Source organism: Hyperolius riggenbachi, chromosome 4 (assembly GCF_040937935.1).
Source record: "Hyperolius riggenbachi isolate aHypRig1 chromosome 4, aHypRig1.pri, whole genome shotgun sequence".
NCBI lineage: Eukaryota > Metazoa > Chordata > Amphibia > Anura > Hyperoliidae > Hyperolius > Hyperolius riggenbachi.
This window is the reverse complement of record NC_090649.1, coordinates 202,501,409-202,757,403: the sequence shown is the minus strand read 5'-3', so window position 1 is coordinate 202,757,403 and position 255,995 is coordinate 202,501,409. Positions and strand designations below refer to the sequence as shown.

The window sequence follows — 255,995 nt, the reverse complement described above, 5'->3', positions numbered from 1 at the left end:
GGAGGCAGCTGTGTATGTAAACACCCAAGCACACTGATCCTGCCCCCCTCCCCCTGATCGCCCACAGCACCCCTCAGACCCCCCCCCATGATCACCCCCTCAGACCACTGTTTGCACCCAATCACCCCCCTAATCACCCATCAATCACCCCCTGTCACTATCTGTCAATGCTATATTTTAGACCAGGTCCTAAACTGCCCCCTGGGGGCTCCTGATCACCCCCCCCCCACACACACACACACACCCTCAGATCCTTCACAGACCCCCCGTGTACTGTACACATCTATTCTCCCCTGTAATCACCCACTGATCACCTGTCAATCACCTGTCAATCACCCATCAGTCACCCCCTGTTACCACCTGTCACTTCCACCCATCAGATCAGACCCTAACCTGATCACCCGCCCACATCCTCAGATCGCCCGCAGACCGCCCTCAGATTACCTCCCAAGTGCATTGTTTACATCTGTTCTCCCCTCTAATCACCCACTGATCACCCATCAATCACCCATCAATCACCCCCGTCACCACCTGTCACTGCTACCCATCAGATCAGACCCTAATCTGCCCCTTGCGGGCACCAAATTACCTGCCCACACCCTCAGATCGCCCTCAGACCCCCCTGATCACCTCACCAGTGCATTGCTTGCATCTATTCTCTCCTCTAATCACACCCTGATCACCTATCAATCACCCCGTCACCCCCTGTCACCACCTGTCACTGCTATCCATCAGATCAGACCCTAATCTGCCCCTTGTGGGAACCTAATTACCCACCCACACCCTCAGATCGCCCTCAGACCCCCCTGATCACCTCCCCAGTGCATTATTTACATCTGTTCTCCCCTCTAATCACCCACTGTCCACCCATCAATCACCCCCTGTCACTGCTACCCATCAGATCACACCCTAATCTGCCCCTTGCGGGCACCCAATTACCCGCCCACACCCTCAGATCCCCCCCTGATCACCTTCTTAGTGCATTGCTTGCATCTATTCCCCTCTCTAATCACACCCTGAGACACCCACTTGGTCAAACCCTCAGATCCCCCTCAGACCCCCTTCCGATCCCCTCCCCAGTGCATTGATTGCATCTATTCTCCGCTCTAATCACCCCCTGAGACACCTATCAATCACCTCCTGTCACCACCTGTCATCCCCTAGCACTCCTATCCATCAGATCAGGCCCTAATCTGCCCCCTGCGGGCTTCTTATCACCCGGCCAAACCCTCAACCGCCCCATCACAGTGACAGAATTTTTTTTTCTGATCACTGCTGGCCTCTACGACTTAATTGTGGCTGAGACCAACCGTTATGCCACACTATACGTAACTGTCAATCTAAGAAGTTACCATGCCCAGCCTTTTCGGTGGAAACCACTCCAAGTTTTCGAACGTAACATTTTTTGGGGCCTTCTTCTTAACATGGGTCTAGTCAAAAAGAATGTATTGCTGTCTTATTGGTCTAATCACCCAATACGTCACAGGCCCATGTTCTCTGCTGCCATGTCCAGGTCACGATTTGAGAACATCCTGCGCTTCCTGCACTTCAGTGCCAATACAACCTGTTATCTAAGAGGCCACCCTGCTTATGACCAGTTCCAAAAAAATCGGCCCCTCATAGACCACCTGTCATCAAAATTTGCAGATGCTTATACCCACGAACAGTCATTTTGAGGCATTTGGTTTCCAGATTACTCCTCACGGTTTTGGGCCCCTAAAATGCCAGGGCAGTATAGGAACCCCACAAGTGACCCCATTTTAGAAAGAAGACACCAAAAGGTATTCCGTTTAGTGTATGATGAGTTCATAGAAGATTTTATTTTTTTGTCACAAGTTAGTGGAAAATGACACTTTGTGAAAAAAAAAAATTAAAATCAATTTCTGCTAACTTGTGACAAAAATTAAAATCTTCTATGAACTCACCATACTCCTAACGGAATACCTTGGGGTGTTGTCTTTCTAAAATGGGGTCACTTGTGGGGTTCCTAAACTGCCCTGGCATTTTAGGGGCCCTAAACCGTTAAAGAGACTTCGTAACGAAAATTTCATCTGGTTTTCTTCCATCCTACAAGTTCCAAAATCTATTCTAATGTGCTCTGGCTTACTGCAGCACGTTCTACTATCACAGTCTCTGTAATAAATCAACTTATCTCTCTCCTGTCAGACTTGTCGGCCTGTGTCTGGAAGGCTGCCAAGTTCTTCAGTGTTGTGGTTCTGTGATGCATCTCCCCCCTCCAGGCCCCTCTCTGCACACTGCCTGTGTGTTATTTAGATTAGTGCAGCTTCTCTCTGCTCTATTATCTTTTACAAGCTGGATAAATCCTCCTCTGAGCTGGCTGGGCTTTCACGTACTGAGGAATTACATACAGGCAGAGCTGTCTGCACTCTGCAGGAAGAAACAGCCTGACACTTCAGTGGAAGATAGCTGCAGGGGGAAAGAAACACACAAATGATCTCTTGAGATTAAAAAGGAAGGCTGTATACAGCCTGCTTGTGTATGGATGTATTTTCTATGTGTGGACATACTGTACATCAACCTACTTCCTGTTTTGGTGGCCATTTTGTTTGTTTATAAACAAACTTTTTAAAACTGTTTTTAACCACTTTTAATGCGGCGGGGAGCAGCGAAATTGTGACAGAGGGTAATAGGAGATGTCCCCTAACGCACTGGTATGTTTACTTTTGTGCGATTTTAACAATACAGATTCTCTTTAAGAGTAGTCTGGAAACCAAATGCCTCAAAATGACCTGTGAAATCCTAAAGGTACTCAAAGGACTTTGGGCCCCTTAGCGCACCTAGGCTGCAAAAAAGTGTCACACATGTGGTATCGCCGTACTCAGGAGAAGTAGTATAATGAGTTTTGGGGTGTGTTTTTACACATACCCACGTTGGGTGGGAGAAATATCTCTGTAAATGGACAATTTTGTGTAAAAAAAAAATAAAAAAATTGTCATTTACAGAGATGTTTTTCCCACCCAGCATGGGTAGGTGTAAAAATATACCCCAAACACATTATACTACTTCTCCTGAGTTCAGAGCAGCAATCACCACTGACAGACTGATGATGGACGGAGTATGATCTCCTGCAAACCACTCCCCCAAGACTTGACGCCGATCAGTGTTACACGGCCCTGGGAGAGCCACCTTGCGGCTGCCTTTTGGCGTTAGGCGGTCATAAGGTGGTTAAGGGATCCATAGACTTCCCTCTTCTTCCCTGGGTAGTTATAGGTATCCTTTAATACATTTAAAGCAAACCTGAATTGAATTTAAGAAAAAAAACACATACTCTACTATGGAGAGGGAAGACTTTGGGTCTTATAGAGACTTCCCATTCCTCTCCTGGTCCCCTCATTCCAGCGCTATCCCCCCGTTTGCAGTCTTCAGTTGATGGGTTGAAGACTGCTCTGTGCTGCCACAAGAGGATTCAGAAGTTTTCGGGAGACTGAGTGCTACCAAAGATGGGTGGCTCCGTACTGTGTCTGCACGAGCGCATTGTCTCGTGCACTCAACCATTGCACAATACAGAGCTGCCTGTCTTTGTGTGCAACGCAGCAGAAAGATTCACAGGGGTTACATCACTGGAACAAGGGGATGGTGAGAGGAATGGGAAGGCTCTAAAGGACCCAGAGTCTTCCCTCTCCATAAGTGAGTATCAGAGGTTTTTTTTTTATTATTTTACTTCAGGTTTGCTCTAAGATAGAGTAAATGGCTTTATTTATTTATTTTTTCTATGTTTAAAACCCTTGCCTTGTTATTTATGTTTTAAACACTTGGTTATTCAGCAGAGAGTTTCTTCATTTAGAAATTACAATACAGTACACAGTTAGACTCTTCATAAATTTATATGTCTCTTATACTCTTGTATTATTCTTCTAAAAGGTAGCAAACCAACCACTGCTTTTAAGCATGTCCTGGAAACCCTGGTTTATAACAGCACAACCAGAGCCGTTTTAACCACTCCATCAACAACAACAACTGAGAAAGTGACAAGTACAACAGGTATTGTAAGCCAATCAATAAAATAACATACCTAATAAACAGAACTCTGGTATACACACAAGCACAGTTTTACCACTACTGGTCCAGGGCATCTGTTATTATCACTGTATTGTGTTTGAACTGTTGCATATTCTCAGTGTCTGTCTGATAGTCAGCAGATAGAGCCCACTGGCACTGAGTCACACCTGTGCCAACTACTAGTGATATTTAATTGTGTGCCACATAACACACAAGCATAGTTTTACCACTACTGTTCCAGGACATCTGTTATTATCACTGTATTGTGTTTGACCTCACCTGTGTACATGCCAAATTTTATGTCCTATGGTGCTGAACCGTGGCTGCAACAACACAAAAAAAGGCATGTACATGATGCAGATTCCGCTTCATGATTGTTACCTTGTCGTGGTGAGGGGGCTTGTGTATCACAATGAAGCAATGACCTATATGAGTGTTTTGGGGGCACACCCAAGAGAAGAAGGTCACTGCTTCATTGTGGACAGACCAAATTTGATCGATCGGCTGCATACGTTTTGGCAAAACCTTTGGTCACCTCAGGTGATCATTTAATAAAGCCCACTAGGCCAACACTGGGCCCACATTGAAGAACCACTGTTTTCTGTGCCACTTTACTGTCATTGAGCTAACTCAGCCCAACAATAGGGGCTGGAACACCACCAAGGCCTACACTCTTGTCAACGTGCACACATTAGCAGCACTACACTAAGATTGCGGCTGAGAGGGCTAGCGTTTAAGTCCTGAGAGTCTCAACTATTAACAACGCTTTGCGGTACGTTAAACGCCGAGTTTGGTCTGTCAGAGTTTGGTCTGTCAGTGTGAAGCGGGCATAACCCTTACATTACCACTCTGGACATTTAAAAGCAGCCCTTATCTACAAATGTGGGAATGTACTGTGATTTCTGCCCTTTAGGGATTTAAACCTGACTCTGCGTCAACTCCGTAATTTTTGGTGGGACTTTTGGCATGGATCCCCCTCCAGCATGCCCCTTTGAAAGAAGTTTTCCATCATTTTGTGGCCAGAAAGAGTCCCTGTATGTTTCTAAATTCACCTGCCCATCGAAGTCTATGGAAGTTCACCCGGTTCCCACAAATCCGAACCTTTTCCGGAAGTTCGGATTCGACATTCGCGAACAGAAATGTGATGTTCGCGACATCTCTAATTATATGGGTTAAAAGAAATTGGGCCTGATGCACGAAAGTGCAGTAATATTGCCATACATGGACATCGTAGGGCAATATTACCCTAACTACAAGCACAGTGTACCGTGAGTTATGCTATTAGCATGATCTGCCATGCTTGACTAGTGTGACTGTTGCTTAGGTAATGCTCACTACTAACTGTAACACTCATTAGTAACACCTCTTACCATAGCAACAGCTGTGCTAGCCAAGTACTGAGGGTCACACTAATAGTGTAACTGACAGGGCAGTTTCTAGGCTAAATTGCACCCAGGGCAAAGGTGTAAAAATCCCCCCCCCGCAGACCCAAGTATAGGTGCCTGCAGTATAGGTTGGGCAGGTATAGGTGCCCCCAGTATAGCTAGCTAGGCATAGGTGCACCCAATATTGTCAGGCATAGGTTCTCCCAGTATAGCCAGACATCGGTGCTCCCAGTATAGCCAGGCATGTGCTCCCAAGATAGGCAGGCATAGGAGCTCCCAGTATAGACAGGCATAAGTGCTCCCAGTATAGCCAAACATAGGTGCTCCCAGTATAGCCAGGCATAGGTGCACCCAGTATAGCTAGGCATAGATGCTATCAGTATAGCCAGGCATAGGTGCTCCATTTATAGCCAGGCATAGGTGCCCCCAGTATAGTCAGGCATGTGCTCCCAGTATAGCCAGGTATAGGTGCTCCCAGTATAGCCAGGCATAGGTGCTCCCAGTATAGTCAGGCATAGGTACTCCCAGTATAGCCAGGCATGTGCTCCCAATATAGCCAGGTATGTGCTCCCAGTATAGTCAGGCATAGGAGCTCCCAGTATAGCCAGGCATAGGTGCTTCCAGTATAGACAGGCAGGTGCTCCCAGAGTAGTCAGGCATAGGTGCTCCCAGTATAGCCAGGCATGTGCTCTCAGTATAGTCAGGCATAGGGCCCCTAGTATAGCCAGGCATAGGTGCTCCCACTATAGCCAGGCATAGGTGCTCCCAGTATAGCAAGGCATAGGTGCTTCGAGTATAGTCAAGCATGTGCTCCCAGTATATCCAGGCATAGGAGCTCCCAGCATAGCCAGGCATGTGATCCCAGTATAGCCAGACATAGGAGCTCCCATTATAGCCAGGCATAGGAGCTCTCAGTATAGCCAGGCATAAGAGCTCCAAGTATAGGTTGCTAGGCAGCGGTGGGGGAGAGTGGGCGGGCATAGTGCTGCAACTCACCTTCCGCAATGCACGCTTCTTAAATCTCCTTCCTCCCAGGCATCTGTCGCAATGTTGGTAACAGCGCTCCCTGTTATGACATGTGGTTACGTCATCACAGGGGGTGCTGTTACCAACGCAACAGATGCCTGGGAGGAAGGAGATTTAAGAAGCGTGCATCAGATTCGTGATAGGTGAGTTGTAGCACTATGCTTTACTTGTTCTAAATTATACTTTATTGTTCTAAATTAACCAGGGATACTTACCTTGCGATAATCCCACACCAGTATCCTCAAATGGGGTCCCACGCCAGCGATTCTTGTCTATGAAAGAATCGGGACTGTGCATCAAGACTTCATGTGCAGTATGATCCTCCTCATAGAGAAGAGCAAAGCTGTGCGGGGAGACTGCGGCAATCGCTGTATAGAGGCTGGGTAATGTATACAGAGGCTGGATCGGGCGGTGGGGGGCACCTACAGGGAGTGCAGAATTATTAGGCAAATGAGTATTTTGACCACATCATCCTCTTTATGCATGTTGTCTTACTCCAAGCTGTATAGGCTCGAAAGCCTACTACCAATTAAGCATATTAGGTGATGTGCATCTCTGTAATGAGAAGGGGTGTGGTCTAATGACATCAACACCCTATATCAGGTGTGCATAATTATTAGGCAACTTCCTTTCCTTTGGCAAAATGGGTCAAAAAAAGGACTTGGCAGGCTCAGAAAAGTCAAAAATAGTGAGATATCTTGCAGAGGGATGCAGCACTCTTAAAATTGCAAAGCTTCTGAAGCGTGCTCATCGAACAATCAAGCGTTTCATTTAAAATAGTCATCAGGGTCGCAAGAAGCGTGTGGAAAAACCAAGGCGCAAAATAACTGCCCATGAACTGAGAAAAGTCAAACGTGCAGCTGCCAAGATGCCACTTGTCACCAGTTTGGCCATATTTCAGAGCTGCAACATCACTGGAGTGCCCAAAAGCACAAGGTGTGCAATACTCAGAGATATGGCCAAGGTAAGAAAGGCTGAAAGACGACCACCAGTGAACAAGAGACACAAGCTGTTACGTCAAGACTGGGCCAAGAAATATCTCAAGACTGATTTTCTAAGGTTTTATGCAGAGCCGGGACAAGGTCCTCCAGCACCCAAGGCTGAGACACCAAAGTGCGCCCCTCCATCCCTGCCACCCCAGCCATTACACACTGATTGCTATTAGACTAAGAGGCGCCACAGGGCCCACAACCTTCCCAACACCTTAATATCTAGTTATCTGTCTTGCAGTCACTGCTATGTATCCCCTTTTCTTATTTCTTTCTGCTTCAAACACAATTAGGAATGACAGCTGAATGAATTCTGCGCCCCCTCCTACACTGTGCCCTGAGGCTGGAGCCAGTCCAGCCTATGCCTCGGCCCGGCCCTGGTTTTATGGACTGATGAAGTGAGAGTGAGTCTTGATGGGCCAGATGGATGGGCCCGTGGCTGGATTGTTAAAGGGCAGGGAGCTCCAGTCCGACTCAGATGCCAGCAAGGTGGAGGTGGAGTACTGGTTTGGGCTGGTATCATCAAAGATGAGCTTGTGGGGCCTTTTCAGGTTGAGGATGGAGTCAAGCTCAACTCCCAGTCCTACTGCAAGTTTCTGGAAGACACCTTCTTCAAGCAGTGGTACAGAAAGAAGTCTGCATCCTTCAAGAAAAACATGATTTTCATGCAGGATAATGCTCCATCACACGCGTCCAAGTACTCCACAGCGTGACTGGCAAGAAAGGGTATAAAAGAAGAAAAACTAATGACATGGCCTCCTTGTTTACCTGATCTGAACCCCATTGAGAACCTGTGGTCCATCATAAAATGTGATATTTACAAAGAGGGAAAACAGTACACCTCTCTGAACAGTGTGTGAGAGGCTGTGGTTGCTGCTGCACGCAATGTTGATGGTAAACAGATCAAAACACTGACAGAATCCATGGATGGCAGGCTTTTGAGTGTCCTTGCAAAGAAAGGTGGCTATATTGGTCACTGATTTGTTTTTGTTTTGTTTTTGAATGTCAGAAATGTATATTTGTGAATGTTGAGATGTTATATTGGTTTCACTGGTAAAAATAAATAATTGAAATGGGTATATATTTGTTTTTTGTTAAGTTGCCTAATAATTATGCACAGTAATAGTCACCTGCACACACAGATATCCCCCTAAAATAGCTAAAACTAAAAACAAACTAAAAACTACTTTCAAAAATATTCAGCTTTGATATTAATGAGTTTTTTGGGTTCATTGAGAACATGGTTGTTGTTCAATAATAATATTATTCCTGAAAAATACAACTTGCCTAATAATTCTGCACTCCCTGTATACTAGCTAGCCTACTGCTAGCTAACATTTAGATCAGCCACCAAACCTAATAGATTAATCCTCGGGGTCTGGGGGACTCCTGAGGCAGCAAAACCTCTTGAACGGCATGCCCGACACAGTGTCAGGCATATCGTTATGGAGGTTTTAACAATCAAATTAAAATGTGTGTGTGTTTACTGCTTATTCAGAGAGACTTGTATAGCTTAGCACTCTGTGCTTTATAGAATTCTTGTGCACAAATGTGAAAAATCGAGAAGAAGAATTGCAGAGACCCTTATGGTGTATTATTTTTGTGTGCCTTTTGCGATTAGTGCCACTTGCAAAACTTGTTCCCTGCAGCATTTTGCTGCAATTCTGAAGCGATTGCGGCTAAAGTACTTAATAAAGCGCTGACCGCGATCGCTCTGAATCGCAGACAGGTCCAGTGATTTTACCGCGCTAATCGCGGTACAATCAAAACGCTAGTGGTAAGCACTAGCGTTTTGCACTTTTAGATGTGAACGAGGCCTAAATGAGCGACTGCGGTCTCCCACAATGCACTGCTACTGAATATGCTAATTATCTCTTATGCTCCTGAAGCCAGGCTTACATCCAAAAATAGCAAGCCTACAGCTCACAAAATTGACAAAGCAACATCAACCTAACATTCAGACAGCCTGTTTCGGACTGTTGGTCCTTCCGAACCGTTCGCCGACATCTCTATTCTAATAATGTCTAAGACCTGCATGATCACAAATATTTATTTATGCTGCCTCAGTATTTTTTTTTTATTATTATTATTGTTGTTCCATAACACTTCTATCTAGTCTTTACATATCTGTTTTTGTAGCTTTTTCATTAAATATATTTCTTTACAGACGTTGATGACTGTGCCTCTGGTCCATGTAAAAATCAAGGCACTTGTGTTGATCAGTACCACGCTTTCTCCTGCCTGTGTTCTGCTGGCTGGCAAGGCGGCACATGCAATGAAGGTTTGTTCTTCCACACTTTATGTCCTGTACACTTACGGTATTTTCTAGCAAAAATCTATGCCTGTTTTTTCACCAACTGATTGAGTAACAGAAAACAAAACAGCCCCTTTAATAGCCACTTTATTAAATGCACTTACCATAGAGCCCAGGCACACTCAGTTCTCACCCTACTCAACTACACTAACTGGGCTAACACTGCCTGTCGCACAGAAATGCATATAGCAGTGCCCTGTCAGAATGCATTGCTGCGCAGTGCACAAGTCTGCACATCTGTCAGTTCTGGCTATGGCCCTTATACAATTAACTTTTTTCTTAAAGGGAACCTGAACTGAGTAAAATTATTTAAAATAAACACGTGAGGTAACTTCAAATGAAAATTACAAAGTTACCTTGCCATCAATTCCTCTCATAAGCTCGCCATTTTCTACTGACAATGGTCCCTTCCAGTTCTGACAACATTTTGTCAGAACTGAAATATATCAGTTGCTGTCAGTTATATATCAGTTAGAGCTGAGAGGACAACTGATGTGCATGTTTCGCTATGGCTGAGGTGGGCGATATCACAATTTAATAGTGTGCTGACCAGAAAGCTGTTATGGGGTAATGGCCATTTTTAAAATGGAGGACGGAGAATTACCTTGATCACAGTGGACAAATGGGATGCAGGAGAGGAGAAAGAGATTGAGGCGTAGACTACACAGGATGTAAGTATGACCTGTGTATGGTTGTTTTGACTTTTAATTTTCGGTTCAGGTTTTCTTCAAGTTTTCTCCCAGGAGATATTTTTTCATTCATCTAAAAAATAACTTTTTGACAGGTAGGTAAAAAATTTATATATGTATTAATTATAAATGTATTTAGAGTATTTTCTTGCATAGTGAAAGCTTTAAGGGTATTTTATTGATAAGGTTTGAAAATATCTCAGTGGAGAAAAGTAAATAGGATATGGGCCTTTGTCTTATAACCTTGTATATCACACACTAAGATGCAATCATCTCAGTAAAGCTGGCCACTAATGGTCCAATTTCTAGCAAAAAATCATTCGAGCGATCAGAAATTCCGATCGGAAGTGAAATATTGTACTACATTGTTCACTACACCATCAACGAACCAATCTTTGCTTCCTATCTATCACAACCAACAAGAAAATCCAAATTTTGGTTCGCCGAAAATTCATTCGGACGACATTTTTTTCACTCGTTCATAATCGATTGTGTCCACCAATGGAGATTATTAACAACCAATCCGATCAGAATTTCTGATCGCTCAAACGATTTTTCGCTAGAAATTGGACTGTTAGTGGCCACCTTTATGTTGCAGTATGCTCAATGTCATAATGCTTATATAAGTATCTATTTGGTTTTTACAACGGCTTTAATTCACTCCTGTGCACATACTATTCTAACTAACTATGCCTTTTATGTACGTATATGGATAATTATGCTTCACAAATTGAGGGCATAAAGGAGAGAATTATTTTAGGAGGTCGATGTTGATCTTTACAAACAGGCCCAATTGACTGACATGATAACTAACCAGCACGTCTACAGCATCAATTAATTACCTTTGGCTAACATCATTGTAGTGAACCAAGAGATAGGGAAATACGGGCTCAAAAATAGAAAAGACAACCACAAACCAATGGTCAATATATCAGGATAGGTAAAACGGTACACACAGAAAGTCACTATGCTGACAGTTAGGGAGTTCCTGTCCTCACGCAGTTATAAGGAATTGCTTAGGATCTTGCAGGCCGCACGCCAACGTCAAAAATAACAATTGCTTTACACATAAAACACAGCCTCTTCTAGGTATATAGTGAGAATACATTGGTAATGAGGTTTCCAATAAAGAACAGAAAGGTCTAAAACCAGTTTGATATGAGACGGCAAGAAATACTTACCACCCAATAAATCATTTTTAATTGCACTTAAAGGAATACTTAAGTCAAAATAAAAAAATGATTTTTACTCACCTGGGGCATCCCTCAGCCCCCTGAAGCTGTATGGTGCCCTCGCAGCCTGGCTCCGATCCTCCTGTCCCCGCCGGCGGCTACTTCTGGGTTCGGCGACAGCTGCCGACAGGCTGGGAATGCGAGTGATTCTCCGCGTTCCCAGCCGCTATATCACCCTCTATGCTGCTATAGCGTATAACATATACGCTATAGCAGCATAGAGGGTGATATAGCGGCTGGGAACGTGGAGAATCACTCGGGTTCCCAGCCTGTTGGCGGCTGTCGCCAAACCCGGAAGTACCCGCCGGCGGGGACAGGAGGATCGGAGCCAGACTGCGAGGGCACCATACAGCTTCAGGGGGCTGAGGGATGCCCCAGGTGAGTAAAAATCAATTTTTTATTTTGACTTAAGTATTCCTTTAAATGAACATCTTTCACAGGCAGACTTTACGACTCCTTAGGTGGTTAAGTGCAAGTAGCTGGTCAAGGGTTAATCTTGTAGTGGAAAGTCCAGGTCTGGGTGGAGAAGTTTACTGTTGTCCAGACACTGACCTTGCCACCTTTGTTTGGTAATCACATCTTATCCTGAAATTCTGGCTAAAGAGAATAAAGCAGCAAATTATGAGACAAGCCAGTAAATTCTGCTTCTCACCTATCTCTGATCATCAGGACACAGGTCAGAATGCCTTTCTGAAATGTAAGCAGGCTGGCCACTATGGTGGGAGAAGAATGAAGTGTAAAGGTAGCCATACATCAGGTGACTTGGCAGCCAATTAACCATCCGATTTGATTATTATATTCAAATCGGGTGAAAATTGATGCCGCCAAGTGCATGCCCGACCATGGACAATGTGACCAATTTTGAGCCGAAATTGGACGCATTAATCGATCGTACATGCTGCAAGATGTACGGCCGACTTGCTTGATCGGGTGCACGGCAGTAACGGTGTGTAATATTGGGGTGATCAACGAACTGCTTATCATCTCTAGATGTCTGGCTACCTTAATATTGCACAGGTGGTAGAGCCCCGCAATGTGCAGCTCAGCCATTATGGCAAAAAGAAGCATATGAGGAAGGGCATTTATTCAACAAGCAATTATGGTGCCTTCCCACTTAACCCTGTGTTTTTTTGAGATTTTTTGCATCTGATTCCCCTTTTTTGTTTGCAGTTTTCATGCAAATTTTTGCTTTCTGATTCTCCATGTATATTAATGATGTTAATTAGGGATGATCGGAAAGAGCAAATTCCGTTCCGCCGGAATTGCGGAATTCCGCCAGCGCTAAATTCCATCGCCATTACATTTCCGCGGGATTTTGCGAATTTCCGTGGAATTCCGCATTCCGGTGGAAAAATGAAAGTGATCGAAAATGAAACCTCGTTTTTGCTAAATAGTAGCCCATGGGACCTAGTGGCTGTTCCCCTGGTCATTTTTTTTTTATGTATTTTTTTTTTTTTGCAGCAGGAGGTGTCGCTTACGCTGTGGGACCTAGCGGTGGTACCATGGCAGTCGTTTTGGCACCACAGGAGGTGTCGCATAAGCCATGGGACCTTGCGGTGGTCCCACGGCAGTCATTTTGGCAGAAGGTGTCGCTTAAGCCATGGGACCTTGCGTTGGTCCCATGGCGGTCTTTTTGGCACTGCAGGAGGTGTCGCTTAAGCCATGGGACCTTGCGGTGGTCCCATGGCGGTCGTTTTGGCACCACAGGAGATATCGCTTACGCTATGGGACCTGGCGGTGGTCCCATGGCAGTCGTTTTAGCGCCGCAGGAGGTGTCGCGTAAGCTTTGGGACCTGGCGGTGGTTCCATGGCAGTGGTTTTGGCGCCGCAGAAGGTGTCGCGTAAGCTTTGGGACCTGGCGGTGGTTCCATGGTGGTGGTTTTGGCGCCACAGGAGGTGTTGCGTAAGCTTTGGGACCTGGCGATGGTCCCATGGCAGTGGTTTTGGTGCAGCAGGAGGTGTCCCGTAAGCTTTGGGACCTGGCGGTGATCCCATGGCGGTGGTTTTGGCGCCACAGTAGGTGTCGCATAGGCTATGGGACCTATACAAAATGGTTGGGATAGGTGAGATAGCTAGGGAGCTGGTTGCTAACATAGGATTGATTGGTTTTTGTTAAGACTGTAATTGGTGCTGAAATAATTCCGATTTTCATGCAGAAATCCGTTTGGGTGGTTTTTGTAAGCCTCTGATTGGTGCAGAAATTCCGATTTTCATGAAGAAATCGTGTTGTTTTCACTTTAAGCTACTTCTAGGGGCTTCCTTGTGATTGGCTTACAAAAATCCGCATTCCACCAGAATTACGCATCGTTCCGCGGAATTTCCGCTACAGCGCTATGGCAATTCCGTTCCGATGCGACGGAACGGAACCACCAAATTCCGTCCGGAATCGCGGAAAAATTAATTCCGCGGGCGCGGTGAGCATCCCTGATGTTAATTTACATGAATTTACATATTTTTAATTAACTTTACAATAGAAGGACACAGAACATGCCTCTGTGTCCTATTACGATTTAAAAAACACACCTCGGGTTCTCATTTAAAGAGAAGATAAACATTATGATTATCTAAAATGTAAAAACATGGCTTCTACCAGCTATATACAGAGAATCCGCTATGACATTTTTCAGGGGCAGACGTCCTGATTCCCCCGGATGATTACATGCAGGTAGCTGGTTAAGGGTTAGTCTTAAAGTACAAAGTCCAGGTCTGCGAGGGAAAATTCCTATTGTCCAGACACTGACCTTGCCACCTTTGTTTGGTAATCACACTTTGTCTTGAAATTCCTGTTACAGAGTATGCAGGTGCAACTCGAAAAATTAGAATATCGTGGAAAAGTCAAATTATTTCAGTCTGGAACACAAGAGGTAGAATCACACATGCGGTTTCCACTATGTGCTATGGAAAACCCATATGCGATTCTGCCTAGTGTGCAGTGGCGTACCTAGGGCATTTGACACCCGGTGCTGGGTATTATAAGACACCCCCCCCCCCCCCCCCAAAAGTAAGGGGGCAAAAAATGGGTGGCGCTATAACATGCGGCACGCAAAGCGCGCCGCGGGAAAAAAATTGGGCGTGGCCATGACCGGATGAGGGCGGAGCTAACTGTAATTTGACGTGAACCCGGGTGAAAATACATGTAATGTCTGCAGATTTGCCCAGAGAATACGTTCAATCATGTCGGCAGATTTGCCCAGAAAATACGTTCAATCATGTCGGCAGATTTGCCCAGAAAATACGTTCAATCATGTCGGCAGATTTGCCCAGAGAATACGTTCAATCACGTCGGCAGATTTGCCCAGAGAATACGTTCAATCACGTCGGCAGATTTGCCCAGAGAATACGTTCAATCATGTCGGCAGATTTGCCCAGAGAATACGTTCAATCATGTCGGCAGATTTGCCCAGAGAATACGTTCAATCATGTCGGCAGATTTGCCCAGAGAATACGTTCAATCATGTCGGCAGATTTGCCCAGAGAATACGTTCAATCATGTCGGCAGATTTGCCCAGAGAATACGTTCAATCACGTCTGCAGATTTGCCCAGAGAATACGTTCAATCATGTCTGCAGATTTGCCCAGAGAATACGTTCAATCATGTCGGCAGATTTGCCCAGAAAATCCATGCAATCATGTCAGCAGATTTGCCCAGAAAATACATGCAATCATGTCGGCAGATTTGCCCAGAGAATACGTTCAATCATGTCGGCAGATTTGCCCAGAGAATACGTTCAATCATGTCGGCAGATTTGCCCAGAGAATACGTTCAATCATGTCGGCAGATTTGCCCAGAGAATACGTTCAATCATGTCGGCAGATTTGCCCAGAGAATACGTTCAATCATGTCGGCAGATTTGCCCAGAGAATACGTTCAATCATGTCGGCAGATTTGCCCAGAGAATACGTTCAATCATGTCGGCAGATTTGCCCAGAGAATACGTTCAATCATGTCTGCAGATTTGCCCAGAGAATACGTTCAATCATGTCGGCAGATTTGCCCAGAAAATCCATGCAATCATGTCAGCAGATTTGCCCAGAAAATACATGCAATCATGTCGGCAGATTTGCCCAGAGAATACGTTCAATCATGTCGGCAGATTTGCCCAGAGAATACGTTCAATCATGTCGGCAGATTTGCCCAGAGAATACGTTCAATCATGTCGGCAGATTTGCCCAGAGAATACGTTCAATCATGTCGGCAGATTTGCCCAGAGAATACGTTCAATCATGTCGGCAGATTTGCCCAGAGAATACGTTCAATCATGTCTGCAGATTTGCCCAGAGAATACGTTCAATCATGTCGGCAGATTTGCCCAGAAAATACATGCAATCGTGTGGCAGACCTGTCCAGAAAACACTTCAATCGTGTAGCAGACCTGGCCAGAACATAAATGCAACCCCTGGCTGCTAATATAAATTAAAAAAGAAAAAAAAAACATTTACTCACCTGCAGCAGAGCTCCTGTTCTGGCCTCCGTCCAGCGCGCAGCTCCCACGATCCTCTGCAGCCAGCAACTCCCAAAGTCTCCAGAGCAGGGCTTCGGACATTTTACTATAGCCCTGCTCTGCCGCTGCGGTGAACTGATACGGCGTCTATTAGATGCCGAAAGTCAGTTCACGCTGGGGGGTGCTTGGAGAATTTTAAGGGGTGCTTCAGCACCCAAAGCACCCCCCCCCCCCGTGCCGCCACTGCCCCTAGTATAGGTAGCTAGCAGTTGCCCCCAGTATAGGTAGCTAGTTGCTGCCCCCAATGTAGGTAGTGTTGCTGCCCCTAGTGTAGTTTGTATAGTGGCCCCCGTACAGCTGCCCTCCAGTATAGCTAGTATAGTGGCCCCCATAGTTGCCCCAGTATAGCTAGTATAGTGGCCCACAGTTTAGATAGTATAGTTTCCTCCATTGTAGCTGGTATGGTGCCCCCCCCCCCCAGTATAGGTAATATAGTGGCCCCCATAGATGCCCCCAGTGTAGCTAGTATAGTGCCCCCCCCGTTTAGCTGCCCCCAGTATAGTGGCCCCCAGCTAGTATAGTGGCCCCCAGTTTAGGTAGTATAGTGCTGCTCCTCCCCCCCCCCCCCCCCCCCTGTAGCTAGAAGGAGGGGTGACAGCAGGGATAGCGGCGGGGAGGGGGAAATATCCCCCCCTCCCTCACCTGGGTCCCCTCCTTCTGCCTCTCTTCTCCCCCCAAAAATGCGGGCAGCGGGCCGGTGGCAGTGGGCAGCGAGCAGGCGAGCGCGGAGTATACTCACGTTACTTCCGCATATCAGCCTGGAACGCTGCGTCGCCGTCACGTGCCTCTACTGCGCCTCCAATGATTGGAGGCGCAGAAGAGGCACGTGACGGTGACGCAGCGTTCCAGGCTGATACGCGGAAGTAACGTGAGTATACTCCGCGCTCGCCTGCTCGCTGCCCACTGCCACCGGCCCGCTGCCCGCATTTTTGGGGGGAGAAGAGAGGCAGAAGGAGGGGACCCAGGTGAGGGAGGGGGGGATATTTCCCCCTCCCCGCCGCTATCCCTGCTGTCACCCCTCCTCCTAGCGCTGCTCTTCCCCTCCTTAGTCAGGTGTAGGGGGGTCGTGGCGACACCCCCCTGGCTGACTGGTACCCGGTGCGCCCCGCCCCTCTGCGCCCTTAGGTAGGAACGCTACTGCTAGTGTGTTCCTACCCTAATTCAACTTAAAAGCAGAAACTAATATATGGAATAGGAACCCTTTGCAGGTATTTTGGATTAATTAAGTGATTAGAGTCTGACACTTTAAACCCAGAACATTAAACATTTTCCCAATAGTCTAATTGTCTGAGATTTTGATCTGGGGGTTTTCATAAGCTGTAAGCCATAATCATAAAAACTATTACAAATAAAGGCTTGAAATATCTTGCTTTGCATGTAATGAGTCTATTTCATATATTAGTAAGTACAAGCATACTGCATTATAGGCTCTTGATCTATTTTTTTCTACTCTGGGACAAATTTATCAACCCAGTGCAAGAGAAACTGGAGCAGAATGCATCAGCTGCACATACCAACCAATCAGGTTTAATGATGAGCAGAAATTACGATCATGAGTAATTACGCATCGTAATAAGCAATTGTAATCGTAATGCGAAATTTCGGGAAATAGTGTAATTAATTTCATAGTTGTAGTTTTTGAAAAAAATCGATTTTAAATATATTAAAAAAAGGTTTTTAACCACTTAAGGACCTCGTGGGCTCTCCAGCCCGCAGCACCGATCAGGATTGAGCCTGGGTGATCAAACTTCCCCCCTTTTTTCCCCACTAGGGGAATGTCCTGCTGGGGGGTCTGATCGCAGCTGGCTCTCTGCGCTTTGCGGGGGGCTCATCAAAGCCCCCCTCCGCAGCGATTTCTGCCCACTCTGCCCATACCTGCATCTCCCGCAGGCTATATGGGCTATCCGTCCTGCGCCGGATAGGATAGGCTTTAGCCTATCAGATGCCGGTGATCCCCGGGCAATCAGAGGCCGGGGATCGCCGATCTCCGTCGTGGCGCTGCTGCGTAGCAGCGCCGTATTGATGTAAACAGCGGGGATTTCTTCTCCGCGTGTTTACATTATGCGTGCGAGCCGCGATCAGCGGCTCGCACACTGTTCACGGAGACACCCTCCGTGAACTGGCATGGAAATTTCGAGCGCCCGTTTCCATGCAAAACCACAAATGACCAGGCGCCGCCTATGGGTGTTAGCTGGTCGTTAAGTGGTTAAACTGTCATTTTTCTGGGTTTAAAAAACATTTTTTCTTTGCATTTTTAAAAACAATTTCCTCTAAAACTACAAGGTCTTTTTGAAAAATTGTGAAAAATATTTTTTGGGTGTGTACCCACTATTCTCCTTAACCTATTTTGGTTCCTGGACGTAGTTTCTACGTCCAGGAACCATGCGCGGAACCGCGCGCCCCCGCGGCCGATCGTGCGCGTGCATGCGCACTCCCGGCCGCGGATTCGGTAGCCAAGGAATCAATGTATCGGGCTATGGAGCCCGATCATTGATTCCTCTCCCCCGCTGAAAAAGCGACAGCTTCTCTCGGAAGCTGAGCTTTTTCTGGCCGTCTCCTTCCCGATGCGTCACTCTAAGCGCGTGCTACGCTTAGAGTGACGTCATGTAAACAAACTCATGGTCGCCATCTTGTGGCCAAAAAGTAATACTACACCTGAAAAACAAAAACAAAAAGAATTAACACACATTTACATTATAAATCTATTGTTTACCTCCCACCCTCCCAAAAGTACCCAAATAAAATGTTTAGTATAAAAAAAAAAAACCATTACAATAAAAAAAAAAAACATGTAAATATTTACCTAAGGGTCTAAACTTTTTAAATATCAATGTAAAGGTGAAATATTTCTATATTTTTTTTTATTTTAAACTTGTAAATAATGATAGATGCAAAATGGAAAAAATGCACCTTTATTTCCAAATAAAATATTGTCGCCATACATTGTGATAGGGACATAATTTTAACGGTGTAATAACCGGGACATATGGGCAAATACAATACGTGAGTTTTAATTATGGAGGCATGTATTATTTTAAAACTATAATGGCTGAAAACTGAGAAATAATGAATGTTTCCATTTTTTTCTTATTCTTCCTGTTAAAATGCATTTACAGTAAAGTGGCTCTTAGCAAAATGTACCCCCCAAAGAAAGCCTAATTGGTGGCGGAAAAAACAAGATATAGATCAGTGCATTGTGACATTTCTCACGTGAAAATGACGGAACCTGAATGGGTTAATATATATGTAGCAATTTTGATAGCAATAGAATGTATGGGGCTTTGCTATTCACCGCCAAAGTTGGCACAAAATTACCCATAAATTATGCGTAAATTCATGGTAATTACGAGTCAATTGAATTACAAATTTGTAATTATGCATAGACATAGTTGCAAAAATTTAGCAGATTACGATCATCACTAATCAGGTTTCAGCTGTTAAATGAAATGAGGATTCTGATTGGTAGCTCTGGGAAACTGCTTCACTTCTGCTCCAGTTTTCATTAACATAGGTCTTAGTGAATTAGTCCTGAGGTCTCATTTTGGACATGATTCACAAAAAGGAGCACTCTCTGTGGCCACCAAACAGAGTGGGGCTCACTTGCCACCAAATGGGGGTCTTTCTGGCATCTCTCTATTTTGTAGCCAGTGAGCCCCCCTCCTCCCCCATTTAGGTAGCCAGAGAGTGGCTGGGGTGCATACAGAGTGCACAGTGGGTTACGTTAACTTAACTTGCGGGGATCCACGCACCCCATGTACTTCCTGGTCCCTGGCATCCCGTCTTATGTTATAAGCGCCCACATGATGTAATCAGGACGCCAGGGACCTGGAAGTACTGTAAATGCAGCTTGTGGATCCCGGTAATGTGAGTTTACATTACCCACTGCGCACACTGCATGTGCCACCATGATGCTGATTATTGACGAGCATCCGTGGTGACGTGCGGCAACAAGAAGTCATGTAAACCATTGGTGATATTTTAAACTGTTTGAGTTCGCACCACACATGCGCCGAAGTGTATTTTGTCAATACACTTCCATGCAATTTGTATTTTTGCCACAGGAAATGAGAGCTAGAGAGCCTCACTTAAGAGGTGAATCACTGCCAGGAATTAAATGAAGGCTTATTACCGAGCATTGCCGCAGGTAATTACAAAGCCTTTTTTTAGCATTGCAGTGCGATATGTTCATCCGATCACAGTGCAACTAAAATGCTGGTTACTAGTGTGAAACTAGCCCCAGGGTCACATTGTTTATCAAACATCTGAGTAATGTCTTTCACAAATCATATTCTCCAAGTCATTTCCTCTGTCTAAAGTGGAACCGTTTTATTTCAGGTTTTTCAGCACTGGGAGCTACTGTGAGATCCAAACCACACACAATGCAAACTCTTCTTTCCATTGCTTCCATATTTATGCCAGATTAGATGATCTCACATCTAGTTTCCATCCCAGGCACTTCAATCCAATCTCTATGTTGTGTTTATCTGTACAAGGACACTATACTCACGGTTGCTGTGGCTCTTTCTTTCTAGCAGGCGTGTTGTCTTTTTCTGTGAGTTTTTACTGTTACATTATTTACTGTTACTCTAAAGTCCTGTATACTGCTGCGTGTGTTAGTTAGGACACACATGGTAGATTTTCCCTGATAGGTTTTAATGAAGCTCAACATAGTCTGTGACAATACCACAGAGCAAACAGGAACCAACAGGTTTTACAATATTATATCCTTAGTAACAATGGTGAGACACCTTGTGGCAACATTGCAATATAACATATTGCTACACCCCCAAAAGTCCTGCGATGGAACAAAATGTGCTACTTAACTTGTGTTCACAGCTCCTTTTTACTAGAATTGAAAATAAGAAATAGTTACATTATTTTTACTGCACCACTGAAATGCACTCTTTGAATGCTTGCTTTTTAATTGTCACTCTGATGTAAAAAAAAATACAATGGTTTCCTTAATACTTCCATTGCTTTTAAAGCAGGAGGATTAGCCATACTATGCCAGGGAAAAAAAAAACACATACTTAAATAGATACATACTTGATCTACTTACACAATACATGCATTGTACGGTCCACGTTTTGATTTCAGTGAATTGTATATTGTAAATGAAGATAATTCTGTTCCTGGTGGGAAACATGTCTTTTGCCTAAAGTTTAGGCTAAATAAGTAAAGGGCAGAAATGATGTAATTTCTGCACTTTACTTTTTTCTTTTCTACTCCAATCGCTGAGTCACCTTAGCCTTGCTTGTAAACACAAGTGAGCAGGGGATAGTGTTTCAGCTAGGCAGCTAGGCAGGTAAATAAATGAAACAGGAGTAATATATTATAGCTAAAAAGAACCCCCAGCATGCAACTGTTTGGCACTGACTATAAAAGGGCCAGTGCTTCTTAAAGGGGAACTTCAGCCTAAACAAACATACTGTCATCAAGTTACAATAGTTATGTTAATTAGAATAGATAGGTAATATAATCTCTTACCCACCCTGTTTTAAAAGAACAGGCAAATGTTTGTGATTCATGGGGGCTGCCATCTTTGTCATGGGTTAACAACACAATTTTTACCTGTTTGGTAGGATATAAAACGTAACTTTTAATAAATAAAGATATAAAATACACCCAGAGCTGGCTGTCTTAATTACAAACTCATAACTTATGAACTAGGGGTCTATAATAAGCAACGCTGGAAAGATTACTTCCCCCCCTTACAGTTCATATCATCAATAATAAATTACACAAAACCCCCACCAAAATAACCCAACATGTTTCACTTCCTAGCGGAAGCTTTTTCAAGGGAACAAAGTGAAGTGCAAAAGTGCATTGGTGCTAAGGTGCAATATTATTAAAACAAAGAAAGTAACATGAGTCAAACAGCATGTCCACTCATGACAGCAGCCTAAATGAACTGGCTTATTTGGAGTCCTTTTATACTTCCTGGACAGTCACATGGGTGTGGGTGTGTTCCCAACTCCACCCATTTGTGAAAAAAGTCCTGGTGATTGGTCCCTGAGCTTGTCAGAAAATGGCCCAGCCAATCAAAGAGACTCTCCATTAGGACCCATTGATACCAGATATCCCCTTATTCTATGTCCACTACACTCCTTAGATCAATATTTAATTTCCCTGTGTGTTTAAAATACTCTATAATCCATAGACTAGTCGCTCCTGGTAGCGCTAATACACAGAGTAAGGAGTATCGTATTTCCACGCTCCCCATTGGCTAACACCTTTTCCAAGCTCAGCAGCAGAGTGCCCAATCAGATTCTAGTCACACCCATCTCCCAACAAATCACCAATCAGCTCTCCCCACGGAACACGTCCAATAAGTCCGTGCGGAAGCCTATGTACTGAGGCACAGGATGAGTCACTACTCATGCGAGTGGCTCATCTCGCAGAGTGACTCACCATTGGAGTCATTGCTGAACAGCTGCTCCATCTCTAGTTCGATTCCCACCCTCAGCAAAATATTTTATACCTCTGTATTAGTAAAAACGACACAGGTGTTTATTTTAGGAAGATCATATAACAGATGGAGGATCTTGGCATTCATACTCCCTCATACAATGGGGCCCATAAAATGCTCTTAATGATCAAAGGAGGGGGAAGTGGAAGAGGGGAGGGTCCATTATTATTCTTATTAACCCACATGTATACTAAGGTTAGTTGACACAGCTAGAGGATCACTATAAAAAAGAGTATGTGTGAACATATTCCTAAAATAAACACCTGTGTCGTTTTTACCTACCATCATATGAGCTATACAACAATAGAACAGACATTAATATATATTCCCAATTGAGGACTACACAGTAATTTCCTCCCATATAAATGAGTTAATAATACAGAGGTATAAAGTATTTTGCTGAGGGTGGGAATCGAACCAGAGATGGAGCAGCTGTTCAGCACTGACTCCAATGGTGAGTCACTCTGCGAGATGAGCCACTCACATGAGTAGTGACTCATCCTGTGCCTCAGTACATAGGCTTCCGCACGGACTTATTGGACGTGTTCCGTGGGGAGAGCTGATTGGTGATTTGTTGGGAGATGGGTGTGACTAGAATCTGATTGGGCACTCTGCTGCTGAGCTTGGAAAAGGTGTTAGCCAATGGGGAGCGTGGAAATACGATACTCCTTACTCTGTGTATTAGCGCTACCAGGAGCGACTAGTCTATGGATTATAGAGTATTTTAAACACACAGGGAAATGAAATATTGATCTAAGGAGTGTAGTGGACATAGAATAAGGGGATATCTGGTATCAATGGGTCCTAATGGAGAGTCTCTTTGATTGGCTGGGCCATTTTCTGACAAGCTCAGGGACCAATCACCAGGACTTTTTTCACAAATGGGTGGAGTTGGGAACACACCCACACCCATGTGACTGTCCAGGAAGTATAAAAGGACTCCAAATAAGCCAGTTCATTTAGGCTGCTGTCATGAGCGGACACGCTGTTTGACTCATGTTACTTTCTTTGTTTTAATAATATTGCACCTTAGCACCAATGCACTTTTGCACTTCACTTTGTTCCCTTGAAAAAGCTTCCGCTAGGAAGTGAAACATGTTGGGTTATTTTGGTGGGGGTTTTGTGTAATTTATTATTGATGATATGAACTGTAAGGGGGGGGAAGTAATCTTTCCAGCGTTGCTTATTATAGACCCCTAGTTCATAAGTTATGAGTTTGTAATTAAGACAGCCAGCTCTGGGTGTATTTTATATCTTTATTTATTAAAAGTTACGTTTTATATCCTACCAAAGAGGTAAAAATTGTGTTGTTAGTTTAAGTAATCAGGTGTTTGTGAATAATCTTTGTCATGGGGGCAGCCATCTTTTTGGTTGAAAGGAGGTGACAAGGAGCATGAGACACAGTTCCAACTATCCTGTGTCCTGATTATCCCTTCCAGCTGCACACGCTAGGCTTCAATGTCAAATTCAAAATGTAAAAAAAAAAAAAAAAAAAAAAAAAAATTGCACCAAAACAGCAGAATGAGAACAACAAAATCAGAAATCCCATCATGCTTTGCACAGCATCAGGGGAAAAAAGCCCGGGCAGTTTTCTTCTGTGCAGCTAAAAATGAGGCTTGTATAAGAGAAACAAAGTTCTGATGCTGTGAAACTGTTAATGAAACACAAAGCCTTTTCAGTGCTGCTGAGTCGATTTTTAGTCCGGAGGTTCACTTTAAGTATGTGATAACTCCAAATCATAACAGCAGAAAAAGTTTTGAAAATTTTAAATGCAGGATTAGCATCTTTATCACTTAATACACTGAGCCCAGTTGCTGTTGAAATTTGATTTTTATGGTGACAATTCCGCTTTAACAACAAACATTATGTGCTTAATTTCAGACATCGATGAATGTTCCCGGGGAATGGCAAAATGTGATTCCAATGCTACATGTACTAACACCAGAGGTTCTTATACATGCACCTGCAATGAGGGATATCAAGGCAATGGATCCACTTGTCAATGTGTGTAATCTAACAAAATACATATCCATTCATGTCTGTGTAGTTTGAAAAAACTCTTTGCTAGAATTATTTTTGGTTTCTGCAGTTATTTGTGGCAATTTTTGTAACACACGTAATGCAAACAATACATGCATTAGGCACACAACATGAATTACGCTATTTACGCAACACGTTATGCTGCTTGTGCGAAGTTCACATGTTCTGTGTGCTCACATCCTTTTTACCAGCCTTTTGTAAATCAGGGCCATGGAGGTATGTTTACTAATCAGTGGTAAAATTGCCATGGCCACAAGCAACGTATGTAACATGGGTCCCCCTAACTAAGCAACACACACTATGTCAGTGGTATTAGAACTGTAGGTTAGTAGATATGCCCCAAGGTGAAAAACATCTATGTTAAGTCTCAATCCTACAGGTCATCCATGCTAAAATGTGAAACATTAGATCTACTTTCCTGGGGCCTTTTCCAGCCATTAGCAGTCTATCTGGTCACTGGGTGTAGTTCCCATGCCCTCCAGTGCGCTGTTAGCCCATCCAAAAGATTGCTGACCACAGCTGTAGTTGCAGGCAATTGCATTTGCTTGAGGGTATCCGTGCGCCTCTCTCGATAACAATCCCATGGGTGAAAGCATTCTGGGCTTGCACAGTTTAAGTCTTTGTGAACTGCGCAACCGCAGAACACTCCTGGATCCAGAGAGGCACATGGATGCACATGTGCACTAGCCTACAACCAAAGATGTGGTTGAAGATCCTTTGGAAGGGCTATTAGGGCTCTGGAGGGCAGCAGAACTGCACCCAGGGACCAGATAGACTGCTAGGAGCTGGAAGAAGACCCAGGTAAGTAGATCTAATTGTTAACATTTCAGCTCAGATGTCCTTTAAAATTAGGCTGTGTTCTATTCCTTCCCTCAGTGCAAAGGTTAAGATTCTAGGCTTCCAAGTGACAGTTTTGCTGCAGTTGAACTGCAATTAGACTATAGTGTAACTCTCACCTATAATTAGAGCTTGCAAAACTCTGTGTGGCTGTGAAAAACACATCTGAGGGCGGGTAACAGATAATATATTAGTTCAAGATATCTCTGTATGGTAGCTGCATAACATTGAAAAATGACACTCATATATCTGAGAAGACAAATAAAAAGGGTAGATTTTCACCTTTAAACACAAAATAAGACTATAGAATTTCAGGAAAGGATTAGGACTGTAGATACAACTGTTTCAGTTTGTATTCACTATTGGTTTTTTTTGTTTGTTTGTTTGTTTTTCTTACAGAGGGAAATAGATCTTATTTTCATTGTGTATTGACTTGCATTGCCATTTGGAATGTATACTTTTTTGGCTAATTAAATGTATTTCATGCGTTTTCCCTTGGCAGTTGTAAACTCATGTCTCTCTACTCCCTGTTGGAATGGTGCAACATGTGTAAGTTCAGTGAATTCCTTTTCATGTTCGTGCCATGCCGGTTATAGTGGAAGAATTTGTGAAACTGGTAAGTCCGCTTAGGTGATTTAAGTTTAATTCCAGTGTCTCAAATGTTTCTGTCCCTATAGAGCCAGATATGGGTGTAGCCTCGGGTTAACACATAACAAATGAAGATATGCATGGGGTTAAAAAATACTGTAATTTGGCTGCATGAATTGCAAAAAAAAAAAAAAAAAAAAAAAAAAGGGCTACATAACTTGTTCACAACCTTTTTTTTTTTTTACTAGAATTGAAAATAAGAAATGGTTGCATTATTTCTACAGCACCACTGAAATGCATGCTTTGAATGCTTGCTTTTTAGCTGCTTCCGGACCAGCGCGTTTGAAATCTACTTCCTGCTTGTGGCTGCGCAGCTCTGACAGGATGTAGACTTCAAAGATTGCCGCTGCGCAGTCCCACCGCTCCTGCTGATCACGCCGCTCTCCCATCGCCACAACTCACTCACACTACCATCTATATGACAGCAGAGCTGTGTCAGCAGGTCAGGAGGCGATTTCATTGGCTCCTGACTCTGTCATCACTATAAGCCAATTCAATTGGCTTACATTGATGGACAGTGTCAGGAGCTAATGACCAGCTGACAGCGCTCTGCCATCATAGGGACAGCAGAGAGAGGGACCTGCAGCAGGGGTAGAGCGGCGTGAACAGCAGTAATGATGGGTCTGTGCGGCAATTCGTCGGTAAGGTAAGTGCCGTTTTGCAGTACCAGCAGTCTCTGGTCCTTAAGGGGGCCAGAGCCTGCTGGTACTGAAGTAGTTAATTGTTACTCTGGGGTAAAAATAAAATAGTTTCCTTAACACTTCCATTACTTTTAACAATAAACATTATGTGCTTCATTTCAGACATCGATGAATGTTCCCAGGGAATGGCAAAATGTGATTCCAATGCTACATGTACTAACACCAGAGGTTCTTATACATGCACCTGCAATGAGGGATATCAAGGCAATGGATCCACTTGTCAATGTGTGTAATCTAACAAAATACATATCCATTCATGTCTGCGTAGTTTGAAAAAAACTCTTTGCTAGAATTATTTTTACGTTTCTGCAGTTATTTGTGGCTGTTTGTGTATCACATCTAATGCAAACAATACATGCATTAGGCACTCAACATGAATTACGCTATTTGCGCAACACATGTTATGCTACTTGTGCAAAGTTCACATGTTCTATTCTGTATGCTCACATTTGTTTTACTGGCCATTTGTGAATCAGGGCCATGGGGGTATGTTTACTTATCAGTGGTAAAATTGCCAAGGCCAGGCAAGGTAATGTAACATGGGTTCCACTGACTGAGCAACACAAACTATGTCAGTGGTATTAGTAGTACTGTAGGTTAGTAAATATGCCTCATGGTGAAATAAACATGTGTGTTAATTCCCAACCTACAGGACATCCATGCTGAAATGTTAAAGATTAGATCTACTTTCTTGAGGGCTCTTTCAGCCCCTAGCAGTCTACCTGGTTACGTGGTGTAGTTCTCATGTCCTCCATTGCACCACTAGCCCCTCCAAAAGATTGCTGACCACAGCTTAAAGTGTAACTGAGGATTCCCTAAAAACAAAGAGTTTCACTTAACTGGGGCTTCTGCCAGCTCCTTGCAGTCGTCCTGTCCCACTTCAGACCTCCACGATCCTCCGTTCTCCTGCCGTGGTGCAGTTTCATTACAGCCGACTTGTAAGTCGACGGCAACTATGTATGCGCAGCCCTGGCCAAACATATCCTTTTTCGTGTTCTTGTCCTGCAGGAAGCTTTTGCGGACAGGAATGCAAAGAAGGTTAAGCGTGGCCAGGAGCAGTTGCCATCGACTTACAAGTCGGCGGTAATGACACTGCACCACGATGGGAGAACGGAGGATCGTGGTGGACCGGTGTGGAACAGGATGTCTGCAAGGAGCTGGCAGGAGCCCCAGGTAAGTGAAACTCTTTGTTTTTAAGGAATCTTCAGTTCCACTTTAAGTCGCAGGCTATTGCATAAGCATGGGCGCATCTGTGCGCCTTTCTTGATCACGATCGCATGGGTGAGAACATTCTGGACTTGCACAGTTTAAGTCTTTGTGAACTGCTCAAACGCAGAATGCTCCTGGCCATGGGAGCACAATCCAGAGAGGCGCATGGACGCACTTGGCAAGTCCACTAGCCTACAACCAGAGATGTGGTCGGAGATCTTTCGGAGGGGCTATCAGGACACTGGGGTACAGCCGAACTGCTGTGAAAAATACATCTGAGGGCAGGGAACAGATAATACATTAATGCAAGATATCTCTGTATGGTAGCTGAATAACATTAAAAATGACACTAAAATATCTAAGACAACACATTAAAATGGTAGATTTTAGCCTTTAAAACACAAAATAAGACTGTGGGATTTCAGGAAAGGTTTAGGACTATGAATACAATTGCTTATCAGTTTGTATTCACTTGGGAAGGGGAAGGGGGGGGGGGGGGGGGGTTACAGATGCATCCAGATCGTACTTTCATTGTGTATTGACTTGAATTGCCATATAGAAGTTATATTATTTTGGCTGATTAAATGTATTTCATGCATTTTCCCTTGGCAGTTGTAAACTCATGTCTCTCTAATCCCTGTTGGAATGGTGCAACATGTGTAAATTCAGTGAATTCCTTTTCATGTTCGTGCCGTGCCGGTTATAGTGGAAGAGTTTGTGAAATTGGTAAGTACTGGTTTAGTGGAACTTGTGTGTTGAAAAGGATTTTTGTTTTTTAAAAAGACTCTGATTTCAGTTAGGTGAGAATACACAGCGTTCATAAAACAAGTTGGCTGCCCTATTCCCACCTGATATCAGTTTGCCTATTAACTTCAAACTCAGATGTCTAAAATGTTTCTGTACCTATGGAGACACATCTGAGTGTAACTGGCGTAGTGGTTAGCGCTCTCGCCTTGCTACGCTGGGTCCCCGGATTGAATCTCAGCCAGGTCAATATCTGAAAGGAGTTTGTATTTTCTCCCCGTGTCTGTGCGGGTTTCCTCCGGGCACTCTGGTTTCCTCCCACATCCCAAAAACATACAGATAAGTTAATTGGCTTCCCCTAAAATTGGCCCTAGACTATGATACATGCACTACACGATACATCCCTAGACATATGGTAGGGACTAGACTGTGAGCCCCTCTGAGGGACAGTTAAGTGACAAGACAATATACTCTGTACAGCGCTGTGGAACATGTCGGTGCTATATAAGTATTAAATAATAATAATTCAACCACATTTCAAATGAAGACACGCATGGAGTTAAAAATACTGTCATTTGGCTGTGTGTGATTGTAGGTGAAAGGCACTAATGACTAGAAGCAGCCAGGGAGAATGGGGTGATCTGCCTGACAAGCCTGCAGTTCAGTCTCCCATATAAAAGGGGCCAACATAACTACATAGTGCTGACCCAAGTAAAAAAGTATCTCAGCAAAAGCTCCAAGCAGAGTCATGTTCTTAAATGCCACCAACATATTAGGTAATAATAAAAACTTTTTGTACTTTGTCTCCATAGATATTGACGACTGTGCAAGCAACCCTTGTAAAAATGGGGCAGTCTGTGTAGACAAAATAAACTCTTTCTCTTGTGTGTGTCAAAAAGGATGGAGTGGCAGTAACTGTACAACAGGTAAGAAAACTATGCAGATTTTTTTTATTGATCTACAGTTAGCTGCCCAGCTGTGCAAATAACAGCAAACATTGCATTGTGATTCTGAACAATAATAGTAAATATTTCTTCTAGATGTGGATGAATGTTCCCAAGGGCTAAGCAATTGTGATCAACACGCAGTATGCAACAATACACTGGGCTCCTATACATGTACATGTAACAAAGGCTATACAGGAGATGGATTTACCTGCAAGGGTAAGCATTCTATAACTTAATTCAAAAGTCAGTTAGATAAATGAATATTTAAGTGTGTTTTTCTTTTCCTGGAAGAGATTGATTATCTCATCCTATACAATAAAATGCAAGTGTCCCTGCATCATCAACTGAATAAGTTGTGTGTCCCTGGCTTTTATGTACTGAGCATGTGTGCAGCCAGGGCAGTTAGGACGCAGGGCCGGATCTGACAGTTTGCTGTGTGTGGTTCACAGAGGTTCTCATTGCATTGTGGGAAATAACAGTTTTTTCCAACTGCCAAGCAAGCAGCTCCCTGTGTGCATACACTTCAGACAGTGGTGGGGAACGAGCAAGCAGGACGCGTATGTGCGCGCATTGCGGGGGGTAGCGGCTGAGACCTAGCGCCTGTTTTTTAATGGGCGGGCCGCGGGCCTTTTACTAGTAACCAATAAAACTACATTATAATCATATTTTAAGTCTGTCTGACTGCCTCTCAATCATAGTAGAAAGATGTTTGTAGTATTTGACTGAAAGACTAATCTTGAATAACATTATTCTGGGAATGCTAGTGTTGTTGTTGGTTTTGTAGATCATTTTAACCACTTATGTGGTTTAGGATGGATTATCTACATCCTGCAGGACTTCAGTTCCTGCCCAGGGACGTAGATAATACTCAATTGAATCTCTGAGGGCCGCCGCTCGCTACGGCGCTTGCTCCCCCGCGTTCTTGACGCTGATCGTTAGAGGGGAGATAAATTAATGGAAATGCAGTTCTCATTCATAAATCTAAGTCCCTATGTCATTGTTCACTGTCATCAATGATGATCATTGTAACTACGCGAAGTAACACGTAGTAACATACCCATGCATTACTTCCTGTACTTATAGTCTGCTAATAGGAAATAATCTGTGAGGACATCTTGTGGCCAAATAGTAAAATCAGACCTACATATATTTATTTTAATAAAAAGACCCCCACATTTTCAAATTAACTCCTTCCCTCCCACACTATCCCATAATTACCCAAATAAAAATGTTGCAGCAAAAAAAATGACAATTTAAAAAAATGTATAAATAGTTACCTTAGGGACTGAACTTTTTTAATATGTATGTCAAGAGGGTATATTACCGTTCATTTTGAAAATTTGGGCTTGTAAATAGTGATGGACCAAAACTGAAAAAATACACCTTTATTGCCAAATAAAATATTGATGCCATGCATTGTACTGCTTAGAAGTAGTATCCACACACGAGCGACATCTAAGCGATTTAATTAAACAACAAGACGAATTAAAAAGACTGACATGTTTCCAACAACAATGTCCTTATTCATAGTCCAGTAACACTGATATCAGCTCACACTTAAATATGTTGAGACACACCCGTCACAGGTGTGTCTCTTACAGAGCTTAATTAAAACAAAAAAATTAGAAAAAATTAAAAAAAAAAGAAAAAATATAAAAGAGCATTATCAATGTATTAGATTCAGGTCCCACCCAGCAATCTAACCATCTGGTATGCGCTTTTCTAATTGCATAATCCAATATGCCTCTCTAAGGAGCAGCTTGTGGTACATATTGTCGCCTCTAGGGGGGTCGTACAACTCTCTCAATCCCCTGAAAAGTGAACCTGCGCATGTCACTGCTGTGCTTCGAAAGTGCTTGGGGACACTGGACATATTATTTGTGGTCCAAGAGGCCCCTCTTAGTGCAGTGACATGTAGTATGCTTTTAAGGAGATTGAGAGAGTTGTAAGCCCCCCTAGAGGTGGCGATGTGTACCACAAGCTGCCGTGTACCAAACGCGCATACCAGACTGTTTGAATGACAGCTGAAACCTGAATCTAATACATTGATAATGCTCTTTTATATTTTTTCTAAATGTTTCTGTTTCTAAATGTTTCTATGTTTTATTGCTAATTAAATGTCATGTAAATGTAATTTTGTATTACTGGGACTGCTGAGTTTTATCAACCACAGGACCTAGACAGTCAGGGAGGAGCAGTCAGTCTTTACCCTTTACACTAAGAAGACTCCGCCCACTCCTCCGTGATGCTTAGAGAAATTTGTCCCATGTTTGTTTTTACTTTTTAACACACAAATGTGCTGTACATTAACATATGCATTCCATAAAGAAGACAGAGTCTCAGATTGTTTCCAGCTCAGGAAGAGTTAAGAAACTTCAGTTGTTATCTATGTAAAAGAGCTTCTCTGAGCTCTCCAACCCAACTTGGGTTAGAGATAGTCCTATTTTCTGAAGCACTTATACATCAAAGAAATAGTGAGAGACATCTTCAGATAAGGTTTTACTGCAGGAGAGTTTAAAGGGTCATCAGCTCTGCTCCATTTTATAGTTTTAAATACAGTGTGTGGTGTGTAATTGCAAATATGGCAGAATGATGCAATGTTATAAATAATAAAAAAGCTATATAACAGAAAATATAAATATGAGATTTTCTTTGCTACTAATATTCTATTAATAATCCATACTGCACATACAATTCATTTCATCCTAAGTTTTTTTTTCTTTTCTTTTTTTTTTTGCTTTATTGTCACTTTAAACTGGCAGTAAAATGTACCTTAATGAAAAACTGCAAGCCTCGTGTAAAAAAAAGCAACATGCTTTTTACATGAACAGTAATGCTAGTTAAATGTGGACAAGCTCATTATTTTTCTACATACAGAAAAATGCAAAACGTGTATCAAGTGCAAATGAGCCCTAACTCTTTGTTGCCAGCATTTCAACACTAAAGCTCAGTATATTTTTATCATCAATTCCTGTCTAGTTCTATTGTGTAGTAAAGCATTTGCCCTTACAATATTCTCTTAAAAAAAAAAAAAAAAAAAACTTTAACAAAAGAGCAGTGAGAAATGGCTTGTTATTGCAGACAGGGCAGGTTATTGAGAAGTACACATGGCTGACCACAGACCACAGAAATGGAAGTATGTAGGTTGGGTCAGGTAACTTGCTTTATGCTGGGGAGGGAATGTCCATTCTCCTCATAATTAGGGGCTATTGGATGCCGTAACAGGTAAAATGCTGCATATATGGGTGCAACCATAGGCCACATTATGATTAGCGGCTATGGCAGTGCCGAGTGAGATGCAGGAGTGCACCTCTGTAGCCAAACTCTGCAGCTAAATTGGAGGCTCTTGGATTAATAGGGGAAGGCAAGTGGTAGGAGTAAGGGAGGGGTTGGTGTTAGAATTAGGGTACAGTGAGGGATGGTAAAGTATCGGTATAATTACCGTCATTCTAATATAGGGAATTGGGCATAGTAGAATATTGGTAAATTTACCCAAATTCTACTATCTGCATTTCCTTGTACCCATGTTACCAGGCGTCCCTTTTAGATGTATGTATTGGATGTAGCCTGTTAAAAGGCAGACAGACACTATAGACATACACTGCACAAAAAGTTGTGCATCACTAATTTATGTACATTTTTAATCTTATGCATTATGGTAGGCTGAATGAGGGCTTTAAAGGGAACCTGAGGTGAGAGGGATCGAAGCAGGTAACTTTGGTCGAAGCTGGGCGCCATCATAGCAGCAAAGCTATAATGTGTGCCCTGCGCAACAGTAATTCAGGAAGCTGGAGATCGCCAGACCCCGAATTACACCTCCCTCCGAGTTGCTACAGCTCGGAGGCGGAATAGTATTTAACGCTGCAGGGGAGTCTGCAGGGGAGTCTGGCGGCAGCAGGGAGAGGCACCATTCGGCTCACCCTGTGCCCACCTCACTGACGGCCATATAATATGTACGCAGAAGTATATGGAGGCTGATATGTTTGTTTCCTTTTAAATAATGCACATTGCCTGGCTGTCCTGCTGATCATCTGCCTCTAACACTTTAAGTCATAGACCCTGAACAAGCATGCAGATCAGATGTCTATGGCCAATCTGACAAGATTAGATGCATGCTTATTTCAGGTGTGTGATTTAGACCCAAAAAGATCAGCAGCACTGCCAGGCAACTGGTATTGTCTAAAAGGAAATAAATATGGAAGCGTCCATAGGTCTCACACCTCGGTCTCTTTTTAAAAGTGTTTTGAGAATGCTTCCAAGTTTACATACTGATTTTTAGTTTAAGGGGTTAGGGTACTGGTTAAATTCTGGGTTAGAATTAAATTGCAGCACTGCAAAAAGATAGTCAACGTTTCAGGTTATCACTCCTCCTTTTAAACGTGCATCTTTGTAAACCAAAGTTATGTAAATGCATAAATATAACCTGTGCACAAATCCCTAAGCTGAGTAGGGGCTCTGGAAATTGATATTGAAACTAACTACTGAACCACAGAGAAGACCAGTCAGTGACAGTGGGAAGAATGTTGTATCTTTCCCTATCGTCCCTGATGACAGACATGGCAGATAAATAAATAATGTGACTGTATATGATTGTTTCTGCTTTGTAGCACAAGCACTTTGTGGTGCAGTGAGTCACCCTATATAGTTACATAGTTATTTAGGTTGAAAAAAGACATACGTCCATTGAGTTCAACCAGAGAACACAGTACAACACCAGCCTGCTCCCTCACATATCCCTGTTGATCCAGAGGAAGGCGAAAAACCATTACAAGGCATGGTCTAATTAGCTCCAAAAGGGAAAAAATTCCTTCCCGACTCCAGATGGCAATCAGATAATATCCCTGGATCAACATCACTGGGCATAACCTATGTAGGTAGAAAAAAAAACAAAGTCTTCTAAAAGTAATACCTTTTAATGGCTAACTGATAAATGTAAATAATGCAAGCTTTCTGGGATCTAGTCCCCTTCTTCAGGCATATTTCCAGATGTTAGCTGTAGTAAAACACTGATGCAGGTAAATAGCAAATACGAAGGTGGCAGTTGTGCTGGTTGCTGTTTAGCAGTTAGATGTCAGGTGATCAGCAGGCTGGAGCCGTCGAGCTCATGCAAGCAAACATGAAATTTAGCAGGTTTCTGAAGATCATGGAGCCTTAACCTACATATATTGTTTGGCTAACACGGTACAGAAACATTTTTACTACTATGGACATTACCTAGTAATTGTAGCCATGGATGTCTATCAACGCAAGGAAAGCATCTAAGCCCCCTTTAAATGCAGGCATAGAATTTGTCATAACTACTTCCTGTGGCAATGCATTCCACATCGTAATCACTCTTACTGTAAAGAACCCTTTCCTAAATAAATGGCTAAAATGTTTTTCCTCCATTCGCAGATCATGTCCTCTAGTCCTTTGAGAAGGCCTAGGGTCAAAAATCTCATCCGCCAAGCTTTTATATTGCCCTCTGATGTATTTATACATGTTAATTAGATCCCCTCTAAGGCTTCTTTTCTCTAGACTAAATAAACCCAGTTTATCTAACCTTCTTGGTAAGTGAGATCTTCCGTCCCACGTATCAATTTTGTTGCTCGTCTCTGCACCTGCTCTAAAACTGCAATATCTTTCCTGTAATGTGGTGTCCAGAACTGAATTCCATATTCCAGCTGTGGCCTTACTAGAGAGTTAAACAGGGGCAATATTATGCTAGCATAGATGCAGTCACTTGGTTACACAAACAACGTTTTGCAGCTGAATTTTATTTCCTGTAATATCCATGTTCTGGCAGAGTACACATACTAAATATATTACTGTGATTCCTTCCATCTAGAGGTACGTTTGTTCAGCTTTGGACCTTCTGTGGGGGATAAAACTGCTACAAAGCGAGCCAGGGACTTTGTTTCTCCATTGATTAATGTCCCAGTTGGCTTCCCTTTTGATTCAGCATTTTATTACAACCTCTATGTAAGTATTTCTTAAGATCTTTGAAGACTGTAGGTGCCATTTTATTTGCAGCCTTCTGACATATTCCTTATTTTGGCTTCGTATTCCTTATTTTGGCTACTTATTAAAAAAAAATAATTGTGCTAACTATTGATGGTAGTTCTAACGTACTGCCTTCTAAAGCTAACCATGTACAGTTAGATTATAAAATAATCTTTTAAAAGATATATTTTTCAAATGATAGCGAAAATTTTGAAATGATCTGAGACTTTGATTACTGCAAAAGAAAAGAAGGTGATTATTGAACTCTCCTTCAATTTTACATTACTATTATTAGTATTTATATAGCACTTACATCTTCTGCAGCACTTTACACAGTATTTAGTCTTTTCATTAACTATGGCTGTGAGGGGCTCACAATCTAATCCCTACTATAGTCTTATGTCCATTGTAGTCTGCGGCCAATTTTGGGGGAAACCAATTAGCTTATCTGTATTTTATTTGGGGGGGGGATTGAAATTTTTCCTTATTTATAACTAGAAAATTAATCAGTATACATTAATAGATTGTGGGAACTGCGGTCGGGGTGGCTCTGCACCCTAAAGAAGAGACACAGGAGACACAAAGACGGGAGCCCAGTAGTGCAATATGTATAGTACAAAAATTGAAATGTAGTAATCGAAATGCTACTCACAAAGGAGGGTTGCAAGGGGCAACCGACCACAGGAAGCAGGTGGAGATAGCAAACCCGACTCCACCCGGGGTGGTCTTGACCGGGACCTGGATGTGGTCACTCCACAGGTGTCCACCCCTCGGACCAGAAAAGTACAGGGGTATACTAAGCACAAATGGAGGTAAGGCACCCTAGGTTTGATAAAAGCGTCTAAAAACAGCTTAAAAAGCGATAAACAATATGAGGTAGCTTACCTCAATGATGAAATCTTTGTAAGTGTACAAAAGATTTTTTATTTAGCACAGGCAACACGTTTCGGGGGTCTAAGCCCGCTTCCTCCGGCCAATAGCAGTGCCAAATGAATAAAATTTGTATTCGCCATACGAATTTCATTCATTTGGCACTGCTATTGGCCTGAGGAAGCGGGCTTAGACCCGCAAAACGCGTTGCCTGTGCTAAATAAAAAATCTTTTGTACACTTACAAAGATTTTGTCATTGAGGTAAGCTACCTCATATTGTTTATCGCTTTTAAGCTGTTTTCAGACACTTTTATCAAACCTAGGGCGCCTCTTTCCCCCAATTGGATATTAATAGATTAATTGTATGTAGATGATTTTCAGTAGATTTGCTCATTTTATAGCAACAATGCTACTGCGCGCAACTAACTTTTGTGTGTATGACTAAGCCTAATTGTGCCGTATGATGGGCAAACATGAGTAATTCTTTGCATGTTTTCCAGTTCACAGACAATGGTGTGATCGTGTTTCAACGCAACTCATATGACCCAACTTATATACTTAGTTATCCTTATACAGCTTTTGTAAGCAATGATCCTTCCACACCACCGATTATAGCTGCCTTCTGGGCTGATTCAGACTTCTCAGGTCTTGGAAATCTCTATTATCAGGTACGTTGAATAAAATAACATTGCTGCTTATTTTGTTTTATGCCTACTTTCATTCTATTTGTATTATTTCTATATCCTATTTTCCAAAGAGGACACCCTTAAAAAAAGAGACCAAATGAGTGCAGTACTAATTTACTAAAATGCAAAATGAGGACTGATTGTGCTCTTTTAGATGACTGGGGCCCATATGGAATTCACTTTTCTCCTGCGTTTTCTCCTGGAAAATATTTTAAACTTGTCAGTAAACCACCTTCTAAACCACCAGCAAGCAAGAAAATACTCAAAATAATTTTTATAGTACTTTTTCATCAACTTTTAGGTAATTGTTAAATTTAGGAGAAAAAGTCAATTGCATATGGGCCTGGATGCTTTAAGGCAAAGTAGGGTCCCTTTATTTCCCTTTACCACACTGATAATAATACAACAGCTAACGTCCTTGATTTTCCAAACTTAATTTAAAGGTTAGATATAAGGTTAGATGTGCCTGTGAACTGTATACATCAATGTGTCTGAACCTGCACCTGTACTGCCATATTCTTTGCATTCTGTCACAGTGAGTGGAGGGATATCTGTAACGATTGGGTGCTGCAACTCAGACGTCTGATTATTTGTGATCTGCAGAATCACCAATAATACAGACGCTATACCTGATTATGTGGTGAACTGCAGTATCACCAATAATACCAGTATAGCTAACAGTGAGTAAGGTGTGGTGCTTGGTGCAACAGTATAGACTTCTCCAGAGGAGCTGGAGGGTCTACCAACACAAGTAACAATAGGTCTTTACCAGAGGAGCTGGCAAAATACTAACAATGAGAGAATAAAGAAGTTTGGCTAAACCTTACCAGAGGAGCTGATAAGGTACTAACAGCACAAATGACTGAATAGTTGAACTAGACCTTGCCAGAGGGACTGGCAAGATACTATCAGTCACTGGAGCTATATAAGTAGGTCAGAACTTCACCAGAGGGGCTGGTAGGTTCTAATAGCAAAGAGCACCTCACCAGTGGCTAGGGCCCACTGGTGAGTAGAGTAGTCAGACAGGCTAGGTTCGATAACAGGCAGGCAGAGATAGTACCAAATCAGCAGGCAAGAGAGTAGTTAATATCAGGTAGAGGTTCAGCAACTAAGTCAGAAAGGCAGAGGTACAGAATCATATAGAAATAGCAAGGTCAGAGAATAGCCAGAATCATACACAGGTTACCTCACTAGGTCTGAGCGCTAACACGAGTGTATTCGCAACAGCAGACAAGTTGCCAATGATCCGTGAAGGCTTAAGAAGCCGAGGAGAGCCCAGCGCCACGCCCCCTAGCAATCAGCCAATCTGAGCGGCGCAAGTCACTCCTGACGTCAGCCGACCGGCAGGTCAGCTGATGCGCCTTCTTCCAGCATAAAGGTCCTGTCTCTGCGCGCGCCCGCGCGACACAGAGACCTTATGAGCAAGAGACAATGCCGTTCCTAGCGTGCTGGACCCTGCCGGGATGAATAAGGCCTGTGAACAGGGAACAAAGCCGGCTGCGGTTATAGCAAGCGTATCCGCAGCTGCCAAGTTTACGGATGTTACAATATCATAATGATATAATCAAATGTCAGAGAGGATTACCTCCCCAATTGTTCTTTTCTCTAAACGTCTGCTAGAACATTTCAAGATTTGTGCAGATATTGGATAAAAATAGAGGTGCAAAAAAAAAAGAAGAATTACACTAAAAACAAAAAGTTTAAAACGAGAGGTAGTGGTGAATTTACCTCCCAATAAAAGACATAAATGGTCCAGTTCAAGAAAAACAATACAAACTTTATTGGAGTGTACTCTGCTTTGCGACGCATTTCGCAGGTAAAACTCACTTCTTCAGGCAGTAAGGGAGTAACTGGGAGGCATAAAATAATTTGCTAAGAGCTCATAATAAAATACAATTGGTATACTGGTATATTTACAAAATATACTATCATATAATTACCAAATGTAAACAACATGAGTCATTAGTTCTATTACCTCTTTTCTCAAGCTTAAAGGGAACCTTAACTGAGAGGGATATGGATGTTTCCTTTTAAACAACACCAGTTGCCTGGCAGTACTGCTGATCTCTTTGGTTGCAGTAGTGGCTGAATCACACACCTGATACAAGCATGCAGCTAATCCAGTCTGACTTCAGTCAGAGCACCTGATCTGCATGCTTGTTGAGGGGCTGTGGCTACAAATATTAGACACAGGATCAGCAGAAGAGTCAGGCAACTGGTATTATTTTAAAAGTAAACATCCTTATCCTTCTCAGTTTAGGTTCCCTTTAATGCAGGGGTCTCAAACTCGCGGCCCGCGGCCCATTTGCGGCCCTCGATACAATATTTTGTGGCCCGCACTGGCAAAAGCTTCCTTATAGTTTGCTTCAGTGCTCCCAAGCAATCCGCCACATCCCCGCCGCTAAACAAGGGCTGCAGAGCCCCCAAATTGCCCGGAGGGCAATCCGCCGGCATTTCCTGGAAGGGGCAGAGCTTTCAGCTTCAGCTCTGCCCCTCCTGACGTCAGTCACGGCGCATCGTCACCTCTGCCCGCCCCTCTCACTCTTCCTTCACAGAAAGAGGCGGGGAGAGGAGGTGATGCGCCGCGATTGACGTCAGGAGAGGCAGAGCTGAAGCTGAAAGCTCTGCCCCTTCCAGGAAATTCCGGCGGATTGCCCACCGGGCGATTTGGGGGCTCTGCAGCCCTCGTTTTCGTTCAGGGACACAGCAGATTACTTGTAATGGGAGCACTGAAGCGAACTATTTTGCCTATTTTACCTTATAGTTCACAGGATCAGCCCAAGGCTGAGACACCAAAGTGCGCCCCTCCATCCCTTCCACCCTAGCCAAAGTACACTGATTGCTATTAGATTAAGAGTCTCCCCAGGGCCCCCAACCCACCGACACCTTCATCTCTAGTTATCTGGCTTGCAGTCACTGCCATGTGTCCCCTTTTCTTATTAATCTCTGCTTCAAACACAATAGGGGAATGATAGCTGAGTGTGCGCCCCCTCCTACACTGTGCCATGAGGCTGGAGCCTCTCTCGCCTCTGCCTCTGCCCGGCCCTGGTCACGATCATCACACTCTCACTTGTAATCCAGGAAAGCAGTGCTAAGTATACTTTTCAGAGACCGATACCTGATAATCAGGTTTAACAGTTGGGAAAATAGAACTACAGTACTGAGAGAAAATGCTATATTATTATTATTATTATCATTATTATTATTGTACTGTATAGAGCACTTACATCTTGTACAACATTTTACAGAGTATATAGTTTCATCACTAAACTGTCCTTCAAAAGAGCCCACAATCTAATCCCAAAAATAGTCATATGTTCCTATTATAGGGTAAGGTTGGCTTTTAGGGGAACCAACTAATTTATCTGTATGTTTTTGGGGTGTGGGAGCAAACTTGTGGGGCCAGGGACCTAGCACTGCAAGGTAAGAGTGCTATCCACTATGCAACTGTGCTGTTCATATTTATTTATATCTGATTTAGCTCATGATAGGGGGTGAGTACTATAAAATAGTTGAAAAGAACATGGCTTTACTAGTTGAAATTAGTTAATATTTGATATCTCAATTAGTACATATCTGAAATTATCTCATTGTTTTGGGGGGGTATTTTTTCCATCTCAGGTATACAATTTCCAATCTTCTGGTGGAAACATGACTTTCAAGAACTCACTTGAGAATGCAATTAATGGATATTTTGGCTCAGTTCAGTTTCAAGCTCTTTGGGCTCTCAAGATAACATGGTACAACGTCCCTCCCTTCACTGCATTATATAACTCGGAGGCTTACTGGAGAACGCAAGTCAGCAATGTAAGTATTTTTCTGCACCAGAATATTGGAGGAGGGATGGGTAGTAAAGAGTGAAACTGACAGCTTTCCCTTCACCAGAAATTTTATGAAAGAGTGAAATGCAATAAAATATGTTGTAGCCGATGGAAATGTCAAAAGTGGGGCATTTTAAGTGGGAACATTATTCAGTTATATTGGACCCATTTTTTAACCCAAAAAGCGCACCAGCACAAAGCGAGTAATAGTGCCCACGTACCTGTTTGTATTCAAGATAATGGCAGGGTGAGATGTTAATGCTTACTGTAAACTTTGTTTACAACAGATATACATATTAAAAATGATGCACCAAAGGTATTGCACAGAATTATAAAATAAAAAACAAATATAAATCAGAAATGATGAGAAAACATAACACAATATATTCACACAAAATCAGCAAAGCAAACATCAAAATAAAAAAGAAACACGGTATGTACAAATAATGAAACAGAAATCAAAAACGGAAAACAACTGACTGCATACTAGTTAGATGCAAAAGCACAGCAGAATACAACCACAATACAACTGGAACTCAGTCCTTGTTTCTGTATATGGAAGATTAACTCTGCTTCACTTCACTTTACCCAGAAGTCCTACCCCATCTGGACACCACAGTTGTTCAAGTAAATCTGAACTGACATTCACTACTAAATCTAATAGTGTGGACCTGGCCCTTTAGCTTTAACTGCCCTGCAGTTGAATTTAAGAGTTGTGAAGAGTAAGAAATGGAAATAACATTGGAGCAAACTGAGAACACAGGAAGGTAAAATAATCTAAAAGGGGTTCAGTACAATATTATTAGATTTAAAAATGAATTGTGAGTTCAGCTACCCTTTAAACTAAGAAAGAGTTAAGTAAGAAAATAACTTGCCTTATATAGTTGACTGGTTGCCGAGACTGGCCCTGGGTGGTGGTCACAAACTTTGTAAGTCATTTGATATGTCCTGAATAAACATGAAGTTGAAATTCCAACATACAAAGTTACATTTCATAAAAGGACATCTGTAGTCAAAACTGAAAACATTCTCACCTTGGCCAAAATGCGGTTTACACATTGATATTGACTTCATTTTTCACTTGCTTTCCTGGGTTTTGATGGCTGCAGGGAAATTTTCAAATCCACCAGACTGTAGGAAAACACTAGCACACTTCTGTCTGCTTTTCAGCTACACATCAATGTTACAGACTGATAAGTGTTGCTGAAAAGCATACAGAAACATGCTAGTGTGTTCAGGCACTAAGTAACAGTCTTTACACTACAAGCTCCATATTGGCACATGCAACACTGGATACAGTAGGCAGTCCGAGATCAGACAGAGTTTCCATCACTATAGATTTTTCACAGCAGAGGCGTAGCTAGAGATTATGGGCCCTAATAGCAGAATTTTGATGGGGCCATAAGACCTAGGCACTCTTGAGCAACGTCACCTGCCCCTACCCTATGGGATATGAGTTGACTGGCCAATGTGCACTCCTATGCAATGTACACTGAAAATAGTCTATGGGCAGTTGGGCAGCAAGGTAAAGCAGTGCTGGGCCGAAATTACGCATGAGCGTAATTACGCATCGTAATTCAATGTAAATTTACGCGTAAGCGTTACGCGTAACTTACGGTCTTAAGCGTAATTATTTATGCGTAAGACCGTAAGTGGTATCGTAATTACACTGTCTACCGTAATTGCTAGGCATGCGTAATTTTACGAACACTTACGCGTAATTTTACGCGTAATTACTAATGTCAAATCTCCCATTTTCTAAGAGTAGCCAATCAGTCAACATCCTAAGCAACCAATAGTATCTTCTCCCGCCCTTCAGTATAAGCGTACGTTTTGACGCATACGAATGATATGTACGCAATAACTGTCACATCGACGGCTATTGCGTACATATCGTCCGCATGCGTAAAAAAATACGCATTAATGGGCATTACGGCACTATGCGTAACATTGTAGTGTAAGCACCTTCATTACGGTATCCTTACGCGTAATTGCGTAAGTTTACGCGTAATTACAGTGATGTACCGTAGATAATTTCCTACGCCGTAACCGTAATTGCGTAATAGCGTAAAATTACGCGTAATGATCCGTAAGCGTAGATTTTTCCATTACGACCAGCACTGAGGTAAAGTCAAAGGTTAGAGAAACAAGGGAAAATGAATAGCTGACACATCAATTACTACTTGGGCCCCCTATACTACAGGGCCCCAAAGCAGTTGCTATGACTGCTATGGCTATGTAATGTAATATGGTATTCAGGGGTGTATCTACAAATCATGGGGTCCCCCAGCAAAACTTTGATGGGGCTCACAATGTTCACACCCTTTCTCTTTCTACCCCTGGTGACCCTCACAGGCTGGAGGCCCATCTTGCAAAGGTCAAGTGTGTGGACATCATAATCTTCCCACCCATAACAAGTGTATCCACAAAAACACCTGATCTGAAGGATAAATCCCCTTATTGGACGGAGCAAAGTAGTTGTTGGGTCCTCCTTACAGCTCTGAATCTCCCTGCAGTTGCAAAGGCTGCTCCGCAGTTCTTACACCCTCGATGGTATTGTGCTGCAGCTTTGATCCACTGGCTCTTCTAGATCAAAAACGTATTCTCATAACAAACTGTATTATAATTCACAGAGAACATGAAATCCAGGTTTTACGATTTTCTAAACGGCATTTTTGCATTTCAGACAAACACTTTCCAGGCCATCTTGGCTACTGATGGCATCTATTCATTTGTGCTCATCCTGTTTGATGATGGAGGTATGAAATGGCAATTTAACTCCCTCACCACCAGTTTTCATCTGCCAAAAATGGGCTATTTCAGGTAAAGACCTGCAACAGTGTAAACCGACTTTATGTTTTATAAAATGAGTATTGGTCACGTTTGTAGTACTAGTAATGTACTGTATATAAATGAAAACACAATGTTTCAGAACACTTTTCTCTTTCTAGTGGAATCCCTAATGCAAGGAACATCAACAACTTCCCTGCTTTCAACGATCCACAGACAGAACCATCTGTAGGCCTCAAGCAGAGATACAGTCCGGACCAGTACATTGGCTATAACACAGGTGAATAAATCCCACCAAAAAAGAATACTGCTCTGATAACTGCATACAGTGAGTTATTACACTGACTGCATCTTATTCTTCCAGGGAAAAAAGGGCAGTGGGCTTATCGACTAGACAGTAACAGTCAGAACACCATCAACTCAAAGCTACAGTGTTTGGACTGGTATTACAAAGAGGAACTTCCTTTCTGGGTCTTTAGCACTTCTCCATGCCCATGTACTTATGCTCAAGCAACTTGGGACTCTTCTTTCACTGATGGATATATGATATGGTACTACGGCTTTGATATCAAGAAAACATCAGGTGAGGATCAGTGCTGTCCAGAAAGACTAGAAAGCTATGCCAAAAATTGACCTAAAATGACCTGAGATAATCTGTTTTATGAGCACAGGATCTGCAGTCTGCTTCTGACTGGTCAGGAGCTGTAGAAAATACAATTGTTTAATGCAAATAATAGTTTCCAACAACTAGGTAAAATCAAGAACTCATAAAAAGGCAAAAAAACTGTCCAAAGCCTGCCATTTTTAGACATTTACCTCTAGTAAAGTTTGTGTTTTGTTGCACAAAAGACCACAATATTTGGTGAGATTTTCAGAGCGTTTTGAAGAAATGTATTTACAGTTTGTTGTTGCATTTAACTGTGTTCCGGTAAACACAGCCATTTTTACTTTTGTGAGAAGGGGCTCTAAGGCTGTCACTTTGATCTACATGGGCTGCCACTGTGCCGGCAACACCGCCATCTGGTGGCACCCAGTTTTCATATGTTGGACTATGTCTAACATTGGACCTATGGAAGAAAAGGCAAATGTCGAACATAGCGCGTCGTAGGATTAGAAATGGTTAATGTCACACATTATATCAAACTTCCTACCTTGTATGTTTGAATAAAATTGCCCAGTCACTGCAAATCACTCAAAACAGACTCTGTCGAGCCTAGACGTGTCAGAGCTTCCTGACAGTTGCACAGGTTGCACAGGTGATATCAGAAACTGCTCTCGGCAGCCATTACAGGTTTACTTTATTTCCTTCATGTGTGGTTGCAACTTCAACTTCTATAAATTGTATGCATTGCAGGTTGTATGTTTTTCACATTTTTGTTTTACAATGTATCTGTTGTTTGTTGCAGAAGAACAATACCTGACAGTACAAAGTATATTTCCCTCCAGAAGTGGAAGTGGGAGTAGATGTTACTACCACAGCTGGTCTGGAGCCCTCCTCTACGGTGAGAAAGAGAGATATCTCCCAACACCATGGACTTCATTTAACATCTTCAACTATTATTACAACCCGAATGCGTATATTAGCTATTTCTGGAATACAGTTCTTCCTCCTCAAAGGCAACAGTACAAAGGTATTGTGTGATATAATATCATTAACTGGTGACTGATAAAACTTCATACACCCTCATAAGAAATGTCTTGCTGTTTTTCAGAAGGAGAGATTGATCCTTTCAATGCCTGCTGCAAATATTCTGGATCTGCTTACTTGTGTGACCTTTATAGACAGAAAAGACCTCTGGATTATTGTAACAACTATGTCCCTCCACGTATAGGTATATATATGTGCTAACAACTGCTAATCTACAACTTCAGCTGAATGATTGTTCTAATGTGGATAGCTGTTTGTGCTTAGGTATGGAAAGCACTTATGATGGGGGATAATAGCAAACGTGATGACAATACAAGCTGATCAGTCCTGTCTGATGGCAGCTAATGATGTCTGTCAGTCTTGCATTTACTGTGAAGTAACTATACACTGTCATGGTTTACCTATATACATTACCTTAACAATGGATAATAATAGAATGTCCTTGTGAAGATGGCTACAAGGTTGTCATTATGGGTTTCCTGTCATCACTGAAGTATGTAAAGAATCTTTACCAGAGGTTACTAACAGGTACCATCACAATAACAAACCAGAGATCTGATCAAGTTTAATTGCAGTTAATTATTGCTTAACACAGCTTAACAGCTCAGGTGGGAGACGTACTGTACCTCAGACTCCTTGGAGCCGCGTGGCTACAAACTCCACCACTGATTACAGGGAGAAACACTATCAGCAATTTGCACTATTCGAAGCCGCGGACCGGCCACATTCATGCAACGAGTTGAGTTAGTGACAGAGCCTTACCGGGGACATGCGAGTTGCTATTTGCTGACCCTTTCATTTGCTTGTGGATCATTGCTAACCACATATCTGTGTACACAGTGAAGACCTTCGTTTCAGCAAGAATCTGCTTATACCCATATGTGAGGAACTTTCAGCAGTAGGGATTGGCTGGTGTGGATAGCACACTATATTAATTACTCAAAGAGTCTGGTTGAAAGCATTTTGATGCATCTGGTTCAAAAGTAATTAATTAAAATCAGAATGACCCATAAGCAGCTTTCCAACTGCACATGACATAAACTGAACATAAAAAATCTCCTGCTTATAAATGGGTAAATATATATATGCTTTTCTTTACATACCATTTTATTTTGGCAAGTGTGGCATCAATAACATAAGAAGGCAATTCCCGGGATTTTTATATGACTTTGGGGGGTCTTATTGATATCACAGATTTGCATAGTTTAAGTTTTTGCATTTGAATTTATCTTTTTTTTCCTGCAAGGATTTCTGTTTGGAGACCCCCACATTAACACCCTGGATGGTGTACAGTATACATTTAATGGTTTGGGTGAATTCATTTTGGCCAATGTAAAGGATGATAACGGTACTATTGTCTTCAAACTTCAAGGCCGCACTGCTCTGGCTGGGGATGGTACAAGCAATGCAACTAACTTTGTGGCACTGGCAGCAGCTACATCCCATGGAGACCAGGTAATAAAAAGTCAATGGAATTAGTGGCCAAGAAAAAGCAACTGCTGTGTCTAGTAGAACCTAATAAATTGATCTTTTTCTGTATTTCAGATTCAGTGGAGTTTATTAGATAGTAATGAAACTATTGTAAGCTACAATGGCACATTAATTAGACTCACAGGTAAGAAATAGAAATGGATAATCAGTTTAACCTCTTAGGGCACATCATTGGCAGTATTTACACATCTGTACCAAAATGCTTATGACGTAACTTAACTTTTTGTTTTCATAAGCTGTGAAAACCCCTGTCATGCTGTGAATGATTGCAGTTACTGTACACATCATCACAATGAGTATGTGGCTGGTCAGCCGGTACTATAAGGATTACAGTCTTTCTATTGGCAGAGCGGGAATGTAGGTATAAAGACAGGAGGTTCAGGCCATCAAAAAACACCTCAATAGTAGTTACTGCGTGCTCATGATTAGCTTAGCAAAAGATGCATAACACTGATCAATGGAGTAAGAACAAGTTCCATCAGGCAGTGCAGTAAATTCAAATGTATTCAATATCCAAGCATAGTATTAACCATAACATATGCCAAACAATTGGTGCAAGAGTGACAACAGTTGACATTTCTGGATAAGATAGGTGTCCCAGGGCAATAACAGGTAGCCTAACGGCTGTTTTGCATGGGAGTGTTTCTTCCAAGGCTGATCAACTGGATCAGCCTCGGAAGAAGCACCACCATGCGAAATGGCTGTTCGGCTACCTGTTATTGCCCTGCACCCACCGCCACCCACCTCTGATATGGTAGGACAACTAGGGCGTCACTAGGGGTAACCGATATGGCCCACTAATGTTTGTCCTCCCATGTCCTGGTCATGTTTCACAAGTTGAAGTTTAAACACTAGAGATCCAGCAGCATACACACTGGACCTCTAGTGTGTGAAATTAGCTTGTGTCACATGATCAAGAAGAGAAGAGGATACAGGGAAGAGGAGACCTGCAGCATACAGTTAAACCAGCACACCCGGGAGGACACGCATCAGTGGGACAGGCGGGAACTCTGCTGCCAGGGCAGAGCACAGATGGGGGAGACCTGGGTAGCGAGGAAGGCAGCAGCAGCAGCAGCTCCACAGATTTTCAGTTGATTTCATGCTGAAATCAACTGAAAATCTGTGTGCAGTATGTGGGAAGCCACATGGTCGATCTACATGCCATCTATAAGTGTATGGCCACCATACAATAGAAAAACTGAGAAGACAGTGGGGCTTCAATTAGTAAGTGTAAAATTTAATTTGGAATTGATGAGACTTGATGAATTCCATGTAACATTGTCTATTTCTCTGACATGAAAAAATGTGTAACATTTTAAAGACACCCAGATCGACCTCCATACCCCTGACATATCCACCACTACCATGGACAAGGTCTCCTCCTGCCTATCAGCCATCTCCTCCTGCATGTCCGCAAGGTTCCAAAAACTAAATCTAGACAAAATGGAATTTATGATTTTCCCACCCTGGCCATGCCTAAACCTCCCAGATGTGCATGTCACTGTTAACCACACTACCATACACCCTACCTCCCAAGCCTGCTGTCTGGGTGTCACCCTGGACTCCGCACTCTCCTTCACTCCCCACCTCACAAAGTCCTGCAACTTCCACCTCCGTAACATCTGCATGATCCACCCTTTCCTGACCTCTGCCCACACCAAACTCCTCATCCATGCCCTCATAATTTCCCGCCTTGACTACTGCAATGCCCTTCTGGCTGGTCTCCCTATGACCTGAATTGCCCCGCTGCAGTCCACACCTAGCCGCTCACTCCGCTCCTCCAATGAACTTCGCCTGACCGCCGCCCGCATCACCCAGTCCCTTGCACGCCTCCAGGACTTCTCAAGAGATGCTCCAACACTATGGAACTTCCTACCTCCACCCATTAGAGCAGCCCCTCCTTCAACATCTTCAAGAAGGCCCTCAAAACTCACCTTTTCACTCTGGCCTACCACCCCTCACAAGTGCTCTAAACCCGCAGCTGAACTCTGGTCCCTACCTTTCGTGTTCCTACCTCTCCCTCTAGATTGTAAGCCTCCGGGCAGGGTCCTCCTCCTTTTGTATTCTACCTGATCATGCACCTCCATTACTGTGCACCCATGCTATGCATTTGAGTGAACTCAACTTGCCTAATCTCCATGCTCCCATCCAGTGACTGACTAAGCATTACCTTGTACTCATACAGTGTTGCGTTTTTCTTGTTTTCCTGTATTGTCATACTGCTATGTATGTCACCCCTAAATATTGTCTGTAACCTAAACTACCGTAATGTCCATCGCTGCGTAATATGTTGGCGCATTATAAATACAATAAATAAAATAAATAAATAGATAAAATCCCCAATTCCCTCGCATATGACATGTTTTGAAAGACTGGCAAAAAAAGGTCATGTCATCTTTTGTAAAGCCTGTGTATCATGAGTTCAAATTAACTTTTAGAAGGTGTGTGCACAGGCACTATCAAACAGGCAATCTGTTTATGTAATGATACTTTTTAGCTATTTTTAAGGGATAGATGTTTTGTAAATGCTATAAATTATAGAATTTATTCCTATTAAATGCCTTATCTAATCTACGTAACCGCTTGAGGACCGCAGTGTTAAAACCTCTTAAAGACCAGGCCATTTTTCAACAAATAGGCCACTGCAGCTTTAAGGCCTAGCTGCAGGGCCCCACAACTCAGCACACAAGTGATCCCTCCCCTCCTTTTCTCCCCACCAACAGAGCTTTCTGTTGGTGGGGCCTGATCGTGATCACTCCCCCAATGTTTATTTTTATTTTTTTACAAATATTTTTCTTATTTATTTTTAAATAAATGCAGTACTTTTTTTTCTTATCCCCCTCCCCTCGTCACCCTATCAGCGCGATCGGCTGTGATAGGCTTCAGCCTATCACAGCGGATCACTTTTGTGCCTCTTGAGGGGTCAGCCAAGTGACATGGCTTAGATCACAGTGCCTTAGATCGCAGCGCTGTACCGAGTAAATAGACGGCGACGATCGCTGCTGGGAGACTGAAGGCGGCGCGCATCGGCACGCGCAATCCCCTGCAAACTCCGCCCCAAGGGCTTTACGCCGATCGGCATTAGGCGGTCCTGGGGCTGCCGCCGTGTCCACGCCAATTGGCATGGAGCGGTCGTAAAGTGGTTACAAAATTCTGCTGACACTGTATGCAAAAATATCCAGGCAGTCACACTGTAGAAGGAGGAACTTGCGTGGAGATTGGCAACACTTCCTACCAGAGCCAGATCATCCCAAAGTCAAACCTAAGCAGTTGCCTAGGGCCTGGAGAGATACCAGGGGCCTGGTAGATTCTAGCCCCCACCAAATCTAAATAAATTATCCAGGTAATCAGGTCATCAGCGGAGAGCCAAAACTGCTATCTTGCCTAGTTCCCCATTTCATCTTAATCCTTTTCTGCTTCCTACCATTGAGCCAAACAACAATGTGAGGCAGTGAAAGGTTTCAGCACTGTCATGTGGGTGTCTGGTGCATACACTAGTATCACCAGAGAATGTTTACTAGGGGATGCAGCCGGAATAGAGAAGAAGCACATAGAATGTGCATACGGTGTGCCATAACATGTTATGATACCTGCTGAAGCACTGGTGTTACATATATTACTATATGTACATATATATATTATATATCACTTTTACTATATTACTAATATTACTATATTACTATGTGCATATTTTACTGCATACAGTTTCACTTTTATGTGAATTCCTTTACTTTTATTTTTTAGAAAACTTAACTTATGCTGACCACCTGGCATTTGAGAAAACAGCCTCTGGTGAAGCAAAAGTCCTGTTCGATGAGGGCATTGCTGTGTCTTGTACTGCTAAGTTGGGCATTTTGAGTTTTGTGGTGACCTTCCTATCAACGTATCAAAACAGAACTTCAGGTCTCCTTGGTATGAAACATTATTGCCTAAGACAGACTATGCTCCAGTGTTATACACAGAGATTCATGCACACACCATATACACACATACACAAGTACACATATGCACTTGCATAGACACAAGAAAGTTCAGGTATGCCCATGCACACATGGGTACATATACACACATACATGCAGACATGCACACACACATATATGTATGCACGTACACACACATCTATACTAAGACACCCTCTTCAACACATAATGAATGCATGAACCAAATACGTTATTCATGCACAAGCTAATTCACTAAAACATAAATAGAGCAGGATCTGTTGATCTCTTAAAAAATAAATAAATAAAGACAAGACAAGACAAGACAAATAACATTTATATTGCGCTTTTCTCCTTGCGGACTCAAAGCGCCATAAATAAATAAAATAAAATAAAAGATGAATCAGACTGATCAATCCCAGCAGCTCAATCTTGCCTATTCTATACTTACACACATTGCAACCCTTCTGGCAAATACACTGTACATCTGACCACTTGGATGATGCTTTCAAGCGAACATGAAGTAAGAGGTAAATAGGGGCTACCATATTTACAGCATTTCCTTTTAATTTATATCAGTTGCCTGGCAGTCCTGCTGATCCTCTGCCTCTAATACGTTTAGCCATAGACCCTGAACAAGCATGCAGATCAGATTTTTCTAACAAGAAGATTAGCTAGCTGCATGGTTGATTCAGATGTGTGATTCAGACACTACTGCAGCCTAAGAGATCAGCAGGGCTTCTAGGCAACTGGTATTGTTAAAAAAAAGGAAATAAATATGGCAGCCTCCATGTACCTCTTGCGTCAGGTTCCCTTTAACTAATATGGCATGGTACTCACTGCTTTTATCAGCAAACGGCAATGTTAAGTATTTCAACACAAATCTAGATGATCCCCTGGTTTCAAGACCTTTTCCACAGTACAGACAGTAGCAGCACTTCACCATTAATTAGTAATTTGTTTGTTCAGTGTGTATTTTATTATTTTCTTTCCAGGGGTTTTCAATGGAAATCCCAATGATGACTTCCTGACTGCTGATGGATACACATTCCCATACAGTGAAAGTGCTCAGTTAAACGACTCACAGATTTTTACCTTTGGCATGACATGTAAGACAATTCCATTCTTTTGGGTACAGTGGTGAAAGATTATAACTTCTTCATTCTTTACTCTGGTCCATGTCCACATTGTACTTTCTGTTTTAGTGAAACCTAGACCTGTGCTGTAAGCTGAACTCCTACATTAAAGGACTACTATCATGAAAAAAATAGAAAATGTATACAAATAAAATGTACGATGCTCCCAGACTAAAATGCACTATAAATGAATTGTTTTACTATGTTGCTGTCATTCACAGTAGACAATAAAATGCTAACAAATTTTGGACTAGTCCATCTCCTCATGGGAGTCTCTCAGCATTACCTTTATTCATTAGAAAAAAAAAAAACTCCATGGAAAGGATCTATACAAAGATGCTGGCCAGCTTCCTTACTTGTTTGCACACTATGCGGGCAGTTGGACTGAGAAACTTCTGTTCATTAAGGGATTTTGAAAATAAAGAAATACCTGATAAATGTGAGAATCCCCCATGACGAGCTTGACAGATTTGGACTAGTCCGACATTTACCTTACCATTTCCGCAATAGTGGTCCTGAACTGAAATGTACATTGATTCCTAAATTAGAAAAAAATATATGAAATATATTAATGACGACCATTCTTACTTTTTTGGAATTGTCCCTGTTTCATAAGGACCAATCTAACAGTTTTATGTGGGAGTTGTGAGAATGGGAGATTATTGTGCTGCTGTTGCTTCCAGGTTAAGTGCTTCTTCAATCTTCATAACCACATTTGTTTTGTAGGGAAAACAACACCTGGAGATACTATTTTCCTCTACAACACATCCAATGGAGAATCCTGGTATACTTACAACAACAATAGCTTTCAGCCAATGTTCCTCGATAATCTGCTTTCATCAAGTGACCCTGCACTCCTAAAGGATGCAAATAGCAGCTGCAATGGGGATAAAAACTGTATCTTTGATATTCTGAGCACCGGGAGCTTCGCAGTGGGATCTGCTACCATGAATAGTAACACTGTGTATACTGAGAGAAGAGTCCTCATGGGTAAGAATATTGTATTAGAGTACCAACAATCAAGGCCCTTTTACACTTAAAGCGTCAAGTTGAGTTGCATCGCATCGTTTTGTGTCTCATTTAAGCTAATGGGACCCAATGCGACGCAACACGACACAACTCAATGCAACGCATTAAGTATAAAAGGGCTCTTAGTGTTATGAAGAGGGTAGATCAGAGAAAGAGGGTGGGTTACTATTAGCTAACATTAGTAGTCTAGAACCATGTGTAAAAGCAACAACAGTACTGAGAAAGCCAATGTGGGGACGTCACATCACCCTATAATTCCTTGGCTGTTAATAGCAAGTAGGTGATTTTTCCATTTATTTAAATAATTTTTATTGGTTTACATTTAAGTTTAGAGTTCAATAAGTCCACTTCATTCAATTATAGCTTCTTAGCACTAGGATATATTTGTATATGTATAGTCATGAGAAACGACAGGGAAATCTCTGGAGTGGAAAAAAAATCTTTAAAGAGAATCTGTACTCTAAAATTCTTACAATAAAAAGCATACCATTCTATTCATTATGTTCTCCTGGGCCCCTCTGTGCTGTTTCTGCCATTCCCTGCTGCAATCCTGGCTTGTAATTGCCAGTTTTAGGCAGTGTTTACAAACAAAAGACATGGCATGTGATAGGCTGAGAGGAGCTCAGTCTGTGACTCATACAGAGCCTGCAGGGGGCATGGAGAGGGTGTGTATAGCTTATATCCTATCACAAGCAGAGCTGCACATTCCAGTCTGAGTGCCTGAGCCCAACAAAGCCATCAGAGGAAAGAAGATTAGATTATATAACAGAGATAATACAGCCACTGTGCAACTAGGAAAGGCTGCAGTAAGACAGACCACATTAGAGCATGGAGATTAGACAAGTTGAGTTCACTCAAATGCATAGCATGGGTTCACAGTAATGGAGGTGCATGATCCGGTAGGACACAAAAGGAGGACGACCCTGCCCAAAGGCTTACAATCTAGAGCAGGGGTCTCAAACTCAATTTACCTGGGGGTCGCAGGAGGCAAAGTCAGGATGAGGCTGGGCCGCATAAGGAATTTCACAATCGCTGCGCATCGCCGCCTCTGCCCGCCCCTCTCACTCTTCCGTCACAGAGAGGGGCGGGGAGAGGCGGCGATCCGTGCGGCGATTGATGTCAGGAGGGGCAGAGCTGAAGCTGAAAGCTCTGCCCCTTCCAGGAAATGCCGGCGGATTGCCCCCTCCGGGCGATTTGGGGGCTCTGCAGCCCACGTTTAGCGGCGGGGATGCGGTGGATTACTTGGGAGCACTGAAGTGAACTATAAGGAAGCTTTTGCCGGCGAGGGCCACAAAATATTGTATCGAGGGCCGCAAATGGCCCGCGGGCCGCGAGTTTGAGACTCCTGATCTAGAGGGAGAAGTAGGGACATGAAAGGCAGGGGACCAGATATGCATGATATATGCATGATATTGATGATATCTTAATATGATGATATAAATAAACCCTTGCACTCACTCACATGTTGCCAAATTGTAGTGGGTAGAGCTCGGCCTTTAATCTAGTTTTTGTGGTTTGTCTGTAAAACGGAGTTTAGCTAGTGTGCTTTCTCTCATAATTTGGTCATTGATCATGTCAATGAGATGCCTGCAAAATGAGTAAAAAACTTTATTAAAGAGAACCCGAGGTGGATTTAAAGAATGTTATCTGCATACAGAGGCTGGATCTGCCTATACAGCCCAGCCTCTGTTGCTATCCCAAACCCCACTAAGGTCCCCCTGCACTCTGCAATCCCTCATAAATCACGGCCATGCTGTGAGGTTGTGTTTACATCTGTAGTGTCAGTCTCAGCTGCTCCCCTGCCTCCTGCATAGCTCCGGTCCCTGCCCCCGTCCCTTCCCTCCAATCAGCAGGGAGGGAAGGGATGCAGGCGGGGACTGGAGTTCTGCAGGAGGCGGGGAGAGCAGCAGACTGACACTATAGAGATAAACACAGCCAGCTCTGACAAGCTGTTTGTCAGCAGCACGGCTGTGATTTATGAGGGATTACAGAGTGCAGGGGGACCTTAGGGGGGTTTGGGATAGCAACAGAGGCTGGGCTGTATAGGCAGATCCAGCCTCTGTATGCAGATAATATTCTTCAAACCCACCTCGGGTTCTCTTTAACATTTCAGTAGCTTTACACTTAATAATTGTATTATTCTATTGTGCCATTTTTCTACAGTGCTGTACAGAGTATACTGTCTTGTCACTTAACTGTCCTTCAGAGGGGGCTCACAATCTAATCCCTACCATAGTTATACATCTATATACGTATCATAGTCTAGGGCCAATTTTAGGGGGAAGCCAATTAAGTTATCTGTATGTTTTTTGGCGGGATGTGAGAGAGGAAACTGGAGTGCCCAGAGGAAACCCATGCAGACACAAGGAGGCCCTACAAACTCCATGCAGATAGTGGCTGGGATTTGAACCAGGGACCTAGTGCTACAAGGTGTGAGTAGTATCCACTACGCCACTGTGCTGCCCATATACTAACATTTTGCATATCAGTTACTAAGTTATGCTGATGTATAGTTTCTTTTGCTTAGAGAGTTTTCCTCCAAATATCTCTGGCTCTGCAATTATTATGGGCTCTCTGAAGGAAAAAGTCCTGATGAGCTACACCGCAGAAGAATCTGTGTTCAGTCTGCTGGCAACATCCACTGACGTCATTATTTCAGGTATGAAAAGCTTCTATCCATCCATTTCAAAGGAACTGCATTTTTTTGCACTAGTATACCCTTTTCTGCATGTATTTATGCTGAAACTATGTAGATTGCCATGAGATAACAGCCATGATTACGCAATCGGTATGTGCCTGATTAATCATTTAGGCCTTGTTCACATTATAAATCGCAATCGCTGAGCACTTTTATGCGCACATTTTTCAAGTGATTCCTGGCATTTTCTGAGCGTTGAGCGATTATGTGTAAGCGCTTTTGTAAGCGCTTTGACCCGGAAAAGAATAATCACATTGTATTTATTCTTAAAAGCACACGAGAAATTGCTATACAAAGCACTTTTTTAAGCACTTAGCTATTTCCCTATACCTTCCATTGAGCCAAAGCGCTCTGAAAATGGTACAGGCAGCACTTTTGAGGATGGCACACAATCGAAACGCTCATATGTGAACATTCTCATAGGAAATAATTGCACAAGCGCTTTTAGGGCGATTTCTGAAATCGCCAGTGCTTAAAAAAGATGCAAACGCTCATAGTGTAAGCAAGCCCTTAGTAATGATTTTTTTTAAAGATTAAAGTGAAGAGCACAGGGGACTTATTTACATGTCTAATTTACTCAGATCTAATCGGACCTGATATGCCAGGCCAAGCATTTTGTTAGAAGAAGCATTTTTTTAGAATTACATGAGCTGCTTTAGATAAAACAAGGCATACACATCAAATGAGAATACCACAATGTGGGGAGATAACATTACAAGGTAGCCATTTATTTATTGCTTCTCACAAACAGGCCATCATCGTAATCACACTCCAGTATCTAGTAAATATACTTTTGTAGAGCATACCTGGTAAAGGAATGCTAGATGTACTGTATTTTAACCTACGCGTAACTAGAGGGGAGCAGATACTGCAATTTCAGGGGGGCCCAAAGCTGTTTTGGGGCCCGAACTACTACTCCGCCCCCCTTTTTCTAATAGGGGGCTATGCTTCAGATCAGATGTTTTTGTGGCTACACTTGTTATGGGTGTGAAGATCATAATGGCCACACTTGTTTTATGACCTTTGTAAGATGGGCCCCAAGGCTGTGAAGGGCACCAAGAAGGGACAAGGGAAGCAATGTGAACTTTGGGGGGGGGGGGGCATCAACATTTTTTCGGGGGGAGGGGGATGAATTGAGGTTACGCCACTGATTGTATGTATGGGATAGAGGTTGATCAATGGTGGGTCAGAGTGGTAAGGAGTTTCAAATATTCAGAGGCTTATCTAGGGAGAATTGCATCCATGGTAAACACTGGAAAGGGGGGCATCCTTCAAATACTTTTATATGTAGTCTTGGTTTAATTGGTTGTGTGCAAGTAGAAGAAAAGCATGGCCTGTAGGAATGTAGTATCGCAATACATCAGCGTATGCATATCCCTGCCTGGTTACATCTTTGGGGGAACAAGCCGCAAAACTGTTGTTTGGGGGATATCATATCCCCCAAACAACAGTTTTGCGGCTTGTTCCCCCAAAGATGTAACCAGGCAGCAGAATGTCCCCCAGATAAAATCTAGTATCTGTATGGAGAACACCAATGACGCTATGGAGCAGCACCTCCAGTAAGAGGCACCTAGGGCACATGCCATACCTGCACCCCTATACCTCTGCAAATATCTACCAACTCAAATAACATGATACTGCTGTACTCTGCAGCAGTCAGCTGTCAGCAATGACAGTGAATGAAAGCTCTGCTGATGTCAGCATGTAGGTGGAAATCACAGCAGATTCTTATGTCTGTCTGTCAATAACTATTAAAAAATATGAGTGCATGCGGGTCCCCAACTTGTCAAAAAAATGCCTTTTAAACCACCAGCAAGCAAGAAAATACTCCTTTGGGTACTTTTTCAATTGTAAAATGCTGAAAAGCTATTATTTTGATGAGAATATTAAAATGATCTCCTAGGAGATAACTTAGGAGAAAAGCTAATTGCATATGGGCCCTAGCTTACTTTTATTTTAATTTTAGATAAGGTGAGGAAGAGTTACAATCTCTGTCAGACTTCTAAATTGGTATTCTCCACAGGAGGCTAGCTCCACACTTCCTGCTGAGAAAACCCCAATCATATGAACAGAGAGTGAGGATAACTCCCAAACATTCATCACTTTGCTACTTTTGCTGTTTTGCTGTTACATGTTCCCATTTAGTGACACATTTTCTATCCTTTCTTCCTGGGGTAATTACAACCATCCAGGGCAACAGGAAGTTTTCAGAGAACTCATTGAGGCAAAACAGCAATAAAAAAATAAAAAAAAAAACACCCCAGAGTTCTAACCTTCACCTATGCTATCCAAAACTTTCTCTCTTTTAACAATAACAGTTGTAGTTCTTCACATTAGATCTCATCCAGGTAGGCTCAGACATGCTAAACTTATCTCATGAGTTATGTATTCTTTCTGGTGCTTAGCCTGTTCGTAAAATAACTTTTTGGCAACATGCACCTTAGAAGAGTTGTCACTCAAAATTAGCTTTTCCTGATTAGGAAACCTTTGATTTCACTTTTCACCTTATTCATAGTACTTTTTTGCTTACTTAGTATCCAAAAGGAAGTAGCCAGTAGCCAGGTAAGTAAACAATCTGGAGAGATAATTCATTAAAAAAGGTTACAGCATGAAAGCAGTAGGATAATTAAATATTGCCTGCCTGCCTAGCTTAGCCTTAACTTCTGGCTTTCCGTTAATTGAGGAAACTGTACTTTTTGCTTTTTGTCTTCAGAAAATGGCAGCCTGAGCTGGCTTCCCTCCTCTTCAGCAACTGTGTTCGCCACCATAATTGCCAACAACTCCAAAGCCATCACACAACTAGCCATCACTTTTATATTATGCAACTGCAGCAACAATGCAACCTGTGACTATCTGAACGCCGTCCAGAGGGGTGAATGGAACAGTTCCAAGTTTATGGTATGGACTGTCAAATAAGTAAACAATACTAGATAAAGCTATGAATGGTGTTTACAATGTGATAATATGTATATATTATCTTTTTTTCTTGTGGGGGAGGGGGGAAATTCTTTTGCAGATTATTTTACAAGGTGACAGATTTTTCTAGAATTATAGAATTAGAGGTGTAGTTAAAGGAAACCAGAGCTGCGATAAACTAAAAGATTTATACATACAGCAACCGGAGAGATACGTAGAGGGCGCACTTATTTTGCGCAGACTGTCCGCGAATGGCTGAAGTAATGGGTCCCAGTACCAAAAAGGTGAGAAGACTGAGAACGGCATCAGGGGAGCGATCTGTGCACATGGGGCTGGAGGAGGCACCAGGTATGTATCAAACTTTTAGTTTATCTCAGTTCTGGTACATTTTAAGGAGCTTTGGGGCCCAGTGTAGGGTGACCATATTTTGATTTCCAAAAAAGAGGACAATCACAACAACATGTGGGCGTGGTCATGGGTGGGGCCAAATATACAAGACCTTAGCAGTGTGCTGTCCAACTTCGCGGGCATGGAGGGCCGTTTTTTTTTCCAGATCACATGGTGGTGGAGGGCCGGCCGACCACAAAATGCAATCAGATTCGCAGAAGATTTCCCCACAAAATGCAATAAAATCACACAGGCAGGTGACAAATGACAATCATGGTGAGAACTCCAGAGAAGACTGTAAAAACCATGCTAGTTGAGCACAATGATTTAGTATTCTGGCTGAACTGGATGGCTGTATGTCTTCTGTTCAACCTAAAACTGTAACTGCTGAGAAAAGAAAAGTTAAACATGCTGTACTGAACGTTTTGCCATTCATTTGCCCATACTGAAAGCTGGATATCTCAGTGATTTAACTAAACACTTTGGGGTTAATTTAAGCTAACAAAGGTGTTTGTGATGAAGTGCAGTAAAACAGGAGGCCCTGCCAGTCTCTCACACAAGTCAGAAAGCAGCCCTCCTGGAGTCTAGGGGCTGTCAAAAACTTTTCAACTTTTTTAACGCCTTATTCACACATGCAGTTATTATAACAATGGGGAGAGACTAGGCAGATATTTGTCCAGGGACCCTCCAGGCAAGCTCTGCATCATGCTGTGTATGTTTACAAGCTTGCCTGCCCTCTAATTGCACTTTTATCAACTAGCCTAGTGTTTCACATTGCCTTACAACAACAAACCTGAATACACCATACCTGCCCTAAATCACTGAATGAAAGGCTGTCTGGGGGGAGATTGCCCCCCTTCCCCCCTGGCCAGTCTGTGCCTGACTCACACACTGAACAAAGCGGCTCTTCTGCAGCTCGGCTCCTTCTGTGTTCAGCTCTCTTCACCTGGACATTTAAAAAACCTAGGAGGATTGACCGGAAAGGTCGTAAAAAGTGGACCTGTCCAAGCAAAAGAGGACGCCTAGACAGCCTAGCCCAGTGTGAGTTTTTTTTTAACAGTTGAATTTTATTAGATTTTACAAGAGACTGCAGAGTAAAGTACAGAAACAAGCTAAGGTTTATACAGCCATTGTGCATGTTTTACATATCACAGCGATGTATACAGCATAACAATATTACAGTATAGGGCAGTATCGCATTACATTATCATAGTACTCCTTACTTACATACAAGAGTCTGGTTGTTGGGACCAAAGCTGTTTCGTGAGAGGATGTTAGGTAGAAAAGAGGGAGCGAAGCCCCCGATTAGAGGAAGAGAAGGAAGAAAGAAAAGAAAGTAAAGTATTGCCCACCCCCGGCCCGCGACCCCGCCACAACCTCATTCCAAGATTGGGATAAAGTGTTCGCTTGTTGGGTCTAAAATTCTATTCTCCCAAATTCCCCAGATTTTGCCAAATTTCTTTGGACTTTTTCTGTTTAGATACGTATACCTGTATAATGGTAATGCATTATTGATAGTTTTAGCCCACATACCAACTGTAGAAATAGTTTGTTTTTTCCAAAGTTTTAAAATTTCCTTTCTGGCATAAAAACAAAGCATTCTTAGAGTCTGTCTGTGGGATGGTAGATTGGATTTGCCCAAATTCCTGAGTAGGAGCATCCCCATATCCAGTGGAAAGGAGATCTGTAATAGTTTGTTAATTACAGTAAGGACATTCTTCCAGAATGGAGTGATCTTGGGATATGATCAAAAGATATGTGTGAAGCTACCTACATTTACTGAGCATCTCCAGCAGAGCTCTGAGTTAGAGTCGCTCACTCTATGTAGTCTTTCAGGAGTTAGATAGACTCTGTGTAAGAATTTAGTTTGTATGAGCTGGTCACTAGCTGCGATCACTGTGGTGGGGAATTCTGTTAGGATCGAGTCCCAATCCACTTCAGTCAGGGTGGGTATGTCAGTTGACCACTTTTGAAAGCATTTAAGTAATCGTGGATGATTGCAATTAAGTAGTTCAGTATAAATAGCAGAGAGAGTTTTAGGGAGATCCTTGGTCATAAGCAATTGTTCTAGTCTGTCAGTAATCAGGTCTGGAGGTCTTGATCCGAACTGAGATCTGTGGGCATGGCACAACTGCAGATACCGAAACAGGAGTTTATTGGGAAGATTGTATTGCATTTTCAAATCTTGAAACGTGTTTAAGGACTTATTATGCTGGATGTGGGAAATATTTTTAATACCATATCCCGCCCAGACCACTGGGTCGGGGATGGTAGTGAAATGTTTTAGATTTAGATTTCCCCATAATGGCGTGAAAGGAGAGATAGTATTGGGTTTAATAATGTGGGATCTAGCCGCAACCCATGCCCTCCAGGTTGTTGTCATAGCTGCTGTAGTTTGTGGGTTGGCTTTGGGACCTCTATACGGAAGATTGGTAAGTTGCTCATAGGAGCCCAACACCGCTGCCTCAGCATTCACAGCCGGATTCAACTCATCCTGAGAAAACCACCAGCGTACAGTAACGAGCACTGAAGCCCAGAAATACTTTTGGAAGTGTGGAAGTGCCAGACTACCTCTAGTTTTGGGAAGCTGTAAGAGGTCCAAAGCGAGTCGAGGCTGTTTGCCTGCCCAAATAAAGGATGTAATTATTTTATCTATACGCTTAAATAGTGATGTTGGAAGCCACACTGGGCATTGTCTGAAAACATAAGTAAACTTGGGTAGGAAAATCATTTTAAGCAAATTTATTCTGCCGATCAAGTTAAGTGGAAGTCTATTCCAAGTATTACATTTATTTTCGAGTTGTTGAATGATTGGGTCCACGTTGAGAATCCGGTATTGATTGGTATCATTAGTTATCTGAATACCCAGATACTTAAATTGGTCAACCACCGCTAAAGGAGAGCCTGCCAGGAACGGCATGAGAGATATATCATCCAGAGGAAACAGTATAGATTTATTCCAATTAATCTTAATTCCCGACATCTCACCAAATTCCTCAAAAAGGTATAGAGCTGCATCAAGTGAGGTGTGGGGATCATTGAGATACAAAAGGACGTCGTCCGCATAAAGAGATATCTTCTCATGTAACTTTCCCAACAATAGGCCCTTCACCTCCGATGATTGGCGGATACGGGCAGCCACTGGTTCCATTGCTATTGCAAATAGACTAGGTGACAGTGGGCACCCTTGTCTGGTACCTCTCTTTAGGCTGAAGAACTGCGATATGACATTGCCTGTGCGAATTTTGGCCCTAGGCGAGTCATAGAGCATCTGAACCCATTTGATAAAACCATTTCCAAACCCAAGTCTACGCATAGTTGCCCATAGATAGTTCCATTCCACTGAGTCGAATGCCTTTTCGGCATCCAACGAGGCTACCACTCGGTGTCCAGTGTTAGTGTGTGAGGCAGCGATGTTGGTCATCAGCCTACGCAAGTTGATATCCGTGCCTTTACCAGGCATAAAACCTGATTGGTCATGATGGATTATCTTGCATATGCATAGATTTAATCTAGTAGCTCCAGTGTGAGTTTTTAAGTGATATAGAGTGCCAAAACTTGCTAAGTTTGTTAATGATTACCACTATTCAAAGCACATACATAGATGATGATTATAAACACCAATAAAAGACTGATACAGCAGTTGAAGGAAAGCCTGTTCTAGGGGCAGTGGTGCATTTGCAAGCCTTGCATCCACTATTGTTATATCACCATAGCTCCCAACTGTCCTTCTTTGGAGAACCCAATACCCCTTTCCCTCTTTATTCCTTATTTGTTCCTCTTTCAGGACTGATGGACAGATGTAAATGTACCGTATCTACTCTAATTTAAGCCAATTTTTTGGGACAAAAAAAGTGTCCCAAAAGTGGGGGGGTTGGCTTATATGCAAGTCATGTGTGTAGTAAATTCCCCCCCAAATACAACACTCACCGAAAAGTAAAATAAAAAGCAGTCCACTGAAGGTCACGTAACCACCCCAGTCATGTGCTTACTCTGTGCTGCAGGTACAATCAGGTGGGCGTGTTCCCCTTTAGTGTGCCGCCAGACAAGATTGCTTTGAAGTGCCCTCTACGTCTCTCTCTCTCTCCCCTCTCTCTCCCTTCTCCATAGACTTATGCAAAGTGGTGCGTCTTCTTGCCTCCGGGCTGCCACTGGGACTCCTCCGTAATGGAAATCCGTAACAGTCTCATCTCTATTATCCCCGCCCCACGTCACACAAGGTGCCACTAGAGGGCGTCATAGCAATGAGACTGCTATGGACTTCAGTTATGGAGGAGTCTTGGTGGTTGCGGCCCGGAGGTAAGAAGCCGCACCACTTTGCATATGCCTGTGGAAAGACTAGGGGGGACAGAGAGACACAAATGGACACTTCAAAGCTGTCAGATATTATTGTCTGGTGGCACGCTGGGGGGTAACACGGCCACCTGATTGTGCAAAAGAAACCACACCACTTTGCATAAGTCTGCGGAGACACTCCGGGGGGAGAGAGAGAAGCAGCGGACACTTCAAAACTGCCAAACATTCTTGTTTGGTGGCACACCACCACCTGATTCTACCTGCAGTACCTGCAGCACTGAGCACATGAGTGGGGGAGGGGGGTCACGCAGCAGGCAGCAGATAGCTTTTTCTTTTACATTGCGATGGATGCTGCACTCAGAGGTACTGATGACTATCCTGAAGTCCATAAATCCACCCTCTTCCCTCATCTTTGGCCGAAGCCCGTAACAAATGCAGCACAGAGTAGCACTTTTTAGCATTTTTCTGAGTCTTGGACTATCATTTCCATCTGCACCATTCCAGCATTTCCTACCCTCGGCTTATATGCGGGCCAATCATTTGTTCATGGTTTTTTTAGGTAAAGGTTGGGGGGTCGGCTTATATGCGGATCGGCTTACATGCGAGTATATACGGTTTGTATTTTTCTACTTAAAAATGTGCTTTATTGACTTTATTCCCATCCTTTAAATGTATTTATTACTTGTTTTTAAATGTTAAAATGAAGAAAAATTACCCATGTTAAAAAGGACCAGTGTGGTTTGAATTATTAAACAACATATTTTTTCTGATGAACTCTTTATCGTACGCATATATGGGGGTGCAGTTGGGGGTATGGCAGGGGTGTCCCTCTTTCTTATCTAAGAAAGTTGGGAGGTATGTGTCACTGAAAAATAGCCATATTTTGCCACCTTTCTTGAATGCTTGAAAGCACTGTATGGGTATTTCATAAAACATTCTGGTCCTTATTCAATTCATTTTTTCGCCTAGGTTTTCCTCCCAGGTGATATTTTCACATCTTATCAGTAAAATGCCCTTTACGCCACCAGCAAGCAAGAAAATACAGAGAATAATCTTGATAGCACTTTTTTCACCTATGTTTGGTACTTTTTCAATTGCAGAGTACTGAAAGGTTATTTTAAACAGAAAAATTATCTCTTGGGAGAAAACTTAGGAAAAAAAAGTGAATTGGTCCCGTCTTTGAAACTTTTTCACGCACAATCTTTCCATTAAGCCATGGTATAACATTCATACATTGCTTGTAGACGGCATCCTGCAACTGCTCAGACGGATGGACAGGAGAGTTCTGCACTGAGGACTTTAATGCCTGTTTGGGGAACACTTGTTTTAACACCTCATCCTGTATAGATGAACCCCCTCCTTCTAGTGGCTTCAAGTGCTCCCCTTGTCCCCCTGGACTGTCTGGTGATCTGGCTGGTATAAAATGCTTTGGTAAGTAAAACTGAATAGGTGACTATGAATATTTATAATATTATTATGCCGTTGTATTTTATCTACATTATGTTTCTTTCAGATATTGATGAGTGCTATACAAATATTTCCAGCTGCGAGCAGATATGTATTAATACACTGGGTGGGTACACCTGCTCCTGTAACACAGGTTATGCACCCGATCCAGCCAATGCACATCTCTGTAAAGGTACGTGCTTCTTAGTGCTTTGCAAACTATTGTACATTTGCTCTGATGACATATAAATCCCCTGTGTATGCACTATCAGGAGACTGGCTCTTCAAGCAAATGGGTCCAGCAACAGCTATCTAACAAATGTGCATGGTATCCGCACTTGTGAGTGGTGTAAGATGGTGTAAGTGGTGAGCCACTTGCTCTCCTCTTCCTCCCAGCAGCCATTTGCTCTCCTCTTCTTCCCGGCAGCCACTTGCTCTCCTCTTCCTCCCAGCAGTCATTTGCTCTCCGTTTCCTCCCAGCAGCCACTTACTCTCCTCTTCCTCCCGGCAGCCACTTGCTCTCCTCTTCCTCCCGGCAGCCACTTACTCTCCTCTTCCTCCCGGTAGCCACTTGCTCTCCTCTTCCTCCCAGCAGCCATTTGCTCTCCGTTTCCTCCCGGCAGCCACTTACTCTCCTCTTCCTCCCGGCAGCCACGTACTCTCCTCTTCCTCCCGGCAGCCACTTACTCTCCTCTTCCTCCCGGCAGCCACTTGCTCTATGCTGCCATCCTCTGACTTCCGATCACACAACATGCATTGGAAGCCAGTTGATGCCAGCATAGAGCATGTGGCCAAGAAGGAGCAGGCTTACATAACCGCTGGGGAGCATGAAGGCTATTGTTATGCCAGTGGCTATAATGTGGGTATAATCCACTGTACGCTCTGCGCAATATATCGTGCATGTTATTTTTCATAGCATGAAGATTGCTATGGTAATGGGCTCATTATTGCACAAGTTATCCATATTACACTGTAGCAAGTGTTTGGATAACGTGGTCCGTAGCAACGCAGTGACGTGAACACGCAGCAATACACTGTGCAACAATGCACTTACTGGGAACTTACCCTAAATGTGTTTTATTTACTATTTTCCAGACATCGATGAGTGTTTAAACACATCAAGTTGCATAGAAAATGCAGTTTGTACAAACACACTAGGAAGCTATTCTTGTCACTGTGGTAATGGCTATTATGGAGATGCTCACATTTTTTGTACAGGTATGTAAGTGATTCACATTATCAAAATGCTGCAGTCATGTACGTATTCAAAATAGCAGTATAGGGTGTTAAAGTATCTTTACTTCCACATATCCCCTCCCCCCAAAAGAGAAAAAAATGAATAAAGTAACTTCAACTAGTCTCCTTTATGTTTAGGACACACCCAGCAAAGCCTCTTTCACACCGGAGACTGAAGGTGGCAAATTCACCGCCTGTCAGCTGCTCCCGTGCATCAGACCAGGCGCTTGCTAACTCTTGGCGCAAGCAGTGGAAAGTCAACTTTCCACTGCTTCATGATGCATCATGATGCATTTTCTTGCTGCCAGGTAACCCTGCCGCATGTCAAGCTGACACTGGCACGGTGACAGGCGCTGCCATTTGGCTGCATCAACTTGCTGACAGAAGGTGCTGGGTAGCCAACAGATCCAAGGTTCAGTCAAAGATAATTTATTTGCTTTTTTGTTTGTTTGTTTGTTTGTTTGTTTTTGCATACCATGGGATGGATATATGAGAATTTTAATAGAAATATTAAATTTGCATGTTTTTTATAATTTTTTGAATCATTATTATTAGGAGGTAACAATAGCACAGAACACAGAAAATAGTTCAAGACAAAAGAAGAAAAATACAAGATCAAATTTAAAAGTGTTCCAAATTATACATTTTCAGCATAATTGTCCTCCATGGGATTTTTTCACTTTTTATCAATACACAGTCATAACTGAAATATTGAGGCTCGAAACTAAAACAATCTAGTACACGGTAATAACACATTGGGAGATATATGAAAGATTCAAATCAGAATATGTCTGTAATATCCACAAATCGAGCCTAATAACAGCAGGACCCTATAAACATACACAAAACAGAAAGGACGGTCTAGTATCCCTCTTTGCTAGGAGGGGATAGTCTGCCCCTAAAATAAATACCAGTATCAAAAACTACAACGACAGCAACTTTTAATTTGCATGTTTATTATTATATGACACTTATTTGCCATTTATTTTGAGTGGGATTTACAAAAATGTGTTCAGAGCATGAACAGTAAGCTCTGGTTCACATAAGTGGCGATTGTGATGCGCTTGCCTATCACCAGCGATTGACAAAACAATAGTGAAGTGTCACCCTATAAGTGTGTTTCCAGAGTAGCATTGTGATGTGGCTAAAATTGAAAATGTGCTGCATGCATTATTTTTTAGAGCATTCCTTCAAAAATCCCTCTGAAAATTGAATTGCAAAATTGCAATCACTAAGTGCAAAGCAATTGAGCTTGCATGTTGCAGTGTGAACAGGTCTAGACTTCCTTAATGTTCTAACTGTTACTTTCCCACACCCCTAGTTTTGTTACTACTATATTTCCATAACAAAAACAAACATTTTGGAAGAGCTTCCAATCAAAAGACCACTTTATAGGTAAACTAATTGATTCTAGTTTCTAAAACATTTATTAAGCATTCAGTCTGAATAATATAGTGGATAAATAAATGTGTTGAAATCATGTAAAATGTATTTCAATTTTTTTTTCTGTTAGAATAAAAATGTGTTATTTTTTCCATGTATTTATTTGTTATTGCATTTATTACTTTTTTAGATATCAACGAGTGTGCTTTACCTTCTCTGAACAACTGTTCAAATACCTTCATATGTATTAATACAAATGGTTCCTATTACTGTGAGTGCCTCCCAGGATACACTGGACCAAACTGTTCAGGTAAATCGAAACCAGTTGGTATTTGTTCCTGTATTTTTTTACATTTAGATCATTTTATTAATTTCGGTATTGCACCTTTTCCACTTGCTTGTTCGTTTGTAATTTCTCGCTTGTGGACAACTTAGTGCATTCAGTTTAGTTCTCTTTATAACATTCATTCAAATATGAAATTGTGTGACAAAATATGGTGATATGAAAGTTATTTTTGCAGCTGCTTCTCTTAGTTAACTTCGAGTGGTGAAGTCCGGTGCTTCTATTCTTGCTATGTAATTAGTAACTAACATTAGGCACATGTGTGCAGCCATTTTTAGATATGAAATATATGAAAGAAAAATATGTTAGCTGTACACTATTTGATATTTTCTTGTTTTTACTCTAGATGTTATACAGATAACTACTGAACAGCCGACTACAAAGTCTAACATTTCACAAACAACATCAACTCCTGTACCGCCTAAATCTACTGAAGGAACAACGTTAAATGTAAACCCTGTAACATATTCTGCTCATTCACCTGAACAGCCTTCAACATTATCCCTGACTGCTTCAACATCTCTAAAGAGCACCTCACATAGTGTAACTGAGTTTGTTCATACCTCCATGAATTCAACTTATAACACTAATGCAACAGAAATGAATGCTGCAACCCCCACAGCAACAACCACTGCTACTTCTGCTACTTCTGCTAGTTCTGGTGCTATAAACTCATCAGTATCAACATCTACTATAGTTGTTGGAGAAAATACATTACGCCTGTTTACAGCAACACCCACAGCAAGACGTACTGTGTCTTCAACTTCTGAGAGTACCGGAACCATCCGTACAAGTTCAGCATCCCCACCAGCTACTAATTCTACAACATCTCATGCCACCACTACATACACAGCATCTACAGCACCCAGAATTACAGAAAGCATGCCTTTAAATATGACTTCCACCATAACCAATGCAACCAGTCCAGCTACTTCTTCTGTAAGAACCACAATACCGTATCTAACCTCCACCATATCCACTCCAAGAACAACAAACAACATAAGAGAAGCTGTAAATATCTCTGTAAATGCAACAAGTAATTATAATGCAACAGGCATTAGTGCTACAAGTTCCACAACAACAAAGGTAAATGCTGTAAGTGCAGACACAGCAAGTTCAGCATCCTCTGCCGGAACCACTACAGTTAATTCAACAACCACAGTCTCTGCATCAACTTTTAATTCAAGCTCTACCACAAAAGGAACTAGCACTGTAAATGCAACAACATCAAGGGAAACAACAACATCAAAAACGCCAACTTCCGCTGCCTCGGCCACAACAAGTTCCACAGGTGAGCTGCTATCTGCTTACTAACCAGTTTAGACAGGGTGCACTCTTGCTTGAATCACACGTGTTTTTCTTCACTAATTGAAACACGCAATGCCGGCTCAGCACATGTATTTTAAAGTGAATGGGAAGCTTGAGAATTGGGAGTTTATTTGGGAATGCTCCACATTACATTTTTTTTGTATTTTGCTCTGTGGCAAAAAAAACCAAAAAAAAAATTGGTCAGCTTTTTGCTTTTTTCACATATTTCCAATCTTCAATATTTTGCCAAAAAACAAAAAATGACAAATAAAAATCAAAAATAGCGTGCAAAAAACGTGAATGAAAATGCAGTCACAGAGCAATGGAAAAACAATAGTCACAGGAAGAATTGTGCACCCTTACCTTAATGTGCCTGAATTATGAGGTACGTAAATAAGGGTCTAACCTGGAGCAAGTTTCCTCGCTTCAGGTTCAGTTTCATTTTGTTTAAAAGCAACCGCAACATAGTCTCGCTTTTGAAAGTCTTGCAGGTTGTTATGGACCAGGAACATAAAGCTAGTGAATTTTGGGTTCCACCCCCTGAATAATTCTAACCCATATGCTTTTACCCTGATGGGGTACTTTACAATGTGGGGCAGAAATGCCTTTCCTCTTACAAAGCACCACAGTACTAAGATGGGAGCTTTTCTGCACTTCCATGTACTTCCATGTACCCCCTAAAAAGATGGGTGTAGTACAATGGTGAGCTTGTGGTGCACACACAATAATGGAGGCAACCATATAGACACCACCTGTAACGATTGGTGTAGCAACACAGACGTCTGATTATGTGTGATCTGCAGAATCACCAATAATACAGACGCTATACCTGATAATGTGGTGATCTGCAGAATCACCAATAATAGAGACGCTTTACCTGATTATGTGGTGATCTGCAGTATCACCAATAATACAAGTATAGCTGGCAGAGTACAAGGTATGTAGTGCTTGGTGCAACAGTAACAGAATAGTAAAGCTAGGCCTCACCAGAGGAGCTGGTGAGCACTAGCAGTACACAGTAACTGAATAGTTTGGCTAAACCTCACCAGAGGAGCTGGTGGGTACTATTAGAACACAGTAACTGATTCGTTTGGCTAAACCTCACCAGAGGAGCTGGTGGGTACTATTAGAGAGCACCTCACCAGTGACAAGGGCTCACTGGTGAGTAGAAAGGTCAGACAGGCTAGGATCAGTAACAGGCGGGCAGGTACAGTACAGAATCGGCAGGCAAGAGAGTAGTAAGATATCAGGCAGGGTTCAGCAACAGAGTCAGATGGGCAGAAGTACAGAAACGATAAGGAAGAGCAGAGTCAGAGGGTAGCCAGAGTCATACACAGAATATCAAAATACCATAATCCTAGTCTTGTGTGAAATCCCTGGTTTCCTCCCAGATCAAAGCACACCGGATACTATCTAAGGTCTGAGTGCTAACACGTGAGTATTCGCAACAGCAGACAAGTTGCAAGTTAGCAGCGAAGGCTTTTGAAGCAGAGGAGACTCCACGGCCGCGCCCACAACAATCAGCCAATCCGGAGCGCCGTGAGTCTCCTCTGACGTCAGCCAACCGGCTGGTCAGCTGATGCGCCTCCTCCCCGCATAAAGGTCCTGTCTCCGTGCGCGCCCGTGCAATACAGCAACCCTATGTGCCATAGACAAACCCGTCCTCGGCATACTAGACACCAGAGGCACGAGCGAAGTCCCTGAGCAGGAAGGCAAGGCGACTGTGGAGACACCCTGCGTGCCCGCAGCCGCCATTTCTGCAGATGTTACACCACCCCTTTGGTTGACACCAATCTGCACAACTAATCAACGTTAATGGGGAGGGGTATGTTATCCTTTTTTATTAATTGGAAAATACAGAAATAATCATAGAATACTTATCTAATCTTGCAGGGATGTGTTGTTGTTTTTTGTAAAGAAAATGACGTAAAATATTTCTGCATGTTTTAACATGTTTAGAAAACAGCTTCAACAGTTATTAGCAGGCTATCACTGCAGCCATTACCACAAAAGGCCTTGGAATCATATTATGAATTATTGGTGTGTAATCACTGGCTGTGCATAGGCTGTTTTATTTAGTAAATCCACTCTTTTTGCAGCTGCTTCTATTCTTGCTATGTAATTAGTAGCTAACATTAGGCTGACGTATGCAGCCATTTTTAGATATGAAAGATATGAAAGTAAAATATGTTAGCTGTACACTATTATGATCTTTTTTTTTCCTCTCTAGATGTTATACAGAAAACTACTGCACAGCCCACTGCAAAGTCTAACATTTCACAAACAACATCAACTCTTGTACCGCCTCTATCTACTGGTGGAACAACGTTAAATGTAAACCCTGTAACATATTCTGCTCATTCACCTGAACAGCCTTCAACATTATCCCTGACTGCTTCAACATCTTTAAAGAGCACCTCACATAGTGTAACTGAGTTTGTTCATACCTCCATGAATTCAACTTATAACACTAATGCAACAGAAATGAATGCTGCAACCACCACAGCAACAACCACTGCTACTTCTGCTACTTCTGCTAGTTCTGGTGCTATAAACTCATCAGTATCAACATCTACTATAGTTGTTGGAGAAAATACATTACGCCTGTTTACAGCAACACCCACAGCAAGACATACTGTGTCTTCAACTTCTGAGAGTACCGGAACCATCCGTGCAAGTTCAGCATCCCCACCAGCTACTAATTCTACAACATCTCATGCCACCACTATATACACAGCATCTACAGCACCAAGAATTACAGAAAGCATGCCTTCAAATATGACTTCCACCATAACCAATGCAACCACTCCAGCTACTTCCTCTGGAAGAACCACAACACCGTATCTAACCTCCACCATATCCACTACAAGAACAACAAACAACATAAGAGAAGCTGTAAATACCTCTGTAAATGCAACAAGTAATTATAATGCAACAGGCATTAGTGCTACAAGTTCCACAACAACAAAGGTAAATGCTGTAAGTGCAGACACAGCAAGTTCAGCATCCTCTACCGGAACCACTACAGTTAATTCAACAACCACAGTCTCTGCATCAACTTTTAAATCAAGCTCTACCACAAAAGGAACTAGCACTGTAAATGCAACAACATCAAGGGAAACAACAACATCAAAAACACCAACTTCCGCTGCCTCGGCCACAACAAGTTCCACAGGTGAGCTGCTATCTGCTTACTAACCAGTTTAGACAGGGTGCACTCTTGTTTGAATCACACATGTTTTTCTTCACTACTTGAAACACGCAATGCCGTCACAGCACATGTATGTTTTAACATGTTTAGAAAACAGCTTCAGCAGTTATTAGCTGGCTATCAGTGCAGCCTTGGAATCATATTATGAATTATTGGTGTGCCATTACTGGCTGTGCATTGGCTGTTTTATGTTTTAAATCCGTTCTCAGGATTTTTTTTCCCCGTTGCAGATTGCTATGATGATAGTAAATCACACCCACTGAATAAGTAAACTAATTACATTAGCTAATGAAGATTTCTCTACTCTGTAACAGGTGCGCCAATCTCTAACTGCAGCTCAACCTTCTGCCAAGTTGGATCTTGTTTTAATGGAGGAACATGCACAATTAATACACTAACTTGCACTGAACAATGTAAATGCCCCGCACCATACGAAGGCAGCAGATGCCTTTCTGTAGCAAATGTTTTCACACCTCAGCCATCCAAAGGTATGTATAAGAAATTAATATTAACATATTATAGAAAAATGTAGTGTGGAAGACCTCTGTGATAATATGATCTTATGTTTTAGTTGTTTGGGTAATAGTTCATGAAGAAGCTTTAAAGCGTACCTAAACAGACATGTGACATGATAAAAGAACATGGGGACATATAGTGCTAGCCCTACTAAGTCATTGTCTGAAGTCCCTTTCTATTTTCCTGCAATGCAAGTGTTAAAAATGTAGGGGTTTTATCTATGCGAATGAGGCAGAACAGCAAGTCAAATTCAGCCTGCCATCCTGAAAAGTAAACAGAAGACAAAACACTTCTACTGTGTATGGCGCTGTTTTGCAGCTTATGCTGGTGTATGTGCATGGTGCACATGGATACATTACGTTAGCTCCCTTGTGCGATTGGTAAGATGCGCTATCTGTCCCAGGAGAGGACGTCAGGATGTGTGCTCCTAATCCCTAGTTAGGTTTGATGCAATGCATGTTTGCATGTCTGCACTATGCTGTTTACCTGGGTACTTCTGCGCAGTATAGGTGACTAAGCATTCTTCTGTGAACTAAGACCCCGGCTTTTAACTTAGCTGTATGGATAACAGTTGTGCCTGGATGAGTGAATCTGTGAATGCATTTGTTTGAACATTTGCATGCGAGAGTGCGAAGGGTTAATAGATGTTTGCTTAAAGGGACTCCGAGCTCAAGTAAAAAAAGAAAGTTGTACTCACCCGGTGCTTTTTCCAGCCCAGTGCTGGTCGGGAGGTCCCACGACGGCGTCCTGGCTCCTCTCCTAGTCCCCACTCCGGAATGGCTAACCGACCGCAGCCCGGGCGACACTTTGCTGAGTGTCGGGCTGTTCCTTCCGCGTATGACGCGGCTGACGTCACACGCCGGCCGGCTCGCGTCATCACGGCGGCCGGCGTGGCAGTATGGCGCATGCGCGCTTTAATCGCGCATGCGCAGTACTTTCACGCCGGCCGCCGTGATGATGTGAGGCGCCCGGCGTGTGACATCAGCCTCGTTATACGCGGAAGGAACAGCCCGACACTCAGTAGAGTGTCGCCTGGGCTGCGGTCGGTCAGCCATTCCGGAGCGGGGACTATGAGAGGAGCCAGGACGCCGTCGTGGGACCTCCCGACCAGCACTGGGCTGGAAAAAGCCCCGGGTGAGTACAACTTTCTTTTTTTACTTGAGCTCGGAGTCCCTTTAAAACTAAACAGAAGACAAAACACTTCTACTGTGCATGGCGCTGTTTTGCAGCTGATTGAAGCAGACTTTACATCAGACTGTCATGTTGATACTTAGGTCTTACAAATGCAGCCCTTAAACTAATATGTGTATATATATATATATATATATATATATATATATATATACAAGACTCTGCTTCATGCTACTAATGTTCTATTTAACATAAGTACCACCCATACAATTAGTTATCTAATAAGATTACTTTCAATCTAGGTTTAATTTAAGGCCTCCTCCTCAATATATGGGTTGCTGTGCACATTTCAGCAACATGTATAATGTATGATATGCAAGAACATCAGAAGTGAATACACTGCACTGCCTGATGTTCCCACTTATGCATTGCAGTGCTTCATCACAACGCACTGCTGCTTACTAGGGATAGTCGGAAATGGCAATTTTTGCTTTCGCTGAAAATCCGCTTTCCGCCATTGCCGATTACTGCTGCCGATTCCACTTCCCGCTACCGATTTTCGCATTCCCATGCACATTTCCACAGAAATTTTTGCTGACTTTAACATCGATTGCTGCTTAACTTACTTAACCACTTGCCGACCAGTGGCTTTCTGGCTGATCTGTGCTGCGTAGGCTCTCCAGCCCGCAGCACAGATCAGGTTTTAGCCAGGGCGATCAGACTTACCCCATTTTTTCCCCACTAGGGGGATGTCCTGCTGGGGGGGTCTGATCGCCGCCGGCTCTCTGCGCTTTGCGGGGGGGGGCTCTTCAAAGCCCCCCTCCGCAGCGTTTTCGGCGCTCCCTGGCTTCCCGTCCCTCCCTCTCCCTCCATGGCCTGCGCAGGACGGTTATCCGTCCTGCGCATTGAAGGATAGGCTTCAGCCTATCATATGCCGGCGATCCCCGGCCAATCAGAGGCCGGGGATCGCCGATCTGGCTTACGGCGCTTCTGCGCAGCAGCGCCGTATGATGTAAACAGCGGGGATTTCTTCCCCGCGTGTTTACATTTTGCCGGAGAGCCGCGATCGGCGGCTCTCCGGCTGTTCACGGAGACAGCCTCCGTGAATGGACATGGAAAGGCCGCTCGAACGAGCGGCCGTTTCCATGGAAACTTGCAGACGACCAGTTTACGCCAATTGGCGTTAGCTGGTCGTCAAGAGGTTAACATACCCTGAAAATGTGGTGTTTCTAGCACCTATGGGGGCTTTGCTATTAGCCTCTAAAGTTGGTGGCCATTGATGTAATGTAAAATGTGGAAAATCTGCATTATCGATATGCAGTAATTTTATGACAATCAGAAGACTTACAATGCATAAACCAATCAGAGAATAGGAATTTAGGCGGAAATTTCTGAATTCTCTTATTGGCTTATTCATTCTGAGTCTTCTGATTGGCTTAAAATTACCGCATATCAGTAATGCAGATATTCCGCATTTTGCATTACAGTCAGTGGCCGCCGACAGTGGCCCCATAGCTACTAGAAACACCAAATTTTAAGGGTATGTTAAGCAGAAGAGTGGGAACAAGAGGAAACAAAATCCGCCTACCGCACTACTGCGGAAATGCAATTTCTGATTGGAAATGCGAAAATTGTATTTCCGCGGAATCCGAACGAGCATCCCTACTGCTTACATTTTTTGTTTGCAATATGGTACTGCCCCTTGGTCACTGAATGCGGTCAGCACTGCAATGGAAAGCAATGCAGGTTTCGTGGGTTGCTGGATAAAGACATGGTTGCCTACCTTGTATAGTGGGAATGAGGCCAAATAACTTTAATGTTATAATATGCGCAAAGCATGAGCTATCCTGCCACCCAATACTGAGTCTGGCTCTATGGTGCTGTAATGTGCCAGTATCTAATATCTAATACAAAGCAGAGTTACTAAAATTGCAGCAGCACTGTTCACTTGTCTAAAAACACAAACCACGGCTGCACGTATCACACAGACTGACTCCACAAACTATTGGGGTACACCTTCATATAACTAAGCAGCAAAGAGGCAGCAAGAACCAGTAAAATGCTATAGCAAAGCTAATCTGACACCATAAATCCACATGCTAGGTTAGTGGCATAAAACAAAAGTCAGTTAGCCAGCAAAGCTCTGTTTGTACAGTTTGTGCAGACCCACCATACTCCCGCCTGTTGTACACATTGATGGCACTATAGGCATGTAACAGAGCAGGGGGAGCGTGGCACTGTGAATGCTTTTCTGGATCGCCAGGAGCACTTCTGGGAGAAAGCTACAGTGACAGTATACAGCCTCGCATACAGCAGAGGAGACTGTGGATCGGCGGGGGGCAGGAAACACTAACTAGTTTTGTGTGGCACATCCGGGCTACATCAGGGCTGGGCTTAGAGGGGCAGGCCTTTCTTTTGAAGGGTACATCTGGCTCCACCCACTCATAGTGTCAGCAGATGCTTCTGCATGCAAGGAATATGCTAGTAAGTTCAAAACTGAGCAGTGGACACATGACAACAGCAGACAGGTAATCAGCAATGGCAGCAGCTGTAGTTATAGCTATCTCAGTCAAACAGGCCGCGATATTTCACCCTAGACACAGGGTAATACAAACTAATAGATAATTCTCCTATGTTTTAGTCCTCAACTGTATCTAATTATCAAACTAACCCTAACTTTATAGACATCCAACTGCTCATTACTAACTGCATGTGTAGACTACCCCCAACAACACAAACACAAATGGGGAGGACAAACAAACCGGCATCATAAATCAATTAGACTATCCCTGGAAGATTATGAACATTTTATAGGAAACATCTCAGCCCGAAATCAATATGGAAACCTTGCAGAGTCACCGACCCCAGTGGTAGTCACATCTTAGTGCGGCTACAGCCATGTTCAGCCATGATATGTCGTGGTTGTCTGCCCTCGGGTACTTACATCTACTGTTGTTACAACTACTTACAATTACTATTGTTACAACTACTGCCATTTGGCTGCATTTAAATTGCACCCGATTGGTGCTCTTGATCGGACTTGTCGAAAATGATCGATTCGACCCATATATCTGATGGGAATTTGCATGGTGTGTATGAGGCATTGCAGCTGACACATTGCAAAGAGTACAATAACAATTTCAATGGTAGACTCCTGATGTTTGATTAACTAAATCACTAGAGGAAGAGCTAATCATTACATTATCAGTGACTAAACTATTTGTGATTGTTTTGTGATTATTCTAGAGATCCCTAAAAGAATTGTTGGAATAAAGCTCTGGATAAAAGGAGAAAATGGTTCTGGGCTAAGTGATTCCTCCTCGGTGAAATATATAGGTCTTCAGCAGGCAGTAAACTTAACGGTAATTGTCACAGGTCATCTGTGCATTTAATACAGCAAATGCCTTAATCTAGCAATAATCCCTATAATATTGGTTGTACAATCGTATACATTGTTAACGTGCATACACACACATGAAGAATGTTGGCTGCATGGATTGGGACTTGATTCCTCAGGTGACATTTCGAGGCAAAAACAGATATTCTGTTGCTATAGAGCACTTGGCCTGCACTTGGCTCTCTGGATCTCTTGGTTACGCATCGGAAAGGCTATAGTCATGCTAGAGTCTCAGTACAGACAGCCCCGACTGGTTGCCTCAACTGAGATCCCTCTAGTGTATGTGTGTATGAGAATTAACCACCTCCATGTAGTATAAGAAAGAGCTCAACTAAACAATCTGTTCAAAGTATTGTCAGGGTAGTGGCCCACTGGAAAAAATGTATGGCACTCTTGCCTTAGCGATAACATTTCAAGACGCTATCTGCATGGAATTTGTGTGTTCTCACCAGGTTTCCTCCAAGCACTCTGGTTTCTTTCCAAATTTCAAAAACATACCAATAATTTAACTGTTTATTCAGATCTGGCCTTAGAATATGGTAGGAACATTAGGCTGTGACTATGGCAGGGATTAAATTAAGAGCTCCTCTGAGGAACAGTTAGTGACGTGACTAAATACTTGGCAAGGTGCTGCAGTAAATGTTAGCTCTATTTAAATACATATTAATAGCAACATGGTAGGCCAGAAGACTTTGCCTGATGATATACATGTTTGTGAGCTTCTCTAGTCAGTGGCTTAACCACTTGCCGACCGCCCACAGCCCATGGGCGGCGGCAAAGTGGACGCCTAAAGGACCGCAATACGCCTTCAGGCGGCGCGTCCTTTAGGCATGCCGGGGGAGCGATCGCGTCATTGATGACGCGCGCTTCCCCCGGCAACTGGCTCCGCCCACCCGCCGTAACATCCCGCCGGCCATACGGAAGCGCCGGCGGGATGTTAACCCCGCGATCGCCGCTACAAAGTGTATAATACACTTTGTAATGTATACAAAGTGTATTATACAGGCTGCCTCCTGCCCTGGTGGTCCCAGTGTCTGAGGGACCACCAGGGCAGGCTGCAGCCACCCTAGTCTGCACCCAAACACACTGATCTGCCCCCCCCGCCCACTGATCGCCCACAGCACCCCTCAGACCCCCCCCCCTGCCCACCCCCCAGACCCCTGTTTGCACCCAATCACCCCCCTAATAACCCATCAATCACTCCCTGTCACTATCTGTCAACGCTATTATTTTTTTTTACCCCCCCCCCTGCCCCCTGCCCCCTCCTGATCACCCCCCACCCCTCAGATTCTCCCCAGACCCCCCCAGACCCCCCCCCCCTGTGTACTGTATGCATCTATCTTCCCTGATAACCTGTCAATCACCCGTCAATCACCCATCAATCACCCATCAATCACCCCCTGTCACTGCCACCCAACAATCAGCCCCTAACCTGCCCCTTGCGGGCAATCTGATCACCCACCCACACCAATAGATCGCCCACAGATCCGACATCAGATCACCTCCCAAATCCATTGTTTACATCTATTCTCTCCTCTAAACACCCACTAATTACCCATCAATCACCCATCAATCACCCCCTATCACCACCTGTCACTTTTACCTATCAGATCAGACCCTAATCTGCCCCTTGCGGGCACCCAATCACCCGGCAACACGCTCAGATTGCCCTCTGACCCCCCCTTATCAATTTGCCAGTGCATTAATTACATCTGTTCTTCCCTGTAATAACCCACTGATCACCTGTCAATCACCTGCCAATCACCTATCACCCATCAATCACCCCCTGTCACCCCCTGTCACTGCCACCCATCAATCAGCCCCTAACCTGCCCCTTGCGGGCAATCTGATCACCCACCCACACCATTAGATCGCCCGCAAACCCGCCGTCAGATTACCTCCCAAATGTATTGTTTACATCTGTTATCTTCTCTAAACACCCACTAATTACCCATCAATCACCCATCAATCACCCCCTATCACCACCTGTCACTGTTACCTATCAGATCAGACCCTAAGCTGCCCCTTGCGGGCACCCAATCACCCGCCCACACGCTCAGATTGCCCTCAGACCCCCCCTCCCTTATCAATTCACCAGTGCATTAATTACATCTGTCCTTCCCTGTAATAACCCACTGATCACCTGTCAATCACCTGCCAATCACCTATCACCCATCAATCACCCCCTGTCACTGCCACCCAACAATCAGCCCCTAACCTGCCCCTTGCGGGCAAACTGATCACCCACCCACACCAATAGATCGCCCGCAGATCCGACATCAGATCACCACCCAAGCGCAGTGTTTCCATCTATTCTCTCCTCTAAACACCCACTAATTACCCATCAATCACCCATCAATCACCCCCTATCACCACCTGTCACTGTTACCCATCAGATCAGACCCTAATCTGCCCCTTGCGGGCACCCAATCACCCGCCTACACGCTCAGATTGCCCTCAGACCCCCCCTTATCAATTCGCCAGGGCATTATTTACATCTGTCCTTCCCTGTAATAACCCACTGATCACCTGTCAATCACCTGTCAATCACCCATCAATCACCCCCTGTCACTGCCACCCATCAATCACCCCTGTCACTGCCACCCATCAATCAGCCCCTAACCTGCCCCTTGCGGGCAAACTGATCACCCACCCACACCAATAGATCGCCCGCAGATCCGACATCAGATCACCACCCAAGCGCAGTGTTTCCATCTATTCTCTCCTCTAAACACCCACTAATTACCCATCAATCACCCCCTATCACCACCTGTCACTGTTACCCGTCAGATCAGACCCTAATCTGCCCCTTGCGGGCACCCAATCACCCGCCTACACGCTCAGATTGCCCTCAGACCCCCCCTTATCAATTCGCCAGGGCATTATTTACATCTGTCCTTCCCTGTAATAACCCACTGATCACCTGTCAATCACCTATCAATCACCCATCAATCACCCCCTGTCACTGCCACCCATCAATCACCCGCTGTCACTGCCACCAATCAATCAGCCCCTAACCTGCCCCTTGCGGGCAATCTGATCACCCACCCACACCAATAGATCGCCCGCAGATCCGACGTCCGATCACCTCCCAAGTGCAGTGTTCACATCTGTTCTCTACCCTAAACACCCACTAATTACCCATCAATCACCCCCTGTCACTGCTACCTATCAGATTAGACCCCTATCTGCCCCTAGGGCACTCAATCACCCGCCCACACCCTCAGAATGCCCTCAGACCCCAGCCCTGATCACCTCGCCAGTGCATTGCTTGCATCTATTCCCCCCTCTAATCACACCTTGAGACACCCATCAATCACCTCCTGTCACCCCCTAGCACACCTACCCATCAGATCAGGCCCTAATTTGCCCCGTGTGGGCTCCTGATCACTCGGCCAAACCCTCAGATCCCCCTCAGACCCCCTTCCGATCACCTCCCCAGTGCATTGATTGCATCTATTTTCCCCTCTAACCACCCCCTGAGACACCCATCAATCACCTCCTGTCACCCCCCTAGCACTCCTATCCATCAGATCAGGCCCAATACAACCTGTCATCTAAAAGGCCACCCTGCTTATGACCGGTTCCACAAAATTCGCCCCCTCATAGACCACCTGTCATCAAAATTTGCAGATGCTTATACCCCTGAACAGTCATTTTGAGACATTTGGTTTCCAGACTACTCACGGTTTTGGGCCCGTAAAATGCCAGGGCGGTATAGGAACCCCACAAGTGACCCCATTTTAGAAAAAAAGACACCCCAAGGTATTCTGTTAGGTGTATGACGAGTTCATAGAAGATTTTATTTTTTTGTCAAAAGTTAGCGGAAATTGATTTTTATTGGGTTTTTTTCACAAAGTGTCATTTTTCACTAACTTGTGACAAAAAATAAAATCTTCTATGAACTCGCCATACACCTAACGGAATACCTTGGGGTGTCTTCTTTCTAAAATGGGGTCACTTGTGGGGTTCCTATACTGCCCTGGCATTTTAGGGGCCCTAAACCGCGAGGAGTAGTCTAGAAAACAAATGCCTCAAAATGACCCGTGAATAGGACGTTGGGCCCCTTAGCGCACCTAGGCTGCAAAAAAGTGTCACACATGTGGTACCGCCGTACTCAGGAAAAGTAGTATAATGTGTTTTGGGGTGTATTTTTACACATACCCATGCTGGGTGGGAGAAATTTCTATGTAAATGGTCAATTGTGTGTAAAACAAATCAAACAATTGTCATTTACAGAGATATTTCTCCCACTTAGCATGGGTATGTGTAAAAATACACCCCAAAACACATTATACTACTTCTCCTGAGTACGGCGGTACCACATGTGTGGCACTTTTTTACACCCTAAGTACGCTAAGGGGCCCAAAGTCCAATGAGTACCTTTAGGATTTCACAGGTCATTTTGCGACATTTGGTTTCAAGACTACTCCTCACGGTTTAGGGCCCCTAAAATGCCAGGGCAGTATAGTAACCCCACAAATGACCCCATTCTAGAAAGAAGACACCCAAAGGTATTCCGTTAGGAGTATGGTGAGTTCATAGAAGATTTTATTTTTTGACAAAAGTTAGCGGAAAATTGATTTTTATTGTTTTTTTCACAAAGTGTCATTTTCCACTAACTTGTGACAAAAAATAAAATCTTCTATGAACTCACCATACTCCTAACGGAATACCTTGGGGTGTCTTCTTTCTAAAATGGGGTCATTTGTGGGGTTCCTATACTGAACTGGCATTTTAGGGGCCCTAAACCGTGAGGAGTAGTCTGGAAATCAAATTCCGCAAAATGACCTGTGAAATCCTAAAGGTACTCATTGGACTTTGGGCCCTTTAGCGCAGTTAGGGTGCAAAAAAGTGCCACACATGTGGTATTGCCATACTCGGGAGAAGTAGTACAATGTGTTTTGGGGTGTATTTTTACACATACCCATGCTGGGTGGGAGAAATACCTCTGTAAATGACAATCTTTTGATTTTTTTACACACAATTGTCCATTTACAGAGTTATTTCTCCCACCCAGCATGGGTATGTGTAAAAATACACCCCAAAACACATTGTACTACTTCTCCCGAGTACGGCGATACCACATGTGTGGCACTTTTTTGCACCCTAACTGCGCTAAAGGGCCCAAAGTCCAATGAGTACCTTTAGGATTTCACAGGTCATTTTGCGGAATTTGATTTCCAGACTACTCCTCACGGTTTAGGGCCCCTAAAATGCCAGGGCAGTATAGGAACCCCACAAATGACCCCATTTTAGAAAGAAGACACCTCAAGGTATTCCGTTAAGAGTATGGTGAGTTCATAGAAGATTTTATTTTTTGTCACAAGTTAGTGGAAAATGATACTTTGTGAAAAAAACAATAAAAATCAATTTTCCGCTAACTTTTGACAAAAAATAAAATCTTCTATGAACTCACCATACTCCTAACGGAATACCTTGGGGTGTCTTCTTTCTAAAATGGGGTCATTTGTGGGGTTCCTATACTGCCCTGGCATTTTAGGGGCCCTAAACCGTGATGAGTAGTCTAGAAATCAAATTCCCCAAAATGACTTGTGAAATCCTAAAGGTACTCATTGGACTTTGGGCCCTTTAGCGCAGTTAGGGTGCAAAAAAGTGCCACACATGTGGTATCGCCGTACTCGGGAGAAGTAGTACAATGTGTTTTGGGGTGTATTTTTACACATACCCATGCTGGGTGGGAGAAATAACTCTGTAAATGGACAATTGTGTGTAAAAAAAATGAAAAAATTGTCATTTACAGAGATATTTCTCCCACCCAGCATGGGTATGTGTAAAAATACACCCCAAAACACATTCTACTACTTCTCTTGAGTACGGCAATACCACATGTGTGGCTCTTTTTTGCAGCCTAACTGCGCTAAGGGGCCCAAAGTCCAATGAGCACCTTTAGGCTTTACAGGGGTGCTTACAAATTAGCACCCCCCAAAATGCGAGGACAGTAAACACACCCCACAAATGACCCCATTTTGGAAAGTAGACACTTCAAGGTATTCAGAGAGGGGCATGGTGAGTCCGTGGCAGATTTCATTTTTTTTTGGCGCAAGTTAGAAGAAATGGATTTTTTTTTTTTTTTTTTTTTTGTCACAAAGTGTCATTTTCCGCTTACTTGTGACAAAAAATAATATCTTCTATGAACTCACTATGCCTCTCAGTGAATACTTTGGGATGTCTTCTTTCCAAAATGGGGTCATTTGGGGGGTATTTATACTATCCTGGAATTCTAGCCCCTCATGAAACATGACAGGGGGTCAGAAAAGTCATAGATGCATGAAAATGGCAAAATTCACTTTTTGCACCATAGTTTGTAAACGCTATAACTTTTACCCAAACCAATAAATATACACTGAATGGTTTTTTTTTTTTATCAAAAACATGTTTGTCCACATTTTTCGCGCTGCATGTATACAGAAATTTTACTTTATTTGAAAATTGTCAGCACAGAAAGTTAAAAAAATCATTTTTTTGCCAAAATTCATGTCTTTTTTGATGAATATAATAAAAAGTAAAAATCGCAGGAGCAATCAAATAGCACCAAAAGAAAGCTTTATTAGTGACAAGAAAAGGAGCCAAAATTCATTTAGGTGGTAGGTTGTATGAGCGAGCAATAAACCCGTGAAAGCTGCAGTGGTCTGAATGGAAAAAAAGTGGCCGGTCCTTAAGGGGTAGAAAGACTGTGGTCCTCAAGTGGTTAAAGAGACACTGAAGCGAGAATAAATCTCGCTTCAGAGCTCATAGCTGCTACCGCGCTGCTAAACGGGGGTCCCTTACCTCACAAATCCCCTCCGAGCAGCTGGGGATCTCTTCCGGATTGAGGCAGGGCTAACCGCCGCAGCCCTGCCCCACGCGCGTCTGTCAGTGCGTATCTCCGCCTCTCCCCCGCCCCTCTCAGTCTTCCTTCATTGAGAGGGGCGGGGGAGAGGCGGCGATGCGCCGCTGATAGACGCGACTAGAGGCAGGGCTGCAGCCGTCAGCCCTGCCTCTAGGAGCAGCAAAATCTACGACCAATTTGGTCGTTGATTTTGCGGGGGGGGGGTTGGGGGTGAAGGGACCCCCGTTTAGCCGCGGGATAGCGGCGTTTTAGCAGGGGCACACATGCCCCTGCTAACTATGAGCTCTGAAGTGAGAATTATTCTCGCTTCAGTGTCTCTTTTTAACTATTTAAAATACAGTAGAAAATGCCAGCACTTCATAAATAAATAACAATAATCTGCTGGTCCGTCTGCTACATAAATCTTGTGAGACTGAACAAGATTATATGAGATTGTATAATATATGACCTGTGTTATACTTTGATATATACAGTATATATACAGTATATGTACACTTGCAAATATTTACATACCTTTGTAATGCATGGTCTCTTATACTGTATGGAGTAAGTTTATATTAAAATTGGCCAAAAGCATTAGCAGTGAGATGTATACAAAAAGAAAAAAATCCAACACAATGAACTAGCCTAGTGATTCACAAGTTGACACATTCTTACATACCAATAGAAATTTGCGGTCTAGAAGAACTGAGACTTCAGCACAGTAGTTCTGGGCAGCTAATAATTTGGCTGTGTGTATTTGAGCATGGTTTGATGAAGGTCTTCTTTTCTTGGGGGCCCTGTAACATTATCCACAATATAACAAATTAATTGTAGATGCCAATGCTAATTAGTAAATTATCTTGAATATTAATCTTGCTCCTCACCTGCATTGATTCTAATTCCCCATGCTGACATTAAAGCCATCTACACATACTGTGTACGGTGGCCTTGATCTTCCCCGTGTGTCACAGAGAGATCGGAGTGCTGGATCATCTTGGTCAAGTACAGACTGTGAGTATTATTACCCCTTCTCACCCCTGTCAATCTCTTATGTGCCACACGTAATTCCTCTGCCCCTCCCCCAAGCCACTAGGCTAGCAACATCTCTGTACAAAAACTGTTTTCCACACCAAAACTTCTGGTGTATGTGTATTTATGAGTAAAGGCAGCTATAAAAAATATCTTTGTCTCAGTGTATGTATGGAAGAATCCAAAATGTATACATAATAAATAATGTATCTGCTTCTTATTGAAGTGTTTTTGTTGTTCTTTCTTGCAGGCCACAGGGTATTTGCAAGCAGTCATGGCCTTTGATAAGAACACTAAAATTTTGCTCAAGTAAGTGAAGCAGAAAGTAAAATAATGACTACTAAAATAATGACTAATATTACTACTACTAATACTATGAATGAGCAGAAAATTCACCTCATGTACAAAATCTCCACTGACCCAGAAAGTGGAAGCCATGCCAACAAATAAAAATCGCTAGCTGCTGATATATTGATTAATCACTAATGATCAACTGAATTACAGCTAAAAATAGTGATATTGGTCCCTTGCAAATGCTTTAAAGATGTGGTAATCTGAAACAGTTGTTTGGGACCACTAACGGACGGAAATCTCCTAACCAATGCGATAAGATTAAATAAATAAATCCAATTATCAAGTTGATCCCATCAATCTCATCAGATTGGTTTGGAGATTTCCATCCATTAGTGGTCCCGAATGATCGTTTCTGATCGATCACATGAAAGATTGGAAACAAACGATTGTTCAGCTAATTGTTATTATTTATTTAGGGAACTAAAGTGTGTAAAGTGATTGAGTGAAATTCTTCTTGTGTCCCTGTGAGAATCTGCTCAGCTGCCTGTGTAAACAGGCAGCTTTTTGACCACTGTTCAGGTCTGCATTCTGCAGGTCTCTTTAAGAGAGACTTTTTGTCTGTATTGCAGTTTGCTGCTGAGGAATTTGCATACATTCGTTATGCAAATCCCCTACCTTCCTCCTGTGATGACTAGCAGTATAAAGGTTGGGATTACCCACAGTCCTTTGCCGGTCATTCCTTCAGGGTTTGTAGTACACACTCCTAGAGAGTGTCAGCCATGCTCTTGGTTTGAAGATCAGCTTAGAGTAATTCCTGGAAACTGTGCTAGGCAGATTCCTTAAGTGAAGTTAGGATTGTTTATCTGTTTGTTTGTCTGTTGCTGTTGACCTGTCCCAGCGGTGGTCGACAGGAAATGGTTCTGATCTCTGTTCTTGGAGTATAGCTGGTGCAGCGGTTGCTACCAGCTATCTCTTCTGTTCTGTCTCCTGGGATCGCGCTAGCCACTTTTCGCTAGCGCTGTGGATCCTTCTGTTCTGTCTCCTGGGATCGCGCTAGCCACTTTTCGCTAGCGCTGTGGATCCTTCTGTTCTGTCTCCTGGGATCGCGCTAGCCACTTTTCGCTGGCGCTGTGGATCCTTCTGTTCTGTCTCCTGGGATCGCGCTAGCCACTTTTCGCTGGCGCTGTGGATCCTTCTGTTCTGTCTCCTCTGTACATGGATCGCACTCACTTCTCGCTAGTGCTGTGGATCCTATCTCTCTCTTGTCCCTGTTTTCGTGTGTCTGTCTTGTCTGCTACGACCGCTTGCTGGAGGCTCGGTGAGGTAACCGTTAAGCAAGCGTTCGCGTCCTCTGTTTCATGTTTGTCTGTCTATGGTTAGTTAGGCGTGCTTGTCTCTATTGTGCTTATCACGTGGAGACCGCGCATAACCACGTGCACTGTTGCGAATGAGTGCGGTGTTCGCTGTTAGCTAGCGTTTGTTGTTTTCCGTATCTCCTCATTGCATTATTTGCTGTGCCTTTGCTACTCTCGTGCTCCGCCTTGCTGTAACCTTGTGTCACGTCTGGGGATCGCACCTCTTGCGATCGCGTTCCTGCTTCTTATCTGCTGTGGTGTGTGCACAGTCGCGGGTTGGCGACTAATTTTATGCACACACACACAATCTGTCTCTGTGCTCACTCTCAATCGCTTCTCTTGCGATTGCGTTTCTTCCCTTCGTACAATTCCTGTCTGGCGTGTGTGGTAGGGCAGAGGAGCTGTTCCTCTGCACTCCACAGCTCCACCTGCCGACAGGAATTTCCCTCTGCAGGTGCATAGCACCTAGCCTGGGTGTCCTCAATTATACGCTTGTGGAGGAAATCCGCCGCGTCAGCGCACGTCTGGTGCGCTGACCACGGAGACGATTCCGAAATCGTTACAGTCCCTCATGATCATTATGCCGAGGCAAACTATTTTTCTTTTCTTTTTAAAAAAAAGTGAAACTTTATATCAAGACTTGTATTGTCTGCAGTTCATCTGGGTGAACTTACCTCACATCCTGCTCTGACAGGAAGTAGGTTAATCTTTTAAACAGTAAGGACAAATAAATGCTTGTACTTCCAATTGGCCCAGGAGACAGGGAATTAAAGAACACCTGAAATGAGATATGGGGACTGCCATATTTATTTACAACAGCTTTACTATCTTAGTTGTTATGGTCAATCATTAACAATAACGTTATTTTGTGGCTTATATAAACCAGTGCCACTGTAGCAGTTATTATGCTGGTGCCAACATTTCCCATTTCTTTTACAGCAACGTGAATGGGGATGCACTGACTACTATCACTTCACAGTTTACATACAGCAACAATGCTACAATCATCACATTCCTCAATGAGAATTTGATGAGTACCATAATCAGTGTGTTCAATTCCAAAACCACAAGCCGGAGGAGGCGTGACACTTCCGCAGTCACGTTTGGCCTTATGAGTCCAGACAACATCACAGATGTGCAAAGTGGTAAGAGTCAATCATTAAAATTGTGTATTAAAATACGATACTACTTTTTGAATAATTGTCTCTGGATGCCTGACCATTAATTTATAGGTCTATGTGAAAATAAGCATGTAGAAATCAGTAATTAGACAAGTATAAGTACACGTGTGAGCATGGTATGTTCTTTTTGCACCATATTCCATGACTTGAAGTATATGGTCATGTTCACAGTGGTGTATTGTGGTGTAATGGCCGCTTTCTAATGTGGCTTTATGCACTGCATTGAACAGGAGCGATGGGGGGACAATGATCCATAGCTTTGCCCTGTATTGAGCGCTTGCAGTTTGATTGAAGTTTGAAAGAGTTCTGCTGAAACCTATCAAAATAAAGCTTGCCGTGATAGGAGTTAATCACTATCCAATCGAATCCTAATGGAATAATGATCGATTGGCTATGCATATCAGACCGTAATTGACTGACATGTGTATGACTAGTGGGGATGAGTAAGCAAAATTGACCAGTTTGGTATTGCCATGAATCAGCCCCAATCTTGCTTAGCGAGATTCTCACAAACCTAACAGTCAGGCTTACCATGTGGCAGGCTTAGGATCCAATAAGGAAGTACAAAGTACAGTCAGATTTTTTTCTGTGAAAACAATCACGAAGTAGTCGATCTTACATCTGCTACCTTATCAATGTTAGCATGATTCATTTATGATTGAGAAAATACAACCAGCATTGCTGATCAATTAGATTGATTTCTGCAATGTTTAAAATATCATTTCAATTTATGATTGATTAGACATTAGACTAATCAAATGTCTAAATAAGCAAAACATTTTATTATGTATTTAGCATCATTATTTTACAAAAAAAAATTGCAATCAATTAGACGTTTTGTCTGATTGAGTCTCTGATATAATGCTAATTTCACAAAATTATTTGCAACGGCAAGTTTGACAGAAATCTAGTGAACTTGCCAGCGATGATTTTGCTCGTCACCAAAGGCCATCAGCCAGCAAGGCCAATAACAACCAACATGTCTCCATGCCTAAACCCTATTGTGCATCTGTGGAGCATCCTGAAACCAAAGACGGATCAGTGTGAAGACCCTAACATCCACCAGCTTCATCATGGAGGAGAGGATCCCAGTGGCAACCTGTGAGCTCTAGTGAACTCCATGCCCAAGAGAGATAATGCTTTATGTGTTGGAAAATGAAGATGGGCCTTTGATGTGCAGTGTGACCAACACTGACGCATACAGTACAATGAAAGTATGCTTCACTGCCAATGTAAGCGCACACAATGCTGTGCATTACTCCAACAGGACCCACCGCACCCTTTTTGAAAGTACCATAGAAAAATCATTGCATCACGTTGGGATGGGGTGATATTGGGCTCGATTCACAAAACAGTGCTAACTGATAGCATGCTGTGTAAAGTGCTCCATGCGAAAATTCACGTTCGCGCATTAATACAACGCGTTAACGGTCGTGTGATAAATGAACGTTAACGTGCAAAAAATTAGCGTTACCGTGCAAAAGCAAATTTTTGCGCGTGATAACCATTTTTGCGCAAAACGCGTTTGCAAAGCCATGCTAACAGCCGTGCTAACAGTTAGCACCGTTTTGTGAATCAAGCCCATTGTCTGGTGCGATAGAACACAATGGATTGAGCATGAAAGTACCTTTATACCTAAGAACACTTTTTTTTTTTTTTTTTTTTTTTTTTACATAATCATTTTTACACAAATTGACTTTGCTCAAAAAAGGCACCATGGACTTAAAATACAGCAGGGAATGTGCTGTTGGCTCCTTAGTGCTGATAATGGGGATATTGTGGATCATAAAGCAAAACTAGTTGAATCCGTCATTCATATGTACATACTGTATATCTAGAAACTCTGCATTTAGTATATCCAATCATTATATTGCTTATTTTATTTTTCAGTTACTGCAAATGACTTGAAAATTTACTTCAGCTGTAACAGTACTGGATTATCAGGTTACAATCTGATCTATTCCTCTAGTGGATTTACCTGTGTGTCTCCCTGTGCCATGGGATTCTGCCAGAACAATGCCACATGTGAGCACAAAGAGAATGGGCCCATCTGCAGGTAACATAGCCAGTGGCCACTTGTATGATTTAGCAACTTGCTATTAAGCAGCATGCACCAAGTCTCACTGACTTAGGGCTGGTGCACACCGAGCGGCTTTTTCAGCGTTTCTGCAGCCGCTTGCGGCTGCGGATCCGCTTGGTCAATGTATCTCAATGGGGTGGTTCACACCAGAGCAGGAGGCGTTTTGCAGAAACGAAAAATGCCTGGGTGAGGCATTTTACGGATTGTGGATGCGTTTCTGCCTCAATGTTAAGTATAGGAAAAACGCAAACCGCTCTGAAAAACGGCACTTCAGAGCGGTTTGCCAGGCTTTTTTTGTTACAGTAGCTGTTCAGTAACTGCTTTACTGTAACAATACAGGTAATCTACTACACCAAAACCGCTAGACAAAACCGCAAAACGCTAGCTGAAACGCTACAGAAAAAGAAGAAAAAGCGTTTCAAAATCTGCTAGCATTTTGCGGATCTGCTAGCGGGTTTTGGTGTGCACCGGGCCAGAGGGCTGATTCAGATGGGCGTCTGATCCAGCAGCCCCGCATCTCATTTCAAATACTTTTCCTGCAAGTCTTCAGAAAAGCATTTGGCAACTTTAGGCAGCGCTTCCCAGTGATCTTTGCTTCTGACACTCTGAGGGGGACATGGAAACACGGCGGTGAACTATCCTGAAAGCAACCTGTTGCTTCCAGAATCATGTACTGGGCAGATGACAGGAAAAATCAGGATCAATATGCAGTGATGGTAAAGCGTTTGTGCAAATGATACGTTAGGATAATGTGGTCCGTTTTCTCACCGAGATGTAATGCAGTGCGGACTGCGGAGCAATCTGCTCAGTGTGAACATACCCAATGTCTCCTGGGAAGTAATAGCTGTAAGACTTTTTTTCCTGGATGAATTAAGTTAAGAACATTTATTAATGTTTATGTTTTGGATTTGTACACCTTTTGGGGGATGCACAGTATTTTCTTTAGGCTTTACAAAAGCACACCCTAAAAAGGATTTATACAAAGTTGCCAGCTGGCCTCCCTACTTGCCTGCGCACTATTTGGACTAAGCAACTGCCATTCAGTAAGTGCTTTTGAAAATAAAGAAAGCCCTGTGAATCCCCTATGAGGATATGGACTTTTCCAAAACCTGTCAGTTTTGTCAGATTTACACAATTGTAAGCGACATTTGCGAGGCAGCCACAAGAGTGCATTCAGTAGGCAGTAGCAGTGTTAGGAAATCTCACCCAAGAATTCCTTACTGAATAGATGCTGGCTTACTGAACAGGAAGGGACAGGATTTGAACTCAGGTCTCCTGTGTCAGAGGCAGAGCCCTTAACCAGTACATTATCCAGCCAATTTTCTCTGGAAAATGAAATACTTTTTTGTGATAGTGGTCCTTTAACAGCAATAAAACCTGTAAAATCTTCAAGCCTTCCCCACTCTATCTTAACTTTTTTCGCGGTATGATTCTTTCTGGATTTTAGTGTCTAAAAGTGGTGAAATTGGGGAATAATCACAAGCCAGAGAGATCCCCTAGTTTAGGCAGTCCCCTCCGGACAGAACTCACCTCAGATCCAGACCAGTGCAGCATTTCTATCTCCTGTCCTCCGGGGGCCGCTGTCACTTTGGTGAGATTGCCGTTTGTCATCATGTGACAGATGGCAACCTCACCAAAAAGATGAGGAGCCTCAGAGCACCTGGAAAAGATGGGCTGTGTCTGTCCAGATCCTAAGGGCCCATTCACACTTACAATCGCAGAACGCCGGCGATTACCGCCGGCGTTCTGCGGGAGTGATTTTCCCGCGATTAGCGCGGAAAAATCACTGGACACTGCGGCGGTTTTGGAGCGATCGCGATTAGCGTGCTATGCACGCTAATCACGATCGCAAATCGCGGAACGCTCGTCGCCGGCAAACCGCTGCATGCAACGCGGTTGCGGTTATCGCTAACCGCAACCGCGGCAGTGAGAACACGGCCACTGGCTACAATGTGTAGCGGTTCTTGCAGAACCGCTAGCGGTTTGCCGCGAGCGGGAATCGTGCGATTCCCGCTCAGGTGTGAATGGGCCCTAAGGAGTGGAGGTCTGAATGCCGCACAGCTAAGCTCTCTGCATATCCCGCCCAGCAGTCTCCTCAACCCAGGCTCGGGATTACTAAAAGCCGCAACTTTATTTCACCCCAATCCTGGGTATGGAATACCAAAAGGGGACACTATACTCTCCTGGAAGTGGGTCCTGTGCCTACAGTTTGTTTGTAGTAAAATTTAGTAATGCTCTTTCATTAAAATTTCCACATTTCCAATCGGAAATTGGAAAATGGACTTCCGCCGAAATATCGCCTTTCCCCAACTTGGTAATTTTATCCAAATCACGGAACTCAGTATTTTTCTGAAAAAAAAAACGGATTACCGCTGTAATTTTAGACCAATGACAAGACTCGGATGCTGCGTAATATTCCCAGGTCTTGTGATTGCCCTAAAATTTCTGTGGTATTCCGATTACCATGGTAACATTCTGCATTCTCTGATTGGTCCAATACTTTTGAATCAACTTGAAAGTATCTGGACAATCAGGGAATGCAAAAAATGACAAAAAATGACTCCTTGGAAATCGAAAAATGGAATTAGAAATTGGAAATGCGCAAAGTCTGTAATCTGCTTTGGCGGAAATCAGAATTTCAGCGGAATCGAAAATCGGCATTTCTGACCATGCCCAGTATAGTTCAGGAAGATGTAGTGGAGCAACCTCCTCTGCTTGTTCAAGGTCATGTGCCTCGATCTGTCTCTCAGCACTACAGTATAGTTCAGGAAATACAGGATCTTCTCAAAAAATTAGCATATTGTGATAAAGTTCATTATTTTCTGTAATGTACTGATAAACATTAGACTTTCATATATTTTAGATTCATTAGACTACAACTGAAGTAGTTCAAGCCTTTTATTGTTTTAATATTGATGATTTTGGCATACAGCTCATGAAAACTCAAAATTCCTATCTAAAAAAATTAGCATATTTCATCCGACCAATAAAAGAAAAGTGTTTTTAAAACAAAAAAAGTCAACCTTCAAATATTTATGTTCAGTTATGCACTCAATACTTGGTCGGGAATCCTTTTGCAGAAATGACTGCTTCAATGCAGCGTGGCATGGAGGCAATCAGCCTGTGGCACTGCTCAGGTGTTATGGAGGCCCAGGATGCTTCGATAGCGGCCTTAAGCTCATCCATAGTGTTGGGTCTTGCATCTCTCAACTTTCTCTTCACAATATCCCACAGATTCTCTATGGGGTTCAGGTCAGGAGAGTTGGCAGGCTAATTGAGCACAGTAATACCATGGTCAGTAAACCATTTACCAGTGGTTTTGGCACTGTGAGCAGGTGCCAGGTCATGCTGAAAATTGAAATCTTCCTCTCCATAAAGCTTTTCAGCAGATGGAAGCATGAACCCACTTTTGAACCAGAAACAGCGGCAGAGGCGCGTCTGACCTGGGCTACAGAGAAACAGCTCTGGACTGTTGCTCAGTGGTCCAAAGTACTTTTTTCGGATGAAAGCAACTTTTACATGTCATTTGGAAATCAAGGTGCCAGAGTCTGGAGGAAGACTGGGGAGAGGGAAATGCCAAAATGCCTGAAGTCCAGTGTCAAGTACCCACAGTCAGTGATGGTCTGGGGTGCCATGACAGCTGCTGGCTTTGGTCCACTGTGTTTTATCAAGAGCAGGGTCAATGCAGCTAGCTATCAGGAGATTTTGGAGCACTTCATGCTTCCATCTGCTGAAAAACTTTATGGAGATGAAGATTTCATTTTTCAGCACGACCTGGCACCTGCGCACAGTGCCAAAACCACTGGTAAATGGTTTACTGACCATGGTATTACTGTGCTCAATTGGCCTGCCAACTCAGCTGACCTGGACCCCATAGAGAATTTGTGGGATATTGTGAAGAGAAAGTTGAGAGACGCAAGACCCAACACTCTGGATGAGCTTAAGGCCGCTATCGAATCATCCTGGGCCTCCATAACACCTGAGCAGTGCCACAGGCTGATTGCCTCCATGCCACGCCGCATTGAAGCAGTCATTTCTGCAAAAGGATTCCCGACCAAGTATTGAGTGCATAACTGAACATAATTATTTGAAGGTTTTTTTTTTAAAAAACACTTTTCTTTTATTGGCCGGATGAAATATGCTAATTTTTTGAGATAGGAATTTTGAGTTTCAATGAGCTGTATGCCAAAATCATCAATATTAAAATAATTAAAGGCTTGAACTACTTCAGTTGTAGCGTAATGAATCTATAATATATGAAAGTCTAATGTTTATCAGTACATTACAGAAAATAATGAACTTTATCACAATATGCTAATTTTTTGAGAAGATCCTGTATTTTGTGATGCAGGCTAATGCTTCTTACATCCTGAATATTTCCTCCCAAGCTCCCATGATTCTTTTCTGAAATATTTATACAAGTCTAGCAACATGCCGCCTAAATACTACAGAGCTTTCCACCAAAAGAAAAAAAGTCACACATTTTGCCAGATTCATTTATCTGGTCATTATATCCAATGTAAAACGTTATTGACATAGATTGTAGTCTTTGGTGTTAAGTTTTGCATTTGATATATTAGGATATTGTACTGATATGCTGATGGATGTAGTATAGTTTTATATTAAATTAGCATATTTTAAAAAAAGGTCATTACACCCTTTAAAACATGTAAATAGATGTCTTACAGTATCTAAATTCTTTGTCCATGAACTTTATTTTTGGAAATTCATCTTTTCTAGGTGTACCACATTCTCCATTTACACCTCCTTTGGAGAGAATTGTCAGTACCTTGCAATGAACCTCGGTGCCTTCTTTGGAATACTTTTTGGTGCCATTGCGTTTGTCATCCTTGTAATTATTTTGATAATTTTGACTGTGTATTGCTGTCGGAAACGGAGGCGCTCTGAATCCAGGTATTGGATCCATAATTCAGTCTATGGATTTGATTTTTCTAAAGATACTTGATGTGATTTCGTGCTTTACCTTTCCTTTCTTATAGTTATGATTCTATATGATTAACTTATGGTTTATATATGATTTTCTGTTATATGTTAATATAATGCACACTATTAACAATCTCAGGTACTGTTATTTGAAATATAACTATGGTTAGTTAGCTATGCTAAAAAGATCTTATCTTGATGAAGTCTTTTAGTGCTTGTACAGAACTAAGGAAATACTAAGAATCCCCTATGAGGAGATAGAGTAGTCCAAAATCTGTCAGAGCTGTCAAAGCCTTGTCTAACCATGCCTGCAAAATCATATATATCCCTGCTTCAGCACACATCTGCTTAATTATGTAATTTTAAGGACAGACTAAAAATGGTTGTTGTGGAAAATGCTGCAGAGTCAGACATTGGCTATCATTCATAAATGCTTAAAACAGCTGACTTTACCGAACACTTAGCAAGTTCGGCATTCATAAAACCTCATAAAGCATAAAGCATTCATAAAGCCTCTTTCCGCATAAAAAGCTGACACTACCGAGCAGAGCGATAAATCACTGCCTTGTGCAGGGATTTTCATTAAAAAAAAAAGGTAATAAAATATTAATTCATAAGGATTACCGCAAGCGGTATGAGGACGGGAAATACCACTCCCTCTGATGTGGCGATAACAATGTAAAGTTAATGGAGACCCAGGCAGCTGCAGTAGAGCGGAACACGGAGAAATGTATCAACTCGGCAGCTTCCTGTGTCTCCGCAAGCCTACCGCCTGCCTACCGCCAGCCTTGTTCAGGGAATCTCCGCAGTGCTATCGCACCTGAACACTTTTTTATGAATGACCACCCAGAACTCTAAAATACCGGCAGCGTTGTTTTCCCACATTGATTCTCCTTACCGACAGCTCTTTTATGAATGATACCCATTGTAGTTTATTTGTTATGGAAAACAGAACATACACTGCCTGTAATGTCTAGTTTATTATGTCACATCGCTGCTGACTGTATGGTATTTACAACAGTAAAATGGCTAATACGGTACAGTACTCTACTGCTACTGTATGGTAGTTAGAAGTTGTGTGGTAGTGTAAGTTCTTACCTAAATGTTACTTGTATGACAGAGCTGCCTAATTTTGCTATTTGTAGAAATGCTGCCTAATTTCGCTATTGGAATTATTTGTTGTATTAGACTGCCTGAATCATGTTATTTGGAGGACACACTTCTTTAATTATGTTTTTGAAGGTACTTGCCTGCTTAATGATGTGATTTTGCGGGCAAAATGTCTAATCATAAACTAAGGTTTTCAGAAGCAGACTCCTACATACATTGGGGTTGATTTACTAAACCGTGATACCTCATATCACGGCTGTTTTCACGAGCATTTGCGCATTTGCACTATCGTGAAGTTTCGAGCGCAATCGCGAGTTTTAGCACACAAATGCGAATATGCGCACGAAAACGGCTGTGATATGAGTTATCATGATTTAGTGAATCAAGACCATTATATACACTGTTTAGCTTTGCATCTCACATGAGTATTTGTACTGTACAATTGTATTTAATTTGGAATTGGGATTCAAACATTTCTGAATGGGGCCTATTACCTAAGGCCATTTTTACATAGTTTGTTATATTTTATGAAAAGACATTCAAGACTAAAATTGAAGTATAACATTTTATCATGACGATAGTGCTGTTTTCACCATTAAATTGTTTTTGCAAATTTCCACAATTTTCCAAAATTCATTTTTACAACTCTTACTGTGTATACCATTTATTTCAAGGAAAGCTTTTTTACTTTTTTATGTTGAAACAGGGTGTTGTCATTGTTGCATTTACATTAGTTAAAACATTTTTTTTGTCTTTTACAGTGATCTTACCTTCTCCTGGGGAAGAAAATCGATCACAGGTAAATTCCAACTATAATATTTTCAATCTGTCAGGTGACAATTAGCATACATACTGTCACAGCTTATGCATCCCTTTAAAACCAATTAAAACCTGTAGCAGCAGCTGGTCAAACAGCAAAAAATGTGATTGATTGGTGGATTCCACTGTTTTTCCAACTACGGCTACAGTTTTTAATTGGTTTTAAAGGGGTACATCCCTAATAAAGATTATTTACTTTTTGACATTGCCAAGTGTATTTGACATCTTTTTTGATTAGTCATGGTCTACGACCCATGGGTCGTAGACTGCTCTCTTCCGCGTTGGGTGTGATTCGGGAACCTTTGGAAGCACTCAGGCTTCTGAAGACAGGCTGCTTTGTACTGTGCATGCGGGAGCGCCCTCTGTTGAGCTCTCGTGCATGCACAGTACAGAGCTACCCATCTTTGGAAGCCTGAGCATCCAAAGACTGCCAAAGTCTCCCACGACGGGAGATTTGAACCGTGAAGCCTGCAAGGGAATGAGGGGATCTTGAGGAGAACAGGAAGGCTCTATAGGACCCAGAGACTTCCGTCTCCTTAGGTGAGTATCTGTTTTTTATTTTAACTACAGATTCAATTAAAGGATGTTTTTTAAGGAAAATTTGAGTAATTTTTGAATCATTCCTTATTGAATATCATATCAAATATCAATGTATGTAAGGTGCTTGAGGAACTGAGTCAGTTTTGCTAAACCTGGAAAACTGGGTCATGTTACTTCTCTTGGCAGAGTTTGCATACTACAATGCTGTCCACTCCTCTACAGGTCAAACACCATTATTTATTTATTTATTGTATTTATAAAGCAACAACTTATTATGCAGCGCTAGACATTAGTTAAGGTTACAGACAATATTTAGGGGTGACATACAGCAATAAGACAAAACAGGAATACATGCAAACCAGATCACACGGCACAATAAGTACCAGGTAATGCTTAGTCAGTTACTGGGGGGAGCACCATTTTTTTGCTAGTTATGGAATAAGGAATCCATCCATTACGCCTTTTTGAAACTCTACTGGAAACGTCTGTTTCCTCTGAAGACAGGACCAAGTTCTTTTGCAGAGATCTGTAATGTGCTTCATTAAACCATTGATCAAGCTTAAGCCATTTTCAAATGTAGCACTGATTGTAACAGAAATGATAGCTTGGAATTTAAAAATGGAGATCTAATATGACTAGCAACTACCTTTCTCAGAATTCCAAGAAACTTTGCACAAAACTTGTGTGGCCTTTTCTCATGAAGAAGATCAGTGCAGCTGCATATGAACTGTCTCTGTTTCAATCCTACAAAATGTATCTGGCAATTCACAGGCCACAGCTGAAACTTACTACTGTGGATCATGTGTTTAGGTGAGCTCTCCTGCTTCCCACTCACTTATTGTCAAAGGAAAAAAGGAATTTGAAGTGGAACAGCTTTCGCACTCTAGAATAAAAAGAAACAAAATGCAGCATCTTTTCAATTGGACAGGCTCAGAAATAAAAATTCATAGGAACCCACAAGTAGAGTTTAGGCCCAGAGACACAGACTTGTGCTCGTGTTTGCGTTGGTGCCTAAAGATGTTTACTTGGGTGCATGTACATAGTCGGTTGCATGGTACACATCAGGCAGTGCACTTTATGCACGTACGGTGTGCATGTATGTACTACCCATGCTCTGCATTCATAATTTCTCCTTAGCTGCAAATGTCCCATAAAAGGATGTGATAGTGAGTCAAATGACACTGTACTATTAAGTTACCTGTGTTTGTCATGAGCCAGTTCTGCACCTGTTTACTTTTCCTGACGTGGATTAACTTGACTACTCCTAGCTAGCTGTCTGCTACTGACCTGTTCCAAACACTCTCTGCATTCTGCCTGACATGAAGTTCAGCCAGCTCCTGATTCTGCTTCCTGCAGCCTGCCACCAACCTTGGCTCGTTTCACCCTGATCCTGTATTTGTCTGCTGAAATTTCCTTCCCATCTGATTTGTTGCCAACCATGCCTGGCTGACGTTCCTGGCACTCCTGCTTTCTGAATCTGGAAATCTCCATCACTACCTTTAGAATACCCACATATTGCTGGGTGCAAGACATGCCACCTTCTACTAACTGACCAGCAGGCACAAACATTTCCCACAGTACCTTAGAGTTCCCTGTTGTAATCAGCAGTATAATATCTGCAAATTAGTTGGATCTTTTTGCTATTTCCATCAATCTGGTATTGTATACATTTCTGAGTTCTGTTTTGTTTACAAGAGCCAAAAAACCCCAAAAGTATCGCGCTCATAAGAACATGCTGTGTGTTGCCAACCATCAAACTATTTAATTTCAATTGTTATATCCCCTCCTTTTCCATAAAATGAGTAACGGTATTGCTATTAAATCTTTTTAAACTATGTATGGTGAACAGCAGGAGACAGCTGCATCCATGTGCTTCAGTTTGCATTCACATTTTTAGATTAGGTATTAACCCTCCTGGCAGTTTAAAAAAATCCGCCAGGGGGCAGCAAAGTAGTGTTTTTAAAAAAAAAAAAATTTCATGTAGCTACATGATAGCCGCTGCTCAGCGGCATCCCCCCATCCCCTGCGATCGCCGCCGGCGATCGGAGATCAGAAGATCCCGTTCAAAGAACGGGATCTCCTGGAGGGCTTCCCCCGTCATCGACGTCGTGATGTCAAAGGGGACTCCGATCCACCCCACGGCGCTGCCTGGCACTGATTGGCCAGGCAGCGCACGGGGTCTGGGGGGGGGGGGGCGGCTGCGGCGTGACGGATAGCGGCGGATCGGCGGGTAGCGGCGGCAATCGGATGCTACACGCAGCTAGCAAAGTGCTAGCTGCGTGTATAAAAAAAAATTATGCAAATCGGCCCAGCGGGGCCTGAGCGGTGCCTCTCGGCGGCATAGCCCGTGCTCAGCATGCAGGGAGGTTAATGCATAATTTGCATCTGATTTGTATTCAAGGTGTGTATTTAAGACCCTAGGGGGCTCTGCACACCTCTGTTGGTTTCATTTCATTTGCAGCCTCGGAGCGCTGACAATCTTTTGCTGTTTTTTGCTATGCATGGTGAACATCTAAGCTCTGCTGTTACACAATACTGATTTGATGAGGATGAGTTTGATAGTAAATTGGCCATTCTGTCCATTGGCATATGTATAGCTATTTGTAATTAATGTCTCTATAAATCTGGTATTAAGTTTATATTTATTTATAATTATCATTGAATTCATCTGTTTATTTTTACAGCTTTCAATAGACTGCAAGAAACTAATATTTCAGGGACACCTGTGCTAAAGACCTTTACTCCAAACTTGGAAAATATTTCAGTTGCTCCCCAGGTAAAGGTTTTTTTTTTGTTTGTTTGTTTCTGCAAGCTTCATGCAGACAAAAACTTGAACTACTTATGAAGCTTCTCAGGAAATGCATGGTCCTTGAATCTTCAGTTTCTGCACCAGGCTAATGTGGGGACCAGTGTCAAAAACCTCTGCAAACTCCACATACATGATGTTTATTACATTACAAAGAATGTGATTCTATTACATTACAAAGAATTTGATTTGCATTCACCACTTAAAAACTGAGCAAGTTGGTCATGGAAGACCTGCCTTTATATATATATACATATACATACAGTATATATATTAAGCATTCTTTAGATACCTTCAAGCAGTTTGCGTTCAACTGATGTTAAAGTGAACCTGAGGTGAGAGTGATATGGAGGCTGCCATATTTCTTTACTTTTAAATAATACCAGTTGCCTGGCAGTCCTGCTGATCTTTCTGATCAGTAGGGTCTAAATCACACCCCTGGAACAAGCATGCAGCTAATCTTGTCAGATTTGTCATTGACATCTAAACTGCATCCTTCTTCTGGGTCTATGGTTTAAAGCATTAGAGGCAGAGGATCAGCAGGACAGCCAGGCAATGTGCATTATTTAAAAGGAAATAAACATGTTAGCCAGTGCAGTTTCTAGGCTAAAATGCCCCCAGGGCGAGGGTGTAAAAATTGCGCCCCCCCCCCCCCCAAGCAAGGTATGGGTGCCTGCAGTATAGGTAAGCCAGGTCTAGTTGCACTTAGTATAGGTCCCCCCAGTATAGGTAGCCAAGAATAGGTACCCCAGTATAGGTAGCCAGGCATAGGTGAGCCAGTATAGTTGCCCCCTCTATAGGTTAGCCAGGTAGGTGCCTCCAGTATAGGTAGCCAGTATAGTTGCCCCCAGTATAGGTTAGATAGGCAGGAGCCCCCGGTATAAGTTAGATAGGTAGGTGCCCCCAGTACAGGTTAGCTAGGTGGGTGCCTCTAATATAGGTAGCCAGAATAGTTACCCCCAGCATAGGTTAAATAGGTAGGTGCCCCCCAGTATAGGTTAGATGGGTAGCTGCCCCCCAGTATAGGTTAGCTTAGGTAGCTCCCAGTATAGGTTAGATTAGATAGGTGCCCCCCAGGGTAGGTTAGATTAGGTAGGTGCCCCCCAGTGTAGGTTAGATTAGGTAGGTGCCCCCCAGTATAGGTTAGATAGGTAGCTGTCCCCCATAATGGAGGGGGGAGCCGGAGCCGCGGGGAGGGCAGCCCGACCTTTCCCTCCCTCTCCTGGGCCGCCCTCTGTGCTCCCCCCTCAGATGCAGAGCGAGCAGCCAGGGAGGAAGCGCTGTATACAACATACCTCTCTGCGTTCCAAGCGCTGCTCTCTTGCCGCCGGTCTCTTCCTCTCTGCCTATACGATGATACACACACTGCTTCCGGAAGCAGCGTGTGTATCATCGTATAGGCGGCAGAGAGGAAGAGACCGGCGGCGAGAGAGCAGCGCTTGGAACGCAGAGAGGTATGTTGTATACAGCGCTTCCTCCCTGGCTGCTCGCTCTGCATCTGAGGGGGGAGCACGGAGGTCGGCCCAGGAGAGGGAGGGAGAGGTCGGGCTGCCCTCCCCGTGGCTCCGGCTCCCCCCTCCATTATGGGGGACAGCTACCTATCTAACCTATACTGGGGGGCACCTACCTAATCTAACCTACACTGGGGGGCACTGGGGTCGGGCTGCCCTCCCCGCGGCTCCCTCCATTTCAGTGCCCACCTCCCAACAGCGCCCCGGGCGGCGGCACGGGCCGCACGGCCCTAGAAACGGGCGTGATGTTAGCCTTCATAACTGACTCTTACCTCGGGTTCCCTTTAAAGGCCAACTGTAATGTATGGGTGCTGCCATATTTATTTCCCTGAACAAGAATGCAACAGATCAGGTGTTTCTGACATTACTGTCAGAGATTAGTGCATGTTTGTTTCTGGGGTGATTCCAACACTGCTGCAGCCAAATCGATCAGCAGGGCTGCAGGGCACTGACATTGTTTAAAAGGAAATAAATAAGGCAGCCTCCATATGCTACTTACTACAGTTGTCCTTTAAGCTTAAGGCCGCTTTCACAGTGCTACGTTAAAGTCGCATGTTAGAAAATTTTATAACGCAGACTAACACACAGCAATACACAGTCTGTGCGACATACACAGTGCACACGTTGCGTTGTGTGTAATGTGTAACAATATTTAGGAAGTGCTGCATGCTGTGCGCTTAGCAATACATTTGTTGCGTTATGTGTGTTGCACATGCTCAGTAAGGTTTTTTTTTTTTTAAATGTAACGCATTCACCGTTTTTGTTCCATCAGTATGCGACGAAAACGGCGCACCGAGAGACACATAACGCAGTGCAAAATAACGTCCAATTTCATAACCTACATGCGCTGCGTTAGGGGCACGTTATTCGACTTTAACGTTGTATCAAACGCAACGTCCCAATGTGAAAGAGGCCTAAAGGTCTGAATTTTCCTGCCTCTGATTTTTTTCCTTTCATAAATAAGGAAGATATATTAACTGTATGCGGGTGTTTGCGCGACCTAGTGGAGACGGTGCCGTGCTATGGGGGGGGGGGGCGGCTGCATAGCTAGCATAGTTGCCCCAGTATAGGGAGTTTAGTTGCCCCAGTATGGTTAGTATAGTTACCCCAGTATAGTGCCCCAGTATAGCTAGTATAGTGCCCCAGTATAGCTAGTATAGTCCCAGTATGGATAGGTAGTGCCCCAGTATAGCCAGTAAAGTGCCCAGTATAGCTAGTATAGTACCCAGATAGCTAGTATAGTGCCCAGTATAGCTAGCATAGTGCCCAGTATAGGTAGGTAGTGCCCCAGTATAGTGCCCAGTATAGCTAGTATAGTTGCCCCCAGTATAGCTAGTTTAGTTGCCCCCAGTGTAGGTAGTTTCGTTGCCCCCAGTATAGCTAGTTTCGTTGCCCCCAGTATAGCTAGTTTCGTTGCCCCCAGTATAGCTAGTACAGTTCCCCCCAGTATAGATGCCCAGGAGGGGGGGAAGCAGCGCTAGAAGGAGGGGCAGTGGAGGCAGCGGTGGGGAGGGGGGAAATATCCCCCCCCCTCCCTCACCTGGGACCCCTCCTTCTGCCTCTCTCCCCCTCCGTTTAGCGGTGGCAAGTGCGGCTCGGCGGCGGGGAGGCATACGGAGAATTACTCACCGCTTCTGCGTTCCAAGCGCCGGCAACGTCATGTCGTCACACATCTCCGCCTTCAATACCGCCCACTGTGCTTCCGCTAATCAGGAAGAACAGTGGGCGGCATTGAAGGCGGAGATGTGTGACGACTTGACGTTGCCGGCGCTTGGAACGCGGAAGTGGTGAGTAATTCTCCGTATGCCTCCCCGCCGCCGAGCCGCACTTGCCACCGCTAAACGGAGGGGGAGAGAGGCAGAAGGAGGGGTCCCAGGTGAGGGGGGGGATATTTCCCCCCTCCCCACCGCTGCCTCCACTGCCCCTCCTTCTAGCGCTACTTCCCCCCTCCTGCACCCTAAAGTAGGTACAGGTCTGGCGAGAGGCCAGACCTGTACGGCACACCGGGCAACATGCCGCGGCACACTAGTGTGCCGCGGCACACTGGTTGGGAAACACTGCTCTAAACCATCAATGAGCCAATCTTTGCTTCCTATCCCAACCGACAAGAAAATTGAAATTTTGTTTTGTCGAAAATCCAATTGGATGACTATTTTTATAATCGTTTGTAATCGATTGTGCCCATCAATGGAGCTTATTTACAACCAATCCAATCAGAATTTTCTGATCACTCAAATGATTTTAATTGGACTCTTGGCCACTAACAGTCCAATTTCTAGCAAAAAATTGTTCGAACAATCCAAATTTTTGATCGGATTGGATATAAATAATCTCTGTTGATGGGCACAATCGATTACAAACAGTTGTCCAATTGGATTTTCGTCGAGCCAAAAAGTGGATTTTCTTGTCGGTTGTGATAGAGAGGAAGCAAAGATTGGTTCGTTGATGGTGTAGTGAACGATTTCACTTCCGATCAGAATTATCTGATCGCTCAAATGATTTTTCACTAGAAATTGGACTGTTAGTGGCCACTTTTAGTTGTATATTAGCTATAATAACTACAGTATATAAGTAATATTAGCAGTAGCTTCTGTTACATTACATATTTGATCACATTATTTAATTTTCTCCCAGTTTAAAATCCAAAGACCGTCACTGGAAAGAAAATCCCAGTCAAGCACAGATCCATGATGCAGCAACTTCACCATATAGATGAGGAACATACATAGAACTCGGGGAATTACTGACCAAAACCAGCCCGGAATGTCAGACTAGAGCATAAAAGTAAAGACTTTGCTCTGCATCGATCCTTGTGAACCGGAAACTTCTGGCCTCTGTCAGGCTGACCAATTGTATTTTCTACGTTATTTTTTCTTCCATTTTCTACATTTGGAAATCTTTATTTTTATATTGTGTATATTATATATCCAAGTTGAGCTAACAAATATGATTAAAAATTGCTTAAATAATCAAATATTCATGTATTTCAGGATAGTGTGTTCAGATTACAATCATACACTGGCTTTATTTTTGTAAAACACAAAACAAAAAAAAACCTGACCTGTGTATAAATCATATCTGTAAATATGTATTCATAGAATATTTATTTTCCTGGCTCAGAATTTTAAACACATTCCCATGTTTTGTATTAATGACTGCAGTCTATTGTTAGTCACAACACGGCTGCTTATGTTATCAGAAATAAAATACAGCTATTTTATTCACATGTATGGAGATATTATTTATGTGTTTCGATGTAGATTAATTAAAATTGCTCATGTTTCAATCATAATAAAAAAAAATATTGTAAAGGGCATAAATGTATTCTGATATTTGGTTGTACACATTGAAATGGACTGGAGCTCTGCTGCTCCCCGGTTGATGGGGGCATGGGGGCCTCCCTGTGGCGCCCCGGTTTACAAGCCTTACTCCATAGAGCCAAATTAATCCATGCCATGCACTGATGAGGATCAAACAATCCGAAACAGCCTGTATGCATGTTGGATTATTATGGCTCTGTACACATTAACAAGCTGACACATCATTGCATTCCAGTGGTTCTGGAGGTGTGTTTAGCTTCTAAGGGTACAATGGTTAATTTGCATATATTCAGCAGTGGTGCTCTGGGAGACATCTGGAGCTCACTCCAACCTAAATTATCGCAAATTCTTTCTGTTTTAGGAAAGCAAATTTTTGTTTTTAATTTTAATTTTTCTTAACATTATAACAATAAAACAGCAGGGGAATGTGTGCATCAAACACCAAGTTAAAACCTGCTTTGCAAATTTGGCCTAATTGGCTTAATCACGAGGCATTGCTCATGCAAATTTGCATTTGCTTTTGCATACCATAATATGTTCGCGCAACATTTAGCACTATCCAGGGGCGCCACAGGGAGGCCCCCATGCCCCCATCAACCGGGGAGCAGCAGAGCTCCAGTCCCTTTCACTGCTCGGAAGCCTTGTAGCAGCACCCCGGAGGGGGAGGCTGGGAAGTGCAGATGACCCCTCCAAGCGTGGCCAGTGCTGGAAGGAGCCGCTCACACCCCCATCCCAAAAAACAGGCACCTACCTAACAACTTCAATTACATTCTGCCATATGAGCATGACTTGGGAGCACCACATAAGAAGGGTTGTGAGGCTCAGGGGTGGCTCCCACGCAGCACACTCCGGGGGGGAGGACAGGCGCAGACAGCTCGCTTTAGGGCTCTCACCACCCAGAGAAAGCCATCTACCACTTGCCTCCAAAGGAAAGAAATGTAGTAACACAACGGCAGAGGAATGTGTGCATCAAACACCAAGTTAAAACCTGCTATATCTGGCTGTGCAAATTTGGCCTAATTGGCTTAATCACGAGGCAATGCTCATGCAAATTTGCATTTGCTTTTGCATTCCATAATATGCAGGGTCTAAAACTAATTACTGCAAAACGGTTGCCCTGCAGGGATTAGTTCGTGCAACATTTAGGGCACCACGGGGAGGCTCATTTGGCAGCATGTGAATGACACACATGGACACAATGCGTTAAAAGGTAGGTCTATCCTTTGGGAGATGGGTGTGAATGGCCCCCCTGGCACTGGCCATGCTTAGATGGGCCGTCTGCCCTTCTCAGTCTCCCCCCCACCTGGGGTTCAGCTACAGGGTCTCTGAGCAGTGAGAGGACTTGGAGTTCTGTGCAAGATGCCCCCCGTTTCACGGGACATGGGGGGCCTCCATGTGGCTCCCCTTTCAAGGTACTAAATGTTGCACTGACTAATCCTCACAGGGCATAGTTTTGTGGTGTAATTAGTCACAAGACCCTGCATATTCTGTCATGCGAAAGCAAATGCAAATTTGCATGAGAAATGTCTCTTGATTAAGCCAATTAGGCCAAGTTTGCAAAGCCATATATATTAGGTTCTACTTGATTTGACGCACACACTTTTCTCTTGTTGTGAATACGGTTCATTTCTATCCTTGCTTGGGGTGGCCCATGCTTCACTCCCCTTTCTGTGTGTTTGCTCTCAGGTTGTGCTCATTTGGCAGTATGTAAATGACACACATGAACGCAATGCATTAAAAGGTAGGTCTATCCTGTGGGAGACAGGTGTGGACAGCTCCCCCCGGTACTGGCCATGGTGTAATTAGACACAAGACCCTGCATATTCTGGCATGCGAAAGCAAATGCAAGATTGCATGAGAAATGTCTATTGATTAAGCCAATTAGGCCAAGTTTGCAAAGCCATATATATCAGGTTCTACTTGGTTTGATGCACACACTTTTCTCTTGTTGTGAACACCTTAAAACAATGCTACAGTAGGGATAAGGTGTACATTTTTGCAGCATTGATTCCACAGCAGAATACTCCTTCTTTGCGCTGCATGTGAAAACTTCTGTAGAAGCCCCCTTTAATTGCGTCATGCAGTTATTTCACAGTAAGGATGGGTGTCCCGGCAGTTCCTTTTCACTTTGTAGTTTTCAGTCAGCCAGCTTAATGTTTCCAGGTGCTACTGTTTTTTTCGTCTACAGCCCCGGTGAGGTGGGATGTCAGGGGGACCTGCTCCTCTCTTTCCCGCCATCCCACACTTAGCAGAGTAGCACAGCAAAGATGTACCTGCTTCCCGCATCAAGCAGTCCTCTCACCTCATCACAGCCACATGATGTGCAACAGCATAGAACTGCTCACATAGCTCCAGATGCATGTCATGTAACTTGCTCTGGGAGCCACACAGAGCAGGGGTATGCTGCCGCCTTGCATTGGAATCAGGTAAAAGAATGCTCAGCTGTTCTTCTCTGCAATAAGGTGTGTGTGTGTGTGTGTGTGTGTGTGTGTGTGTGTGTGTGTGTGTGTGTGTGTGTGTGTGTGTGTGTGTGTGTGTGTGTGTGTGTGTGTGTGTGTGTGTGTGTGTGTGTGTGTGTGTGTGTGTGTGTGTGTGTGTGTGTGTGTGTGTGTGTGTGTGTGTGTGTGTGTGTGTGTGTGTGTGTGTGTGTGTGTAGGGGGGGGGGTTGAGCAAAATGGACCACACTTGTATGGAGGGTGTATTAGCTACACTTGTATGGGGAAAAGATGAGGGCACTTGTATGGAAAGGGGGAGGGGGCATGCTGGCCACACATGTATGGGGAGGGGTGCTATGCTGGACACAGTGTTTATAATAGCCACACTTTCTATAAGGAGTGGGAGGGAGGTTAGCTTGTTGGGATGAGTGGGAGTCATACACTTTTTATGATATGAGAACTATACAGCTACAGATGCCGTGTACATGTGTAAGGCCTTACGGTAGTTTTGTTGACCTCCTTTGTTATTGTTATTGGGTTTGGAGATGGCAGCACTTGTTGTGGTGGAACAGTATTTGAGAGAATAGAAATTCTCTGACAAAAACTAGTTGGATACTTTTACTGAGCCCATCCTGGAGTTCTCCTTTAAAATAGAGCTGCGACTGTGACACAATATTCACTCGTAGGGAGAAAACCACATAAACTGTCCTCTACAGTAAGACAGCTGCTAGTTCCTAATCCTCTGTTTTTACCTCTTCATGTCTCTTCTTCCCGAGCTCTGCTGTGACGTTCACTGAGAGAATGACCCTTCCAAATCTGTTTTCAAGGGTAATTGCAATCATTTATGTTAACTGTTATCCCAAAATGATGTACTCTCACTGCTAACAGAAAAGACATTCAAAGACATCTCAAAACTATTTATATATTTTTTTTATTTTAATCAAAACTGTCAGAAATATAAATAAAAAGTTAACAATTTTAGTTAAAGTTACAAACCCATTAAAAGGTTTGTTGCCATGTATAACATGTGCACTATTGCAATCAATGATGAGCTTCATACATGAATACTTTAATATAGAAGGTAAAATAATAACACCTGCTAAATCAATAGCTATAAAATGCTGATACAAAAATATATTCTTCAGTTCTCTTTATTAATAAAAGGCAAGAGCGGAATCAGTGCATTGAAATATTGAGAAATGCTCTTATTTGGTCATATCCACATTTCTAAGTAAAAAAATAGGGTTCCCACCACACCTCAATAAATATATTAGAAGGTTGCCTTGAGAAAATGATTTGGTACTGTGGATAGAATCTGTGCAAACTCCCATAAAGCAACCTATCATTATAGTCCAGCCATGTGACAGCTTAAAAGCAAAGGAGGCTTTTCTCTAATAGAGGTCACAACCAGCTAGTGTGTTTCTAGCCATTTCCTCTGTTTTTAATTGTGACTTTTCTTCATGGTATACACGGTAATCATTTAGTTGAATTTGACTGCCGTCTAGATATTGCTCTGCAATGGCCATTAACACTCTAGTCAAGGCAGAATAGGGAGTGTAGATTCACTCTTAAAGCAAATCCTAACATAAGCATTTCATCAATAATGTAAAAACAATTAATAAAATAAGGCAGCATGTTGTACTTTCTGGGCAGGATCATTATTTAATAAATATTGTTAATTTATTTTACAGCAGAACATGTTCAGGCCCTAATTGTTTAGGGATATCATTACATATTTATCATGCTTTGTAATTTGCAGACAGTTTCATTGTTCCTTGAATATTTTCAGTGGTGGCAAACCAGCCAAAACATCCTAGAAAACTTGACTTTCTTTGAGCTTTCTATTCATAATCATTAGTCTTGGCTGTGTCCGATTCAGGTTTAACATCTGGTCGTTTTATCTTGACCTAGGAAAAAGTCACACAAAAGATATCATACATGTGAATGTGAATGTTTATCAACATAATAATCTGCATGGCTGGCTAAGGACAATGAGATTGGTGTGATGTGGCCAGTGTTTGCAAGGGTAGTAATCTAGGTTATTAGAGATTGGGATAGTCTGTTCATGTGTAGATGCAGCATTTATAATATTTCTCTGTCAAGTGCTCAATAAGGTCAGAATTGACTGTTGTTTATCATTACGCGTACGTACAAAAAGGGCGCCCGGACAAAAAGGGCGCGGGGTGTAAACTCTAAATAATAATTAATCATTAATAGGGCTTATAAAAATAGTGTGCTATATTTCGTTTACAAATAAAGTTTAACAAAATTATAAATCATTAAATAATGTTTATGAAATCGGAAATTGTGAAAACGTTAATCTTCCCTGTTTCAAAAGTTAAACTTATAATTACGTTTATTAAAAAAACAATAATATATGTTTAATTGTTATAATTGTATATTATTGTGAATAACCTTCATTTATGATTTGTTCTTATAATAAAATCTGAAAATATTATTTATAACGATGATATATATATAACTACATTCGTAATAAGTGTTGTAAAACATTAGTAATTATTACTAAAATTTTACAAAAACTATACCTAAGCCTACTCTTATACAGAACCCTCCCTGTACCTATCCCTAACCCCTAGACCCCCCTGTTGGTGCCTAAACCTAAGACCCCCCTGTTGGTGCCTAAACCTAAGACCCCCCTGTTGGTGCCTAAGTAACCCTCCCTGTACCTACCCCTAACCCCTAGACCCCCCTGTTGGTGCCTAAACCTAAGACCCCCCAGTTGGTTGCTAAACCTAAGACCCCCCTGTTGGTGCCTAAACCTAAGACCCCCCTGTTGGTGCCTAAACCTAAGACCCCCCCGTTGGTGCCTAAACCTAAGACCCCCCTGTTGGTGCCTAAACCTAAGACCCCCCTGTTGGTGCCTAAACCTAAGACCCCCCTGTTGGTGCCTAAACCTAAGACCCCCCTTTATTATGTGGATAATAATGTTTTACTAATTGTGGATGCAAAAAATATTTAGCAATTTACGTTACATACTGATCGCTTTATTTTGTGAATAATAATGTTTTACAAACAGTAAGGGATAAAACTTTAAATAATGTTTTAATTAGTTAAATAAGATAAATATGTTTAGTATTTTTAAAAACGTTATTCTGCACGGGTGCATTTTATAAACGTAAATCACCACAAGCACACTTATAAATCATTAAAAATCTCCTGGCGCCGTTTGTAAACATTATTTATGTCCTGCGCCCTTTTTTCCTGCCCGGCGCCCATTAAACGTTATTTATTATGAGAGTGAATGGCGGCGCCCTTTTTGTCCACTAGCGGCCTGCACCCTTTTTTCCCGGCTCCATCATTACACCTCTACAGTACTGGTTCCTATTTTTGGATTTTGACACGGTTTATGCACCAGCTATATTCTGTGAGGCCTCGTTCATACTGTACTCACTGCCCGTGCACATTTTGGCAGCATGTATAGTATGTAATTATCAAGAACATCAGAAGTGCATAGACAGCACTTCTGACTTTCATTCATGCTGCGCTATTGGGAAAAGAAACCTTTTTTTCAGATATACCATGGTTTTATTTTATATTTAATTACTCATTTACAAAGTAGATTAAATATGTTGTTGCCTCTGTTCAGTGGCAGTCTAGTAGGTGTTCCAGAGATAAAATACACAAACTATTGACCTTTCTTTATCTCCTGCTGTCAGAAGTTGTTACATAGTTACATAGTTATTTGGATTGAAAAAAGACATATGTCCATCATGTTCAACCAGATAACAAAGTACAACACCAGCCTGCTCCCTCACATATCCCTGTTGAGGGAGTTGTATTATGCCAGGAAAACCTTTATGGCTGTAATCTGCTTATCAGTGAATTCTACTATATTCCCGACAAGGTACCAACAAGACAGAAGCTGCTTTTAACTCTTTCAAGCAGCAAAATACAACAAGTAAAACAGCCTGGTTATTTGTATGTTTTACAGTGTACATACATGTTTATCTCATCATGTCACACGTCGCTTCGTGTACACTTTAAGCAAGCTGAAAAGTATACTAACTCTTCAATATCAGTGTACCCTGTCATAAAGCTTCCTCTCAGTCACTAAGAAACAGCATCTCTCGAAAATAAGAATAGCCCCAGACCACCTATAGATGTGACTCAACGTATTACTTGCCACTGCAAATCTGCATGGCATAATGCTAGCATTTAGGAATGTGGGCATTGTGTTCTCGCCAATCACAAAAGGACAGAAAGCTCACTGCATATCAGATATATTATCTTGTTCTGGGAAGGATTATCCAGAATGTGACACCAAAACTTATCTAATAAATTAGATGAAAATGAAAGGTAGGTAAGGATAGATAATTCAGTAACTAAATATTTGTGAATCATTCCCCATGTTAAGCCTCCTACACATGCTAGATTTAAGATGGCAGAGGTGGTCAATCAAAACCTTCTCTGCCAAAAATCTAGCAGCATATTACCCTAAGATCCGGAGTGATAGGTTATGTTGCAGGAGTGCATTGTCCCCTCCCTTATTCTGCTCTCCAGATGCTATATCATCCACCACATCAATATCTCTCCACCCCACTAACAAAAGAACAAATCCTTCAATTGTAGCGATATGTCTGAAAAGCACTTAGTCCAAATACTGCCTGAAGGATCGAGTCCCAATCTCTATAGATGACAGTCATTGTGCGTGTGTACTCACCTTGACTTTGAAAACGTCTTCCTTTATTGCCATTTGCTGATAGTTCATTTATACTTACACTATTGGATATGTAGAGATTGAATTCTAATTATTATCATTGAAGAAAATTGGATTCACTAGTAGAGTGGAAGGTGTTAGCATGATGTATTTTTGGCAATGTAAGCTTTGAAACATGCATTGTTATTTAATTATGTCCAGTGCAAATAGACTGATCTAATTTTTCTTAACAGGACCTGAGCACCTATGTATGAAACTATATAAAATTAACCTCCCCAGAAGGGAGGTTTGTAATATAGTGGGGTGTTGGTATTGGTGATCAGCATTACTCGCTTATGGGGGTTCACTCCCTAGCCCCCTTCCATATGGGATTCACCATCTTCCCCAGAGAACCGCAGATGAAGCATTTTAAATATCCCAGCAGTGTCACGTACTCCCAGCCTCTGCAGTGCATGCCGGGAGATGCAGTCCTTCGATGTGAGTACATCTCCCAGCCAAGGAAAGTACTCCCATTGGTGGTCTACATCTTGAGGAATGCATTGCTCTCCACCAGGAGCTTGAATCTAGTGCACTTGTGATTTTCACTGGGGAAGATAGTAAATGCCGTATGGGTGGGGTGGCCAGAGGAGCAGCACCTTATAGGTAAGTAAGGATGTCCTCACCAATGGTCCATTCTTTTATGAACCTTCCTTATGGGGAGGTTAATTTTATATATGTATTTTCATACAGTATGTACAGTAGATGCTGAGTTGTCTTTAAAGTCAAACTAGACAAAACATATTTTAATCTTGGATGGAATCGAAAATAGTGTGAAACTGGAGTGTTTATCTATGCCTGTGTACCTTGTACCTAGTGGAGTTCATTATACCTCAGACTTTTGTAACTCATATATTTCTCCTCCCTTTCTACTAAGAATGACATCTCCAATCTGTACAAATCAACTAGTGTGCACGAATAGACAAGTACCTCTGCCAAAGTGTTGATCCTCTCTAGGTGTGGTTTCCATTCAACCAGTTGAGGGGTTGTGTCTGCTTCTTCAAAATTTTTATTTCTCAGTTTTCCAAAGGCTGGAAATATGAACACAAAAATGTAGATTACACCAGATCAACAGATGTGGATTATTATAATCAGAATATGTGGCTTTACAGTATATAATATAACACAATAAATGTACTCACATGGCAATCCTGAGGATTTCCAACTAAACTTTGTTTGGTACAGCCTGAAATACATAAAAATATAACATTGATAGGTAATATAGAAAAGCAGGTGAATAAAGAAAGAAAGAAAGAAAAATGTTTATAGCAATACATATTAAATAGGACATTTCTTACCCATTTTCTCAGCTATAGTGATTTACATGTCCCGGCCACACCATGCTACCAGATACCAACACCAGCCCTAGCTCCACACCTAATACCCACACATTGACTCTCACACACTGCCTGGCATAAGTAAATGAAAACTAGCAGTGGCGTAGCTAATGCGCTATAGAATTTTGGATTTGGATTTTGGAAATGTGTAGGTCCTCTGTCTCTGAATTAGGACCAGTTTACACTTGTTAACCATTTACCGCCATCCTAACGTATTAAAACGTCATGCTTACCGCTATTAACAGCAACATGACGTTTTAATACGTCGCGCATTCCCGCCGCTGCTACCGCCGTGTGTCCGCCGCTACCGCCGCCATTACCGTCGGGATCCCGTGCTGGGTGATTGGGGAAGAGGACCGAACAGTCCTCTACCCAATCGCAGTGCCTGGAGTGAATGGACGTGACCGCGAACAGCGGCTACGTCCATTCACATAAACAGGAAATGTAACAGTTTAATAAAGTGTAAAAAAAAAAAAAAAAAAAAATGAACACGGCCTATGAGTGTTCACTACCGCCATCTTGTGGCCAAAAAGTATATTACACCTACAAAATACATCCATTTTCAAGTATATACACATCATTAATAAAATTACACTTCCAACCCTCCCCCCCAAAAAAAACACTTGTAAAAAAAAAAATCAGCTTAAAAAAAAATAAATAAATAGTTGCCTTAGGGACTCAGCTTTTTTTATTCTATATTTTATGGGGGAAAATTAATTTTAATTTATTACATAGGGGCTTGTAATTATGGCCAGAACAAACAGAAAAATAACCACTTATATTTCAAAATAATATACTGTCGCCATACATTGTGGTAGGGACATAATCTAAACGGTTTAATTATTGGGACCACTGGGGAAATAAAACGTGTTTGTTTTATCCACAGGAGAATGTTTAATTTTAAAACAACTATAAAGGCTGAACACTGAGAAATAATGATTTTTTTTTCTTTTTTTTCTGTTTTTCTCATTAAAATGCATTTAGAATAAAAAAAATTCTTAGCAAAATGTACTATCCACAGAAAGCCTAATTGGTGGCGAAAAAAACGAGGTATAGATCATTTTCTTGTGATAAGTAGTAATAAAGTTATTAGGGAATAAAAGGGAGGAGCGCTGACAACTGAAAATTGCTCTGGTCCGTTAGGATAAAAACCCTTGGGGGTGAACTGGTTAAAGAAATTGACCCATTAGGGATGTTTTTTGACCTCCGCTCAGAAGCAGATCCTAATGGTCAAAATAGGATCCGCTTACACTCAGTTTGACGCTTTGCAGTCAGCGGAGTGCAGAGTCCGAACTTTGCACATCTTACTGGACTGGCGGGGAAAATATATGCATTCAAAGCCTATGAGAATGGACAGTGTACGTTCTCACTAATCTAGTCGCCATGTCTGCCTTACCTGCTTCGATCGCTGCCGTGACGTAATACATGTCCTGGTCCCAATCGCCGCCGCTTGGTCGCTCGTACATAGCCCGGTGACCGGCAGAAGCATGGGGGATCTGCATTGGGCTGCAAAAGGCCAATGGGAATCCTCAGCAACAGAGAGAATTCTCATTGTTTTCATGGTGGATCAATGAAATGTTTCCCTGTTAGGGAGAATTGGTCTATTGCATCCTATGGAGACCCCCGTGCTCCTGCAGACCAACAAGCTGACTACAGAGGGACCAAGCGCGGCAGTGTAAATCGGCCCTTCCACCACTGCTAGGTACATGTACATTTGGCTCCGCCCCTGACCCATCATGATCATGTCCATTTTTAGACCACCTACTTTCTTGTTTCCCAGGCTAGCCCCAGATCATTGTCATGTCAATGCCATGCTACAGTTCAGTTTCCATAAAACAATAAAACCTAGTGTGCTTGTAAAGCTGTCTGTAAGCATAGTAATCAAGTACAAAATCAAGTAAGTGCTATGATATAGCTATAGAAATCTTTTATCTTATGAAGTTCTTCTTAAATAACATACTGTATATTCTGGCGTATAAGACTACTTAAAAGTCAGGGGTCGTCTTACAAACCAGGTGTCTTTGATGCCGGGTGATAAACCCTGTCCTGTTACTGACTCTCAGATCTCACTGCTGAGGACTATAGTGAAGCAGGGCAGATCTGAGAGGCAGAGAAGGCAGTAAATAGGATACAAGGGTGGGCCAGAAGGGTGAAAGAGGTGTGTTTTATGGGCACAGTGCAATCTATTCTTCCATACCACTCTTATAAACAGGGAGACAGGGAGCGCTGACCAATACACTTAGGGAGAGGGAGAGTTGACCAAACCAACCATTCAATCACCTATATACTATTATATACTGGGTGCCACATACAGTACAGCACCAGTATCTGTTCATACATAACACCAGTATATGATGGTTTTTAATTTTTATTTGGTATTCGTTGGAAGAGGGTAGTCTTATACGGTGAGTATATCCTAAACTCTATATTTTAACTGGAAAAGTTGGGGGGTCATATTATACGCCCAGTCGTCTTATACGCCGGAATATACGGTATATAGTATATATTTGTTACTCACTCATCTGTATCCTCATACAGATTTTGTTTCCTCTTCTTGCGATAGTAGTATATTCCTAGCCCAACGCCCAATATTAACAGCAGGAGGAAGGCTAAGGCTCCAAACAGTATCCCAAAAAATGCATTAAGATTCATGGAGAGAGTGTCACATCTGTCACCAGAAGTGACATACATACTAAAAGGCTTGCATCTGAAAAACAACAAAATACAATTAGAGTGAGAAGAAATACATTTGCTGTTCTTATATGTCTATTATACCCACAGTGGAAGAATTTGTGAAAATTGCATTTTCTCAAAATAATCTACATCTGTTCCAAACATATGATAATAAAAATCATTCAGAAGTCTCACTTCCTAAAATGAATTATTTGTACCTGGATACACATTGGAATTAACTTATTTGACCCTGAGCAACACAGCATAAAAGAGTCTCACTGCAATTAGCCCCGCAAAGTGGTAAAGTATGGGCTCATAAACCCTTACAACTTGTATCACCTGAAACAACTACTCCTGATTGTTTGGGGGTCCTCTTTTAAGAGTCTGCAGAGGTGTCTAAGTCAACTGTAGCAGGGAAAGAAGGGGGCAGTGCTGTGAGCTGCAGGATGCCTGCAGATATTCTGGTGTCTTAACTTGTGCCTGTCTCCAGACACAGCAATGCCCCCTCCCCAAACTTGCCTATGGTGTCCACCAATGCCTGCTGGCTGGTCAATAGTGAGTGGGCATGCTGGAAAACCATACCTTATCAACATTGCTACAGGAATTGTCAGCTTGCCTCTGCTTATACCCCCCTCTTCCCCCCTTTCCAAGAACATGCTGCACAGTAGATAACTGAATCATATGATTGTATCGGGAAAGGTCCATCAAGGTAGCATATATTAAGGCTCATTTTACACAGGATAAGAGTTTTGTAAGACCATTTATTTGTACATATTGTTTAGGCCCTGATGGGCAACGTGAGACATTTATTATTACCACTAGTTCTCCCATTCGGTAGTGTGGCAAAGGTCCATTACCAATGATTATTTCTGGCAACCAAAATTGCGGGTCAGTACTGAGCCTAATACAGTTAACAAGGTCTTCAAATACGTTTTGGCAAGTCTTTTCTGCTACTATCCCTGGCTTCAAAATGCGCTTTCAGCTATTTGGCACATATTGTGTGAATACGCTGTCCATGGTAGTGTCCACTGCACACAGAATCTGATGCATGCCATTTTGTCAGAGGTGTGGCAATGCATCTGTGACAAAAATCATAACTGTCGGGTTTGTGCCATGGAGAAATAAAGCAAACAGACCAGACACTGTACACATGCGTGAAAAACCTCATGGGAAAATTCTTTATGTCCATTGGGCTTTCTGCCCAGTGTGAACCAAGCCTAAAACTATGTACACACATATGCAATACCCGTTGGCCAAAACAGCCAACAATAACAGTTCAGTTGCAGCTGATGATCGTTATGTGTGTACAGTGGCCACCAATTAGTCTTGCTCGGGCATCATAAAGGATCCACCCTATCGGATCCCTAATGACCCCCCTTGCCTGAGCATAGCCGATCACAATGCTTTTATTAAGCCCCGCCAAGCAATTGCAGCCATGCTGTTGTCCACTGATCATCATCCCTCTGCCCTCCTCCATAGCAAGGAAACACATCTCTAGTCTCATGGCTAGGGAAGTGTCTGTACAGCATCATTCGCTGAATTGTCACCTGAGGGATCATTTCCTGATCCCTCAGGTGACAAATCTCAGATGTGCTTACTTAGCTTTAGGCTGTGATCATACACATTAAAATCCACATGCATCATGCGTTATTGGGCTTACACATTTATCGCACATCAAAGTCATTGCACTTGTCCTAAATAGTTTTGGGTTTTTTTTTGCATTTTAAATCATATAGCAGTTGTTTTTTAGTGTGTGCGGTGTACAAATCGTGTATAATACATGTCAATGGAAATACAGAATTTTATGTGAAAAATAGTTATTTAGATATATTCTCATGTAAATTAACTTCCTTGGTGTGGACAAAAAAAGCGTAACCTAAAAAATTGCACGAAACAAAAACTGAACAAATCAAAGGACAAAAAATGCAAAAATGCAACACGCCAAATCGTACATGGGAAATTATATGGAAAATTGTATGCAGAATTTTCTTAACTAACAGTGAATGCTGCCTTAGTGTTTTTAAGATCTGACTGATATTAAGTATTTCATACTTGTAAAGAAAGGAAGTGACTACCTTGAAACAATTGATAGCAATGTGCATATGCGTGAGTTTGTGTGCGTGTTTATGCATGTGTGTGTAACAATATAAAGAAAGGATGTCTACTTACGTGCAGGTAACATTGTATCCTATCTGCGAACAAACGCCGTCGTTTGAACAATATGATTCACACAGGGAAACACATTGAAGTGTGTTCGGATTCATGGTGTAGCCAGTCACATTGCAAGCAGCATAAGCTAGCAGCTGATCTTTGGTTACTAAGAGAAAAAAAGATGCACGTTAATACTATATCTTCTCATGCTTTTTACTTGGTAAGATGAATGGAATATTAATTTCATGTATCATAAGTGGGTCAGCTGAATTATTATTATTATTTAGTACTTATATAGCGCCAACATCTTCCACAGTGCTGTACGGAGTATATTATCTTGTCACTAACTGTCCCTCAGAGGGGCTTGCAATTTAATTCCTACTATAGTCATATGTCTTTGTATGTATCGTAGTCTAGGGATAATTATAATGGGGAAGCCAATTAACTTATCTGTATGTTTTTGAGATGTGGGAGGAAAGCGGAGTTCCCGGACAACACCCACATAGTCAAAGCCAGATAGTGCCCTGGCTGGGATTCGAACCAGGGATCCAGCGCTGCAAGGCGAGAGTGCTCACCATTACACCCTACACCACCGTGCTTTCAATATGCATTTTTTTTATTTAACTTTTTATTGGTACTTGTTAGAAGACAATTACAACATACGCGTTATATTGTACCAATAGCATTTTCTTTACATCAAATATTAGGTGAAAAATATAACCTGTATATTCTCGCGTGTAAGCCTAATTTTTCAGCACAAAAAATGTGCTGAAAAGTTACCCCCTCGGCTTATATGCAAGTCAGTTGAGCAGAATGGATGGTGGAGCAGGTTTTGTTACTGGCAGAGGAGCGTAAGGATCGTGCACTAGTATATCTGATCTATCTATCTATCTATCTATCTATCTATCTATCTATCTATCTATCTATCTATCTATCTATATATATATATATATATATATATATACATATATATATATATATATATATATATATATATATCCTGTTTACATATACAGTATATATATATATATATATATATATATATATATATATATATATATATATAGATAGATAGATAGATCCCGCTTTTTTTTTTCAAACATTAGTTTGTTTTGCATGCAGGTACGTTATTTTTTTGGGCTGCACATTCTTGCCGTGCAACTGCAAGGTTGTTTTGATGTTTTGATATAACTTTTACATGCCACTACACATTATTTTTTATGTAGTTGTCAGCAGCCATTAATTTACTTGCAAGCCCAGAGCACTTTTTTTAATAGAAGGTGCTTTTTCATCATTTTTTTGCTGCTATTTTCTAGCTATTTTGCACATAGTCCACTAGACCAGTATGTATTGTGTACTATGTTACTGTCTGTGCCCACAATTGTTTTTAAATGTTTTTAACGGTACTTGAATAATGAAAGACTTTCATGATTGAAATATACATCTCTGAGTGGTTCAGTATTTTTGAGGACCTGCCTTCTTTTATTCTTATTGCAGTTCTATAGCTTTTTTATGTTCTTGGACACATCCACAATAATTATCAACTGAAATTAATTTAATTAAAAACTGAAATTAATTTTTCTCCGGGGAATGGCAGGGGGGGGGGGGCGTGGGTGTTTGTGCGACCTAGTGGACATTGTCATGCGCAGTAGGCTATGGGGGGGGGGGCTGGGGTGCGGCTGCATAGTTAGCATAGCTGCCCCAGTATAGGGAGTTTAGTTGCCCCAGTATGGCTAGTATAGTTACCCCAGTATAGTGCCCCAGTATAGCTAGTATAGTGCCCCAGTATAGCTAGAATAGTGCTCAGTATAGGTAGGTAGTGCCCAGTATAGCTAGTATAGTGCCCAGTATAGTGCCCCAGTATAGTGCCTAGTATAGCTAGTATAGTGCCCCAGTATAGCCAGTATAGTGCCCAGTATAGCTAGTATAGTGCCCATTATGGCTAGAATAGTGCCTAGTATGGCTAGAATAGTGCTCAGTATAGCTAGTATAGTGCCCAGTATAGCTAGTATAGTGCCCCAGTATGGCTAGAATAGTGCTCAGTATAGGTAGGTAGTGCCCAGTATAGCTAGTATAGTGCCCAGTATAGTGCCCCAGTATAGTGCCTAGTATAGCTAGTATAGTGCCCCAGTATAGCCAGTATAGTGCCCAGTATAGCTAGTATAGTGCCCATTATGGCTAGAATAGTGCCTAGTATGGCTAGAATAGTGCTCAGTATAGCTAGTATAGTGCCCAGTATAGCTAGTATAGTGCCCCAGTATGGCTAGAATAGTGCTCAGTATAGGTAGGTAGTGCCCAGTATAGCTAGTATAGTGCCCAGTATAGCCAGTATAGTGCCCCAGTATAGTTCCCCAGTATAGCCAGTATAGTGCTCCAGTATAGTGCCCCAGTACAGCCAGTATAGTGCCCCAGTACAGCCAGTATAGTGCCCCAGTATAGCTAGTATAGTGCCCCAGTATAGCTAGTATAGTGGCTAGTATAGTGGCCAGTATAGGTATGTGGTGCCCCCCGGCCGTCCCCGCCGTTGTTATTACCTTATACAGCCCGTCCCCTCTCCGGCACGTGTACTTTCCAGCAGCGTATCTCCCGGCTGCTGTGTGTGTGATGCAACAGGAAGCAGGGCATCGGCTTCCTGTAGAGGCGATGTGTATCGCCGTTACTATGGGAACCGAGCCCTGCTTCCTGTCGCATCACACACAGCAGCCGGGAGATATGCTGCAGGAAAATACACACGCCGGAGAGGGGAGAGCGGCCGCTGCTAAGTTAATAACAGCGGCGGCCGCGGGGGGGGGGGGGCGGGGGAAGAGGACAGTCCTGCGGCACACCAGGCAACATCCCGCAGCACACTAGTGTGCCGCGGAACAGCGGTTGAAAAACGCTGCTCTAAAGGTCCTTCATGGTTAAAGTGGGCCCAAACTCTTGCACAGTATGCAATAAAAATCTTCATGGATGCTAAGAAATTAACTGGCATGTGTTCTGTGTATGTATAGGTAGGTCGGCCTGTCTTTAGCTGTTCGGCCTGGTGCACACCAAAAACCGCTAGCAGATCCGCAAAATGCTAGCAGATTTTGAAACGCTTTTTCTTATTTTTATGTAGCGTTTCATCTAGCATTTTGCGGTTTTGGGAAGCGTTTTTGGTGTAGTAGATTTCATGTATTGTTACAGTAAAGCTGTTACTGAACAGCTACTGTAACAAAAAACGCCTGGCAAACCGCTCTGAAGTGCCGTTTTTCAGAGCGGTTTGCGTTTTTCCTATACTTAACACTGAGGCAGAAACGCATCCGCAATCCAAAATCTGCAGCAGCCCGGGAGTATGCGTTTCTGCAAAACGCCTCCCGCTCTGGTGTGCACCAGCCCATTGAAATACATTACCCTAGTGGATCCGCACCCGCAAGCGGATCGCAAACCGCAGCCGAAACGCTCTGGTGTGCACTAGGCCTTCAAGTGTATATCTGGGCTGTGAGCTGTGTCTTGGCTGTACCAAACTCTCTAATAATAAGTAAACACTGAATTGTAAAGCAGAACTAAACTCTTGAATAGGAGATAAGAAAAATTCACCCTGTGTGTGTTTACAGAGAACAGTATATCTAATTCTCAATTATGTGCAAGTAATAAGCAAGTGTAAATCAAAGTTGTCAGCTGTGTGAACTGTTTTGTGCTGTGCCCTTGTTCTTTGCTAATATGTAGACACAGGTTAACCCTTACTGTGCTTCCAGGAAACCAAGAGGTAAACACTGCAGGATCTCTGTTGGAGTTCTATAAGTTGGAAGGAAGAACTACTTTTCTTAACAGGTTATTATGCTGTTGCTAATCTTTTAGAGCAGAGTGGAAGTTTTGAGTTTAGGTTCGCTTTAATCCTTTCTGTGCTCCCAATAATGTGTAGGTAGTTTTTTTTTTCTAGAATTTCCATAATTTGTAAGGAATATTTTTATACCCATAAAGGTTATCATGCAGTGGCTTATCTTTAAAAGCAGAAAGGGTAGTTCTGAATTTAGTTTCACTTTAAGGCTAAGTTTCCAATGGTGCACTGCAGTATGTCGTTAGGGCCACCTTATAAGGCGGCTTGCTGCACTACAATGCACCACCTTTGGGATGTTCACAGAGCTTCTGCATTACAGTATAAAAGCTTGCAGCGTCGTAATGTACTAAATGTAGTGCGTTACCACAAAACACCTGTTAACAGCGAAGAGTACTTCATTGTATGTGACATAACATGCAGATAAGGTTCTGTGGCGATTTCCCAGCTGTGTTGCATTCTCGCAGTTATGAGGAATGCAATGCAATGCCCACTGTAAACTTATTCACAAGACTGTCCTCTGCTATGCCTGTCTGAAACTGGAGAGGGGTCCTTCAGCTGCTACGATGTTTGTTTCTGCATCTCTTCAGTAAAGTGGATGAAAGTTACTACTGTGCTTGTGAGAGGTCGTTGGGATGAACCAACAACTATCAGCTCAAGGAGAGGGGGATAAAAGGATGATTAATTGCTCCCCTGTGGCAGGCAATAAAGTATTGCCAAAGTTTTTTTTAACTAACTACTAACCCTAAAGGCTCATACACACATCAGACTATAGTCTTTGGAAAATGAAAGATCACAGACCAATCTTACCACCCTTCATGTAGTATGAGAGCCATACCTACACAGTCTTTTCTATGGAGCTGAACTCCACATCAGAAAAAAATCTTTGCAAGATGCTGCACACACAGATGCTGTACAGACACAAAAGATCAGTATCTGCAAAAGATCTGTTCCTGCCAAAAATCCATTCCTGCAAATTGCAATGATAGTCTATGAGATCTGCAGATCATCATACACACATGATTTAACTGACATTCATCTGCAGATCAAGTAATCATCTGCAGATCTGAAAATCCATCCTGGTGGATCTGATCTGCAGATGAATGTCAGTTAAATCATGTGTGTATGATGATCTGCAGAGCTCATAGACTATCATTGCAATTTGCAGGGATGGATTTTTGGCAGGAACAGATCTTTTGCAGATACTGATCTTTTGTGTCTGTACAGCATCTTTGTGTGCAGCATCTTGCAAAGATTTTTTTCTGATGGTGAGTTCAGCTCCATAGAAAAGACTGTGTAGGTATGGCTCTCATACTACAAGAAGGGTGGTAAGATTGGTCTGTGATCTTTCATTTTCAAAAGACTATGGTCTGATGTGTGTATGTGGCCTTACTCTTCCAACTACTTTCTCTTATGTATAGGTCATTTTTAGTTACATTTTTATACATTTCGTGATAGTGGTGCTTTAAGCATAATCCTGCAGCATCAAAGAAGGGAACAACCATTAGTTGAGTTGTGATGACGTGATGCACGTATGTAGTGTGCTTGGATGTCAAGGCGCTGCTTGCTTATCAAGTCAAAATTTCCTTAAAAAACGCTGCTTGTCTTGCAAATGTTTTAATGTACTTAAAACATATAAAAGGCTTTGTTTAGCACTGCATCTTTAAAAGTCTGCAACATGTTTAACCACTTTACCCCCGCCCGTACGAATTTCTCCATCCCTTTTTCCATCCTTTAACCCCCAGGGACGGAGAAATCTGTACTTTCCGCGCTCCCGCCGCTGCCCGCGCTCCCGCTCGTAAACACGCCACCGGCCGCTTGTAAACACGCCGCCCGCCGCTCGCCCGGAGATCAATGAACGGGAAAATCCATTCCTGTTCGTTGATCTAAGCCCCGCAATGATCTGCTGCTCTCCGATGAGCAGCGCGATCATTGTGAAAAAAAAAAACACTTACCCAGCCTCCTAGTACTTCCTCCAAGAGTCCGGAAGGACGCTTGGAGGTCGCATTAAACAAAAAGTTACTGTGGCCATCTTGTGGCCAAATAGTAAAACTACACCCTAAACATTTTTCACATACAAATAAATTACTTTTACACAAAATATTAACTCATTACCTCCCACACTCCCAATTTTTTTTTTTTTTGTAGTTAAAAAAATACATAAATAGTTGCCTTAGGGACTGAACTTTTTAAATATTTATGTCAGGAGGGTACAACACTGTTACTTTATAAACTATGGGCTTGTAATTAGGGATGGACGCAAAACTGAAAAAAAATGCACCTTTATTTCCAAATAAAATATTGGCGCCAAACATTGTGATAGGGACATAATTCAAACGGTTTTATAACCAGGACAATAGGGCAAATACATTTCATGGGTTTTAATTACAGTAGCATGCATTGTTTAAAAACTATAATGGCCGAAAACTGAAAAATAATTATTTTTTTCCCACATTTTTCCTATTTTCCCATTAAAACACATTTAGAATAAAATAATTCTTGGCATAATGTCCCACCTAAAGAAAGCCTAATTGGTGGTGGTAAAAACAAGATATAGTTCGTTTAATTGTGATATGTAATGATAAAGTTATAGACGAATGAATGGAAGGAGCGCTGAAAGGTGAAAATGCTCTGGTGGTTAAAATACTGTACTGTAAACATTTAAGATTTTTTTTTTAAAATTGTTAATACACATTTATATATATCACTTGAATAACCCAAGCCATGTAAACAGAAGTATTTGCAACAAGTTGTAAGATGGTGTCTGTGTAGTAATAGCTCTACTAACTTACAGAACAAGGAAAAAAATAACAACTTACAGAATTGACCGCTTGCAACATTAGAAATTCTAAGGTCTGCTGCTGCACGGGTACTAATAGATAAATTCTTCGTTATGTAGCTCAACAATTGGTCATTTAGGAATGTAATCATTGTAGTATTTGCTTCATATGTAAATTGGGCAGTGAAATTTGCAAAGTAAACACTGGTTTTGGCCCTAAAAAAAGAGAAAGAAAATAAAGCATCAAGTCATTCTATAAACACAATATCGAAATTGTATCTACTGTAAGCTTTATACTGTAGGAACAGAAATACACCCTAATTCAGAATGACAAATGAAAGCCTGACTCCCAACTAAAGTGGCCCCGGCGTCAGCCATAGTGGTTGTGTGCTCCTAGGAGGAGCAGCCGCTGCAGAAAATGTGGTGTAGTGGCTCTGTGTATGAGGGAGAGGGAGTTGCTGTAGAGCCCAGTGGCTGTGACCCACTTAATTAGATCAACAATGGCTGTGTGAGGAAGCTGCTCTAGAACGCAGCAGTTGTAAACCCCTTCTGAAATCAGGCACCCAGTGCCCAAATCATCTTTCTGGCGCCGCCACAGCAGATTGTGGGCTATGGCGACGGCCAAATTAACACAGCCACGCTGCTTGCCCTTTTTAACTGATCTAAACTAAAGTATGCTTTTTACGTGTTGACTTGTGCAGGGAAAGGTTTGAGTCTCTGACATGCTTCCTATGTCCTTACTGGGGAGATTTCCCTTTTACATCCTGTATAGGTAAGTAAGAGATTCAACATAAGGCTTATCTGAGTAAAAGAACTTTCAGCGTTCCCTCCAGCTGTGATAATGCATACATTTACCCTAATGGGGAAAAGGAAAACACCTGAAAGAGCATTCAACTTCCTCTTTTTCTGCAAAATTAAATTTCATTTAAATGTGTTCATGTCCTTTTATATGGCCTTACATATAGCTGCTCTGGCTTTTTGTGTGCTGTTTAAATTAAGAGTAGAGACAGTTTCCGTCGAACGGGTGTTCTCGTCCACATCGGCAGGCAAACACATGGCGTATTCGACCTGCCCCTATGCACCATTAAGGAGCCAAAATTTGACCCCTTACCCCAGAGTCAGCAGGCACATGGCAGCAAATCAGCTATCCCTCCCTCCTGGACCACACCCCAACACACCCCAACACTACAACGCTTTCTCTGTCTGAAGACAGAGAAACGCCCAGGCCCTTTTCTGCAGCAGGGGCGGCGGGACTATGCACCAGAAGTCTGTGAACACCGGGCTCCATGAGTAATTCAGAAAAATAAAGACCTGGCAGGTTATTATAACTTCATTTTAGGAAACAATACATTGAATGTTTAAACTATGCTGACGGTGCTTTTTAACTACTTGCTGACTGCGTCACACCGATGGGCAAGGCCGCGGTGGCAGCCCCAGGACCGCCTAACGCCGATCGACGTAAGGTCCTGCAGGCCTGTTTTGCTGAAGACTGCACACGCTGATGCGCGCGCATCTCCACTTGGTAGGCAGAGCTCCGCCCAGCCTTCAGTCTCCCAGTGGCGATCGCCGCTAGGAGACTGTACAGCACTGCAATCTAAGGTAGCGCTGTACTGGGGACAGCCATGTAACATGGCTGACCCCACCAGAGGCTCATGGGTAATCGGCTTTCATAGGCTGAAGCCTATGACAGCCGATCACAGTGATTGGCTGGCAGGGGGAGGGAGGGAGAGAATTTAGTGAAAAATGGCCTGTGGTCCTCAAGTGGTTAAAAGGCCAAAGGACTTTAAAGGACAAATGTAACAAGGGGGATATGGAGGCTACCATATTTATTTCCTTTTCACCTCCCTGGCGGTATGATCCCTTCTGATTTTAGGGTCTTAAAGCGGTACAATTTTTTCATGTGCTTTTAGACCCTAAAAGCATGAAAAAATCATACTACGATAGAGTCTGCAGCAGCCCCAGCCCTCACTCACCTCCCTAGACTTCAGCGTTGCAGTTTTCCCTCCGTCCCCCGGGTGGCGCTGTAACCCTGTAGTAAGATTGCCAGCTGTCGTCATGACGACAGATGGCGATCTCACCAGGGGAAGCAGAGCCTTGGAGGAGAGGAAGAAGGTCGGGATACCCCGGGAGGTGAATTGAAACGTCCTCTGCGCGCATTGCTCTGCATAGAGCCTCGAACGGCTACCCCAAGTGTAGGCCGAGGTTATCACTTTGAGCTGCAATTTTCCACCCCAAGCTCAAGGTTACCGCCAAGGAGGTTAAACAATACCAGTTGCTTGACATCTTGCTGGTCTATTTGGCTGCAGTAGTATATGAATCAGACCAGAAACAAGCATGCAGCTAATCTTGTCAGATCTGACAATAATGTTTGAAACACCTGATTTGCATATACTTGTTCAGGGTCTATGGCTAAAAGTATTGGAGGCAGAGGAGCGGCAGGATAGCCATGCAGCGGGTTTTGCTTAAAAAGAAATAAATATGTCAGCCTCCATATCCCTCTCCTTATAGTTGTCCTTTAATGCTTACAGTGTACCTGCTTCATTGTAATATTGTTGCACTCTAATCAATAAAGCCTCTTTATTGTACTGATAGTGTGTTTCACATTTGAACCTATTCTTAGTTTTGAAAAAAATATCCCTAACTGTCCCTAACTGCTCCTTACAGGAGCTCATAATCTAATTCCTACCATAGTCAGTCATTGTCTTACTGTATGTTTCTTTTATAGTCTTCGGCCAAATTTTTTTTAAAGGGGACGGGGGTCAATTAGCTTATCAGTGTATGTTTTGGGGATATTGGAGGAAACTGAATTACTCAGGAGAAAACTAAGGCAAACATGGGTAGAACATATATTTTCCACACAGATTGGGCTTGATTCACTAACCGGCGCTAAGCAGGTTAGTGAGCCTTAACACTTTGTGGGTAAAAACCAGGGTGCTAGGGGCTTGATTCACTAAGAGAAATTCACTAACACAAATAGCGTGCTTTATTAGAGTTAAGGGGCCTTATCAGAGTTAGTGTGCCTTATCAGAATAGCATACGCTATTCTGATAAGGCACACTAACTCTGATAAGGCCCCTTAACTCTGATAAGGCACACTATGTGGCTTTTCACTCCAGCGCTAACACTTAGCGCCGGTTAGTGAATCAAGCCCATAGTGTCTTGGACCAGATTTGAGCCAGAGAACCTAGTGCCGCAAGGAAAGAATGTTGTTTGCTGGGGCCGAACAATACTGTTTGAAAATAGTTAAAGTCCCTCTTTTTACCCAATGCTGCAATGGCTGACTACTTAATTAATGAGCAGGAAAGCAATGTATCAACTCTAGAATGCAACATACTGTGGCTGGCACTGCATTACTTCTCACTTCACCTCTCCTTTCTGTGCTCAGTGGCACAGGAAGCAGACTATTCCTCAGGCCACACCTGAGGCACCTCCCACCCACAGATGACATAATCTCTTAGCAGTCTTTGCAAAGGCAAAAAAAACTGCCATGGCAGTTTTTCAGAAAGGGGTGTGGCTAACCAACAAAACTGAGATTTTTTGCACAAAAGTAGTCAGTTTTTAGACATATTTTCCTTCTAGTCTGCTATAAATTCTGCTGCCTGCGCTGATAGTGTGGGTTTCATTTTTACACTGTAGGTCCATTTTAACATTCTATATATATCTTACAATCTTGATTGATCTTATCACATTTACTGTATGTAGTATAAGGGCCTACAGACTGAACAAGCAGCACTTTTAACACATGAGGACATACTGAAAAACTAAATACAAAATGGACATTAATTCATCTATACTAAGTGTCAAGACACAAGCTTTATCCACCAAAACTAGTCAAGGTTTCTTCCAACACCCCCTTCTCTAAAAACTTGCCCAGTGCCTAACCCTGTTCACAACCCCAGCCTTGTGCCTATCCCAAAACACCCCTCTCATTTACAAACATCCTTTCCAATTGAAACCCCCTCTACCCCACATTTCCTTAACCCTTTCCAATCATATGTCGGACTATGTCAGACATAGGCCTTTTTCCTCAATAGGTTCAATGTCGGACATAGTTCGACATAGGAAAACTGGATGCCACTAGATAGTGTTGTTGCCACATAAAAACCCGCAGAGCATCATCCATTACAGATCAAAGTGCCAGGCTAAGTCCGACACGCAAATCGCTGCCAGCCCCATCCACTGCCACTGCGCTATGTAGTATAAATACTGTATTATGTGGGCATATTTAGGCTTTCTGTATGGGCGCCACAGCTGGATATGATCCAGCATGGCGTCCCCTATGCTGATCAACGTGTCGGACAACGTCCAAACCTTTGATCTCCTCCAGCACCACATAGCTCTGTGTAAAAATAGAATTATGGTGACATATGTACAAGTAGGGGAAGCTGCAGTGTACAAGCTGGCATTGTCCCTGTCCCTTCCCTTGAAGATGGGTTGCCTCCTCACTCTAGACCCTCCGAAACACTACCACTGCCGCAATTTCAAGATCACCCACGTCCCTCCCAGCGCACCGGAAAAAAATAAGTGCTGGGGAGAATCTGTGATCATGAAACAGGATTTGAAAGGGTTAACTTTAACCTCTCGTCTGAACTTAACCATCTTCCTCTTTGGTGTCCTCCCCTAAATCAACCTTAATGTAGCATATTACACAGACTCTAAACTAACTATGCCTAACCACACCTGACATAATCCTGAAAACTTCCAATACCTTCCTGTTGGTATGTAACACTGCTTTGTGATTAAAGTGTGAAATCAAGCAAAATAATATTTTTTAAAAGAAGGAACATGCAAACAATTAAATGAGACTGTACTTACTGAAGATCTCCCATGTCACTAGATCCATTATTAAATAGCAGATACACCACATTAATTGGGGCATAGGTAAGTATATCAACAACCTGTAAAAGACCATAAAGACAAATTAAAATTTTGAAATTTCACGACATTTTTCAGATGAATTACTTGAATAAGTTGAATAACTTGTTATTTAAAAGTGTGGCTTACTTATACAAGTAGAACTAAAGACACCCGAGCCTCTGTAAGTTGGACCTACCTTACCTTCAATATTCTTCCTCTAACCCCAACTTGCCCAGGCAATTCTCTCCTATATACAGTATATCCCACTAATATTATAAATGCAAAAGTTTGGATGTTTGTTACTCAATTATGCAACAATGGCTGAATGGATTTGGATGAAATTTGGCACACACATAATACATTTGTAACGCTCGGTGAAGCACAGAGAGATCTGATTACCGGTGACCTGCAGCGTCACGGGGAATACAGACGTATACCAGATTATATGTGATCTGCAGTATCACCGATAATCCAATATACCAGCTAACCTCTGTTCACCGGAGTAGAGTGTAGTGTTTAGGTGTAACAGTAACACTTAGAGGACTAGGCCTCAGTACAGTAAGACGTACTGTACAGATTACTTCCGCAACCCTGAGCTCTCCAAGACGGGAGGAGTCAGACTGCAAGCAGGAAGTATCTTCTGAAAGTCACCCTCAGGCGGAAGGGTTACCAACAGAACGAAGAACCTCCTCCAATGATGAGGTCGGTTCTCGAGGTCGGACAAGCCAGGTCGTACACACACAGACAGATAAAGTACAAGATCGAGAGGCAGAGACGGAGTCAAAGTACAGGCAGGGTTCGGCAACGGGGTATCAGATATATCGGGGTACAGAATCAGGAGGCAGAAACAGAGTCTAGGAGCGAGCCGGGGTTCGGCAACGGTGTATCAGAAATAACGAGGTACAAGATCAAAGTTCAGAAGAGTAGTCAAGGCAGGCAAGAAGTCATAACAAATAATCACAATCAAACTAGTACTTTAAGCTATCAACAAATCTAGCTTTAGTGTAGGATTACAGCTCCAGCTGGTCCCGGCACACTAACGGATCTGACTAACGGATCTGGGTGCTCCCACGTATGTGAACGCAACGCCAGACACCAGAGAAGTGAACTGCCGGCAGTATATATACTCAATCGTGACCCCCAGCACCTCCCTGATTGCTGGACCAATGGGGAGCGGAATCAGGGTCAGCTGACCAGCCTGGTCAGCTGACTCCCCTCAGACTATCATAAATCTTCCTTGAGTGCGCGCGCGCGCGTCACTCTAAACACTGAGGGACTACGAGTCCCAGCCCTGCTCTGTGGTGCAGCGGAGAGATGTGCACCAGCCGCCGCGTCTAACGCGGCGGCTTCTTCGCGTTCCGTCCGCCTCTCCACGGGGACAGCCGCCTCACGCTGGGAGGAGGCGGCTGCCTCCCCGTGTGAGCGGGCACTGCACGCGGGAAGAGCCGCCGACCGCTGGCTCATGGCGGCGGCTCTTCCACGCTTCCTCACAGTACCCCCCCCCCAAGGAGTGGACTCCGGACAGCTCCCACCAGGTTTCTCGGGATGTAAGGCATGAAACTCCCTCCTTAACTCGTCCGCATGCATGCGGTTCCCAGGTACCCATTGCCTCTCCTCAATGCCATACCCTTTCCAGTGTACGAGATACTGTACCGAGTTCTGTACAGTACGTGAATCAATTATCTTCTCCACCTCGTATTCAGGTTGGGCATCTACCAACACAGGAGGGGGAGGAGTGGGACCCACCTGGACCGCTGGTTTAAGAAGGGAAACATGGAAAGACCTTACCCCCCGCATGCTAGTGGGAAGTTCGACAGTATAAGTGACATTGTTGATCTTTTTGGTTATTGGGAATGGACCCACAAACCTGGGACCAAGCTTACTAGAAGGTTGTTTTAGGGCCAAGTGACGTGTGGACACCCAGACCGGGTCTCCTGGTCGGAATCTCCACTCCACCGACCGTCTCTTGTCGGCTTGACCCTTCTGACTCAAAAAAGCCTTCTCCAGGTTATTTCTTACTGTCCCCCACAGGTCCTTGAATGACCTTTGCCAGACCTCCAGGGCTGGGAATGGAGTGGAAGCTATAGGCAATGGGGAAAATTTGGGTGATCTTCCCGTCACTACTTGAAAAGGAGAAAAACCGGAGGACGAGTTTTTTAAATTATTTTGGGCAAATTCTGCAAACGGCAGAAATCTGACCCAATCGTCCTGTGCTTCAGCTACATAACACCTTAAGAACTGTTCTAACGATTGATTTATTCTCTCAGTCTGGCCGTTGGTCTGTGGGTGATAGCCAGACGAGAAAGACAATTTTATGTCCATGAGCTGGCAAAAAGCTTTCCAAAAACGTGAGACGAATTGGACTCCCCTGTCTGAGACTATGTCTTCGGGAATACCGTGCAAACGAAAAACATGCGTGATAAACAACTCGGCCAGTTCTCGAGCGGAGGGGAGTCCTTTCAAAGGTACAAAATGGGCCATCTTGCTAAATCGGTCGACCACGACCCAAATGACCGTCATCCCCTCAGATCTGGGAAGCTCGCCCACAAAATCCATGGACAGGTGGGTCCACGGTTCAGTCGGGGTGGGCAATGACTGCAAGGTACCGACAGGTGCCAGTCGGGAGGGTTTACTCCTGGCACATGTCACACACTCCTTCACATATTCCTTGCAATCTGCTGCCAAGGAAGGCCACCAGGCGCATCTGGCTACTAAATCCTGTGTTCTGGATGCCCCAGGATGTCCCGCATTCTTATGTGTATGGAACATCTCTAGAACCTGAAGGCGAAACGGCAGAGGAACGAACAGAACCCCTGCGGGCTTCCCTTCCGGGATGTCCTGTTGAAAGGGAATCAGCGTCTCCGCCCAATCCTCCCAGGTTCCAGTGGCTGCCAGTATCAACCTCTGAGGAATAATGGTCTCTGGAACGGAGGGCTGTGCTGTCTCTGACTCAAAGCATCTGGACAAGGCATCTGCCTTAACATTCTTGCTTCCCGGGGTGTATGTAATGATAAACGTGAACCTGGAGAAGAATAGCGACCATCGAGCCTGACGAGGGCTCAATCTCTTAGCCCCCTCGATGTATTCTAAGTTCTTATGATCGGTGTAAACCGTGATGGTATGCTCAGCTCCTTCTAACCAGTGTCGCCATTCCTCGAAAGCTAATTTGATGGCTAGGAGCTCCCTATTACCAATATCATAATTCCTCTCTGCAGGGGAAAACCTGCGAGAGAAGTAAGCGCATGGGTGCATTCTACCCTGCAAGCCTGACCGCTGAGACAGCACAGCCCCCACCCCTACCTCCGAAGCATCCACCTCCACAATGAACGGGAAGGATGTATCCACATGTCTGAGGATGGGTGCTGAACAGAATAGGCCCTTCAGAGTGGAAAAAGCATGTAAAGCCTCAGGAGACCAGTGAGTTGTATCTGCCCCTTTCTTGGTGAGACTCGTAAGGGGAGAAATGACCGTGGAGTACCCCTTTATAAATCGTCTATAATAATTGGCAAAGCCAAGAAAGCGCTGAAGAGATTTCAACCCCACCGGCTGTGGCCACTCCAGCACAGCCGAGACCTTGGCAGGATCCATCGACAGGCCTGTGGTGGAAATTATATACCCCAAGAAGGCGACAGATGTTACTTCAAAGATGCATTTTTCAAGTTTTGCATATAAAGAGTTCTGCCTTAACAGATTCAAAACAAACCTCACATGGTCTCTATGTTCAGAGAGGTTGTTGGAGAAGATGAGAATATCATCAAGATAGACCAAAACAAACTTCCCCAACACCTCTCTGAATACCTCGTTAATGAGTTCCTGAAAGACGGCCGGGGCATTACACAGCCCGAAGGGCATCACCAGGTACTCATAATGCCCGTCTGGTGTATTAAAGGCCGTCTTCCACTCATCGCCCTTTCTTATGCGTATCAGGTTATACGCGCCCCGCAAATCTAATTTAGAAAAGATTTTAGCGTCTGTAATTTGTGTGAATAAATCGTCTATCAGTGGCAAGGGATAGCGATTTTTGACTGTAATCTTGTTAAGGCCGCGATAATCGATGCAGGGTCGCAGGCCTCCGTCTTTTTTCTTAACAAAAAAGAAACCAGCTCCAGCAGGTGACCGGGACGGCCGAATGAAACCTTTGGCCAAGTTTTCACGGATATAATCCTGCATGGCTACCTTTTCGGGTCCCGACAGATTGTACAAATGACCCCGGGGAGGTACACATCCCGAACGGAGGTCAATGGGACAATCGAAAGGGCGATGTGGGGGCAACTTGTCTGCTGCTTTGGGACAGAACACGTCGGAATACTCGGAGTACTGGTCGGGTACCCCTTCTACCTGAACTTTGGTTTGTCCCAGGGTCAATTTTCCCAAACACTGTTGAAAACAACGAGGTGACCAAGTGGTTAGCTGACCTGTGGCCCAGTCTATTTGAGGTGAGTGGAGTTGCAACCATGGCATGCCTAGGATGATAGTGGAGGTTGACATGTGCAATACAAAAAATGATAATTGTTCCCCATGTAGTACCCCGATGGTGACCTTCACCTCCGGAGTCTGAGACAGTGCATGATTCCGTTGTAGCGGGGAATCGTCTACTGCCGTGACCTGAATGGGGGGACTCACAGGAGTGAGGGGAATACCCAACTCTTGTGCGAACTCAAAATTCATAAAATTGGCCGCTGAGCCTGAGTCAATAAATGCCTCAGTGGCCATAGACTTATTTTCCCATGTAACCGTACAAGGGAGCAAAAATTTCTTTTCCTTAAGGGGTGCAATTTGTGTACCTAGGGTGTCACCCCCCACTACTCCTAGGCAAACTCGTTTCCCGACCTGTTAGGGCAGTTTCGTACCCTATGCCCTGCTGCTGCACAGTACAGGCACAGCTGTTCTGTCATTCTCCGCCTTCGCTCCACCTGGGTCAGTCTCGACCGACCAATCTGCATTGGTTCGGGCGGCGGTAAAGCCGGGGAGGGTGAGACAGGCGGAGAAGGTGTTACTAGAGGTGTAGCGGACGGTGCCGCGTACGATGTCACCCTGACACGGTGACTGCCTCTAGCCTGCCTCTGATGGCGCAACCTGCGGTCCACTCGAATGGCCGATGATATGGCCTCATCAACTGTCTTGGGCTCGGGTACCGTCAACATTAGATCGGAAACCTCTTCCGACAACCCAGACAGGAAGTAGTCCATGAGGGCAAAATTATCAAATCTTGAGGTGACTGACCACCTACGGAACTCTGCCGCATAATCCTCGACTGACCCTCTGCCTTGCCGTAAGAGTTTGAGCTTCCGCTCTGAGGATGCGGCAAGGTCAGGGTCGTCGTAGATTATGGCCATGGCCTTAAAAAATTCCTCCACTGAGGTCAAAGCAATATCGGTAGTGGGCAGGTTGTAAGCCCACGACTGGGAGTCTCCAGTCAACAAAGTTTTAATGAAAATGACCCGTTGGGTCTCAGTCCCCGAGGATCGGGGCCTTAATTCAAAATATGACAACACTCTACTCCTGAAATTCCGGAAGTCAGACTTGTGGCCGGAAAATTTATCAGGGACAGGCATGCGGATGTCGTCACTAGGAGGGGATCGCACTGAATCAACTGATGTCTGGAGGGTTCTCACAGAGCCTGATAAAGCATCAATTAAGGCTTTGTGCTGGCCTAATGCTTGATGAATGCTATCCACCGAAGTGGCAAGCGCAGTCAGAGGATCAGTGCGTTCCATCAGTATTTTTGGTCTGGCGTTCTGTAACGCTCGGTGAAGCACAGAGAGATCTGATTACCGGTGACCTGCAGCGTCACGGGGAATACAGACGTATACCAGATTATATGTGATCTGCAGTATCACCGATAATCCAATATACCAGCTAACCTCTGTTCACCGGAGTAGAGTGTAGTGTTTAGGTGTAACAGTAACACTTAGAGGACTAGGCCTCAGTACAGTAAGACGTACTGTACAGATTACTTCCGCAACCCTGAGCTCTCCAAGACGGGAGGAGTCAGACTGCAAGCAGGAAGTATCTTCTGAAAGTCACCCTCAGGCGGAAGGGTTACCAACAGAACGAAGAACCTCCTCCAATGATGAGGTCGGTTCTCGAGGTCGGACAAGCCAGGTCGTACACACACAGACAGATAAAGTACAAGATCGAGAGGCAGAGACGGAGTCAAAGTACAGGCAGGGTTCGGCAACGGGGTATCAGATATATCGGGGTACAGAATCAGGAGGCAGAAACAGAGTCTAGGAGCGAGCCGGGGTTCGGCAACGGTGTATCAGAAATAACGAGGTACAAGATCAAAGTTCAGAAGAGTAGTCAAGGCAGGCAAGAAGTCATAACAAATAATCACAATCAAACTAGTACTTTAAGCTATCAACAAATCTAGCTTTAGTGTAGGATTACAGCTCCAGCTGGTCCCGGCACACTAACGGATCTGACTAACGGATCTGGGTGCTCCCACGTATGTGAACGCAACGCCAGACACCAGAGAAGTGAACTGCCGGCAGTATATATACTCAATCGTGACCCCCAGCACCTCCCTGATTGCTGGACCAATGGGGAGCGGAATCAGGGTCAGCTGACCAGCCTGGTCAGCTGACTCCCCTCAGACTATCATAAATCTTCCTTGAGTGCGCGCGCGCGCGTCACTCTAAACACTGAGGGACTACGAGTCCCAGCCCTGCTCTGTGGTGCAGCGGAGAGATGTGCACCAGCCGCCGCGTCTAACGCGGCGGCTTCTTCGCGTTCCGTCCGCCTCTCCACGGGGACAGCCGCCTCACGCTGGGAGGAGGCGGCTGCCTCCCCGTGTGAGCGGGCACTGCACGCGGGAAGAGCCGCCGACCGCTGGCTCATGGCGGCGGCTCTTCCACGCTTCCTCACAACATTATCTGGAATAACATATAGGATACTTTTTATCCCCATAACCAAAAAGTGGGCGGAGACAAATACAAATTTCACTGGGAAAATGTAAACTGCAGCCATTCTTATACTGTTGATGGTAGGGTTCTTAAACTTCGCACAGTTGGTCACTGGGTGACTGAGATTAATATAAAGAAAAGTGGGTGGAGCCTACAGAAGCCAATCAAAATTCACCTATTGATTTTCAAGGGGAATATTTAATTGCTTCCATTCTTGCACTGTTAATGGCACAAGCCTCAAACCTGGTACAGTTGGTCATTGGGTCACTGGGGTTCAAATTCAGAAAAGGGAGTGGAGCCACAAACAGTCAATGAGATTTGTTTCATTTCAACACAAATTATTGATGCCAAAGACCGCAAACCTCACAAACTTGGTCATTGAGTAATTGTGTGTTAGGGTTATAAAAAGTGGGTGGAGCCAACACCAGCCAAATACATACCCGGGCAACACCGGTTAATCAGCTAGTATATCTATATATATATATATACAGAATGGGATGCGAAAGATGCGAATGTTTGGGCAGCCTTGTTAATTGTCATGATTTTCCTGTATAAATCATTGGTTGTTACGATAAATACAGGGAGTGCAGAATTATAAGGCAAATGAGTATTTTGACCACATCATCCTCTTTATGCATGTTGTCTTACTCCAAGCTGTATAGGCTCGAAAGCCTACTACCAATTAAGCATATTAGGGGATGTGCATCTCTGTAATGAGAAGGGGTGTGGTCTAATGACATCAACACCCTATATCAGGTATGCATAATTATTAGGCAACTTGCTGTCCTTTGGCAAAATGGATCAAAAGAAGGACTTGACAGGCTTAGAAAAGTCAAAAATAGTGAGATATCTTGTAGAGGGATGCAGCACTCTTAAAATTGCAAAGCTTCTGAAGCGTTTCATTCAAAATACTCAACAGGGTTGCAAGAAGCGTGTGGAAAAACCAAGGAACAGAATAACTGCCCATGAACTGAGAAAAGTCAAGCGTGCAGCTGCCAAGATGTCACTTGCCACCAGTTTGGCCATATTTCAGAGCTGCAACATCACTGGAGTGCCCAAAAGCACAAGGTGTGCAATACTCAGAGACATGGCCAAGGTAAGAAAGGCTGAAAGACGACCACCACTGAACAAGACACACAAGCTGAAACATCAAGACTGGGCCAAGAAATATCTCAAGACTGGTTTTTGTAAGGTTTTATGGACTGATGAAATGAGAGTGAGTCTTGATGGGCCAGATGGATGGGCCCGTGGCTGGATTGCTAAAGGGCAGAGAGCTCCAGTCCGACTCAGATGCCAGCAAGGTGGAGGTGGAGTACTGGTTTGGGCTGGTATCATCAAAGATGAGCTTGTGGGGCCTTTTCGAGTTGAGGATGGAGTCAAGCTCAACTCCCAGTCCTACTGCCAGTTTCTAGAAGACGATTTCTTCAAGCAGTGGTACAGGAAGAAGTCTGCATCCTGCAAGAAAAGCATGATTTTCATGCAGGACAATGCTCATCACACCCGTTAAAGTACTCCACAGCGTGGCTGGCAAGAAAGGGTATAAAAGAAGAAAAACTAATGACATGGCCTCCTTGTTCACCAGATCTGAACCCCATTGAGAACCTGTGGTCCATCATAAAATGTGAGATTTACAAGGAGGGAAAACAGTACACCTCTCTGAACAGTGTCTGGGAGGCTGTGGTTGCTGCTGCACTCAATGTTGATGGTGAACAGATCAAAACACTGACAGAAACCATGAATGGCAGGCTTTTGAGTGTCCTTGCAAAGAAAGGTGGCTATATTGGTCACTGATTTGTTTTTGTTTTGTTTTTGAATGTCAGAAATGTATATTTGTGAATGTTGAGATGTTATATTGGTTTCACTGGTAAAAATAAATAATTGAAATGGGTATATATTTGTTTTTTGTTAAGTTGCCTAATAATTATGCACAGTAATAGTCATCTGCACACAAAATATCCCCCTAAAATAGCTAAAACTAAAAACAAACTAAAAACTACTTTCAAAAATATTCAGCTTTGATATTAATGAGTTTTTTGGGTTCATTGAGAACATGGTTGTTGTTCAATAATAAAATTATTCCTCAAAAATACAACTATGCCTAATAATTCTGCACTCCCTGTAATGTCAGTCAAATACATCATATATGAGACACACACAGTGATATTTGAGAAGTGAAATTAAGTTTATTGGATTTACAGAACGTGTGCAATAATTGTTTAACTAAAATTAGGCAGGTGCATAAATTTGGCACTGTTTTTATTTTATTGATTCCAAAACCTTTAGAACTAATTATTGGAACTCAAATTGGCTTGGTAGGCTCAGTGACCCCTGACCTACATGCACAAGTGAATCCAATTATGCGAAAGAGTATTTAAGGGGGTCAATTGTATGTTTTCCTCCTCTTCTTTAATTTTCTCTGAAGAGTAGAACATGGGGGTCTCAAAACAACCCTCAAATGACCTGAAGACAAAGATTGTTCACCATCATGGTTTAGGTGTAAGGATACAGAAAGCTGTCTCAGAGATTTCAGCTGTCTGTTTCCCCAGTTAGGAACATATTGAGGAAATGGAAGACCACAGGTTCAGTTCAAGTTAAGGCTCGAAGTGGCAGACCAAGAAAAATTTCAGATAAACAGAAGCATTGAATGCTGAGAACAGTCAGAGTCAACTCACAGACCAGCACCAAAGACCTATGGAGTGACATGGAGTCACTGTGCATCATTTAACCATATGGCTGAGTTTACACAAGGAGATGCAGTATGCGAGAATGATGCAGAGGAAGCCTTTTTTCCACCCACAGCACAAACAGAGCCGCTTTAGGTATGCTAAAGCATATTTTGACAAGCCAGCTTCATTTTGGAATAAGGTGCTGTGGACTGATGAAACTAAAATTGAGTTATTTGGGCATAACAAGGAGCGTTATACATGGAGGAAAAAGAACATAGCGTTCCAAGAAAAACACCTGCTACCTACAGTAAAATATGGTGGTGGTTCCATCAGGGGCGTAACTAGACATCACTGGGCCCCCCTGCAAAACTTTGAATGGGGCCACCCACTAAACTTTGGATGGGACCCCCCACGAAACTTTGGATGGGGCCCCCCACCCCCCTTGCTTTCTGCATAGGAAAACTGAGGGCCAATGTGTTTTCCACATGCAGATAAACACTTAAACACTTAGACTTAAAGGAAACGACAGGCAATCTATGCTACCCCTAGATCTACTTACCCGGGGCTTCCTCCAGCCCCTTGCAGCCAACAAGTACCTCGTTGCAGCTCTGTTCCCAGTACATACATACACACACAGCTGTATTATTTTACTACATGAGAGCACATGCTATATGGAGGAACAACAATGACATGCTGAACATAAGATATAGTATCATTGTAACTTTGGCAAAACATTCAGAATGTCACTGATTGATACTGTTATTACAGGATCTTGGACTCCATGTGAGACAACAAGCTCTCAATGAAGCAGCAACAGTAAGATATCAATTTCCACTCCACTGTGTTGTAAAAGTAATTAGAGCCATAAGGTCATTAGCCTGTGTGTGTGATAAGAATCTAGGAATCCATTGCTGAAAAGGGAAAGTCTACAACTTTTTTTCAAAATGTTTGTTTGTAAGGTTGTACATGAAGTCATCAGAACTTTGCAGCAGTGAGACAGATGTTTTTTTCGAACCCTAGGGAGCAGGGACAGTGTACAAATTCCAAAGTGTGTATGAGTCCTTATCTGTGTGGTGGACACATGCAGTCAATATAACAATGGTGCGAGAGCAGAATACGTCTTTTCTCTCCATGCCCTTAGCTGTCTCAAACTTTTTTCCCCACGGGCCCCCTGTGGCTTCTGGGCCTCCCTGCGGAGGCATCCCTTGCAGGGTCTATTGTTACGCCCCTGGCTTCCATCATGCTGTGGGGCTGTGTGGCAAGTGCAGGGACTAAGAATCTTGTCAAAGTTGAGGGATGCCTGGATTCCACTCAGTATCAGCATATTCTGGAGACCAATGTCCAGGAATCAGTAACAAAGCTGAAGCTGCACCAGGGCTGGATCTTATAACAAGACAACAGCCCTAAACACTTCTCAAAATCCACTAAGGCATTCAAGCAGTGGAAAAAGTACAACGTTCTGGAATGGCTATCTCAGTCCCCAGACCTGAATATAATTTAAAATCTGTGGGGTGAGTTAAAGAGAGCTGCCCATGCTCGGAAGCCATCAAACCTGAATGAACTAGAGATGTTTTGTAAAGAGGAGTGGTCCAAAACACCTTCAACCAGAATTCAGACTCTCATTGGAACCTACAGGAAGCATTTGGGCTGTAATTTCTGCAAAAGGAGGATCTACTAAATATTTATTTCATTTCCACTTTTTTGTGGTGCCCAAACTTATGCACTTGCCTAATTTTGTTTAAACAATTATTGCACATATTCTGTAAATCCAATAAACTTAATTTCAGTTCTCAAATATCACTGTGTGTGTCTCCTATATGATATATTTGACTGACATTTTTTATTGTAACAACCAACGATTTATACAGGAAAATCATGACAATTAACACCGTTGCCCAAACTTTCACATTCCACTGTATATATCTTTTTTTTTTTTTTATGTATTTTCAAATAGGAATTTAATTACATGAGGTTACAGATCACATTGTTCCCTGTGAAGTTTACTAACCATGATGCTGCTTAGACTTCTGTAAAAAACTTACTTTGGGCGGAGAGGAAATTGAGTTCCAGAAGGGTTCTTCTAAGGTAGTGATGGTTAATTCCTTAGATATAGATGGCCAAAAGTGTTGCCCCTGACTAGAGATGTAGCGAACTGTTCGCCGGCGAACGATTCCAGGCGAACTTTGGTAGTTCGCATTCGCCTGCAGCAGGCGAACTTTTGCAGAAGTTCGATTTGCCCCATAAAGCTCTATTTAGCAAAACTTTGACCCTTTACATCACAGTCAGCAGGCACATTATTGCCAAACACACTGCTCTCACTGCTGGAGACCCGCTCCCCCCTCCCTCCCTCCCTCCCTCCTTCCCTCCTCCAAGCAAGGTCCTTATACCATTTGAGTAGTGTCTGCCTACACTAATTAGTTAAGGAATAGCTGCTTCCCTCCACCCTCCACCCTTCTACCCTTCTACCTGAGGGAGGAGGGTCTCATCTGCCAGAGAATTCCAGTATTTCAAAAGCCAGCTTACATACCATGGCTGGGGATTGAACCCAGGTCTCAGTGTATGGTAGGTAACTAACATATCCATTATACCACCAACACTTCTAGCTGAAGTTAGCTGAAGCTAGCCTAGCATGTACAATTTATGCTCAATCCAAAAGAAAAATAACATTTATATCATGCTTTTCTCCTGGCAGATTCAAAGCTGCAGCCACTAGGGCACGCTCTATAGGCAGTAGCAGTGTTAGGAAGACTTGCCTAAGGTCTCCTACTGAATAGGTGCTGGCTTACTGAGCAGACAGAGCCGAGATTCAAACCCTAGTCTCCTGTGTCAGAGGTAGAGCCCTTAACCATTACACCATCCAGCCACTGCTTAAGGATTTGTAGGCAGGCATGGCTTTGCCTTTCGTGTTCAACAGTTGTCAAGAGAAAAATTAGACAAGACAAGACAAATAACATTTATATCACGCTTTTCTCCTGGTGGACTCAAAGCACCAGAGCTGCAGCCACTAGGGCACACTCTATGAGTCTGCCAGGAGAAAAGCATGATATAAATGTTATTTTTCTTTTGGATTGAGCATAAATTGTACATGCTAGACTAGCTTCACCTAGCTTCACCTAGCTTCACTTAGCTTCAGCTAGAAGTGTTGGTGGTATAATGGATATGTTAGTTACCTACCATACACTAAGACCTGGGTTCAATTCCCAGCCACAGTATGTAAGCTGGCTTTTGAAATACTGGAATTCCCTTGCAGATGAGACCTTCCTCCCTCCGGGAGGAGGGAGGAGGAAATAGGTAGAAGCGAGGAGTGTGCTCCAGGTATTAGAACCCATGAAACATGTTTTCTATAATTTTTTTAGCCAGTAGACATTTTTGTAAATTTTGAAGTTCGCATAACCATTGAAGTCTATTGCGGTTCGCGAACTTTTTCACGAACCGAACTTTCCGCGGAGGTTTGCGAACCGAAAATCGGAGATTCGCGACATCTCTACCCCTGACATTATACTTTATGATGGCCCTAAGTTTCATCATCACACTTAAAGGGGAACTTCAGCCTAAACAAACATACTGTTATTAAGTTAAATTAGTTATGTTAATTAGAATAGATAGGTAATATAATCTTTTACCCACCCTGTTTTAAAAGAACAGGCAAATGTTTGTGATTCATGGGGGCTGCCATCTTTGTCATGGGGACAGCCATCTTTTTGGTTGAAAGGAGGTGACAGGGAGCATGAGACACAGTTCCAACTGTCCTGTGTCCTGATAACCCCTCCCAGCTGCACACACTCGACTTCAAATGTCAAATTCAAAATGTAAAAAAAAAAAAATTGCACCAAAACAGCAGAACGAGAACAACAACATCAGAAATCCCATCATGCTTTGCACAGCATAAGGTGAAACAGGATCAGTCGCATCACTCGTGGTCTTCTGTGCTTGCATGGAACCTCCTGCGCATGCGCAGAAGACCACGACTGACATGACTGGACCTGTTGCTGGGGCTGATAGCGATTGAACAGCAGACCACGGGAGGACAGCGAGGGACTAACACATGCTTATGGGCCTGGAGGAAGCCCCGGGTAAGTATTGCTTCTTCCTATTTACTCAGCTCTTGTACACTTTAAGCATTAACTATGACTTTAGCATATTTGGGATTTTAGAAGGCCAAATGCAGCCATTTGTAGACAGTTGGGGCCATGATGTTAGGCCTGTAGGCTCCGTGTAAAGCAGGGATTTCAAACTTCAGTCCTCAAGGGCTGAGGTCCGATTCCTCACACATTTTTCACACAGCTTGAACTAATTGATGGGACTGAATCAGAAAAGGTGTGGTTCATGAAGAAGAACACATGTCTCCATGTCTCAGTCCATCCTAAACACTGGCATGAATATGGCCATCGAGGACTGAAGTTTGACACCTGTGGTGTAGAGGATGCCAGTTAAGTGCTGTTGTAAAACTTTGCCCAATTATCACAGAGATGTAGGGACTACACTTAAATATGGTAATACATACAGCTACATACATACATACAGCTACATACATACAGCTACATACTACAGGGTGCTGTAACAGGTAAGTATTATTACAATATTATTTTCATGGGCTTCACAGCAATCACGTTAGGTGATCACAACAGTACCGTGGGACTGTAAATCCCCAGGCTACAAGTTGGTCATCATCTTATTATATGATGACAAGGTTTATAATATAATCACTCTTTTTTTTTACTTTGAATAGAAGCAGAAATGGCTATACACTTTTTGTGTTTTACAGTGTTCCCAATAGGGATACTTATTTCTGTAAATAGCTATACAATATTTTCCTCCACTGGCAAAACATTTTCTCAGTTTTTGTGACTCAAATAGATAGTAATAAAGGCCTGACAGCTATAATGAATAGAGTAATTTTTGCTACAACTTTTACTTTATCATTATTTTACTCAATACATGTTCTTACTATTCTGCTAAAAGGGAAAATAAACTTATGAGATAATCAATTGTATGTGTTTTGCTTGGCAAATTAAACAGAGAGTCATATATATTTTTATTTTCAGTTCAGGCTTAATTTTTAAGACTGCAATCTATACCGTAGTCATGACAAATCTGGCTTGTTGAGCTGCAAAACTAACAGAAGTAACCCTTTGAACTTACCACTAAAACCTTATCAGAAGCCTTTTCTCACTCAAATAATACTGTTTTGGTTTATATTTACTTTTTAGGACATCAGGGCTGATTTTAAAAAGCTGTTTGACGAACTCATTTACAAGGATTTGTACTGTCATGCTGCCATGGTACATGTCATTTCAGGTGTGCATTAAAGGTATGTACTCACCTAACAACTGATGATGTCACCAGTCAGGGTTCAGGACCCTATCCCCTTGGGCAACATAGCTGGGCCGTCCTGTACAGACTTGTGTCAGCTGGGAAGTTGACAAGGCGTTCTGTTGCTAGTGGGGGGGGGGCTGAGGGACAACAGAGTGGCACATGCGTAACCTCACGCGGCAGGCGGGGGAGTGGCTAGTTGGGGGCCTCTGTACACACACCTGACTATTGGCTGACTTGGTCATTATCGGCTGCCTTGGCCGACTTAAAGGACATCCGAGGTGAAAATAAACTGATGAGAAAAACAATTTTATCTATCCTCCTTCTAAAAATGACTTTCTTAGATATCCCACAGTTTTATTTTATATTTAAATCTAGTTTTTACTGTTTCATTGTCTCTGCTCAATGACACCTTCATTGAAGCATGCTGGAGCTCAAATCTATGAATTATTGACCCTTTTTATCTCTTTTCTGCTTTCAGAAGCCATTTACTGACAGGAAAGTATTTTATGGCTGCAATTACTTATCAGTGAGGATTATGCTATAGTCTGACCCAGTCCAACCAGGTCCTGACCCAGGCAGAAACTGTCACTAGCATACCTGATGTTTAACTCTTTTAAGCAGAGAAAGAAAAAAGGAACACAGCCTTGTTATTTGTATGCTTGGCACTGTACATACACGTCTATCTAATTATGTTACATGTCACCTCGGTTGTCCTTTAAGTCAGGCGTTTGTTCGAAGCTTAACATTTTGTTGTTTAGATTCATATTTATTCTATGACATATATGAGTTCTATGAAATTGCATACCTTACTGCGGGCGTCTGTTGAATTGAATGTACCCGAAGATGTAAAGTTGAAATACATAGATCTTTTTGGTGTATCTGTTAACAAGACAACAATTTTCTCACAAATCTTGCTTGGAATCTACATCTCTCATCAAATTTGTCTTTATTAAAGAATTTGAAATATAGCAGCATAAAAACACATAACAATGGCGGTAAAGTGTGTTCATAATAACTAGGCACAGCATGAAAAGGGAATCAGTTGCCGATCCCAAAAGAGGAAAAAATAGGTAAACATCAGCACATAATATAATAACAACATATAATAGCATAATTGGATGGCCAGACTGGTGATCAGAGCATCATCAGAGATAAATAGCAATGGGCATGTCACACATTTGAAACCGCCATTAAAGAGAACCCGAGATGAGAGAGATATGGAGGCTGACATGTTTATTTTCTTTTAGCTGTCTAGCTGTCTTGCTGACCCTCTGACACTTATACTTTTAGGGCCCATTCACACTAGAAGCGCTTTTCTGAGCATTTTGCGATTGATTAGCGGTTTTTAAAATCGCTCCCATTCACATTCTTTAAAATTTCAGTAAAAATCGTGGAAAATCGCTGCAATTTTTACTGCGATTTTAATGAAAGTGAATGGGAACGATTTTAACAAACGCTAATCACAAACGCCAGCGATTGCAATTTTTCATTAATTCTGTTACGCGATTGCGATTTTTCATTTGCATTGCATTATCACATAAAAATCGATCCAGAAAGCGATTGTGATTTGCGATTTCCAAATCGAATCACTGTAGTGGAAAATACTTCTCATGATTTCTATGACAAAGTAACAACCCTGGCGATTTAAAAATCACTGACGATTTGTGATTTTGCGATTCAGCTGTGTAGTGGAAAAGTGACATAAACTCAAATATCCCTTCAGCTGGTGATACAATAATGAGTATTGATTGTTAAAAGGATCGATAAAGATGGGCAGAGGAGGAAACCTCTCTCAGCTTGAGTCAATCATGTCTAAACCATTGACAAGGAATCTACATCTCAGTACGTTTAATCATGGTGTTTAATGTGTTTCAATATTTTTGCATACTCCACTGTATATAACTGCTGAAGTTCTTGGTCCTGACGCAATAGAGAAGCAGAGTAGTGTCATATAGCTGGGTGTATAATGTAAGACATTCTTCTCATGCTGCTCTGATGAAGCTGCCATTCATATTGCACCACATGGGGACCCTTCCTCTTATACACCCATTGTGAAAGTGAAGTTGATTTGGTGTAATGAACTACATATGTGTCTTCCGTTAAATGTGAAAATGCTTTACATGGGAACAATAACCTCCTGCTAAAAGGTACCCGCTATTTTAGATTTCAGCATACCTGGCAGGAGTAGAATTGCTAGTGCATGATCCTTCTCCTCCTCTGCCAGTAACAACATCTGCTCCACCATCTATTCTGCTCCAATGACTCGCATATAAGCCGAGGGGGTAAAATTTCAGCACATTGTTTTGTGCTGAAAAATTAGGCTAATACACAAGTATATACAGTATTTTGTTTTGTGTAAAAAAGTGAAAGGTTTATTTTAAAAATAAGCAGTGCTTCTAATGAACAGAATTACACTGATGCTCATGCTGTGAAAATGAGAGAAACTGGACAGAGATGCACTGACTGGATTCTGCAGTGCAGTCGCATGTCATTATCTTGTATCTTGTATCGCCCATTCCATTCTATTGGTTTTACCGATTAAATCTGCTGAAAGAAGTACAAGGAGTGTCTGTCTCTGGTGGCTTGATGACTGACATAGGTCCAACATTATATATTACATGCAAATTATGAAGTGGCCCATCGATGAGTGTACTCACAAAGGGGAGAGAGTGAGTTACCTTCCCGGTGATGGGACATCCCTGTGGAGTGCAGTGTGGTTTTAAAAGCACTATTTTATCCAGGGCCGTTTCTAGACTTTTTGCTGCCTGGGGCAAACTTGAGAGGATGCGCCCCCTTCCCAGTTTTGCAATAGCACACTGGCTGGCTGTGAGTATGTGACAAACAACCTGCTCACCCTTAGCCACTCCATTCCTCCTCACTCACTGTCAGACTCCTCACACAACACAGCAAGCTGCATTTCCCCAATTATGACCTCTTCGCCTCGCTCTCCTCTTGCTTCTCCTCCTACTTTGACTACATGCTGTTAGTGTAAACTCAATACAAACATGCTGCCTCCTGTTTGGATCACAGCTTCCTAAAGTGCATGGGGAAATTGGAGAAATGTGCAGCAAAGTGGCCCTGTTGTAAAGAAGCAATTTATAAATGTGTTCACTTATGTTTTCAGATGCTGGTGTTGCTGCTTTGCAAATGCTTGGAGTGTGCACAGAAGGAAATCTTAGCTGTAACTTACCTGCTCTCAATGCAGCCTGGAAATTGTTTCCGGATATCACACACTTGGCATCTTTGTATGCTGGGGGGCAAAGACATTGAGGATTGCAGGATGGCGGGCTCTTTTGACAGGTTCCACCATTGCTACAGTAATTAAGGTCACAGTCGCTGCAAGAACACACTTTACCATTTCCTGTAGAGAAACGGAAATAATTAGTGCATCATAAGGAGCAACTTATTACAAATGGAAACAATGTGGTGTAATTTAAAATTGTAGTTGAAGTCAAGTTTAGTGTCACTCCACCAGGGGTGCCACTAAAAATCATGGGGGCCCCCAACAAAAATTCAGTGTTCAATGTTCACACCCCTTCTCTTGTCTCTCCTTAGTGACCCACACAGCCTGGAGCCCATCTTACAAGGGTCATAAAACAAGTGTGGTCATCATGGTTTTCACACCCAAAACATGAGTAGCCACAAAAACACCTGATATGGAGGTTGTTTGAGTGCAGAGGGTTAATGATTCTTTGTATGTGGTCACAAGTACTGCTCCCCTATGGTTATGCCTCTGCACTCTACTAAATCTGTTCAACAATTACAATCCATCAATAAAGACGTCCAATGAGCAATGCAGTATATTGTCCCATGGAAGTCCTTAGGCTGAAATGGAGCCTACATTATATTTCTTTTACAGTAAAACCTTGAATTATTCATGACTTTTTCAAAGCAGTGTGGCTTTCATATGCATTTTCGTTTTGTTTGTCTTTGCTTTTTTTTTGGGGGGGGGGGGGGGGGGTGTTACTAAAAAAAAAAGTCCCACTGTGCCCACATAAGTTAGGCGGAAATCACATATTTGTTTATTTGTCTTTCAGAAATCTTACTTCTGATTCGGTATAAACCTAGTACCACACATTTATAGAAAAAAAAACAGTACAAGTTTGCCAATCAATTATAACATACCTACTGGAGATGCTTGGTGATTTCCGGAGAAGCTTTTAGCAAATCCAGGCTATAGTGATAACCTCTATAAACATTCCATCAAGTATAATAATATACTAATATAATAAAAAATATAATTAAAAAAATAGCACTTTCATATTCTTCTTCAAGTTGTCTTTTTTTTTTTTTTTTTTTTTTTTACAAAGTTTTACCTATAACAAAATTATTTTAGGATCTTAGAGCCCACAGACTTAAACCCACCTTTCAATAATCCCACACAATGCAGGGAAATAGTAATTTTGGTTTATTTCCCAGCCATATATTTTTTTAGCGATTTAGCATTCTTTTTTGTTCAGTTTAGTATATGAGATATTACAGATTTCAAGTGAACAAACAAGCATTAGGTTTTTAAATGTACCTATGAGTCCAGCGTTACAGGAGCAGGTGTAGCTGCCATCTGTATTTGTGCAGGTTGCGTAAGGAGAACAGATTCCACTGGTCTGACATTCATTAATATCAGCACAATAGGTTCCATTACCTGGTCAAGGAAATACATAGATAGTTAGCTCAGCTGTACATTTTCCGATAACGCTAAAGATTCTCTAAACAGAATAGCATGTTCTGATTCTATTACATCCTTGAGAATAAGCCATATTTGTTGTGTCTGCTGTCTATCCTTCTTTCATCGATCTTACACACCATAGTCACAAACACTTGCCAGCACTAAAGCATTCGTGTTTGAGGCAGTCTTCCATTGGAAACTACTAGGAACACCTTAGGGTTGGATAAACAGGACCAACACTGTAATAAATGTTTAATATCTATCTATCGAAATGTATGTGTGAATGTACCGTACCTATTTTTAAATGATTGAGAAAGGCTTAGAACCTCTGTAAGGTTTGTGTTGTTGGGTTCCAGATTCATGGTTTTACCATTTAATACTGTTTTAGTTTTCGTTGGCAAGATTCTGCTGACTTCCTGTCTCAGTGACGGATTCATCACCAACAGAAAATTTTCCCAGTGGGAAGTCAGACAACATACTGGTAATGCATAGACAACAGTTGGACAATTTGGGTGGCGTTCCCCTGTACAGCTAAATCCACAAAAGTAATGTAATTGGAAGCTTAAAGTGATATTCTGCTTCTATTTTTAAAAATAACAATCTCCAACAAGTTCTACAAACATTATTTCAGGTTTCTTCCTTTGGTATATCTGCAGAGACAGCTTCAGGCCCTCTACAGAATTAGTAATAATAGCACAATACTCCATTGGCAGGGTTAGTTTGCTAATTATTGCCGGTAATTACTTTAGCGTTACTATGCTTTCTGCTTTGTGCAGAAACTAGCCAAGTAGGAATAGGGGAGTTACTGGGGAATAGTTTAAAGACTGCACTGACATAATGCCTGGGGGAAAAAACAGCTAACTACGCTTACATGCCCTTTTAGGCATCTAAAGCGGGCTCCAAACCTAAAATGAAACAATTTGTAATAACATTAAATTGCAAAATGACTTTGATACAGTATTTGTCATAGCAATGCTTTAACAAGGTAAAAAAAAAAAATACTGGTAAATGTATATATATATATATATATATATATATATACAGTATATATATATATACAGTATATATATATATACAGTATATATATATATATATATATATATATATATATATATATATATATATATATATACATACATACACATATATACACTTCTACTGAACAGATTATTGCAGGAAATGTAGCTTTATCTTTCTTAAAGTGGACCTGTACTCTTGCACAGGACAGGACAGTATGTATTTAGAGAGTTTAGCCTGTCTACTTCCCCCTCATCTGTGACTAATCACATGTTGTAATTTGATCTATCCCCTGTGTTAGCTGACTGCCACAGCAGAAAGGTAATTTGTAAGCACAGGATGTTAACAATATGTCTGCTTCCATGAAAGCTGAAAGTAGATACACTGCAGATTGTTTGCACAATTTGTATTAGCTGTCACAAAGATATGTTTTTCTTTAAAGGTTATTATGCTGTTTTGTATATTTAGAGCAGAGGGGAAGTTCTGAGTTCAGGTCCGCTTTAAATGTTGCCTCAATAATGTACTCTGAGTTCACATAACATGAGTCCATAACTTGATAATGCCTAATTCATAACTTGGTTATATCTTCCAGTTCAGCTAAAATATCTAAAACAAGATTGAACTTATATATCAGTCTAGTTTACACACGGCTGAATGAAGTAAGTTGCTTCAGTTACCTGTGAATCCAGAAATACATGTACAAATGTAGCTTCCTATTGTATTGCTGCAGGTTGCATGAGACGAGCAGGTTCCATTGATCTGACATTCATCAATATCAAAACAGGAAGTTCCATTACCTAGTCAAAGAAATGTATGATATGATGTTAAAGTAAATGCGATTGCTGTCTCTCCACTGCCCATGCTAAGCTCTAGCAAGTGCCCGGCTGGTGCAGGGGAGCAGCAGACAGGTGGTGAATTTCCTGCCAACATCCTCTGGTGTGAAAGAGGCCTAAAAATCACATTCACCAAGAATTTAGATCAGTTAGTCGGATCTGAACATCGACATTTATCAGAAAATTTAGCTATGCCAAAATGCCAATTGTCTGTCTATAAATACTTGTTTCTAACTGCTCTTGTATATTTGAAATCCATCAAATACAGTAATCAGGAGTCCAGACTATTCATTAAACTGTTATTTATTTATTTTTCCTCCCGTTGGAGCAGACTTATTATTTTTAATTTCTTCAGAAAGTTTTATGATATACATGGAAAACAAAAGAGGTGTTTGCAGGATTGGATTATCCTTGTTGTGTCTGGCAGTAAGGCCCCTGTGTACTATGAAGCCATGTTACCTCTGCAGTACAGTCTGCTTTTACTAACAAGGCTCTCCTAAGCCTTGGAGAGCCCTGAGAATTTGGCTAAACCTCCTGGTTTGGAATCCCAGCCCAGCCTCACTCCTCATGTCCCGTTACTTCTCTGTCAACTCCTGCTGCACCTTTCCCATGATAGTAACATCCCTCTTGTCATCGGTGATGATTACTTGGCCTCTCTCTAAATACTGATTCCAGGCAGTTAATATATAGGGAGGGTAAAAGAGACAAAAGTTACACTCATATTCAAGTTGGTGACTTGGAGGAGTGTGTGAAATAGGGGCGCAAGAACAAATTGGCACTGGATTTTGCTAATAAAAATATTGTTAAAATCTGCCAATATTCTTAGTTTTGAAAGTGAAGATGGTGTACATTATCGTAATAATATTGCTGAATGAAAATTGTTAACAATAGTAAAACAGTAGAAAATGTTACCGATATTTTACTACAGTTTAACCTAACCCTGCTTTCACACAGAACTAGTGATGTCACGAACCTGAAATTTTCGATACGCGAACACGAATTTGCCGCAAACGCTTGCGAACCAGCAAACCGCCATAGACTTCAATGGGCAGGCAAATTGAATCCAAAAAAGTGATGGAAAAGTTGTTAAAAGCGGCCTAACACCTAGACCATGACATGCTGGAGGGGGATCCATGGCAAAAGCCCCACCAAAAATTACATAGTTGACCCATGTTTTAATCTCTAAAGGGCAGAAATCACATTACATTCCTAAATTTGTGGAATAAAGTGCTTTAAACGTCCGGCGTGTTTACACATCGATTAGGTAGTGTTAGGGCCGATTCACACTCTGCTTGTCATTTTTTTTTTACAATACTACAAAAATATAAAAAAAAAAAAAAAAACTTTGCCAGGGGGGAAGTGACTGCCACTTCACGCAGGTCAGGTGACAAGTTTATGCTATGTGCAACAATCACCTCAAAATATAGGCTTTGCCAGTGAGGCTTTATGCAGGCCAGAAGTGGTGGTGAAGGATTATTGGGTTATCAAGTAAGTGCACTACTAGGATTAGCAGACCTGTCTCCAACAGCATACTTGTGCACTGAACACACAACACAGCAATACAATAGCAAGAAAAAAATATACCAGCTCTAAGAAGAACTATTAGCTGTCCAGAACACTGTGGTAGCAGCAAGAATCTGCACTGAGGGTACAGAACACAGGCCTAACTAACGCTCCCCCTGTCAGAAGCACACTCTCCCTGATCTGCCTAGCAGAGAAGCCAAACACAGACTGCAAAATTATTGCTGTGCTGGCTTTCTGATAGGTGGGGGGGCAGTCCAGGTGGGAGGGACAGCTGATTGGCTGCCATGGGTCTTCTGACTCTGCGGTGAGGGGTACATTTTTGGCTCCTTTATAATGTATAGGGGATGAGTCAAACATGCCATATGTTTGCAAACAGACACAAATGCGAACAGCCAATATTTGCGGTGAACTGTCCACTGATGAACAGTTCAGGCCAACTCTACACAGAACCCTCCCCCCTTATTCCTAATCCTAACTATCCTTCCCCTACCCCCTTGCACAAACACATTTCCTGAAATCTATAGCAAACCACCCCTCTCCCCTGCACAAACTCCCTTCTTGACTCCTAACCTTAACCACCCCCTTAGCTCAAACACCCTTACTGATGCCTAACACTACCCCCCCCACACACACACACACACACACACTCACACGCACACACACACACACACACACACACACACACACACACACACACACACACAAACAAACACCCTTACTGATACCTAACACTACCCCCCCCCACACACACACACTCACACGCACACACACACACACACACACACAAACAAACACCCTTACTGATACCTAACACTACCCCCCCCCCCCCCCCCACACACACACACACTCACACGCACACATACACACACACACACACACAAACAAACACCCTTACTGATACCTAACACTACCCCCCCCCCACACACACACACACACACGCACACACACACACACACACACACACACACACTCACACGCACACACACACACAAACAAACACCCTTACTGATACCTAACACTACCCCCCCCCACACACACACACACACTCACACGCACACACACACACACACACACACACACACACACACACACACACACACACACACACACACACACACACACACACACACACACAAACAAACACCCTTACAAACAAACTAAGCATGCTCGAGAGACCAATTTAAACTTATAACCTTCCCAATGTTTTTTTTTTGTTGTTTTTTATCAATACAGCAAAAACAACATTTTCAACAAAAGAGTGGAACTAAATTTGTTATTTTTGCTCATTACTAATTAAGGTTATTGTAGACTATAACAGGTTTGTCGATGCAGACTGGTGCAAATCTATAATACAATTATACATGTTTAGTTATTCATAAACTTTCATTTTAGTCCAAGGTAATTTGCTAGATCAATTAGACAATCTGAAACACTATCTGTAAATCTGTAAAGAAGATTGGTAATTATCTTTAGATAAAAATTAACTGCAGTCATTTACCTGTGAATCCAGTGTTACAGACGCATTTGTAGCTTCCCAATGTGTTACTGCAAGTTGCATTAGGTGAACACATCGTATTGTTCTGGCATTCATTAATATCAGTACACCATGTTCCATTTCCTAATCAAAGAAGTGTATAAAATGAGCAATTTAACACTTTCTGAAAGTGTGTGCGTGCGTGTGTGTGTGTGTGCGTGCGTGCGTGCGTGTGTGTGTGCGTGCGTGCGTGTGTGCGTGCGTGCGTGTGTGTGTGTGTGTGTGTGTGCGTGCGTGCGTGCGTGCGTGCGTGCGTGCGTGCGTGCGTGCGTGCATGCGTGTGTGTGTGTGTGTGTGTGTGCGTGTGTGTACAAAATGTCATACAATAAAATGTGACCAAACCTAAAATGTAAGGTAGAGAAAAAAAGAGAGAAATTTAATTCAGAAGTGAAGGTGAATACAATAGTTGCAGGATTTGTAATGGATACAATAATGTATTTGGAATGTGAATTCAGCCATTGTTATCTGGTGTCTTGGAATTTCTTATAGCCAAAGTGGAAAAATATGCTTCCTTTATTAAAAACCCCCAAGAATCCTGCTACCTGAACAAAAATCCACATACGCGGACACACACGGTCGGTCTTTCTGCATACAGATCCGCATGTAGTGAGAATAGGCCCTAAATAGCCACATCTAGAGATCTAGATCCAGAAAAACTGATACAGAACCAGTGGAAATAGGATCATAAAGAGGAACTCCAGTGAAAATAATGTAATAAAAAAATGCTTCATTTTTACAATAATTATGTATAAATGATTTAGTCAGTGTTTGCTCATTGTAAAATCTTTCCTCTCCCCGATTTACATTCTGACATTTATTACATGGTGACATTTTTACTGTGGGCAGGTTATGTAGCTGCTGCTAGCTGTTTTGGCTGTTAGAGACAGCTCTAAACAGCTAATTCCTGTCTGTGAACCTTTTTACATTGTAACAAACTGCCAAAAGTACCGTGGTCCCAGAGCTTCTTGTGGGAGAGGTTTCAGCACAAAATCAGTCAAAACAGCGCCCCCTGATGGTCTGTTTGTGAAAAGCAATATATTTCTCATGTAAAAGGGGGTATCAGCTACTGATTGGGATAAAGTTCAATTCTTGGTTGGAGTTTCTTAATGACATGTATTTATGTAAAAAATCTATGTATCCCCTTTTGATGTTGCATGTATATAGCTGTCTGTTCCATCAACTTGTAAGCAAACAGAATTGAAGCCTGACGAAGGCTATACAGCTGAAAGCCTGCTTACTCTTATTCTTTCAAGTTAGCCAATAAATGGTATCATCCGGATTCAAAACTTCTTGCTTGTTTCTATTCTTCTGTATAGGTAGTAGGTGTGACCCATGGAAGGGAGATGAAAAAAGGCAGGCGTGGGAGGAGCAGAGGTTTATGAATAGAGGTGGGTGATATCACCCTGAATGACATGGAAGTTCATGGGTGACAACAGGGTTACTGGGGGTTGGGGTGACTATAATTATAGCACATAGAAAGTAAGGAGAGAATTCAAATGTGGAAAATGGCTTTAAGTATCAGTATGACTATAACTATAAGCAAATAATAGCAGATATTGTCAATTACCTGTGAATCCAGTGTTACAGGTACATGAATAGTTTCCTATTGTGTTACTGCAATTTGCATAAGGAGAGCAGGTTCCATTGATGAGACACTCATTAATATCACCACAATAAGTTCCATTACCTGAAAAAGAAAAGTGAGAAACTAGAGTTTTCTGATAATACTGAGGGGGAAAAATATCAGTACACTCAACAACAGAGGTGGGGTTGAATTAAATATCTTTATTGAAACAAGGCTATAGTCTTAAGCTGGCCATACGCTATACAATGGTATGCCCAATCAGACATTCAAAAACAAAAACATCTAACTGGGGGAAAATTGTATTTTCCATTGCACTGCAAATGATCTGTGAATGTCATTACGCGATTACAATGGCAGTTGTTGGTGATGTCGATGGTTGGTGGGATTGTTATCGTAATGTCAATTGCAGTGCCGATCGACTAGCCAGTTGTGTAGTGTATGGTCGGCTGTATTCATGTCCTTTGAAAAACATCTAAATGGCTTATCTATTTAAAATGCTACTATTTATCATTTGTAAACATATGCATATTTGCAGATTACTTTAAGAGGCTATGCTTCATAATTTGTCTTTACTGCTCCTTTTATTTCAACAAGAAGTAATATTTCTCATAGAAAATAGCATGAAGACTTTATTCAGCTAGCCGTCTTCCTACACGTTGGTCCTGAGTAGTTTCAATTGAATTCTAACAGCACCAAAACACAAAGAGAATCTAAAACTCCGAAGCAACATTTTATTTACTCTTTGAATGTTTTAAAGTCAACTAATAAATTGTGTCATCTAGACTATAATCTTCTTGCTATGTCAGAATAAATATAGTAAGGTATTTCCATTATAGCTATTGAGCCTGTGCCTGCTTTACACATATACAGAGCCAGTTACAAAACTCGTAAAAACAAAACGTCTATGGGTAATTCATTTTAAATACATTTTCCATACAGTAGAAGTAGGGACAGTCATTGTGAGGGTACCACGGTTGCCTGTGTGACAAAGACGAGACCAGGAGCCAAATGGTGCAGTATCACAGGATAAAATTAGCTCAATATTACAAGGGTAGTTGTACTCACAAAGGTGGGTTGGAAAACCTACACTCACATATGTCACCTACGGGGAAAATACCGTCCCTGCTTGGTAATCAGAAATTTGGTGCCCAGACTGCAAACTGAATTCCTTAAGGCATTTTATTGACATGAGAAAGTGAGCAGAGACTTGAGAAATGCATTGTCTTTTTTAATTGTGCTTGAATAAACCTAACTTATCTAAACCCTTGTTTTTCTGGACTGGTTCATCTGGAGAGGTTAGATTCCGACTCCTCATGTATTTATTTATGTCTTTATAACATATACTCTGAGATAATTATTTTTGGACGCCTTCACCCTTCTTCATTTTCCATACAAGTTTTCTTTTTTTAAATGAACCTGAAGTAAGAGACATATGGAGGCTGCCATATTTATTTCCTTTTGAAAAATATCAGTTGCCTGGAAATCCTCCAGATTTTTCTGGTCAGTAGTGTCTGAAACACACACCTAAAACAAGCATGTAACTAATCTTGTCAGATTTTTGTCAGAACCATGGGATCTGCATGCACGTTCAGGGTCTATGGCTAAAACTATTAGAGGCAGAGGATCAGCAGAACAGTCAGGCAATGTGCATTGTTTAAAATTAAATAAATATGTCAGCCACCATAAGTCTCATACATCTGGTTCCATTTCAATGATTCACTCATTAACCTCCTGAGCGGTATGCCCGACACTGTGTCGTGCATGCCACTCGCTAGCATTATGAGTCCCCTGGTATAAATTTAATAGATTCATTGCTTCCACAAGGTTTAGCTAGCACTAGGCTAGCTTGGATATGTTGGCAGAACCCCCCCCCCCCCCAGATTTCCTCCGATTCTCTGATCCAGCCACTTAATACATTACCCAGCCTGGATCCAGCGATCGGCGCAGCCTCCCCACACAGCTCCGGTCTCTCTATGGGGAGGATTGGGTCTGCGCATGACATCGATCATGACAAGTTTGCTTGTCTTTTGCCCAGGGCGCTCAGGGATTCTACGTTCTTGATTTCCTCAAGGCACTTGAATTTGACCTGATGAAGCGGTTTGTAGCCACAAAATGCGATGTCTGATGTGCACAATAAAACTTTTTTTTTTATCCTAAACCTTGCGTCATTGAATGAAACTACTTTAAGGTAAGATTTTCTTACCTATTCTTCTACTACTGTTATACCTTGGGCGCCTCCTACCTTTCCCTAGCATATGTAGTAATGTCCCTAAGAGGAAGGTACTTGGTTCTTGACCTCACTTTGAGTAGCAAAGACCACTGTCTTTTTTTTTTTTGGAGCAGCGACCACCAGGATATCCTGACACAAAGGCCGAGTGAGGACAGTACTTCCTCACATGCTCATTTGTGGGTTGCTTGCCTTGCAACCCATCTTTGTGAGTATATTTATACTTCATATTGATTGTCTTCCTTTTCTCAACAATATCACACGGTACTGGGCTCCCGGTGTCTTTTTGTTGTCTTTTCAAAATTAATGATGAAAATGGCCGTCTAGAGAATCAGGGACTAAATTATCATGGATGTGGAGGGTTCATACCTGAGAGCCAGTTGTATAATGGGGTAGGATGTCATGGACTCTAGAAATGTTCACTTTGGGTCCACTAGAAATAATACGGAAATACAAATAAACAGAATGAAGTGTTTCGTTTACCTTGGAATCCAGCATTACATGTGCAGGTGTAGCTTCCTATTGTGTTACTGCAGGCTGCATTAGGTGAACAGATTCCACTGGTCTGACATTCATTAATATCGGCACAATATGTTCCATTACCTATTCCAAGAAATGTATAAGACAATTAACCAACATTTTCTGATAACTCAGTAAACAAATCAGTACTATTTGCAGCATGGAAGCCAGAAGGGATACTGAATAAAAGCAGAAAGCAAAGGTTTGAAGCAAAAGCTATCAAAAAAGAAAGTTAAAAACTGCATTAATGCTAGCTTAGATTAAGATATCACTACACTAATGGGATGGTAAAAATTCCGGCTTGTATGCAAATGTAATACACATTGCATACAATTTGCATTGAATCTGCATGCAAGATGGAATTATTAACATCTCATTGACCATCCCTACCAGGGCAGTTTGGCTAGAATAATTTTTGTTTTTTCACAAAATATATGCTACAGTTCCATCACATGCCTTCTAATGGGAATTCAACAGCTATAATAGTTCTAGAAATCAGTATAAAGAAGTAATAGCTGTACACTAAAAATCTATTTCCCAGCCATGTATGTTTTAGGAATTTAGCAGTCTTTTTAGTTCAGTTTAATATATGAAATATTCCAAGTGCAAACAAACATTTTACCTATGAGTCCAGCGTTACAGGAGCAGGTGTAGCTGCCATCTGTATTTGTGCAGGTTGCGTAAGGAGAACAGATTCCACTGGTCTGACATTCATTAATATCAGCACAATAGGTTCCATTACCTGGTCAAGGAAATACATAGATAGTTAGCTCAGCTGTAAATGTTCTGATAATCCTGGAAAAAGGAGCTGATATTTACATGGGAAAAGACAGCAGGTATCAAAATAAAAATAAAGTAGAAGTCCAGCTAAAACCTTTTTTAGTTTGTAAACAGTGGGATAGGTTTAAAGCACAAGTTTGCATCACTTATCAATCCAATACCAACCAGTTGGCTGTAAGAAATAAAATTAGAATTCCAACATTTTACAACTGTCCCTAGAACATCAGCCTAGGATTAATTTCAAATGGTGGCACCTGTCACCATGACAACAATCAAAATGGCCTTCTCCTACTGGGATTATTTTCTCTACTGTTATGTCTCATGTCTCTCTAGGCCGGGAGGTATAGCAGATTCTCCCAAGTGTAAGCAAAGGCAGTAATAAAAACATGGAGAGGAAATCACTGATATTCATGTATTATCCTGGTTCAATACAATCCTTGCTTTCCATTTGTATGGCTTCTAGAAGTACGTTTCTTTTAGTTTACTATTTTAATAAATGTTTGCAGTGCTTTATGAGATGGCTAGTATTGTTGTGATTACTTTATTAATTAACTTGTCTCAGAAGGTCCAGCATATTGCATACTCGCTATATTGGAAGACATACTGCTGTTTTTCTTCTACCTCATTATTGGCCTTAGGATGTATATGTAATGTAGTGTTATAATGGAATACTATAATGGAGCTTTTTAGATATTGGTGGAGCTCATGCAGCAAACATTATTGTAAAATGAATAACACAATAAATACATATTTATCTTTATTTATGAGTCATTCATTACATGACTAATGCCTAGGAAGTGAGAGAGCAGAGCTAAGGGGCTATTCCCAACTGATTTCCAGACACTAAATATATGTTTTATAGAAACTTAAATATTAGCCTAACTCTAGGTATAGTAATGTAAACACCTTCCTGACCCTATGCCAGTCAGTCATCCAACTGAGCTATTTCATTGCAAACTGCACAGCTGATGGATTCCACTCAACCATTACTGAAACAAAGATTTTTAAAGAAGAATAGGCTGTTCTGATTCAATTACATCCTTAAGAATAATCCATATCTGTTGTGTCTGCTGTCTATCCTTATTTCATTTCTCTTCCACAGCATAGTCACAATCACTTGCCAGCATTTACAGCAACACCTTAGAGTGGAATAGACAGGACATACACAGTTATAAATGTCTAGGCCTCGTTTCCATCTATGCGCTTCTGTCCGCTTTTCAGCAACATGTATCAATCTGTAACATTGATGTGCTGATAAAAAGCGGACAGAAGCGGATAGGAGCGCACTAAGTGGAAAAAAGGCCTAAGGGTGGCCATACATGGTAACATTTTTCATTTTTTTTTTATTAGATAATTTAGTTTGATTATTCCGTTAGATCGAATATACAGATTTTTCCAGCATGTCCGATCTGATTTTTCTCGAAAAAACGGGATAATCGTTCGAATTTCTTAATCGTAAAAAAAATATTTTCAACTTTCATTTGATTCGATCATTTAGATCGAATAAATGGGATAATCGAACGTTTTTATTGTACCATGTATGGCCACCATTAGATCTATCTTAAAGTGCAACCTATCTTACATTTTTTTTACAAAAATGTAAGTATGAATGTATATATTTTTTTCATTGATTGAAGAAGGCTTAGAACCTCTGTCAGGTTTGTGTTGCTGTCTGGGTTCCAGCTTGGTGGTTGTACTATTTAATACTGTTTTGGTTTTTGTTAGCAACACACTGCTGACTTTCTGTCCCAGCCACAGACTCCTAAACAACAAAATGTTCCCAGTAGAAAGTCAGACAAAACACTAGTAATGCATATTTAAAAAGACATGCTCGGGTGGAGTTTCAATTTACAGGTAAAGCCCAAAAAGTAATAATTTAAAGACTGCACTGACTTAAAGGATACTCGAAGTGACATGTGACATGATGAGATAGACATGTATATGTACAGTGCCTAGCACACAAATAACTATGCTGTGTTCCTTTTTTTACTTTCTCTGCCTGAAAGAGTTAAATATCAGGTATGTAAGTGGCTGACTCAGTCCTGACTCAGACAGGAAGTGACTACAGTGTGACTCTCCCTGATAAGACATTCCCCTTTTTATCTCTTTCTTGCTTTCAGAAGCCATTTTCTGCTAGGAAAGTGTTTTATAGTTGGAATTTCTTATCAGTCAGGGTCACACTGTAGTCACTTCCTGTGTGAGTCAGGACTGAATCAGCCACTTACATATTTGATATTTAACTCTTTCAGGCAGAGAAAGAAAAAAAGGAACATCGCATAGTTATTTGTGTGCTAGGCACTGTACATACACATGTCTATCTCATCATGTCACATGTCACTTCGGGTATCCTTTAATGCGTGGGAACAACTGCTAACTAAGCTTGCATACCCTTTTAGAAATCCAAAGCAGGCTCCAAAACTGAAATATAATTAGTAATAATATTGAATTGCAAAATGACTTGTGCAATATATATATATGTTATAGCAATGCTTTAACAAATGTAAAAAAAAAAAAAATGTAAAAAAAAATCATATTGTGATTGGACAGTTCATTGCAGGAAATGTAGCGTTATCTTTCTGAAATAATGTTGCCTCAATAATGTAGTTTACAAGTTAACAAATGTAATGTAGTTTAACAAAGTTAACATAACATGAGTCCATAACATGACAATGCATAATTCATGTCTTAGTCAACTTATCACTTGGTAATATCTTCCACTTCATCTAAAATGTATCAGACCAGTTTAAATGTGTCTGAATGAAGTAAGTTGGTTCAGTTACCTGTGAATCCAGAAATACATGTACAAATGTAGCTTCCTATTGTATTGTTGCAGGTTGCATGAGACGAGCAGGTTCCATTGATCTGACATTCATCAATTTCAACACAGGAAGTTCCATTGCCTATACAAAGAAATGTATGACATGATGTTAAAGTACGGTAAATGCGGCAAGAGTCCGGCTGGTACAAGGGAGCAGACTTTACTGCCTTCATCCTCTCATGTGAATGAAGCTTCAAAGTCACATTCATCATCATTTGATCAGTCAGAACTGAACAGTGACATTCGGGCAAAAATGTAGCTATCCCAAAACAGCATTTGTTTATAAATACTTGCTTCTAACTGCTCTTGTATACTTTAAATCCATCAAATAATTAGGACTATTTTTTTCCTTACTTTTTTTTAAACATTTGTATAGAATTTTTGTTTAAATCACATGAGACGCATATGCATAAACCACAATATATACAGCAGAAATAACATGCAGCAGATAAGCAAGCCAGCGGTTAGAATATGTTAATTTCCATATCAGTTGAGAGTACAATATAGGCTTTATGGAAGAGCCAACAGACAGTAGCAGAGATTGGAAATAAGGTTCCACAATAAGAACAATATTCTTACACCAGGAACAGTAGAACCTTGCCTTAGACAAGCATTGTCCATGTAACCAGCATTGGATTAAAGTGTTCTGAAACTCAGCATTTCTACATTGCTCTAAAAGATTCCATACAGCTTTAAAGGTACTATAAAAAATGTAGCAGTACATCATTCAATCAGTTAAACACAGCACTTTGTCCTGCTATGGAAAGGCTGTTAAGCTTACAATCTGCATCCAGACTGGAGATAACAGTATCTTTCATTACATTCCAATGTTGTTACATTTGTGTGTAAACAACTGAAAACACTCTCTGAGAATCTCTCTGTGATTCTAACATACACAAAGTTCAGAACAGCTCACTAGAAGATTTCAATGTATAATAAAAAGCAGCTGTAATAAAATGCAATGGCAGCTTTGAAGACAGATAAACTATACTTTGGAAACTTGTAATTTGTAGACAGACAATATTACTTGTGCACAAAAGCAAATATGATAACTGTAAGAGTAAAAAAAAAGTAGGAAAACACATTTTTATTGAATGTTATGTCAGAGTTTCAGACCACTTTAAGCCTGTAAAGAATAATGCAAATTAAAACTTAGAAACTAGAAGAACAATATTTTGGGTCTTCCTGAGAAAACTACCTCGTCTATTCACATTTATCAAATTATAAAAGGACAGTGTTTGATAGAGATAGAAGCCTTAACATGCCACTTATTCCATACTACTTCATGCAAGGGAAAATATTAAGGGCAGTATACACACTACGTTTTACATTTAGGGGGAAAGCAAAATCACCAAGGAGGTATGAGGCAGTATCTATGGGGCATGTGGTGATAAATGCGTTCCAGTGTTAAGTTGCCCTCCACGCAGTGTTGCAATTGAGTTAGGGTAGGCAGATCTTTTTGATTCCAATTAGAAGTGATTAAACACCTGGCATATGCTAAAATATGGAATATTATTAGTCCATTTAAAGATGTTATCTCTTGAATACCAATATTTAAAATTGTCAATGCTGGTGTTAGGGAAAAGTTGGGATCAAGATGGTTTGTAATAACGCCTTGAACTTTACTCCAAAAGGCGCTGATAATCGGGCATTGCCATAGAGTGTGGTGTAGGGTGACTGTTTGGCCACATTGACGCCAACGTAGAGGTGATCTGGTAGGGTCAAACTGTGCTAGTTTTCTGGGGGTGTAATGCCACCGAAGGAACATTTTTTGTAGGGATACCCAGTAGGATATACAGTAGAAGCAGAATGTAAGGCTGTAATCATTTTTGTAATTTCTAAAGGAAGCCTCATATCGTAAGTTCATATTGTAATATCTTTATCTAGAGCTTGACTTCTATAGAGAGCACATTCCTTGTACCAAAGAGATAACCCCTTTCATGGGAGTGTTGCTGTGGAGGAAGTAGACTATACATCTAGGTAGAGTGGGTTTAGAGATATTACTACATTGCTTAAGACGAAAAAAATATGAATGCCTGATTACGCAGTAGTTTATATTTATCTTGCAATTGTTCAAAGTCAAATTTGTCAGACATTTTCCAAATTTGGTTCAGCGTAGAGATGCCCACCGATAACCTGCTTTGGAAAGTGACATTCCCCATTAAATGAGCTATAGCTTTCGAATCTACCTGTAATTTGGTTGTGTATTCCCCCTCCAGTATTTTCCTAAAGAATTGACAAGACTTAAAGGGGCACTACAGCGAAAAACTCTAAAATTTAAAATATCTGCAAACATATACAAATAATAAGTATGTTTCTTCCAGAGTAAAATGAGCCATAAATTATTTTTGTTCTATAATGCTGTCACTTACAGTAGGCAGTAGAAATCTGACAGAAGCGGCAGGTTTTGGACTAGTCCATCTCTTCATAGGGGATTCTCAGCAAGGCTTTTATTCTTTATAAAGATATTCTCTAAAAAGGATTTAAACAATGATGCTGGCCAGCTTACCTGCTACACAGGCCCGGCCCTAGACTTTTTGCTGCCTGAGGCAATTTTCAAAGAAATCGCCGCAGCCCCCCCCCCAAGCCGTGGGTGTGGGGGGCCGCCCGAGCTGGAGGGGACAGCGGGCAGGAAGGGGGTATTTGCTACGCCGCAGGAAGTGACGTCAGTGGAGCGCACGCTGGCCTGGAACGAGGAAGAGGTGAGTAATCCCCGCCCGTTGCCTCTTACAAATAGCTGCAGCCAGCACGGACCTTGTTAAAGCTGGAGGGGAGCGGAGGACGGGGGACCCAGGCGAGGGAGGGGGGGGTCCGACCCCCTCCCCGCCGCTAGGCCCAATACCCCCTTCCTGCCCGCTGTCCCCTCCAGCTCGGGCGGCCCCCCACACACACGGACGGGCGGGTGCCGCCCCCCCCCCCAGAAGTGCCGCCTGAGGCAAAAGTTTCACCCCGCCTCATGGGCGGGCCGGCCCTGCTGCTACCTACACAGTGTTTTGGCAGTTGGACAGAGCAACTGCCATTCACTAAGTGCTTTTGAAAATAAATATATACCTAAAAATCCCCTATAAAGAGATGGACTAGACCAAAACCTGTCACTTCTGTCAGATTTCTACAACCTACTGTACGTGACAGCAACATAGGAGAAAAGTAATTTATGGCTCATTTTACTCTGGAAAAAATGTACTTCTTATTTGTATATGTTTGCACATATTTTAAATTTTACAGTTTTTTGCTGTAGTTCTTGATGAGCGTAATGACGTAATTACGATTTCGCGAAATTTCGCGTAATTAGTGTAATTACGATTATGGCCGTAAGTACATAATCGTCATGAAGAAGGATTTCGCGAAATTTCGCGTAAGCGTAATTTTCGCGTAATTTTCGCATTACAATGGGTATTTGTTCATGCCGTAATTTCGCATTAAACGCTACCGTAATTTCGCGTTAAACCGTAACGCTCCGTATAATATAAAAAAGCCGCCGACTTTAAGGGTTAATAGCAAAGCCCCCTTAAATGCTAAGAGCCTCAAATTTGGAGAATATATTAAGGAGATCAGAAGGAATAAGAGGAAAATTTTTTTTTTCAAAAACACCTTATAGTTTTTGAGAAAATCGATGTTAAAGTTTCAAAGTAAAAATGTATACATTTAAAAACCCGCCGACTTTAACGGTTAATAGCAAAGCCTGCTTAAAGTTTAGGAACACCAAATTCCTAGGGTATATTAAGGGGATCAGTGGGAATAAGCGGAAATTTTTTTTTTTCAAAAAGACCTTATAGTTTTTGAGAAAATCGATTTTTAAGTTTCAAGGGCAAAAATGTCTTTTAAATGCGGAAAATGTCAGTTTTTTTTGCACAGGTAACAATAGTGTATTATTTTCATAGATTCCCCCAAGTGGGAAGAGTTTTACTTACTTCGTTCTGAGTGTGGGAAATATAAAAAAAAACGACGTGGGGTCCCCCCTCCCAGACCTCTTTAACCCCTTGTCCCCCATGCAGGCTGGGATAGCCAGAATGCGGAGCACCGGCCGCGTGGGGCTCCGCACCCTGACTATACCAGCCCGCATGGTCCATGGATTGGGGGGTCTCGGAAGGGGAGGGGAAGCCAAGCTTTCCCCTCCCCCTCCGAGCCCTTGTCCAATCCAAGGACAAGGGGTTCTTCTCCACCTCCGATGGGCGGTGGAGGTGGAGGCCGCGATTTCCTGCGGGGGGGGGGTTCATGGTGGAATCTGGGAGTCCCCTTTAAAAAGGGGTCCCCCAGATGCCCACCCCCCCTCCCAGGAGAAATGAGTATAGAGGTACTTGTACCCCTTACCCATTTCCTTTAAGAGTTAAAAGTAAATAAACACACAAACACTTAGAAAAAGTATTTTAATTGAACAAAAAACATAACCACGAAAAAAGTCCTTTAATATTCTTAATTAACCATTAATACTTACCTGTCCCTTTAAATAAATGATCCCTCGAAATAGCCTCGGAAATGTTCTATCAGTAACTTACAATGTAACAAAGTTATTACAATGTAACAACTTTGTTACATTGTAACTACGCCGCACCCGACGTCACTCGCCGCTCAGCCGCCGCATACGCGTCTGCGCTGCACAGACCCGACAGAGCTCTGAGCTATATAGCTCAGAGCTCTCTAAGCATCTTTGAATTTGGGCTCCAAGGAGCCCCATTGGTCCTTAGCAGACCAATGGGGTTCCTTCAAATCAGAAGGAACCCCATTGGTCTGCTAAGGATCAATGGGGCTCCTTGGAGCCCAAATTCAAAGATGCTTAGAGAGCTCTGAGCTACATAGCTCAGAGCTCTGTCGGGTCTGTGCAGCGCAAACGCGTATGCGGCGGCTGAGCGGCGAGTGACGTCGGGTGTGGCGTAGTTACAATGTAACAAAGTTGTTACATTGTAATAACTTTGTTACATTGTAACTGATAGAACATTTCCGAGGCTATTTCGAGGGATCATTTATTTAAAGGGACAGGTAAGTATTAATGGTTAATTAAGAATATTAAAGGACTTTTTTCGTGGTTATGTTTTTTGTTCAATTAAAATACTTTTTCTAAGTGTTTGTGTGTTTATTTACTTTTAACTCTTAAAGGAAATGGGTAAGGGGTACAAGTACCTCTATACTCATTTCTCCTGGGAAGGGGGGTGGGCATCTGGGGGACCCCTTTTTAAAGGGGATTCCCAGATTCCACCATGAACCCCCCCCCCCCCCCCAGGAAATCGCGGCCTCCACCTCCACCGCCCATCGGAGGTGGAGAAGAGCCCCTTGTCCTTGGATTGGACAAGGGCTCGGAGCGGGAGGGGAAAGCTTGGCTGCCCCTCCCCTTCCGAGACCCCCCAATCCATGGACCATGCGGGCTGGTATAGTCAGGGTGCGGAGCCCCACGCGGCCGGTGCTCCGCATTCTGGCTATCCCAGCCTGCATGGGGGACAAGGGGTTAAAGAGGTCTGGGAGGGGGAACCCCACGTCGTTTTTTTTTATATTTCCCACACTCAGAACGAAGTAAGTAAAACTCTTCCCACTTGGGGGAATCTATGAAAATAATACACTATTGTTACCTGTGCAAAAAAAACTGACATTTTCCGCATTTAAAAGACATTTTCGCCCTTGAAACTTAAAAATCGATTTTCTCAAAAACTATAAGGTCTTTTTGAAAAAAAAAATTTTTCCTCTTATTCCCACTGATCCCCTTAATATACCCTGGGAATTTGGTGTTCCTAAACTTTAAGCAGGCTTTGCTATTAACCGTTAAAGTCGGCGGGTTTTTAAATGTTTACATTTTTCCTTTGAAACTTTAACATCGATTTTCTCAAAAACTATAAGGTCTTTTTAAAAAAAAAAATTTCCTCTGTTTCCTTCTGATCTCCTTAATATATTCTCCAAATTTAAGGCTCTTGGCATTTAAGGGGGCTTTGCTATTAACCCTTAAAGTCGGCGGCTTTTTTACATTATACGGAGCGTTACGGTTTAACGCGAAATTACGGTAGCGTTTAATGCGAAACTACGGCATGAACAAAACGCGAAATTACGCGTTGAAAATTACGCTTACGGTATTTTCAATTATGATTTTAATGGCAATTACGCTACCGTAATTTCGCATCGTAATCGCAAATTTCGCATGCGTAATTATAGTAATGCGAAATTACGAAAATTTCGGCTCAACTCTAGCTGTAGTGCCCCTTTAATTGTAGCTTGGGCTGTTATTAATGAAAGTTTTGGGAATTTAAGACCCATATTTACACCTATCAGTAATGCTTTAGTTGATCACCTAAACATAGAACCTAAAACTCTGAAGCAAACTTTTATTTACTCTTTAAATCTTTTAAAGGTAACCAATAAATTGTGTCATCCAGACTGTAAAATGGGGCTTTACATATAGACAGAGACCCAGTGCACATGAATTACAAAACTCATAAAGCTCATAAAAACAAAAACAACTAAAAAGAACAACAGTCTACAGGGAATTCATTATTAAGTACATTCTCCATACAGGGTTGCTTTAAAGGGAACCCAAGGTGAGATACATATGGAGGTTGCCATATTATTTTCCTTTTAAATAATACCAGTTGCCTGGCTATCTGTGGATTTTTCTGGTCAGTAGTGTCTGAACCACATACCAGAAACAAGCATGCAGCTAATCTTGACAGATTTTTGTCAGAAGAATGTGATCTGCATGCATGTTCAGGGTCTATGGCTAAAAGTATTAAAAGCAAACAGCCAGGTAATGTCAGGTGCATTGTTTAAAAGTAAATAAATATGTCAGCCTCCATATGTCTCTCACCTCTGGTTCCATTTAAATGATTCACTCCTTAAATACATTGATCATATCAAATTTGCTAACTATATTAAAGTATTAGTTCAAGTGTCTATTCTTTCAAAATAAATTCCATTCTATAAAATTCATGCATTTAAAAATGTTGCAAAAATAGTTAATTTCTGCAATACAGAGTGAGATCTCATGTGATCTTTGTTTGCCCCACCCCCTTCCTGATGTAGAGCTTGTCACTGCTCTGAAAGGCTGCTGAATGAGCAGAGGGGAGGAGTGAGTAGAAGCTAGGGTAGGGTGTCATGGACTTTGGAAATGTTCAGTTCGGGTCCACTAGAAATAATACAGGAATACAAATGAACAGACTACTGTGTTTCATTTACCTTGGAATCCAGCATTACAGGAGCAGTTGTAGCTTCCTATTGTGTTACTGCAGGCTGCATTAGCTGGACAGATTCCACTGGTGTGACATTCATTAATATCCGCACAATATGTTCCATTACCTATTCCAAGAAATGTATAAGACAATTAACCAAACTTTTATGATATCTCAATACTATTTGTAGCGTGGAAGCCAGGAGTGACACTGAAGAGAAACAGAAAGCAAAGGTTTGAAAGGTATCAAAAAAGAAAGATATTAACTACATAAATGCTAGCTTACATTAAGATATTACTACACTAGTGAGGGTCAATTTGCATTAAATCTGCATGCAAGATAGAATTATTAACATCTCATTGACCATCTCTGCCAGGGCAGTTTCTGTTTTTTTGGAGTGCTAGACAAAATACAACACTCATTGTTACCCTCTTCCCTTTGCTACTAAGATATTATAACCTAATGTATTTTTTAACATACACCAAGCTTAATATTGGGATCCAGAGGTCAATCAACAAATAATATATCTAAAACTGTTATTGCTAATAAAGTCACTATTGTTTTGATAATCTGGTACTTTCTAGTATAACGTTTGTGTTATTTTTTCCCAATATATACATTACAGTCCCCTCACACGCCTTCTAATGTGAATCCAGCAGCTATTATAGTTCTATAAAGCAAAGGGTTTCTGATGGTGGTCTTTGAGCACTCTTATGCAGGTGTGCCAAAGGCAACTGTCTAGTTTGTCTATGCTCAAAAATAACTCTAAGCATCAGTATGCCACATCAAAAGAATAATACTGTAAAGCAGCACAATAGAAGACAGAAGGAATTATTGGTTTGAAAGCAATGCAAATAGATTTACATCAATACTTAAAAAGAACCTTCCCTTATATTTACAGAAAATAAAGTCTGTTTGCAAGACAAAGATAGTCTTAAGATTTAAGCAGCAGTTGAAATAGGAACAGAGGGGATAAACAAACATTTTAACATAAAGAGTGATATTGATAATAATTAAAAAAACTATAACAGTAAATGCATCTGTCACACTTGAGATGGGATCGACATGTTGATGGATGCAAAGGTTCAAAATCTTATTTTTCTGCTTGTGTGTAAACTCAGGTAGCTGGAAGTAAATGTTTTCTATCTTCACCTAAAATGTTTTATTTTTTGCAGTGATATTTTATTTATAAGAGTAATGAGTCAACATTCTGTCTAATGAGCAGATCCTGTGCATACACTACCAGCTGAGTACATCAGGCCCTCTACCAATACAGGATGCTAGAGCAACAGAAAGACATATGTATGCTGAAGCAACAGTTTCAGACTAGGACCTCTGCTGGACCATTTTCCAATTAAGATGGCAATAAACCAATAGACATGTAGAGCCCATTTTGGCCTGTTCACAAAGTCTGTTATCCCCAGATAGGGATTTGTCTGTTATAATGCCACATGGGTTATTTCCATCACACTGATAGTGATTGTGTTGTTGCACTATATCGAGTACATGGTATGCTTCCACGCTGCTGAAGCACGGAAAGCCTTAACAGACCATCGGAATGGGTACAGCAGATCGGATAGCTTTCTGGTGTTTCCTAAGAAAGCAAAGTTAAACTTTCCAAAACTTTTTCTGAAATCTTCCCAGAAGCTATTTGGAGTTAAGGTAAACCATCTGCTGCACAAAAGGCCACAGCACACCCAACAAACGATCAGTCAGTCTGTGGGGATGGATTGTTTGAGATGAGCATTGATTTAGCATTGCATATTCTGGGTAATGTTGACGACCAGTGTGGGACAGAAGTTCCATTCATTTTTGTATATCTGCAGAAGTTCGTCTAATAATTAACTGCCTGTGTACACTGATACTCTATCAGGCCTTAGCATGCTAATATTCCATTTAGTGAAACAATGTAACACAGTTTTTATATTGAAGACTGGTAATTACTAACCCTGCAGATAAACATAAATACTGTGAGCACAGCTTTACAAGTACAATTGTAGCTCCCTAATGTGTTGCTGCAGGTTGTGTTAGATGAGCAGGGATTGCATTCATCCATATCAGCAAAGAAAGTCTTATTTCCTAATTATGTGTGTCTTAAAGGGAATCTGAAGGGAAAATAAATGATATAATGAGTTGTATGTGTAGTACAGCTAAGAAAGAGAACATGAGTAGCACATATATGAGTCTCATATTGTTTCCAGTACAGGAAGAGTTAAGTAACTTCATATGTTATCTATGCAAAAGAGCTTCTCTGAGCTCTCCGACCCAACTTGGGTCAAAGACAGAGTTGTTTTCTGAAGCACTTATACATCAAGGAAACAGTGAAAGACAACTTCAGATACGATTTTACTGCAAAGAAGTTCAAAGAGTCATAAGCTGTGCTCTGTTTCATAATTTAAAATACAGAGTGTAGTTAGTAAACTGCAAATATTAGAGAATGATGCAATGTTCTAAAAAAAACTATATAGCTGAAAAAATATGATACACTGTTCTATTAATTATGCGAACTACACATACAATTCAGTATATCATAAGTTGTTTTTTTTTTCGCTTCAGTGTCACTTTAAGTTTGGAGGAAAAGTGAGTCTGTGATATATAAGGCATGGTGAAGGTGGGGAATAATTCCCATGGGTGTCTGCAATGTGGAAATCACTGGACCAAAATCAATGCTATCAAATGCCTGGGGCCTCAACGGTCACATGTCAATACTCACCATCAAATCCTGAATTGCATGTACAGTTATAACTTCCAACAGTATTTGTACACAAAGCATTCAGAGAACATGGATTACTTGTGGTGCATTCATCGATATCTGCAAAAGCAAGAGGAGCTCACTATAATAATGTCAGAGCATAACTTGATCGCTCATGCAGAGCAATAGACAGCAGCCTTTTAGGGTCTGCACTGCACATTGCAAGCTATAACACATGTAAATAAACACCAGAAGCTTTACAAAGCAATAATCTCTTCAAGTAAAAACCATGGTAACCACTGGTATTAGGAATTATATAATCTAATATATTGAAGATACAAGAAATATACAGACATCTACCTGCACAGTGAAGACCATTCCCAGAGTAACCTGTTGGACAGGCTCCACAGCCAGTTGTGTTGTCACAGGAAACACCAGGGAAGCAGTCTTGAAAGCAGAGGTTAGGGGAGTACTGGCAGAGATCTCCTGTGTAGTTATTTGTGCATATGCAAGCAGCAGTCTGATGATAAAGAGTAGCAATATGTTTAGCGACCTTACAAACAATTGACAGTAACTGTGCACGGAATTCATTTTGGATTGTGCATATAAAACCATGCTATGTATTTACAGACATGAAAGAAGAATTGTAAAGGTGTATTAAACATTCTGACAGGTTCAATTCTCTATGCAGAAAAATCATTAGAGAAAAGGTAACTTGGGACTTCTAAAATTACATTATTTGCTATTCATTCATTTATCAGTCACTACTAACCAAGAAGCACTGAACTGAACATAGGGGGCATAAAAAGATAAGTTGTATATTATTTCAGGTGATGCATCATGGGAAACCACAGTTGCTCATTAGGGCTTGGTTCATTAAAAAATTGCTAAAGCAGCGCAGCTCAAAGTGAACCTCCAGACTAAAAATCTACTCTGCAGCACTGAAAATACTTGGTACAGTTTTACAGCATCATCTTTGTTTTTCTTATCCAAGCCGCATTTCTAGCTGCACAGAAGCTAAGCTGTGCTAGATCAAAGATCCCCTGATACTGTGCATTGCATGATGGGATTTCTAATGTTGTTGTTCTCGTTCTGCTGGTTTTTTTTTGGTTTTTTTTTATTTGGGATTTGAAGCCTAGCGTGCGCAGGACACAGGACAGTTGGAACTGTCTCATGCTCCCTGTCACCTCCTTTCAACCAAAAAGATGGATGCCCCCATAAAATCACAAACATTTGCCTGTTCTTTTAAAACAGGGTGGGTACGAGATTATATTACCTAACTATTTTAATTAACATAACTAATGTAACTTAATGACAGTATGTTTGTTTAGGCTAAAGTTCCTCTTTAATGTGAAGGACTGGTTGCTATGCACGCCTTACAGCACGGGTTGCTATGTAAGGAACCTACCTTCCTTAGTTACGTGCTGGCTATAACTATGTTAAGTAGCATAGTAGCGGCCAATAATGAAGTATCGATGTTGCAATACTTCACAGGAACCACCCACATGTAAATATGTAAGCAATGCGCGTAACTAAGGAAGGCATGCTCCTTACATAGCAACATATGCTGCTATGTAAGGCGTGCACAGCGGCTGCTCCTTCACATTAAGCTGTGCTGCTTTAGCAATGCTGCTTAATGAATCAAGCCCATAAAGCTGAATTATCGCTAATGTGGCAAAAGGGGTGTGGTAAGGGTGTGGTTAAAAGTGTGTCAAGGGTGTGTCTTAGCCCATAAAGCTGAATTATCACAAATGTGGCAAAAGGGGTATGGTAAGGGCGGGGTTAGAACTGTGAAAACAGCTATGAAGCACTTTCTGTGTTATACAGACAGCACTTCCTGTCAACACTTTTTTAAGAAAACCTATGAATAAGTAAGCCTTAATTATTAACAGCAACATATGACAGGTTTAAGTTTCAGTACACTGTGGCAGTATATGAAGGTATCTTATTATATAAAGATGGAAAAATAGTTTGTCAACCTAGGCTGTATGGCTCAATGCTGTGTAACCATTTTTCTTTATTTGAATATTTTCAACTATAGATTATATAATGGCTCTGATTAAGAATCTGCAGACATTTTTAAGATAGAAATGACAGTAAGGCCAGAAACCCACTGGGAGCGCTTTGTAAGCGTGAGTGATTTGAAAAAGCTCTTGTTAATGCAATGCTATGGGGGATTTTTATAAAATCACATCGCTCAAGTGGGATCACACCCATAGCATTACATTAGCTAGAGCTTTTCAAATCACAAAGCGCTCAGAAAAGCTCTCCTAGTGGGTTTCTAGCCTAAGAGAACCATTTTAAATTATAAATCAGCATATGGTGTGCAGTGGGTTTCATTTTTCTTGGTCTTATGTTTCTGCATTTGAGGACTTTAGATTGCTACTTCTACTTAAAAAGAATAATGTACAAGGAAATACTGCGTATATGACTTACAGCAAGAGAGCTATTTTGGATAAGAGTTGTGGAGTTATAATCACATTCAGAGCTAAGAACACAATTGCAGACAACAAAACTGATCTGCAGGGTGGATGAGAGATTTTTTGAGTCAGTTGCTACAAGATTAAAAGAGAATCCTGTTGTACTTGTTGGAGTCCATGTCAAAGATCCATTTCCTGTAAAAGAAAAAAAAAAGAAAAAGAAAAGAAGAGAAAATAATTAGAATTTAATATGATCTACATTTATTCCTTCCATTTACTAAAAGCAACAATCTCTATCACAGAAAAAATATGAAGTTACCTAAAAACCTTTTCCAAATTAATGATACTTATTAATATTTTGTCATTGGTCATTGTGTCTTGTTCCTGCAGTGTTGTGACTCTGGCCATCTGTCCTGTATCCTGAGCTCCTGGTCCTTTCCAGCACCAGAAGCTCTGTATAGAGCTGCCTAGCGTCGTCTGGCTATTGATCCACCACTTCCTGGAGCGAGTGACGTCACTTCCGCCCCGCGCTAGAGCTCAGTCCCCGGCTCGGCTAAGAGGGACAAGGCGAATCCGGGCTGTGTACGCTGTGCCAGCCCCATCGTAAACAGGTGAGACCTGTCCTATTGATGCATAGTATAGTGGTGCAGCGGACTTAGAGCGCCCCTCTTTTCTTTCTATCTCTACTTATTAATATTTGTCACAGATAAAATTGGATGAATACACAAAGTGCCTCTAATCATAGAAACAAATATTTTACATTATTCATTTTTCTTATCAGTATCTACAAACAGTATCTGGTAATTATTTTATGTAGAGGCCCAATAATCCACAGATTCCTAGGCTATACCATAAGCAAATTCCATTCTTACCTACTCTCAGATCTCTTTCTCAACTGTACCCACAATACTGCGTTCTTCCTTAGGAAGGATTTGGTAACAAGGAAGCTTTTACACTTAATCAGTTGCTTTCAGTTATAACTGAAAGAACACTGATTTTCAAAGTAATGCCCATTTTTTCCTATGGCACCTTTCACATTTAATGCGTTTTAACTGAAATCTTTTTCCCAATGCACTGCTATGAAAAAAAAACACGTACTGACGCGTACCAACGAGTACTAACGCAAACTAACTGATTAAGTGTAAATGGCCCCTAACTGTCAAGGTTGATCACTATATGCTCTTGTAATGGGAGCAAAAAACGGTTATTTATAAATCGCAGCAGCTGTATTGCTCTTCCTGTTCAGTAAGCCAGCACCTATTCAGTAAGGAGACCTTAGGCAAGACTCCCTAACACTGCTACTGCCTACTGAGCACGCCCCAGTGGCTGCAGCTCTGGCGCTTTTAGTCCACCAGGAGAAAGGCGTAACATAAATGTTCTGTGTATTGTCTTGTCTTGTTCCATGCTCAGTCACAGTGGATTATCAGCTTCCACAAAGGCCATGTTCTGCTGTAGAGTAAGAATTGAAAATGGAAAACATAAATCAGCAAAGCAATTTATTTGCATTACTGATAGGGGCTCCTCTTCCACTTTTTCAAACCTTCACAGGAAGAAGCATGCACATCCTTTATATTACACACTTTCATGGGTGGTCAGTAGCCCACTGCTTTCAATTTGCTCATCAGCAGATGTCTTTTTTGCCTCAAACAATACTGCTTATTGACCAATTGTCACCCATATCTCTTCCTTAAAGTGGAACTAAATTTAGAACTTCCTCTCTTCTCCTAAAGACGAGCCACAGCATACTAACCTAGGGAAAAAATTGTATTTGCTACAATTTATAGAAATGCCTAAAAAAACCTGTGTTAACTTCCTGCACATTCCTAGGAGCACAAAAAGTGTATGGGGAGGTTTCCAAAAGCAGGTGTGCAACTTGCAGGATGCATGCCAGAACTTGAAGTGATGTGAGTATGCATCCAGTTTGCTTAGCCGTGCCATGCATTGACCACATAGGTAGCATTTCCCCCGTGTGACTCACCTGCAGGTTCGGGACGAATTTCACCCTAGTAGAAAGGGGGCCTTAAAGTGAACCAGAGGTGAAAATAAAGTGATGAGATAAACAATTACATTTATCCTCCTACTTATAAAAATGATTTTTTTTTTAAGTATCCCAGGGTTTTCTTTTATATTTAAACAATTACAAAGTAGGTTGAATGTTTTACTGACTCCATTCAGTGGCAGCCTTAAGTACCAGTGTTCTCTGCCCCCTTAAGGACCAGAGACCGCTGGTACAGAAACAGCGTAATCCCGACGAATAACAACAAATCACCGCACATACTTGCCGCAATTGCCGTCACTGCCGCACGTCCAGAACCTGGGCCACCTACTCTGCCGCCTCTATGACGGCAGAGTTCCTGTGAGCCGGTCAGGAGCCGCTTTCATTGGTTCCTGACCCTGACTATCAATGTAAGCCAATGGGAGCTGCTTACATTGATAGATAGGGTCAGGAGCCAATGAAAGAGGCTCCTGACCCGCTCACAGGGCTCTGCTGTTATAGAGACCGCAGAGAGAGTGAGCTGCAGTGGGGAGACAGCGGCGAGATTGTCGGGAGCAACTAAAATGGCGGGAGACAGCGGCTAGATCATCGGGAGCGATGAAAACAGCGAGAATGCCCAGCATCGGTTTATTGAAATCTACGCCCTGGCAGCCAGATAGCCATAAAAACAGGGCATAAATTTCCATCAGCGCAGTCCTAAAGTAGTTAAGTGTCCCAGAGTTAGAAAAAAAGGTCAATAATTCATGTATTTTATCTCTCCCTGCCCTCAGAAGCTGTATTCTACCAGGGAAACCTTTATGGCTGTAATCTGCTTATCAGTGATGTTTACTATATTCCTGACGAGGTACCGACAAGACAGAAGCTGTCACTTCCATTCCTAAAAAGTAACTCTTTCAGGCAACAAAATCAATCAAGTGAAATAGCCTGGTTATTAATATGTTTTGCACTGTACATACACATGTTTATCTCATCATGTCACATATTGCCTCGGGTACACTTTAACCTTTAACGGGCCCATACATGGGTCGATTTCAGCCATCGATTGATCGATACTATGGAATCAATCGATCGGAAATCGATTCTATCATATCAGCCAATCGATGGATTTGTGGCCGATTTTGATCGATTTCGATCGATTCGATCTATCTGACTGAATGGAAAATCTAGATCGATCTGCTGCTGGCAGCAGATCAATAGCCCATAGAGTTGCATTGGATCTAATGGTCCAATAATGCATTTAGATCGATTCCCAATAGATTTCATTCTGAAATCTATTGGAAATCTGTTCCTAGTGTGTGTGGCACACATCAGATAGATTCCTGTCAGATTCGACTTGACAGGCATCTGGCAGAAATCTATCTAATGATCAAATCTGCTGCAAATCTATAAGTGAATGGCCACATTTACACATTATCACAGCACAGCTCAGGCACAGCTCACAGCCCTCATTCACCCTTACTGATAACTTACTGATAAGGGCTAATTAGACAGGCTGATCTCCCTAAGCACACAGAGAGTGGATTTCTGAGCAGCTGTATGTGTTTTCATTGTGTGCTGTGCAAGAGTTTGGGTCCACTTTAAGCTACCATACTACTTAATGCATGTACAGTATTTGTTGATTGAGAGCAAAGATATTTATATCAATGTTAAGCTCATGAATATGGTACATAGAAATGAAAATGATAAATATTTAGGTAGGATCACTCACCAGATACAGTAATGTCCAGGTTAGTGCCAGGATCGGCAGAGAATGTTACACCTGTCCCATTGGAAGTGTACTGTAATGTGACACTGGAGTTCATGAAAGTTTGCACACTTGTGTTGCCAGCAGTAATGTAAGGAGGTATAGCATCTGAAATGCACAAGTTTGAAATCCATTTTACCCACTATAGCAATATAAATTCTAAACTTCTAGACTTACTTAAATATACAAGCCAATAGCCATTAAACAAAGTTTAGAAGTTCACATGCATGCAAATGAGGCACATGACTCATCTGCGTGTTCTCTCAGTTTAATATGACCACAGATGCAGCACACAGAGGCAATGCCAACCCATTTACCCAAGTTAACCGTAGTAGATAGGCAGTGGCGTATCTAAGGAGCTATGGGCCCCGGTGCAAGTTTTACATGGGGCCCCCAAGCACTCTATACATAACAATTGATACGGTGCACCAAAACCTGCAAAGGACAACAATAGTGTCAGAGGTGCAAGTAGGGCATGGGAAACAGTTTGTTAATGATTACTACTATTTAAAGCATCTATAGAAATCATTATTACCAACACAGGGCCAATAGAGAGATAATATTGTGCTTGAGAGAGGGCCCCTCTGGGCCCCTCTGACCCAAAAGCCCCGATTCGGTTGCTACCTCTGCAACCCATATTGCTATGATAGGCACCCAAGTAAGCGTAAACGAGTGCTAGGCTGATATGGCGCTGTAGTCCAGCAGCTCCCAAAGCATGAAGAGTAGAGATCAGTAGCACCATGGAGATGTATTTAAGCTCTTTATTGCATAAAAAAGATAAAGCCCAGGGACAGCGACAGATGCTGTTTCAGAGGTGAACTCCTTCCTCAAGTTGTATAGGCTCGCTCAAAAGAGTAACAAACAGAGAAGCATTTATATTACTATCTTTACAAGGTCACATGGACCAATCAAATATCACCAAAATGCAAGTTAACACCAACATCCAATCATAAAACAGAACATAATGAGAGGACCTGATGCGGAACAGATATGCAAACAAATGACTGTTATCACAGGACAATTTGAAAAGTGTCAGACCTGTATGGACTAATCAGCACACAGCAGCTCAGGAGGACCTGATGGGGAACTACAGCACAGTTGTTTTCGCTCCTCCCAATTTTCCAGAGGGTAATGGGAAAGCGAGCCACCGAAAAAATTTAAACAGTCATCACCATCAACGTCGCACTAATGTCATGACGTCAGACGCGTGTACGCATGTCATTTCTCTCCAAAACCCCAGATAAGGACTTAAAAAACATTGTTTTACTAGTGCCCATTAGCATCTAGCCCAGCCGACCAGAGCGAGAGAATTTGTTGTCTCTGTCATGGGAGCTGTCATCGTGCTTTTGCAAATTCTCAGAAGAGACATTCTGTGCTTCTCACACTCTTTTCAGGAACACTGACAGTTACCTTCTCCCTCAAAGGTCTCTGAAATAAGGCTGTTTGCATTAGAAAATGACAGTAAGGAAGAGGAGACTATAGAGAGCCCGCTACTGTTGTTGACTAGACAGCCAAGAAAGCGGGAGTATTTGATCATTCCAGAATATTCTTCAAAGCTTAATCTACAAATACATAAAAAGCCAAAATTTTGGGTCCACCATGGACCCCTTTATCAAGGTTTTACAATTAACAGCCCCGAAGGGAGCAGGTTACCACATCCGTCAACAGACAATATGCACAGTGTGCACAGCAGCTCATAATGATGAGCGGGGAAACCTGCTCACTTGGGGGCTGATAATTGTTAAACCTTGATGAAGGTGTCCATGGTACCTCTAAAATGTTGGATTTTGATGGATTTGTAAATAAAGTTTTGAAGAATATTCTGGAGTGCCAACTGTTATCTGCTTTATTCTACTGGTCATGATGGCACCATCGACTTACAGTACGAGCAACCAATCAAAGTAAGATTGGTGATAAATGCATTAAAAAAGAGTGCAATGCAATCCTTAAAACCTGATCGATCAATGGGACTACTGAGAAACAAGGTAAAGATATGTACAAAATATACAAAGTGGTTTTGGTGTCCTGGTGTCTTTAGATTGTTGGCTCGCAAGGGCAAGGCTCTCTCACCCTTTTGTGTCTTGGATTTTGTTGTTCATTTCATAGCTTGCACTCTGTTGTGCCAGTGTCCATATTTGATATATATCATTGTCTGTATCATTATGTACCCCTTGTTTGTTTTCCTACTTTGTACAACGCCACAGAAAATGTTGGCGCTTTATAAATCAATACTAATAATAATACAAATATAATCCTGTTTCACAGAAAAACATACAAACACCTTTTAATTTAAAATGGATTCAAGTCTTGAATTAAGTTTGTGCTTGACCTGTGGAGATTAATCACGTAAACTTGTGAATCCGGGCAATACACCTTCTTGAATTGCATAATTCCTCCCAAATCCTACAATTTGACTGTAACGATTGTGGAATCGTCTCCGTGGTCAGCGCACCAGACGTGCGCTGACACGGCGGATTTCTTCCACAAGCGTATACATTTGCAGGAACCCAGCAGTAGGTGCAATGCACCTGCAGAGGGAAATTCCTGTCGGCAAGTGGAGCTGTGGAGTGCAGAGGAACAGCTCCTCTGCCCTACCACACACGCCAGACAGGAATTGTACGAAGGGAAGAACCGTAATCGCAAGAGAAGCGATTGAGAGTGAGCACAGAGACAGATTGTGTGTGCGTGCATAAAACTAGTCGCCAGCCTGCGACTGTGCACACACCACAGCAGATATGAAGTAGGAACACGATCGCGAGAGGTGCGATCGCCAGACGTGACACAAGGCTACAGCAAGGCGGAGCACGAGAGTAGCAAAGGCACAGCAAATCATACAATGAGGAGATACGAAAAAAAAACCAACGCTAGCTAACCGCGAACACCGCACTCATTCGCAACAGTGCACGCGGTTATGCGCGGTCTCCACGTGATAAGCACAATAGAGACAAGCACGCCTAACTAACAATCGACAGACAAACATGAAACAGAGGACGCGAACGCTTGCTTAACGGTTACCTCACCGAGCCTCCAGCAAGCGTCCGTAGCAGACAAGACAGACACACGAAAACAGGGACAAGCGAGAGATAGGATCCACAGCACTAGCGAAAGTGGCTAGCGAGATCCCAGGAGACAGAACAGAAGGATCCACAGCGCTAACGAAAAGTGGCTAGCGCGATCCCAGGAGACAGAACAGAAGGATCCACAGCGCTAGCGAAAAGTGGCTAGCGCGATCCCAGGAGACAGAACAGAAGGATCCACAGCGCTAGCGAAAAGTGGCTAGCGCGATCCCAGGAGACAGAACAGAAGGATCCACAGCGCTAGCGAAAAGTGGCTAGCCCGATCCAAGGAGACAAAACAGAAGAGATAGCTGGTAGCAACCGCTGCACCAGCTATACTCCAAGAACAGAGATCAGAACCATTTCCTGTCGAGCACCGCTGGGACAGGACAACAGCAACAGAACAAACAAACAGATAAACAATCCTAACTGCACTTAGGGAATCTGCCTAGCACAGTTTCCAGGAATTACTCTAAGCTGATCTTCAAACCAAGAGCATGGCTGACACTCTCCAGAGTGTTTCACAGGAAGACTCCTTATGACCAGCCAAGCATTGTGGGAAAGACATAGTACTTATAGTACACGCCTCCAATGAATGTAGCCAGGCAATTTGCATGACAACGTATGCAAATTCCTCTGCAAGCACAAGCTGCAAAAGTGACAGAAGCTCTTCTTTCCAGAGTCCTGCAGCATGCAAACCTACACAATGGTCAGAAAGCTGCCTGCCTGCACAGGCAGCTGAGCAAATCATCACAGTACCCCCCCTCCAGGGTCGAATTCCAGACGACCCTCAAAAGTGCTATTAGCAACAGACTCAAACTGAAGACTCATGAAGGTCGGGACAGCCCAACAAGGTCCAATTCCAGAGTCAGTCCACCCGAAACCGACCTCATCGGAAACAGAAGCCACCAAAACATGCCCATCAGCACTACAAGTCTCAGCGTAACACCAATCAGGACTGTGGATACCAGAGAAGAAGCCACCGAAACCCTCCAGACAATACCCACCACCTTCCAAGGAGCGTCCGAAAATACCAAATCTGCCACAAAACCTGTTCGAAGTGTCCCTTACAACACAAAAGCCACCATTGATCTTATCCAGGGTACCAAGCAAAATTTCTCCTGGAATCTCCCAGAACCTTTTGAAGCTCCACAGAGATCCCAAGAGGGCAGAACAATCACCAGGCTCACATGGAGAACTATCAAGAACCCTTATGGAACCAATGACAATTCCAGACTCAGAATTATGAGGACACCCATCAAGATCAAGACTTCCAGGGACCACTTCTGGGCATGCAAGCAGACAGGCTAAATCAGAACATGTCTCCACCAAGGAAGCATCTGAGTATGCTGGTAACCGAGGCACACTTGGGCTTTCTGGGTCACAGAGCACACTGGGGTACACCAGCACAGGAGAAACCTCAGGACATGTCGGGGAACTGCCAACCTCAGAGTCCGACACGAGGAAACCAAAACCAGGACCGGGCAGAGAATCATCACGAGTAGAGGTCACAGGTACTGGTCTTTCAGAAGAAGACTCGGTCTCAGGCTTAAAAATCTCAATGACTGTAATGATATCTGACAGAAATTCATCATTGACTACACATGACTGAAGCTCCACCAGAGCTGAAAAGGTAGCCAGCAAGGCAGCAATGCCTACTGAAGTGGGCAACACCTCAGAAGGACTTGGGGGGCAGGAGACAGCTCCTACAAGTTCTGCACCCTTTGGGAGGAACTCGGAGATCTCCAGGAGGTCAGACAGGACCTCAGGAACATCCTTTTTCAAGTTTCCTAAGAAGGATTCTGAACTATCCATGTTACAGGGCAAAGCTTGAACTTTATTTTGTGAACCGGGCAGATGTCCCAGGGAAGGTTCCACCATAAACTGAGACTGAATTTCATCATCAGGACAGGGATACACAGAAATATCTAGTGAAACTAACTCTGGCTTTCTGAGTTTCATTTCACTGCAGGGAAATTCCTCCATAGCAGTCAAACCAGACTGCAATTCCAAAATAGCAGAGAAACAGGTAACAATGGTTGCAATACCTAGATGAACCTCTAGGGACACTGCAGGAAATTTTAAACAAGGTAATATTGACTCATCCAGATTTCTGGGTGGAGAGTCAGTACTTACTTCAGAATCAGACTCGCAAATGTCAATGCGAGTGGACATAATGTCTTTATTCATGATACAGGGCAGGCTCAGAGACATCTTCTCTGGACAGAGCAAAGGTGCTTCAGTATCAGGTTCACAAAACCAAAGTGCTGTCTCACTCTTAGACTCGGCTAACGATGTCGAATCCGAGGAGACAGAACGCAAAATTTGCGAATCCACAGTTGCTTTAGGTTGCGAAACCGAACACTCCAAAGACAGGGATTCTGAGGTCTCCAAGCGGGATTGCTGGATCTCAGGAACGCCAGCTGACAATGTACCTTTACAAACGTCACCTGAATGACGTACACGTAGTTCATTCAGAATCATTTTCCACATACAAATCAGTGGACTCACCAAGTCAAATTCACACCCCTTTTTTTTCTCTTAAGGCGGAAGCATAACTTATACATGCTCTCAAGACAGATTCACTTCTGGCAATGTAGTACTCACAAAACGACTCTGAATCGTTCTCCAATTCATACACCAACGCTTCGAGCTGTTTTTTCTGGAACGGGGGCTCCCATTCACACCTGACTAGGTCTGAGCATTCATACTGAACAATGTTAGGGGAAGTTGTGACAACAACATGAGGAATCATATTAATTTTACTCTTGAAACTGCATAGTTTGGGAATTTTCCCCAGAGCAAGATCATAGATGGAGGATCTTAAAGTAGTACTGAGAGAAGAAGATCTGTTTTTACATGACAAGGGATCCCATAAATCATTGACAAAACTGACACACTCACGCCGATCACAATCGGCAGAAACATCTGAGAAACAGGCATCAGATCGCACAGATTTAACCTCTAAACAAACGGGAGAAACTCCATCAGAATTCACGCAGGTGTCCACAGTCGAGGCACACCCATTCATTTCAGGTCGCACAGTGTCCAAACTCACTTGCTTTACCCCAGAAAGACAGGAATAATCATGTGACAATGGTGTCCCTTTATTGGAAATAATTGGTTGATGTGTGTGCAATTCGTCCAAAATAGTCTGCCACACATAAATCACCAGATCCACATCACACTCATCACATTCATCAGAATCAATCAAAAGGTACATAGAGTCGAGACAATCATTCAGGTCATCCGCGCTCTTTGCGATATAAAAATCACAAAAGGCTTTCCAAACGAAATCAAACTCTTCCCACAAGGCCCCAATTTCCCATGAGGGAAATGGCGGTTCAAACAACCCAGTATCTAGGTAATCTCCATATGGGTTGGGGTCAAGAACGAGGACAGACTTTTTAACTGCTTTAGTGTAGTGTGCGATCCTACCTATAATAGGATCCACATATGCCTTTGCCTCAGGCAATGACATCTAAAACAAATCGAAGGTTCTCTCTGCCCTGGGAATTTTGGTTGGGCTGGTCATACTGTAATGATTGTGGAATCGTCTCCGTGGTCAGCGCACCAGACGTGCGCTGACACGGCGGATTTCTTCCACAAGCGTATAAATTTGCAGGAACCCAGCAGTAGGTGCAATGCACCTGCAGAGGGAAATTCCTGTCGGCAGGTGGAGCTGTGGAGTGCAGAGGAACAGCTCCTTTGCCCTACCACACACGCCAGACAGGAATTGTACGAAGGGAAGAACCGTACTCGCAAGAGAAGCGATTGAGAGTGAGCTTAGAGACAGATTGTGTGTGTGTGCATAAAACTAGTCGCCAACCCGCGACTGTGCACACACCACAGCAGATATGAAGTAGGAACGCGATCGCGAGAGGTGCGATCGCCAGACGTGACACAAGGCTACAGCAAGGCGGAGCACGAGAGTAGCAAAGGCACAGCAAATCATACAATGAGGAGATACGGAAAATAACAAACGCTAGCTAACTGCGAACACCGCACTCATTCGCAACAGTGCACGCGGTTATGCGCGGTCTCCACGTGATAAGCACAATAGAGACAAGCACGCCTAACTAACCATCGACAGACAAACATGAAAAAGAGGACGCGAACGCTTGCTTAACGGTTACCTCACCGAGCCTCCAGCAAGCGTCCGTAGCAGACAAGACAGACACACGAAAACAGGGACAAGCGAGAGATAGGATCCACAGCACTAGCGAAAGTGGCTAGCGAGATCCCCGGAGACAGAACAGAAGGATCCACAGCGCTAGCGAAAAGTGGCTAGCGCGATCCCAGGAGACAGAACAGAAGGATCCACAGCGCTAGCGAAAAGTGGCTAGCGCGATCCCAGGAGACAGAACAGAAGGATCCACAGCGCTAGCGAAAAGTGGCTAGCCCGATCCCAGGAGACAGAACAGAAGAGATAGCTGGTAGCAACCGCTGCACCAGCTATACTCCAAGAACAGAGATCAGAACCATTTCCTGTCGACCACCGCTGGGACAGGACAACAGCAACAGAACAAACAAACAGATAAACAATCCTAACTGCACTTAGGGAATCTGCCTAGCACAGTTTCCAGGAATTACTCTAAGCTGATCTTCAAACCAAGAGCATGGCTGACACTCTCCAGAGTGTTTCACAGGAAGACTCCTTATGACCAGTCAAGCATTGTGGGAAAGACATAGTACTTATAGTACACGCCTCCAATGAATGTGGCCAGGCAATTTGCATGACAACGTATGCAAATTCCTCTGCAAGCACAAGCTGCAAAACTGACAGAAGCTCTTCTTTCCAGAGTCCTGCAGCATGCAAACCTACACAATGGTCAGAAAGCTACAAGTAAAGATGTCCACAGCGCTATAAAGAATTAAGATCTTTATTAATATGAACTTAAAATGTTGCCTTGACCCTAGGCTAATAAAATAGCACCTTCCCCTTTAAACATTAATGACACGCAAATCTCCACTCACACAGGTCACACAATTTCACTGCAGTGAGCATTCATGCAAAAATGTAAAAATTGGGATCCCAGTAAAAGGTCAAAAAACAGGTTATTACCTCCAGTTCATGCACATTTTTCCTTAAAATATGAATAACCTCACAATGTGAGTCTAGTCCGTGCACTAAGAAATTGATTGATTGCACATTTGCCGAAAAATGCTTCCTTAATATTGATATTAGTGCTAGTTCAAGCTCATGCATGCAGTAGTTAGTATAAGTTGATATCGATATAGTCTGTATACTACACCAGTCACTCCTTCCGCAAATGGATCCTCTTGTTGCTGCTCTCTCCCCCCTCCGATCCCACTGGCCTTGTGATGTATGGCGGGGAGATCAGCTGGTAGTGCTTGGATATAGATGGCAAATCCGTATGTACGCCGCTGCCGTCCTCTGCAGACGAACGGTCTTACAAGCGGTGATTTCGTTCCACGCTGATCTGGGCAATCCCACAGTGACGTCACTGATTGCGTAGTTACGTTAGGACACTGACGTTTCGGGAGGTAACGCCTCCCTTCTGAAGAAGGGAGGCGTTACCTCCCGAAACGTCAGTGTCCTAACGTAACTACGCAATCAGTGACGTCACTGTGGGATTGCCCAGATCAGCGTGGAACGAAATCACCGCTTGTAAGACCGTTCGTCTGCAGAGGACGGCAGCGGCGTACATACGGATTTACTGGGATCCCAATTTTTACATTTTTGCATGAATGCTCACTGCAGTGAAATTGTGTGAACTGTGTGAGTGGAGATTTGCGTGTCATTAATGTTTAAAGGGGAAGGTGCTATTTTATTAGCCTAGGGTCAAGGCAACATTTTAAGTTCATATTAATAAAGATCTTAATTCTTTATAGCGCTGTGGACATCTTTACTTGTAGATTTTATATGAAGGTGTGGAGGATTGCCAAGTCCACTTAGCTGCTGACATTTCCATAGGCGCGGATATCTCCCTTTTTTTACAAATTAATGGGCAGAAAGCTGCCTGCCTGCACAGGCAGCTGAGCAAATCATCACATTGACCAAACTAAAAAGTGCAGCCTGTCAAAAATCTGAATTGATTAGATATCCAGGTAGGACTGATTTGCAAATTAAGTAATCTCTAAGCATTTAACATTCCTGAAAAAGAACTACATTATAAAGATACTTACTCAAAGTGGTGTTGGTGACCTGTAAAGTGGTGACCACATTCAGCGTTGCTAAAGCCAGAGCAGTATTGTTTGTGCTCATACCATCAAAGATGCACTCTGAATTGTTTCCACACAGAGTCTGCAACTGGACATACTTTGCTGGATCTAGACTTGACAAAGTACTTAGGAAAACTGGCTTAAATGTGCTAGTCTGAGTTGTTTGCAAGAATGTAAACAAGTTATTTCCTCCAACCTCCCCTATACGAAAAAGAAGAAAATAGGAGCACAATGTTAGAAGACTTAAATCTGTAAATTTCAGTCATTCATAACTGATCACTTCTGTTAAGCTAAGCAAATTAACTCAGAGCTGCAAGTTTTATTTTTTCAGCAGGAGAAAATTACAAATTATTTCATTCCAATTGCAGTAATTTTTAACAACTTGTTTTTTATCGTATCAGTTATTTGTATAGAAATTTTCCAAGTCTTGGTTTAAGATAAGTCTTGGCCTAAGATAAAATCTGTAATAAACACAGTCCTATGAGGACTCTACTTTCACTCTAAATCTAGTTATACATCTAGCGATGATGGGCAGATTCGACCAATAAGAGACAAATCTCTCTCTAATCAACTCTGATTAAAGAGAGATTTGTCGGCTGCCCATACACTGCAGGCTGATTCCCGACCAATTTCATGCTGAAATCGATCTGGAATCAGCATTGTGTTGCCATGTCGCAGCATTTCCAGCCCGGCGTTGTCCCCCTAATGTTCAGTGTGCCTCTGCTCTGACACTCCCCCCCACCCTGTGCACTATGCATAACCTTTCCTTGACTACAGCTGGTTTTGGGCTCCGTCCTGAGGAAAAGCTTTGTGAATCCACCAGGTGCTCCTGAAGATGAGCAGCTGCGTACCACGCATGTGCAGGAGCGCGAGAGTGCATGAGAGTGCTTGCCCACTATAGAGCTGCCCATCTTCAGGAGCACTCAACTATCACTATGGGGGTGATAGTGCTGGAACGAGGAGACCAGGATAGTAACGGAAAGGATCTACAGGACCCAGAGCCTTCCCCCTCCTTAGTTAAGTATCTGTTTTTTATTTTAAATACACATCAGGCTCCCTTTATAAGGCATTTTATTGACAAGGTGTGGAAATATCACCTAGGAGAAATCTTAGGAGAATAAGTGAACTGAATATGGACCTTTGCTTCAAAATTATGAAAAATGTTCTTGCAGCTCAGTTTACACTATTTGGCACGTATGGGACCTTATTCAATTAAACTGCTGTCTAATTACATTGTACAGCGCTGCGATCTGCAGCAAATAAAAATAAATAAAAAATAGGGAAATTTATTAGTAAAAAAAAATATATAAGTGTTTGTATTAAAAAAATAAACACTGGGGGGAGGGGGGGAACAGGAAGCTCTGTTGGTGGGGAGAAAATAAATTATCATGAATTATCTCTCCTTACAGTTACGGTAACAAATAAAAAAGCTTTGTGAATCAACCCTATAGGCCCTTATTCAATTCACTTTTTCTCATATGTGATATTTTCACAAAGTTTCAATAAAATGCATCTTAACCTCTTGAGGACCGCAGTGTTAAACCCCCCTAAAGACCAGGCCATTTTATGTAAAATAGACCACTGCAGCTTTAAGGCCAAGCTGCAGGACCACACAACACAGCACACAAGTGATCACTTGTGTGCTGTGTTGTGCGGCCCTGCAGCTTGGCCTTAAAGCTGCAGTCAAAAACTAGATTTAAATATAAAATAAAACTGTGGGATATCTAAAAAAAAAGCCATTTTTAGGAGAAGGAGGATAGATACAATTGTTTTTCTCATCAGTTTTTTTTTTTCACCTGAGATGTCTTTTAAATACATCAAATGCATTTTTAATGTAGAACATAAGCTATAGAACATAAGCTATAATAAAAAGTAAAATACTAATGTTAATATAGTAAATGTAATATACTGAAATGTCCATATAAAGTATGGTTGACGTATGCTAATCTGTCTTTACATTATCAGCAGGATTCAGACAGAGAGGGGACCCCCAATAATGTGACAGTCTATTGCATAGTGCTGTTATTGTAGAGATATCGGTAGATGGATGTCATTCACTCAACCCAGAGGTTTTCAGCCAAAATCGGGGATGTTCTCAGCAGTTAACCAGCCACCTATTTGAGCTCAGCACTATGGCACAACTGAGATACTACATTCACTTTGACAAATGCTCTGCTCTGTAATCATCAGAGGTTCCACTGTCATTATGCAGTGGAGGTGTTGCCATTCATACAGAGCCATATTTCCATAAGGCACTGTAGACTTATGCCTATAGGTGCCTGTTGATGGAAAGACATCTTACTCCCCCTCCCCAAGTGCCCCCCTCCCTCCTTCCATATGCAGAGTCCTGAGCAAGAGACTTCAGTGTCTCTTTAACATATGTTGTTATATTTTATAATTGTATGTTTGATCTTCTATCCTTCACGGCCGCCAGACAGCCATTGCAAATTTTCACAATGAAAATGCAGTTTTCTATTTTGAGAATACATTTGCAAAAAAATTATATTTTCTCAATATAGTCACAGTAAGTTTTTACCAATGCAAAAATTTGCAAAAAATTTGAAAAACCATGCCTTTTAATGTGCAAAAAAAATCACAAAAACTTGAAAAGTCACAAATGTATTACAAAATGATTTTTAATGGCATATTTCTTTAAAAGTCAAATTTGAAATAATTTTTCCGAAAATGTATGCAAAAAGAATATCGGCATTTTCACTCATCACTAGTAGAAATGAGGAGCAGGGTAATATTTAAGGGCCCCACTTTTAACCACTTAAGCACGTCATGTGCGCGTGACTGCTGCTCCGGGCAGCAATATTTCCGTGTCAGCAGTTGGGGAAGGGAAGCAAGGCTTCCCCGAATCAATCGCAGTGCCTGTAATGAAGGTACATGAACCCGATCAGGGGCGATGTCCATTCATAAAAAAAATGTGAATGAACATTAAAAAAAAAACATATGTATGTCATGAGGGAAAATTACTGTTATTTTAGTACATAAGGGCTTACAATTTATGGGCACAAAAAAACCCTAAAAAAAAACACTTTTATTTCCACATAATATATTGATGCCATACATTGTACTAGGAACATCAATTAAATATAAATGCTGTGATTGCCGGGACTAATCCTACCTAATAATAGGCAAGTGTCCCTGCGTCTGTCCGTGTGTCAGTGCTTTTTAGCACTGCGCATGTGCAGGGACAAGACGCAGAGACACTGCCGAGAGCTGGAGGAGGATGGGGCCAGAAGGGGCGGTCGTGTGTGCGCACGGCGGGTGCGTGCGCCGGTCATGCACGGGAGGCGAACGGCAGATTACTGACAGACCTAGCCCATTTTTAAATGGGCTAAGGTCACTAGTAAGCAAATAAAATGGGTGGGTTTTATTTATAGTAGCATATAGTGGAAATGGAGAAATAGTGTATTTTTTTTTTATTTATTTTTTTATGTCTTTGCCAGTAAAATGCATAGAAAATAAAGTAATTACTGAAAACAAGTATGAACAGCTTAATTTGTGTCGAAAAAAAAAGATATAGATCATTTACGTGTAATGAGTAGTGATAAAGTTATTGGCGAATGAATGGGAGGAGCGCTGACAGGGGAAAATTGCTTCCGTCCTGAAGGTGAAAACACCTGCGAGCTGAAGTGGTTAAAGCAGGAGACCAGAGTTTGAATCCTGGCTGAGGCCAGTACCTATGCAAGACTCCCTAATGCTCCAGGATGGCTTACTGGGCGTGGCCTAAGTGGCTGCACTTTGAGCCTGACAAGACAAAATACAAATGTTAGCATTTCATTATTAGTAATCCTGTGCTCAGGGCTGGCGCTACCATTAAGGCAAAGGAGGCAATTGCCCCAGGGCCCCAGAGCTTGTAGGGGCCCCCAGTGGCTACAAGAGGAAAAAAAATTTCAAAATCGACCTTATAGTTTTTGAGAAAATCGATTTTAAAGTTTCAAAGGAAAAAAAAACACATTTAAAAAACCTGCCGACTTTAATGGTTAATAGCAAATCCACCTTAAATGCTAGAAACCCTAAATTTGCAGGGTATGTTAAGGAGATCATTAGGAATAAGAGGAAAAAACTATTTTTCAAAAAGACCTTATAGTTTTTGAGAAAATCGATTTTAAAGTTTCGAAGGAAAAAAAGTATACTTTTAAATGCGGTAAATGTCACTTTTAGTAGCAAACCTAACGGTAGTGTAATTTTACATGCATCAAACGAAAGCGCAATAAATTTCCTGACGGGGTTTCCAGGGGGTCTATACGCAGCCGCAGCGCTTTGGCCAGGGATCGCTATACAGCCGCAATATGGCTGTATGAAGATCCCTGGCATGTTTTCCTATTTTCCCAATTTTTTTTTTTATGTTTAGAGTGTGGGAATTTAAAAAAAAATTGTGGGGTCCCCCCTCCTGAAACTTTTTAACCCCTTGTCCCCCATGCAGGCTGGAATAGCCAGAATGTGGAGCTCCGACCGATTGGGGCTTCACACCCTGACTATACCAGCTGCAAAAAAGGTCTCTTAATGCCGATTTTTGTTCCGGGGTATATGTTGGGGGGGCCCCCCAGGTTTATTTTGCCCTGGGGCCCCATTGTTGCTTAAACCGGCCCTGCCTGTGCTATATTTATTATGCTGCTGGCAGTCTTTTCACATTACTGCTGTCCAATGTTAATACCTGTGCTAGTATTTTTGCATGGGATAGTCCTGTACTGTATTTGGGCAGAGGGCATTATCACTTTAACTATGGCCAAGTAGTCAGTGCTAGTCATGTTGTCTTTCAGTAGAAAAAAAAAAACAGGTTGGGTTTGAAAAACTTTTCTGACTGCAATGCATTACTGGTGAACAAGTGGATGTGCTTTCACTGGAAGTAGAAAGGTTTCACAGCAGGACTTTATATTAACATCAAATCACACTGATGAAAATGATTAAACCTACAACATTCCACAAGCACTTACAGAGTAATCCATAACTATATATAGCCTCCTCAGAGCTGGTAGAGGGGATGGTTGTTCCATTTGGCATTAAGAAATCATCACTTTGGTCATTATTCCAGGTACCTATAAAATATTCCATAGTAAACATGTGAATATGTATACATTGCATATACATAAATATAATATTGATCTATAAATGCTTGATCTGCAATTAGCCTATAAGATGTATACATACCTAGTAAGCCTTTGGTGTTGTTATAGAACTGTTCAGGAAGGCTGGACACAGCACTAAGCATGCCAGCATACTCAGAGACTGTCACAGTTAGAATACCTCCAAAGGTTGCACTGATGGAGCCATTTTTAAGCAAAAAGACAGCTGAGTTGGAATTATTAATCAGTGAATCCATGTCTAGAAATAAAAAAAAATACTTATTTTCATCTGAAACAAAGTTTGACCCTATAATTCAATTGGAATGCAGCTTAAGAACTAAGGCCCTTATGCAATTCACTTTTTCTTCTGGCTTATCACCTAGGTGATATTTTTAAACTTGTCAATAAAATGCCTTTTAAGCCACCAGAAAGCAAGAAAATACTCAAAATAAGTTTTCTATTAGTTTTCATCTCCTTTTTCTTGTACTATATTAGTTGAAAAGGGCAGGAACATTATTTTAAATTTAAGATATAAAAGTATCTCCAAGGAGAAAACTCAGGTGAAAAAGTGAATTGCATATGGCCCCTCATTTAGGCAAATGATGTAGATCAACTATTGTTGACCCATGATTTAAGCCTTTCCATTAAGGCACATGGCACCGTCTTAAAGAAAACCTGTACTGAAAAAAGTTCCCCTAGGGGGTACTCACCTCAGTAGGGGTAAGCCTCTGGACCCTATCGAGGCTTCCTCCATCCTCCTGTGTCCCATGGCGGTCTCGCTGCAGCCCACAGAACGCACAGGCGACAATTTGTCGGTCTGTGCAATGTTTACCTTTTATGGCACCAGCGGGGTCGCTGTTTCGGCTCTTCTGATGGAGATAGGCGGAGATAGCCGATCTCCGTCGGGTCCGCTCTACTGCGCAGGCGCAGGAGACTTGCGCCTGCACAGTAGAGCGGCCCGACGGAGATCGGCTATTTCCGTCTATCTCTGTGGGAAGAGCGGATACTGCGCCTGGAGCCACGGAGGTAAATATTTACATCACCGCCACTCCGAGAGGATTTTCGCCGCCACCGTGGGACCGAGGAGGATGGGGAAGCCTCAATAGGATGCGGAGGCTTCCCCCACCTAAGGTGAGTACTCCCCGGGGATGTTTGTTCGTTACAGATTTTCTTTAAGGCTCGTACACACATCGGATTTTTCCAAACGACCGGCCGTTTATACGGTTGGTCGTTCAGCTGATAAGACAGGTTTTGACGGATCCGCCAAGCGGATCATTGAAATCCAGTCTTATCAGCTGAACGACCGACCGTACACACGCCCGTTTTGACGTCCAAACGAACGTCCAAACGACCGGTCGTTTGGAAAAATCCGACGTGTGTACGAGCCTTAAAGAAGATCTGTAATGAAAAAACATCCCCTGGGGGGTACTCACCTTGGGTGGGGGAAGTCTCAATAGGATCCTCCTCGGATGTGTGTATGTACCTTTACACACAGCTTACCTAAAAACCTTACTTCTTGTGTCCATTCATTTTCTCTTACAAGCCTACTTTGATGTGTCATCTATAGGTGCATTGAACAAGATGTTCTTCTGCATTACAAACTATTCACTGGTAGCGCCACAGAAAATGATAGTCAAATAAAAATCTTACCTAATAATACCCCACTCTCCCTGCGTCCATTGACCCTGTGTCCGTGCTTTTTACCAGCATCCATGCGTGGCACACAGACGTTACAAACAGGGGGATGAGGGCAGGGAGGCTGCCGCTGGTGTGCATGGCAGGGAGCGCAGCTGTGTGAACGCGGTGGGGAGCACAGCCATGCGTGGCAGGGAGTGCAGGTGGGACCCTTTGGGAAGGGGGTCATGTCCCAGGCCTAGCACCCGTTTTTTTAATAGGCAGGCTATTTAATTATAATAAAACCTGTCCATGTGTCATCCTCCTGTCCATGTGTACGTGGTTTTGCGCTACTGCACATGTATAGCACGCGGGGACAGGAGGAGGATGGGGCCGGACGGGTGTGCGCGCGGGCAGATGGGTGCATGCGCGCACGGCAGACAAGTGCATGCACATGCGCACTGACATGCGGTGGCATCGATGTAACAGAGACCTAATGCCCATTTTTAAACAGGCTTAGGTCAAGTAGAACATAATAATTGCTATAGTAGTTATCAAACAGTGACATACCACTTTATATTTTGCATCTAATTTGCATTTCAGATTCAGTTTGAATGTATCTTAAATGCAGATTTTGAATGGAATCTTACAGAACAGTTAATGCTCATTAAAATGAAAAAATGAATGCAACATCTGCTTACAAAAGTGTTTTTTGCTATTATAGATTTATGTAGCGTCTCCATTTTTGTGGTACTGTAAAATATATGAATAGAAATTGTTTATATTGGTAATAATTGATACCAAATATATTACATACAAAGATCAAAAAAAAATTGTACTATTTGCAAATTGTATAGTTATGTATAGTTATCTAAAGAGTTGCAGATTTTAGAAAAACATTGTGACACTCTATCTCTATTTAAATGTACCAAGGAGTATTTATGTACAGACCTGCTGAGTAGCTGAATGTCACATTCTGACCATTTAGTAAGGTGGAAATATTGCCATCATTTTCAAGATACCACTCCACCTATAAGGTTACCAGAGAAGATGCAGATTTAAAGAGGAACTGTAGTAAAAATAGCATATTGAATAAAGTTGCTTTTCTTTCTTTTCTTTTTTTTTATACAATATTAATTTATAAATAATTTATTCCGTGCTTGCTCATTATAAAATCTTATATTTTATGAAATGTATCACAGACGTCAACATCTTTAGTACTGGCAGGTAATCTTTATGGAATGTTTGTTTACTGAGAGTTGTAAAGCAAGTACAAAATATAACTGGTCTCCCAGAATGCACTGGGGGAGATAATTCCACATAACAAACAGCCTAGGCTAAGCCTCAGGGGGAGGGGCTACATATCAATCAATAAAATAAAATAATCAGTTATGTTTCAATCTTGTTAAGTTGCAGGAAATAAGAAGTCTTAAAAAAACTGATGACAGAAAGGTGGTTGAGGACAGTATAAAAGGGTAGCAAGGTCCTAGAGCTAAGAGATAGATTTGATTATCCCATGCTTACTGGCCAATTCATTAAATATCAGTAAAGTTGCTGTGCGCAGAGAATGCACAGCAATTTTACTGTTACTTTCATGATTATATATTGTGCGTTGCATAATCTGCGCAGTCCGTGTTAATAAGATAATGCAAGCATCACTTACGTAACATTAATTACCCAAGTAAGTGGCATATTACCCTAGCAATGCTCATGTTACCTATGTAATGCGGGTTGAGCTTATTACACAACACACGATACATAACCATTATAAGTAACTGTGCTCTGTCTGCTTATCAGCAATCCAGTTGAAGCTTCATGACCTTAAAATAAAGGGGCCCATACACCTAACGATTTTCCCGCCGATATACAGCAGATTCGATCACTGTGATCGAATCTGCTGTGAAATCGTTGTGCAAACGCAAACAATTGATTTCTGTCTGAAATCAATTGTTCCCGTCGATTCCCGTCAAGCCGTCCGTGCGAAAGATTTTGCTCGATCGCCGGCGGGTCTGGAGTGCGTCAATAGCGGCGTTCGAATGCCCGACGACCGACGCAATACAGCGGCTATACATTACCTGCTCCGGCCGGCGTGAGTCCTCCCGGTCACCGCTGTCTCTTCTCCGCTGGGCTCCAGCGCTGCAGCTTCACTGAACTTCCTGTCCCGGCAGGAAGTTTAAACAGTAGATCGCCCTCTACTGTTTAAACTTCCCCGGACAGAAAGAAGTAAAGCCTGCTGGTCCGGAACCCAGCGGAGAAGAGACAGCGGACACCGGGGGACACGCGCCGGTGGAGCAGGTAATATATAGCTGGCGGGGGGCGGCAGCGGCAGTACCACCACAAATTGTGATCGGTTTCATGCTGAAATCGATTCACAATCTGTTTGTAGTAAAGGCAGCCATACGATCCCTCTCTGATCAGATTTGATCAGAGAGGGATCTATCTGTTGGTCGAATCTGATGGCAAATCAACCAGTGTATGGCCAGCTTACGTCTCTGCACTCTCTTCCCTACAAAATCCTAGATAACACTGTTTAGTTATCTCTGAGCTGATAAAAATGCTATACAGTTGTAACAGAATGAAAGCAAAGCACTCTCCTTCCCCTAGGGAATTCAATGGCAAGCCTAATGAATTAACAAGGGAAAAAATAAACATTTTAGGAGCAGACAAATGCAACAATTAAGGTGGCCATACACTGGTCGATTTGCCATCAGATTCGACCAACAGATAGATCCCTCTCTAATCGAATCTGATCAGAGAGGGATCGTATGGCCACCTTTACTGCAAACAGATTGTGAATCGATTTCAGCCTGAAACCGATCGCAATCTGTGGAGCTGCCGCTGCTGAACTGCCCCCTCCCCCTGCATACATTACCTGCTCCGGCCGGCGCGAGTCCCCGCTGTCTTCTTCTCCGCTCCGGCCTCGCCACGCTCCGGCTACTGAACTTCCTGTCCAGGAGAAGTTTAAACAGTAGAGGGCGCTCTACTGTTTAAACTTCCTGCCGGGACAGGAAGTTCTGTGTAGCTCTGGAGCCCGAAGTCCGAAGCGGAGAAAAAGACCAGGGGACTCGCGCCGGCTGGAGCAGGTAATGCATTATCGCTGTATTGCGTCGGTCGTCGGGCATTCGAACGCTGCTAACGACGCATTCCCGACCCGCCGGCGACCGAGAAAAATCTTCCGCACGGATGGGTCGACGGGAATCGACGTTAACGATCGATTTCGGATGGAAATCAATCGTTCTGTCAGCGGTGTGCGCGGCGATTTCACAGCCGTTTCGATCACTGTGATCGAAACGGCTGTATATCGGCGGGAAAATCGTTAGGTGTATGGGCCCCATTAAGGTGGCCACTAACTATACAAACTTTTCCATCTAACTTACCATTTCTATGTAGTAGAAGAGTAAATTGAGTGTATACATTGAATGGATAATTTTAGCAGTTCCCTTATATTACATAGAAATGGTAAGGTTGGATGAAAAAGATTGTATAGTTAGTGGCCACCATTAGTTAGTGTATACAATGTGTTGCTAATACATTATCAAAACAAAACAACTGTTGAAATAAACAGGAGAGATAGATAAATAAAATGTGTGCGTTTAATGTACAATAGGACTGTTTACATTGAAACTATAATGTATGAAAGTGGATAAATTGTGTAGCACTTTTTTTCCCTATTTTCATTTTCAAAATGCATAGAAAATAAGATAATTTCTGAAAACAACTATAAGGCACAAAAAGCCTAATTTGTCCTGAAAAAAACAATATATAGATCATTTAGTTGTGATAGTTATTGATAAAGTTATTGCCAAAGTAATCAGAACTGAGCTGAAGTGTGAAAATGACCATGGACGCGAAGTGGTTAATGTAACTTGTAGCTGATCAATTTATCTGAAGTACTTTGAGGTTTATATCTAGGTCGCCTGTTCGAAGCAGGTTATTTCGGCGCAGAGCGCCAAAACTGGGCACCGCTATACCACAAGTGCAATAGTATGTGCCCTGCACAAGGGTAATTCAGGGATCCGGTGATCGCCAGACCCCAAATTAGTTCTCCTTCTGAGTTGCTAAGACTTAGAGGGGAATTAGTATGTAACGCAGGTGAGGATTTGAGCGGCAGCAGGGTGAGTCGTCATTTGGCTCACCCTGTGCCCAGCTCAGTGGCAGCACAGTAACACGTACACTGTCTGTTCCACATTACTTTTCTCTTCTTTTATATGGGGGAGGGGGCAGAGCTGCAAACCCTCCTATGTAGTTAACTAATTATAGAATTTTTCGTGTCTTATTTGACTAATACTCACTGTCACATTGCCAGTGCTGAAAGTGTACTGTGCAGCAAAAGCGTTGAAATTAGTTGCCTGAGCGACACCAGTCTGCACTGTGCGTCCTTGTAGAATGAATGATGTAGTTAAACCAGATGCAGTAATAAGTATATAGTCTCCAAGTCCATTAAACGTGTAGCCGAGTCCATCAAGAGTCGTAATGTGAGGATCTCCAAACATCCATGCTGAGAAAGGAACATGCGCATTGTCAAGAAACATGATCACATTTACTTGCTCAGACTCTAAAGGTCCGTACACACGCCGGAGTGCAGGCAACGACGGGTCTGTCGTCACCTCCCGCTGGGCGGGTGTTCCAGCGACAGTCCGGCGTGTGTACAGTCTGTCTGCAGACTGATACGGCTGTTTCTGAGCGATCCGCCCGGCGGATCGCTCAGAAACAGCCTTATCAGTCCGCCGACAGACTGTACACACGCCGGATTGTCTGATGAAAACCCGCCCAGCGGGAGGTGAAGACAGACCCGTCGTCGCCTGCAGTCCGGCGTGTGTACGGACCTTAATTGTTGTTCTCTTATAGATAATACTTTTTCAGTACATCTTAAACCTAAAAAGTAGTGATAAACCCAAATTTCGCATAATCTTAATCTGCAATTTTGATGCAAAATCAAAATGCTGAATTTTTTGGGGAAAAAGATCATAATTAATTTTGTTTGTAATCAGGAACTGCAATTTTGAAATTACATAGAATTTTGCATAATTTTGCAGTTAATAGCCCCATTATAAGCAAAATGACATTTTTACCAAGTTTACAGGGAACCTAAACTGAAAAAGATATGGATTTTTCCTGTTAAAATAATACCAGTTGCCAGACTCTCCTGCCGATCCTGTGTCTCTAAAGCTACGTCTACACGTAGCGATCCGGCGGCGATTTGGCTTATCAATCGAGATTGATAAGATCCGACAGGACGGATCTCCCCACCGCCGATTCCCTGCTCGATCCCCACGAGGGGACAATGGCAGGAAATCGAGCGCAAGATAAGCGGCGCCGGCGGGGACGAGGGCGGAGACGAGGGCGGATGGAATCCGACGCACGCGCGGGCGAGCGGGGACGCGGCGGGTACGCGCGGGGATGCGGAAGAGGTGATCTGGCGGCTAATCGAGCCGCTGGATCGCTCCGTGTAGATGGGGCTTTATACTTTCAGCCACAGCCCCTCAACAAGCATGCAGATCAGGTGCTCTGACTGAAGTCAGACTGGATTAGCTGCATGCAGGTGTGTGATTCAGACACTACTGCAGCCAAAGAGATTAGCAGGACTGCCAGAAAAATGGTGTTGGTTAAAAGGAAACATCCATAACCCTCTCAGTTTTGGTTCCCTTTAACCTCCTTGCTGTTCTGATTCTTTCCAGATTTTAGGGTCTAAAAGAGGTGCAATTTTTTTCCACTCATTCAGACCCTAAAACCTGAAAAAAATCATTCTGGCAGGGAGATCTGCAGCAGAATAAAAAAATTACCTTCCTGGGCTCCAGCGCTGCAGTTATTATTTTGACCACAAGATGGCGCTAATATACATATAAACGAACTTCTCTATATTTCTCTAAGATAGAGAAGTTCGTTTTAAATATTAGCCCCGCCCCCGATGACGTCACGCCGCCACCGCCGCTCCAATGCTCCGATTGGCCGCCAGGTCCCCGGAAGAATAGCGGGGACATGGGGATCCCGGCGGCCAGGGAAAGACCCCACAATGTCGGGGAGAGAGGCTGGAGTCCCGCTGCACAGCGCGATCGCGCGACGGACTCCAAAACTGATAGGTAAAGTGCTGCACTGCCTACCCCGACCTGAGCTCGGGATCACTGCTAACAGCTTCTTTTTTTTACCCCGAGCTCAGGTCGGGAAAACCGGCAAGGTCTTTTTGAAAATTTCTTTTACTTGTTCACACTATTCCCATTAACATACTCAATTTGGGGGGTGATAGAATGTATGGGGGCTTAGCTATTAAAGCCCCCATACACACAAATTAAAGCCCTAACACAAATTAAAGCCCCCATACACACAAATGGATTAAACAAAATCAATTGATTTTCCAAATCAAAATTACATGTGGCTGTAAAAACAAAATTTTACAAGAAATTTTGTGTAACCACTTTGGTCTATATGGAGGGATATATCCGTCCAGATAGCCTGCCCTGCTGCCGCTGTGCCGGGCTCCCGCCAGCTTCCGTTAACCCCGAGATCAATGAATGGGAACATAGTTTTAGTTTTTTTTATTAAATAAACACATATTATTACATTTAAAATTAACTGTTTACCTCCCACACCAAAAATTAAAATAACATCAACATTAAAATAACATCAACATCATAACATCATAAAAAATTACAATAAAAAAAAAAATAAGTAAATAAATAGTTACCTAAGGGTCTGAACTTTTTTAATATGCATGTCAAGGGAGTATATTACTATAATTTTTAAAATTATAAGCTTGTAAAAAGTGATGGATGCAAATTGAAAAAATGCACCTTTATTTCCAAACAAAATTTCGGCACCATACATTGTGATAGGGACATAATTTAAATGGTGTAATAACTGGGACAAATGGGCACATAAAATACATGGGATTTAATTATGGTAGCATGTATTCATTTTAAACTATAATGGCCAAAACTGAGAAATAATGATTTTTTTTCCATTTCTTTCTTAATCCTGCTGTTAAAATGGATTTAGAATTCTTAGCAAAATGTACCAGCCAAAGACAACCTAAATGGTGGCAGAAAAAACAAGATATAGATCATTTCAGTGTGATAACGTAGTGATAAAGTTATTGGCCAATGAATGGGAGGTGAAAGTTGCTTGGATGCATAAGGTGAAACAACCTAACCTCTTTGCTAAGATACCAAAGTGCACCCCTCTGTGTACATACAAAAAGGGCGTCTGGAAAAAAGAGCGCAGGATATAGACGAGAAGTGTTTATCTAAAACAATATTTTTGTTTCTATATTACAATCTAAGATCAAGTCCAAAATATGTTAAATTAATGGTAATGAAATCGCAAAATACTGTCTTTAACAAAAAACGATATTTACACTTGTATTAAGCATAGTAATAAAATTGTAGATATTTTACTGCAACTATACCTAACCCTACTCTCACACAAAACTCTCTCTGTACCTATCCGTAACCCCTAGACCCCCCTGGTGGTGCCTAACCCTAAATACCACCTCCCGGTAGTGCCTAACCCTAAAACCCCCCTGGTGGTGCCTAAAACCACCTGGTGGTGCTTAAAGAGAATCTGTATTGTTAAAATCACACAAAAGTAAACATACCAGTGCGTTAGGGGACATCTCCTATTCCCCTCTGTCACAATTTTGCCGCTCCTCGCCGCATTAAAAGTGGTTAAAAACAGTTTTAAAAAGTTTGTTTATAAACAAACAAAATGGCCACCAAAACAGGAAGTAGGTTGATGTACAGTATGTCCACACATAGAAAATATATCCATACACAAGCAGGCTGTATACAGCCTTCCTTTTGAATCTCAAGAGATCATTTGTGTGTTTCTTTCCCTCTGCAGCTATCATCCACTGAAGTGTCAGGCTGTTTCTTCCTGCAGAGTGCAGACAGCTCTGCCTGTATGTAATTCCTCAGTATGTGAAAGCCCAGCCAGCTCAGGAGGATTTATCCAGCTTGTAAAAGATAAGAGAGCAGAGAGAAGCTGCCCTAATTTAAATAACACACAGGCAGTGTGCATAGAGGGGCCAGGAGGGGGGAGATGCATCACAGAACCACAGCACTGAAGAACTTGGCAGCCTTTCAGACACAGGCTGACAAGTCTGACAGGAGAGAGATAAGTTGATTTATTACAGAGATAGTGATAGTAGAAAGTGCTGCAGTAAGCCAGAGCACATTAGAATAGATTTTGGAACTTGTAGGATGGAAGAAAACCGGATGAAATTTTTGTTACGGATTCTCTTTAAGCCTAAAAACTCCCTGGTTGTGCCTAACCCTAACCCTCCCGCTCCCCCCACACTGGCTTACAGTCACTGCCATGTATCGGCAGCAGAAAAAAAAGGGCGCCGGCTGAGGGTGGACAAAAAGGACGACGCCATAGATTCGAATGCAATTATCGTTAATACGGCAAAAAAAGCAGAAAAAAGGGTGCCCGATAAATATCGTTAACAACATTAGAACATTACAGTTTTTGAAGTATGTTATCTTATTTAGAAACTTGCAATGTTATAGTTTTTGTCATATTTTTTTTTTGTATGTACAGCTTTTACATTATCAAAGATATTATCGTTTTTATGTGTAAAAAGATGTTTCTGCAGAAGGAGTGGTTAGGGTTAGGCACCACCAAGGGGAGTGGTTAGGGTTAGGTAACACCAGTGGGAGTGGCTAGGGTTAGGCACCACCAGGGGGGCGAGTAGGGTTAGGCACCACCAGGGGGATGGTTAAGGTTAGGCACCACCAGGAGGGTTAGGGTTAGGCACCACCAGGGGGGGGGGTAGGGTTAGGCACCACCGGCAAGGGGGGGGGGGTGGTTAGCGTTAGGCGCCACCTGGGGAGTGGTTAGTTTTAGGCACCACCAGGGGAGGGTTCTGTGTAAGAGTAGGGTTGGGTTAAAGCGGACCCAAACCAAACATTTTTTTAATTCAATATATTTAGTTGTATTACTTTGACACATACAACAATAAATAAACACTCCTTCAAGCCTTTGAGCATTCAGTGCATGCTTTTCACCCTTCTCTTTTCAAAACTAGGGTTATACAGGTAGCAGTCATTAGCAAGTCCTCCTTTGCTGGACACCATATTCTCCACCAGTTTGCCTGATTCTGTCCCGGCAATATGTAACGTTTTTTAACGTTAATATCTTTTCATTATTATCTCCCATCTGTTTTAAAACTGTATTTATCGTTAACCAAGTTTGACAACGATGTTTATCGTTAATAAGATTTCATCATCCACCGGCGTCATTTCGTTATCCAGCCACGACCTTTTTCCCTGGCACTCTTTTTTAATGCATGCCATGTATTCCCTTTTCTTATTTCTCTCTGCTTCAAACACAATAGGTGAATGATAGCTGAGTGAGTTGTATGCCCCTCCTACACTGCGCCCTGGGGCTGAATTTTCTGTCGCCTCTGCCTTGGCCCAGCCCTGATCAATACTAAGTAGTGTGGTGGCAGCTGACCCAGCAAAGAGCAGTGTTTTCCAGACCTGTCCACAAGTTCTGGCACCAGTGTATGTATGTTTTGCAGGTCACTTTCTCACTCAAATTTGTAAAAAATACTATCAAAACAAGATAAATAATATCTACCAGGCAACAGAGGTCTGTAGGTCCGGCAACTGATTGGAGGCCTCATCTGCTTGTACATGGAACAAAACTGTGGATTTTCCACTTGATTGCAGCATAAATCATAGGCAGCAAGCTCAGAATCTATGAAAAAGTCAATGTTAAAAGGTAAACATGAACTTCATCTGTAATCTCCTGAAATCTTTTGAGAAATAAAACCAGTTTAATATGATTAAAATCAGCAAAAGCATGGGTTATTGTTCCAAATAAAAAAGGATTTATAGTTACAATTTTTTAAATATATATATATATATATATATATATATATATATATATATATATATATATATATATATAATCTACAAAAATACAGCAAAGATGTATCTCAATTGGTTTCAGAGAAAGAAAATAAACCTGCTAGAATGGCCCAGTCAATCACCCAACTCCAATGCATCTATGGAAACAACTGAAGATCAGACTTAATAGCAGAGGTACCCTCTACCATCTACCAAATTTTCGCTGTTTCAGATTGTTACAGGACAGAGCCCTCAGTTTTCTTCAATCTCAGGTCCTCCTTCCGGGTTTCCAGTTTTGCAGAATTGGGTGGATTCTATTTCTATGTTATGACCCAAGATTCAGAAAAATCTGGAAGTGGCGGTTGATCGTCAGAAGTCATTTTCTGACCGACATCGCACTCCTGAGTTCTCCCCTGGAGATTTGGTGTGGATTTCCACTCGGCACATTTCCTTACGTCAGCCATCTGCCACATTAGGTCCTAAATTCATTGGACCTTATCCCATCTCTGAAAAAATTAATAGTTTCGTATAGAGTGAAATTACCACAGTCTCTCAGGGGAGTGAATTCTTTCCATGTTTCTCTTCCAAAACCCGCTGTCAACATTAATATGTCTTCTTCTCCATCCCCTCCTGTGGAGGTTGATGGGGAACCTGAGTTTGAGGTGGAAATCCTAGATTCCCGGAAAGTTCGGAACTCTTTGCAGTACTTGATTGATTGGAAGGGGTATGGTCCTGAGGAAAGATGTTGCGTTCTGGCACGACAGGTGCACGCTGATGAATTGATCCTGCGGCTGTGACTCAGCATGTATGTTCCACCAGCCTCCCCAGGGGGACGCGCCCATCCCAGAGCAGTTCTTATAGGTTGAGGAGGCGGGTCTAGTGGGTGTCAGCTGACACACTGGTCAGCTGACACTTTTTCTGCTGGAACCTTTGCTGATTGGCCAGTTCCTTTTCTGGGCTGGTCTGTGATCTTTCCAACCTGTACATAAGCTCTGTTCATTCAGTTGCTCACTGCCCGTGATAGCATTCAGTACGCTGATGCTGGGCACTCTGTCACTCTGTGATATTATTGTATTTATATGTGATTAGCCTAGTTGCTCTGAGTGTTTGCGATATATATCTATCTTTTAGACTAGCTTTGTTATCTGTTATTGTTTTCTGATATACTGTGTATGACTTTTGCTACTCTTCTTGACCACGGCTCTGTCTCAGCCTATTGTACCTCAGCCATCTGACCACCTGTGTATGACTCTAGCCTGTTAAACGACCTAGCTCTTGTCTCAGCCTATTGTACCTCAGCCCTCTGACCACCCGTGTATGATCCTAGCCTGTTAAACTACCTAGCTTTTGTCTCAGGCTATTGTACCGCAGCTATTCGATCACATGTGTATGACCTTATTTACGTTTTGACTACGATTATCTGATCCTCATTAAATACGCCTGTAACCTAGTGTGATACTGTACCAAGCGTGATACATATCCCTCTCAGTTCAGATGTACCTTAGATAGATTTCTGTAAGCATGTTTAATACTCATCTCAGCCGAACACATTGTTCTCCTCCTCACCCCTCCTGCTTAAAGTTACTCTGTTGTGCATCCTCGCCTCTCCTTAGCAACAGCACGTTTCAGGAGGAGCCACAAAACAAGTTTTTACAGAACTCCTCCCTGATGAATTGAGTCCTGGTCCCCTCCAGGATATGATTTTACCTTTTTGTTCCATTGGTCGAAAACCATTCCATCATGTGCTACACTGTTGTCCCACCTCACCTCCAGATAGCAACAGTACATCACTCGAATGTAGCTGAGGGATGTGTCTGTATGAGCTTGTGGACAGCACTGTTTTACCAGGGATCGAGTTCAGATCTCTACAGGAGACAGTCATAGTGTATGTGTATACACGTTTAGACTTGGTTAGGGTGATTGATAAAAAGTACACTGGTGGTCACTGGTATAGACATTGGTAAAATTGCCACACTCGGTCTGAGCACATCAATTTTAACATAATCTAGTGAATCAGTCTTCTGATTTGTTGATCAGTCCTTCTCATTTGACTATCTTTTCTGCTGAAAAAAAAAACACTGGAAAAACCTCTGGCAGCAGATCCTGATCATTAGATTTTACTTGAAAGATTTTGCCTACCAAGACCCAAGACAGAAAAATGGAAGCTCTGCATTAGCAGAATTTGGAGGGAGACCTACAAGCAGCGCTACTGCTTTTCTGTAATTCTTCAATAAAACAAACTGCTATTTTACAAGCATTCAGTGAACAAGTAGAACATATAATACAAGTGGTGTCCTTCATTTAGCAATGTGCAACTTTTGTAGACAGAAACTGCAACCCAATCAGTTTAGCTCTCTATATAGCCAGGATTAACAGCACACCTTATTTTAACTTGCTTATTTTTTGTAGGGTGCACATAAAACACAGTTAGGAGTTTATATGCAATCTGTGCTTAAAAAGTGTACTGTTGCCAGAAGCTTACTAGCAATTCTTTACAAAAAGGCTTTTGCAGTACTACCGAACTATGTTTATGGCTATTGCATAATCAAAGTGGAATTTCTCTTTAAAATCCATACTTTTACTCACCAGATTTTGAAGACGCGAATTGCCAAGTTCTTTCCTGAAATCCTTCTAAGAACTGTTTCTTGCGATAATAAACACACCTCACACCGGCATTATATGAGTTAGGGGAAGTGCTGCGGAGCAAGCTGATTATAGTGCTCTGGCCTGTGAATAAAAAATACAAGCAAACAGCATAGCTAATACGTAGAAATAATATGCATGTTCAATGTTATACAATCTTAAGGTAAGGACTTGCTAAGGCATTGATGTCAAACTCTGGCCCGCGGGCCAAATCTGGCCCTCAGAGCCATTACATTTTACCCTCAAGTGGTTTCCCCACTATGCATTGTGTTTGGCCCACTCTAGACAACCAGGGAAGCTATAGTGGAGGTGAAGCCCTAGACCACCAGGGAAGCCATGTGAGAGACAGAGGGGGAAAGCACTAGACACCAGGGAACTGTAAAGGGGAGTAAGGGGGTGGCACTAGACTCCAGGAAACTGTGTAGGGGAAAGAGGAGGCCACTAGACACCAGGGAACTGTATATGGGAAGGAGGATAGCCACTAGACACCAGGGAACGGTATAGGGAGTGAGTGGGCCATCAGACACCAGGGAACATGTAAAGGGGAGTGAGCCACTAGACACCAGAGAACTGTATAGGGGAGGGAGGGTGCCAATAGACACCAGGGAACTGTATGGGGAAGGAGGGGGGAACTAGACACCAGGGAACTGTATAGGGGAGGAAGTGATGCACTATACACCAGGAAACTTTATAAGGGAAGGATGTGGCCACTAGACATTGAGTTTGACTCAAGACTAAGGGTTTGTTCACACTACAAGAGCTTTTTAAGCGCTACTGATTTTGAAAAGCTCTTGCTAATGCAATGCTAGGGGAGAATTTTACTAAATTGCATCGCTGAAGTGTGAACACACACATAGGATAACATAGCAAGTGCTTTTGAAATCACTAAGTGCTTAGAAAAGCTCTTGTAGTGTGAACAAGCCCTTAGTCCCAGTGTTTAATTTCGGCCCACTTTATATTTGAGTTTGACACCCCTGTGCTAAGGACAGGTAAACTTTATTACCTGCTTTTGTTACTCTATATCGGAGATCGGAGAGACCCTGTGTGTATAAACAGGGACAAGACAGTAAGTTAGCATTCCAGGTTGATGGATCAGGCTGAGCATTATACCAGTTCAGGCAGTTCATACGACTGTTGTCCAGAATAGTACTGTTTAATGAGTATATCCAGAGGCCTCGCAAATCTGAAAATACAAACAAATACATTTCTGCTGAGAAAGTAATGCAAATAATACAAGTCATTTGCACATGCATCAATTGTATATACTATATGAAAAATATGCAATAAAGGCAAGTTCTTTAAAATGATTTTAAAAACATGCTCGTAGGAAGTAGAATCTTTTTTTAAATTAAAGACAATACACTTTACAGTGTGTCTTTCATTTTAGAATAGCAACCAAATGATGTAAACATTTCAGGTGAACCTGAATCGAGTAAAATTACTTAAAATAAACACATGCCTGCAAATGACTATTACATACTTACATACATATTCCATCCAGTTCTGACAAGATTTTGTCAGAACTGAAATATATCAGTTGCTGTCAGTTATAACTTAAATGACAACTGATGTGCAAGGTAAAGTGCATGTTTCCCTACGGCTCAAGTGGGTGATATTACACTTTAACAGTGTGCTGACCTGGAAGCTGTTACAGGGTTATTGCCATTTTTAAATTACTTTAAATGACTCTGTGCAGCAGGAAAAATATTATGCCACTTACAATCAGGCCCAAAACGCCCATGATGCCACCAGAACCACATGTGTCAGGCAGTATAATCCAATGGGCGGCATCTTAAGTGACCTTTCTGTATATGCACGCTTGCAGAGACACCGCTGTGTTCACTGTGCCTGCGGGTCACCTTACATCTGAAGATGGAAGTACTATCGCTGCACTAGCGAGGCCCAAGGGAATTCGGACTCGTGGCCAGGCAAGGTGAAGAAGCTGCAGCCGGGGGAGGGGGGTATTAGGCAGGCTACCTATACTGGGGATACCTATACTTGGCTACCTATACTGGGGATACCTATGCTTGGCTGCCTATACTGGGGATAACTATGTTTGACTACCTATACTGGGGATACCTATGTGTGGCTATCTATACTGGGAATACCTATGCTTGGCTGCCTATACTGGGGATACATATGCTTGGCTACTTACACTGGGGGAACCTCTGCTTGGCTACCTATATTGGGGATACCTACGCTTGGCTACCTATACTGGGGATACCTATGCTTGTTTACCTATACTGGGGGAACCTATGCTTGGCTACCTATACTGGGGGCATCTATACCTGGCCAGCTATACTGGGGGCATCTATACTTATCTTCCTATATAGGGCACCTACACCTGGCTGTCTTCCTATACTGAGGCTGTTTTTTTTTTTTTGCACCATGGCTATAACGCGTCAGGTGCTGTGCAATCATTTCAAAGCGGGGCAGCAAAAAGTCTAGAACCGGCCCTGCTTACAATATATACATGAGTGTGAACGAACACTCTGCAGAATCTAATCTGAAAACGAATCCTGCATTCTAGGGTAGAGGCCTGCAGTGGGTTGGGTACCCGCGGTTTACCCAAAATGCGATTGGGGTGCGGGTACCCAAATTGATTCGAGCTGCGGGAGCGGATCGAGTTGCGGTAGTGAGTTGCAGGTTCGGGTCGGGTCACAGGTAGTGAGTTACAGGTGCGGGTCAGGTTGCGGGTAGTCAAAACAAGCAAAAGATAATTCTGTATCTTTTGCCTTCCCAAAATCTGTGATGAATTCTGGGACCAGAATACTTTCTTACGGACTTGTTTACTGCTTCTCATCTTTAATGCCAGCAGACTCCTTCCTGCTCTCAAGCTGAGACCTCCCCTCCCCCCATACTAGTGCATATAACTGGGATGCCACTGTGAGACTGAAGATTTGTTTTTCATATGTGGCCAGAAATCACTTAGGCATCCTCTGTTAGAGGAAAAGGTGTGATAGTAAAGCTCTATCTGTTAGTGACTGGGGATAGGTGATGGGACTACAGCTAGAGAATGTTCTGGCATGTTCTCTAAAGCTGGAGGAAGGAGGCACAGAAGCACATGGCAGATAGAGAAGCACATAGCAGTCAGAGAAGCACATGCCACATGTGACAAGATTTGCTGACAGACAGTGTAGCTGCATCCACAGCCATCTAGCACACACAGGTATGTGTTTGCTGCATATGACAAGAATGATTAAATACAAGCTTTTATTATCAGACAGGTACAAGACAATGGGGCAGATTTATAAACACAAGTGCATGCAAAATGGAGGGAAATCTATTGCATAAGTGAAACAATTGATGTGTGTGCTGCTTTTTATTTTCTTTTGGCTGTGATAAATCTGCTCCAATTAACTTTGATTCTGATTGGTAAGTCCTGAGTAGTTGTGCATATACAGTATATTTGTTCTCCCTGCTTAAAAGCCTTGTTGTACTCTTATGCAATCCTGATTTCCTTAATGAATTACCATTTATTTGCTGTTGAACTACTGTAATGAAGAAAAGATCATTTAGGGTGTATATACACATCCAATTTGGATTGGCCAATTATCTCCCAATTTTAAATCTCCCATGCAGTATGAGAGATTACCTACTCATTTGCTCATGGTCGTTACAGTCGCACGACGCAAAGCCTAGTCCACCTAATCGCACATACTCGTATCCACGTAGTTGCAAGACAAGTTAATTTTGGCACATAACAAAACTTCTTTTCAAGCCTACACATTTTTGCACAGGTAGACCTGCCAAGCACCTTCATTCAGCAGTAGCTCATCATTAACCAATAAAGGTTCTAACAGAAGTAATTGCACATTGGGTGCATACACACACACACACACAATTTTGATTGGCCGATTTTGATTGGCCCTCATACTACATGGAGGATCAAGATTGTGTATATGCACCCTTAAATCTGAAAATTATTTATATGAGCCTGGACACAGTGTCTATTAATTGCAACTCATAGCTGCAGCGGTGGAAGTGTCACCCTGGCCACCACAATGCATGCTGGGAGATGTAGTACATTAATGTGCCTACATCTCCTGTGATTACCTTAATGTACTACATCTCCCAGTGTGCATTGCAGTGGCCGGGGGTGGTGGACACTTCCACTTGATGTAGTGTAGATGGGGAGCAGCCTACAGCATACAGGGACAGGGATGTGGGTGCTTTGCTTTGCTATTTGTTGTTTGAGCAGGACTGTTACTTTTTGGTTTTTATTGATTTTAAATAAGAGTAAAAAAAATCTTTAAAACACTTCTTTGGCTTTGGTTTGTGTATAAAAAAAGGTTTTATTTACTTTACAGCTCCCCAATGTTTGCTTTAAATGTGTACTTTAGAAGAAAATGGAAAAAGCGGGCTGTGGGTCAGGTGCGGGTAGCGGGTCTGCGGGTACGGGTTGAGTGCGAGTATCAAATACACCTGAAAGCAGGTTGTGGGTCGGGTGTGGGTAGCGGGTCTGTGGGTGCGGGTCGGGTGCGGGTATGAAAAATTGGACCTGCGAAGGCCTCTACTCCTTTTAGCAATAATTATGAGTTTCAAACCTTCCCCTTCTTCTTACCACACAATCAATGCCTCCCCTAGAGCTTGGGAACATTTTCTCAAATATCCTCCAAACCACTAAGGTAAAATTCTTCCCAGGCCAGAATCCCTCTGTCTACCCTTTCTCAACTAACTACTGATCGAAACATTAAATCCTTGACAGACCTAAATATTTTATGGCTAAATGACGTATTCCAAGATGGAGAAATGATCCCTTTTAACTCCCTGCAGGCTAAATTCAAGATACCTGATTCCTTTCTCTTCTCTTGTTACAGACTACAAATACAAATTACAGACTAAATACTGACATTTTTTAATAGCAAAACTCCCTACAAAGGGGCTATCTTGCTTTGGTACAACGAGATACTTTCTGACCAAAAATGTATTCTACAAAAATATGCCAAGTCTTGGTCAAAAGTTTTTCAATTTGAAATCAATCCTACTGAATTATTGCAAGTCACAAAGTGCCTATTGAAAAGTTACAAATGCAACTCACTTTAGGAGACCCCCCAAAAAGTTACTACACAATGGTACACCACTCCTAAAAGACGAGCCTCATTTATTCTCACACTCTCCCCTCTTTGTTGAAGATGCAACCTAAAGTCTGGTACTCTAATACACATGTTATGGGATTGTCATGCTGTAAGAAAGTTTTGGGTCAAAGTTGAACATATACTAAAATCCTTAATCCCCCCCCACCCCCCCCCCCACCCCCACATCCACCCCAATTTGCTCTCTTACCTCAATTGGCCCTTCTTTTATATGGAATGAATGATTTTAATTTAATGATTTTCCGAATGATAAACAGACCCTCCTATGCCATCTCCTGATATCAGCATTACAGCACATAACATCAACGTGGAAAACAGCTGACACTATTTCTATCAACCAACTGCTTTCTGTATAAAAAAGGAAAAGAACCGAGAGCCCAATATAGTGTAGTAAGTCCAGGCAATTTGGTATAGTGAGAAGGAGTAAATTATATACTCACAAACCAGGGTTACCTCCAGGCAACCACTGTATAGGCAGGTGAGGAGATTAACCTGTCCTCACTCAGGATTAAGAAGTCGCTCTCTGTAGACGTGAAGAAAAAGGGGTATCCCCCTCCACCAAGGGTGGATGTACAATGTAACGTGAAAAGAACAGAGGCGCCAAAAGGATAAAAACACGATTTAAAATATTTAAAATTGCTTAGGAGGCAGTGGTGGACTTACCTCCCTCAAGCAGACACAAGGAAGCTGTGTAATTCAACAAGGTAAATTTAATGGTACACTCCAGGGGTTAAATACAACGCGTTTCGCAGGCTTACACCCGCTTCATCAGGCAGTAAAAAGTAGGAGCACACAGCAGCGTAATGTCAGAGATGCACCTGGCGCCAGGTGCATCTCTGACATTACGCTGCTGTGTGCTCCTACTTTTTACTGCCTGATGAAGCGGGTGTAAGCCTGCGAAACGCGTTGTATTTAACCCCTGGAGTGTACCATTAAATTTACCTTGTTGAATTACACAGCTTCCTTGTGTCTGCTTGAGGGAGGTAAGTCCACCACTGCCTCCTAAGCAATTTTAAATATTTTAAATCGTGTTTTTATCCTTTTGGCGCCTCTGTTCTTTTCACGTTAAACTGCTTTCTGTAGTATGCAGAAACCTAAATCTTGAAAGTATTATTAGAGGAGGATCTCAAACCCCCATTGATAAAGTTTCCCTTGCACATGAATGGTTGAAAGATTATATTAATAAAGCTACTCTCTCCTATCCTATTTATTCTTGACTACCCTAGATATGCGATACATGCACCACGTCATACAGTAAACTCTATGATCATATTTCGATGTTTATTTGTTTTACCTCCTCACCGGTCAGATAGGCAGATTTTGTCAGAATAATAACACCACTACAAATATCTTTGTTCTCCTAAAATTTAGGACCATAGTCTTCCTTTTAGGCTTGCTCATTTGTCTATTTTCTTTTGTTTTTTTCTGTTCCCTGGTTCTTTACTGTTCATTAGATTATTTAACCCAGTTCCTTCTCAAGTCCAGAGCGGCCAAATAAATTGTGAAGAGTTCTGGTTGGTAAACTGCAGCTGTTTGGTATGCTAGATGGATGTTGGTATCTTTCTTTAGCTTTATGGTTACCAATATAGTATATTACTGCATTTATTTTTGATATTTGATATCACCTATTGTTATAAAACTTTTGAGCATCCTTTACTGGTGTTACAACAACAGGTTGCAATAACAGGTTACTTGTTTTGGTATATTCTCTACATAGATTACTGTATTGAAGTTTATTACTTTGTGCTGCATTAAGCATTATTGTATTTTCTGATAAAAATCAATAAAAATGTATCTAAAAAAATACTCAAATGTGACCGTACATAATAATGTCACAATTATAATTCTAATAAATCATGGTGCTTTTTACATTTTTAAAGAAAAGTTTTAAGTTAAAAGTTACATTTAATTATGATTTACGTGTTATCCATAAAGAAAAGTCTTATCATGACCTAAACGTTTGGCATATTTTTCAGAGGTGATTTAAAAAATCTGGCAACTCCATACAGTTTAATTGCAAAAAAACATTTTCATAGTGTATGCAAACAGTATATCTGCCTTTGTCATTATTAATACTTTTAAATTGTTCATACCTGAATTACTTCCTACAAAGTTGTCTGGTCGATATTTATTCAAGGCCATATTATCATTCCAGAAAAACTGATCCGTGCCGTCACTATGTACAGAAAAAAATGCAATATTAAAACCTGTAAATTAACTTTTCATGGACTTTAGGGCTACATAAACATTCTAAATTCTAAATCCCTCAACACGGCAGGCTACCGCCTAAGGGCTCATTCACACTACAAGAGCTTTTTCTAAGCGCTTATGATTTTAAAAGCTCTTGCTAATGTTATCCTATGTGAGTGTTCACACTGGAGCGATGTGATTTTGGAAAAATCCCCCATAGGATTGCATTAGCAAGAGCTTTTAAATTTTTTGGCATTTAAAAAGCTCTCCTATTGTGAGTGTCTGTAAGTGTCTGTAAAATGTAAGCTGACCATACACTGTGCAATCTTTTTATATCTGTGTAGCATAAAGGCCTGTACACACACTAGATGTGTGCAATATTGCTGGTCCGAAGCTGTACAGACTTGTAGTTAACCTACAGGCTAACAACAGGTTCTGTTCCAAGCAGGTCGAGGGGGTGGAGAGCACATATGTGGGCGGAGCGAGCAGGGAGTACAAAGCTATTGTCCGTTCCTTTGGCCGAATTGATGCTAGTCAGGCAGTGGTTGGGAGTTGCTGCACAGATGCCAGATTATCGGCAAAGATGGTTGTCATTGACAACCTCAACCGACTTTGATCTAGCACCTATACAGGCTTTAAAGGCCCATACCCACTAGGTGATTTTCCAGATGTCCGGTGTTTTTTCCTTTGAACAGCAAGCAATCGTTCCTGCGATTTTGCGATGTGCGTAGAGGCATGCGATTACACAAATGACGTTTGGCGACACACGGCTAATAACGACTGATGGATTGGATCTTTAAAGAGAACCCGAGGTGTGTTTAAAGAATGTTCTCTGCATACAGAGGCTGGATCTGCCTATACAGCCCAGCCTCTGTTGCTATCCCAAACCCCACTAAGGTCCCCCTGCACTCTGCAATCCCTCATAAATCACAGCCCTGCTGTGAGGCTGTGTTTACATCTGTAGTGTCAGTCTCAGATGCTCCCCCGCCTCCTGCATAGCTCCGGTCCCTGCCCCTGTCCCTTCCCTCCAATCAGCAGGGAGGGAAGGGATGCAGGCGGGGACTGGAGTTCTGCAGGAGGCGGGGAGAGCAGCAGACTGACACTATAGAGATAAACACAGCCAGCTCTGACAAGCTGTTTGTCAGCAGCGTGGCTGTGATTTATGAGGGATTGCAGAGTGCAGGGGGACCTTAGGGGGGTTTGGGATAGCAACAGAGGCTGGGCTGTATAGGCAGATCCAGCCTCTGTATGCAGATAATATTCTTCAAACCCACCTCGGGTTCTCTTTAAGATCCCTGGCAACTCCCACGCAAAGTACCGTGATCGTTTGACTTCCCATTCACACACATGGCGCGCCTTTGGTGGATTGGGGAACCTCGTTTGTCAGGAGACATCGCTGTGAGGTTCTCTGATCCGTCTTCAGGTGAGTATACAGCTTAACCTTTTTGCCAGTTTGTGTCCCCATGCATAATTAATGTGATCAAATGGATTTAGAACCTTTAGCTAGCACTAGGCTAGCTAGTACAAGTGTCCGGCACCCCTGATCCCTGCCACTCCCCCGTTTATACATTACCCAGCCTAAATCCAGCGATTGGTGCAGGCTCCCCGCATAGCTCCGGTCTTCACTATGGGGAGGATCGCACATGATGTCATGACGTCGCTGACATCATGACGTCTTGCGCAAATCAGATCCTCCCCATAGAGAGACCGAAGCGAAGCTCTGTAGGGAGGCTGTGCAATTGCTGGATCCAGGCTGGGTAATGTATTAACGGGGGGATCGCGGGCAATCGGTGGGAGCTGGACACTTGTACTAGCTAGCCTAGTGCTAGCTAAAGGTTTTGCAACCATTGGATCACATTAATTATGCATGGGGTACTCCCAAGGTCAGCAAGCGGTATGCCCGACACAGTGTCAGGCATACCGCTAAGGCGGTTAAGACTCATCACACTCAAACTACTCTAACAGATTGTTTAGGTAAACTTCATTATACAAGGAAGTGGGAAGACTGGACAAGATTATACACTCATGACTGGGTGCTGTATTGAATGCTTTTGATAAATACTTTGTCATAATATACAATCAAATCTTACCTGCAAAAACCCATTAAAGGATTTGGATGGGTCACATCCCAATTCATGCTGCCATCTTTATATAGCATCAGCACATAAGATCTACTGCCATCAGTGGTCAGCAAAGCCTGGTAAGTGTTAGTCTAAAAATGAACAAATAAACGGTCACTCTACTGATCACTGTTTCGTAGGCTTCAGTGTAGCTGTAGCATTATTAACATAAACATTACCTTGCTATCATTTCCCTTCGCTGGATAAGCAGGAGCATTTTCCCAAGTAATCTTTAGTGTCCACTGGGCAGTATAATTCGATTTCATGTACTTTGTTATTAGGTCTTGTGCTCTTGTAACTACAGGATCATTGTTTGAAGTACCGGTATATACCTGTTATTTTCAAAGTATCAATTATTGTGGTTCTGATACAGTCACACTATTTAATAACATAATCTTGTTTCCTTTTTTCAAAATATGTTTGAAGTACTTTTATGCCAAATGTGACATGGGAAATTTATAAGAAATAAATATGTTCCTTTTAGGCCAGTTTTACACCTGGCCGAGCGTTGCCCCCCACACCCCTTGCATGCTCTTCTCTGCCTGTTACCACCCTTCGTCCAGTGGCATACTTCCTACTTGACAGGAAGTACGTCACTGGGATTCAAGGCTTCCCTGTCAAATTTGCATCGTTCTCTGAAAGCGTGCCACACCTCTGCTGCCAACAAAAAATGTTGGCGTCGCACATTGACTTCAAAGCATTCTGCCACCACTGTGTCCCTGTGGAAGTCACACAGTCAGGGCATGTTGACTCTGCAGCAGGTCGGTGGTGAAACAGGTACTTCCGGCGCAATGCGACACAGTTAGTGTACTGGGCCCCATACACTTTCTTTGCTGTTGCGTTACCCTGCTTGCAGAAAGGGTAACGCAGTGCAAAGAAAGTGCCCAAGTGTAAAAGGGGCCTAAATGAATGACAGTTTTACTCTTTGTAGACTCACCTGGTAATAGGTAGTTCCCACATTTTTGGAGAAATCGGCATCATTCCAAAATACAGCTATGGAGGACAGGCTACAGCTCCCACTGAATCCATTGTCTGGTGGGTTTGTGTAAGAGAAGATGTTATTTCTGGATGATGGAAAAACAATTTGTCCGTTGTCCGTGTACTGAAAGGAAAATGTTAAATAAATGTCCTTGCTAACGCAATGTTTGCAAATAGAACCCAACATATCTATTATATATACTCACATATATAAAATTCCTGATTTGGTTTCCAAATGGGAATCCCATCAATGGTTGGAAGAGTGGAGAAGTGAAATCTGTTCTTCTTTGGACATAAGTAGTATCTCCAAAGTTTGGTCCATATCCAAAAAGGACAGCAGCTGGGGTGACATTTAGAGGTAAACCATATTAATAGTTTTACAAGCATATGTACTGTACAAAAAAAGCAGAAGATACAAGTGGCATGCATGTGCACAGAAAATAAAGCCGCAAAGGTATCACTGCTTTAAGACGGCACTACAGTTTTGCAAATTATAACAAGTCACAGTTTATATTCCCCCACTGTGATATTCAGCAGTGTGCCTTCTCTTCCTGCAGGCCACCTCATGCAGTTCCCATGATTTTTTAAAAATAATGGTCTCAATTCTTGAAGGCTTAGTGAAGTAAAATCTGCAGGGTTTTTTGCATTACTGAATGTGGTAATGCTTTGAGAAATGAGGCCAATTTTGCCTGACTATTCAGTTGCAGGACAGGAAAATAGTGCTACCCTCTCATAGAAAGGTCAGTCCTCTTCGCAGCAGATGCTTGTGCATGGTGTAGTGGTCCTGAGTTTGAATTGCTATGGCCACTTAAAGTGACCCTGAGATGGTACACTTGGCTTTATTTATATTTACTTAGGGCTTCCTCCAGCCCCATGGGCACCATGGACTGCCTCGCCGTCCTCTTCAGGCCCTCCATTCTCTTGCAAATGCTCCTGGTAATCTGGTTGGCCGCGCTCTTCTGCGCAGTACTACTGCGCAGGCGCAGAATGTTCCCGGGGATGGGAGCGTGGCAGGGTGCGCAGGCAGCTGAGCCACGCATGTGCAGAAGCCACGATTGGCAGCATCTGACCGGATTAGTGGGACTCATAGTGCCAGAACGGAGGGGCTGAAGAGGATGGCGAGGGAAGCCAAGGTGCTCAAGGTGCTGGAGGAAGACCCAGGTAGGTATAAACAAAGCCCAATGTACCATCCCAGGTGTACTTTAAGGTGGCAGTAGTACTCAGTGGCAAAGATATGATGTGACACTAGCAATCTGTCCATAGCATTTTTATAAACTGCCTAAACATTATCCTGTATGATACTGAATTTGTTATTGGGGCTTTTTTAAAGAATACTTCAGACTCTAAATGATGGAGGATGGGGGGTCTCGAGGATAAATATCTACCTGTCCTGGCATCGGCCCTCCAGGCAGGTAATTGCCTAGCACCCCCTCTCCCCTTCTTGGATTTGGGCCATGGCGATTTTTTTTTACTGCCCCTCGAGTCTGTGGCCACACCCAATGCATGGCCGCGCAGGGGCAAACCCAGGATTTTCAAGGGGGGGATTCCTGAAGGGTCTCCCTCAGCCACGCACAATACAGAATACTAATATGGTAGGGCATCATGCTGGGTACACATGATGCAATTTTCCATCTGACTGACAGGATCTGACAATTATTTCCAAAATGTCTGATCTGCTCCCGACTGTCAACGGGATCGATCAGAAGCAGTTTGGATGCGGATAATAATGAGGACAGCCAACAATAGTAATGAAGGGGAAAGTGAAGCAGACTCTGTTAAGTTCCCCAGAGCTGCTCCATGCTCTGTACACACACTGTTGCTCCATCCAAAGTCAACTGCAGCAGGGAAAGAAAGGGGCCGTGTTGTGAGCTGCAGGATGCCTGCAGATATTCTGGTATCTCAACCTGAGCCTGTCCCCAGACACTGCTTCAGCCCTGGTCTGAGGGGGTTTCTGGGCAGCTGTAATCCCCCCTGCGTATGCCTATGCCGTGGCCCATGCCCTGCTCAGCAGACTTTGGAAACATGTCCGCCACAATACTGCCATGGAGGGGGTTTAGTGTCACCTGTGTAAGACAACAAGACAGGTACTGTATGTATTTAACCCCGTGACCCATTCATCCTCATTGACAGGCTCTGTCATTTTACCCTTAGGTACTCTTTAAGAGATACTTCTCTCTCTCTTTAAGAGAGTTTTAAAGGCTAAATTACAGTAAAAGAAACTATAATGCTGTAACAGTCTTATTACCAAATGTTTACAGTTCATCGAATGTATTCCAGATAACTGTTTTGCCATAATTAATAATATTGCTATTATATTTAAATAGTAGTTAGTAGTTTCTAGGGTGTAAAGGTAGCCTTAACAGAAGTTCAGCTTCAAGAATATACATTTTTATTCAGTTAGTGTATGTCCTCTGCTAATATTGATCTTACCAGGAGTTCCTGCTGTGGTAGGCACAGTAGTCGTGGTTGAAGTTGCTGTCACTGAAGTGGTTGTTGAATTTGCTGTAGTTGTAGTAGGCTTTGCAGACAATGATGTGGTAGTTTGAGTCGTAGTTATAGAGGTTGATTTGCTTGTAGAACTTACAGTTACAGGTGAGCTGCTGCTTGTCATTGATGAAGTTGCTATGGTCAGGTTTATCTGCGCTGTTGAGCTTGTACTCGGAGCAGTTGCATTTGTATTACTAGTGGCAAGTGCAACACTTGTGCTTGTGATGGTAGTGGTGCTCGTCTGTGCTGAGGTTGCTGTTGTTCCCTGGACTGTTGCATTACTGGCTGTGACAGACGCTGCAGTCACTTTTGTAGTCTGAGTTGCACTTGTGCTCTGAACAGTTGAGTTTACAACAGAAGTGACAGCACTACTATTTGTGGCAGGCAATGCAGTGGTGCTTGTAGACTGAGTTGTGAATAATGTACTTGTGCTTTGAGCTGTTGCATTTACACCAGAAGTGACAGCACTACTATTTGTGGCAGGCAATGCAGTGATGCTTGTAGTCTGAGTTGTGAATAATGTACTTGTGCTTTGAGCTGTTGCATTTACACCAGAAGTGACAGCACTACTATTTGTGGCAGGCAATGCAGTGGTGCTTGTAGTCTGAGTTGCGAATAATGTACTTGTGCTTTGAGCTGTTGCATTTACACCAGCAGTGACAGCACTACTATTTGTGGCAGGCAATGCAGTGATGCTTGTAATCTGAGTTGAGAATAGTGTACTTGTGCTTTGAGCTGTTGCATTTACACCAGCAGTGACAACACTACTATTTGTGGCAGGCAATGCAGTGGTGCTTGTATATTGAGTTGTGAATAATGTACTTGTGCTTTGAGCTGTTGCATTTACACCAGAAGTGACAGCACTACTATTTGTGGCAGGCAATGCAGTGATGCTTGTAGTCTGAGTTGTGAATAATGTACTTGTGCTTTGAGCTATTGCATTTACACCAGAAGTGACAGCACTACTATTTGTGGCAGGCAATGCAGTGATGCCTGTAATCTGAGTTGTGAATAATGTACTTGTGCTTTGAGCTGTTGCATTTACACCAGAAGTGACAGCACTACTATTTGTGGCAGGCAATGCAGTGATGCTTGTAGTCTGAGTTGTGAATAATGTACTTGTGCTTTGAGCTGTTACATTTACACCAGAAGTGACTTCACTTCTGTTTGTGACAGGCACTACAGTAGTGTTGTTTGTGACAGGCAGTGCCGTGATGTTTGTAATCTGAGTAGTGAATATTGTTGTACTTGTGCCCTGACTTGTTGCATTTACAACAGAAGTGACAATACTACCGTTTGTGGCAGGCACTGCAGTGGTGTTTGCATTCTGAGTTGTGAATATTGTGCTTGTGCTCTGAGCTGTTGCATTTACACCAGAAGTGAGAATACTAGTGTCTGTGACAGGCACTGCAGTGGTGTTAGTATCCTGAGTTGTGAATACTGTGCTTGTGCTCTGAGCTGTTGCATTTACAACAGAAGTGACAATACTACCGTTTGTGGCAGGCACTGCAGTGGTGTTAGTATTCTGAGTTGTGAATATTGTGCTTGTGCTCTGAGCTGTTGCATTTACACCAGAAGTGACAATACTAGTGTCTGTGACAGGCACTGCAGTGGTGTTAATATCCTGAGTTGTGAATACTGTTGGACTTGTGCTCTGAACTGTTGTATTTACAGTAGGTGTGACAGTGCTACTGTTTGTGACCAGTGGTGGGGCAATATCTGTGGAATTGGTTGTGAATACCGTTGGAGGTGAGGTCTCAGTTGATGCATTTAGAACAGAAGTGACACTGGTGGTGTTTGCCATTTCTGTTGCACTAATTGTTTGGTTAGCTGATACTGTTGTGTTTGGGCTATGAACTGTTGCACTTACATCACCAATAACAGCAGTGCTGTTTGCAGTCAGTAATGGAGTGGTAACTGTGGACTCATTTACAGTAGACAATGTTGTGTTATCCATTCTTGTTATATGACTTGCTGTTTCAGTAACAGGTAAAGCAGTAGTAGATGGTGCTTCAGTCGTAGTGTTTATAACTACAAAATACAAATAAAACGATAATGTTACAAATTTTAAAAAAAGTCATAATAAGTATTTTATCCTATTCTGAACTTTTTATGTAACGAGCGTAGGCCAGAGAATTATAAATTGCCATCCGGCAGCTTAGACCACTGCTGAGGCCTCATTTTTGGGGTGAAATGTAATTATATTCTACCCAGGTAGTGTTGTGGCCACAAAGTAAAGAGAACTGTGGACTTACCGCTTTCTGCTTGTCCAGACCAGTGATTGGCTCCACTGAATTCAATAGGGAAATGTTCACATGCGTACTAATTTCCCTATTCACCACCTTAGCAACATGTCTTAAGTGTGAAACCTGGTGAGCACATTTTTTAAACATTGGGAATAGGCATATACATGCATTCCCTTCATATTGGAACACGGGTGATCTGCAAGGTAGTGGTTGGAGAGAGCAGAAGTTGTGGACTATTTTATGCCTTACCCTGCACAGTACTACCTTCATGGTGTGGATTCCCAAACTACCTTTCTCTGCCTTTATGACCACCCTGTATAATTGATTAAGGGTTTAATAAGGGAGGTACTAACCAGTTTTTCTTTAAAAAAAATTAAAATTAGTAATAATATAATGAAAAGTAAATGTAAAAATAGTAATAATATAATTTGTATTCCTTGATCCAGAAAAGCCTTATAAGCAATTTCATGGCAAAAAAAATGTTAAAAAAGAACAATTTAAACAGCTTTTTGTTGGAGACCTGTGCTGCCATTAACTGCAGCACAATAATATAAAGCTACATAAAACAGATGTGCAATCTTGCGCTGCTGAGACGGTGATCACAGGTGGCCGGGTGGAAGTCACACTTTTAGCTGCTCCTTTGTAGCCCGGCTGTCAGAGAGGCTTAGTCAAAAGAAACAAAAATAGAAAAGGAGGAGCGCTCCATAGTGTAACAACGTTTTATTGGAATCAATTGCGCAAATAAAATTTCACTTACTAGAAATAAGTTGAATAAAGGCATATAAAATCTTTAAAATCCTTCCTTGGTAGGTGCACCTCACACTGCCGTGGCCATCGGAGTTGAGGGGATCAGGTGGAATGCGACCCTGGGTGCTCCCCCAAGGGGAAAAGAACTGTGTGCTGGTTGCGTTATTACGCGTTTCGGCGTTCCATGCCTTCGTCACACGGCAGTGTGAGGTGCACCTACCAAGGAAGGTTTTTAAAGATTTTATATGCCTTTATTCAACTTATTTCTAGTAAGTGAAATTTTATTTGCGCAATTGATTCCAATAAAACGTTGTTACACTATGGAGCGCTCCTCCTTTTCTATTTTTGTTTCAATATAAAGCTACATAACTATTGTGAGAAATAATTTTGAATTCCTGAAGTACCATGCAGGTGCTGTATTTGTTCAGTTCCAGAGGATTTGGCCTGGGTACAGAGTATCAGCAATACTATGCCCAATACTCTTGGCCTTCTGTATTCTGTGGTGTTTTGCTGCTATTATCTTATTAATTGACTCCCACCTCCAGATCCTTATAAGGCTTTATACACCCCTGAAGGTTTTCTCCTGAACACTGTCACCCAAGGGATCAGATACAAACCCCTGTTGGGCAACAGAGCAGCTATGACATTGTACATATGCATCATCAGCCTCCGGCTGATGACATGTATGTTGCTAATATGTGGGAGGGGGCAGAGGAACCACGAACCCGTGCAACTGGAGTAGCGAGAACAATGGCATTGTGGGATGCTTGGGCGTCCTGCATCATTTAAAGAGGAACTCCAGTGAAAATATTGTAATAAAAAAGTGCTTCATTTTTACAATTATTATGTATAAATGATTTAGTCAGTGTTTGCCCGTTGTAAAATCTTTTAAATCCCTTGTTTACATTCTGACATTTATTACATGGGGCCTTTTTTACTGTTGGCAGGTGATGTAGCTGCTGCATGTTTTTTTGGCAGTTGGAAACAGCTGTAAACAGCTATTTCCCACAATGCATCAAGGTTCCCAGACAGGAAACTGCCAGGAGTATGTACTCAAGAGTTTCTTGTGGGAGGGGTTTCACCACAATATCAATCATACAGTGCCCCCTGATGGTCTGTTTGTGAAAAGGAATAGATTTCTCATGTAAAAGGGGGTATCAGCTACTGATTGGGATAAAGTTCAATTCTTGGTCGGAGATTCTCTTTAAGATCCAACATGAGAGATCTTTAGCAATCATCATGTGGCGACTGTATCCACCCACCAATATTGGAATGATCCATTGAGTATCATTTGTTACAGGCAAATTTGTCATTCCTTGGGTACCCAGCCAAATACTTACCTGACCCCAGCACTAATTCCCTCTGCCTCCAGTCATGGACCATATACCCCCTACCAAAAACTGTTGACCTCATGTACATGGTGCCCAAACTTTACACATTGATGGCTTTGGGAGCACTAGCTCCCAAACCCTATACACTAAATGACCTAACCCTACTGTCAGGGGACTAGTGAGAGCTATGTGCTTAGATTGGAAGATGAAGATCAGTTTATGATCTGCATGTTAAGGAAATTTCTTGCTAACTAAGTAGGAACTACAGCTTGGAAAATGTATACCGGTATATAGTGTACGCAAGAATAAATATTTTTCTAAATAATCCTCTTTATTGATCTAGGAATATATATTTTAGTCTATCTCTGAAGGCAAAAGGACAAAAATGCAATTATGTCTAGCAGACAACTAATGAGGGCATACATGCAAAAATAGAGCTGGAAGATTTGGGCGCAGGCTGAAGCCAAAAAACAGCTCACCCCACTCCTGCAAAAGTCCCAGCACCGTTAATTACCCCTCCAGGCCAAAAGGGACTCAGGGGGTAAGATGTAATTGGGCTGCCAGCTACTGCTAGCGGGCGAATTGCACTGTTTTTAAAGTAATTTGTACTCTGTCTCTTGACGGCACCCAAATTACTCTCTGAGCGCTGCTATAGCTGCAGTTCACATTACGGGCCTATGGTGGCACATAGAGCACCCAAATTTCCCTGCACCATGTCGCTAATGAGATCTTTCAATTATAATGTTTGCAATGATGTTATTACAGCAGGGAACAAAGCTTTTCTTATGAATCAAATGCCTCAGTGCTATAGAATGACTTTAGAATTTGAGTGCAGATTGCAGACATCAAGCAGTAACCTACCTGGCACAACACCTTGAAAGTGCTTACCGTATAACTGTGATTACAAAATTCACATACATTCATATATTTCTAGGCAGAAAAATTATAAAAATGAATAAATAAAATGAGGACTATCTTGTTAGGAGTAACTTACATGTACAGTTGATACCATCACCAGTATAGTTTGCCAGACATGTACATATGAAAGAGCCAGCCACATTGGAACAAATGGCATCTTCTGAGCAGTTATTAAGTTGGCGAGAAGAACACTCATTAATATCTGTGAAAACAACCAAAAACATAAACACATGATGTGTAACATATGCATTGTTAAGCATTATGTTTAACAAATATATAAATGTAACATACACATCAAATGTATACTTTATTTGGCTCTCTACATAATAATAATAATAATGTTGTTGTTATATTATTATCAATAATAGTATTACACATACTGTACTAAACTCTGCTTGCTGGAAGGCTGGAACTAAGCTTAGAACGCAGATTGTCGATGTATAACCGAGGTGAAAATAAACTGATCAGGTGACCATGTGTCAGTACAGTGCCAAACATTCAAATATATTAACTAGGCTGTGTTCCTATTTTTTCTTACTCTGCCTGCAACAGTTAACATTCAGGTATGCAAGTGACAATTTCTCTCCAGTTGGGGCCTAGTCGGACTAGAGGAACACCGGTGAAAATAATGTAATAAAAAAGTGCTTAATTTTTACAATAATTATGTATAAATGATTGAATCAGTGTTTGCCCATTGTAAAATATTTCATTTCCCTGATTTACATTCTGACATTTATCACCTGGTGACATTTTTACTGCTGGCAGGTGTTGACAGTGGAAGGAGATGCTGCTTGCTTTTTTGGCAGTTGGAAACAGCTGTAAACAGCAGTATTTCCCACAATGCAACAAGGCTACCACACTGTGGGAGGAGTTTCACCACAATATCAGCCAAACAGAGCTCCCGAATGATCCATTTGTAAAAAGGAAAATATTTCTAATGGGAAAGGGGGTATCAGCTACTGATTGAGATGAAGTTCAATTATTGGTTACTGTTTCTCTTTAACCCTCACTGGTAAGACATTATAACCATAAAACTCTTTCCTGCAGAGAATAGCTTCTGAGAGCAGAGAGAGATTAAAAAAGTGTAACGATTGTGGAACTTTCTCCGTGGTCAGCGCACAACACATGCGCTGATATGGCGGAAATCCTCCACAAGCGTATAATTGCAGGAACCCAGCAAAAGGTGCTACGCACCCGTAGAGGGAAATTCCTGTTGGCAGATGGCGTTGTGGAGTGCAGAGGAACCAATCCTCTATACCTCCACAAATGCCAGACAGGAATTGTACGAAGCGCAGAACGCAATCGCAAGAGAAGCGATTGCGAATGAGAACGAGCAAAGGGACAGGTTGTATCTGTGTGCACCAAACTAGTCGTCAACCCGCGACGGTGCACACACCACAGCAGATAAGAAGTAGGAACGCAATCGCGAGAGGTGCGATCGCCAGACGTGACACAAGGCTACAGCAAGGCGGAGCACGAGAGTAGCAAAGGCACAGCAAATCATACAATGAGGAGATACGGAAAATAACAAACGCGAACACCGCACTCATTCGCAACAGTGCACGTGTTCATGCGCGGTCTCCACGTGATAAGCACAATAGAGACAAGCACGCCTAACTAACCACCGACAGACAAACATGAAACAGAGGACGCGAGCGCTTGCTTAACGGTTACCTCACCGAGCCTCCAGCAAGCGTTCGTAGCAGACAAGACAGACACACGAAAACAGGAACAGGCGGGAGATAGGATCCACAGCACTAGCGAAAAGAGGCTAGCGCGATCCAAGGAGGCAGAACAGAAGGATCCACAGCACTAGCGAAAAGAGGCTAGCGCGATCCAAGGAGACAGAACAGAAGGACCCACAGCGCTAGCGCAAGATGCTAGTGCGATCCAAGTGAGACAGATCAGAAGAGATAGCTGGTTGCAACCGCTGCACCAGCTATACTCCAAGAACAGAGATCAGAACGATTTCCTGTCGACCACCGCTGGGACAGGACAATCGCAACAGAACAAACAAAAAAAGATAAGCAATCCTAACTGCACTAGAGGAACCTGCCTAGCGCAGTTTCAGAAATTACTCTAAGCTGAACTTCAAACAAAGAGTAAGGCTGACACTCCTCCAGGAGTGTTTCACAGGAAGGAATCCTTATGACCAGCCAAGCATTGTGGGAAACACATAGTACTTATAGTACACGCATCCAATGAATGTGGCCAGGCAATTTGCATGACAACGTATGCAAATTCCTCAGCAAGCACAAGCTGCAAAACTGACAGAGGGTCTCCTTTCCAGAGTCCTGCAGCATGCAAACCTAAACAATGGTCAAAAAGCTGCCTGCCTGCACAGGCAGCTGAGCAGATCATTACAAAAAGGGCTCTTTTGTTCTTAGATCTTACCTCTGGCATACTTTAAAGACTGTGTCATTAAGCAGAGACCATGAAACATTAAAAGAAGATTTGAACATAAAATTAAACCATGGGATATCTCAAAAAATATAGTTTCAAGAGGAAGCTATACAGTATTAATGTACAGCATAGCTGGAAACTGCAGCCTCCAACACTGTTACAGCACAATAACTGTAGAAAGTATAATAATGCTAATGTAGTATGGTGCTGATTAAAAGAATAAATATGCATATAACATTAATTGTCTAAAAAAAAGTATGCATGCAACATAAATGTGTAACTACTTTTTTAATTATGTTTACTTAAGAATACCTGAGAACCCCCTGCATAATTCTGTTGCAGGGTCAGATAAAATTACTGCAACCTTCACTGTGTACACTGCATCCGGTATCTCTGCATCCATGTGTTTACGTTCAGTAAAATACATGGTTTGCTCTATTTCCTTGACACAAGCCGCGTCTGGTTGTCAAGGAAATAGAGCAAACCATGTATTTTACTTTTTTCCAATTTCCATCTTCATTACTTACAGCTAACATGCATATTCAAACTGTACCATTATTTACTTCATTCATTTTTTGTTTTTGACTTTTTTAGTGCAACCTTTTTGTCACAACACTTTTATTTTTTCCACTTATTTATTCAGGGTCGATTTATTCCTATATATCCACGTTTTTGTCGCACCACCTTTTATCAACTTTTGGCCGTACTGTTCCCCTTCTTTTTTGAGGAACCCTATTTTTACGTTGGTGTTTTTTCACTTATGCTTGTTATGCACTTTATTCCTTGCAGGTTTTTGTACTTGAAGACATCTATCTATTTGTATATTAGCAAATGATGATATATGGAGAGTGGAATCTCAATTATTTGTGATTATTGTGATTTTGCTTATTATCAGACACTGGATGCAGAGCTGGGACAAGGTCCTCCAGCACCCAAGGCTGAGACACCAAAGTGTGCCCCCCCATCCCTGCCACCCCAGCCATCACACACTGATTGCTATCAGACTAAGAGGTGCCACAGGGTCCACAACCTCCCCAACACCTTAATCTCTAGTTATCTGGCATGCAGTCACTGCTATATATCCCCTTTTCTTATTTCTTTCTGCTTAATACACAATTAGGAATGACAACTGAATGAATTGTGCGCCCCCTCCTACACTGCGCCCTAAAGCTGGAGCCTCTCCAGCCTATGCCTCGGCCCGGCCCTGACTGGATGCATCCTTTTTTGTAATTTTTAATTGTTTTTATATATTTCTTGCGGTTGGATTTCAATAAAGATTTATTGCATTTAATTGTACATTATTGTTGGCTCAGTTTGGTGCTTTGAGAGGGCATCTTTTCTTTGTTTGCATTTGCTTTATATGCATTCCTAATCCTGAGGATGATCCTCCTCCTTCTCAGGCATTAACAGAAATGAGTAATGATTAAACCAGACTACAGATCACACATATGCTAGTAAAGCTTTCACAAAAGGATGGGCATCTTGGAAGAGGGAAGGGGGTGTTACCAGGCACATACAGAGGGATGGAAAAGCTGATGGAGAGAAGAGATCACAGAGCTGGTGTATTCATTTAAACAGTACACGTACTCTGTGGAAGGAAAACATTAAAGAGGAACTGTGACCAAGGATTGAACTTCATCCTAATCAGTAGCTGATACCTCTTTTCCCATGAAAAAATTAACCGTTCTCAAATAGATCATTAGGAACATAAGTGCAACCTTTTAGCCTATTGCATTGTTAGCGGGTGTGGTTATAGATAATTGCAGTTGGTGCTGTCTATTTTTTTCATGTCTACCAGTAGAAAAGATGATTATGTGCAGGCTGATTGTGGAGCAAACAGAATGAATGAATTACATGGCGAATATCAATCATTTCTTGATATCTCTTCTATTTTTTTACTTCTCGCTTTACATTGTATTGATTTCTTTTTTTCCCCTTGTCGCTAACGATCCTCTTCAAGCATCCAGGAATTCTCAGATCTCTCAACATGCATTATATTCACTTAATTCATTCGATAATAGTTTATATGAACTGAACTACATACCTGCGCAGGTACCATTGACATCATTGTAACCTGATTGGCACACACACGTATAACTGCCTTCTGTGTTTACACAACTTCTTCCTCCACCTTTGCAGTACTCTGGAAAACTGCATTCATTAATATCTGCAGAGAGAAGCACATTAGTGTTCTGTGGTAAAGAGAACAACTTATAACATCTAATTATTAGTACAGCATACATGGGATCCCCTCCCATGTGGAGTAACGTTACCATGCCACAGAATATAAGTCTATGGCAGAGGAGCACCAGAAGAAGCTCTGAAACTAGGAGTGGGGCTGTGGTACGGTGAGCGCCTAGACTAATAGCCATATATGTGGCAAAGAGCATCCCTCACTACCACCCAAACCCAACCTCCCAGGCTATAGACACCCAGCACTACAGAGAGTGAGGAGTATATAACAATGGTTTAGCAGCATGACCTAATTTAATGACAATAAACTGATTTGGATTCCGCTCTGGTGGAAATGACTAATTCTTGTAAGCTCAGTGAGTGTTATAGATCTACCTTCTGAAGGTTTATTTACGTTAATCCCTTAAAGTAAAACTGAAGCCAGGAACAAAGAAAAAGTCTGATAATTACCTATAGCGGGAAGGCTCAGGATCCTATTGAGCCTTCTCTGTCCCCTCTCAGGCCGGGAGAGGGGACCCTCAGAAGGCTGTGGGAGCACTTATGTCTCCGTGTTCTCCTGAAGACAGGTGGCTCCATACTGTGCGTATTTGAGTGCGCAGTCTTCGGGAGCACTCAGGAACTGCTGGGACTCAGGGACATGACTGCTCCTGATGCCTTCCAGGGGCTCTCAGAAGCAGCATAACTTTACTGGTGGACAGTGGCGGAACAAGAACACTTTGAGGGGACAGAGTTGACTCAGTCAATAGGATCCAAAGTCTTCTCTCTCTACTCTCCTTATGTAAGTATCTGCCTTCGTTTTACTCACTATAGATTTGCTTTAACACTTATGGGCTCAACTGGGGCAAAAGTGGAGCAGTTATACAGAGCAGCCAGTTGGGTTTCATCTGTTCAAGGGAATATTGTAGCAATCATTTTGACATCCTGCTACCCCTGGTTATAATAAAAGTGGAGATTGTCTAACACAAAGTATATGGAGGATTTTATTTTCCTGCGAATATACAAGTGACTGTAGGGTACAGCTAAATGTAAGCATTTTTGCTATAGTGATCATTTAAATAAAAACGCTATTTGAGAGCAGAAGGCAAATGCTTCATATTTGCCGTAGTTTTTTTCACACCAGTCTTGATATATCAGGTCTGCAATTATGGAAAACCAAAAGCCATTTTTAACAATCCTTTAAAACAGGTTATGATCAAATATAAGCAGTATTTATAATTTGTTACGGTTGATAAAACTGGGAGATTAAAGAACTGTGTATCTCACTTGTCCGTATCTGCAAAATAAATACATTTCTCACTACTCCCTCTGTTTTTTTTTCCTTTTATAAATGTGCCAAGGAGAACGTGGAAAGGATAAATCATTTGTTGCACACAGAGCAGGAAGGAGCTAGACAGGAACTAATGAGACTCTGCTGAGCTGCAATGTTGCAGTGCTGACCACAAAGAGTTCATCTTTCTCCGTAAAAGAGAGGATGTGGATAGGGTTGGCTCTGTGTTCACAGTGAAAGACTGGCTGATTCACCCACATACATGTAAAAAGGGCGCCGAAAAAATTTGGTGCACGGTGAAGCCAAAAAACGAGTTACCCTGCTGTGGTAAATTTCTCGGCAATGCTAATTACTATTCCTCCTCCAAGGTGCCGTACGGTGGAGGTTAGATGCAATTTGGCTTCCAGCTATTGTTGACAGCCAAATTGCGCTATTTTTATTGTAATTTGGGCTCCTTTTTTTGCCACGCCCAAATAACTCACTGAGCAGCACCGCTATAGCTGTAATTTACATTACGGCCTATGGCAGCACCCAAATGTCCTTGGGCTGTGCAGCAGCAGCCTTTTTAAACTGTCTAGGGTTTCCAACTCTTCTATCAGCATCTGATATTGGGTTATGATAGGATGGGGAAGAATTTGCACAGCTCACAGACTGTGATTCAGTTAACTGAGCTGCATCTGATATTCACACAGGAAGCTAGTTTTGTAAACGTAGCACTAGCAAGTGAGCTAATTAAAAAAAAAACAAAAAAAAAAAGAATGCAAAAATGGTTAACATCTGTAGAACTTTGCAAATTATTTAATAATCCACACAAGAAGCATATTAAAAATGAACTTGAATGGACTTCAATGTTTGGGGGTTTATGGCTAGTGGAGAATAATATTTAATGCATGGGGATTTGAAGCTTGATCATGTAGGGGGAATACTATTTTTATATTGGCGGTATATGTCAGATGTGTTGGGGAGCAGTATTTTACATTTAGGGGTATAGCTAGGTAATGAAGTTGGGAATAGCATTAACTTTTTCAACTGTAGGTAAAAACTACAATTTAACAAGCAATGACATGTTGAATCACACAGTATTTTGTGGATTGTACATACCCACACAAGTGTCGGTCCCATTAGAACGAGTAAATCCCACTCGGCAAATGCATTCATAGCTGCCAATTGTATTGTTACATAATGCATTTACACAAATCGAAGCATTTATGCTGCACTCATTGATATCTGAAAAACAAATAATAATAATTCATGATTTCATGGATACAAAGTTTTTGGAAAAGGAAAAGAAAGTTAATAAAAGTATGATCAGGAAAAAAACACTTTTCATAAACACATTGAAGACATAATGTATTTATGGCAATTTTAGTATAGTTTTGTTGATTACTCTCTATCATTCTTATTATTTTATTATTGCTGTTCATCTAATAAAATGTATATTTTATTCTTTGGCCCTACTGTTTGTGTCTATGTATAGATTTCTGTTAAATATTGCTGCCTAATTAGTCACATTTGCAGCATCTTCATTATATACAGTAGGCTGGAGATTTTGTTGGTTCTAAAGTTCACATTTTTTTTTAAAACAAACCACCATTTTCGTGGCAGATCAGTTTTTTGCTCGTGGGGTTTTTGTTTTTTTGTTTGTTTTTGTTTGTTTGTTTGTTTTTTCCAACTTTAGGCTTGGTTGCAAATATACAGTTTGATAAAAACAATATGCCCAATATACCTCTTTAAGATAAGCTCACAAATGTATCAAAGCTGTTTTCGCCATCAGTATTGTTTTGACATTACATTTAATCCAAGCATATCACTTTGAAATAGCAGCTTTTATATCTGGAGCTAAAGATTACAGAACAGCATGACAGAGAGCATTCTATCTAAAAAAAAAAGTTCCAGCATGGTGAGGAAGGAGAAAATCTGCCACATTTTGAAATAATTAGAACTAATTAATAGAACTAAACTTATGATGAAAGATCTCTCCTTACATATATATCTCTTTGTAAAAAAAATAACTTTTGAGCACTTCCCAAGCAAAACTATTCAATATTAAGTGCTCGTGATTAGCTAAATTGTATTGCTTTTTTAATTTTAACATTTTTTTCATTGCTTGTTGGGTGCATAATTAATTACATTTTACATAAATTGATTAAACACAGATTAGGTGAGGTAATTCATTAGAAAAGTTTTGGAAGCCAGCTCTGTTGTTTGCAAATAGAGTTCTGTGTGTCAAGAGAGACTTTTGCACCTGGCAGTCAGTAGCGTAAGAAAAAAGGTTGCAGAGGTAGCGACCACGCGTACGTACAAAAAGGGCACCCGGACAAAAAGGGCGCGGGGTGTAAACGCTAATTAACAATTAATCATTAATAGCGTTTATAAAAATAGTGTGCTATATTTCGTTTACAAATAATGTTTAACAAATTTATAAATCATTAAATAATGTTTATGAAATCGCCAATTGTGAAAACTTTAATCTTCCCTGTTTCAAAAGTGAAACTTATAATTACGTTTATTAAAATAACGATAATATATGATTAATTTTTATAATTGTATATTATTGTGAATAACCTTCATTTATGGTTTGTTCTTATAATAAAGTCTGAAAATATTCTTTATAACGATGATATAAATATAACTACGTTCGTAATAAGTGTTGTAAAACATTAGTAAATATTACTAAAATTGTAGTAAAACTATACCTAAGCCTACTCTCACACAGAACCCTCCCTGTACCTATCCCTAACCCCTAGACCCCCCTGGTGGTGCCTAAACTTTAGACCCCCTGGTGGTGCCTAAACCTAAGACCCCCCTGGTGGTGCCTAAACCTAAGACCCCCCTGGTGGTGCCTAAACCTAAGACCCCCCTGGTGGTGCCTAAACCTAAGACCCCCCTGGTGGTGCCTAAACCTAAGACTCCCCTGGTGGTGCCTAAACCTAAGACCCCCCTGGTGGTGCCTAAACCTAAGACCCCCCTGGTGGTGCCTAAACCTAAGACCCCCTGGTGGTGCCTAAACCTAAAACCCCCCTGGTGGTGCCTAAACCTAAGACTCCCCTGGTGGTGCCTAAACCTAAGACTCCCCTGGTGGTGCCTAAACCTAAGACTCCCCTGGTGGTGCCTAAACCTAAGACCCACCTGGTGATGCCTAACCCTAACCACCCCCTTAGTCATCGCTTTATTATATGGATAATAATGTTTTACAAATTGTGACTCCAAAAAATATATTGCAATTTACATTACGTACTGATTGCTTTATTTTGTGAATAATGTTTTAAAAACAGTAAGGGATAAAACTTTAAATAATGTTTTAATTAGTTAAATAGGATAAATATGTTTAGTATTTTTATAAACGTTATTCAGCACGGGTGCATTTTATAAACGTAAATCACCACAAGCTCAGTTATAAATCATTAAACATATCCGGGCGCCGTTTGTAAACTTTATTTAGCTCCGGCGCCCTTTTTTCCTGCTCTGCGCCCATTAAACGTTATTTATTATGGGAGTAAATGGCGGCGCCCTTTTTGTCCACTAGCTGCCTGCGCCCTTTTTTCCCAGCTCCAGCGACCACACCTGGCCACCTGATTAGAGCAGACCAGCACGGCCTTCCTTCAACCACTTTAAGGGCCCATTTGCACTTAAAAAGCGATACCGTTTTGTGAGGGTAATTTTACCACGATTAGTGCGGTAAAATCATTGTACAATTCCCGATTATCGTGATCAGCACTAATTTCAGCACTGTTCCGCGAGCGCTCAAGAATTGCAGCAAAATGCTGCAAGCAACAAGCTTTGCGATTGCCGTCAATCACGGAATGCCCGCTATCCGCGGCAATCATGGCAGTGAGGTCACTGCCATTCAGTTATAGCTGCGCCAGCTCTTTAAAAAGCGATAGCGATTCAGTGATTAGTGGGAATCGGTGTAGTGAGAACGGGCCCTTAGCTTTTTATTGGTATTATGTTAGTAATGATCACCTTTACATGTATTGAATAGTAGTTAGTATTAACTATTCATAGACTACCCCCCTCGCCTTTTAAGACCTCGCTGACACTGAGGCTGTTCTAAGCAGGTTTTGAAGCTCCATATCAATTGTTGGACCCAGAGCTCCTTGGATACTTGGTTATACCACTGGTCCTGTGATCTTAAGCAGTCCCACTGAAGTTAGCTGTAGGCTGTAAGGGTGGAGCTACAGCTTGGTTCAGCAGTGTCATGCTGCTCAGGCAGCAAGGTGTGAGGCACCTGAGACAAAAGTCTATAGTTAAACTTCAATGATTTGGACATAATTATGAACGTTGCTTTCTGACTGCCAGCTGTGGCTTAGGGATCACTGATATACAATAACATTAACTATATTACAGCTTTCAGGCTTAGAAACGTACCCACGCATTGATACCCATCACCAGTGTATCCACTTCTGCATGCGCACACATACGATCCTATAGTGTTGTAGCAGTCTGACCACAAACTACAGTTGTTAGTTCCTGAGTTACACTCATCAATATCTGTGCAGTTGTCTCCCTGGAAACCTTCTTTGCAGTCACAACGATAAGAGCCCAGAGTGTTGACACAGCTTGAATTCGAGGGACAGGTGAAGTTACCCCCCAAACATTCATTAATATCTGTAATGTATAAAACAAGATTCATTAAATATGTGATGCTTCTTAGACAGGTTCTTTCCTGTTTCCTCTTTCCCGCTTCAACACAAACCCCAAAATGTCCGGAAGTATTAATAAACTCAGCTTATGTTGTATGTGTAGCTGAACTTTCATGGGAAAAAATCCTTCAGGACAAGATTTTCATCAAGCATTGTAAATATTACTTTATCTGCTCTGTCTCTCACTTGGCAGCTCTAGGGGACACAAAATTGGGTACATCTGCACATGGGCTGAGAGCAGATATTTGGCATAATAAATTACCTGGAGCTGTGAGCACACTGACATGCATGAATAAAGCACTCACTGGTCAGGGAAATAAGGATACCAAAATACAATTTAGTGGATAGGTTGACAATCAGAATAATGGACTGGTACCCTGGATGCTAGGAAACATTATTCAATGTTTCTACATACCAAAGTTGTCTGCCAACTAAACTGGAAAAGTAAAGGTGCGTACACACGCACTAGCAAATGCAACGACGGGTCCGCCGGACTCTCCCAATGGGCAGTCTTTAGCTGACAGTATGCGCACGTGTAAGCGCTGTCGGTGGACTGATAAGGCTGTTTCTGAGCGATCTGCTGAGCGGATCGTTCAGAAACAGCCTCATCAGTCCGCCGACAGCGCGTACACACACGCATACTGTTGGCTAAAGACTGCCCAACAGGAGGGTCCGGCGGACCCGTCGTTGCATTTGGTAGTGTGTGTGTACGCACCTTAATCCTTCTATTATTAAATTACAAAGTGCCTTGTATATCAATACGCTATTCAACATCATTTTTTAATGGATGAGACTGCAGAGTCATTGATCTATTGAAAATCCCACAGCCACTGGACTTTAGACGTAACCTTGCCCCTTTTTGTCCCTCTTTGGCCTCAGTGTAAGCCCAGTATAATGTGAAGGGGATTATGGATGGACTTTCACATGAAGAATTAGATATTTCATGGACCCAATAAGGCTCAATAGTGACTTATTAAAAAAAAAAAAAGAAGAAAAGGAAGAAAAAAAAAAGAACAAGACAAGAGCAACGATTTCATTCAGTTCTATATGTACGTTATTTTCTATACAATGTTGGTATTATACAGCAGAGCCTCGGTTATTCAACTCAGACGGGGATCGGCTAATACCAGATAAGTGTGCTTTCTTGCTGCTTGAGACTCGGGGCCATATTCTATTGCTGAACTCGCCAGCTGAACTGGTCTGCTGTCTGAACCAATAAAATGGCTCAGACAGCGGACAAATGGGGAGCCCGGCTGCAGATTCAAAGATGCTTTGCCCGGGCTCCTTCTATGCGCACAGTAATTACAGTGTTAGATACACTGTAATTACGTGACGGATTTTGCGGCGAGAGGCGGCGGGTGATCGGCGGCGGTACGTATGAGAGGGGAGCCCGGCAGAGCTGCGCGGGGGCTTCTAAACTGTGCGGCGACCCGACGGGGAGCTCTGGGGGTCTCCTTATTAAAGGAGACCCCCAGATGCTGCGGCGGAAGATGTCGGCGATGTTCGGCGGGCGAGTGCGCATGTGTGGGGAGTGAGGCCGTGGTGCTGATGGACAGCACCACAGCGTAAACCTCACTCCCCATCGCTCGGTAAAAGGGAGCATCGCTCAGGCTTTCGCCTGAGTAATGCTCTCTAACGATCGGCCATCGCGCGAAGGATATGGGCAATAGGATTTGCCGGTAATCCTCGCGCGATGGCAAGGTGATAAGTAGCTCGCATCTGCAAGCTACTTATCACCTTGAATAGGATATGGCCCTCAGTGTTAAAAATAGGACTAGCTAATACACCACTATACCCCACTCTGTATACATACCATGAACTCTGTATTAAATGTTTAAATACAGTAACTGAAATTATATTAACCTTGGAGGAGGCATGGAACCCAGTCTTTAAGCTCAGCAGTGGCCACAAGCAGCCTAAGAAGTTGGTCTTTACCACTGTGAAGACTGCTGGCAATTTGTGCTGGTAGGTTGAGACGCTGGTAAGTTGAGTTAACCATTAGGACTGGTTAGTTAGGAGCGTTAGGATAACTGGGACTCTACTGTATCTACAGTATATCAGAACCCAAAAGTCACAAAGACACATGTACTGTCTATGATCATCTCTGAGCACAGATGTCATGTATTAATCCTTGTAAAATAAATATAAAGCAGTCTGTTTATTCCAATTGTGAATCAGAGCCTTACCGGTGCAATTGACTCCACTGTATCCTGGAAGACAGTCACAACTAAAGGACCCATTAGTGTTGATGCAGACAGACTGGACTGGACAATTACTTGTGTTCAGGGCGCACTCGTTGATATCTGCAAATATTACAATGAATCACATTTATTTTACAACTGACATAAAGATAAATACTAATAATGATTTACATGCTACTGATATATAATAGTTTTTGTAAATTTGTGTTTTTGAGCTACACTCGTGTAATGTTATTTCCATAATACGGTGGTATTAGGAATATGTTTAGGTATGTAGATGTTAATTTAGCTTTGCTTTGTACAGTAATTATTTCAAAAGAATAAGAAAGGCTTATTTGCTTGTTTACATTCATAATAAGTTCTTAAATGGCTAATGGATAATTAATATTTATCGTCTAAAACCTTTCCATACACATTCATAATAAAACTGATATTAGGAGTGCCAGAAACTTACTTGTACACTTGACAAGAAGGGGTCAAAAATTATTTAATATATGTAAAACCGATATAAATCCACAAAAATCCCTAGTAGGATGGATATCAGAATACAAATTGGTGGTGCTTCATATGTTAATAACAATCATTCATGAATGTGCTTTTGGTGTAGCATCTTTGATGTTCCAGTGCTTTCCTCTGTGCATGTTCATCTATGCTAGAAGTGACATCACAAAGACGAAGACCAATAGCTAGGCATGAAGAACCAGCCAATAGCTGCTGCCAACGCATTTCAATGCCTATCTTTGACAGGAATGGTCTTTAGAGATTTGTGTACTCCTTTTCACACTGCTACTTTGTTCCAGAATTAACTATCTAGTTCCCAAAACAAATTCAAACTCACGTAAAAGATTTCAAATGACTTTAGTTTCTGATGTGTACAGGACCTTAAGATTCCTTGTGATGGTGGATTAAGGCCTCTTGCACACTGCAAGCAATTCAGATTCAGATTCCGCTTTTTAATCTGTTTTTACTTCCGATTCAGATTCAGATTTTCAGTTTGCTCCTTGCACACTGCAAATCTGAATCTGAATCGGAGGTAAAAACTGATTAAAAAGCGAAATCTGAATCGGAATCGCTTGCAGTGTGCAAGAAGCCTAAATGGGGCTCACACAGGACATTTGTGAACAAGACTTCAATTTGCTTTCTACCAAATTAAATATTACAGACAGAAATAAATCAAAATAGAGACATGTTTGTATTACAAATATTTATTCTATATTTCTCTCCTTTAAAAATAAATAAACCAGCACTGGATTTTTATAAGAGAAATTAATTTTGAAGAGTTTCCATATCTATGTATCCTCTGGGGTAATGTCAGGCCTCCTTCTAAGGGAGAGTTGGTCTACTTACCTACGCAGAGTAGGGTTGGATCACCCTCATAACCAGGCAAGCACACACAAGAGTAGTTTCCCGGGAGATTTGTGCAATTTGCGTTTTGAGCACATGGAGATGTAGCATTGGCACATTCATCAATATCTAGAGAGAAGTAGATGAACACGATTTTCTTGGGATAATTCTTCAAGTAATAGCTAATTATCTACAGTATTCATGTGATCTTCATTTAAAGGAATCAACACTATAATGTGCATTACGTGATTACTTCTCCTCACTCTATCAATACCATTTGTAACAAAGTAGATAGATTTAGTCATGGACTTACCATTGCACAAAGAGTGGTTCAGTGGATTCACAGTATAGCCGTCCTGACAGCTGCAGTTGTATCCTCCCACAAAATTGTTACAAATTTGCTGACAAGTTGATAAATTAAGGTAACATTCATTGATATCTAGAACAAACACAGACAACATTGCAAATTATGCAGTGAAGGTTACAGCTGTATTTTCACATACCTAGGTCATGGGATGTACATGTGTCCTATGGCACGTGCTGTGATGGCATCATACAATGTAAATATATCAGTAGTGCCTGCATGGGTATTCCATATTGCTTTTAAAGCCATAACCATGTGACTGGATAAGGTTGGAATATATCTTTCACTAAGCATAGTAAACAGAAACGATAAGAACTGGTAAAGAGTTCAAAGGAGGACATTTCAGATCCATGGTGAAGTAGATGTTTATAGGGTATCGAGGTAAACTCTTTTATTTTTGAAAATTGAGGCTCCTAGCATGTATGGCCATAAGTTCTCATGCCCACCGCACCCTCCACTCACATCTATCCCTGCCCGTTCTGTTGTAGTATCCCCCATAAGTCCCGGGCAGGTTGTGCACCATCACGTAAGTGATGGCCCAGCGGCAGCGATGCGCATCCTTGATCGCGCTCCCATGTCCATGGCCAGGCCAGTGCTTACACAGTAGTGCGTGACCCTGCCGGGACTTACAGGGAATTCTTACAGAACAAAGTGGCAGAAACGTGAACAAGGGAGCAGTGGGCATGAAGACTCATGCCCAATTGCCTATACATAACCCGGGGCCTCGATTTTCAAAAATGTTGCCTCAGGTATCCTTTAATGAAAGCATAGTTGCTCTTTCCTACCCTCATTACCTCTCATTCCCTTTATAAAGCCACTTCAGAGGGGCAGTGAAATTTGACTACAGCAATAATCTAATGAACAGTGGCATAGCAATAGGGGTTGCAGAGGTTGTGACCGCATCAGGGCCCTTGGGCCAGAGGGGCCCTTCCTCAACCTCAGTATTAGCTCTCTATTGGTCCTATGCTGGTAATAAGGCACTTCTGTAGATGCTTTAAATAGTTGTAATCATTAACAAGCTGTTCCCAATTCCCTTCTTGCACGTCTGACACTGTGGTTTTCCTTGGCAGGTTTTGGTGCGCCGTATCAATTGGTATGTATAGAGTGCTTGGGGGGGCCCCAATGTAAAACTTGCACTGGGGCCCACAGCTCCTTAGCTACTCCGCTGCTAATGAAGCTCATTCAATCTTTCCTGACTGCTACTGTTTCCAGCCTGATCACTCTTGGAGGAAGGAGGAAGCAAATTGAGTTCCCATGTCATGCTTACTATAGTTATACTTGCTCGATACAAAATCATAAAAAAACAAGACATTAATTCCTTACCAGTACAGGAAATGCCATCTCCAGTTAAGCTAGCAGGGCATGCGCCACACTTGAATCCTTCCTTTGGAGCTGGTTCATCCACACATGTGGTGTTATCAAAACATTTATTCTCTGTGCAGGCATTAAAATTCTCTTCACAGTACATTCCTGTCCATGCAGCAGAGCAGTTACAGCCTGCAACCTGTACGGAAGAGAACACAAATCAACAACTGAAGCTATTTAATTTCCGTAAATCATTCCTCAAAAAAAATCTGCTGTCAAAGTTTGATCTGAGGACATCTGGTGTTTTTTGGTATAATAAAGCTCTTTTAACAAAGGTTGAAAAGTTCAAAAGGTAATTATTTTTCTCTGAGTTGAATGAACCAGATTTTAGGTCACACTGATATGGCTGCAGTTTACACTTCCTCGAAGAATTGCAGTCTTTAAATTGAAAATAGGAATTTGAGGATCCAAGTATATGATAGTTTTAGACTTGATGGTCTTCATAAGTGTGAGGCATAAAGTAATAATGAGGCTCCATGAGATGGGATCTGAACAATAGTGTTAGAGAGTACCCAGCTAGTTCATAGTCAGCCAGAACTACTAGGATTTTGTAGGGAATCAAAAGAATCCTAAAACACCCTTATTAAAAAGCAATGCTAAATATAAACTACCTTCTTAAAACTAAGGGTTTTGCAAATATTCAGCTTCATGTGTGAAAAAGATCTCCCAAAAGGCACTACCACTGAACCATCATATAAAGTAATTTCTTACCATAAAATTTGAGGTGTCGTTGCCTAAGCTTATTGGGCTGTCATACAGGCAGCTGCCATTGTTGGTACAGTTGCAGAGAACAAAAGTAAGGGCAACTGAGGTGGTGACCTTGGAATCGCTAGCTTGAACAGTGACATTAATAGGCATTGAACTGGTGGGATTCCATACCAGTACTCCAACAGCTGTAAGACAAATAAACAAACAAGTGTAGCAGGACATCAGTAAAAGGGAATTTACACTTTTCTTGAGGAAAACTAAATGTTTCCAGTTCAGCTCTATATATTACATAAAGTATAAATATAAGGTGACAGTTTAAACATTGTTAACTGGCTTCGACGTGAAATGTAAAGAGTATTTTTAGTAACATTAGATATTAACAAAGACACTTCTACATCAACAATCCATGTTAATGAACATTTCCCTAAAAAAGTGGAATTTCCATTTAAAGGAACAAGTTGATAACTGAATTAGTATTCATTATAGTGCATGCTTTCATGGGAACTTGGGAAGTTATAACAAATCCTTAGCAGTAGTAGTAGTAGCAGCAGCAGTAATAGTTGTAGTAGTAGTAGTTTTAATATGTCATTTGACTAGTCCCTAGTACATTCATAATGTCCATATGGTATCCCACAAAAATAACCTGGTAATCAAGCCAGTTTACAATGCATAAGATCGTTCAGTTCTGTTTAAAAATAAAAGGATACTGATAATAATACATGGTGTTACCTGTTATGTTGACGTCAGAAGAGCTTGTTTGCAGGGAAAAGGTCACAGAGTCATTGTTCTGATCTGTAGCTTTATAATAGATGGTCACAGGCTTGTATAGTTCAGTCGTAATGGTGGTCAGGCCAGTTACATTAGGTGGGAAGTTGTCTGTGTGAGAAAGTATAGATTAGGCAACTAAAACAGATATTTAATTTTAGTATCAATGTGAAGTGTCCAGTTGAGTCAGGAGTTTACATGGTAGCCAAAATGGAGCCTAAAATGCATTAACAAAAAACAGAAGGTGGTTTCAAGATATCACTTTCCTCATTGTCAAAGTTCCACGTAAAGCAACATGGCTCCTAAAATGTAAAACGCATTTACTTGACATTGTAATCATAGTTCAGTGGCCTAGAAGTTTCTGGACTGGGCCAGAGGAGCCACATGCATTGGTTGCATTCCAGCTCATTGAACGGGATTTGGGGACACTATCTGGTGAGTACAGAATATCCAGACATCTCATGGTGACCCAGGACCACTAGGAAAGTTGAAGGTGCTAAAAGAGACTGAAAAGCCCTCCTACAAAATAGCAACTCTGAGTGTAATTTTCCTTCTTAAAACAGGAGGTATTTGCTATAATTCAGCTTTACGTGAGCAACTGTGGTTTCCCATGATGCATCACTCCTGAATATGCAAATTATCTCTTTATGTCCCTGTAGCCAGGCTCACATCCAGAACTGCTGGTGTATAGCAAGCCTATAACTTAAACATTTTACAGAGCCACACCAATCCAACATGCATTCAGCCTGTTTTAGACTGGTCCTCGCTAGTGTATGGCAGAGATTCATGTGAGATAGGGCTTGGACAAGTGCTACAGAGTACTCAGATAGCTCATGGTGACCCAGAACCAGTAAAATTTTAGCAAATAAAACATAACATTTCAGCAGACTGACATGAAAAAAATTACTGTAGAAATATAAGGGGTTGTTTGGAAAACCAACAAAAGAGGGATTTACTGACAGTAAATGTACAAACCAGAATCAAAAATGGTCAATTAGATACTTGTAAATTCAGACTTGCATGCAAATTTTCTGCCGCTTGCAGTTGGGATGATCTAATGTATTTCCTGACTATTTGGAATTATCCCAATTCCAATTTGCCTGCAATTTGCATTACACTTGTTTTAAAATACCTTCTTTTTGGCTATCTCTATACAACTAAGATATTGTAGCCAATGCAAAGGGTTGCATGAACATTCTGAGTTTTAAAATGGACTGCAAAATGTAATATGCAACTGTAGCCATTTTTAAGAAAGAGTTGAAAGCCCTCTTTTTATAGCTGCCTGTATCACTGTTTGAGAAATTTTAGTTCATTTTTGGTCTTGTAACAGATGGTACCAAGACAGAGGAGGAGATTGATCTTTAAGAGAACCCGAGGTGGGTTTGTGAAATCATATTAGGACACAGAGGCACGTTCTGTATACAATCACCTGCCTCTGTGTCCTTTCAGTGTGCCGCCAACCCCCCCCCCCCCCTCCCCGGGCTATGCTGTCCCCCATTATAAAAAGCGCCAGGGTTGCGACACGCAGATTGTCGCTAGCCTGTTATTTACCTCAGGTTGCCACTCACCACCGCTCCCCCGCCTCCTGTATAACGCGGATGTCCATTCCCTCCCCGCCTCCGTAAGCCGTTTGGAGGAAGCTTACTGAGGCGATGAGAGAAGGGACACAGGCAGGGAGCCACGCTATACAGGAGGCGGGGGAGCCTGAGATAAATAACAGACTAGCAGAACCTTGTAATGGGGGACAGCAGAACCTTGGGGGGGGGGGGGCTGGAGGCACACTGAAAGGACACAGAGGCAGGTGATTGTATACAGAACGTGCCTCTGTGTCCTAATATGTTTTCACAAACACACCTCGGGTTCTCTTTAAGGGTCCATTGCAGTGGACCATATCATCACATCCCAATGAGATGCCATGATGTCTCTTTGGTACATTCTCATCAGGTGAGGTGCAGCAAGTCCCGTTGGAGTAATGCAGAGCATGCAGTAGGTTTACTGGACAACATGCACATTTACAAAGACAATGAAGCATGCATTCATTGTACTTTATGCTATACTTTATGATGATCACACCACACGTCTAACATGCGATGCAACTTCTCAGCACTGTTGCCTTGCGATGGTATCCAAACACAATGTACATAGTATGAAATGACCCTAAAGACCCAGTCCAAAACCACCCTATCTATACATTAAAAAGAAATACCCTGCCTGTTTTCTTTTTTCAGATATCAAAACAGCATCTGTATATCTATGAATTAATAATTGACAGCAGATATGTTAAGAACGTTCTACCACTAAAAAATACTTACTAGTTTTACATTATTTTAAAATTATATAAATGTATTATTTTTTTATTATTATTTTTATTTTATTTTTTTAAGTGATTAATAAAAATAAGGGAAAACTTTACTTACAGGGAAGATGCATATACACATAATGGATATAGGTTTTAGGTCACAGATAACCATGACTTACTCATTGAGCTACTCTGGTTCTGGACGGAGATGACGGTGTCCAGTGTTGCTTGTCCCACTGCAAAATTTCCTGTGCTCAGGATATCAAAGATACACTCGTCATTGCCTTGACAGGTCTCATTTGCTTTTTGGACAAGGCTAGCATTGCTGGTCAGCAGCAACTCATCATAAAAGAGTGGTACAAAGCTGTTGTTGTTGTAAGTGTACCAGGTTTCCCCTTCTGTTGAATTGTAGATAAAGATACTGTCCAAAGGAGTTGTTTTCCCTGCAAAGAAAAATAATACATGAATGCTTATGAAATATCCAGACAGAAGGCCCTAATGATTACATATGTAGGATTTTAACATCTACTTTATGTCTTGCACTAGAGTATGGCAAATGTAATCTTATAGTTGGTGGTGGCAACACATCTCTTTTGTTAGGATGCATGCTAGCTAAGTGATTACTGTTTTAACACTTGCATTATAATGTTATATTCTCAGGTCCAAATGCTGGATAAGTCAAAGTAGCTGGCTGCAGACCTATCTATGGGTGCCTGATGGTTGGTTGACAGGTATCGTATGTTTAAAGAGAACCTGTAACAAAAAAAACCCCTCTGAGGGATACTAACCTTAGGAAGGGGAAATCTCAGGGTCCAAATGAGCCTTCCCCGACCTCTGAAGCTTGGAAGAATCCAGCGCTGGCTCCCCCGAAACTTCCCCTAACAAGCTTGACAAGCTGTGACATATTTACCTCTCCGCGATCCCGCGCAGGTGCACTAGCAGCTCTTCATTCGGGCTAGGCGGAAATAGTCAAGCCCGATCGTATCCGCTCTACTGCAAAGGTGCAAAGGACTCGTGCCTGTGTAGTAGAGTGAATATGATCGGGTTCAGCTATTGCCGCTAGTGCACCTGCGCAGGATCGCGGTAGGTAAATATTTACCTTCCCGCACTTCGGGAGGCTCTGGCACTTGAACGGAGGGATGGATGAGGATGGGGGAAGCCTCGTTAGGATCCAGAGGCTTCCCCATTCCAAGGTAAGTATCCCCAGAGGGTTTTTTTTACATTACAGATTCTCTTTAAGTAATAAAAAGTAGTAAAGCACAGTTCATGCACCAATTATACCATTGAGTGTGCTTTATTCCATATAAAACACAATAGCAGAATCACTATTATTTGTTTCGTGGCCACAGAAGGACTCCTCTGTCAAAGGGTACGTTGTTGATTCTGCTATCATGCACTACATGGAATAAAGCACACAGAACCTTATAAATTGGTGTGTGGGCTGTGTGTTGCTATTTCCAATGCTGGATAAGACACCATCTACCTAGAGTTTATTTGTTCTTATTGTGTTTTCTCTTGGTGCTTTAGTTTTAAACACTTACAAAAACCATACTAGTAGTTTAATTTTCTTCTCTGTAATAACTTAACTGCAATTGTTGCGGTTGAAAGAGTTTTGCAATTTTTTTCACACTAAAAAATTGACAGAAATCATACAACTTCTTTGTAGATCATTGCTGATGTTCAGTAACAATATTTCTTGGTCGGTAGGCATCTCTTCTCAGATCTGTGTTCACCAATCAGTACCCAAAAACATTTGTCATAAATAGGTACTGTACTGACTAAGAAGACTGTGTTTGGGGTCTGCTAAAAATGCTAGTTTTCAGGCTGTAAACACGTCCACTGGCTATAATACTTTCCAAAAGACTCAGCAAAAACATTGTCATGACTTTCCTGACCTACATGTCTGTGAATGGTGATGAAAGAAAATGATTCCAAAGCAGCACATATCCCAGAAAGAGAAAGTATGCCTATCAAAGCCAAAAAATGTCAATCAAGTCTCTAGAAACTGGAGAATTAACTGGAAGGTAGAAACATTGTTTAGTTGAATTTAACTCCTGTCCTGGATTGGTAGGAATTTGATTTAGAGCCAAAACAAGAATATTTTAGATGTAGTTCAGAAAGGCAGCCTCCATTGCTGCCTAATGGAGTTCAAGCTGGTGTACTGTTATCCAAGATACAAAGAAATCAGAGGAAGTCCTAATAGTTGCAGTAAGGTCTCTATGGTAACACCCTGCAAGCAACCATCCAGAAGGTATTAGTACTCTGACCATATACTGTATATAGAGCAATACTATTGATGCAATAGAACATTAGGCAAACACATTGCTAGATTTTCACAAATACTTACAAGTCATGCCAATTTCAAAAATCAGGGATTCGTTAGGTAGCTTGACTCCATCATACTGTAATTTTGTTCCATTAGCAGCCATTAGGTCATCAGTTTTATCATCATTGAATACACCTGTAATGACATAAAACATTCACAACCTTTTCACATTTACTGGCTTAGGTAACGTGTAGATAGTGCATGTAATGTGCGTGTACAAAGCTGTAGTAAGTGGCAGGGCCATTTGGATTACTGGAATAGTGCCAGCTTTCTCAGTTAATTGGTATCATATCCTGGGGCCCGAAGACTTCTAAACCACAGCTTGGACACTGAGTTTATACATACTGTTCGGTATTGTGAAGCATGATTTGAAATATATGTACTGCCTTTTATTGTTGGTCAATGATATTAGGTGAGATCCCTGACACTCTTTATAGAGTTGATATGCTGTCATTTTCAGTTTGTTCGATTAACATTTTATATCTAGGAACTATCTACTTTTATTTAAAAAATTAAATTGGGAACAAAACACATTGCTACTGAGAATCATTATAAGAAAACACATCTCACCAAGAAGGCCTTCAGTCTTATTCTTGTAGCTAGTGTCCAACATAGTGACAAAGCTGAGAGCTCCCAGTTTAGCAGAAACAGTGACTGAGATCCCACCATCAAAGGAAGCTTGGACTTCATTTTTCACCGTCTTCTGCAATGTCACCTTGCTCACATATGTAGAGTTTTCTTGATAAAAATAAGTAAAATATTGTATATAAAAGCACACCCATATGATAAACATTTTGGTTGGCAACAGATTCATACAAACTGAAATAGCAACAATGTATTCATAAGGTTTCATTCGCATAGGCTAAATCCAATGTCTGTGTCTTTTCACACGTGTCTGGAGGCTAATGTCCCCATTTGGAGATAGGAGGCGGGGACTCAGCTAGGCAGGTCACTGGGAAGATGGCTGCAGTGCTGCCTTTGTGAACTAAGCCTGCCTGACACACATTTTATGTACATATTTCAATATGGCTCATTTAAATTGTAAATCACACATTTTAAAGTTGTCTTCTACTGATTTCCATACCATGAAGTGTTCCAATGGTAAAGTTTGTGAAGTCAGAATAAAAAAAGTAGTCTTTAGAAACACTGGATGCACTTCTCACCTCTTTACCTTTAAAACCCATGTAGAGGTCAGTCCGCTGGAACACAGAGTGGATGAATCAACCATGAAAAGTTTGAAACAACATTGGGGAATTGCTTCTTCAAAAATCCCTTCAGCTTTATTTCCAAACAATCACTATATTTGTGGGCTACTAATGACTCTATTACAACTTACTGTGATTGCTATAATTCCCTTCATGATGATTGGACTTCTACTATGCTATATGAGTGAACAGACTTTTATGTGAAATGGTTTATGTGAAGATAAAATTGAAGGCCATTTTTGAAGTAAGAATTTCCCACCACACTGCTGTGTGCTTTTCAGATTAAAAAAACAAAACAAAAAACGGAAACTAGGACCAGAATAACGAAAGAAGGAAACATGTCAGGGCCTCTTTATCTTCCTTTTTGAGAACTGAGTTTTTTCTGGTGTAAGTAGCAACTGGGTGAATAATAGTTTTGCTTATAACTCTGTTATTCCATCTTGACAGGAGACATGATTGTAGACGGTATTATAGGCTAAAAATAGAGTTGAATACATGCTTGTATGTTATTGTCATCTTAATTTTGTTTGGTGATGGTAGATCCCTCCCGTATTTGAACTTTGTCATTCTTTGATACTGTTCATTATTAAAGGTAGGGAGGCCCATATGCAATTCATTTTTCTCCTGAGTTTTCTCCAAGGTGATAATTTTTCATCTTCAATTTAAATTAACTTTTTAGAACTTTGCAATGGAAAAAGTACCAAAAACTAGGTGAAAAAGTACCGTCACAATTATTTTGAGTATTAGTTTGATTACTGGTGGTGTAAAAAGCATAGTATTTACAAGTTGGGAAAATATCACCTAGGAGAAAACTCAGGTGAAAAAGTGAATTGCATATGGGCCAGAGAGTCTTGTTATGTGTCAACTCCATGGCCCATATGCAATTTATTTTTTCACCTGAGTTTTCTCCTAGGTGATGATTTTAAACTTGCCAATTTTAAGCCACCAGCAAGCAAGAAAATACTCAACATAATTTTAATAGTACTTTCTCGCCTACTTTTTGGTACTTTTTAAGTTGAAAAATGCTGGAAAGTTATTTTAAATTGAAGATGAAAAATTATCTCCCAGGAGAAAACTCAGGTGAAAAAGAGAATTGCATATGGCCCCATGGCTCATATGCAACTCACTTTTTCTCCCGAGTCTTCTCCTTGGTGATATTTTCACAACTTTTCATAAAATATATTTTAAGCCACCAGCAAGCAAGAAAATACTCAAAATACATTTAATAGCACTTTTTTTTTTTACCAACTTTTGGGTACTTTTTCAATTTTAAAATGCTGAAAAGTTAGTTTAAAGAGAAGAAGAAAATTATCTTCTAGGTGAAAAAGTTAACTGCATATGGGCCCATGGCCCATATGCAATTCCAGTTTTCTCATATGTTTTCTCCTAGGAGATAAATTTTCATCTTCTATTTTAAATAATTTTCCAGCACTTTTCAACTGAAAAAGTACTGAGAAGTAAGAGCAAAAGTATTATCAAAATTATTCTGAGTATTTTCTTGCTTGCTGGTGGCTTAAAAGGCCTTTTATTGACAAATTTAAAAATATCACCTAGGAGAAAACTCAGGTGAAAAAGTGAATTGCATATGGCCCCATGTATTTAGGTTTTCACATTAACCAAGCAGATAACCATGCTGCAGTAGCTCAGAGGAGTTTACACATCTTTACTTGTAAGTCCACGTAGTCATGTGATTTTTCCAATCACAGAATAGATAACACAGTCAATCCTGCCTTGAAATACTGCCATCTAGTGAGTTAAAATACCATTGAAAATGTACACTGCAGGCGATTTTGCTTTTTTTTACACTACAGTCCAAGCATTGCACCTTGAGCCTAATAACTATTAAAATGCTACACATGAATGTGTGATATCGCGGACAATTTTCCATTTTTGCATCGCATTTTTCTTTACATTTTGTGCAGGCGATATTTCATTTTTGTGCTATTTTGTAATTGTGCTAAACTGCAAGTCACGGTAAGTAGGAAAAAAAAGCAGAACATTTTTTAACAGAAAAACAATCCCAATCCATGAGTGGCCCATTAGCTTTCATTATCTAAAAATAAAATTACCTCTGCAGGAATTATGTGCTTCCTATAAACCTCTCAGATTATACTGGATAGAAACAGCTGAAAAAACTGTAATACCATTGAATTATTAATTAAAGAAAAGATCTGATACTGTCTTACCTGGTAAAGTAAATTGGGTACCGTTAATCTTTACAATGGTCGTGTTGCTGTCTTGCAGTAGCCACTCAACCTATAGTAAATATTAAAATTAACTTAAAATCTCAATTCCACTTTAAAGCGGTATCAAACCCTAACATAATATTCAATAAAAACATGTTTTCCTACTTTTTATATGCCATACGGTTATCATATTTCCTTGTGTGCATAAGTATTATTATTCATTTAGAAGTTATACATTCCTAAAGTGCACTAATATTACTCTAAGAGCTGACTTTGCATTTTATTTATAACTGCTTTATTCATCCTCTAACTTAATCAGAAAGCATCAGAAAGCATTTATTCGTGTCTCATTGTCTTTGTGAGACCCCATAGTGTAATGCCTGGCATAGAAGGGTCGATCAGCGGCTTGATTAGCCGCCGGATCGACCCCAGCCGTGTCCCCGCCACGTCCCCGCTCGTCCGCGCATGCGCACGTATCGATTGCCGCTCGTCCCCGCCGGCTGTCCTTATCAGCCGCTCGATTCCCTGCCATTGTCTGCCGGTGGGAACCGAGCGGGCGCGGGCCGAGCGGCATGATCGAGCCAGCTGAATATTATCAGCTGGCCGCATCAGCTGGTCGATACACGGTACAGAAATGTACCGTGTATCCCCAGCATTAGAGGAGGCTTTGTTTACATTTAGAGATGTCGTGAACCTCCGATTTTTGGTTCGCGAACCCTGTTCGCGAACCTCCGCGAAAGGTTCGGTGCACGAAAAAGTTTGCGAACCGCAATAGACTTCAATGGGGAGGCGAACTTTGAAAATTTTAAAAAATTCTCCTGGCTAGAAAAATGATAGAAACCATGTTTCAAGAGCTCTAATACCTGGAGGCACACCTGATTGAGTGAAATACACATCACTGCTGGAGGACCCACCCTCCCTCCCTCCTCCAAGCAAGGTCCTTATATCATTTGACTGCCTACACTAATTAGTTATGGGACAGCTGCTACACGCTCTGCTAGGGAGATTTTAATTAGCCTCTTGTGGGTCTCCTCCCACCTCCCTCCCTCCTACCAGAGGGAGGAGGGTCTCTTCTGCCAGGGAATTATACTATTTTAAAAACCAGTATACATCATACCATGGCTGGGAATCGAACCCAGCTCTCACTGTGTGGTGGGCAAGTCACCCTAACCACTGTACCACTACAGTAGTAAGTGAAGCTGGCCTAAAAAATTACCATTTATGCTCAATGCAATAGAAACAGGTTGCTTACAGGGAACCTTAACTGAGAGTGATATGGATGTTTCCTGTAAACAATACCAGTTGCCTAGCAGCCCAGCTGATCTTTGTGACTGCAATAGCGGCTGAATCACACCCTGAAACAAGCATGCAGCTAATCCAGTCTGACTTGAGTCAGAGCACCTGATCTGAATGCTTGTTCAGGGGCTGTGGCTAAAAGTATTAGAGACACAGGATCAGCAGGCGATTCAGGCAACTGGTATTTTAAAAGGAAAAATCCATATCCTTCTCCGTTTAGGTTCCCTTTAAGGATTTGTAGCATAAAAGCCAACTCACATTGGCTGGGATTTGAACCTGGGTTTCACTGTGTGGTGGGCATGCACCCTAACCACTGTATCAACTGAAGCTGGCCTAAAATTTACCATGTATGCTCAATGCAATAGAAACATTTTGCTTAAAGGGAACCTTAACGTGAACCTTAAGTCAAATGTAAAAAATGAGATTTACTCACCTGGGGCTTCCCTCACCCCCAGCAGCCGATCGGTGCCCTCGCAGCTCCGCTCCGATGTCCCAGGACCCGCCGGCGAGCACTTCCGGTTTGGCCGTTACTGGCCGACAGGCATGGGAACGCAAGTGATTCTTCGCGTTCCCAGCCTGTATATCGCCCCCTATGCTGCTATTGCGGACTCCTGGCTGCAATAGCAGCATAGGGGGCGATATACAGGCTTGGAACGCGAAGAATCACTCCCGTTCCCATGCCTGTCGGCCGGTGACGGCCAAACCGGAAGTGCTCGCCGGCGGGTCCTGGGACATCGGAGCGGAGCTGCGAGGGCACTGATCGGCTGCTGGGGGCTGAGGGAAGCCCCAGGTGAGTAAATCTCATTTTTTACAGTTGACTTAAGGATCACTTTAACTGAGAGTGATATGGATGTTTCCTGTAAACAATACCAGTTGCCTGGCAGTCCAGCTGATCTTTGTGACTGCAATAGTGGCTGAATCACACCCTGAAACAAGCATGCAGCTAATCCAGTCTGACTTGAGTCAGAGCACCTGATCTGCATGCTTGTTCAGGGGCTGTGGCTAAAAGTATTAGAGACTCAGGATCAGCAGGCGATTCAGGCAACTGGTATTATTTTAAAAGGAAAAATCCATATCCTTCTCCGTTTAGGTTCCCTTTAAGGATTTGTAGCATAAAAGCCAACTCACATTGGCTGGGATTTGAACCTAGGTCTCACTGTGTGGTGGGCATGCACCCTAACCACTGTACCAACTGAAGCTGGCCTAAAATTTACCATGTATGCTCAATACAAGAGAAAAAGTAGACAAGACAAATAACATTTATATCACACTTTTCTCCTGGTGGACTCAAAGCACCAGAGCTGCAGCCATTAGGGCATGCTCTATAAGCAGTAGCAGTGTTAGGAAGACTTGCCTAAGGTCTCCTACTGAATAGGTGCTGGCTTACTGAACAGACAGAGCTGAGATTTGAACTCTGGTCTCCTGTGTCAGAGGCAGAGCCCTTAACCATTACACCTTGCAGCCACTGCTTACAGATATGTAGCCAGACATGGCCTTCTCTTTTGTGTTCAACAGTTGTCCAAAGAGAACCCCAGATAGCCAGGTAGATTCATATCTCTCTCTCTTCTTAACACTGCTACTGCCTATAGAGCATGCCCTAGTGGCTGCAGCTCTGGTGCTTTGAGTCCACCAGGAGAAAAGTGTGATATAAATGTTATTTGTCTTGTCTACTTTTTCTCTTGTATTGAGCATAAATGGTAATTTTTAGGCCAGCTTCAGTTGGTACAGTGGTTAGGGTGCATGCCCACCACACAGTGAGACCCAGGTTCAAATCCCAGCTAATGTGAGTTGGCTTTTATGCTACAAATCCTTAAGGGGAACCTAAACGGAGAAGGATATTCTCCTTAAGTAGTAATATGCTGTAAGTAATCTACTAGAGCAAAGTAGAAATGCTGAGTTTCATTCCGCTTTAAGCAAATATTGATATTGTGTTAAATATTTGTTAGCATTGATTACCTTAACAACTTAAGCCTTGTTACACACCATGCAATTTCCCGTGAGATAGATGGGTCAAATAGATAATTTCCGACAGGTCCGATCTGATCGATTTGCATAGAAGTGATCAGAAAATCGATCAGAAAAACGAGCGGAAATATGATCGGATCTGTTGGAAATTATCTATCGACCCATCTATCTGATGGGAAATTGCATGGTGTGTAATAGGCATTAATGCATACCCAAGTACTCTATAAGAAAAGTTGTATCTAATCTTACCGTTGTTTCATTTTGGATCAGCGCAGCCAGTCCAACAAAATTAGTCGCCTGTGTACCATTACCAGCTCTAGCTGTGCGTCCTTGGAGTGTAAAGATTTCTGTGCCATTCTCATCTTTTACATTGACCAAGATAAACTCTCCCAGACCATTAAAAGTATATTGTACACTATCCAGTGTGTTGATGTGAGGGTCTCCGAAGAAGATTCCTATAATATAAAAGAAGAAATCAAAATAAGTTGATATGATTATTTCAGTTTCTCACTGGAAATGTGATTGGGCATTTTGCAATCATTGCATACCTAAGCGGGGGGGAACATATCCAAAGCAGAAGTCATAAGGTCTTCTCTCTCGGTATAGAGAACAAAGATACGAAGAGCCAGAGTACCTACAACAGTTGTTGTATGGATCAACTTCATTTGCTGCAACAACAATTTAAGAGTAAATTAAAAATGACTGCATCAAGTGTAAAAACAGAAAAAAAAGAAATCTTAGAAAAAAGCACAGACTACAGAGCCACTAGTACTGCAGATTTATACTTATATACATGATATACAGGGTGGGCCATTTATATGGATACACCTTAATAAAATGGGAATGGTTGATGATATTAACTTCCTGTTTATGGCACATTAGTATATGCGGGGGGGGGGGGGACTTTTCAAGATGGGTGGTGACCATGGTGGCCATTTTGAAGTCGGCCATTTTGAATCCAACTTTTGTTTTTTCAATAGGAAGAGGGTCATCTGACACATCAAACTTATTGGGAATTTCACAAGCAATGAAAGCATGGTGTGCTTGGTTTTAATGTAACTTTATTCTTTCATGACAAAGAATAGACAAGACACCCTACGAGACCACCCATCTCCCATGCTACAGTTAGTAAACTGCTTGCTAAGTTTCCTGAAACCTGGTTCAGTGTTGTATTTGACAAAATTCGAACGCTTGAAATCTGTCACTAATGAAGAAACATCAGTGGCTGTCCTAGCTTCATTCAGCAAGAGCCCACAGCGTAGCACTCGCCACATGTCACTGGAGAGTGGCATTAGTCAAACATCCCTTCGACGGATATTAGCTACTCACAAATGGCACTCTTACAAACTCTAGCTACTGCAGCATCTCAATGAGGATGACCCAGATCAGTGCACTGAATTTGCAGAATGGGCAAAACAAAGATTGGAACAGAACCCTCAGTTTACGCAGGAGATTTTGTTCAGTGATGAGGCAAACTTTTATGTGAATGGTAAAGTTAACAAACAAAACCACCGATATTGGTCTGACACTAACCCACATTGGATAGATCCCTCCAAGACTGTTGGAACAAAGAAATTGATGGTATGGTGTGGTAAATGGGGTACAAAGATAGTGGGGCCATTCTTCATCAATGGAAACCTCAAAGCCACTGGATATGTGAAATTGCTACATGATGATATGTTTCCCTCTTTATACACTGAAGCTGGAACGTTCAAGATGGGTCACCACCACATTATGGGTGTCAGGTCCGAGCATTCCTAGATGAACAGTTTCCTGGAAAGTGGATTGGTCATCGTGGGCAAATTAAATGGCCCCCAAGGTCTCCTGATCTGACCCCCTTAGACTTTTATCTTTGGGGTCATCTGAAGGCAATTGTCTATGCTGTGAAGATACGAGATGTGCAGCACCTGAAACTACAGATACTGGAAGCCTGTGCTAGCATTTCTCCTGCAGTGTTGCTATCAGTGTGTGAAGAGTGGGAGAAGAGGGTTGCATTGACAATCCAACACCACAATGGGCAGCACATTGAACACATTTTTTAAGTGGTCAGAAACGTGTAAATAACTCATGAAGAATAAAGTTACATTAAAACCAAGCACACCATTGTTTTTCTTGTGAAATTCCAAATAAGTTTGATGTGTCACATGACCCTCTTCCTATTAAAAAACAAAAATTGGATTCAAAATGGCCTACTTCAAAATGGCCACCATGGTCACCACCCATCTTGAAAAGCTTCCCCCCTCACATATTCTCATGTGCCACAAACAGGAAGCATTCCCATTTTATTGAGGTGTATCCATATAAATGGCCCACCCTGTATATGTAAGGTAGTGTGTTTTTAGGTCATGGGTTTATTTTATTTGCATTCCACGTACCTTGGTAGGTGCTCCTTATTTGTGCCAGCTGTGTCTGAAAATAGCTATAGTAATAATAATAGTAATAGTATGAGTTCCACCATCGAATCCAGCTGTTTTCATATTCCCAGGGAGTTGGCAAATATCTTTCTCTTTCGCCATAGGATAAACTGCCCCAGTAATTGTAATAGCATCTTGTTCCTCCTCCATA

The 255,995-nt window shown here is 42.2% G+C and overlaps 3 protein-coding genes across 3 annotated transcripts; 1 reads left to right on the top strand and 2 right to left on the bottom strand.

The window, feature by feature from the left end:
• The first annotated feature begins 47,178 nt into the window (after positions 1-47,178).
• On the top strand, positions 47,179-89,211 carry LOC137504746 (uncharacterized). The gene is made up of 16 exons (XM_068233331.1): positions 47,179-47,218; positions 50,786-50,953; positions 51,975-52,088; positions 52,842-53,105; positions 55,672-55,803; positions 58,556-58,740; positions 64,686-64,872; positions 64,955-65,080; positions 67,697-67,816; positions 68,196-69,140; positions 71,388-72,332; positions 72,683-72,856; positions 77,262-77,377; positions 85,527-85,585; positions 87,865-88,070; positions 89,054-89,211. Exons 1-16 carry the CDS (start codon positions 47,179-47,181, stop codon positions 89,209-89,211), a joined length of 3,939 nt encoding a protein of 1,312 aa, XP_068089432.1.
• Positions 89,212-108,994: 19,783 nt separating this feature from the next.
• On the bottom strand, positions 108,995-220,329 carry MUC4 (mucin 4, cell surface associated). Its single transcript, XM_068281244.1, has 35 exons — positions 219,602-220,329; positions 217,378-217,511; positions 217,131-217,295; positions 216,373-216,525; positions 216,164-216,285; positions 213,977-214,059; positions 207,791-207,970; positions 206,731-206,871; positions 203,873-203,992; positions 198,589-198,794; positions 195,248-195,326; positions 192,768-192,941; positions 192,554-192,655; positions 187,572-187,808; positions 178,330-178,473; positions 174,642-174,820; positions 172,566-172,725; positions 172,227-172,325; positions 169,521-169,640; positions 162,331-162,450; positions 159,393-159,512; positions 158,735-158,854; positions 156,007-156,126; positions 154,404-154,523; positions 151,226-151,345; positions 149,388-149,507; positions 148,056-148,226; positions 145,671-145,744; positions 129,937-130,019; positions 125,162-125,337; positions 118,565-118,712; positions 116,241-116,429; positions 113,528-113,571; positions 113,316-113,416; positions 108,995-109,578 (listed from the first exon to the last, which is right to left on the bottom strand). The coding sequence occupies exons 1-35, from the start codon at positions 219,780-219,782 to the stop codon at positions 109,513-109,515; spliced, it is 4,671 nt and encodes a 1,556-aa protein (XP_068137345.1). The 5' UTR covers positions 219,783-220,329; the 3' UTR covers positions 108,995-109,512.
• On the bottom strand, positions 219,937-227,730 carry LOC137504745 (uncharacterized). Its single transcript, XM_068233330.1, has 4 exons — positions 227,616-227,730; positions 224,977-225,102; positions 220,085-221,689; positions 219,937-219,992 (listed from the first exon to the last, which is right to left on the bottom strand). The coding sequence occupies exons 1-4, from the start codon at positions 227,728-227,730 to the stop codon at positions 219,937-219,939; spliced, it is 1,902 nt and encodes a 633-aa protein (XP_068089431.1).
• Positions 227,731-255,995: the final 28,265 nt, after the last annotated feature.

Bases quoted from the DNA above. Each gene is read 5' to 3' on its own strand.
- LOC137504746 (XM_068233331.1), top strand. From the start codon at position 47,179: ATGGATAATCAGTTTAACCTCTTAGGGCACATCATTGGCA. The intron at 64,873-64,954 runs GTAAGTAAAACT...TGTTTCTTTCAG, and splicing joins GGCTGGTATAAAATGCTTTG to ATATTGATGAGTGCTATACA. The intron at 65,081-67,696 runs GTACGTGCTTCT...TTACTTTTTTAG, and splicing joins CAATGCACATCTCTGTAAAG to ATATCAACGAGTGTGCTTTA.
- MUC4 (XM_068281244.1), bottom strand. From the start codon at position 219,782: ATGACAAGCAGCAGCTCACCTGTAACTGTAAGTTCTACAAGCAAATCA. The intron at 118,713-125,161 runs GTAAGTTGTTAT...TTTTTCTCTTAG, and splicing joins TGTTGCAAGCGGTCAATTCT to TAACCAAAGATCAGCTGCTA. The intron at 109,579-113,315 runs GTACTTGTCTAT...ACTTTTTCCTAG, and splicing joins GGATCAACACTTTGGCAGAG to GTCAAGATAAAACGACCAGA.
- LOC137504745 (XM_068233330.1), bottom strand. From the start codon at position 227,730: ATGTATTTTACTGAACGTAAACACATGGATGCAGAGATACCGGATGCA. The intron at 225,103-227,615 runs GTATTCTTAAGT...TTGTTTTCACAG, and splicing joins ATTATGCAGGGGGTTCTCAG to ATATTAATGAGTGTTCTTCT. The intron at 221,690-224,976 runs GTAAGTTACTCC...TGTATTTTGTAG, and splicing joins TGATGGTATCAACTGTACAT to TTATAAACACTACGACTGAA.